General features: G+C 41.5%; 4 protein-coding genes and 2 long non-coding RNA genes across 10 annotated transcripts; 5 read left to right on the top strand and 1 right to left on the bottom strand.

Moving 5' to 3' along the window:
- The first annotated feature begins 44565 nt into the window (after positions 1 to 44565).
- Positions 44566 to 52436, top strand: LOC146763819 (uncharacterized). Its single transcript, XM_085566649.1, has one exon. The coding sequence runs from the start codon at positions 51615 to 51617 to the stop codon at positions 52431 to 52433; it is 819 nt and encodes a 272-aa protein (XP_085422775.1). The 5' UTR covers positions 44566 to 51614; the 3' UTR covers positions 52434 to 52436.
- Positions 52437 to 53480: 1044 nt separating this feature from the next.
- Positions 53481 to 54746, top strand: LOC146763818 (uncharacterized). The gene has a single exon (XM_085566651.1). The coding sequence runs from the start codon at positions 53481 to 53483 to the stop codon at positions 54216 to 54218; it is 738 nt and encodes a 245-aa protein (XP_085422777.1). The 3' UTR covers positions 54219 to 54746.
- A 9511-nt stretch (positions 54747 to 64257) lies between these two features.
- LOC110482678 (uncharacterized) lies at positions 64258 to 67717 on the bottom strand. The gene is made up of 2 exons (XR_013341688.2): positions 66966 to 67717; positions 64258 to 65394 (listed from the first exon to the last, which is right to left on the bottom strand). It is a non-coding gene; the product is annotated as an uncharacterized LOC110482678 (long non-coding RNA).
- Positions 67718 to 68002: 285 nt separating this feature from the next.
- Positions 68003 to 155810, top strand: PLCXD3 (phosphatidylinositol specific phospholipase C X domain containing 3). The gene is made up of 3 exons (XM_021551431.3): positions 68003 to 68225; positions 122888 to 123596; positions 148427 to 155810. The coding sequence occupies exons 1-3, from the start codon at positions 68123 to 68125 to the stop codon at positions 148581 to 148583; spliced, it is 969 nt and encodes a 322-aa protein (XP_021407106.1). The 5' UTR covers positions 68003 to 68122; the 3' UTR covers positions 148584 to 155810.
- On the top strand, positions 68356 to 85963 carry LOC146763817 (uncharacterized). Its single transcript, XR_014951276.1, has 2 exons — positions 68356 to 82993; positions 83583 to 85963. It is a non-coding gene; the product is annotated as an uncharacterized LOC146763817 (long non-coding RNA).
- Positions 155811 to 155955: 145 nt separating the features above from the next.
- On the top strand, positions 155956 to 204081 carry C6 (complement C6). 5 transcript variants are annotated; one of them, XM_085566648.1, is made up of 20 exons: positions 155956 to 161565; positions 180467 to 180612; positions 181602 to 181691; positions 182913 to 183070; positions 183872 to 184028; positions 186266 to 186410; positions 187016 to 187157; positions 187978 to 188116; positions 190061 to 190261; positions 191438 to 191678; positions 192362 to 192484; positions 193475 to 193641; positions 194535 to 194760; positions 195950 to 196121; positions 197081 to 197192; positions 197634 to 197766; positions 198752 to 198943; positions 199472 to 199562; positions 200998 to 201239; positions 203144 to 204081. In XM_085566648.1, exons 4-20 carry the CDS (start codon positions 182913 to 182915, stop codon positions 203323 to 203325), a joined length of 2823 nt encoding a protein of 940 aa, XP_085422774.1. In that variant the 5' UTR covers positions 155956 to 161565; positions 180467 to 180612; positions 181602 to 181691; the 3' UTR covers positions 203326 to 204081. The 5 variants fall into 5 exon arrangements, with proteins under 5 accessions (XP_085422774.1, XP_021407123.2, XP_021407116.2 ...); XM_021551448.3 differs by lacking the exons at positions 155956 to 161565; positions 180467 to 180612 and adding an exon at positions 180637 to 181379 and having other exon boundaries at positions 181639 to 181691; XM_021551441.3 differs by lacking the exons at positions 155956 to 161565; positions 180467 to 180612 and adding an exon at positions 180637 to 181379.
- The last annotated feature ends 4502 nt before the right edge of the window (positions 204082 to 208583 follow it).

Below are 208583 nucleotides of genomic sequence, written 5' to 3'. Positions count from 1 at the left end.
GGGACTTGGTCACCCAAGCCCTGGGCATCTTCCTGACTTCTATGCTCACTGGGGCAAGAAGGAAGACATCAGGCTTGAACATGGCTCTTCTCTGATCATAGATGCTTGTCCTTATACAGTGGTGGGGGACAGGGCTGAGAAAGGCTCAGGATTTCTTTGGAACAGAAGGCAGGAGCTGAAATCTGGGACTGAAATGGCACAAACCCATTTTTCTGCCTGCATGGCAGAACCACTGCTAGAACTCTCAGTTCCACCAGGGGATGCTTCTCATTGTAGAACTAATACTTCAGGATTTCAGGCTGGTATTGCTGATTTTCTGCTGCTGTATTGATTAATACCAACATTTTCAGATTCCTGTCTTCTTCAGGCAACCCTTGGCCTGGAAAAGGAGAAAAATTTCAAAAGCCAACTACATAAATCTGCTAGCTCTAAAACTGAAGGATGGTGAAATTATTCTACAACACTATATCCATATTCTCATTAGAGCAATTCACCATTTTTAGGACATGTTAACTGCTGCAGCAAGAAGAAGAAGAAGAAGCTGAAGATCAATATAAAATAAACCACAGCTTCACAAACGCCAATTTATAATTTCCAAAGTACTTTTCCTCCATTGTGCAGGAAAGTCATCACTGGTACACCAGTGGGACAAAGTTACAGAGAAAGCCTTGGACCACTTTGGGTGTGGAGTTGCAAAACTCATCCAATCTGAAAAAAACATCACCATATTGTAATGACAAAAGCCTGGATATGACCTGTCACAGAGAGACTGAGAAAAGGGCATGATCACTGATAACTTCACTTCAAAAGTAGAGAGGTCACAGCTGTTAATTAATTATCCAAATCACCCCTGAGTATAACTCTTCCAAACAAGCTTTCTGACCTATTGCAAAACAATCCCTCTGAGAAAGCAACAACATGAACCTTTTTTCCATGGGGATTTTAGCTTTACAACAGATTATTTTCACAGTGGAGCTGAAAGGGGTAGAGAGACCAGGGAGCAGCACCATGACATCATGGCACTGCTGATCCTGGGGCAGCAAACCCACCCACCAAGGTCGTGATTCTTGGCTCTTGATTTGGATGGGATCCTCTTTGGGGTGATCTCTACAAGTGCATGTATTGTTTAAACATATCTTCAAATTTAATCAGATTTAAGTGTGCACATGTGGGCCTCCAGGAGCACCTCAAGGAGCATGAGTGTAGAGGTGAAGGTCAGAGGAAGTCAGACAACAGGCATTGTGACCTGAGAGGGCATTTTGGCTCCCGCAGGGCATGGCCAGGCAGGACCCACCACCAGATGGGGAATTGGCAGTGTGTGCAGGACACACTGCTCTCCCGGGAAGGCAGGAGGGGAAAGCTGGAAATGCTGTGCAGTGCAGGTCTCTCCATGCTGCCAGTTCCCATCTCCGAGTGTGGCTGAGGCCATGCTAAGCTGCGTGACGTGGACAGACCCTTCAGCATCCTTTGCAGAGATTTCACGTCTTTTCCCAGAGATGCTGAGTGCTGAGCCCTTGCTGAGATGGACACCTGATGGCTTTCTGTACACTGAATAGTGCTTCTGACATGACAAATTTTGGCAGTACCTGACAATTTTACCCCAAAGGGAGCCCAGTTCTTAGTACAAGACAATATGCACAGGGAGATGCTTTAGCTGTGCATGGGGAAACTGTGGGGAAGTGGAGGTTGCCCAGAGCAATTTTAGCTACTTAAACATTAACTACTAAATGTGTATTAATTTAGTGAGTTTGTGGCCTAAGGATCCCAGGATTACTGATCCACAGTGTGGGCTTTCATCTTTGAGTACACAGTAAATATTTAAAGTACTTGGCTTTCAAGTATTAGGAAGGATTGTACTAAAATCTAGATATAATCTAATAATGATATAATCTGAAATAATATAATAATAACAATATCACATGCAACTAGATTTAATGTAAAAGGTTCTGTAAAAATCTAGTAAATGAAGAGGGTAGGAAGAGAATGGCTTTCGACTTGCCACTCATCACTCTAAATTTTGTATATTCACAGAGTGCTTCATAGTTTAAGGGAATTTTGTCAAAGCAAACCCAGCAGCAGATGTTCATCTTCATAATTACTGGGGCCAGAGAAAAGGAAGCAAGCTCTAATTTTACCACCACTATCCACAGGTGAAGCCTTCAGTAATAAAAATGAATACAGCTGGAGTCCCACTAGTTACAGAATCTTTAAGGTGGGAAATGAAAAAAGATAACTGGGTTTGCTGAATAAATCAGCACTGCCATCCCTGTTGGGAAATGTGGTTATGTGTGTCGCAGCAGGAGGAGGTCAGTGTCCTGTGCTCAGGCTCTGTGCAATTACCCAGGGGAGTGGTGGGGGTGCAGCTGGAAATGGTGCACTCAGCACATCCTCATCCACAGAAGGATAATACCCAAATGCACTGAAATGACAGGAGGAAAGGTCAATTCTTAACTGGTTTCTGGCACTAAACTGCAGAGGACTGCAGAGAAGGAAAGCTATGTTCTCTTAGGTGAGTTAAGCTGGTGCTCTGACGTGAGCATGAATTCCTCCCCAAAGCATGATTTGCTGGGTGGTGTGAGCCCCAGGGTTTGATTGCTGCCTCAGCTGGGAGGCTCTGGGTGGCAGGGTGCCTGCCAGCCCCCACTAGCACCTTCTGCCAGCTTTGTTGCTGTTACTAATTTTTAAGGCATCACAAAACATTAGAGGTCCTTAAACATGACATGGAGCTGTGGCTGAGATATTATTCAAAGAAGTGATATTATTATTCACTTTTATTGCTATTTGAGTGTTCACAGTAAGATTGCAGAGGTATTTGCTAATCCTAGTAAACAAAAAAATCCCTGCAGCTAAGAACCATCTCCAGAAAGCACAGACAGGGTTGTCTCTCCCACGTTGCTCCTCCACTGCTTTTCTTTGCCCCCAGTCACATACAAACACAGTATTTTTTCACCCTTTTCCCTGTGTGTGGGGGAAAAAATTAAATATTTTTTCTTATAACAAGGGTTTTTTAAATACATCTTCTTCCACATGATCCTAACCGTATCCTCGGCATGTGCACATCTGTGTGAGTGTAAGAGAAAGGGGGAGAAGATGGTAGGGAAATATGTTATTGTGATATTAAAATGGCATGGGACTAGAAATACCACAGGATCATTTAAGGATAATTTTAAACCTCTTTGGCCAAGTCACCGTCTTGTTGCCTGTCCTGGAAAAGCCACTATGCATTTTATTAAAAGTTGTAGTGCCTGAAAATCCTATGGCCACTTAAAACGAGGGAAGAGACAGCAAGTAGGTGAAGGTTTAGCTTTCAGAATCTGAGAGCTTTTTAGATCACGGAAGAGCATAAAGTTTACCAATTTGTATTTTGGACAGTGTTAGAACTGACAAAACTCATGAAGTGCTAGCAGGGCAAGATCTGACCTCAGTAGTGGAGATGTGTATTGCTTTCCATGGATTATTCTTGGACAGGTGGAAATAAATATCTCTGATTACTAAATGGGAAATGTGCGTGATGGCAGAGCCAGGGATATGAGCCTGAGGCGGCTGCTGTCCTTGGGGCAGCTGAGCCTCCAGGCAAGGACCTGCTGGGGGGCAGAACCTGGGATAAGGGTGCTCTGTGTGTGCTCAGTTTGGACTCTGGCTTTTAATCAGGCTGTGGAATAGTCCCCAGAGGATCTTGGAAAAACAGAGGAAAATATAAGACTATCTAGAAAAACCAGCTAGTTTTAAAATTAACAAGTTTTGGAGAGGAGCAGTTGCTGTTCTCCCAAGCACAGGAGAAGAATTTTTTCCTTGTCTATACCCATGGCTGAGAAAAGTCTTGTAAAATTTGTTTTAAACAGAAACTTTTGGCCAATAGTAGTAGTTTTCCTCTTACCAGAAAAGTTATTATTTTTCCTGCCATCTTACAGCATCACTGGAAGCTCATCCATTCCCTTAACCTTCACATCAGGTGTTACTGAGTATAAAGCAGGTTTGACCATCTGTACACTCCCCTTATTAAATACACTTTGTATAATTAATTATACAGTAACTCTCCCAGGGTGGAAAGTCTGGTGTATTACAATGCAAACATTATTTTGATGAGGGTGAACCTGCTCCAAGAGAGCAGGCACAAGGAACAGTGCAACCTCCACCCACGCCCCTACAAGAGGGTAATTTCTCTTACAGGGTACTCTTGTTCAAGGCAGTTTCCCAGGTTGTTCACAATGGAAGTCCTCAAATAACCCTAGAAAAAGATGAGGCTATTACATGACTATTTATTGGGATTTATCATGCTGTGTAGAGTATTGTGGGAAGTGCTGCATGGAACATGGGGAGCAGCGCGTGTTCCTGAATTGTCAGCAGGGCAGGTTTCCTGCTCTGCCACAAGATAACATGAGAGGAAAGTGCTTTAGTCTGGCAAATGAGACTGCTCTCAGCAGGAAATGCAAAAAATTCATGATTTTTTCCTTTTATCAAAGCTGAAAGCTTTACTGCTGAAGCTGTGTTGCCTGGTTTTGGGTATCCACCCACCTCAGCATGCCTGGGCTCTCCACTCTGGCATCTCATGCCACTCCAGCCAACACTTCAGCAAAAGAAATATTCCCCCTCAGGGAAACTGCAACACTGGCAAAAGCCTGGGAACAAGAACCAAAGGAAAACAAATAAGATTTCAGACCAGTTTTTTTCCCTTTAAGTAAGGGTCACTGGAGTGGCTGAGCACCCTCCCACCAGCTTTCAGAGCAGCTGGTCCAGGACTCTCCTCCATCACCCTCAGTAGGGCTTCACCCCTGTTCACTTCCACCATCATGCCACAATGGTGGTGGTTTCAATTTTTTCTCCTGGCAGCCTTCCATGGAATTATATTATTTATAGGCCTGTGTCCATTCACATAATCATTACTCTCTAACAATAAACTTAATAATGCCTTTGCAAGCCTTTGTTATTTGCTGAATGCTGTGGGGTGCTGTGTTTCAGAGCTATCATGCACTTTACAGAGCCTATGATTTGTCTCTTGGGTATGTTATCTTGCTATTAGCTGTAAATAGGGATCTAGATAATGTTTTACATCTGTACCATTAAGAAGCAACAAATTAGTCTCTTCCCTAGCCTCTTCTGCTAGCTCACTAATCTTTGTTAACTTCAGGAAAAATGTGGGGAGGGGGAAAAAATCACTGTTTTGTAAAGATACTGAGAAAACTCCACAATATGTATGCTTCAAACCATAACAATTTAGATTTTTTTAACCAGATCTGGTTGAAATTCAATACCCCTTTTCCTGGAAAGTCCAGATTGTTGCTATTTGTTTTCACAGCAAAATGAAAAACAAGTCCAAAGCATGAAATTTCCTTTACAAAATGAGATAAATATTAATTTCAAATCTACTATTTAGAATATTTTGTTCCAATTAAATGCAAAATAAAATAGTTCAGAATAAAAATCCACTTAAAAGAGAAAAATATAAAAATATTCCTTTTTAGTGCAACAGAAGCATTTATTTTCAATGTATTTGCAAAATAAAATAAGCAGCTTCTAGATGTTCTCTGGGAAGTTGTTTTCAGGGCTGAGCAGACAGCAGCTTTCAAGATGTAGATAACTGAGCAAAAAATACTGAGCAAAAAAACACTGTCCATCACCAGTGCTGGTGAGATTTTGAGCAATTCCTGCAAGGCAGGAATTGCTTTTTCAAAGTTTCTTTCCACATTGGCAAAGAACCAGCCTTTTGGGTTTTTGAAAGTAATGATTCTGTAGCTGAGGTTTTGAAGCTTAAAGAGCAGCTTAGTTTTGGACAAAGGAGCTTTCCAGATGGACAGCCTGTGCTGGACAGTGGAGGAGATGGCAGGACAGACAAACAGCTTGGGTCCCTGCTGGCCCCTTGCCCTACTGCCTGCTTTACCTGGACTCTCTTTCAAGGGTTCATCCCACTCAGTACATTTCCAAAAGTGATGTGTTCAGAGGTTTGAGGTCTTGGCTGAACACTCTGAAACAGTTTAAAAACTTTGGAAATTGTTTAGACCCCCAAAGGGGTCAACATCACATCATTGCCTGGACAGCAGGAAACACCCCACTGGCAGGTTTTTGCCTTTTTCTTACATACTCAATATATCAAGTGTGTTTTTTCTTTCTGGGACCACTGTCAGCATTTGACACTAATGGAACAGAGCTAAGGAATTCACTGCCAACCCAAAGGCGTGAGGACATCACTGGAGTGCACAAGTGTTGGTTTCTTAACCAAACTCATGTTTTTCCGCCTCTTAACATATTAACCAGCCTCACGAGCCAGCGTCTCTGCTTACAGAAACAGAGTGATTTGTTTTGTTGAAAACTATAACCAGGATGGAGAGCAGACATGTCCACAGCTGAGCAGACGATGCCTGTGAATACCTCATTTGTGGGTGGTGTTTGGAGTAAAGGGAAACATGTTTATTACAGGATCAATGAAGCAATATGAGCAGGGCCGTGATTGCCTGATGAAGCTTAGTGCACTTTCACAAGACCAAAGTAGCACAGCTAAAGACTTGGGGTTTGGGAGGAATGTAGCTGGTGATGGGCACCATAGGATGTAAAACTCTGCAAAACACTTCTGATTACTCATGTGAAGGTATACGGGGTTTGGCACAGCTTATCAGCACCTCACAGTGGTAGGCGCTGTCCTGCAGTCATGCATGTTTCAGAGAGAGCACAAAAAACATCATATGGTGATGTGTAGGATGGCATCCACTGTAACAATGACTGAAGCAAATGAAAGTTTTATGGAATATTCATGGTTTTCTTAGCTGTTCCCTTTCTACCTTGAAGTGATCTCCTGATGCACAGGGCTAATTTTGCAGTGTTGGTTTCCCTCCCTTCCAGTTCTCACTGCTGAATTTCATCTGCTTTTCTCTCGCTGACTCCACCGCTGGGCAGTGATCCTGGCCCCAGGGTACAGCATCCCAGGCACCTGGTGAAGGTAATTCGTTGCTTCTCTCTGAATACTTGCTAAGGGAGACCCACCCCCTCTTCTTTAAGTTCTCAATCTTTGCTTATCTCTGGGGTGATGGATGATTTTTACTACTTGGTTTTCAATTCATAAAAGCCAGAGGTTGGAAGGGTTGTCTGTGATTTCACTTCCTTCGTGTGCTCAGAAATGTTTCTAAGAGAAGAAAGATAATGTTGTGGTATTACACATATGCAGCAATAAGAAAAAGAATTTTTTCTTATTTTTCTTCACAGAAATATGGGCTTATAAAGATCCACAAGGTGAGTTACTGCACAGTAAAAGACTTGTGGAACCAGATTTGCAAATGTGAAAACCAAAACCATAAAGTTTAGATCCTAGAGAAACTCAAACCCAGCTCTGGATGTCAGCCTACAATTTCTGGATGTGTCAGAGCAGGAGGGACTGGGCAAATACTTCCTTTATTTTAGTATATCCAAATAGCCTTCTTCAAAGGGATGCTGTAGAGCATCCCTGAGGGAAATAGGACAGGTACATTAATAACTTGAGGGTCAGGTACCAGGCATTGTCCTGGTATATTCAGATTAAGAGACATAAATTATTTCTGTCCTTTGTCTCTTTATGTGTCACTTCCTGCCACTCTTACTCTTCATCCCACTTGGTAAGGAATTAAAACATCCCTGGAACATCGGGGAGCAAGTAAAACCACAACAAAGGTTAAGGCATCAGCTGGAGGCTGAACTGGGATCTAACGGAGGTGCTGGGCCCGCCTTAGCTTCAGTGGCCTGTGAAGAGACAGGCAAACTATCCCTGATTTTACTATTCCCAACCAGCCTAGACCCCCCAGACCTGGAAGGGACAGCTTGGCAAACCAAAACAGCAGGAGCTGCCCCAGGGAAACTGATATTGCAGGGGTCCCTTCCAGAAGATGTCTGCTGTCCTCTGTGTCAGGCAGAAAAAGGATCCTTCTTTAAAGTTATCCCTAAACCTCATCAATTTTATTATTCAAATCAGGAGTTGCATAGCCCTGCACATCCAGGAGTGGTGGAACAGCAAGGAGATGGTGCTGTTCCCTGGTGTACTCCTAAAGGGGCTCACAGGTGCACCCAGGCAGTTAGACAGTGTTATTGGTGCAAAAAATGAACCCCAAAGGGGATTTCAAGCAGAGCAGCTGTATAACATGAAGGTAGAGATGACACTGAGTGAGTGCATTAGGGCTGATTTGGAATGGTTCTGGGTGGGGTGAAACATGAAAGGTCAAGCCCTGCTGTACTTCCTGCGAGCATTCCTTCCTCTGCAGGTGAAAAAACTGAGGAAACAGAAGAAAGACTAACCCATACTCATAATCTGAGGGGCTTGCCTTTACTGCACAGCACATATTGCCAGGGCTGTGAGACTGTGCACTGACATCCAGGCTGCAAACTTCCCAGACTGCACCATCCAAGCAGCTGCTCCCAAGGGCTGAGCTGACAGGTAGGAATGAGGCACAATGGCAGGCACCTGCTGGGAACAGTGTTAGATGCCCTTCCCTGGAGAATTTGTTTGTTTGGGACAGTGCTGCTGCAGCAAACTCTGAAATCTCAGCCAATGGTTCCCAGTGGGGCTGCTCTATGTGGCACCAGGGACAGTGGGGTGCTGTGGGGAAGCTCACAGGCTTTGTTCTACTGCTGGCACAGGCTGATTGGGAAGGACAATGAGGCTGCAGCCATCAAGCACACTGCCAGCAATGGCAATGGAATGGAACAGTGGTTCTGTTCCTGCTTGCCCCTGGTGTGGAAAGACACTCAACAGTGAAGGTCAGCTGGCTAGCTGGTTCCTCATGCTTCGTATCATGACAAATGTTTGCTGGTATTGAAATCTCATTGTAAGATAATTCACAGAGGCAGTAGTATTCAGACAGGGCAAGTTTGAGCAAAAGACAAGGTGTTGTGTCTGCTAATAAACCTACTACCAGAATCTCAACTGTTCAGGATGACTTGATCAAGCACTGCAGAGCCTACCAGATAAAAGCTTCCTTCTGTGCTCTGGGGCCCAGCACAGGTGTCAAATGCTGCTGAAAGTACATTCACACCAGAGGAATTGTGGATTGCTCACAGCAATAGGCACTTTCTAGTTCTTCGTAGTCTTTCATCCATGCCTCTTACAGTTGGACTTGATGATCTTAAAGATATTTTCCAAGCTAGAATTTCTCGATTCATTAGTTTAGTGGGAAAAATATTTGACTGGACACATCTGAAGTTTGTGGAAACTGACTCTTATAGTTGTACTAAGCATGAGCTGAGAGAGAGAAACTACTTTCTACATTGCCACGTGTTAGAAAAGCTGAAACTGATATACTTATGATGGTGATATCATGCCTATCAGCTCCTTGCTCGTGCCTTGGGCAGCCCAGAAAGGGCATGCAGTCTCCATGCCTGAGGAGGTTCAAAACTTGAGTGGATACTGCCCTGAGCAACCGGTCCTGGGTGACCTACTTGAGTAAGGGGATGACATCCAAAGATGCCTTTCCAAGTCACATAGCCTGTAATATTACAAATCATGAAATTTTAGAACCCTTTGCATTCTTTCTATTTATTAAGCTAATTCATATTGCCTTTGAATGAAAATGGAATGGTCTATGGATAGATCCCCCTTTCTTTCTGGATGGACCTCTAGCCACTGCCAGCTCTGAGGGCAGCTGCAGCAGCACTCCCTTGCCACAGTTGCCAAGGACACTAAAAGGCTTTGAACCCTAGGGCCTGAGCAGCAAACTGAAAGATTGATGAAAAGTCTCAAAATTAGACAGAATAGAAATGAGGGTTTAAAAGAAAAAACAACCAAACGAAACCTCCAACAAAATCCCTTTAGTCCCTGCTGCACTCTGCAGTCTGGTCCTTCCTTCCAAGGCTCTGCTCACTCTATAGTAGCTTCAGTGGTTTTCCACAACCTCCCGTGCTCCTGAGTGATGGCCACATCCCCAAGATGTGGCCTACCCTCCCCTTCAATGGGATGTGATCAGCTCAACAAGAACTTTTTACTGAGGACAAGACTATCTGCAGATAAACTCAGTTTTTTGGAAGTGGTCAAAACTGGAGCAGTATTCCTGTCTGGGAGGCAGTCTGTCTTCACAGATGGACTACAGAGAAGCTGTTTCCATTAATCACTTTTCTGTCTGTCACCCACAGCTTGCAGGCATGCTCATGGGCAGTTGCTGCAGGAGGGTGCTCATGACAGGAAACCTATAAAAACAGGGGAAAGGGGCAAAGGAGACCTGCCTTCTGAAGAAGAATTAGCTGCAAAAATCAGGCTATCCTATTTAAGGGTTTATCTGATTCAAAAAGAAAACAAAAATCTTAAGAAAATAGATGCATTAAAGACTAAAATATTGACAGTAGGGAAGACTGACCTTCAGTCCTTCAGAGGAAAGAAATATAACAATTTGGCTCTGTCCTGCTTTAATATTTTTTTTAATCACCTACTTGGAAAATAAATTCATGTGTTGCAATTTCCCCACAATGTGGAGCACTGCTGGAAAAATTCATTGCTGAAGGAAAGGATGTCATTAATGTGTAGAGTGAAAACAGTTTGATTGCATTTTTCTAGAGCCTGTTTTAACCTGTCTAAATTACAGTGTTTTCTGGTAATTTCTGTAATTTCTTAGATGATGACCATAAGCTGACTGCTTATGAAAACCCTGCTTTTAACAGGAATTCACTTTGAATAACACGGAGCTTTAGCCTGTTTTGTCTAAATAATATATCAAAATTTTTCTTGTCATCATCACGTGAGGCAATTCCTTTATTGTAGCACCTCTCTTAGATAAATCCCTTTGTGGCTGAATAAAAAAGCAGATAATATTTTTCCTACTCTGGGATATTTCCTCAGGAATTCAGGAGTTGCATAAAATTGCAAGCTCCTCCAACTGCAAGGTCTTGGTTGGTGTTTCCTACTGCTGTTGGGTTCTTTTCCAGCAGGAGTGAAGGGGATGAGAATCATCCTCAGCCACACAGCAAATAGTGCATGTGAAACTCTTGCAGGTGTTCTTGTGCTGTGTCTGGCAGACTTGGGCTGCTCCTGTTGTGATGAGGTGCTGGGAGGTTGCATAGAGCTGTGGTCATGACCTGGGGACCTGGTGGTGTTCATTGGTTGGAGCTACACATGCTGATGAAACCTGGGTTTGCATTTAAAAATCCTGAAATGGAAAATATAATTCAATGCCAACAGTAAAAATGGCATAAAAAGAAGAAAGAGGTTGTTCCCTCTTAGGAAAAAAAATTTTTTTTTAATTTATTAGCTTATTCCTGACTTGCCATTTTAATTTTTAATGCATTAATTCTGCTGTGTATATTGTTGGAGACTTCTGAAAATGTCAGTGAAATTAAATTATGATTCAAACAGAACATAAATGCTAATTTAATTTAAAGGCATGTCATCTTCAAGCTGAAGTCCTGTGTCCAGGTTATATCCTGTTACTATTATTGCTTATCCTCTCAAGGTGCCTTGGTACCCAAGTCCTCACTGTGTGAAGGACTTTGGGAAAAGGGTCCTCTCTGCCTCTCTCTCCCCATCTCTTCCTCAGGGAGCTGTGTTTTCTTTTGCCCATGCATGATTTATGGGCAAGACAGATATCACATCAGATGGAGGCAGCATAAATCCAGAGAGGAAAGAGCTGCAGGCATGTATCCCACAACATATAGGCCAAAGAGGCCGAAAGTGTCAGGGATTTTCAGCCTGGAGAAGAAAAGTCTCTGGGGAGACTGTAGAGCACCTTCCAGTATCTATGGGGGTTGTCTACAAGAAAGCTGGAGAGGGACTTTTTACAAGGGCATGTAGTGACAGGACTCGGGAATGGCTTTAAACTCAAAAGAACTAAATTTAGATTAGATATGAGGAAGAAATCCTTCAGTGTGAGGTTGATAAGTCACTGGAACAGGTTGCCCAGATGAACTATGGGTGCTCCATCCCTCGAAATGTCCAAATCAGACTGGATGGGGCTCTGAGAAACCTGGTCAGGTGGAAGGTTCCCTGCCCATGGCAAGAAGGTTGGAACTAGATAATCTTTAAGGCTCCCTACCAACCAAACTATTCAGTGAGCGTATGAAGAATGACCAAAGACTGCTCCTGGTATGTCCTCCTGGCCAGCTCCAGTACAAATTGCTTGGGTCGTCCCCTTCCCAGGAGCAATGGTGCACATCAGCTTGAGCAGCATGCTACAGTGAGCCACCTCCACTTATCTGCACAGCACCCTTCAGCCTTGTGGTGACATTTGCATCTTCATCTATCACTCAGTAGATGAAAATACTGCATTTGTTTTGCTGCAACAATTCCCTTTCCTGATTGTCTTGACATTTATATACCACCAAGAGACATTACATTATGTCAGGATTTTATTCTTGTGGCATTATCTACACTAATTAAAGCTGTCACCCCATGGCTGAAGCAGGTAGGAAAGAAATGAAATTGCTTGAATTTCCGATTCTATTGTAGTTGCAACGAAGGAAGCAGCTGATGCCGTGGGGTTGGGCACCACATCCCTGCAGCCTGCCTCGAACCCTGCATAATGCCTTGGCATGCAGCAAGGTGCTCCTTCACGTGTTCAGAGCAAACCCATGTCCTTAGCTCTGGCTGGCATCAAGGTTGTGTCCAGAAGCTCCAGCACTGGAAGAGGAACTATTCCTGAGCACATATGCATCTCTTCATAGATCAGCTACTGTAAATCAAAATAATCATGCTTTCTGGAAAGCTAGAGAAGACCAGGCTTAAATCATTTGGAGCAATGAGAGAGGCACTTGCCATACAGATGAATGCAGGCAGTATCCATGAGAACACAAGCCTTTTTTTTTTCCCCTATCTCCCTTTTCTGGTGCGCAGCCTGAGCAGGCAGTGGGGCAGATAATCAATAAGGCAGCTCTGTGGTGATGCCCTAGGCTCTTGTGTGATTCAAGTGGCTCAGCACCTTCTGCAGACAGCCCAGTTGTCCTCTGGAGCCATTTACTCACATTCAGCTTCTGCCAGGAACTTTTAAGCTGTGTTTTCTGTTGTAACCTCTGTGAGATGTACCAGGACTGAACCAAAGGCCCATAAGGCCACATGCAGGATGTAAACTGGTTTGCCATCGAATAGCTGTAGTATTACATTAGCATGTTTTTCTTATGGATAAAAATGTAACAGGTTGGGTAAAACAAATTACAGATGAGGAAGAGAAGTAATCTCCTACAGCTTTTACAAGCTTTATCAGACTGCAGGGCAAAGATATTTTTCTTCCTCTATGCAAATGGAAGTAATTTCTCTAACATTTATAGAAGAAACTTTGTCCTGGCTTTGACTAGGATAATTTTTCTTTATAGTTGGTACAGTGCTGTGTTATAGATTCAGTATGAGAATCATGTTGGAGGCACAGTGGTGTTTTGATTGTTGTTAATTAATGCTTACCCTGTGTCAAGGAGATTTCAGTGTCCTGTGCTCTGCATTGCTCAGGTGCCCCAGGGGTTGGGGGACCATGGCCAGGAGAGCTGACCCGACCTGGCCAAAGGGATGTTCCATACACAGACTGACATGGCCAGGACACAAATACTGGGAATTACCTGAAAAGGGGTCAGTCAGGTACTGGGGACAGGGTTTGGCATTGGTCAGCAGGCCGTGAGCAATTTATTGTGCATCACTTGTTTTCTTCTTGAGTTTTAGCTCATTTTATTGTTATTGTTATATTTTGCTCCTTTTCAGTTATCTCATCTTACAAGTTTTACTTTTGATTTTCCTTCCCATTCCACCAGGGAGGGGCTGGGGTGTGGAGGGTAAGTGAGTGGCTATGTGGTGCTTAGTTGCCAGGTGGGGTTAACCCACTACAGGGTTTCACACAGACTCATATTATTTATCTACATATAATACATTTCTTGGACACATAGAGATGTTCTAAGACTCACCATGATTTAAGCATGGTGAGACAGAGAGGGCAGAGGGTTCAGCAGCAGATTAATTCTTCTTGGTGGAGTAGGTTTGTATTAGTGATGTGCCCATCACCTCTGCAGGACTCTAATTTGAACAAGGAGGCAAATGCCTCCAGTGTGCCCTTCCAGGTTGCCTCCTCCCAGGTGTTGGTGACCAGTGCCATGTCCCAGGCATAGCTTCATGTCCAGTTAGTTCAGCCACTCACTTCTTGGAGGAGATTGTCATTTAAATCAAGAACTTTTTTCTACCATTCTTTCTTGGAAATTGAGTGTTTGGCATATGGGCTGCTTCTGGTTTAATCACTGGCCCTTTCCCCAGGGTGGGGTCAGATTTCCCAGTTAATTTTTAGCTGCCATAAAACTTCTGACATGTCAAAGTAAACCATAAGTATCTTAAAATCACAACTTGGATAAAGAAAAGAAATTAGGGTTTGTTTTTTCTTTTAAAAAGGTCCGAGAAGAGACTTAATTATAAAGCCAAGTGGGTCTAACAGTCTATGTCAGTGGAAAACAAATTCACTAATAACCTGTGGAACAGTGCTCCTTGGCACAGCCAGTATTCTGCCTCGTGCTACAGCTCATGTATGCACTGCCTGTACCATGGCTGGAGGCGCCTCCTGAGATCCACATTGGCAAAGACCAGAAGATATGCAAAGAACTGTTCCAGCTGGAGGCTGGCTGGATGCTGGACACGTTTCATATTGTGGAGTGTGAAGTGAATTATCCTTATCCTTAGCAGAAGACTTGTTCATTTCTATGTCTCATGGGGAAACACGTATTAGGGAAATTAATGATTGTCTCCAGGTAAAACCTCTAAGGCACCTTCCCATTTTAATTGTTACTACTGAAGTCCCCTGACTTTGCAGTCTCTGTATTCTCTCATGTTAGCAGAACTGGTAATTGTGTTTTAAAATAATTACAACATTTCCTCTGATGAGCTTAGCTCCTTTAGCCAGGTCGAACAAAGGTCAGGGAAGATATAATATCTTGTAATAAATATGCTGGATAGTAAATGCTGAGGGAAGGAAAAAAGCTTTTTGTGCTGAAACATTATTAGCCCAGGATCAAATGTGCTGGTTATGGATAAATTTATACTTTCATATGGAAGACAATTTATGGGTATCTCAAGAGGCAAGTTGTGAAGAGCTCATTTGGTCACAGAAATTGAGGGTTTGGGTTTATTTTAAGGTGGAGCATCACGGCCCTGTGTGGGGGGCAGAACAAGTGAAGGCAGGAACTCTCAGAGAAAAGGGATGAGGTTTGTGCCTCTGCTGACACAGTTTTTGTACTGTCATTACTCATGTTTGAGCTCTCTGGGGTTCTGGGAAGGATGTTTCTTTTTGGTTTTACCCGTGACAGTGTCTGGTGAACCAGGGCAGTGGCAACATGCTCTGCTGCTGCTGAGGCATTCGAAGGAGTCTCAATGTATGTTTCCTTGTCTTGCTCTGCTTAAACCTATGTGATGGTTTAGACAAAAGCAGGAAATTGTAACAAATTTGACACTTGCTGCCTGGCACTTGGTCATCATTACATTCCCCCTGGTTTGCCATCCCTGTCTGAACTGTGGACCACTGTCCATTGCCCTGCCAATACCCCCTGAAAAGCAGGAGATGCTTCTTGGTAAGGATTTTATTCCAGGCTGAATCTTCACAAAATTTTCATCACTAAAATTACCCTCTTGTATCCATCTGCTGTGCACTTTTTTTCCAGCCTTCCTTCATGAAACGACAAGTCCTATTTAAGTGAAGTTTTTTTTTGCTTAGAAAAAACTTTCTCTTCAAACATGCTAACTCTTACCAACCGTGCCTGTGATAGCTCAAAATATAACATCCACTAAGTGGGAATTTTTGCAAAAAAGCTTTTTATTTAATTGTCTCTCTGATGTTCAGCAGTGTGTTGTTTTTGCCTGGGACAAAAGTCTGGATTTTAGACTTCTCTGACCAAGAAGTCATGGGTACCATGTGTGTAGCATTAACTGTGGAAGCTCAGTCCTTGGGAGCAGAAAAACTAGTTTTAGCTATCTTCTTCTGTTATATTCTTCAAGGGTAGGCAAACGACACTGAATAAACAATTTTACCAAAACCCAAAAAAATTGGTAATTTTGACAGGATGGTGTACACACTGAAACAATGCTGATTTTTTTTTTGAAAATTAAAGGTTTTTGGGAGGATGTTATGCAGCATTGCCTGAGAGTATGGTCTGTTCTAAACAAGCATGTTCTTTCTGTTTTCTTCTGCTCTAACTGTTTGAATGTCTTCTGACTTCATAAATAACCCACTACAGACTGAGAGTAAAATCTCAACTGGGGTGCAGCACCTACAACTTCTAGGACTATGAAGGAAGCATGTAAATGAGGCAGCATGTCCATTTTCCTACTACTTATGCTGCTGCTGTGTATGCTTTGCTTGCCCTGCATGGAAAGCAGACACAGGAAAGCTGTGAAGCTTCCCATGTGGCATCAGCAGTATGCAACCCTACTTTTTTCCTGTTTTGGTTTGGTTTGGTTTGGTTTGGTTTGGTTTGCTTTGCTTTGCTTTGCTTTGCTTTGCTTTGCTTTGTCCATGGTAGGAGGACAAAAAGAAAAGCTTAACTGTGAGGAAAAATATTGCAAAAGCTTTGATTCAGTATCTGAATCTCAGGTCAGTCAATATGTCTCCAGCTCCTCACTGCCTAGCTATTTCCTCCTCTGTTACAGCAGGGTATTCTAGTGATGAGTTTTGGTTATTAGAAGATGAAAGACCAAACTAGTTCATCTGTCACGGAGATTTCTTTTGGAAATACCAGCAGGGTCAGAGAGAAAGTGAGAGCAATGGCCCAGCAAGGAGACAAGTCTCTGGGCAATTCCAAAGCCTGGAACTGAATAGACATGTCTGTGTATGTGCAGGCAGGTAGATGTGATATGTCAGTGGCAGCAGTTGTCCTTTTTTCAGAACACTACTTCCTACTGACATTTTTATCTTTCAGTAGGGAGTTTTTGCTTTTGTTTTTGTTTGAAAAATACAGTTGGGAAATAAATGTGTTTACATTACATTTTTGTTTTAAGCATTTTAATATGGGTAAGCTAGTAAAATAATCATAGCTAACTTAATAAAGAAATCCAAAAGGTCAATAAATTGTTCATAACCATGGCAAATAATTATCTATTATCATAGATGCCCATAGTACCATCGCTAATGGTAGCCATGGGAGCCTGGCACATTGTTTAGGGATCCTTTAAAAGAGTCTGCATAGAAATTGTGACCACAGATTATTAAAAGCTGCCCATTTCACAGCCTGCCACCTCTCTAAATGAGAAGCATGTGGATCTGTAATGTCAGCATCTTCTGCAGGGGTGCACCACACTTCTGTTTATGCCTAAGATTCTTCTGTCTTGAAACAGCAGGAGTTGCTGTGTTAAATAAGTTTTTCTGGACAGCTTCGTCATCATCCATGAGCAAAAAAAACAAACCAGTCTGAATTGTTAGGAACATTTTTGTCACTCTTTCCAGTTTGCAGAAATCCTGTACATTCACTCCCTGCATGAGGAATAATTGCCTCGTCCTTTGAGGGCAGCCTTTCATTACACAGGACCTAAGGTATGTGTGATAAACACAATGTACTTACCACAAGTATGTGTGCTAGTAACCCCTAAAATGTAATTCCCTCTTTCTACTCAGAATGTGCAGCAGTCATGAGGGTGTGAGGAGTGAAGTGACCAGTGCCATCACTCAAAGTGAAAAACGAAGGCTTCTCTGGACTATCCAGGCAGTGAATGCACCAAATGTTACTTGTTTATTCTTCAAAATCATGCAGTGTTTGTGGATGTTTAGCCCCTCACACACTAGTCATGCATGAATGCATGTACTCTCTGCTGCTGATGCTTTTAAGCCCTAGAGACCATGGCTGAGCAACAGCTTTCTGCCTTGTTATAAAGACCCAGGTTTTTCTGGTCCTGTTGAACACCCCAACTCTTTGTGGGCACCAGTGCAGCAAAATCTACATAATGCACAGTGCTGGGCCAAAACAGGCTGTGGGGACAGTGCTATGAGACACCAGCAGGCTCTTCCAGTGACCTGCCTGCAAGGATTTTGGCCCTTGAGTCTACAGAATTGGACTGCTTTGTTGTACAAAAAACAGCAACCTTGTAAGTCATTATTTTATAATATTAATAACATTAATGACATTAAACAATATTTTCCCATATGATCTGAACAGAGATTGTTTCTTCTTTCACCAAATTTGCACTTACACCAAAGAATAGACTTCAGAAGGCACTACATTAAGCAATTCACAGTGTGCTCCTGCAGAGGCTCTAATGCATAGTATTAACATCTCACTTCTCACTTGTCTATGCATTTATAATCTGGATGGTACAGATTTTATACAGGCTTTTACAGAACCCCCATCAATGTAGTATCTGAAGGGTTTCCATGGTGCTTCAGCCAGGGATGGATCATTCTGCAATATGTCATCAGAGACAAAAATGTAGTTGCAGAAAAGCATTTTACTACATTTAGACTCAAACCATTTTGAGTTTTGAGTTCTATTTTTGACTAGAGTTCTTGTGGCCTTAATAAGAAGCTGTGAAACTGAGGCTGAGTCACATGTGATGATGGGAATGAACCTCTTGCAGAGACAACAAGGATAAAAGTACCATTCTTTCATGCCACCCAGCATCAGCACTATGATAAACAAAGCAAACTGGATGGAACTTTGTCTGCCTGCAGATGCGCAAATAGAAATCAAGCCTTCCTGAGCTATCAAAGACAATCTCCCACTATCCCTGTCTATCGCTTCTTGTTTTCCTATTCACATGTCTACCAAGCCCAGTTCTGCATGTCATCTTGCCTGTTGTCCAGGCTGAGGGACTACTCCAGAAACTCGTGGCTTACCACTGCCCTCCCACTTCCAGCCCGACATGATTATTGGCAGTTTGCACCTTTTGCTGTAGTGCCAAACACATACCTCCTAGCCTTAAAAATTCTTCTTTATGTTGTTTAGTTTATCTATACTCTATTTCAAGAGAAAAATTCCACTGCTTTTGGCTAATAGTTTCCAATGGCTAAATGCTCCAGGATGTTTCATGCTCTCACAGGGAGCAGCCACCCATTTTGATGTGTGCTTACTGTAATCCACATTAATTCCACATTAATTTGTACTGTGGAGAAATTAATTTTATTGTAATAAAACCAAACCAAAACAAAAAAAAACCCCCACAAACAAACAAAAAAAGAAAATATAAAAAGAGAGAAGTTAAATCCAGATTATGCTTTTCTATTTTGTAATAATATTGTTTAATGTTAGCCCCTGGATGAGGTATGACCATAACCCAAAAGATGTGAGTTCTAACCACACTTCTAAGCATGGCTGTGCTCACCTTCTCCCCATCCTCAGGAGTATTTCATTATCCTTTACAAAGTGGTGTTCCAGGGGAGCCCGTAGCTGGTGGCTTGGGCACTCAGGCAGGTGCTGTGTGCTCACACCCTTCTAGGTGACGTTTCCTAGTGCTATGGGCATCTGGGCAGGCCCTTGGGGTCCATGGGGTCTTCACAGCTGACAGCAGGGACACAAAGTGCTGTTGACCAAATGTGGCAGGGGAGGAGGGAATCTGCATCCTGGAGTGGTAACTGGGAAGTTTTAGAGCTCCAGTGATGTGGTGATGCCTTGAGCCATTCCTGGGGCTTGTGGATAAGCAAGCCATAGTGACCTGGGCACCATCACCCATCTCTTCTGCAAAAATGGCAGAGTGTAAGGAGCTCAACCTGTGGCTCCCTGACACGGAATGGACAATCTCCAGTTGAAAGGCATGAATGCTAGGGCAAGGATTTTTGTTGCACCATTGGCATCAGGAGAGGGAATATCACTGAAACAGGATGAGCAAATGGTTTGATGTTACCTGGAATATTTTTGTAGAAACCATGGAAACAGACTTTCTCAAAATTAACAGCAGTTTTGCTGTCTGGGAGCTCATTCTGCACCTGCCTAAGCTGTTACTGGTTGCTAATCCCTTTCCTGTGGTGAGGCTGCTTCAGCAGGTGAAGCCAAGCGTCTGAGTACTTGTCTGAGTTTGGTGATTCCACCACTATGGCTTCTGAGAAACAGCAGCTTTGTCAGTGAAATCACTGTGTATACTATGCATGTGTGTGTAATAATTTTAATTTATTAATGTATAAAAGCTCTCATAGCTTGCTGTTTGTCCTGCATTGTCCTTGTACATGGACAAATCACTCTTCAGTATTGTGTCAGAAGCAATTATTTATGGCCTAGTGAAGGTCTCATTTTTCATTATATTTTATCATTTTGCTTCATACTAATTACAAACTGGAACTGTTTATTTACTCAAACCGCAGGGGCTCGGCAGTATTGCTAGGTACTCTGCATGGCAATGCAGAAGTATGCAAAGAAAAAAGTTGCTCTCTGAGTAGGCTTGTTTTCTCCATGCACAGGCTGCCAGCATTACGGATGCATGGTGGAACCCACACTTCACTTATTCTGCCAACTGGTGTTTATTAGCTATTTAATATTCACTGTGAGGAATGTATTTTGGATTACTTCTAGGGATCAGTTTAGTCTTGGAGCTGTTTTATTTGAGGAGGTCTGGTTTGTTGTGGTTTTTTTGATGGGGCTGGTAAATAGCATCTCTTTCAAGAGCTTCTCTTCTTGTACCCCGGGGCTGTTTTGTACCTTGTGGGCTGTGGTAGAGCATACGCTGCTGCATGGTGCTGCCAGGCAGATGGAAGCTGGGCAGTGCTGTGACAGCTCCTGTTTTGTCACCCAGCTTGCACAGCAGGACCAAGTGCAAGGGGAAGCCACTGGGTAAGAGGCTATGATATTTCCTCCTTACTTTGTTGCAACTTCCCAGGCAGCTGATCTGCTCTGCTAGCCTGAGGGTGAATAACAGCAATTGTCATAATATGACACTTTTTCCAGAGATTTCTGAACTGCACTATCATAATCAAATGGGAGAATAATTAATTTTAAAAAATCCAAGCATTGAAGGCCTATACTTCTTGAGGATTTTTTTTATTAACATGAATCACTGAACACTGTTATTAAAATAAAAACCATTGTCCTAGTTGCTGCAAACAGAGCCAATGTTTTATGGTGGAAGTTCTTTTAGCTGCAGCTGCGTAGAATCTGATGCCTTTTATTGAGTAAGAGAGAGAAAGAATTTGAACAATATATTAGAGCAAAAGGAAAATATAATAATTTTGTGGCTTGATATGGTGATCAATCTATAATTCGATATCAGTCATATATCAGATGGTAATAAAATCACAGTGAGACAAGGTCCAAATCTGATGGTTATTTTTTAATATTGAATGGAGGCTTTTCAGCTTTTTTTACGGGGCTCTCTCTGCTAAGAGTACAGAAATTGCTTTTACTTGATCCAATTTCACATTACTAAAAAAGTAAATTTCATGCTACATTTCATTTTCAAATGTAGGATATAAAACCATGAGCTACAAAAGAAAGTTGCATACTGCTCCTATCCTTTGTCTCATAATAAAACAAATAAACAAACGAAAAGCATGGAGAGAAACAGAGAATTTCCTGAGGAAAAAAGCCTTACCACACAGGGGCTAAATCAGGATTCTGTGTACCTTCCTATACAATATGTTACAGCTTTATTTATTTAAGGGGCAGGGATTTGCACACTAGAAGGTGAGGAGTTCATCCACCCTGCCTGCCTTGATTCCTGCCTCTGGTTCTCACTAAATGCATGATCTGTCATTCACTCCTCTGGTTAGCTGATTAATCAATATAAATTGGAAGACACCTTTAGTTAGTCTGACCCATATGCCAGATGCTGTAAAGCTTCACCCTGACTCATTGATCTATGTATGATTTATCTTCCAGAAAAATACCCAGTCTTGATTTAGAGAGGCCAAGTGATGGTTGAACATCAGTGTCTCTTGGTGTTTTGTTCCAGCTGTCAGCATCCTCACTTGCCAGACTTGGTATCCTCATCTCTCTAAGGTGGAGATGTCTGCCAATTATGTTTGTTTTACTCTTGTCTGTGACAGAGATTGTGGAATGCCCCACTTCCTAAGAGACAGGAATTTGATCTTACACGTCTTGTGTTGCTAATATTTCCTCCCTTAACCCGAACCCTAACTCCACTCCTGCGATACCAAATAAAATTCCAGGAGCCTGCCTTTGCCTGGTCTTTCATCTCCATCCCGTCCCTCCTACCGGTGGTAATAAGTGGATTCTCAAGCTTTCTGAAACAAAGACCTGTCCTGTTTATTCCCATACCCGGCACCAGCAGCTGCACCCTCCCTGAACATGAGCCCAGTTGCAGCACACTGCAATAAGTTGCAATAAGAGATGGCTTGTCTTCACTGATGGTTGTATTTCAGCAGGTGGCAGAGGGAGCCCTTATGCACTTTCAGAGCTCTACAGTTCTATAAAACTCTACATTGTTCAATCTAGCCCAAAAATACGTAGCATTTTTTAAATTATATTATTAATATATTATGCTAAGACAATCTAGCTGTGATCAGAAGTTTGCCCCTTATTTTTGGCTGAAGGTTAAACCTCAGAAGCAGATCTATCACCTAGTAAAGGACAAATCAGTTTGCTGGCCTTTTACTTGAAAGTCTTGAGACAGTACTTTGCAGGAAAAACAAAATCTGAGAATTTTCAAATAACACAGAAGAAAATTCACTATCAGAGATATTAACATGTTGATACACTGAGGAAATACCACAGAACCTGACCATGTCAGATCAAACCCAGCTGCATTTCTTCATATATTGGTTCTGCACAACCTTGTTTTTATGCTGCATGGGGGTGGGGGTTGTGGAGGAAGGGGGAAGCAGAGAGATGCTTTCTGTGAGAAGTTGCCAGAAGCTTCCACCATGTCCAGCAGAGCTAATCCATGATGGGTCCAAAGATGGACATGCCACTGACCAAGGCTGGGCCAATTAGAAATAGTGGTATAGTGATAACACCTCTGTGAGAATGTATTTAAGAAGAAATCAAAACAAAATGTTGCACCATTTTCATTTCAGCAAGAGCAGAGCAGGGTGAGAAGATGTGAGGAGAAAAGCCCCGCAGACACAGGGTCAGTGAAGGAGGAGGGGCAGCAGCTGCTCCAGGAGCCAGAGCAGAGATTCCCCTGCAGCCCCTGGAGGAACCACACCAGAGCAGGTGGGTGTGCCTAAGGGAGCCTGTGAGAAGTGCATGGAGAGAGGGACCCTGCTCCCAGGAGAAGCAACCTGTCCTTGGAGGACTATACCCCATGGAATAGTGACCCACTGCTGCAGCTGTCTGAGGGGTGCTGCTCCTCATGGGATGGACTTATGTTAGAGAATTTCATGGGAGAGACCTTGAAGTGCAGCAGGACAAACAACTCTCCCTCGGCAGCGAGAGAAGCATGGGTGATGAACATACCAGTTTCCTGTCTCCTAGCACTGCTGGGGTAGGAGATAGAGCTGGGAAGGAGGGAGGGGTGGGGGAAGCCATTTTTAAGGGTTTATTTTGCTGATAAGACTGCTGAGGTAGGAGGTAGAGCTGGGAAAAAGGGAATAGGGTGGGGAAGCTGTTTTTAAGGGTTTATTTTACTTCTCATTATTCTGCTCTGATTTTGTTCATAGAAACTTCATATCTCTAAGTTGAGCCTGTTTTGCCTCTGATGGCATTTGGTGAGTGATCTCTGCCAGTTATCTCAACCCATGCACCCTCCATTAAATTTTACCTCCCCTATCCAGCTGCAGAGGGGAGTGAGTGAGCAGCTTTGCTGGGGGCCTGGCATCTGCCCAGGTTAATCCAGTACACTTCAATGACCCCACAATTCTACATTGTTTTGTCATAAGTATATTAAACGTAGGGGGCAAAAAACATCAGAGATCAGCATCCCTGAAGAAAAGTAATTACGACTCAAAATAAGCACAGCTGATAACTCTTTATATCTTTCTGTGTTGCCATTTTAACAGGTATATAAATAATTTCTCAGGCACAACTGTATCAGGCAAATCATAACTACTCTAACAGCTCTGTGTGGGACATACAGAGTGATTAGTCCTGCCTGACAGTTATGCTCTCAGTGTTCTCTTCTTCTTTCTAAGGCAAAATTACTGTGATTTTTGCCTAGACACAGCAAACTCAAGAAATGGCCTTACTGAAGCTTAGATCTGCCCTCTCCCAGCAGAAATGCAGAAGGCTGTTCTTGGTCTGCTGAATCTCTGTCCATAGCATGGGAGATAAAGAGTATCTACACCTCTGTGGAATGCTGTCTTTGACCCACCATCTGCCACCCTGTAATATCAAGGTGTGTCATAGGCTGTAAATGAGGACTTGAAAATCTCCATGGACAGAGAGAAAACTTTCTGGATCCTGGTTAGACAGACACTTTTGCTTATGTAGGTCTGTATATTAGTGAGTCACCCAGGTTCTACTTTCTCCACTTTGTTCCCTCCCTCCCACTGTGCATGCTTCTGTAGAGATGACAAATAGTTTTCCATGCTTTCCTTTTGGCAGAAACCAAAGATCTTGGAAATTCAAAACCTGTGGGCAGAGATAAATTGGTGGTGCTTTTACCTAGTCAAGACTTACATAAGCATTAGTAGTTTTGTACCAGTGTTAGGAAACACTCAGGAATCCAAATTCATCTTTTGGTCTTACCAGTATTTTAAGCAGCTCAAAATGGGCTAGCAAAGTAATTGTAGCATTGTGTTTTTCAGGTAGTCCGGAAACTTTATTTTTATTTTGTTTTTCCAGAAAATAACCATCTCTTTTGATCCTTATTCCTAGTAATGTCTAGTATAGGTCCTCACAACTCCTTTTTCCTCTGTCTTAATATGAGTCCTGTGAGAAGCCTATGATTGCATAGCATGCAGCTGATGTGTCTCAAAAACAATGACATCCAAGGTGAGCAATTCAATTTCATATCAGAATTCAAAAATCCTAGTCTTCATTGACAAAGTCACTGCCAGAGTCATCATGAGCTTTTGGCTTGAGGGACTTCTCTATCATCCAGAAAATTCCATGCTCTAGGCAAGATAATTCTTCTGGGACAGGTTCTTGAGATGAGCAGGGAATCTTCAGCTGAGTATCCCTGTAGAAGAGGGAGGAGAAGGCTGAACATGAGCCTTACTGTGAAATGTAGAGCAAGCACATTCTTCTTTACGATCAGAGATTGGAGTTAAAACCAATATCATGACAAAGGGGTTGAAAATACATCATCTCTAGAGCTGCTTCCAACCCAAACCATTCTGTGGTTATATCACACACAAAAAAAACCCCACCAAAAAAAACAAAAAAACAACAACAAGGAAGCAATTTAAAAACAAACAAAAAACCCAAGAAAAGCACATCAAACCTTCTTTTATGTATGTTCATACCCTGCAGTAGGCAAGGAAACAGGCCAGGCAAGCAGGAAGCAGATATTGCAATCAAGTTGCTGTCCCCAGGCTTTTCTTGTCCATTTTTTAATTATTTCTGGACCTTGCTATCTTATTTGTAAAATTACAGCTTGAAATATTGCTTTTGTCTTTTATTCACAGGAAATTAAATTATGTCAATGAATGATTGTTAGGGACTGGGATAACATAATGACGGGAAAAATACTAGTAGCTTTTGAATCTACAGTTTACTCAGATAAAATCAAACTTAATGTGTGAATATAAAATATTGTTTTCTAAAATTACAAATGTTGGACAAGTAAAAAATTCAAGATCTGTTTAATTAAACCCCTTGGAGCACCTTGGCTGAATGACACCGTAGAATTGTTCATTCTCATATTTCTGTACTAGATTAAGGACCAGCAGCTTTCCAATTTTTCTCATTCAGTCTGTCTTTCTCAAGAAGGTATGTTCAATGTTTTGATGCTGTTTCTTTCATAAATGATAAGACAATTGTTTCTAAAAATGGCACAAGTCCAGAGCATATGTTCCACTTCTGTTTGTCTGAAAGGTTACCACAATGGTGTCCCACTGTGCTGACAAATGTGACCAAGCCATTGCTACCAGTAGCAGTCCATGACTTGTGAAACCTCCAGTAATAACTGCTGCTGAAAAATGCAGAGCTGAAGAAACCACATTCTAAAGCTACTTGTCACAAAACAAGTCATTAGCTTGAGTTTTAGATGTAATAGCACTAGCAACGTATTTCAAGTCTGGGAATATGTTCAGCTCCTTTTGTTTTGTCTTGGAAAACCATGTTGCAAGAAATTACTTAGTCTAGCTGAGATTTCACAAAGCAGTTCTATTATATTTTATGTTGTGGAAAATCATGTTGAAGGAAAAACATATTCATCAGGAAAGATGCTGTGCCCTTTCCTAGTGGTTGTTTCCCTCAGGAAAGAGGCTGTTGACTGAGGACTTGCCATTCCACAGCTCTCCAAGAACTTTGGGATCATGGTTCTAATTGCTGTTAATTAGTGGGAGATGCTCCTCTCTGTGAAAGCAAGTCATGCTGGCAGCAGGAAAAATTCAGCTAATTCCTTTTTTGCTCTTTCCTTCTTCAAGTTTTTGTAATTTTGTGAATGACTGCAATTACTATTTTGAAATCAGTAAGGACCAAAGATTTCAGGTTTCATATAGACCGCTGTTATTAAAAAAAAAAAAAAACAAAACTGTAATAAGTATAGTGGTGTGAAATGAAATCTATTGTGTTACTACTGGAAAATCTGTTATGATTATCAAGCAACTAGAATGTCTGGGGATTATTCTCAATTAATGTGACATACATAACATTTGACATACACAACATTTGACATACATGGCATTCATTCCCTTTGCTGTATACGCAGCTATTTCCAGAGTAGCCAATAAAATTAAGCTGTCCATACACTTGCAGGCTTTGCTCTCATGTGCAGTTTAATTTGCCAATAAGAATAATGCAGTTTCCTGGGGATGAATGACTCAGGGCTTGCTGGGTTAAGGTGTGTAGAGACAAAAAAAATCACACCCTTCTGGTCATTACTTGCTGGGATCAGCATGTTCTGATTATTACTGTGTAATTAGTTAATAAGGCCCCTTTCAAAGTGGAAGAGAACTGCTTTCTCTGAGCACAATGTGCATTGCATCTATCATGGGTTTATTCATTATGGGTGAATCTGATTCCCATTTAAGAAGATGTATTCTGGGAACGTAATATCTCTATTGTAATGTTTCTATTGTTTCCAACACATCAAAAATAAAATATGGTGACAATTATCAATTACTTTAATCTGAAGCAAATTTTTAAGAAGCAAATTACTTTGGGCCCAGTGTTTTGTCTTAAACATAAAAAAGAAGAGGTGAAGGAGGGAATTGATATTTCAGAGTAAGAGATTTGCATGTGGGGCTTGGAGAAGATGACACATATTTGGAACAATGTATTTTCACTTTCTGTTGTCCAGAAATTGAGATCTATTTCATTTAGTGTCTACTATTCATTCCTATTTACTATTAAATGTTTTTTTTAAATAATTGCTTTGATGAGTAGGTAGTCCTGAAAAGCAGTTTTCTTGGGTTGTTTTAATAGAATGCATAGGTTGAATGGCATTTAAGTCTAAGTTGCCAGGCCAAGGGTTTTGCCACTCCAAGCACCTTAACATCAGTGCTTTCCTTGTCAGACCATAGAGAAAATAAATGAATAACAGAGTAAATCAATAGAGTAAATGAACAGAATCCTCACAAATATTATATTTATGAATACAATGAAATCCCATTGTGATCAGATTAAATGATTGTACAATCTTAAATGAATATTCACACATAGGCTGTTGGTGGTGGTTGTTTTTGGTTGTTTGTTTTGTTTTACTGGTGTTTCTTCTCCGCAGTAGTACTTGGCCCAGATTAACTGGTCAACTTCCCAAATTAGAAAATAAATCTTACTCATTACTCTGAAAACATTTGATGAATTTATGTCCTCTATAGCCAAAATTGCCTCTATCCATAACTAGTAGCAGCTCAATCTTTTTCATTATTAAAAGAGTCTTTTACAAGATACTAAGACCAACAATTTTCAGTATGCTGAAATGGAAATTATTACTTCCTTACTAATATTGCCTGACCAATGGAGCTGTTACAGGTTCGTATAAGCAATGAACACAATATTTCTCTCCTATCAGATCAACAGTAGTCTATTTTAAATTATAAAACTCTGAAATTAATGGGAGCACCTTTTTGGCTTTTTTATGGAATAACAAAACCAGAAGAAGAGGGTGAGTAGGTAGAGTGAACCTGGCAAGGAGAGCCTGACAGACAGGGCTGCTTCTTGCTGGAGAAAGGAGGGCACCTGAGACTCCCCTTCTGCCTCTGGGCAGGTCACTGAGAAGAGGAAGCCATGCTTTCTGCAACACTGCAAAGCAGAAGGATGCGAGAGTGTGTGTCTAAGCTGAAACAGGAGGAGTCCACATTATATACAACAGGAAACCTTTTTCCCTATAGGGACAATCCAGTGTAGAGCAGGCTGCTAAGAGAGGCAGTGGGGTCTGTGTTCTTGGAACTTTCAGAATTGGTCTGGAAAAAGCCCCAGGCGACATGATCTGGCCTCCTTGCTGCTGCTGTTTTGAGCAGATGGCTGCACTGAGTACTGTCATCTCTTCCAGGCTGGGTTACAAAAGCCCTTTAGAAAAGAGACCAGGGACACCTCTGTGCCATGACTATTTGCTTAAAACCATGCAGTCTCTTCTAGTCCTATCCATGTAAGGTTCTTTTCTATTTATTCACTCTGTTTTTAAAATCAATTTATAGTTTGAAAAACCTTGCTAGCCCATTTTCCACTCAATGTCTGACTCATGCTGTGACACACTCATGTCATACTTTTCGGTATCTCAAAACTTCCTGAAGAAACAGTTCTCTCTCAAAAGCTAAGAAGCTCAAGATGTTCTGTCACACATGCATATGCATACACCCCTCTGACTAACAACATGTTCTGCTTTCTTTTATCTGATCAGAATGATTGGTCTTCAAAACTCAATTGGACCCCTGGGTGCCTCAGATCTCATACTTTAAGATTGGTGCAGTATGTATTTGAATTTGTAGTTAGGTCAAAGCAGTATTTCTTCTATGATTGAATTTTCACAGTTTGGGGATTACCTCAGTGAGGATTCTGCTGTGCATTTCTGCTTTCTGCTGATTTCTCAAATGCACCGTATCTTGTTAACAGTCTTCTGCTGCTATCATGCAAACGTACTCTGTAATTGAGTCTGTTTCATGTTTTAGCTCTTTGCTTAGGTTACAAGCAAGCTGCTGTGCACTAGAGCTCTAGCAATTGCAGCTGAAGATGATTTTTTAAACTTTGGGCAACATTTTTCCTATTATCTTAGAAGAAATATTCCAACACATAGTCAGCACTTTGAAGACATTTTAGAACACCCATTTTTCAATTGTGACTTTACAAAGAGCCAAGCACAATTTACCACCACCATTCAAGATTTCAGGTAATCTTTACCTTCTGCCACTACTAATTCAATCAAGCAAAACTTGTTTCCCAAGTTCAATGGATAAGCCGTTTCTCCAGCTACAAGTAAAGAGCATTGACTCTGGAAAATGGAAGAAAGGGAGAAAGGAACATGAAGAATAAGAAGGCTGGGGATAATACCACAAAGACCTTAGCTTTTGAGATTAGCTGTATCTCATCTTGTCTGCAAAGCAAAAAACCTTCCCTGAGCATTTGGACAGATTAAAGAACAGCAGTGGCAGATGTGTTGCCATGATAGATGCAAGATGGCTCATTTTCTGTCGGCTGAATCTCCTACAATTGATTATTTGATTTTCCACTATTTTGCCTGAGATTGCTATCAAATGAAGCCACCATCTGTCATTCTGTTTGCTCCGGCTGAAGTGTGGACAATGTTGCAGATCTTCTAGGCATCAGACATTTTCCCCGGGCTCTGCTAGAACTTATTTTCTGTATAAAATCAACTGTCTAGAACATTCCACAGAAAATTCACTTAATGACTTGGGAAAAAGTTACCTGACCCTATTATCTCAAGTGTTTATCTGCTATAAGATTAGTGTGCTTCTTCTTCTGCTAGCCTTTCTATACTCTGAGCCAGACAACATATTAATTGTACCTATTCCTCCTTGTCTCTTTTTTGTACATATAACTTCTATCTGGTCTGTATTTATGTAACACGAGCATTTGACCAAAAAAAATCTCTGCCTTAATTGTAGCTTTTTGACCATCTAAAACTTTTCTCAAAGAATGACAATACCATTCTTGTTCTTTCTCTTTTTTCAGGTCCTTTTTTTCAAATGAAGCTGCCTAAAACCATCCTCATATGCAACAGAACTGTCTCCTTTTAATCAATGTCACTGTCACTAATCCCTGAATCTTGCCTTATATGATTCAGAAAGAGGTAGAATAGTTAAAACTGTTTGACCTTGAAGACTTACAAGTGGGAACATATATAATGAAACTTTAGGGAGAAAAAACCCAACTTTTTCTTAGGTACCTTTTAACACAAAATAAAGTGTGTGAACATTTACAGAAAGCTTAACACTACCACACCCCCACCAAAAAAAACCCAAAAAACAAACCCTAACAAAACCCAAACCAAAACCTAAACAAAACAAACCCAGAGAAAATACCACTTAGCAGTCTGAAGGGATAGGAACAGAGCAGACAGGATCCAGCAGCATCAGGTAGCATTCAAGTTGAAGATGCAAATTTCAGAATAGCAACCTAAAACAATTATTATTGTCTACACAGGTACTCTTCTCACTGGCTTGCAACATTCAATCTTCTTCTATGTGGCTAGCATAGAAAAAACAAGAGCTGAAAAAGGAGAATCAAACCAATTCATAGGTGATTAATAGGTGATGTAGTTAATGTTCAGTCCTGTTGTGTGTGTTGGTGTGTGTATGTGTGTGTGTGTGTGTCTGTGCTCTGGACTGTAGTTTAAATTCTCTAAGGTGAGCAATGATTCCTGTGACACATGCTGTAATTGTTCCACTTGTGTTATACCTGTTTTATTTCTCTTAACCAGGTTAAAAGCAGTGCTTTTAACATTCTAGACATGCAATTCCTCCCACTAATTGTCTGTAATGTCAATTAAGTGTCTCCTCTAAAATTTGCAATTCTTTTTGCTTCTTGCTGCAATTTCTATCACTTGGAAAGCTATTTCTTTTCACTTTTTCTGTCATTGTAAGTCACTTTGTTTGTGATCTGTTGAGTTAATATCTGTGTTATATTTGTCTCATTTACATATTCCTATTTTTAAACCACTGCCTTCCTTAGTGCTCCACTTGCCTCCATTCCCAATAATTACAGCTGCAACACAGGAAATACTGGTTATCCAGTCTTTTAAAAACATCCTTCTATTTAGGACTCTGGGAAAACCTGTTTGACTCTATTACTATGACTAATGGTGTGTCTCCGTTATTTCTATCATGTTAATGTCTCATTCCTGGGGACAGAAAACATGGAGCCAAGTTTTTTCTCCCATCTGTCTAGTTTGGTTTGATATTGTGCTGGTCCCAGAGTGGACCATCACTAATAGTGCTTTTCTGGATGTCTTCATAATACTGTCTAGTTCCTGGAGCTCAAGTAAAAGTCAGCATTTGTGCTTTTATCCTCCAAAGAGACTGCAAACACTATACTATTCTTGAGCCACTGAGAGGAAAGTATGCCCACTAGGAAATGTCCTGAGTTATTATCTGAGTTTTACTTCCTCACAGACAAGCTTCTTGGCAGTACAGCCCAGTAACCATATGATTTCTCCAGCCACATTGAAAACTGTTTCTATTTCTCATCTTTTCTAGGAGTCTCCAGTCTGGACAGTACATGACTACAAGTACTGGGGCATGTCAGAGAATAGTGAAGTTTCCATCCAGTCTTGTGGAATTTTTTTTAATTTCACCAAGAACTTGAAGTGGCTTTATTCTGACATTTAAATCTGTTGGTTTTTGAAAGGGTTATTTGATCTGGATCAACACTGCCATCTGCCTAGCTTTGTAGCGTGAAGGATTCTTTAAGACAAATAAAGGTCTTGGCTACAGCTCCCTTGGTTGTATGGTTGAGGACAAGTAGGTCACAGTTTTTTCCTACAGCTTGAGAAACATAAGGTGTCAGTGGGGTTCCCCACATAAAACTGCAGAGAACATTTTTGTTGTTTATGCATAAGCATACACAGAGATCCTAGCAGAGTTAAAAATCAAATCATAATATGCTATAGTGATATTTTGTTCTCAATATTTTATCCCCCTTAAGAGGGGATAAATCACTGCAATAAAAGGCATGAGAAATGTTGTGAGTTCCTATATTTGGACAATGACTGCTAAATAACCATTAGAGAAATTACTGCCTTCAGATGAAGGGATTCAATAATTGCTCTTAGAATCCATGCATGGAAATTTTGATTTTAGTTCATCTGATGATATCTTCATTGAACTCTGAGCTGCATCTGAGTTTATGAGGAAAGGCTGGAACCATGACTATTTTGTAAGCAAATGGTGATGTTGTAGAACTATTTGTGAGGTGTGGTCTTGAGCAGCAGAGAAGTGAAAGTGACAAAATAGAGCATAAATTAGTATAAAACAGGAAGAGCCCAAAACTACAATGTGAAGTTACATGTCAAATGTGCAAGTCTGTGCCATATATTGTGAATATATATTCCCTGTCCCCTTTCACACAGGATAGGGAGCATGTACACCTGATGCTGTAACTACTCTAAACTTAACTTCATCTTCTTGAGCTATGCTGCTATTCTGCCAGTGTAAAAGTGCACAAAAGTTTCTGGGGAAAGTGGAGGAAAAACGAGAAGAGAGGGACAAGGAGAAGAAAGAGGAAAGGAGGGGGGAAAGGTACAGAAACTCTCTAAGAGGCTGAAGCTTATCCCCAAATGCTGGTGTGAAGATATCCTCAGGTGCTTGCTTAGGAACAGATCACAAAGCAGCCTCTGTCCAGCCTGGGGTCCCTCCTGGACCTCAAAGCTGGAGTGAGTCACATCCCTGTGCCTCAGGGCACTGAGCAGGAGGAGCTTTCCTACCTGGCAAGCCCTCCATACTGGAGCAGAGACAGGCGCCCCAGGAGGACGTGGTGGAGCCATGGCCCAGAGGAGCTCTGACAGCACAGGGACTGTGCAGGGACTGCGCAGGAACCACGCCACCCCCACCCACACAAACACCCCGGGGTGCGGAACAGCGTGGGCTGCCGCGGACAGAGGGTGCACAGGGCACCGGTACTGAGCTCAGATGGTGGTCAAGCACCACCCAAGGAGCTCAGGTTTGGTTTCCACTCATCAAAACTCCACAAGTCCAAATTTGTCCATTTTTCAAAAGTCACATCCCTGCATGCATCAGAAAGGATGCGGCGAACCAGAGCAAACACCTGCGAACATGTGCAGGGCTCCAGGTCTCGGCACAGGGAGTGTCAGAGCCTGACACTGCTCAAAAGAGCAAAAAGTGCTGGAGCCTGCTGGCTGCAGAGACACTAGCTGTGTGAGGTGCAACCAGATGGACAATCTGCTAAGGCTGGTGGCAGAGCTGAGGGGAGACAGAGAAAGGACAAGAAGTTTTAAAAGAGAGTCTTGAGAGGGAGACTGACTGGAAGAGCCATACTGTACCATCCCCTAGACAGGCACATACACCATCCACATCTCAAGAAGCAGTGGATCTCCTACCCTGTCAGCACCAAGCTGAAGGAGTGGAACTCTGAGAAATTTATTGCTTCTAAACTTATGGAAGACACAGTCACCAGGAACAATCTGTTCAGTGCATAGTATTTAATAACAAATCAGCTTCTAATGTGGAATATTATTTGATAAGCTATTTTTTTTTCCTTTGTACCTGTTATGTGTAATATAAATAATTTGCAGCTGTAAAATGATATGCATGTAATGTTTCATATTATTAAGAAAGCATACAAGTCAGTACTAGGGGGTTTGCCTCACATACATTGAAACTGTCTCTGATAAGACCTCTTTTACAAGTTAATACACATAATCTGGAGATGGGTCATTTCTCAAGGTGATCCAGGAACTTTGGAGCAATGATCAACCCAAGATTGGAATCACTGGAACCAGCAAAAGATATATCTCAATACCATGTTCCCATAACTCCATCAAGGATGTACATCACTTCCTGGGCGCCAGATTGTTCAACTCAGTGCAGAGAAAGGAAGCTTTAGGAATACATGGGACTTCTAAGGAAAGAAAAGGCTGATCACTGAAATCATGGCCTCAAGCAAAATAAACCATATAAAAATTGCTCGTGCAGAATGGTTGGTGTGAAATGTAGGGGACCCTTTACTGTAGTGGTCATACCTGTGTCTCACCCAGCACCAATCCCTGGGCTCGGCATTGTCCTTTCTTTTGTGGCTGGCTCAGATAGATTTCAATTGCTAAATAAATTTTTTATTTTTAATTTGGCTGGATTAGTTTTTTATCTATAACAGTACCCAGCAAATTCAAGGTTATTTATCAAATAAAACTAGTAGTAAATTCTTCTACATGTAATTTATCTGATTTCCCATTTCCATTTAAATGCTGCTTTGATGTAAAAAAAAAATGAAGTTTCTTAGAGAAAGGGCACACAGTGTTTATGTTTGTGTAGGTAGCTATTGAACAGGCTTAACATAGTTAAATGGCCTTATTTAATCTTGTGAAGACATTGTATAGATCCTTGTGTAATCAAGAACTATAACATCTACTAAGGGAACTAGAGAAGTGAAAGACCTATAGCAGATGAAAATCCACATCTAATTATAGCTTTACAACACAAGTCAACTTTTCATTAGCAAAACAAAAAAAGAATAAGAATAAAATGCATAACAACATGAAAGAATAGTTCTTTTGTGGTGTTGGTATTTTACCATCATTTTCAATTCATCCTGAACATACCATGTAGATCAGGCTTTTGACTCGGTCTGGTATAATTTGACCATTATAGAATGTTGTACACAATAACACTGGCACGGTGGGGTGTGTCTTTGCCTTTGCTAAGTAGCAGTGAAACGCACTTAACATTCCTAAGCAGCCAGAGCACCGCAGGAGAAAATGGAGCTTGAGTGTATGTCTATATTCCCCAGGATGTCCCACATCAGGGATCTGCTCCTCCCAGCCGTGGCACGGCAAGAGCAGCGCTCGTAGCCATGCAGCAGTGGGACTGTGCACAGCTGCTGAGCAGTTTTGGGTCACTGGCTGTGCTGAAAACCACTGTAGGTCTGTCGCTATAGGACACATGAAAGCACAACGCAAGCCACCTGCTATTTGCAAGGTAAAGAAGAAAGTTTATTTCTCTGATTTCAACTTTTATACTTTCCCAAAGGTGACATTGGACTGGAGAGTGAATGGGCCACCTCTCCAAAGACATTGGACAAACCACTAGTACATCAAGTTTCTCAACCCCATAAAAGAATACAGAACAATACGTTGTTTATAGAAATTGTGTGGGAAAGTTCTCTAACAGAATGTAAACTCAGAAGGCTTTAGAAAATCTTTAGAATCAGGGTGATACAGGTCAGAGCCCACAATGATACCAAATTGCTTGGAACAAGCAGTTATGAAATTGAATAAACGTTAACCTGCACCTGCACCTCTGATTAAGCGGGTTCTGAGAACATATGAATGTAAAAGTAGCTGTAACCCTGAGCGTGGCCAGAGTCCATGCAGCCCCCAGGCAGTGATGCAGGGGATGAGCCAGCAGCGCTCCCCTCGCCTGCCTTTGAGTTTTAACACTGCAGGGCTGACTTGGGCCAGAGAGCAGCACCAGCAATGCTCTAACATATACAGCTTGCAAGTGTTCCTAACAGAGTGTGTACTCTGACTGACCTTGTTCCATCTGGGGAGTTGGATGTATGTGGCTTAACTCTAGGGTCTTTAGCACCAAAGCTGTCTCTAACTCCAGGGAAAACTGCTGCTTCCAGAACAGTGGCTTTCTGGCCTTTTCTAACATTACAGTACTGCTCCCATTGCAAAGGGGTTAGCCTGATTTGGATTAGGTTCCTATAGTAATATCAGCAGTCAAGAAAACAGAACACAATGTAGGGGAGAAAAGGAAAAGAAAGAAAACCTATCAGATGTCCTACTGCTATAATTTTACTATTTTTATCCATATAAAGCACTATAGCTTTCCAGCAAGGTTATTAAGTGAAAGGAAGAGTTTGGCACTCAGTTTTGTTGCTGGCACTGAGGGCTGGGCCATGCCGTAGGGCAGTTCAATGTTGCATCATGACTCTCTTTGTTAGTAACAGGCAGAGAGTTCAAGAAATGAGGGGAATCATGTGCCACATGCTGGGAGGATGGCAAATGCCTTCACTCAGTCTTTTCATGTCCTCAGCTGGAGATAATCACAGTTAGGACGTCTACACCTGAATCTTTTAAATGAAATGTAGCATTAAAGCATGAGAATACTGCACTTCAGACCCAACTTTTCTTTATGACAAAAATCCTCAGTGAATCTGTTCAGACTTAAGTAGAAACATCCAATGAACAGTGTTTTAAAGTGTTACAGAAACCTATGCAAAATATATTTGCATGCATCTTCTGTCTTCCTTTTCATCCACTATCCTTTCCAACAGAGTGAAAACATTTTACCTGTATTGTGAAAGCATAACAGTCCTATGCTGCAAGCCAAAGTGTGCTAGGGCACTGAGGTAATAATTCTGGAGAAGCTCTTTGCTTTTGCTTTTGGGTTGATTGCAGAACAGGTGTTTTAAGGCAGGGATCAATGCTTGCATTTAGGAAGGTGGTAAAGATTGTAGAGAGGGATAAGGCAGAGATGGATGTCTTGAGATAAGCTGTGCAGAGAACAAAGTAGCTCACCCCTTTTTAGTTTCTGTAAAAGAAACACTAGAAGAAATTTCTTAGTTATATGATTAGGGGTATGCATATCCATAAGTAAGTACATAAATAAAAGACTTGAAACATTCTTAAAAGCCTTTGTTAGGGAAGAAAGACTTAATGGGAATTTACTGGAAATTAAGAGGACAGAAAGTTACCCAGGTTGTTTAAAATCCTAAATCTCATTTATAACCCCTTTTAAAGAGGGCTGATTGAATATGTGAGTTTTCCTCATAATAAATAGATGTATTTTGTTGTGCTGTCTGATTATCTCATGGGAAAGATAGCAGAATCTTAAAAGCAATCATAATCTGGTTATCAGTTGCAAACTCTATTGATTTCTTTTCAAAATGAAAATGTAACTGGGAAGGTACAATATTTGCTTTTAAAAGATGACAATTTTACTGTCTTGTGTGGGCTGAGAATAAAAAAGGCAGCTGATGGAAAGTCTGCAGATCTGATTGAAGAATCAAAAAGAAAATTATTCCTACATGAGCTGAAGCACAGACAAACAGCCCAGTTTGCTGTGCTTATGATGGCTGTTAGTTGATCTGGGATGAGAGAAGGAACAGGGATTAATAATGTTTTATTGCTGCTTAGGGAAATTTTAAATGGAGCCATTGTGATCCTTTACTGGTTAAAGCTTCATCAGGGAATGAGAAATTACTCTTTTAGACAGTGAGTAAAGAAGCAAGAGCTTCAAGATGGGTTTTGCGTATCAGCTGGGAATTGGTACCTCTGGGCCTAACGTGTGTTTATGGTGCAGGCACAGAAGACCATTTCATTAGGCACTTTTTCAAGTCACATATAGTGGAGAAAAATGTTCAGGAAAGACTGCGTACGTCATTGAGAGAAATTTGCAAATCTGCAGCACAGTTCAATGGAAATTAAATAAAAGAAAAAACCAAACCAAATCAATCCCAAACCTCCCCTACCCGTCTCCAAACTGCCATATACATATTTAACTGCTGCTATAAGAGCTGGAAGATCATCTCAGAAATGTCAAGCACAGACATTTCACAGATGATTTTTCATGTCTATGACAATGGGAAAAGAAAGAAAAGCAGAAAGTGCAGATTTTGGGACATAAAGAGTCCAATGTTGAGCTGCCTTGAAGGGTTCAGAAGCACAGCCTGTGTACTGTTTCTCTCCTGAGGTGTACTGACTCACTCGGTGAGAGGGGATGCTTGTCTGCCATCACCACATCTGACCTTTCTGGTCTAGCAAAGAGAGGGGTCAAAGAGAGTGCTCTTCTCTTGACCTCTCCCCTCATGACAAACTATAGCTTTGTGGATTTATGGGGAGGGGAGGTGTCTGGTGGACCTTAAGTCTGCTTCAGGAGTTTTAAGGAGAGGAGAGGGATGGATATGGAGAATGTGTTTAGAGTGGGCATCCACTGATCTGGAGTTGCTGGCTGGTGCTTGGGTCCCCTGATGGTGCTGTCCAGACTTGTGGGCCACAATTTCTATACAGACCTCGTGTCTATGTCTGGGTTGCTTTAAACTCATCTTCCTCCCAGGCTTCTCAGACTCAGTCATGACTCTTTTGCACCAACTTGCTCCTAGAACTGAGGTGATATTGCAGCATTCTGATGGAAAAGACTACCTCCAACTCTAAGAGAACTGCAGCATGCAGACTTGCTGACAACCTGCTTAATCTCTAAATTTAATTAGTTCTACAGTGTTGTATTGTGTTGTTGTATTGTGTTAATCTACTTGTATCTGTGTTCTAATGCCTTATTCCTGTACCCCCTAGTTTTCCCAATAGTTCTGCCCTAAAACCACCCCTTTCCTTATATGTCATTCCTCTTTTCCTCCTTCTATGACAATCACCCTCTCCCTGCCTATACACCCCTGGAAAATGCTGAGTGATTCCCTTGTCCCCTCCCTGGTACCTTGTGCATCACTTGACTCCCCATCCTACTCCTCCAGAACCTTCTACCCAGGGTGTCCGAGTGACTGGGCAAGGACCAGGGGTCGCTCCCCTGGTTCCCGCTTTTTGGCCTTTGCATCCATCTGGTCCCCCAACTTCCACTCCCCCAAATCCCCTCATTGGTTGAAGGGTGATCCCTTCCCCTGTTACCACCCACGTTTATAAACTGCTGCACAGCGCCCTTCAGGGCTCTCACCTGTTGGCTCTCCTAAGGGTCAGGACTCTTAGGAGCTCTTAATAAACCCTTGGACTCTGCCCCAGAAGAGAGTCAGCCTTTTCTTCTGCGATCGGCCGCTGTCCCTCCCATTGGAGCCAACCTCATCAGCGCTCGACCCTGGTTGCTCCCCAAACCTCCTGGAGGCACAAGGGAGTGTCCCCTGCCATCAGCCGTGTCATCGCTGGTCGGGCAGACCAAAGTGGACATTGGGTGGACACGGTGACACTACAAGGACTAGTATATAAGGCAGTGTAGAAATCAGTCTTTTAATATCCCGTAGTCAGACTATGCAGCACTAAATATAGACTGAAAAGCCTCACTAGGACACTGAAGAAATTGGTATTTACGAACAAACGAAAAGTTAAAAGATTAAGATAAAAACTTAGCTCTAACAATTGCAGGGTGCTTATTTTAAGTAAAATAATGAACAAATACAAAGATATGCCATTTAAAATGATCTTCCTAGAAGCAAACAAGTGTGCATGAGACATAATACCTAATGAAAAGGATAGCCTGCTGATGAATAACAAAAAAATTGACAGTTCTAAGTCATCCTTTAAATACTCCTGCAGGAGGGATTATCAAAGCAAAAAAAAAAAAAAACCTCCCAGCCATCCAAACCAAAAATCAGGTGTCTGGAAGCACTTTTTTCATTCTTTTAAGTATAAGAAACTGCAATCCAGGGAAAGCATAAAACAGAGTTTTATTTCCATTTTGATACTTTCACACTTCATATTAAAAGTATATAAAATTTTGTAAAACTACTTATACAATTAATAAGCAGATAAGTATTAAAACATTTGAAATGCGTTTGTATTTTCCACAGGTCTGGTTCTCCTTTCAAAGAGGTTTTATACCAAAAAGCTCATTCATATCCATGTATTTATACATTCAAGAGGGACATTCATAATTTTCACTTTTCTTGAAGGACCTAAAGAGACTTCGGGGACAATTTGGGAGACCCAAGTAGGTTTTCCTTGTATTTAAGAGGGAATCAGCTTCTCAATTCTTTCACCTTGTGCCATTTTACAATGGGAAGCAGCCTGCCTCACCACAGAGAGTAGGAGACAGATGCATGCTATCAAATGGAATCGGAATTTCCATCTCAAATGAGAGTAAAAGTTACTGAAAGTTTTTGACAGCACCAGACATGGAGGTAGTCCCACAGATTTGGTGATGCCATTCATATGATTAAAATTTTTTGTAGCTCATAAAAGAAATTAGACTCAGATTTTTTTTTTTTTTTTTAGAGATAGGGCCAGGTAGCATTTTTTTAAGCTCCTAGGGATTGCTTTTTGATGTAAAATCTTGTGTTTGATTGCATTGGGTAAAAAAAAGGGGATGGGAGAACAAGCCTGATTTTGGTAGTGCATAATGTCTCAAATATATAGTATAATTTCTTTTTAAATATTGAAACTTGAAGTGACACCTGATCTACAGAAATAGTGCCAATGGGAGTATGTATGTGTGGACAACTAGCTAATCCTTAAGGTTTTTTTTCATACATATTCAGCATAAATCCAGGCTTATACAATCTATCACTTCAGGTCAAAATGTTATTAAAAAAAAATCAACATTATGCATTACAGCCTTATGCTCTTTTTAAATTAAGGAACAGCTGCCAGATGATGAGAACTTTGGTAGAGTGCCATAAAAATGTTTCAGTGAGAGCTCTTCTAGAGAAGGTTTACAGAAACATGACATTTAAATTCAGGACAAATATATGAAGTAAAAGGGAATGGTCTAAAAAGTATGAAGTAGGAAATGCTCTAAATATTCTGCTGTAAGACTGCTGTTCCTTTTCCTAAAGGATGAGGCACAAAGACAAGGAAAAAAAAAAAAAAAAAAAACACCAAAGAGAGAGAGAGAGATAGAGAGAGAGAGAGAAAGGAAAAAAGGAAACCATTTAGGACAAACATATTAAAAAAACCAAGCAATTTTCACAAATACAAGGATACGAGGTGGCTACTGACCAATGTGCTGAAATTAGGCAGGTTGGCTTCAGAGGACAACTGCTTAGGTAAAAGCCCAGGAATTGGAAACTTGAAAGTTTGAAGCATGATAAATTGATTTCTGCCTGGGAAGGGCAGAAATTGCTGCTAATTGGTTATCTGGCTGGGCTGAATCCTAATGAGCACTGCCAGAACCAATACCAACCTGGCCCCAGCAAACCCAGTTCTTAAGAGATCTTCATGCCATTTTGAATCTGGTCCCAAAAAAGCCTTTCCCTGATGTGGTTCATGTTTATTTTACTAAGTTATATTAGGTAGATTGTTAAAGTGGTATGTTCTGTTATTCCCCATGTTCTTCCTAAGTTGTACCTTCCTATCCAGCTGCCCCTCAAAGAATCTCTTCCATTCCTTCCAGACCCTTTCCTGCTGGTCAAGGCAACCCAGCCCCTTTGACGTGTCTGTCAAACTAAACCCTACCCATTGTTCTAGGAAGTGCCCCATTCCTCACCTCCGGGACCAATCCCAGATCGAACCGTCTTTCCTCCCCTTACCCCGATTTGTGGCATCCCTGAAAACACACCCTAAGAGTTGCTCATTTGTTGTCTCATTGTGTCCACCACCTGCTTTGTGAAGTTTTAAAAAAACCTTGCAAAGTTGTACTCAAGGCTCTGCTAGCATTTGTTCCCTTCGGCTCTCATCTCTTGTGTATGTACCTTTCCCTCACCTCACCCAATAAACCCGCTGAATTTCACAATGCAAGAGAGCCTCTCCTGCCTCCTTTATCTGATTCTTGTCACATCTCCAGGGGTCCCCACTGTTGGGCATTTGGCTCAGAGGTTCTGGTTCAGGGAATGCCCTAACCTAGTTGGTTCCCCACTCTTGCAATTGCCACTGGACTATCTTTGAGCTAGCCTGGGCTCTGGAGGACAGTGACTGTGGGATTAGTACTCTCCTCTGCACGGTGGGGGTGTAGCGAGGCAGAGATCTCTGAAGCTTGCTCTTGGGGGGAGAGGTTTATTGGAGAATTCAGGAATGCCCGAGCTTCGTGCTCTCAGGCGTAGCACGTGGCTGGGCTTAGGAGGACGGGGGAGGGGAGAGAGAAACGAGGGTTTAGGAGAGGGGAAGCTGCAGAGGGGGAGGAAGTCCAAGAGGCCGCATGGCCGCTCGGAGCCCCCTTTTCAGGGGCTCCTAGGTGGGCTGGGACAAGGCATGGGCCAATGGGGTTACAGACATTGATGTTTTAGGGGCAGGTACAGAGGTGCGGGATGAGCCACAATCTTTTGCAGGGTGGGATGGAACAGTCCATTTCACTCCAGGATTCATCCAAGGGTAGAAGTAACATTCGGCTAGCTAAGATAACAATCATATCTATCTATCCTCTGCAACAATTGCCCCTTTTCGTTAAACTTTTTAAAAGGTAAATACAGACTTAATTACTATTTTTGCACAACTTGGGGTACATAACATATTGCTAGTGAAACTACACTTATTATTCTTAAAACAATCAAGCTTACTTTACAGAGTTCCTTCAGCCAAGATGCAGAGCTCAAACCTTCAGATAAACTGTTTAGCTACATTATTAATTGTAATCGAGGTGGTGTTTATTTCTTTACTGATTGAGCATTTTAACCTTTTGACTGTTTTAGTCTAATGGAAGAATTTAACTGAGGTAGTGTTATTAAAACCTTTTGGGGAAGGTTCTATAATTGACTAGGTTGAAAAAGTCTATTAGAGCTTTGTATCAGTTAGAGATATGGTATCAGAGCTTGCAGTCTTGGCCAGAGTAACCCAGGCATTTGTCTTTGGTTAACCTATAGGTGAAACCTCGATACAAAAATTTGAAATAAGAGAACAAATGTAACAACAAGGGTACAAAAGTAACATGCATGTGAAAACAAATGTCCATAGTCTTGAGTTGTTTTTGGCATGTAGTTTTCATCTCGTCTTAGCACAGTTCAAATCTGAGCACTTGCTTCTTGGTTTGCACCTGCAAAGTCACTGCCATTTGTGAGGGCACTGCTAGATTTCGGTGTATGGTAAGGCCTTACATTCTTTGCCAGGATCCATCTGAGTCCTTCGCCTGTAGAGACACAAGCAAACCCTCTCTCCCATGTTACAAGGTTGCATGGGCTTTCTATTTGTCCTGTGACTGAGGTCTTGATTAAGACTTTTATTTTTACTTTTTTGTTGTTCAGAAAGTGTCTGTAAATGGGGATGTCAGGCTGTCCTATACAGCAATTTGAAAAATTGTATGCGTATGGGGCTTTGCTGAACCTATTTTGGGGTGTGGCCTGATACATTTCCCTCTTCTGTTTTAATAAGCTGCATTCTAGGGCTTTAGATGTCTTTTCTATGGTACCCCCCAACAGCTGGTAACCATAGGAGAAAGGGAAGCTACTATCTCCTGCCGCTACTAGGAATTCTCTCTCGTCCAGAGATGGGACAGCTGTCCACTCTCTGGGGCCATGAGGCTTGGATATATGCCTGTCCATCAGTTGGAGGCCATCAATGATCCCCTGAGCATCCTGGGAAACTGAGGCAGCAGGGGTGGTATTGGTAGGGCTAGCACAGTTCTCCGTGGATCCTGTACTCGTCAAAGCAGCTGCCAGGTGCTGTTCCTCTTTCCCTGGCTGCATGCTAAGCTGTGAATTAGATGCAGCAGCTGCCAACAGCTGGGGCAGAGGGGCAGGAGTGGAGACTGTCAGCAAAGGCTCATGGGAGAAACCTGAGGATGCAGAGGGATCTCTCCAAGCTGAGGCTGCAGAATCATCATCTCCTGCTGGCAGACTGGCTGGGGAGTTTGTAGGGTTTGTAGGCTGTGGTTTCAGAGAAGCTGCTGGTGGCCCTAGGGCAGAGGCGTCCAGGGGCGGCGGGGGCGGTGGTGTGAGGGGAACTATTTGTTGCGCGGCTGGAAAGAGTTCCGGGCGGGTATCCGAAGCGGAGGGATTTAGCGGCGAACCCGGAAGTGACTGGGAATTCCCCGGCCGCGGCAGCGGCGGTGGAACTCCTTCTGGCGGCTCCGGGGGTCCTGCCGGTGCCGCCGCTGAGCTCGGGGGTTCTGGTTGATCGCACATCGCGGCACGGGCGGCGTGGGGATCAGCAGGCTCCATCGGCGGCGCGGCAGAGGCGGCAGGAACTGGCCGGACCGGGGGCACCGCGAACCGCGCATGCGCGGGGCGCGTCACGTGGTCCGCCGGCCGAGCCAAGATGGCGGCCGCGTCTGCCGCCCCGCCGGAGCCGTCTGATGTTGGGCCCGCGCCGCGGGGGGGTTGCCGGGAGGCGGGGGGTGGTGGGGTCGCGGCACGGGGCGCGGCGGGAGTGGCAGGCTCTATCGGCGGCGCGGCAGAGGCGACGGGGACCGGCCGGACCGGGGGCACCGCGAACTGCGCATGCGCGGGGCGCACCACGTGGTCCGCCGGCCGAACCAAGATGGCGGCCGCGTCTGCCGCCCCGCCGGAGCATGCTGACGATGGGCACGTTCCGCGGGGGGGTTGCCGGGAGGTGGGGGGTGGCGGGGTCGCGGCGCGGGGACCCGGGGTGTCCCCCCGCGGCCGCGGTTCAGGCTGGGGTGGAGGCGCCGGGCTTCCCGGTGTGTCCTGCCGCGCGTCCGGGATTGTGGGCGTGGCCAAGCGCCCTCCCGGCGCGGGCAGCGGCGGCAAGGCGGTGGCTGCGAGTGCCGGGTCGAGTGTTTGTAGAAACGCGGCGAAGGCGCTTTGTAAGGAGCCAGCGAAAGTAGCAACCGCCGCTGCTAGGGGGGTTTCGGGGGGAGCCGGGGTGGGCACAAGCCCCGCAGCCAGTGGGGGGGGCGGGGCGGCCGCGGGGGCCGGGACAGGAGCGGCGGCCGCGGCGGGTGGGCGGGGCCGGGGCTGATCGCGGCGGTGGCGGGAGGGGCGGGGCAGATGGGGATCGCGGCGGGGCCGTCAGCAGCCGTGCGGGCCGGCCACATGGCCGGGACCGACTTTTGAGGAACGAACAGTTCGGCCACAGCTCTAAAAGCTGGGAGTAGGTCGCAAGCCTTCGGGTCTCTCCTGGAAATCTCAATAAAAAGCTTATCACCTACTGAGTCCCAGAATTCTTTGGTAAAGGCAGCTGATCGATCCGCATGAGGGAAGTGGGGCAGGACCCATTCCGAGAGGGATTTTAACTCTTTCTTAGGCAAAGTACTGTTATAACTACGTAAAAGATGGTTCAATTGTTTGTAGAGATCTCTATCTTGGGTAGAGTGGGATTGTCCCATATTTTAGACCTGTGTAGCTCACCTCGAGTTCGCTAAAGCAGAGATCCTCTCCTCAGGACTCTGCACGGGTCCCCTCAGAGCTCCGGGCGTCTCTCCGGACGGCTTTTCCGTGCTCGGGACCTTCAGACCTCCCCCCTCGGGGCTTCCAGCGCAGGCAGTGCTAGGCAGTGCTCGGTGCGCTCTCTTAACGTGGCCACGTGCCACCAGCTCACAGCTCGGGTTTGCTGCAGCTCCGCAGCGGTTCCTTGCTCGGGCAGTCCCAAGAGCTCCAAAAGCCCGCTATTCACAGGCGATGGTGCTCGAGGGTAAATTGCCTCGGCAAACTTTAAAGAGATAAGGCTTCTACATTGCTTAGCAATGACAGCCTGTGCTCAGAGCGAAGAGGAGGCTATCACAGGTAATTACCGTGCATGGAGGTGTCGAGATTCGTGGATTCCTTTTTCTTTCACGTCGGGCACCAGTTGTGGGAAGATTATGCTCCTCTGCACGGTGGGGGTGTAGCGAGGCAGAGATCTCTGAAGCTTGCTCTTGGGGGGAGAGGTTTATTGGAGAATTCAGGAATGCCTGAGCTTCGTGCTCTCAGGCGTAGCACGTGGTCAGGCTTAGGAGGACAGGGGAGGGGAGAGAGAAACGGAGGGTTTAGGAGAGGGGAAGCTGCAGAGGGGGAGGAAGTCCAAGAGGCCGCATGGCCCCTCTGAGCTCCCTTTTCAGGGGCTCCTAGGTGGGCTGGGACAAGGCATGGGCCAATGGGGTTACAGGCATTGATGTTTTAGGGGCAGGTACAGAGGTGTGGGATGAGCCATACAATCTTTTGGGGGGTGGGATGGAACAGTCCATTTCACTCCAGGATTCATCCAAGGGTAGAAGTAACATTCGACTAGCTAAGATAACAATCATATCTATCTATCCTCTGCAACAAGTGACATTTCCCCTATTCTTGCTGGTATTGCAAGCCATGGATGCCAGTATTGCATCCAACAAGGAGTGGAAGACCCTGGCCTGTGGGTATTTTCCATTTCTCAAAGGCTGAAAGAACACAGCAAGTTCACACTGACATGGCAGGGAAACTCCAGGGCGGGGTGGTGCCCACTCTTCCTCTGCATTCGTGCTGGCATGGACAGAATGTGCTCGGGGGTGTGAAACATGAGTACACTGACTCCAGCACTGGTGAAATTTCAGCATTTCAGAGGTTTTATGGGTTTCCAGTATGAGTAAGATAGCAGCAGGGATGAAATGTTTACACAAGGGAGGGTTGCTTGCTTTCACCCCCAGGTCTTAGACCTGCACCTCACAAGCAGCTAAAAGGTATTGGTTTGTGGAGACTGATGCACAAACTGCAGTTTTGTCTCATGAAACCTCAGATTCCAAAGCAAATTTCACCTTAACGAAAACTGTAATTTTTTTCAAGGAAATAGTGTTATCTGTCATGATTACATTTGGCAAGCCTCACTAGCTTTAAAGTTGCTATTTAGAGACACCGTGTTTGCCAACATTATACATTGTAGATGCAAGCCTCTTGACTTCAAAGAGGAAACAGCTTTGAAATGCCAAATTAAGTTTGGCAAATTTTGGCAACTACTTTAACAACGAATTATTACTGATTTTTTTTCCATGCAATTACTCTGTTTTTCATGAGAGCTCTTGCTGTGCAGAGACTCCAAGAAGGCTCCTCTGAGCTCAGAGACAGCAAACAAGTGGTACCACTTTCATAAGCTAAGGCAAAACCTTGGTAAAGTGTTAAAACACATCTACAGCTGTCTCCTAAACACAGACTGATTTAAAATAGACTACTCTTTGCATGCTGAGCATTTGTCAGACTGAACTGCTATGTTTAAAATATTTGATTTATTTATTTTTCTAGGAAAACTACACGTCTGTTCAGTCTTACCTTCTGTTTGATGCTGGAGATAGGTATTTGGCCTCCAAAGTTTTCCCTCAGCCCCTGCATACATTGTACTTACAAGAGTTGGCGCTGCAGTTTGTTTTGTTGCTTGGAGACAGCTGCAGGAGCACACAGTGGCATAAATCACACCTGACTCTGTTGCTAAGGAAATAAGACCATCTCTTGTTTTTTCTTCAGACCTAGTAGCAAGTGAGGAAAGAGAAATTTATATTCAAGATACTTAAGATATTGCTTTAATTTAACAAAAGGAAAAAAGGAAACTATGTAATGCAATCTGTAACAGCCTTCCTGGAGAAAAAAATATGGAATTTTCATTCTTCTGGAGGTGATCACTGGAAGCATAGATTTTGAACAGGTTGTGTGATAGAGGAAAATAATTAGACACAATCTGGATTTGGGCATAAAAACTCCATAAACTTTTTTGGAAGGCTTTTAAAACTGCAGAGCAGTCCCTGCTGCTCACCCTTATGCTTATGGAGTTTCAAAGGAAGGAAAAAGACAGTTTTTGCTACTAAGACTTGACTTTGGCAAAAATTGAACTTGAAACAGCTGTAATGCATGGGGTTCACTGACTAATCCCTAGATGGCTCTTCATCTACTGTGTCATTTGCCTACCCCTCAAGTTTCAGAGCTTTATACCAATTGGTTTAGGACATCTGGGAAGGTAAGGAAGTCTGGAAGGGATTTCTCTGTCACTCTGTTTCCCCCCAGCACCAGCACAATCCATGAATAAAGTTAATCTCTCTCCTGCTTCAGTGAATGATTTTGTGGTCACCCTTTTGCCTCTGTAGGTAAACAAAGATATATTATGCTTCAGTTTAAAACTGAAGGAAAATTTTGATCAGGTTACCAGATTTAATTTTTTTAAGGCCTTGTTGAATGTGATAGAACATTACTATTGAGGAGATGCATGCAATAGTTCTAGTAGACAAACTCTAATATATATAACAATATTTAACAATAAGGTTAACGTGACAGAAAGCAACAAAATTATTGGTAATGTGCAACATTATATTTAGAATTCCTGCTATTGGTGGTTGTCTTGGTTTGAAAGACAGGTGTCTGTTAAGGAAGGCAGGAGCCTCTCTTGAAATGGAAAATGTAAACCCCCTTTCCCCAGATTATTATAATTTTGAAATTAAGGCCTCTCAGGCAAAGATATGGAAGTAGTAATAACAGTAATTTATTGGGGAAAAAAAAGCAGTAATACAAAACAACACTGACAGAGTCAGAATATGACCTGACACCCTGTGGATCAGGTTGTTGGCAGCAGTCCCATTAAATAGCGGCTGCAGCCCTCCTGCAGTGACAGGTGTGGTTCTGTTGAAGCAGTGAGCCTGTAGAGGGGTGTAGTTTTCCTCTGGAGGTCCAGGGGTGGTGTAGATGGGCCTGGTCTTCCTCTGGAAAGCCAGTGGAAAAAAAAGCTGCTCCTCTGGGAATCCTGTGGGAAAAGGCTGCCTGTGGTGTTTGAAATGTCAGATTATATCAATGTCAGGTAGGAATCCTTGGCTCCTCCCCCTGGACGGAACATCTCACAGTGGGATGATGCAATTTTGTCACTCATGCAGTGACACTCAATGGCCGGTTAACAGAAGATATCTTCCCAGAGGGAGAATGGGTCGTGGAAGAGATAAAGAAAACTGCCCCACCTGGTTTTAACAGGTGTCCCAATTAACATAAGATAACTGCCCCACCTCTAACAGATGGCAATAGAATACACACCCCCGGCCACATCTTGCATTTCTGACCTAAGACAGTGGTGACCAGCTGAACACCACTAGTGATGTTATCCACCTTTCTTCATTCTTTCCAAGGTATAATGTACCTCTTCTAAACAAGAATGAATGATGATTAAGTTCTGTGTCCATTGTCCATTGCTTCAGATGTGTTCCAGCAGCCAACACATGTTATTTTGCTGCAGTAGTTTTTCACCAGTGCAACGTTCATTCCAATATGAGTGTGTAGCAAATCTTGACAGGATGTGTAGCACTTCATGGTTTGTGACACAATCATCTAATTTAGATAAAATTACGAACACAGATGTTTGCTTATTTCTGTCAAGATGTTGTCTCTCAATATGGAATCAGGAATAATTCTAATAAAAACACATCTCTTTCCAATGTTTATAAGCACAGTTCCAAGGGGTTCATCAGGATGGATTTTAAAGTGACAAGCATTTTGTTTAGTGTCAAGATTAATGGTGTTACTGGCACCAATAAGTCCTTGTTGTTCCCTTGCAATGCATGCATCAACATGAATGTCTTGTTATTTGTTCCCATTTTGCTGGACCCATATTCTGTGCTATCAGATAGGGAATAATTCCACAATTATTTAACCCCAGTGCAATGAATGGATATGTGATATATGCTGAAGAATTGTGTATTAGAATAAAATCTTTACTAGCTGGCAGGGTCATAGATTAAATTAACTAGATGCCACTAAAATGGAACATTTCTTTGAAATGTATTTGAATTATCCAGATTACTTTATGAATTTCAGTGGGGAAAGTACATTGCCTTCCCTTGTAATTGCTGCTGTAGGAAGTTGTATACACAATTGAGTTTGGATACAACTAATAGGTATTGGTACAGGCACTACCTAGAATAGTCATTATATAAATTGGCAATCCTTTTCATCAATCCTTTCCCATTGAGGTAATATACCTGATAAGAGCAATTGGTTTCAATTGGTATAAAACACTTGGTACTGAGTTTATTTTGTTTACTAGGACTTCAGCATTTGTGCTCTATAATAGTCCTAATGCTGTCCCCGGGATACCAGTCACATCTCTCCTTCATCATTTTGGAGAGGCCAGTACACAGAACAATGAAAACCATCCTGTGTAAGAAGTGCTCAGGAATGAGGAGTAGGCAGGTTTAATTGCAGATATTAATCTGTGCTGATAATTCCACTTGTTTGAGGGACCATGAAGGCCTAAATAACACCTTTTGTTGGCCTGTATCTTTGATCACACAGGGTTCAGTTTGGAAGTGTGTGGAGATAAGATTTCAACAATCTTACTGGGAATCTGGAAAATTTTTACTTTCCAGTGAGACTGGTATGAAGAAGAGTTTTGTCAAAAGATAGAGGTGATCCAAACTTTGATTGAAAACAATCTGTATTCAATTTTTGTACTGAATTACAGTCATCCTTGACTCTATACTCTCTCTGTGTGTAGAGTCCATGACTAGTACTGTCACAAAACAGAAGGATTAGGATGCTGCCATCAAGTAATTCACATCAGGATCAAGGTGACCACTTTCTTTCACAGCACTGACACACAGCAAGTTGAATTAGTTGTAATGGTGATGTGCAATGCATGCTATGAAAACATACCAATACCTTTAAGGAGATGTTTAACCCTATACTGCCCTCATGCTTTCAATTTGCTTGTTTGCTCTCTGTGCAGTCACTGATCAAGCTCCTGGAGGTAAAAAGTCATGGAATCAACAGATTCATGGATGACTGACTTATAAGGCAAACCTGACTCTTCATGACCATAAAGCAGCATTGAAATCTTCCCACATCAGGCAACCCCAACATGCTTTCTTAGCTTGCACAAGTGTGCTTTAAGTCATAGAATCACCTCAAAATGACTGAGCTGAAAAAAGATTGCCAGATGTCAACTGCTCCAACCTCCTCTGCTTAAGCAGAGCCACTGAAAGATGGTGGCCAGGGACCACAGCCACAGAGCTTCCGAGTTTCTCTAAGGAAGGAGATCCCATGAGCACCCTGGGCTAGATCTGTTGCTGCTCAGTTACTGTGACAGCAAAAACAAAGGTTTTCTGATGTTCGGAGGGAAGGTTTTTGCCTTGCAATGTTTTGCTTTGTGCCCGTTGTCACTGGGCATCCCTTAAAAGACCCTTCTCAGTCTTCTTTGCACTCTCCTATCAGATATGGATACCCCTTGAAAAATTATCCCATTCAGAGTCTTCTTCAGATTGAAAAGTCTGTAGGCAGCACTTTCAGCACTTCCTAACACGGGAGATGCTGCAATTCCTTCATTATCCTTGAGAATTTTCTCTGGTGTTCTCCCGTATGTCCACCCCTCTCTCATGGGGGTTAGTCCTGTAATGGACACAGTACTTCAGGTGTGGCCTCCTCAGTGCTGAGAAAGAGGAGTTGAATCAAACTTGCAAAGCCAACAGAGTAAGAAATGCCTCAATATGGTTTATTTCTAACCAAACATAGTACTGGATATGAATGGTGAAACCTGTGACTTTATATCAAAAATAAAAAAAGGGGATACTCCTTAATAGAAAGGCAGCCTAGTGAATCTGGGAACATTTCATCCCCTGAGGCCAGAGCCTCTGTGTTCTATGTGTAGTTCCTGAAAGCTCTATGGTCACCAGAAAGTCATTGTGACATGTGTGACATAAACCCCTTTTGTAGTGTGCAGCAGCCCTGAAGGGCCAGAATGCCTGCCCTCCTCCACTGGAGAAATCTATATGTGAGTGAGGGTTTGTTATGCAGCTATAGTGGCAGGACCTGGGGAGCTGATCCCAACCTGCCACATTCCCAAGCTTCAGCTGCTGTTGCTGAGAGGCCAGAAACTGCTTTTAGACCTTCACAATTCCTGCGTGCACATGTCAGAGAGGTCAGTCACTGCCCTGCCCTGAGAGCTGTCACATGCAGAGACACCTCTGGTGTCACTTGTCTCCCCTGGTATAGTCCTTATCCCTTGTGGCAGCTCAAGCACAGCCTCGAGGTAGAAGGGGCAGCTCTTCAGTGCTTGATGTAGACAGCTTGGCTGTTTTCTGCAGACTGCATCTCTGGATTGTGTCTCCAGGGTAGGCCAGGAGCCTTGTGTCTCTGGTTTGCATTTCCAGATGGAGTTGCAGGAGGGCTTGGCAGAAGGTGGCACCTGTTCCTCTACTGCCAGCAACAACCAAGTGCCCCTGGCTGAGCCTCTGCAAAACTCAGAGAATCAAATGTGCCCAATCTGCTTGGACATCATCAACAACCAAGTCTCAGTGAGCTGGTGCAGCCATGCTTTCTGCTTTCCTTGCATACTGGAGTGGTCCCGCAATAGACCTGTTTGTCCAATCTGCCGGGAGCCTTTCCGATACCTCCTCCGCAAAGTGGGAGAAAATAACTACGAGGTGTACTCAATAGGGCACTACATCAGCTCCACCAGACGTAATCGAGGAAGGAGAGATCGTCGCCACTCTGCAGACAGGAGGCGGCATCATTCCACAGGCCACAGGCACCACAGATCTTCCAGCAGAGTGCGCAGCAATAGCCGTGCCAGAGGCTGGGAAAGGAACCGAAGCAGATCCCGGAGGCAGAACCGTGATAGCCACAGCAGGGGTCAGCAGGCCCGGAGTTTTGACCCCTCAAGCAGCAGGAGCCGGCAGCATGGCAGGGCTCAGGACTTGGCTTCTGAAACTTCTCGTGGTTGGAACCAAGCTGCAAGGCATGAACGGGATGTCCCAGTCCGCCTGGGGAGGAGTGAGCACCGTCATCAGGCACAAGGGAATCTCTCCAGGGAAACCCGGGCAACAAGCAGACGATCTCAGAGGAGGTCTCACAGAGTTTGGCAACAAACACAGAGAGAAGAGCAAAGGAGGAGGGATCACAATGAGGAACAACCTGCAAGGCCTGAACAGGATGTCCCTGACTCCTCAGGGAGGAGTGAGCAGCATTAGCCAGCACAATTGGTTTCCTCCAGGGAACCCCAGGCAACAAATAGTCAATCCAGTCATTCCTGACGGACATCCCACATCCCCGAGTAGCACAGGGATTGGGAGCACACCCTACCAAGAAGGGTGCTACTGTATGTTCTGTTACTTGTGTCACAGATTGTACTACTTTACACCAAAACTGGTCCTACTAACAATTCCTAAAATAAAGCCAATTCCAACCATCAAGCTTGGAGCATAGAACCTCTTCTCCATCAAAAAACACATCAAAAAATCTAGAGACCTATGTAAGGGTGACCAAGGTTAAGAGGATAACAAGCTAGTAGGTAGAAGCTAGAAAAAACACCTTAATCTGGTTTATTCCTAAACTAGAACGTACTGCTGCTTATGAATGGTAAAACCTGTAACTTTATATCAAAAATAAAGAAAGGGGAAACTCCTTGATAGCTAGGCAGCCTACTGGGAAGCTTTTTTTCCCTGAGGCCAGAGCTTGTGCGTTCTATGTGTAGTTCCTGAATGCCCCGTGGTGTCATCAGAGAGTCATTGTGACATGTGTGACATCAACCCCTTTTGTAGTGTGCAGGAGGCCTGAAGGGCCACAATGCCTGCCCTCCTCCAAAGAGGACAGACACTGGTGGGTGGGGGAAGGATGGACCCCCATCCTGTTGGCTGCCTTCTGAGGGCATAGAGAGGATTTCCTGTGCGGCAGGACCTGGGGAGCTGGTCCCAACCTGCCACATTCCCAAGCTTCAGTTGCTGTTGCTGAGAGGCCAGAAACTGCTTTTAGACCTTCACAATTCCTGCGTGCACATGTCAGAGAGGTCAGTCACTGCCGTGCCCTGAGAGCTGTCACATGCAGAGACACCTCTGGTGTCACTTGTCTCCCCCGGTATAGTCCTTATCCCTTGTGGCAGCTCAAGCACAGCCTCGAGGTAGAAGGGGCAGCTCTTCAGTGCTTGATGTAGACAGCTTGGCTGTTTTCTGCAGACTGCATCTCTGGATTGTGTCTCCAGGGTAGGCCAGGAGCCTTGTGTCTCTGGTTTGCATTTCCAGATGGAGTTGCAGGAGGGCTTGGCAGAAGGTGGCACCTGTTCCTCTACTGCCAGCAACAACCAAGTGCCCCTGGCTGAGCCTCTGCAAAACTCAGAGAATCAAATGTGCCCAATCTGCTTGGACATCATCAACAACCAAGTCTCAGTGAGCTGGTGCAGCCATGCTTTCTGCTTTCCTTGCATACTGGAGTGGTCCCGCAATAGACCTGTTTGTCCAATCTGCCGGGAGCCTTTCCGATACCTCCTCCGCAAAGTGGGAGAAAATAACTACGAGGTGTACTCAATAGGGCACTACATCAGCTCCACCAGACGTAATCGAGGAAGGAGAGATCGTCGCCACTCTGCAGACAGGAGGCGGCATCATTCCACAGGCCACAGGCACCACAGATCTTCCAGAAGAGCGCACGGCAATAGCCGTGCCAGAGGCTGGGAAAGGAACCGAAGCAGATCCCGGAGGCAGAACCGTGATAGCCACAGCAGGGGTCAGCAGGCCCGGAGTTTTGACCCCTCAAGCAGCAGGAGCCGGCAGCATGGCAGGGCTCAGGACTTGGCTTCTGAAACTTCTCGTGGTTGGAACCAAGCTGCAAGGCATGAACGGGATGTCCCAGTCCGCCTGGGGAGGAGTGAGCACCGTCATCAGGCACAAGGGAATCTCTCCAGGGAAACCCGGGCAACAAGCAGACAATCTCATAGGTTCCGGTGGACATCCCACACCTCTGAGCAACACAGGGACTGGTAGCACACCCTACTAAGAGGGTTACTACTGTATGTCCTGCTACTAGCATCACAAATTATACTACTTTATGCCAAAAATGTTCCTACTAACAATTCCAAAAATAAAGTTAGTTCCAACCATCAAATATGGTCTCAGGCATCTAATGTCTGTTATAAAATGCACCGGAAAATCTAAAGAGATCTTTGCAATGGTGCTGAGGGTTATAAGGGTAACAGGCTAGAAGCTTGCCTTCTGCTTTTCTCATCCTTTTCTATGTTACACTTAGCTTATAATGAGTATTTTCTATGGCTGTGCCATTTCTCATTATATTGCGTTTCCATACTATGACCAGCTGAAAATAAAAGGAGAAAAATCCTTTCTGCTTTGGTGCCAATAACACCAATGTCTTACTGGAAAGCATCGTGTCCTTTCACATCACCCATTTTTTACACTTTACCCCAGATATCACCCAGAATATCTTCTCTTCTTGCCAGTTTTCTCACAAGGTGGCAGTGAAAAGTGGCGTTGGTTTACAACTTCTCTGCTGTATCACAGCAGAGTCATGCATGGTATGCCCTGTGTAGAGCCTCACCTTTAATGCTCCTAATGGCAGTACAGGCTATAGACACCAGCTGACATCCAAAGACTGCCAAAATCACTGAAAAACAATGGTGTACCCAGAATACTGTTACTTTCAAGTAAGACAGAGGCGATCCAATAAATTAATTACTGGGCCAAGACAAAGTGTTTTAAATTTTTGTATTGAGCTACAGTTTCCTTCTACTCTGTACACTCCATGATAGGACTGCCACAGTGCAGAAGAGTTAGGAATTCAGACCAGGACAAAACTGCCTACTTGCTCGCTCACAGCACTGTCGTGCATTAAGTTGTACTGCTTGGGAGATGTTGACTCTTGCAATCACTCCATCATAGGTCACCAGAGTGGTCAGGCATGATCTGCCCTTTGTAAGGCCATGCTGTTTTGCCTCAGATCACCTCCTTGATGACCTGTCTTGTACGTGATTTAACAATGCTTCCATGAGGATCTGCAACATTAAATTTCCAGTCAGAGAGGTCAGGCTAAAAGGTTTGTAATTCCCCACACCTTCCATACTTCCCTTCTTAAAAATGAAGCAATGTTTCCCTTTTTCTAGTCACTTAGTACTTGGTCTCACTGCCGTCACTTTTCAAATATGATTGCAAATGTTTGCCAAGAGCAGCAGTCAGTTCCCCTCAGGGATGGGATTTCCCTGGGATGCATGTTGTCAGATTCCATAGACTTGTGGTTGTTTAGCTTCATCAAGTGGTCCAGAACCTGCTCTCTGCTCACAGATTCAGTCCCCCAGGTCCCACCTGAAGTTCAAGAACCTGAGAGATGGGATAAGCTGACTACAAGCCAGTGAAGACTGGGAGGAGGAACTCATTGAGTAATTCAGCTTTCTCTGTATCTGTTCTTACCAGTTCTCCATTCTCACTTATAAGAGACCATTATTTCCTTGGCTTCACTCTTCTTACTTATATCTTTAATAGGAATTCCTTCTTGTTATTCTTCACGTCTTGCAAAGCCCAGTTCCATGTGTGCCTTGGCTTTCTTCATGCTGTCCCTACACATCTGAACCATATCTCAGTACTCCCCCCAAGTCTCCTCTCCCCACTCCACTGGCTGTGCATTTTTTTCTTTCTTCTCAATTTGAGGAGCAGATCTTTGCTCAGCTATGCCATTCTCTTGCCTGCCTGGCAAGATTTTCTACACATTGTGATGGTGAGCTCTTGTGCTCTAAGAAAAGTGGTCAGCCCCCATGTCCTTAAGGACAATTTTCCAAGAGATCTTATTCACCAACCCCTTAAACAGTTCAAAGTTTTCTAACCCTCAGGGTCCTGAACCTTCTCCTTGCCATGCCCACGCTCCACAAGATCACAAATTTCCCCAGGGCATGGTCACTCCAGCCCAGGCTGCATACAGACTTTAACCCTCAAAGGAGCTCATTCACATCAGTGAGCACCAGGCCCAGCCTTGCTTCTCCTTGGTTGGTCTGGCCAATACCTGGACCTGGAAGTTGTCCTCTGCACACTCCAGGAGTGTGCTGGATTGCTTACAGCCGGCTTTACTGCTCTCCCAGCAGTCTGGGTGGTTGGACCTTCTCAGCAGGATGAGAAGTGGTGAGTATGACGTACCCAGCAGCCAAACCAAGAAGGCCTCATCTGTCACTATATGACACGTGAGAGCACGACGTAAGCTGCTGCTATTGTAAAGATGAAAAAGAGGAAGTTTTACTTCTAACTCTAGCATTTATACTTTTCTAAAGGTGACAGTGGATTGGAGGGTGAACGTACCACCTCCAACGGCTTTGGACAAACTACTATTATATTAAATTTCTCTGCCTCTATGAAGGAATGCAAAACGATAGGTTGTTTACAGAAAATTGTGTGAGAAAGTTCTCTACAAGAAAGTAAACTCAGAAGGCTTTAGAAAATCCTAAGAATCAGGGTGACACTCAACAGGTTTCTCTGGATCAGTGGCCTGTATGTGACCTCAACCACCAGGTGTCCTTTCTTGGTCTCCCTGCCCAGCTTCTTCTCCTACTCAGGCCAGTGTTACCCACCACTGTTACTGCTCCCCTCACCAAAGGATGAAATATCTCTGAAATATGCCGTGGTTGCCTGTGGCAACAGTCTTGACACATCATCCTGCTTGAGAGAGTTGCCTCCAGGTCTCTCAGCTCTCCAATGAACCACAGAATCTCCTGAGTTGGAAGGTACTTATCAAGATCTTTGTGTCTATCACACAGTCCCATCCCAATGATTCTGTCTGAGAATCTTGTTCAAATGCTTCTTGAACTCTGTCAGGCTTGGTGCTGTGACTACTTCCCTTGGGAACCTGTTCCAGTGCCCAACCACCCTTCAGTTGAAGAAACATTTCCTGACACCCAGCTTGAACCTTCCCTGACACAGCTTCCTGCTATTCCCTTGGGTTCTGTCACTGAGCAGAGATCAGGGCCTGCCCCTCTGCTTCTCCTCAGGAGAAAGCTAAAGGCAGCTATGAGGTCTCCTCTTTGCCAGGCTGAGCAAGCCGAGTGAACTCAGCAGCTTCTTGTATGGCTTCTTTAGGCCCTTGCTTGGGTGTCTCTGACTCCAGGAATCCCCTGTCCTGCTCATTCTCATGCTCAGCCCCCAGAACTTACTGTAGCTGCCACTGCTGTCCCTGCTGCTGTTTATGCTTCACTGACTGTCCCCAAGCCTTCCTCATAGCTTTTGAGAGATATTTTACACTTCTCAAGCTTTATCAGATGTAACACAAGCACCACTTAGTCCCTCTTATGAATAATTTAAAGACACTAGCTTAAAATGCCCATTGTTCATTCTTCTGAGAAGTTTTTATTTCAAAATTCCAGAATGGAGCTGGACTTCATATGCTTGACCAGAATATCTTCCCTTGGGCAAAACAAAAATGTTAAACAAGACAAATCTTCCTCAGTAATTCCTCCCCTCTGCTTCAGGGCAAGGCCTTGAATGGTCAGTCCTTGTGAGACTGGCAGAAGTTCTGCAGGTTTCCCCATCACAGAGGACTTTGAAACTGTGGGAGCCACCAAGCTGAGCTGCAGAAATTGCAAAGCAAAAGCCCACCAAGGACTTCACATACATGTTTAACCACATGAATAGTAGAATGCTAATAATTCCTTCATGTTAATAATTTCTACTGCATTGATAGTAGAGGTCCCTATTAGCATGTCATTGTGAACAATACCTACGCTGAGGAATTCACTACTTTAGAAAAAAAATTGAATTGCAAGGAAATGGAAAAGTGAGGGAACAGTGAGAGCACTTATTTCTGCCAGAGCATCTGCCCATCATTGCAAGGTGTTTTGCAGGTGCTGTTCTGTAAGTAAATGGATTACAAGAATAATTTAAAAGAAATTACTGTTCTTTCTCCTTCCCCCTGCCCGCTTATCTCTTACAGACACAGACAGTTTTAGCAGAGAGATTCATTGCCTTTTCATATTAATGTTTTCAAACATTTTTTTTGTGTGTAAATGAAATGCCAGAATTTCCTTCTGCGTTTAGCAAGACTTCCTTTTTTTCAAGTATTGGGTGCACAGTAAAAGGGCATTCAGATTATACCAATGTACTTTTGTGAAGATTTTTTTTCCCCACAGGCATTATGCTTCAATCAGCAAACCATTTACCTGCTGCTGGCACACAAACAACTTCTGAAATACTTTGCTCTCATATTTTTCTTAATTATCCTCCTTCTTTGCCCTACAGTTTCTCAGCATGCAGCAGAAAAAAGGTGGCACTTCAAACCAATCTCAACTAAACTTCTCTCATTTACTGCAAGTTGTTCAAACACCTTATTTTCCCTATAAGGAGAATTTATAGAATATCTTATAGAAAGAAGTATTGGAAAAGAGAGTTCTGGTGGTGACTAATAGATGTTATTCTCTCAGAGTGTTGAAACCCCTTTAGTGTGAGAGGTGAACCACATCCAGATGGGCTTCCAACTGCATATAGGTGTGCTTGAGCCATGTTTCTCAAAATGCTCTTCCCGGCTTTGCTCTTCATAGGATCAGCTTGGTTTCAAAGTTTTTCTTTAGTTTCATGTCTTAAGGACATCTGTCTCCCACATGCAAAAAAAATTTTCAACCTGAGATCCAAATTCTGGTTCCAGGGAAGAAAACTGATGCAAATCAGTCAGTATTTCTGACTGTCATTTGCAATAGAAAAAGTAGCTCCTGCTTTTCCTTCTCCTTCCACAACACTTGGTCTGTTTAGCAAACAAAATTATGTACAAAACTTGCAACATTGCAGGGAAAGCCAAAACAGCACTTGTGCAGGCTGGCTGTCTCCCATCAGCTTCAGACGTGGAGGATTTTAACCACTGTGTCTCCTCAGTCTATGTGTGATTCAAGCTATTTATCATCTAGACCATTCACAAAACTCCCACTGCTACTTCCTTTTCAGCAGTAGAAAATTCTTCCAAAAACTGAATTCTAAAAATGAGACAGAGTTTTGGTGTTTCTCTCCCTTCATATGGCTTGTGGAATAGCACATCAATACTCATGTTTCTCAGATGGTATAAACTTAACACAACAGTGAGGAGACTTCGGCATTCTACCTTTACAATTCAGCTGCTGCTGAATAATTTCTACACAGAGATTTCAAACAGAATATTTATACCTCGAATCAATGTATATTTTCTTCTACTCATAAATACATGTTTTCTGATTTTGACATGATTACATACATACACTTGCAGAAATCTGTTGACTTACACAGAACTGCACCACACTCCAATCAAAAAAGAATCCTGTGAAAACAAACGGCTATTTAACAATCTTCAAATTGAACTGAGCACTAATTAAATGCAATAATAAATACTTTGTTATGTTCTGCCACTGTGCTCTGCTCAGAAAGATTTTTTCTTTAGTCTGCAGAGTAATGTAACTAAACATGGCTTTCATCTCCAGCTTCTTCCACTCCTCCAACTCCATCTAAGCCTTCTTTGTTTCACAGTGCCTTTGCAGGCACTGGTGAGTTACAAAGCTATTAATCACCATGAGAAAAATACCTTAGATCTCCCCCAGGTGAATGAAAACAGCATGCTCAATGGTTAAGTTTCTGTTTTCCATAGCAGCAAAAATTGGAAATCTGTTGCTTCACACACACAAGAAAGAATATTTCAGTGAGGTTCGTATGTCTGTACAGATTCATGCAGAATTCTTTTGCTTATCATTGGCCTGTCTGGCTGAGCCCCCACTAATCTCCACAGGGCCTGGAGCCAATGTGAAGAAGAGCAGATGCCGCACATTATAGCACAGTCATGCTCTGACCTGTCCAGCCCTTGCAAAGCACATGTTAAAGCAGCTGGTTTGTGGATAGGACAGGACATTCCTATTTCTATAAAGAATTGCTTTTCTCTATTTGCCTTAAAACTTGTAATCAGCAAACTGAGTATCTGAAAAAAACCCACAACAACTCAGACATATATTAAGGCAAAGTGATTGTCTGCTGAGTTCAGTCTATGTGTCAAGGAAAGGAGCTGCCCAGCACTATTGTGGGAAGCACTGGAGCTTTGTTTGATCATCTGGCTAATGCTCTGGATTTGCAAGTGAGCCTTGGAATTTAAACTCTACTTTTGATGAGTAACCCTCCTCCCTTAAATAAATATATAGTGGATAACCCACAGTGCTTGCAGTGGTTGTTGTTGGGATAAGGCAGAAAGAGCATTCCAGCTCCACGCTAGTCCTCGGCAAGGTTGCAAGCACTGGTGTTTCCTCCAGCTGCTTATCTCAAATGGCCCCGTCCCCACTCTGGTGTGCTGCTGGGATCCATCTTCACTTGGCCCTATTTGACTTAGTCCATGTCCAAAGATTTTTAATTTGACCAATATGTATATTTCAACAGGACTTAGGACATCAAGAAAACACAACCAGACTTCATCTTGAATCTCAAAAAGCAGGTGCTGAAACCCTCTTTGTTAGACTATAACCATAGTAGGTACTTCAGTGGATGAAGGCATTATTCTGATTACTAAATTACTGTATTAAATGAAAAAGAGTAAAAAGGGTTAAAATGGGAGAACACTGCTAAAATATTGTCAGGTTGTCAGAAACAATGTATTAAAGCTGCAACCTTTATGAGCTGCTGGAATCATGCAGCATATGCAGCACATTGGAGGGTGAATTGCAGGCTCTCCTTCCTGCTGATGAGCATATGAAGGAGGCTGGCCAGAGCAAGACTGCATCTTCTGTCCTTTGCATTGGTTTATGGTGCCTGTTGGTTACCTGGGGGAAAGCCTCTGATCCTATTTAATCCCCCAGCCTATGTAATCTCAATTTTTCCCCCTAGAAAATTGGGAAAATACTTTGTGGCCTAGACACTAAAATGTTTGAGTTAATTTTGCAAAGAATAATGGATTTTAGTCTTAAGGGGATTGTGCTCATATTAGAAATTCCCGATAGCTTTTATTCACTCCGTGTCATATGGATCATTGCAAACTTAATTATCTTGATAATCCTGAGCTGCACTGAATTTAATGAAACTGTTTTTAGCAAGTAGCAAGGTGCGATGAACAGCAATTAAAGCCCAGTCCAGAAGGCAGAGAATTCTTTTAGAAACTGATGCCTGATTTCCAATTTCTAGCTAGAAATATTTACAGATTTTTGGAATGGTTCACTAGGTACAGTGCAGTCATGAAATTAAAGTCTTAGGTGTGTAATTTAATTTGCCATGACGTCCAAGGGTGAGGCAACAACTCAAAGCAGTGGGATGTGGAGATGAATCCAGAAAAAACAGGATTTAGATGGCAGTGGAATATACATTCTCCAAAGGAAAAGCAAGACTGGCTCCTCCACTCCGTTGTCCCTGAGAATGAATGTCCAAGGGCAGACATAAATCCCAGAACTTGATTTCTAAGCTCTTAGTGATGCCACCACCTTTGGATATCAACTTTCTCCATGCTTTTGGGGGATTCCTTCCACTCTGCTGTTCTATCTCCTATTCTCTCTCACCCTATTTTCTTGCACTAGAAAAATAAAAATCCCTGGCTTCAGGTGAGAAGTTTTAGGTTGTTGCACCTTGAGTAATAACCATGTAGTTTCCATCACATCACAAAGTGGAGTGGGGAAGAGTAGACCATGCAAAAGCTTTCTTCTTACATGTAATTGTCACCTCTCTTTCTCTAGCATTTTTGCTAACCTGTTTCCCTAGAGACATCTGATGCACCACCTTTTTGTTTGGGGTTGAGACACTGCCCTGCACCCTGTACTACCCAACTTGCAAATGCCAGGCTGAAACAACTGCATCACTCACTGATCATGAGGTGCATTTAATTAGAAAGTAACATGACCCCTCATCCATTCAGCAGGCACCAACTGCAGCTGGTGAAATGTGGTTGGCATGCTGATTAGAGTCATGTGCTAAAAATCTTATCAGTCCTGCTGACTATTTTCAACACCTTTTGGGAGTGCTTCATTACCATGCACACAGCAAGAGCTTGTTTGGAATGCCTCATCTGGGATGCAGACATATGTCTTTCATTAAACATGATTTCAGTTGCCAAGAGTATAAGTGACCACTATTAACACACTGCACCTCCTGTTGAAAAGTCTTCTGTGTCATCCATCATCTCTCCTATTTAAAAAGAGAAAAGACTTTTCATCTCCAGTGGCTTAGGATATAAGTGCAGTAGGCACATCAGCTATTAACCAACTGATACTAGTTTTACATCCAAGAGATCCAAATTCAGTGGAGCATTTTCATCATCTCACTGATTTTGGACTATTCTCCAAAAGGCACAGAAATAAAAATACTTAATTATCGTCTAATACTCATTGCTTAAGCAGTCATTATACATTTATTTGCTTTCATTATTTTCTCATTTAATGAAGTTCCCGTTTCTTTTAGAATGTTTTCAAAAAACACTTACTACAAATCAGTAACTGTTTGACAGATGTTTACTCTTTTAAAAGTAATCATACAGCAAAGAGATGGGAAATATGTAATAGTACATATCTGCTGCTAGTCAAATCCAGGATCCATTACAAAATGCCACTGTAAACATCTTGATGGCAAAGAAACAGTTGTAAAACTAGTGTTCCTTTTTATAGCAATTAATTTCCATACCTTGACAAATTAAAAATAACTTTAATGTCTACTTAGAAATAGTATTATCCTCTTTTCTCTCCTTTCTAAATACCATGCATGGTAGTTCTGAACTACATCCTAAATGGTTTACACAAAAAAGCAGAGTGCATTTTCTGTTTATGGTGGTCCATTGTAAAATCCTGCAAGAATTATCTACTTCTGATTATCTCATCCATTTAATTCCTGCAACTTTCACTGATTTTCCTGTGCATGGACATGTTTTTATTTACCACTATGTGATAACACAATATATAGTCAATGGAAATACATTTTTTATTTCACTTGGTTTGGTCTTGCATTTTTAACAGCATTTACCCTGCCTTGAACATTCTTAATTTGTCTGTGCTAGTTACAATCCCCAGGCAGACCTGACATCATCCAAACAATCTTCTGGAATGTTTTGAATATCATTACTTTTTAGTGAATATTTTAGTTAAACTCTTCAAAATTTTGTATTCATGCAAAGGGCTGTGTTTTCTGACAAAACTATGTAGAGTCATGAAGTATCTGACTGCCTCAAAAAACTTCTCATTCCTTTTTGACATGACTGGGAAACATAGCAGAGGAGAGGCTGGTTTGGGTCTTTCACGCTTTTTTAAGCTAAAGGTGGATATTTTAATGTTGATAAGGTCTTTTGTGACCATGAGAATACTGTTTTGGTAAAATGTTCATTAACTTCTCCAGAAATGTTTTAAACATGGCTGAGTTGGTCTAAAAATAAAAAGCAATCTCTTTCTCACCTTTCCCTGCACCAAATTTGCATACTTTGCTGTGATCTGATAGCACTGGCTCTGAGAAAACCGGGTTTTTCGTGTTCTGCCGCTGCTGTTCTTGATAATGCCATTAGAGTCTTTTCAGTAATGCCAACACAACCAAACCTCTTTGTTTTTAACCAAGTAAAAAAGTAACCACTAGTGTACTTTGATGCTAGGTGAGACTTAGCAGTATTCTGCTTGACAAAGTTAAAAAAGAAAAAGACAAAACAAACCTTCCAGAAGCCTGGAAAACACACTTCAGAAAGAAGTAGCTAAGGTGAAACTGATTTCCACCTGAGGACTGGATATAAATACTCTAATTTGCCTTTTATCCTGTTTATTTCAAACTTCCAGAATTTGGTTAACTAAAACGAACTGTCTTGTTATGCACTTTAATTATTTAGTTTTCTGTATATTTTTGTAATGTCTTTTCTTTGGTTATAAAGTATACAAGTAAAAACATGTGCTGTACCTTTATATTAACCCATCATCTTCTCAGTCAATGTAATTTACCACAAGAGAGTGGGATAATATTAGCATCATCCTGCCATTTGTCAGCTGCTTGGAACAAATATTGTTTCTTCTCAGATTCATTACTGGCACAAGCAAGGATGCTCCGGTTTTCTTAGTAGAAAATAACAAATCAGAGTACAGAATAAACCACATTTTCTTCTGCTTGAAAATCAGAAACAGATTTATTATTTCACATAAAATGAAGAAAGACCTATTTTCCTGTTTCTGCGAGGTTTCTGACTACTGGGGAATTTTTTAATCTGTTTTGACAGGACAAATACTGCTAAACAGAGATTGCTTAATGAATCTAGGATGAGATACTCAAAGTAGCCCCACAAAGTATAAAATGACAACAAAATACCTGTCACAACTTCTATTCACCCATATGGCTATTGAATAAATTATTCAATCAATCTACTTTGACTCTTTGAAATTTTATGTATTTGTCCCACTTGTTAGCCATTGGAAGTTGAGATTTTATGTACTTGTCCCACTTGTTAGTCATGGGAAATAGCAAAACTGAGAATATTGTAGATCCGCTGTCTTCCCAGGTAACAAAAATATAATTAGCAACTCAGCTGCAAACAACTGCAAGGGCTTTACTGCCCAAATGTTACTGATAGAGTCACTGAAAGCCATGACAGATGCAAACATGGGATGGCAATCAGGATTTGTTCTGAAAAACTAATAATAGAAATGAGTAGTAAGAAGGAGGAAGAAAGCAACATCAGAAGCAGAATCCACTCAAGAATTCCAAATATTTAAACAATACTAATTCTTCATTTCCAAGACTTATTTTGAATTCATTAACAATATAGTTAAAATAATTAAATAAATTTTCTCTATAATAGGACAGTCACAGAAATACAATGCCCCATTAAGTAATTTTTTCTTTTACCTTTCATGGTGGAATATACTTTACGTAACTTACAGAAAAAGATCTTGTTAGTCCTTTGTTATTCACATGATTAAAATAGATGCCAAGGACATATGAAAAAGCAAACTATGTGATTGCTGAAATGAAAAAGTGTAACAGTGAATCTATACTGTTAAAATGCCATATTTTAGGAGAATAAAAACAACAGTAATTTCTTTTTAACAGTGTAACAAGTTTTGAATGCTGAAGCAACATTCCTATTGGCTAAATTACTCTATTTTGCCACTCCATGGAAGCAAAGGTGTCTTTTTTCATACACACTGCAGACTGGAGAGAACACAGTACATGATGAACAGCTAGCACAATTTCAAGTTTTCATCTCTTCATGGCATCTTCAGTGAGCTCAGCATAGCTGTTAATAAAAGAGCAAAGATGGTATTTTCTTGTATCTTGTATCTTGCTTTTAATTTTCATTTTACCTGATATTTTTAAGGTTTTAAATTTTTTCATTCCTGGAATCTACTTTCTTTAACAGTTCAGACTTGCTATGTGTAAGGTTTTCAATAATATAGCAAAAAATGTGAATTATTTGTTTCTTACTGTTTTTAAATAGGAATAAAAGCTTGTATGGATATTCTGCCTTTGATTTACAGGCTATCATTTTTTATAAGTCAGTGAAAATTAGTCAAATGACAGTTCAAACTAAGCCACAATAAGCTGCTATTTAATCGAGATAAATGGTTTGCCTTTTTTTTATTAAACACTTCCCAAGCAGATACACAGAAAAATGCTTTTCATATCACTGAAAAGCTAAAAAAAATACCTTTTCATATGAAGTCAAAGCTTCCAAGTCAGTGTTTCTTAGTTTGCTCTGTAAATGTTTCTCACTTTCTGTCCCATAAAAGTCTCCTATCCCACCTCCCTTAAAATTATTTAAGCGTGTGATTCCCAAGTTCCTAGAGACTCAATGACAGAATTTAAGCCTGCTATCTTAGCAGTTACATTGCACTAGAAACAGAGGCAGACCTCTTCAAGTGTGATTTGTGTGAGACACGTTAGAGTGGGCCAGTTTTCATGAAGCAGAGTATCCATGGTTTTAAAATCCTGACTATGAAGAATCTTACTTTGGGCATAAAAAAAAAAAAAATAAGATACAAAAGCCCAAATTACTGGCAGAAGTAAATGTCAACAAGGGATATTTACAGGTCTTCATCAGAGTAGAAAGCACTACTGAAATGTAGTTTTAATTATTATGCATATTAATACATTTTAAAATGGTGAGTTTGCTGGTATTTATTTTATTTTGCTCTGAGTTATCCCCAAAGCTTCAGAGACCATAAGAGATCAACAACAGCACTAGCAACATATTTAATCTTTCATAAAGATGTATACTTCAATTTTCTCTCAGAAAAGGTAGGCAACATAGTGAAATAGATGAAAGTTCATCAGCAATTTTTCAGGTGACTAGTGCAATTAATAAACAACTTTGCTCCTTAAATAAAAAATCTGATTTCATTTAATCATGTTGATAGAAACATTAATTGCGCCTTACTGGAATGCTCTTTAAAAATCTTGACATTTTTACTAAAATTTCTTCTATTCTTTGAAGATGATGTAATGTAGCAACTTCCACCTTTATATGAATAATATCTTCCATGTTTTTAGTGAGGTTTATGTCTTCATATCCAGAATGTGGATTTGTCTTTTTTTTTAATGCTTGCTAATACCACTGATTTTGGAAGGGGCAGATTAGCATCTTCACACACAGGATGCAGGACCGCAAAAACTTAACAGGTCTTGGTGGCTGTTTGTTTTCTCCTCCCTCTTTTTCACATATTGTTCAAATAAGACTCAACATCTCCCCTAAGGTCAACCATATGATCACATTTCCCCAGTCAAATCCCACCTTAAGAGCTATTTCCATTACAAAAAGTGAATCAGCAAAATTTCTTTTATTTAAATACTTCTGAAATAGTCACTCACTTTTCAAGAAATTGTGGCCAAAGGATAAGTTTCTCATCATACTTGCTCTGGAAACTTTAGACAGAAAGAGAAGACAGGGCTGTTATTAGTTGTTCCTTGAAGTTTTTCAAACCCAGCTGTTACAGAAGGGTTTGAGTAAGAACACAAGCTACAGAACCAGAGCTGACCCTCGTAAGACTCCAGGGTGAGCTGATAAAGTGAATCTGCCTCAATCATGGGTGTCTCTAGGCACTGTTTTTGACAGCTCCACCATATGAACTTCTACACATGTATAAACAACTTTCACAAACACTGAAGGTGAAAAGACCACATTTGTTCTAACAGTTCAAAATGGCTCAGAGGGCTTTACAAGGTTCATTCATTCATCCATCCACACAAATGCTTCCTTACTGCCAACGCTAAGATGTTTCTCCAAAGACAGGCTGGAGATGATAATAGAAGATACTACTTTGGATCATCTTCAAAGAAGAATAAAAAATTATTGCCAAGAAATTAGATCTCCAGGGCACGTTCAGCTAAGGTGCACTGATTTTTTTTTTTTTCGTGTGAAAACCCACTGCAAAAAGATTCGTTCGTATCAGGGGCAGATGAAAATGCCCAGGAGCCTGCTGCGAGGGATGTCGGGTTCTGGCGCGGAGCATTCAGCCGAACCATCGTCAAGGTCACGGAGGTTCTGCTGAAGCCCGGGGCCACCGGCCGCCAGCGGGGCCCCGAGCGCCACCTCAGGCACAGCCGCCCGGCCGGCGGCGGCCCCGCGCTCCCGGAGAGGGCTCTGCTGCCGGCCCCGCGGCCCGGCCCGGGGCGCTGCGGCCCGGACCCGCCACGGCCGGGCCGTGACGCCGCTCCGTGCCCACACCCCCGCGGTACCGGGGCGGGATCGCCTACCGAGCGCCCGGGCCGAGCGAGCCGTGCCGTGCCGTGCCGTGCCGTGCCGTGCCGTGCCGCGCCGTCCGGCCGCGCCGCGCTCGGCGCCGGCCCCGAGGGCGCTCACGCCGCGCCGCGGGGAGGCGGCGGGGTCTCGGCGGGGCGGGGGGAGGCGGTGCCAGGCGGGCGGGGCCCGGGCTCGGCGAGGCTGTGGCAGTGGCGGTGGCGGTGGCCGTGGCCGGGACTGGGCGAGTTGGAGCGAGCGGCGGCGCCGGTACGGCTGCGGCGGCAGCATGGCTTCGTCGCAAGGGAAGAACGAGCTGCTCTTCGCCGACTGGATGGCAGCGCTGCCTGGCAGCCTCCACAGCACCCCGCTCACCAACCTGGCCATCCCCGGTGGGTGCTCCCGGCCGCCCGCCCTGCGCCGGGAGGGCGCAGCGCGCCGCGCGGTTCAGCGCTGCGCGCCGCGGGGGAGGCGGCGCGCCCCGGCCGCGCTGCCGCGGGCTGCGCGCCCGTCCCTGACCGCGCTGCCTTGCACTGCCCGTGGCAGTGGGTGGGAGCGAGCGGGCAGGTGCGAGCAGAGGCGGCGGCGGGACGCGTCTCCGGCGTCTCAGCGCTGCGAGCGGCTGTGGGGCGGCGGGCGCGGAGTGCGCGGCTGTACCTGGTGTCGGGGAGGGAAGGGAGCCTGTTCCCGTAACGCCGGACTGGCGTAACAGCCTGAGCAGTAAACCTCGCCTAGCATCTAAATGCCACATACTGCCCCTTTCCCCCTAAACTTGTGCGGCGAGGTCGGTCAGAGCGGGCACGGACGCAGGGTTGCGGCTGCGGGAGGGGTGGCAGGCTGCGGCAGTGTGCGGCTTCATGTCATGTCGCTGTCAGAAAACGCTCGATCTTAACACAGTTTTAAATAAGATGAGGGATGGCAGGTGATGATGTTCAGACTACGAACTCTTTTCTGTCCTGTCTCAGTATTTTCTTTTTTTCTTTTTTTTTTTTTTTTTTTTTTTTTTTTGTAAGATATTAAGTATGGTTGTAGACTTAGGCAAAATACATGTTAGAAGGCAAACCTGTAATTGTTTCAGATCACCTCGGGTTTGAGGGAGCACCTCAAGATTTTGCAAGACCTCTTTACCAGCAGCCTTCCACTCTAAGGTGTCTAACTGGAATGAGATTTCAGAGATGGTGAAGCCCTAATGTCTTTTAAGCTTCTTATGAGAAATGTTCACTTCTTGCAAGTTTCTTGTAGTAGGTGCTTGTGTTACACCAGTTTTTATAATGCTAAAGATACTTTAGAACAATGTAATAGCAGCTGATATTTGCAAGAATGTTTTTTCCATAGTTTCATTTAGACACAGGTGTACTCTTCTAAAATTGTCTCTTAGTTTCTTATAGTTTACACAAGCTATACCTAGCATTTTACTTGCTACACTGTGTGTTGCTGTTGGTTGAATATATCCTGTATAAAACTTGTTTTTTTTTTTTTAAAACCAAGGCATAGGAACCCATCATCTGCAATTGTTCCATCAAATTCTGTTGGAGCTGTAAAAATCTTCCAGTGTAATAACTGTTTATTAATCCACAAACTGTGGAATGTTCTTGTGGAATATTGGCATGATGAGAAATTATTCTCTTTTGGATGTGTGGTGGTTTTCAGGTTAAATATATTGTTTTAGAGCCTTTTTCCTGGTTTGAGGAGATATTATGAAACTTAACTTTCTTCCAGATGCAAGAAATTGCCTTTGTTATGCATCACTATTAAGTGACTTCTTTTACCAAAGGGAGCATCACGAGGCTGTTACTGGTACATCTATCTCACCAAGATCTCGCTGTTACTTTCTTATAGTCTCTTTCTAAAAACTCTCCACAGTTTTTCAAAGTGGACATTTCTTAGAGCTTTGGCAGTAATAATCCAAGCTTTCAGACCTTGTTAACATGTTTAAATTAAAAACAAGCAAACAAACCAATTTACAGTGGGCTGTGCTGGTTAATCCCAATATAGCATTTAGCAGTGGGCAAGTTCTGCAGACTGTAAGTGCAAAGACTGAGCCCTTACATTGGCAGAACTATTTTGTTCATATAACATCAATGCACACAGACTTGCTTTTTGTGAAATTAGCAGAAAAACTTGTATGATCTGAGTGCCACAGTGTTAAGACTTTTGAAATTTGTCCTTCTGTTAGTGTGAATTGACACAGACCTCTTATCTGTCTGTCTTACTTTTAAAATGCCAGGTTTGGCAAATAGAGTCTTATGGGGAGGGTGGCAATATAGTTCATTGAATTTGTCAACTAGGGAGCATGGCACACAGACTATAGGTATCAGTGTGGTTTAAGCATTATCTTTATTATTATATTCGACATGCAATGTGGACATGCACAATATTAAGGAAAAGGGCTAACATGGGATTGGTTTCATCCTTTAAGAACAAATAACCTTTAATAAATATTAATAAAATTTATATGAAAGTTTTCTCCCATATGTCTACAGCTGAGCATTAATAATGTGTGCATGATAGCTGTTAGCATGTAACTAGTATTCAAGTAGAATATGCAAGGAATGTATGTAATCCAAACCTTCAGAGTGTCAACTTGTGAATTTTTCACTGTTTTTGAAGTTAGTGCTTAAGTACTAAAGTATTCATAGCATTTTATTTACATTGTCTTTTCCCTAGCAGGATTTAAATTTCCCTTGCACAAAGTGAATACTGATTTTTACCTTATTTCAGCTGGATGAAGTTCAGTTCTGGAGCCAGAGTCCAACAATACTACTGTTGAAGAAAACAAACTATTAGCTTGAAAATCTTAGAATGAATTTTCCATTACAAAGTGTGTTCTAGTGTATTAGGTGGGAAGTGTTTTAGAAATCATTAGTACATTTCTCATTGTCTAGAAGGAGTGCTTGGAACTGAGGTGATACACTCAGTTGTCTTTGCGCAGACATGCTTGGATCATTTTAGCTGTTGCAAAGAGAAGCACAAGCCCCATAACACTCTGTCATGATTGTATTTAAACTATATTGTTGAAGGAATTATCTGTTCATAATATGTTTAAAAATGTTGCTCACACCCTTTTATTTTTCAGTTGCTAAGCATATGCAGGTACAAATTTACACTATTTACCACGCCTTATACTTTTGTAAATAATAAATTTGTGCTGGATTTTTCTAGTATTTCATTAGGTTCTTCTCTTCATTTAATTCTCCACAGTTCAGGCTGGCTCTTTTTGTTTTCCTAACTGCAGGAACCCTCTAGATGAGACAGAATTCTCTAATATAGCATGTGCCAGCTTTGTCTGTCAGAAACTTTTCTATTTTAATTTCTGCCAAATATGATGATGAAGCATTTTCTATGAGGTTTTCATCTTTCTTTGAGCTGACTATGTCTATGTTCTCTTATGCTGCAAGTGGCAGATTTTCCTCAAGTGATAATGGTAGCAGATAACAGTATGCATGCCTTGGAAATAAAATGATCTGTTAGTTTCCAGAAAATGCCACACAGATTTAATCTTCTATTAGAATAATGAAAGGATATATTCTTAGGACTTTGAGTTAACGGTGTATGTCTTCTAGTGCTTGCAGACTGCCTCTTGTGTTAAAGGATCTGCCTGGCTAAACTCTCAACAGTTTGTCTAAGAAAAAGTTGGATGACTGTGGATTGTAGTCTTTGGGGGAAAGATATCTTTCAGTAGTCGATAAAATGTGGCTTTGTCAGTGCCTTTGCCTCTTTGACCAGGATAAGAAATAGGTTTTTGGAGGCACTGCATGTTTATGGGACTGAAATCTTCATGCTCCCAAGCTGAGGCTGAAAAGTGAGGTATGGAGAGCCTGTGTATTCTGCTGTGTCAATGCACCTTCCTTAATCTGAGTTGATCATATCACTTACATGCAGTGCAGTAAATAGACATCAGTAGGCAGCATTTCCTTATGAATTGTTCCACTTACTGATCAATAAACTTTCTCACTGACAGTGTTTAAATATGTCTAGTTTAATATCAGATTCTTTGTATGAATAATTTGTGCAGTCATTGTTGCCTTTTCACCTGGTGCTAATATTCCATGACTCTGAGAAGTCCATGAGAATAATTTATGATGGAAAAGAGTATTTTCTTCCATAAGTAACTCATCCCTCCACCAAAACTGGTACTAGCCCAAGATCTGCCATATGAGCAGTCTTGATGCATTCTAGGTCTATGTCTGTAAAGTGTGGGTAAAATCTTCTGAATTAATTTAAGACCCAGAATATCTCTTGAGTGCATAACTTTCCAGAGCTGTGACTCTTCAGGCTTTTGTTTCATAGGAGAGTTTCTGATTTCCTTGTGCACATGAAACCTCTGACCTCAGCATGTGGTCTTGTTGCACGAAGATGCAATGTGAACAATAGAATTCTTGTGAAAAGTAGTTTCCCAGGATCTCATTGGCTTCTGTGGTTTTTCAGATGGGATTTTTTTTTTTTTTGACATATACATTTTTTGTCCATCAACTGGAAAGCAATTGCTAGACACAGCAGAGCTAGCTTGGCTCACCTCAAATAAGAAGGAAGTTGTCAGGTGGAATTTTTTAATACTACCCATCTTTAGAAAAAGGCTCTGAGGCTTGAAATTTCTATTTCCCACAATCATAATACTTTGCAAAGAACTCATTGGGAGTTATTTAACAAAGAGGAGGATGTGTGGTAATGTCAAATGTCAGAGATGTATTAGGATATTGAAGATGGTATGGGGAGACTTGGGAGAAGAAAATGCAACTGGAATATTTTAGCCTTTTTTGTGAACGATAGCACTGGTACATTAACATAACAGCTCTGTTTCAAATATTTTAGCTTCCATTGTAACAGCTTGCAAATGTTCAAGTGATATTTTGTTTGTTGGACAGACATTCCCCACTCTCCGCCCTCTGGGGAAATTCTTTAATCTTAAAAAAAGGCTAGAAGTTCCTCCTTTTTGTTATATAGACACATAGCATTTTCAATGTTGAAATGGTATTAGGAAGTTCTTGAATTTTGATCTTGAATAGCCGAAGATTTGGATTTGGCTTAAGAGTGAAGGGTGATTGTCTCTGAGATGCAGGATATGTTTCACCCTTTTCTGTCTGCTCCTTGTCAGCAGAATACCTCTGCTTCACTTGCCTGGGTCCAATTCCGTACAAAATTAGCTTTGCCTAGAACTTTAAACTGGTGATGCAGGTAAACTTATAAATAAAACTGTAATGAAAGTTGCCCATTACCTTTTGACATATATATGTACCTAGAAGAGTTCTTTCTTTTCTGCTGTGCCTTGCACTCAATTTTCAGTGGTTTTCTTCCAGAAGCAAGTACCTTATGCTTTCTTTTTTTCTGATCAGAAAATAAGCAAATGTCCTTTTAACTTTTCTTTATAATAGCTCTTTTTTAATTTGATGACGTTCTTTTTACATCAATCACTTTTATCCACAAAACAGTTTCTCACTGGCCTTACATGTGCTAATGTGTCATTTCCAACCCGTTCAGAAATATTTCTGCGTGATACAATTTCCTGTGGTATTCACCATTAATTTCTCCTGCTGTGACATGTTTCTAGCACACACAAAATAAAGCTGTTTGTTTACTCAAACTGCTGTAAAAATCAAACAGTTCAAACTATTTGGTTACTTGCCCATCTGCTGTCCGAGGTAATTCGAAACTTCCTTTGCTTGGTTTCCCAACAGGGGCTGTTTATTAATCCAGCAATCTCTGTCCACTGTGTCTCCTGCAGCTCAGTTCCAGCAGAACTGCCTTCTCCAACCTGCCTTGCATCCTGCCACCGTGGCAGGTGTGGCAGAGGGAACAGCTTTGTTGCCATCTGGAATTATTTCTGTCTTTCCAACTCAATGAACTGCTGGGATTTTTAATCTCTTGTCTGAAAATTTCTTGACTGTTCTGTGTATCCAGACTGCCCTTACCTTCTGACAGTTTTTAACTTTGTGTTTGGTGTGTGTTTTATGTTTGATAATTTCCTATGGTTCTTACTATATTGCAACTTGAACTTTTATCTTTCATGCAAGATGGATCTTGCTTTGAAGATGCTCAGCTGTGACATGCACTTAACTGTGTAAGTAGTTTAAAATGCAGATCCTAGGTAGAAAAAGTTATGCAGACTGTAACTTTATGCCACCTAAGAGTGCTGTGCAATCTCTTCTACTGTTCTGTAAAGAAATAATAATTAAACTGCTCACAACTTTTAGAAATTAATTGTATATAATTTATAAACAGCATTCAGATTTAGTAGACAGATTTGTTTTTAACCATTCTACTCTTCAAAGAGCAGCCAGTTCCAGGTAGAATAACTTTCATGCCCATTTTATCCTTTCTTCAAAGTACATTCAAATTATAGGTGCTTAATTTGTAAATAGATCTCCTTGTGCAATCCCTACAGTATAGCCCTTGGGACACTGCAAGCAATATAATTGAGAAGAAATGTAGTTCAAAATCTGAAGGTTTGGATTTTAATCCAAATGTTTGCAAAGTTGAATGGTTTTTCATTTGATTTATAGTAGCAAGCCTCGGTTTAATCTTTTCCATTATTTTGAATAGCTATATAGTGTCAGCTAATAACCATACATAAAGGCTGAATTATATAATTTCATTTTAGAAAGTCTAGGTTTCTATTTTTTCTGTCTATTTTAACACCATTTCAGTTTTCATCATAATGTAATTGAAAAAAAATTGCTAAAACACTTTTCAGATGCTTTGCTTTCTTTTAAAATGGTGTCTCTCTTTATATGAAGTAAAGTTAGTCATTGGCTCATCCATCTCTTACCTGGTTAGTTCACATGCATCATGCTTAAATAATTAGTGTTTCAGCTATGAAAATAAAATGTTGCAGAATACTGAAAAAAGATGGAGGATGTAAAGAAGAAATGGATTTCCTTTGTTTTGTTTCCAAGCTTTGCTCCCTTCTGTCTATATCACTTAGGATGTTTCAGATGATTGAAGATACATGACATGTGCTGCTGCCACCAAGGCAAAAACCCATCCATGAAGTCTACTGCATTATGAATTTTGCTTGTAATTAAAAAAAAAAAAAAAGGATAAAGGCCACTGAACTAATCTAGCCTTTAATAAATTCTGTAGCCATTTTTTTTTAACAGAATAAACTCCAGTGAGATGAATAGTATACTTCAACCTTTAGCTTGTTGTCATGCTGTCATCCATAGTAGTTTTGTTGTTTAATAGAATTTTTTAAAATCCTATTAGACGCTTGGCTTTTGTTTATACATTGGCAGCTATGCAGCTTTATTTTATAATTATGAAAGGTTGCTAAACTGGGATTTAAGTGAGAGTAAGAAAAATGTAGAAAAGATGATTTACATGTAGTGCTATGCAATCAAATTAATGCTTTAGAGCCTCAAAGGTTATTAGTTTGTTAGCTTTGCTAAATCTGCTGTTAGATCTTGGACCTTCAAAATACATGTTTCAAAAATACATGCTTCACACTAGTCTGGGTGTTCACACCAAAACCAAATGGCGTGTTTGTACCTCTCCTGAACCAGCACATGACTGCAACTGTCTTCTGGTGTTTTACTTAGATGTCTGCCACTAAAATGTGGAAGAGATATGGAAAAGTTTCACCCATTTTCATTAACTGTGAAGCTGCTTAATGATCTTAAGACAGCTATTAGAAATCTTAAGACACCTGCTAGAAATCTCTGCCATGTTTACTGATTTGTGATCTGGGTCTGGTAATCTGAAGGAGACCAATGATACTGAGGCTGTCTTTGCCCTTAGGAGGAGAGCTGGGTTAGGAAGTCTTCTCAGTGGGTTGTGGAAAATTTCACTGACACCTAGGCTGCACTTTGGAAGAAAAGGTGTTTGTTTTATACTGCAAAGCTCACAAAAAACTTTTGATGGAGTGCTGTTTTCCATCCATTGGGCATGCTACCCAAAAGTGCTTTGTCAATGGGGAAGTTTGAGCAGGTGCTCATTGCTCATTCTAGGTGCTAGTACAGGAATCCCAAGAGATTTGCTATTTTAGGATTAGTCTTCTTTCTTTTTGTTGAAACTCTCAAATTTTGCGTGACTGTTCTTATTGTGTAGATAATGTCCAGGAACACTGTATGAGAAGCCATGCAAGCTGATGTAGTGGTGTTGCTTGTATTTCATGTGTGAGGATGTGTATTCCCATCATGTGATCCAAAAATGGAAGACACTTGGATGGTTTCCCTCAGACTTAAAGTGTCTGCCTCTCCAAAGGGACTCATCTGTGTGTGGTGGGCAGATCAGGAGATTACTTTGAAGCTGTTGCAAGAGGCACCTGCCAGTTGCTTTTTCCATTGCTGGAAATCAATTAAGATTGTGTTGGCATTCTGCATAGCACCATGGTAGGACTAATTCATTCACTGGGATAAACAGGCTGGATGAAGCTGGTTTTGGACAGAAATTCCCTAGTTAACCTAAGCCATGAAAAGGGAGAGGATATTAATTGGAAGAGGCAAAGATCTAGCTTGGACACTTGAGTAGCAGATGCTGTCTTTGTCTGCATTAATCTGATTCCTCATTGCACTTTAAAAAAAATCACTTTTAGGGGGCTGCATCAGCTCTTTTTTTTTTGTGTGTGTTTTTTTTTGTTGTTTTTTTTTGGTTTTTTTTTTTTTTGTGTTTTTTTGTTTTTTTTTTTTTTGTATCGACAACCTATATGTTTAAATTCAGGACACTTAGACCATGTGAATCTAAACCTGGAATTGTCTGATTTGGGCCATGTTTGTGTGTTTGTTTGATTTGTTTTGTTTTTAATCCTTTAACTTTTCCTCCACCTTGTATAGTTATCTCACCATTTCCATGGTTGAAGTGAAACTTTGCCAGTGATATGGAAATACTCAGTTTTGATGAACTGTAATCTGCAAAGCATTGCTCAGTTGGAATTCTGCCTTCCTCTGTTTCTAGTGCAAAATTGACAGCCATTCTTCTTTCAAGTAGGAGATATCACCTCAAACCAGGTGCTGTCCAGGATGGAAATGGGGAACACATGTCTAGACACGCCTCAAGGCTTATCTAGGAGTGCAGGCTCTTACTGTGAGCGGGAGCTGGACTCATGCCGTTAGCCAAGTGTTATTTAGTGCATGTGCTGAGTGAGTGTTTTGAGAAACATTTTATAAGTTGACAATACATAAGGAGAAAACAGGCCAGCTTCAGTAATTTTTGGATGTAGCTGCATAATAGGGGAGAGAAGCCAAGGGACACTGTGAAGGACATGAACAGCACATGTACAAAGGAATGCTGTTGCTTCTGGTGTGCATGAGGCAGGATTTCCTTTAGAAATCACAGTGTGGAATATATGGAATATGGAGAAAACTGGGATTTCTAAGACCAGTTTTAATGAACTGGTTAGCAATGCTTTAGTCTCTCTTTGCTGAAAACAGTGATTGAACCAATAAAATCAATGCTGACTTCTTGGAGAGCTTAGGATGATGTGGTGGTGGTGGTGGTGCTGCAAAGAAATGGTTGGTTTTTGTGCCATTATGTATTTGGCCTTGTCACATCCTCTTGCCCTGCAGGGGTCAGAACAAGTCACTGTAAGGTTGGGTGATCTGGTCCATACTGGGATTTCAGTTCCTAGTTGCTTATTATATGCTTTGTATGCCACAGAATTCTTACTGTTTCCTTTGAGGCTTCATCCTTCATAAAATCAAGAGTAATCTCTGCTATTGAGAAGTGACTTTAGTTTTACAGGAGACCCCTATTTTGTGTCTGGATTGAAACAGGGTTAAACGGGGTGAAGGTGGAGGTCTAGGGCCAGGGAGAAGTGCTGTGCTGAAGGGAGATCAAAGGTACAGTAAGTTCAGTGCCTTGGCTTTGGTATCATCTCTGATCTATGTCATGGAAAAGGCTCAAGGACAAGGTGAGAATAAAGGGATGTTCCCCCCTACACTTTTACTCTTCTGGCCTGTGTACTTTTCAGAACTGTATTTTTACCTTTTTTCAGCATGGCTCTCCCAGATATGCTAAGAGAGATAAGGTTTCTTAATCTTCAAGCCATCTATTTTAGGCTGTGAATTGCCTTGAATTTTCCCATGGAGAAATAAGATGATGGTGTTTGATTGTAATTTTTAGGTTTTATTAATTGGTTTTGTATTTCAAAAAGTATTCAGAAGTGCTGATAAACAAATTAAATTCCTTGAAAGCAGCTTCTCCAAGTCAAGTGTGGGAAAATACCTTTTCATTTTGGAAATGCTATTGTCTACAAGAACATGCTGTTCTTGCAACACAGAAGCCAAGAAGCAAAATGAAATCCCTTTTACATCTCACTTTTCATCAGGTGTTACTTCAGCTTTGTCTTAAGGGTGGGATACAGGCCAGAAACAGAGTATGTGTAAAACCAATAGAGATATGGACAAGTATTCTAATTGGAAATGACACTTCAAAGTAAGTGGGGATAAGATAAACATGCCTGTTTTTCTGCCTTCTAGATTAAAACAGTGCTCACAAGTTATTATGTAAGACAAAATAATGTGTTTTAAAAATTCAGACAAACTTACAGGCAAACCAGGAAGGATCCTGGATGAGAGAAGAGAACTACTGTGTTTAAAGTGAACTTTTCTCATAAGTTCTACTTAGTTCATGGTTCATGTGCTCTTTTTTCCTTCGGATTAATTTCCAGCAGTTTATTGGATAACAGGATTCACTCACTGAGAGGTGAAATTTTAACATTAATCTAACTGACTCTGGTTTTTCACTGCCTTATACCATGTGTAAATGCAGATCTACATAAAATGTGTCTAAATCAGAGCAGTAACTGTATTTTTACTTTGTTCACTATGCAGGGTTGAACTGTGTGTGCCTCAGTTAGCCCTTGATGAATAAATTGCTCTGAACAGCTGAAGAAAGCAATGCTGACTACATGATGAATTTAAATATGGCCCTCTAAAATGCCCATTGTAATGCATTTGTCAGAAAGAAAAGTACCAGCTTGTGTTGCTTATAGTCTTTAAGTGGACCATTATTAAATAGCTAAATTAAAGAAAATATAATCTATCTTCAGAGTAAAAAATCACCATATTTACAGTTAAGCTTTGTCAAAAAATTCCATTGTCTTTGCTTATGATCTAAATATAAATCAGGGAACAACAAGAGAAAAGCACGTTTGGGGATTTTACCTATTCTATTGTAAAGTCAGCTGACACATACACTGTGACAACTAATGGTGCTAGATCAAACCCTTATGTACAGAAGAGGAGGAAATAGCATATAGTCTAATTGATTATTTTGAGACTGAAATACCACTAAGTAATATTTTGGGTTTTATCTGTATTGTAATGGTGTTTGAGGTAGCAGGCCTTTCACAGACTTACTCCTTTTTACTGTAGAAAACATGGTGTATTAACATTTATTTGTAATAATGTGCTTTAATATTTAGACCAAGGTATTTCAAAGACAAACTAGCTTATTTTCAAAGTCTCAACATCTCTTTTAAGATGTTGATGCAAGAGTAAGCAAAGTTTGAAATGTCTTTGTTTTTGCATCTCCCAATGCAGATGTAGTAATTTTTCCCCCTGGAATTACTATGGAATTGAGATTGGCATTGAACAAAAAATACTCTTCAAGAAAGTGCTTTAAAATTTGGGTTATTTGAGGCTGTATACAGTTGTTTCATAACAGCAATATTGCTATGTCTTCTGAAGCCCTGGAACACCAAGATTCATCATGCCTCTTTTGAACAACTTCTTCCAAAAGACCAGTCCTCTTCCTTTCGTCTCTGATCTAGTCTGGATTTTCATACTGCATTGCTGTGTGATGGCTTGAAAACAGATAGTTTAAATTATGCTGAGAAGAACAGAAGATTATCTGTCAAAAACACTGCATGGATTTCTGTATTGAATTGAAGATAAGGATTGATTGAGTTTTTAATACCTGGATAGAGCACTGAGAAAAGTAGTAGAGCTGGAGATCCTTGGGACATCACAGAGCAAGTGATCAGACATGGTGATGGTGACTTTGACATTAGTCCTGCCAAGCAGATAGACCTCTATACCAGCGTGTGAAAATACTGGTGGTGAGGCTAGGACACGGCTTCTCACTTCTGGCTTTTGCTGATGCTTGAGCCAAAGACATAGGCTTAAAGCTTGTCTGAAAGAAATGGTTGGAGTATGGAAAGTGTGTGCATGTTTTAGCCATCTCCACAGCCTCCATATTAAACACAAATTATAAAGGATTATTTTCTCTATTATGACAGGATGTTTTGTTGACAGGAAAACTAAATTACTTGATTAAAATAATGGATGCTGAGGCAGGATTAGAAAATGAACCTGTGTCTTATAGATCTTAATTTAGTGACTTGACCTTCAAGCCATGCATTTTCCCAAGCATAGAGGAGAAAGAGGTATACAAAGCTTCTCATGACAGCAGATGTGTCAGGTTTTTGTGTCTTGTACATGAGATTTGTGTGCTTTGCACTATGTCATACTAGCAAGGAAAGGAAACATTTTTCACAGAAAAGCAACACGTGCATAAAATGTGATGGCATACAGAGCACTGCATTACATCACCCATCTCTGAAGTGGTCTCTGAAAAGAAGGCCCAGTCAGAGGTGAAACCAGGCTGCAAGTTGTTTGGCACATCTTCATGGATTAGAGGGTGAGCTGCCGGAGATAAGGTTTCTGGCCTCACTTGAGAATCAAATAAAGGGTTACAGCAGCTCCAAATAAATGGGAGGTTTGCAAGTTCTGCAGAGCAATGGAGATTAGTTAGCAGCACATTCTGACTCTTACATTAGGGGTTGCATGTGCTGTCTAGGAGCACTGCCTCGACACTGCAGTGGACACTAGCAGCATCTGGCAGCACTTCTTCCCCTTTCAGTCTGGGAACCACAGGCAACTGGTTTTATCTGTGTCCTTTAGTCACCTGTGCAAAGAACCAAAGTGAGGGATTTTTCCTGATGCAAAGGTTGTTAAGCATGTTGCATATTGCTGTAATCTTGAATGTATTCTAGTGGGGAGAGAGGCAAGGTGTGAGCACTTGGAAGCCTCATAAACATTGCCTGAAAACATGAAGGCACCATGCTCCCAAAATGATGCAAGAGAGAGAATAAAGTGAAAAAAAAGAGACATAAATATTCTGAAGGCTGTAAGGATGCAGATGAGCCATTTAGGTTGCTACCCTAAATCTTTGCCTGGAGATTAAGGGGTGCCAGATTTAGCTACATCTCTTTGCAAAACATTGCTTCAGAAAGCATCTAAAGCATAGCCCAGGAGTCTTTTGTTGGCTGATTTTGCTTTGAAGACTTCAGCAAAAGTTAAGGAAAATGTGCGCTCAGAAATAAGGGACACAGGTATTAATTACACAGCTGTTGGGGAAAATAAGTGAACTTTACAGTAACAAGGCCAACATTTTATTGTCAAATAACAGGATATACCCAGGCATTTCACCAGCTGCTAAGTTTTTTGTGGGTTCTGAAAAGACTATTTTACTTCTGCTGTTCTTATGTGTGCTTCAAAAATATGCATTACTGCGATACCCCATCTAGTAAATTTTCGTACTCAGCACCCCTGTTTGGAGAGAACTGTGTATATATATTGCAGCTCAGGCCTTACTTTAAAAAAATGTGAATGTGAGAGAATTTGCTATGAAGTTTGAGTCAAGTGAGTGATAAACCATGCAGGTAAAAGGTTCTGCAAGCTCACAGCAGAAGGGGGCTGTGTTCTGACAATTTGGCGCTGTGATCAAGCAATGTTGCAGTATTGAAATACTTTATGAGTGCCAAGCTAGGATGCTTAAAGTCAAAGCTGTTGACAAAATTTTTTTATAGCTTTAATTTCAATCAGAATATCAAATTACTGAAGCCGTAAAAGGGTACTTGCTGTAGGCCTGTGCCTACTGTTACACACTTCCTGCTGCTTTTCTTGGAAGTGAATTCATGACGACTACAGAAAAATAAGCTTCAAGGCATTTCTTTGGGAATGAAGAGCTAGGCTGATTAATGACTTTGTCAAAGCAACAGGTTAAAACTTCTTTACAGTTGTCCTGTTGTGTGTGATACTGCCTAAAAAATCCAAAATAAATCTTGGTAAGTGTTTGCATCCAGACAATCTGAATGGCTTACTGGTGAAAGCAGCACTGAACTGGTAAAACTGCGTACCAGGGCGCTTCTTCATTGCTGCAATGTTTGGGTCCTGTTTAATTTCAATTTTTTTCACTATCTTGCATTTGCAACTTAAGACAGACACATGCTCAGAACTGTGATGGTTCATGAAGAGGAGGTGGGTCTGGTGTGGCTGCAAATAAGATGCAGTATTCACAGAATAAGCTCAGTTGGGAGGGACTAGCAAGGCCCTGCACAGGACCATCTCTAAGAATTACACGTTATGCATGTGGATAATGTCAGATTGTTCCCAGAAGCACTGGTCATCATCTGTTGCAGCTGATGCACCTGTCTGCTGTAGGCTGGCACCATATTTGTAAAGTTTACTCATGAGAGAACTCTCCACAAAACACTTCCAGAAACTTCTTAAGAGATGAAAAGTGTTCATCCATCCTTGTTAATTTTTCTTGAATTGAGATTACTTTCTGGCAGAAAGCATTTAGAAGAAATAGTTTAGAGAATTGCAATTAAGATGCATTTATATTTCTTCATCAGGGACAAGTTTGAAAGGGTATTGTAAATTTAGAGAGTTAATCCAATTTCTTCATCAGGGACAAGTTTGAAAGGGTATTGTAAATTTAGAGAGTTAATCCAGACTATGGGTGATTTACCACAGCTGTTGCTGTATAAACTTGATGCTGCGAATGCCTTGGTAAATGGTTTTCCCATCCATATGAGAAGCCTGGGCAGGCACTAGAAGACTGAATTTTTTTATGTGACATGATTTGTTCCCTGAGCTCTTCTCTGTAGGGGGCATCTTAAGCTCTGTCAGAATGCAGTACTCTTTTGTAGTGAAGTTTTGTGATGAGTAGCTCTGTCTGGTAAAGAGTCAACATCTGTGGCCTTGGAGCCTGTGTCTAGGTTGTTGTGTGTGTGGCAGAATCTGAACCAATTAAATTACAGCCTAATGATTATGCAGAAGTCACTACTTAACAAACAGAAAATTATGGATTCTTTTTCTCTTACCAGATGAACCAGCCTGCTGATAGAACTCTTTATACTATGAGAAGCCTCTTCTTAACTGGAGGATGACAACCTCCAGTTGGGCCTTTATTAGTCATTGGGGCAACTCAGTGACAAGTAAGTTTATATTTTAGTTATTTGCTGGAGTCAAATCACATTTTATCCTAGAAGAAAATGTAAAGCAGGGAAGACGCAGGGACATATATTAACAATTAAAAGTAATGCTATTTTTCAATATGCAGTGATACTTTGAGGTTAGCTGTCTCTGACCCATAGGACATACCTGACCACATACTGTATCAGGCAGTTCCCTAGTTGTTGTCTGTAGCTCACTTCTCATCAGATTTCAGCTAGGCTGGCTCAACTATTATTTTTGGGTACTGCCTACACTGTTGTTATTCTCTGGCAGCATTTCATCCTTAACCTCTGCAAGATCCAGACAGAAAATTTGATCTCTCCATGAGGTTTTCTGAGGTGCTAGTCATGTCTTGTTTTGTAGAATACTTCCATAAGGTGAAGATAAACAAAAGGTCTGGTGATGTGGAAAAATTACTAGTGTCTCCCTCTCAGAAGCTTTTCTTGTGATATGCACTGAAAAAGAATTCCTGTTACTTCAAATTTGCACAGTTTCTGAATATGTGTGTTAAAATGCTGGGGTACCTATTGGGGAGTCCACTTGATACCAAATTATCATCTTCTTTTTTAGGCAGTGATGCTGACTTTCTGAGCTATCCTTGTATCTGCAAATGAAAGAAAGAACCAAGCCAAAACCCCACAATCACCACAGTATTTGTTACGCTGCTCATTCAGCTTGAACAGCCCTTCCACCCTTAATGCAGTCCTCTTTTTACTCTCATGAAGGCATTATGCCTTTCAAATTGTGTTCTAAGTCCAGGTATGTGACAGTGTCATTCTGTATAAAAGTATATTTTTGCCTATGCTGTGCTCCATAATCACTGTTCTCTGGTTGCCTAGGAAGAGGGTGTTGCTGTTTAGTATGTCAAAGCTGAATTCCAAAGCCTCAAGAAGAGCAAATGATGAGCCTTATCCCAACTAAAGGGAAGAGAAGGAAGCTGGCGATACCAGGAGAAGATGCTGAGATCTTTGCCCTGCCTGTTTATTTCATTCTGTGTGTCCTTGGGTGTCAGTTGAAGATGATGTCCCATAAGTTATTCCATGAGTTGTCATTTTACAGCTTTTAATGACACACTTTATTCTGATACTAGAAATTATGAAATGCTGAAGAGACCATTTGCTACATTAAGACCATGAAGAAAGCTGGCATTAGAGACCCTGTGAGAGTCATATTTTTGATGGAGCTGTCTCTTCCTACAGGGTATGAAAATGTTTCTGAGTCTGGTTAATGAATATGAGCAATGATTTTTCAGAATGGCTTTCTGGTAGGATTATAACTATCACAGCATACTCTGGGGGTAGTCAAGAAGTGAAATATAAATGTCATTTTTCTCCATATATATTCAGCTTGAAATTAAACTGACTGTTTTTACTGATGAGACTGCTAGAATAACTGATAGAGAAGAGAAATCTGTTAAAAGTGAGATCAGAGTTCTTTCCAGAAAAAGCACTCCATCTTAGCATGAGGCTTCAGAGTTGCTGTGGAGTCTTTTGAATTGAATTATTCCATGGCTTGAACTGATTTCTTCCATGCAAGGTAACAGTCCAGCATCAATAACCATTCCTTATTGTGGCCTTAGAGGTAAAGCAACCTTGATCTGAAATACCTTTACTGTTGTTGTCCATTTTCCAGTAAATGTTGTACTGTGAGGAAAAGAACTTGGAAGCTAACAAGTGTTTTTCCTCATCTGCAGTTGATGAAAGAGAGCAAAAAAAAAGGAATACTCCATTTGGGATAGATTGTAGGCATTCTCTCATTCAAAAACTAAAAGTTTTACTTCAGTCATTGAAAATGTATTTTTTTTCAGTAATTGCAAGCTGTATCAAACCCAAAGTATTTATTTCAAACTGAAGTGTTATGCTTAAAGTGACATGTAAATAGCAGTACTGCCATCTCCCCATTGTCCTGCTCTCCAGAAGTGACTGTATGCAGAGTTCCAGGAAAAGGCAGGGACAGATCCGCTAGCTGTTTTGTATACTCTTGCAGTTATGCCAGCTACAAAAACTGACATAAACTTTGCTTTTCTTTTACTGAAACACTTCTAAGTATTTTGGTGCTGCTGAATGGAGGGATGCATTCTTTTTCAGGACCAGGAGAAACTTCCATCTATTCTATTCAGAAAGCCTCTCAGGTCAGCCTCTAAGGATTTTTATTCTGTGAGTTTTTCCATGCCTTGAGTGTTTTCTAACTTATGTCTGGGTCATTTTATGAATATTCTATTTATTGTAAAGGATTCATTTGCGGGGAGATGAATGCCCCTGTACAGAATGCTGTACTTTACTGAAACTACACATATTAAAGTTTCTAGTTGAAAGCTTCCCTTTCTGTGATGTCTGAAATGCAGATTTTATTTCTTTTTTCAGTTTTGTTTTTAACTGCTTATGTTACATTTTTCTGGTTTTTGTGAGTATGGGTTTAGATCAGAAACAGGAGTTGTGTGATGGAAACTCCTGGCAAAGAGCCAAGATGTGCTGGGAACACTCAAGAGTTAAAGTATCCAGCCTGTTTTAAAGCAACTTTTGTGGAGTTAGTTGTTGCAATCTATGTTTGTTGAACAGTCTAGTCTACTAAGATTTTGGTGTGAATCTACAGATATTGTCTGTTAATCCCTTGGGTTTTTCTCTTCTGTAAACCAGCCATGTAAATTTTTTATTTTCCTGTAAAATACTACCTTTAGGGACTCTTGAACAATAGAATGTGTAGGTGCAGATTAATAGTTGAACGCACATAAAAAATTAATGCTATTGCTTAGCAAATTAAATAATATAGGAAATATTTTATGAAAGGCCATGTCTTGTTAATTTAGGTCTAGCAAAAGTAAGCCTTTTTCTGTTACCTACGTGTCCTGGAAAGTATGGTAGTCTCACCACTTTGCAGAGATTTCTATTGGAAACCAAACCATTATCACTATTTTGTATTAAATACATAAAATTAAAAAAAAAAATCTTCAAGAGACAGAGGCTACTTCTAGCAAGGTTATGAAAGGATATTTCACTGCAATGCCAATTTTGCTGTCTGCTTCAGGAAGAGTATCACCTGGATGATTAAATAATTGCTTCACCTGTATATGCCCTGAAGCACTGAATAATTTTTTGGCTTTAAGGAGAAGAAATTGGGTTTTTAGGAGCCAGAAGCAGGCAGTGATATCTGAAAATATTCACTAAGACATTATAGAGGATATGTAGGCTGGGACAATATTGCTCTCCAGACTGAACAAAGAACAGTAGCTGTGGAACAGTTAATCAAGGATATTTAATCATGGCTTCAGCAATTTCTTAGAACTATTTTTTTTATCACTTTATTTCTTCCATTCATAGCTATTAGACTTAATTATTTGCTTTACATAACAGATAGTGTAATCACATTGACTTGTAGAATTTTTGTTTTCCTTACTCTCACTGTCTTTTCACCTTTCTTGTGATATTTTTCCTCTTCAATATTTTAAAAATCAAACTTTTATTTTGTAGCATTGCAATTAGGTACTTCTTCTTCTAATCCTTTTTTGGAAGAAAAAAGTAATGTTTGGTAAGGGTTTTTCTTTGGATTTTTACATTCCCTGAAGCAGAGTAAGATGTCAAATGCGGACTCTTTAGAATGAATTTATAAACATAGACCACAGTGGGGTAGATTGTGTGAGACAGAACAAGTTATGGCAATAAGGAAATACATGGTTTTTAGCAATATTTTGTGTTAAGTTTTTCTATCTAAAGTCTAATACTTTTGTCATCAAAAATTGCTTGGGTAGAGCTTTGTTCTCGAGATGTTTTATAGAAGCTTAAATTCTAAATGCTTATCCATATGCTCAAAGCAGGAAAAGTCAGAATGTGAATAGGGTGCAGTGTGGCTGTGACCCTGGTTCAGCAGCTTACAAACCTTTGGGAGCTAGTAAATTAAAATTACAAAAAGGTCCTTCTTGAATGCACTGACCAAGTGAACTTGCTTGAACCATTGCCTAACATACACAAAGCAATTAAGTGTGGGACAACAGTTAGTGAGATTTTACTCACCACTGCTCATAGGAAAATAAATTGATGAATCTGACTGATGAATAGCCTGCAAAGTTCAGACAGTACTATTAGTCCCAGCTGAATTCACTGTATCAAAGCAAACTGTGGACTAAGATACGTAATACGAGCAGAAAATTCTATGCATGGAGTGTGAATATCTGAGTTTTAAAATAATGAATAAAAACATACAAGCCATATGAAGACAGAGAACCTTTGGTAGATGATCAGCAGAAGAGTAAAATTAATGAAAACATTTTTAATTCCTTGTTTATGACTAGCACTGGTGTCAGAAGAAATAAATATCTGTATAAATTGCAAGCTTACACATGTTTAATATCAAGTGAAGATAAATAAAATGCAAATATTTTTCCATGATACTTGATGTATTTAAAAAGTGCTCATTGAGATTTTGGCTGACTTGCTCAGGTAAAATGGATATATGATTTTACTTTCATGGAACTGGTAAAAGTTCAAATTTGAATTTCTAAATTCATCTGGAATTCATGAAACCATGCTCTCAAGAAGTCAGAGGTAGGTCACTGCTGAGGTCCATGTACATGTTGTCCTAAGCTGACCCATCTGAACAATACATGGGGGCTCCCCTGTGGACAGAATTCTTTATGTTTTCAAGACCTTTTAAAAGTCACCCCATTCTGTGACAATGTTCAGGGTGCCTCCCTCTTCGTAATGCAGGGCAGCTACTGTCTGTCTGAATCTGGATGTCTTGCTGATTTCGACATGTGTTCTTGGAAAGGACAGTGAGTAGGATTAGAATGTAACAAATGATTGCAAGGATCATCCCGGCCTTTTGAAGGTGACTGTACATGTTGCAGGGGTACGCTTTAGGCTGACATTCAAAGGAGTCTTGCAAACTTTTAAATTTATATATACAAATGCATATGTATGTAGAAAGATTTTTTTAAATTGTGTGTGTGTGTTTGTGTATATGTATATATATTTACATATGTGTGTGTGTATATGTAATTTATTCATTTGTGGCTTTTTCCAGATGTTGAGTTACTTTTTCACCTATAGTGATCTGCTCTAATAATTATCCTCTGTGTACAGCTTTTTAGGGTAAAGAGGTTAAAACACAGTATGCCTTTTCTTCTCAGAGTTCATCACTACTTAATTGATATATTGGAGCTGGCAGGATTTGGTGTCCTTACCCCATCAGACACCAGCTGTGCCACTGATTTGAGAAGTGGCTATTAAAAGTACCAGAAAGATTAACCTTCTCTTCCTCAAATATTGTAACCAGCTGAACACAGAGCTTTGTAGATAACTTATCTCCTTGAATCTGAGTGAAAGGACTAGTATCAGTCATGCTTGGGCTTCAAGACAGCTCACTCACTTTTACTGCAAAGAGATGCTTCAGTCACTGGGGTTTCTTAATTATAGAAGTTAGCTCTTTGAAAAACATTATTAAAAAGGGACTCACAGGACCAACCTGCCCCTCTGTCCTTGGTGCAAACCTGAGTTTTCTCACTTGGGTGTTCTACTTGAGGGCTTGAAGATCAAAGATTTGCACTGGACTTGGGCACCGGCCTCGTGTGCTGAAAGGAATAGTTATGTGCTGTTTTAAATTTTGTTAAATTTGTGCAGCTGGTTAGAATTGTAGAATCACAGAATGATTTCATTTGGACGGGACATTGAAAGTTGATCTTGTCCAAACCCCTTGCAATAAGCAGGGGCATCTTCATAAGCAAACACTTGCCAGAGATGAGCATGGTCTTACTTCGAGTCAGATCCTCATTAGACATCCCTCCATGTAGGAGAGCTGAGTTCCTCTTCCTGTGCAGGATACAGGAGGCCAAACCAACATTAACATTAACATTAACAGGGATTTGAAATTTCTCTTCATTTTTGACTGCCACCAGTATTTTTCTTCCTCTGCACCTTTTTTTGTCTGTCCATCTCTTCTCCTTGTAGACTAAAATATCAGGAGCAGACATTGCCTGTGGCTTAGCAAAGTTAAGTTCTACACAGGGGTAATTTTACTAAAATTTTCAATTATTTATAAAAACCCCAACAAACGACAAAACAAATCAAAACCACAAAAACTCCACAACACAAACAAACAAACAGAAAAACCCCACTCCAAAATCAAACAGGATAATGAGCCACACTTGGTGTTGGACTGGCTGCTGGGCTTTTTTGGATTGTGTGAGAGAGAGTAGAGATCTCAGGAACTAAAATACTGTTCCTGGGCCAAATCCTGGTTGTTTCAAAATCTGCATTTTTGAAGACAAGAGAAAACCTTTTTCTCCCCAGCAAAGCAGATTTCCCCATTAACTTATAAAGAGTAAGGTTTCACATGATGTGAAGTAATCACTTGGTTAGTAGGTATAATAATTTGGATATGTCTTAATTATTGCATTGACTCCAATACACATTGGATGTATGGGTGTGTTTGCATATGTGCACATATATTCTTCTGTGTTTTTTTCCTTCAGATGACAACTCCTTGTTGAAAGTTTATAAGGGATGAAATTAAAATCCATTTTGCAAGCTGCACATGGAATATGGGACAAATCAAGTGATAGATGAACAAGTTAGAAAAGAAGGACCTATTTAAAAAAATCTACATCTTTGTAGGAAACCCTGAAAAGCTCAACAGTCCTTTTCCAGAGTGAACATTGCCACCATTTTCTGCAGTTCTCTATTCCTCTGTTTTCTGTGTGTGTGGCAGTGCTTACGCCAGGTAATGCAGAAGCAGTTGAGCAGCAAGAACCCATGTGAAATCTCTCAGAGAACATGTGTAAGTTGTGTCTGCTCAGGTACCTTATTCTTGTACTGTTTGCCACATAAAAACAGCATTTGTTGAGGCAAATTATTTACTATGTGTTTAATATCTTGACCTCTTTATCACTTGTAAATGCCAGAGAAGTTAATTTAAACTGCCAGATCACATGATGTCTGGACAACTCTCATTTAAAAGGTACATTATAGTTGTTTCCTTTCTCTCAGTTTATTTTTTTCCCCCAACACCTGTACATGACCTGTCTGATTTGGCTGGAGAAATCTGGTGGGGGGTAAAAAACTAGATATGGGAATTGTGTTTTGCTGTGGGGGGGCTTTAATTCCCCAGAAGTTCTTTATATGAGAGGTACAACCTACTCTCCTGCTGCAGGTGGGTACCAGGCACTTACAGCATCTGTATGCTTTGAATTTATATTTTTGCAAGATTACACTTCAGCTCAGTAACTCTGTCAGAGACACGTTCCCTGTGAATGACTTGGAGTTGATGCTTTGTCTCTTGTGATCACAAAACTGTAGGATTTCGGGCCACAGATCAAATGCCATTTCTCTGCCTCCAAGCCTCCTTAGTAGCTAAAATGACTCTGGGAAAGCACTGTATGGTCAGCAGAGCAGGGTGAGCTCCTTCAGGACTTCTGACCAACATCAGAGGGAACCTTCTATGAAATGCATAGATTTTATCTGTAGAGTAACTTGTGTATTCTGAAACAACATAACTTTTAGCAATTAAATGGGAGATAATTCTGTGCCCTTCTAATTTCTTCAGTTAAATGCTTGTCATCCTCTCCAGCTCTGCTGTGATTGTTTTGTAAGGACATGTGCTAAGGACATTCTCCACTGAATGGAACCTAATAAGGTATTGAAATATTGATGAGTAGAAGGTTAATTTTTAATTCCCCATCATCTGAACTGCTAGAAATTCAGTGTGGTTCTGTCCAAGAGACTTGCTGACATTATATGGTTTAATACATCTGCAAGGTAAATAAGCATGGAGCTACAGGATTTTATTTTGCCAAAGACCAAGGTGCTTTGTGCATTTGGAGAAAAACATAGAATCGTTTCAGCTGGAAAAGACCTCTATAATTATCAAGTCAACCATTAACCTAAAACTACCAGATTCACCACAAAGCCATATCCCTTAATGCCATGTCTGCCCATCTTTTAAATACCTCCAGTAGTGGTGACTCTGCTGCTTCCCTGGGTAGCCAGTTCCAATGCTTGCAATCTCTTAAGTGAAGGAATTCTTCCCAATACCCAATCTAATCCTGCCGTGACACAATTTAAGGCCATTTCTCCTTTTCATTTAATTTGTTACTTGGAGGAAGAGGTGGACCCCCATGTGGCTACACCCTCCTTTCAGGGAGTTGTAGAGTGCAATGTAGTCCCCCTGAGCCTCCTCTACTCCAAGCTAAACCACTCCACTACCTCAACCACTTCTAACAAGACCTATGCTTCACACCCTTCACTTTGTTGCCCTTCTCTGGACGTTCTCCAGGACATCAACGTCTTTCTTACCATGTACTGCTATTCATAGTCATGCCTATGTCCCAAATTCTGCTCTTGCATACCCTTTGATGGTCATCACGTAATGCTGCATCACGTAATGAGCTAAAGCAGCCATAAGGTCTTCAAAAGCTTATGCCAAAAATCATATGTTAATACATGATTATTGAACACACCTGAAGAATAATATAATGTAGGCACAGACACATCAATGGCTTCCAGTCTTGAATACTTGCATTTTTGGTAGTGTCTTGGAAGACCTGAGGCTGCTAGAGTGATGGTAGTGTCTTGGAAGACCTGAGGCTGCTAGAGTGATGGTTGTCTCACTTCGTCCTCATTTGTGTTTTGGCTGTTTTACGGTTTTGCCTGATTCAAATGCATTAATTTTTATTATGCTTGTATTTTGAAATAAATGAAAATGGTCACAAATCCTGATTTTTATTAGTGAGATATAACTTAAGATCATATAATGGAAAAGAAATGTTAATACCTGCTTTTCATGGTCAAATGTTGTCTCATTGAAATGCATGAAACACAGCTAACATATTGGAGACCCTTCATGCTCCAAGATAAAGTAACAGTACAAGAGAAAAGGACAAAGAATTTCAGAATTTTTCCTACTGCCCCAGGAAAATATATTATTCAGTGACCTCTCCTTTGCCTGACTGAGCCAAAACCCATCAGAGAGTGCTCAGGTTGCATTTCTGTTTGAGAGAGCTTGGATTGCATTTGCATGAACCACGGACTCTCGGTAGATTTGACCACAAGGAGAAGTTGCTCAGGGTAGGTCACCAAAATATCTGCTTCACCGGTGACTGTCTAAAAGATTGGTTCCATTTACACATTTGCCATTAAGACATTTATGTGAGGCCATCTCTGGCATTTTAAATTTAGCTTATAAACCTTCACTGCCAGAGACAGACTTGGACTGTTTTCTCTTGCCTCCTTAATTTTTTTTTTTTTTTTTTTTTTTTTCCCTGCAAACTGGGGAGATGATTCCTGGTATATGCACAGTAATAAAGCTTGTCAGACACAGACAGTCAGAATTCTTCTGAATTCACATTTAATTTATTCATAGCACAGCACGAAGCAGAGCTGATGGCAAGTTAATGTGCTGCACTTTAATGAGATAACTGTTTCCCTCCCAGGTTTTGAGGTTTATACTAGTTCTATTTGTCAACCTGGCCAAAGCCATACAGAATCACAGCTCTATACTAGAATATTTTATTTGCTTAACTGATGCTTTTGCCAGAGGAGAATATGGTGAAGTAATTAAATAGCACTGCTTTTATTTTAGATCAGGAATGGGTTTTCTTTTTTGAGTTTACAATATGTCCTTGTCAGAGTTCTGGCTCACAAATACTACCTAGATTAAAATATTCTGTTCAAAAATTTCCAGTTTTGGTGGAATTAAATTTACATCTATTTTTGAATTGGTGCCCTCTTCTCTTTTCGTTTAGAAGTATACATTTCTGGGGGGGGGAACTGCAGGATGGAAAGTGTATCTGTATTATCAAATGCAAATGCAGAAGCTTCAGTGTGACAGAGAGCTGCAAAGTCTCCCATTAAACAACAGATTATATGGCTCCACCCAGGTTTTGAAATGTAGTTCATGCCAGTTGGGTTCTTGCGTTAGAGCTTAGTCTTTTAGCAATGGCAGATCCTCCTTGTTGACTAATTATTTCATCTGTAATGAAAAGAAGATGAACCCTAGTCAAGAAAAATGAGGTTATGATGTATCATTAATGAAAGCATTTCTGTGGCACGGGGGGAACACGCAGGGGTTGGGAGGCACCTGGGTGCATCCCCTGCAGGTGCCTGTGGGATGCCAGTCCCTGGCAGGGTGGATGGAGGAGAGCACAGCGTGTGAACACAGTGTCCTGCAGCAGTGCCACAGTCTGCGTCCATCAGTGTCAGTGTCCTCTGACACGCTTGCATTAATTTATCTAAAGCCACTTAAAATGTCATTTAAGTATTGCTTGTGCTTGTGCTTCTCTTTGGTGGGCTTGTTGTCTAACAATGTATGTTGTTGGATTCAATGATTTTGAAAGTATTTTCCAACACAAATGATTCTGTGATTCTACATAGAAACATTGTTTCTGTACACAAAATAGTGCTTAGAAAAGGGGCTTTGAGACAGAGCTAGCATCTTCTGGGTGTATTAACCTTAATGTCTAAAACCTGTCAAAGTGAAGGTCAGATTGACCTTTCAATTCACCATTGTACCTTTGCATTATGTTTTCTGCAAAGATAAAGCCACCTTTTGCAGGAGGAAGGCAGTCAGATTAAGAAACTGTATAGTTATTTGTCCATTTTGTGCACCCTTTGTAGTACAAACCATTGTCTATTTGGCTACAGATGCATAAATAAATAATTAATGGGAAATAGATTTATGGAAAAAATGGCATTACAGGCTTCACTTGAAATACACCTGATGTTGGTTATAATTTCCTCTTGTTTCTTTGCTGGGAACAGAAGGGTGAGAGAATTGTGAGGGATAGGGAGGGACTGTATAGGAGGGGATATGCCACTGAGCATAATCAGTTTTGGGAAGAAGAAAAATCAAATTTTGTCCAGCCCTTTGCTGAGACAGTTCAGAAAAATAAATGCAAGGTCTGTATTTGGAAATACCAAACTGTGTTCAGCATTCGAGTCAGGTAATATAATCCATAGAAATCATAAGATGAGCCGACCTTCTGTGTGTTTCTTCAAGCAAATTGAGAAAATGTTAATTTCCACTGCTGTGCAGGTGGGAAAATGCACACAGATGAAATATCAGCACATTTGCCAATGTGTAATGCTTTTTATTTATAGATGCATTTCTTTTCTGCTGGGCTATGAGCTGCCAGTTGGGCTGTGTCTCCTCAGATGTCGATAGCATATCAAAACAAAAAGTCAGGCATCTTAGTAGGGAGGGCTGGTGGAGGTGACAGGGGGAGAAGGGCTCTACCTCCCAAAAAGTGCCATCACTGTACCCTGACAGTTCACACATCTTCTGTTGTTTCTTTCTCATCTGAAAAATGGAACCTTTGATATCAGATCAGTCTTAGTTCAGAGGTTATGCACTTGGCAGAAGGAAAATGTAAACTTCTAGCACAGACTGCTGGGTGTTGTTACCTGTATTGTTAAAATCTGGCAGTTGTGTTTATTGACCAGGCATTAAAGGGATTAGCTTAATGAAGAACTTACAGTTATCAAATTATTAAAGGTTTAAGAGGTTTGGGTTTTTATCAGTCTCCTTCTATTGAATAAATTTTTTAAAGACTGTTCTAGTTTAGGGAAAATTTGGGGAAAACCCTCTGGAAGGAGCCCCCAGAAAACAAACCCCCACAGCCCCTCGCCACCCACCTGGTTCAGGAAAAAATTTTCTCTGAGAGAAGTGGAAAAGAACCTGTTTATTTAACAAACAAAGCACTCCCCAGCACCAAAAAAATTAACAACACCAGATGACAACAAAACTCTTTCACCATGCTGAAGAGATGAACAAATCCAGAAAGTCTTTTCTGGGAGTGGTCTCCAGGATGCTGTGGGTTTCTCTCCTTCACTGGGGATGGCTGCTGCAGATCACAAAATGCAGGCTCTGGGTGTTCCTCGGTGTTTCCCAGATCCCAGTCCAGAGCAGGTTGGATGGTATTCAGGAAGAGGAAAGGAAAAGAAACAGTCCAGGGAAAGAATTGGACTGCTTAGCTAAACTAACTAGGAAGCAAAGGCAAAAGCAGAAGCAAGCCAAGCAAGCAAGCCAGCCAGCATGAGCCTCTTCTAGACAGCAGACCATGGGGGGAGGTGAGCCAGCTGATAACAAGGCAAAACAAACCTTTACTTTCAGAGTCAGTTCTGAAAGCACAGAACATAATATCAAACAAACAGAACACACGATTGGAGATACAGACACCATAACATCACCCTAGGACATTGACTTAAATTTACGTTTGTGTCCAAGGGTGTTGATTATGACATTGTTACTTCTTGATGCATTTGTAAGGCTTCCAGGTTAATTTGTTGCTGGCAGTGGTGGGTTTTCATCATAATGAGACTTTTTTCCCCTTGGTTTTTGTTTGTTTGTTTGTTTGTTTTTCTTGTTTTGTACCAAATTATTTTGGCAGTGTAATAGGCTTTGCTGTGTAGTGCTTGGTTTTGTTGCATGAATGGTTAAGTGTTTGGAGTACTTTTCTTGTTTCTGTTGTTTCCTGAGTTGAGTTTGCTGAGTGAAACCGATAATTTCTCAATGTTTGAAGTTCTCTACTTAGTTCTATATAGCAGTTGAAAATGAGAAATACTTAGATGTTTAGGAGTATAGGTCTTCTGGGTGTGGTGTGCAAATCTGAGAACTAAGTGGGAATGTGCCTTCATTTTTCTTCATTTTGGGCAATCTCCATTCAGATACCAAATTCAGTATCTTCCCATATTGCAGTAGTTTCCTTATGACTGTGATGGTCCCAGGCGTGTAGAAAAGGTTATAAATTTTGATGACCAGCAGCTATAATTGGAAAAAATTGTATAAACTTTTAGATATCAAAAGCTCTCTCAAGGCCTGAAATAGAAGCAGCAGACTTCAAGCTATATACAAATATACAACCTGACACTAATACTAGTGCCATCTAGGAATATACACAGTCTGAATAGCTCTGTCTGTGAAACCTGAAAGTGTTACAGACTGGATATTGAGTGTATTCCAGCCTGGGTTATGCTGACTATGTTCCAAAAAATGCTTTCCCTCAGTACACCAAGGACTGACTCTCTGGGCACTGTTCTTGTGTCATGGTGGGAGAAATACCAAGTTGGCTTGTGTAATTTTAGTTTGTCAAACAGAAAGGGTTATGGGCGTATGCTCTTTCTCTCAATAGGATTTCTATCTCTCCTGTAGCTTACAGAGAACACTTGGGAGTTGTGCTGGATATCTCTGGGCTGTGTGAAGCCATGTACTTTTGTCCCACCACCATTTAAGTACAGCAAACATGCAGAAGAAGGGTGTATTTCCTTACAGGTCTTTCTGTAGCACCTGTAGCAGCAACTCTGGTCTTGTAGGCTCTCCTTCCTTTTGTCCTTGTGCACACCTCCCTGCCCACAACACCAAACACAGGGTAGGGTGCTCACACCTGGTTTCAGAGCCCAGCTTTCCTCTGCCTATCTGGCAAATCCTGGTAGCTGTGGAGAATTGGTTCTTACCTGCATCCCTTTAGTAATGGCCTCTCCTTTTGAACCTGAGTCAGCATTTCCCACAAAACACCATCATCTTTTATGTTTTAGGCTTCAGTGTGTTACTGTGGTGGAGAAACACTGTTTCAGACTGGGAGTCTTACTCGAGTCTGTCAAGGTTTAACCCCAGGCAGCCTGTACCACGCAGCTGCTCACTCATTGCCTCACTATCAGAATCAGGGAGAGAACTGGAAAAGTAAAAGCTGGAAAACTCAGAGATAAGGACAGTTTGTCAGAGAAAGAAAAACCCACATGTACAAACAAAAATTCATCCACCACTTCCCATGGACAGTCAGGTGTCAGCCAACTCCAGGAATGCAGGGCTCTATCACATGGAATGTTTTCTTTGGAAGACAAATGCCATCACTCCAAATATCTTCCCCACTTTCTCCTTCTTTCCCCTTACCTTATATCCTAAGCATGGTGTCATATGGTCTGGAATATCCCTTTGGTCAGCTGGGGTCATCTGTCCTGCCTGTCCCACCTGTCTCCCCCCGGCTCCCATGTTGGGTCCTTGCTAGCATGGCACTACAAAAAACAAAAGCAGAAAAGCCCTTGTCTCTGCATGAGCCCTTTCCAGCAATAACAAAAGCATCCCTGTGTTATGTCTCTGTAGAAGTTTCTCCAGTTCCTTCCTAAAGCAAAGCAGACGTGCTTCTTGTTGAACACTTCTTCAAGCTGCCCTGTACAGGTGTAACTGCTATAATTGGACCTCAGTGAGATAGAAAAGAGGCAAGACTTTCTATTCATTACCTGCCACCGAGGGGTTTTCAGGGTTACAGTTTTAGACTTTAAATGTCCACATTTAGTGCAGATGGACTTTAAATTCTTTGAAAGTACAACTTTAGAGCCTCTCAGGACCTTAATTTTCCCATTAGTAGCAAAGTGATAATATTTCCTTCCCCTTAAAGACTAATTCGTTAGTAGCAGAGATGTGTTTGCTGGGATACATACATCTCACCTAATTTTAGCTGACTGAAGTGTGCTATTTTTTCCTCATTTGAAGAGAGAGAAAAAGAATCACCTTCACTAATGAAATATCCTAACTTACATTAGTCACAGATAGATATGTGAGCAAGGTAAATAGACACCAGAGGTCTTTCTCTTTCACCTCTGAAGGAACTTAGATAACCGTATCAGTTTAGGCAAGAAGCTTCATTTTTAAGTGGTTGCAACTTGATGAAATAGTTGGTGTGATAAGCATGGGCCAGCTAAGTGAATATGCTACTGTGTGATGAAATTAAATACCCAATAAATTGCTGCTTCTGCACACACAACTTCTTCAGCTGAGGGCAGTTTTAGTGCTATAATTTTGTAGTGATTTCTGAATTCCTAATTTTTAATGGTGAGGATTCAAGTCCATCCTAAAAGTCTCTAGATTTAAATGTTACTGTAGAATTCCAGGGGCAAAGTAATAAAAGCATATCTTTCCTTTGGCTTGGTTTCAAACAGGGTGACATAGTTTTTATCAAACTGCCTCTATTAATGCTTTAATTCAGCAGAGATTGCTAAGTAAGGTTCGTTTTCTAGCCAAAATGTCAATCAGAACTGTATGCTCCACAGAGTACTGTACAAATTAACATTTAAACATTGCTAGTGTAGTAATTATTTTGAGCATCTTTTTTTATGACACTCAGAAGAAAAGGGATGACTTTTTGGTGAGTTTCCAGACTCTAATTTTCTCCCTATATAAGTGTGCTCTGCTGATATGTCTTTCTCCTCTGGCTGTGCAGTGTTTCTCTGTTGCTGACACCCAGCTGGGAGCTCCCTGTCTTAGTTATTGAGCTGCCACAATAGAGGCAGGAAGGATCCAAACAGCCTTTGTGTATGTGGTTTGAATGTTCAGGGGATTTGATGAATAGACAAACATATGATCTGAATGCTAGGGAGATGATTTGATGGCAAACAAAAGGTCACATACCAGCAAAACTGTTAAATGGTGCCATGAGGGTGGGAACTGCTGTTCTGCTCACTGTTCCTTTTCCTCCTACACTGAGGGCCAGATTCTGCCTCCATTGCAGCTGCTCTTGCTGCACAGGATGGGGGAGCCTTTTGGGTGATGTGCCTGTCTACAGCCACTAAAAGGAGCATGCAGCAGGGGTGGATTTCAGCACAGATTGCCTCCTATCCCTCCTTATGGGCTGTTGATGTGTGGCATCATACACAAACCCATGTCTAGCACTTACATTCACACTTGGCTTGTCATCCTTGAATATACCATTAGCTGTCCAGAGAGCAATGCCCTTTTGTGCCTCTCTTCTACTTGGCTGGGGAAAATCAGTCAGTGCCATAAAATCTGGCTCTTTGTATGCAAATACTTGAACTATCTTGTTTCTGGAGTTCTTGAAAGGATGCTGACTTGTGAATGAAGGAAACAATTAGTGTTTAATGTAGATTTGTTCTTTGTCCCAGATGGGTATGGAAGATGAAATACAGAAAAAGGTGGAATGTATCTTCTGCTTTTCTGGGTAGTGAAGAGCAAGTTCCTGTGCTTCAAGTGCACTTCGGCAAATATAGAAGGCATTGTGTTGCCAGTCTCTTCTTAGACAATAGAGTTTGCAATTTGAAAGCCTTTCTTCTCAAGATTTTCTGCTGATTATTCCTTTGGCTTGCAATTACCTGCACCATGTTTGTTTTTTGTTATTAGTGCTTCAGGAAGATTATATTTCACCTAGCAGATCCAGCAAATGAATAAAACTCTGCACTTAAGAACTGAGCTCAAACAAAACTGCCTGGAATAATGCTTGGAAATCAACTGTGGATGTTGAAGAACTGTATGACATCTGATCTTCAGTAACACTAACAGCTTTATCACTATTAAAAAGGGTTGAAATCTTTAATTTCAATTTTAAAATTGTGTTTCCTCAGTAGGAATATTACTGCATGTTTAGTTAAACACCACCAGGCTTAAAACCATCTCATTTAGAAGAGCCTAGATGTCACTGACTCACAGCAATAGACAGAATCCCACAAGTCAGGGTCTTAAAGGTTTTTGGGAACAGAAAGATGGAATGATACACCCAAGAGTTTTTTTTTTTTAAAGAAGAGATGATTAGTCTCTATGTCCTCTTGAAATGTATTTGAGAAAAGTACTAGTCCCTGTAGCAAAGGAGTGTTTTTTTTTTCCTTTTTTCTTGATTGTTTCCAATGAACAGAAATTTTAATGCTTTTAGTTAGTATTTCGTACATGATTTTCAGAAAGCTGAAGTACTTAAGTGGAAGACAGGTATGTCATAATTCATGATGGGAAAAGAGATCTTTTTTTGCATTAGTGAATTCTGTAAGAATAAGGTGACTGCATGTTGTTAAAGATGCACAACTGCTTCATAAAAAATGTGTCAGAATTTTTCTAGACAGTGATTATAATTTGTGAATTAGAGCTAATTAAAGTATGGCAGTAACCTAATGTAAAACATGGCTGATTTTGGAGCTTCCTACAAATTTTAACTTTGATGAATATATTTAGATCTAAAAACACGCACTCTGATAAGAGGCATGTATATTTTGTTTATATGTCAGTGATATTGTTAGTAACAGGAGATTTGCAGATAGGTGCTTTCATAGGTGAGAAACAATTTGCCGTGCAATTACTTTTATACTTTCTTTTTAAAACACTAAACGTTTTAACCATACTCAAGGTTTACTAGCATGAGGACAACACAAAACTGAACTTCAGTGGAAAGGCCTTCTCTGTTGTATGTGGGATCTGTCTGATAGCTCATGATGCTTCCAGGTTGGAAGCAGTGGACAACGTCCTTGCAAAACCATCTGGAGCACTGTGTGCCTGTAAGGGCAGAGAACAGCTCTGCTGCTGCTGTGGTGGCTGGTTTTGGCTGGATGCACTGGCGGCAGTGCTGAGAGCTCCTGGCTGCCCGTGGTGTGCAGGTTTGCAGGCTGAAGGGTGGCAGGGCAGCTGCACTGCTGTGGGCATCGCAGATATTCTTATGGTCTGTGATTGGCATTAGTGAGAATGTTGTGAAGACATTGACTGTCTGTTTGCACCAAACACTGCCCCAGCTCAAAATCCAGCAATACCTGATTCTTAGTGGCACTTCTTATTAGGGCATTACTGTAATGGGGGAGAGTGTATTATTACCTCAGATTTGCAGAAATTACTATTGAGTGATTAAGAGATTTCCACAAAAGCTATGTCCTGAATTTGTCTTTCACACTTCCCTCTGGATCACAGCTGTGGGCTGGAGGAATGAAAGGTCCTGGGAACTTTGGCTTTACATGGCTCACATCTTCAGCGATGTCCCAGCAGGAGGGCAGTTCTATATTCAAGAGAGAGTGGAAAAGCTTTTTACAGTTACATGTGAAGGAAGATCTGGGTCTCTTGCCAGTTGTTCCTCTTTAATGTAATTGCAAGTCATTTGCTGTATTATTATTTTAACCCAGTAGAGCTGATCCTAAAATAAATAAACAGAACTTATTTTTCATAATATATCAGTTGCTCATAATTTTTCAAATTGCTGAATTACTGTATATGTCTGGAGGAAAGCATGGAGATAGAACTAGAGGAAAGGTAGAGAGATTTAAAAAAAGCCACTGATCATGGTGCAACTTCAACAGTCTCCTTGAAAAACAGCACTAGCAGCATTGTGGAACAGCTGCCACTGTGTTTGGCTATGAGGTGTAACTGTTGAACAGAGATGCTGTCTGCCAGTGTCACTTTATTGAGGAATTACTTAATGATTTAAGGAAAAGAGTCTCCTTCCATTCATGCCACTCATACTGTCATGCAACAGGATCAGAAATTAGCAAGTCCTTGCACGTACCTTGAAAATATTCAGGATGACATAGAGCTAAAAAGTGGAGAGAAAAAGGATGTTAATGCAGTTTGATCTGTCATATTCCTGAACAGGTAATAAAGGCAATCTCTATCCAGAAGAAAAATTCAAAGAAAGCATAGAAGAATCTGTGCTGGCATCATCACCACACTGCAAATGCCATCTTTACTAATACCCTCAGCTTTACCAGTATCACCAGCTGTGGAATTACTGCAGATAACGATATTTTGACTCCTAAGCTGTGTGTCACACTGAAGTCAAAACACTCTCAGTCTAGGTGGACTGCAGTCATTGCCATTATGTTCAGAGAAGACATAGTTTCTTTTTTGAGCATATGCAAGACTTAAAAAATTCCATTTTCAGTCTTGAAATGTCCTTACAATGCATTTACTAATTTTAAGTTTTACAGAATTAAAGCTAGCTTTTGAACCCTTGAAAACACCTGAAATTAGACAATGGCAATACTATGCAATTACATGTTAGGAAAATACTATGAAATGATGGTATTTTACTTAGTGTTCATATGAAACAGCTAAACTAATAACTGCTTTTGGAGACACAAGAATATCCAGTGCAAATTAGTTGTATCCTGAGTTTGGAAAAAGGACAGACCATCTGTCTATTTTTTCAGTTAATCAATAGTACCACCTGTGCTTTTTCATTGACTTCTTAATGCTAAAGTCTAATACTAACAGCCAAATCTGCAGCAGTCTAAATTGCTCTAATGGGTCATTAGAGCTATACTGATAAATGCCAACTGGGGATCTGGTGTGGACTGTAGGCTAGAAACTTAGTAAACGAAATAACATCAATACTGTTTTATATCTGATTTCGTTAATTTCTTGTAGCCCTCTCTATTGTGTAGTGGCTTATTTGATTGCTATGTTGAATTGAGCAGGGATAATGTTAGCAGCAAATAATGCAAGAAGAACTGATTGAAGTTGGATTGCTAGGCGTTACAAGGTGTTTGACAGGAGTCTGTTGATTGATCATGCAGACCTTTAAATTGCCTCTTTAGAGATGTTAGAAGACATGTAGAAGGAAGGTATTGACAGTTCAAGTTCTCTCTATTCTGTGTGTCTTTACTTGTCTTAATTCTGTTTGCAAAATGAAATTAAAAGGGATTGTATGTTACTGATGGTGAGGATATAGACCAGGTGATGAGGCAGATAGATACATTTTTTAAATTCTAAATAAGACTCTTTCAAGACTGGCATTTGTAATTCTTTCATGTATCACAGTATGGTGGTTTATTTTGATTGTTTTTTATTTCATCTACAGGCTGAAGTATTATGCAGGTGTGTCCCGTTTCCTGTCTGTTGATTGAGATTGATACCTCTGGTGTTTTCCCATGTTTTCTCTTCTTTTTGGTATATTTTCATGGCTAAAAAAACAGCTCACCTTTGCTTATATTTGCATTTAGCAATGATCAAATAAATAGTTTTATTGAAAGGTGTTCTTGGGGTTCTTCTTTTCCAAATGGGTGCATGTCTCTGCTGTTTCCCTTTATAAAGCCTCTTGGCCCATTATCTTCCAGTTTTGGTGCCACCTCACAGCAGGAGGCTGTTCCTCTGGCATTGATCCTGTGTTTTACAGGTGTTGTAGTTGCTTTTTGTCATTCAGTGCCTAACAAGTCACATTTTTATCTTCCGCACATGCATCTAGAAAGGATAGCCTACAGTGACTAAACATGACTGGAGAACTTCTGTGAGAATGTGAGCAGCAAAGCACGGTGCAAGACAGGACTGGAAGGTGTGAGGGCAGCAGTGTCAGAGGAGGACGTGCTCTGACCCCTGCCAAGGGCTCTGGGTGCCAGCGAGCTCAGAATGTGCCATTGCCTGATGGCATGTGAGGCCTTGCAGCTGATGAATTAGGAGAACCACGACTTGAACGCTCAAGTAAAAAAAAAATCTTTGGCTGAGGATGTGTTTCTTGTTATACTGTTAGATGTAACAGACAAATACTGATTATGTGGAGGAGACAGAGGGGCCTCCTAGAAAGGTTTTTTTCTGTGTAGTTCTTTCTGAGGCGGTCATGTTGTAAAGCAGTGGTGTACATAACAAAGCAGAAGCTGTGCTGTTATTTGAAGACCTCTGGGCTTGAGAAGGCCAATGATGCCACGGTGTGGTAACTTGGCAGAGGCGTTATATTTATGGCCAGCTGAATGATCCCATCTGCTTCCTTGTGATGATACTGCTCCACTTGCCCATTTCTTTGCCCAGTCTCTTGAGTTACTGCAAAATAAACTGACTGTGTGGGAACCCCTTGGCTGCAGGGGTGCTCCATTTGAGCATGTGTAGATGGTGAATTCCTAAAGTTTGGGCTTTAATTGCTTAAGGATGTTTTTCTAGAGTTTGGCAGGAAAAAATGCTTTGGCAGAAGGGACATAGTGTTTTTAAATTGTATCTCAGGGTCCTAGAGAAATTGCTTCAGTACTTTCCTCTAGGACACATGAAGTCGAACATTACAATGTCTTTACTTATAGTTGAGGAGACCTTGCATGAGAGACTTCTTGCAGAGCACCTGGCCTCAGAGGATGAGTCTTGCATTCAACAGATTGGCTTAGGGAGTTACTTTGTTTATGATCTGCCAAGCAGTGCACAAAATAGAACAATATCTACTGCGAGCATTTGAGGCAACCAATTATAAGGAAGTGTGCCTAGCAAGAGAAGTGGCCAAAATAGAAAACTCCTGACAAGCTTCCATCTTAGCTCTTCTTCCTTTGCAGTATTTTATATCCTTTTGTTACCTGTCAGACATGGTGTGGTCAGTCAGCTAGGTCTTTATGCACAAGATTTTAACACAATATTTTAAGAGTGTTTTTTTTGTGAAAGCCTTTGCAAAATGACTCAGAAAAGGGTAAAACATTTCTCCTATCCCAGGGTATAATATTTTGCAGCTTTTCCCTCCAAGCATCAGGTGAACTGCTCAGATTTGCCTCAGTTTTTCAAACTCAGTGACTGAGAAAAAGAAAAGAAAGCTAGCCTGGATTTCTTGTGTGGTAATAGAAAACTTCATCCATATTATCTTTAGGCTGTTCCATTCTAGAGTTCTGGAAAACTGACTGCCAGTACACTCATTACTGTGGAGGAAGAGTCCTTTTTTCTCTGCATTGCAGAGGTTCTTGCTGCACAGTTTGATATTTGTAAATTGAAAAATCTTGCTTTTTGAATTTCTTGTGGTGGTCCATCTCAGATGGCAGTGCTTGTCTTGTAGGGATCTTAAAATAAAGAAGAAAGCTGATTTAAGTGATCATTCTTCTCGCTGGCTTTGCAATGCTGTTTCATTTTATCCAGTTGTCCTTTTGTTGTCCTTTTCCTGGCTTTAAATTATGGGTAAAGATGCAAAAACTACATATACTGTGCAAGTAGTTTCTGTCAGCTGCAAGATCACTAGAACTGTTTAGAAGAGATGCTCAGATTTAGTAGAAAATACTGCACCTTTTTCATTTTGTTGGGTTTTTAAAATTTCTGTTACTGATTTTTAAATAGAAAGAAGAGCTTAATGAAATAAGAACTATACTGAGATTAGTAGATGTGTCAATGCAGTCATGAGTTAGGAAAAGTCTGTACTGTGTATGTCAGATAAAAAAAAATCAAAGAGGGCATAGGTAAGAAGTGAGGGAAAGGCAACACCAAGTATCCAAAACCTTCTGCATTGCCAAAAAGATACAATAGGTGGCAAGAGATATATCAGTGTAATCAGAGGCAGTTATTTTAAGAGAAATTTCTCATGTTTCAGATATTAAATAATGTTTTTCATGAAAGTAAATAAAATAAAAGCTCAAGAAGCAGAAGTTGTCTGATCTAATGCTATTTTAGAGTGTGAACATTGAATTACCTTTTTTTGTGCATGGAGAGGAAGAAATATGAACACTCTCTTTTTTAGGAGCCTTCTCAGATGCATGCTGTCCTTCAAGGCTTTTCTGTCAATGTTAGCATTAGGATTATGAACCAGAATTGGGGTTAGAAGGTGCTCACTGTTGGCAGATGCCATTTCGCAGGCTCAGCAAAACTGCCTCGGATCATCACAGCCTCTCACTAGTCCCAAAGCTATTGGCTCACAATTCTAGTGCTTCTGATTGCCCCAGGAGATATGACTAGGATGCTGATGACATACTCAGACAGACTGAGCTGGTGCTGGAACAAAATATGCCCCAAACTATTCCTGGCACATTAATTTTATGCTTAGAATCAGATACAACTTTTACTATTTTTTCCTTCCTTTTTCTTTTCTTCTTTCACATTCTTGTCTTCTAGTCCCTAAATTAAGACGAAATGCTACTATGGTACTTCTGAGACTAGTGTTTAACTAAGATGTGAAATCTGATAGAGATCTCTGGTGCATCTGAACACACAGCAGTGAGCTTGCAGAGTGAAAAGGTGTAATACTAAATTTGTTTGTCCAGTTCACAGAAAAGCAAAGACTCGAAAGAATTTTCATTTGTGGAGTTTCAGTAATAGACAGTAGCTACAGCTCTGCTCCAATCGATTTTATTTCCAAATCATTAGGTAGTTCATTTGTCTTCAAATTATAGTTGGCCATAAAATACAAGGTTATATGAGTTGCTAATTTATGTGATCTAGAATATTCTATACAATCTTCATAAACACATAAACAAGAAGACCATGGCAGTCTGCATGCCAGGGCACTACATGGCACTACTACTATAGCACTTGACCATGCAAACTGTGGTGTGTCCAGTCTGCTGCTGAATTTATAAATTCTGATGATCTTAAACCGCATTTTTAAGGTGCTTAGTCAATACTGGTGTAACTATTATTTTAAAATAACCTGTTAGTTATTTTTTTACTCTTGCTTTATCAAAAATTAACAGCTGATTTATTAATTTTTGTGGGGTTTTGGGATGAAATTTTTCCATGAATTCTGCTGCATTTTAGCCTGATAGGTGAAGGGAGACTTCTATTACAGAATATATGCTATGTGTCTGCTCACAAAACATTGTGAAATCATGTTTACAGTTTCACTTGACTGAACAAATAAAAATATCTTTTCTAGTGGATTGTTATGGGCATTTTTTTTTTAAGTTTTAAGCTTTTTGCACCTTTTTAAATTTTCAGTGGTGTGCCAAAATATTCACCAGGGCTTTTTTTTTTTTTAATATGGCATACACACAAGTAGTATCACTGCCTTCCTCTTTTACCTTTTCTTCTGTGTATAGATGAGAGGTTTAGACCACATTTGGAAAAAAAAAAAAAAACAACAGTGGAGAAGACACACTAGCTGAATCTCTCAGTCCTCAGCATGACCCCTTCCACTTTTTTCCACTTTTACATCTGTCATGCAAAAATGTTCCCACACTTCTGTTTGCGTTTGAGTGCCTGCAGGAGTTCTGGTGGCCTGACTCTGGATGAGCAGTGGGCAAGGGCTCTGGGCATGGAGAGCAGTGCCTGCCCTGCTGCCCCACGCCTGCCCCACTGCTCCATCACCACTGGGCAAGGGCTTTGCTGCGCCGGGCAAACAGGAGAAGGAGCCTGCTCCACCCCATGCTGTGTCCTGGCCTTGCTTCCCTTTGTGTGATTTCCAGCTGTGTTAATCTTACATTTGCCTGTGTAATACCTGCTTTGTTTAGAGCCTGCATTTGATTAACTAGTTATTCACTTAAAGGTGAGCTTTTAGGAAATGTAATCTGGGACACTTTGCACCATGCTGCCTTCTGAGCGCTGGGCTGCATGAAGCCTCAAAGGAAATCTGTCAGAAGTTGGTTTGCCTGGGAAAGTGGGATGCTCTCTGCACTTGGCAGTGTCTCAGAAAAAGTTACTTAATCTCATCCTACACAAACAATTACAGGACAGTAAGTAAGGGGGGAAACTCTGAGGAGGGCAGCATGTGCTAAACTTCTGTTACAGAACAGTTTCTTTAAAAAACTGAACTTGTGATGGCCTTGGTTATAAAGGTGCTCATACTGTTTGGAGAGCTAGAAATATAATTACAGCTTGGGTTTTTTTATTTCCTTACTTTTCAGCACAGTATTGAGGATTTGAAAAGTAGAATTGACTGATACAGTGTTCTAAAAGAAACAGGAGATGGTCTTTGTGTTGGCAGGAGGGACCTTTGAGAAATTGCATGTGGGTACTTTTCTATATACCAAACATATTAGTATGAATTGAATAATGAGTAATCTAATCAGATTTGTAGCCAAGCTTGTCTGTCATACTGTGATAATTATTAGCTACCCAGGGCCTTAATACTAAGCAGATCCCTCCCCACCTCCCAACCTGTTTCATTTTTTAGAAGTGAGTTCTTTATAGGAGAGAAGCAGTGCTTAGGCAAGGCACTGATCTTGGCTCAATTCAGTGACCAGAAACACTTCCCAGTGCAGGCACCACTATATTCCATGAGCAGCTTCTTAACAGCTTCAAATGGTAACATCTTTGGCCTGAGTGAGGAGCAGTTCATCATGGTCATGGAATACTGGGAATATCAACAGCAGCAGCCTCCCCGTGGAAGCAATTATAGCCATGTTCAAGAGTACAAACCAAATTGATTCTCAGGAGTGTTTCACAGGTGATAAGGTCATGTAAGAGGAACAAGAGCAAGTAATTATTTAAAATCCTTTCTTGTTGCACGAATATTTTCTTTTTTTATATGGAGGACAAAACAAAGTCATTCCATGTCTGAAAGTTGGTCATTAGATATGGAATGCCATTTCGAGACTGATGACCTACCAGTTCTGTTTCTTCCTGGCTAAGGAGCTGCTTCAGCAAGGTGGTATTTTGGAGAAGTCTTCAATGATCTCTTGTCAAATTTGCATATTTATTTGATTTCACTTGGGAGAAGGGAGGATTGGACCAGATGATCTCAGAGGTCTCTTCCAAACTCACCTGTTCTGTGAATCCCTGAAAATAAACTCTCTGTTCTGTACTGTACTGAACAAGAAGCGGATGCTTTGTGCTGGGTTCTGCATGTTTTGTATGTGCAGTTCTAGGCTGTGTCCTAGATCAGTCCAGTAGCTGGTGAATCTGTTGAAGTTGTGCTCAGACATTTGATGTGGACTAAGGGGCTCCAGCTGAGATGCTTTGGCTGGGAAATGTTGAGTTCCACTCATGGTGGTGGTAGTACCATTAGAGACCCAGACAGAGGTTGCAAAATATAATAGAAAGTAATTCTGCTCACCCTTGCAAGCCAACCATGTTAAAGTGTTTGCATGGTCGTTAGTGCACTCCTGCCTGTTTTTTAGATTGTCCGTTTTGTCTGCAGGACAGTCTCAATAAAGCAGCACAGTCCAAACTCCCAGTGATGTATGCCCAGGCACAGGACTAGGGTTGAAGTTGCCTTGATATGCAGTTCCAGTGGCTGGTCCAGAACTCACCTGGTGCTGAAGAGAATATGCAGGAAGAGTTGGAGGGAGATTCCTTCTGGGAAGCTATGGGGCAAGAAGGAAGCAAACCTTTCCTTTCCTCGCTGTTTCACACATTGTAACCAACATCTTCAAGGCAGAATGAGGTACAAGTACAAGAAGAGTGCAATTTCTTGGAGTACATGAGCATATATATATATATGTCTATGTAGTATGTACATGTACAGGTATGTCAATTTTTAATGTTTTGCAAGTATTCCCATTCTCAGGATTTATTCAGTATCTGGATTTTTGCTTTATGAGAGGTAGTGTGTACCTATCTTCCCACGCCTTTAGATTGTGGACTCCTTAGTGTCAACATGTGACTAAGCCCTGTGACCTTCAGTTTGGGTTAGGGACACACAGCTGGTGATGAATACTGGAAGAGCAACTAGAAAGTGAGGCAGTTACTTGTGGGGACACTTGGACACTGGACAATCTATAATCCCTCTGTTTCTCCCAGTTTTGATTTTGTTTTCCTGTGTTGTGTTTTTATAAAACAAAGCCGATATCACTCAAGCAGTTTGCATGCTAAAGGGAACTAGACTGTTTAGTCTGAATAACATTGCTCTTGGTAGCACATTTTGACTTCCTGAGGTGTGCTGTGGCTTTGATGAAGAGAGCAGCGCACAGCCATCTGAAAAAGAAGGCAAAACACAATATTGAGTTGCATTAACTCTAGTGCTTATGACTAGGCTTTGCTGTTCCTTGAAGTGGCAGCACAACTAGCTGACAATTCATAGGGCTTCTCCCTTGACTGATTGATTTTTAAGGTCAAAAAGACAAGGAGAACAGACCAAATGAGATTGCAAGAACATTTGCATTGAACTCCTGTGTACCCGAGGTCATGGACTTTGTCCTAGCTGTTCTCTACACCATCCAAGAAACATGTTAGTCGGTCACTGCTGTCAGTCACTATAGAGCCTTCATTGATAAGGTCTTTAAAGAAATTATGAGACGCTGCATGTGACATTTCAGCAGTAGTCACAAATGGATGACATCTCCTAAATACAGAAAGACAACAGGTAAAGCTTTTAATGACACCCAAAGCACTAGTAAATCATTCCACTTCCAAAAGCTATTGGATAACTCCTAGCATAGAGACAAGATATCCATGGAAGAAGAGAAGAGAGCAAAACAAGCTAAAACCTGTGAACTGTTGCTTCGACTTGTTTGTGTTTTTTTTCTCATACTTGTGCATCATCAGTGTATGATTGCTGCTGTTGGAAGCATATTGCTCAGTGCTGTTCAATTCTAGGTGCTATTTATAAGGCTGTATTTACCAAGGGATGGCCAGAGATGACAGGGAAGCAAGGAAAGGCATGGCAAAGTTCAGCTACACTTGTTGGCTTTGTGAATGATATATTTAAGCTTAGCCACCAAAAATAGTAGATTTGCCATGCCTCTGTGTAAATCTCCAAGAGACTGAAGAAACAATTCTGAACTAAAATGTATTCTCCCTTAGGGACTTCTTTCAGTACCAAGCACCAATTACTTTTTAAATGAGGGGATTAGCCTTCCAGGGAAGCCGTAAATATGTCCATATGAGCAGTAGTGGGTTAAATATTCCAAATTGCCCTATTACAGGAATCCAGTAAAAAAAACAGCAGGCTGGTCTCCCTAGTAAAAATACTGGCAGGTATTTTCTAGCAATCTAAGTGATACTGCACAATTTATTCTTTAATATCTAGCTTATGAAAATATAGTATCTCAGTTGTTGAAACTGGCCACTTCTGTTCTTTGAGTCATGGCTGGTGTAGACATTTTAATTGCCTCTTGATAATTTCTTGTAGAATAATGGAATTGTTTGAGTTGGAAATAATTTTAAAGATCATTTATTCTAACCCCTTTGCTGAGGACCAGATTACAAATACTATCCAGCACTTGGCCTTGAACACCTTCAGGAGTGGGGTATCCACAAGTTCCTTGGGCAACCTGATCCGGTGCCTCACTGCCTTCTGAGTAACACTGCCCTCGTCTTGACATCTAATCTAAATTTCTCCTCTTTTAGTTTAAAACTGTTCCTTCTTGTCCTATGTCTTTTCAAGTGAAAACTTGCTCTTCCTCTTCTAAAAAAGACCTCTTTAGGTACTGGAAAGATGCTATTCAGCAGCTTTCTGTTCTCCAAGCTTAACAACTTTCTCAGCCCATCGTCAGAGGAGAAGTGCTTCAGCCCTTTCATCATCTTCATGATCAAAGGTGCTGCTCTGGACTCAACCCAGCAAGTCCCTGTCCTCCCTGTGCTGGGAGCCCAGGGCTGGATACAGTTCTCCAGATGGGTCTCAGCAGAGCAGAGCAGAGGGGCAGAATCCCCTCCCTCCCCTGCTGCCCACGGGGCTCTGGATGCAGCCCAGGACACGTTTGGCTCTCTGGGCTGTGAGTGCCATGGCCGGGCCATGTGCAGCCTCTCACCCACAGCTGCCGCGCTCCCGCCCCAGATCCCTGATCTCAGCCCCGGCTAGCTCTCGTCCTGGGGCGAGGGCGGGCGATTGAGGCACCCTCCGCTGGTCCCAGCTGGGCTTTGGAGAGTGCCTTTGTGGGTTCCGGGTAGCGCTGGCACGCCTCATGGTGGTAAATGAAGAGCGGATCCTGTTGGGGGCTAAGTCCAAGTTTATTATAGCCCAACGGGGCCAAATATTCCAGAACGGTGCCTGCCAACAGGAACAAGCACAAGGTGCTTGCACCGGCTTATAAACTGTAAGGGAGGGGAAGACCGGTAACCAATGGGGATAGGGGTAGGGAGTGGCCCCGGGATGGGGTGATACAACGTGGTCTAATGGGGGAAGGATATGAGAGGGGCCCCAGGCCCTCGCCCAATCACCCGGTGCCCAAGGTGGAAGCTTCTGGATGGATGGGAAGGGACACCGAGTGACAGACAAGGCACCAGGGAGGGGTAAAGGGAAGGACTGTGCCTCTTCCAGGGTGATGGATAGATACTGGAAAGGTGGGAAGGGAGGACAAGGCGGGAAAACTGGGGATAAACCAAGTTGTACATGGGGGTACAAAGGAATAAACCAATACATAATACAGGGATAATAAAACATAGAAATAACGCAACTCCACATCTCCTCCTTTTTTGTTTAAAAAGAAAGAGAGGGGAAGAGGGTAAAATAAGTATTTAAACAGGGGCTTCACAGTCTCTGCGCTCATTTTGAAACCAGATGTTTCCTTCTTCTGGAAATTCTTCTTCTTGGAACCCTTCCTTGTTCAAGGGTTCCAGTTCATCACTACACTAAAGCCTATAATAAACACAATGAGTCCCAGCAGCAGCAAAAGTCCTGTTTTTTTAGAAAACAACTGAAATATAAATTAATATTCGAGGTAGGGGAGGTCCAACTCAAAGGGGAACAGAGAATCCCAGGAGCCAGAGAGGGAAGAGGGGGGATCAGGTGAGGGGGACCTTCTCCGCCGTCTGAGGGCGGCATGCCTAACCTGAGGACTGTCCGGTTCTCTCTTCTTGGTCTTAGGGACGTATGGTCTGACGAATTTGGAAGGGACCCATCTCAGGCCTGAGGGCGTGGATACGCAAGCGTACCCCCGTCCCCAGGTGACCAAGTTATAGGGTCCCTCCTGCCGCCAGGTCTCAGGGTCTTTAATGAGAACCGGCGGCTTCTCCCTGACCTTGCTTGGCTCATATGAATTGAAGTGCCTTGCGATGGGGGGGTTGAGGCACTCAAAGGAACAGTTTAGAAAATTTAGTGTAAAAAGGGCCCGCGCCAACTGAACCTGGGGGGACTCATTTTTTGATGACGATTGTTGTTGTTTAAGCATTCTTTTGATGCTTTGATGAGTCCGTTCCACCACGGCTTGACCTGATGGGGAATAGGCGATGCCAGTTTTATGTTCTATTCCCCATTGCTGTAGGAAGCCTGCGAATTCCTTGGATTTGTACCCGGGGGCATTGTCTGTTTTTATCAATTTTGGGACACCCAGCATGGAGAAGGCTTGTATCAGGTGTTTCTCCACGTCCTTGGCCTTCTCCCCCGTGTGGGCAGAGGCAAAAACTGCTCCAGAGAAGGTGTCCACGGAGACATGGACGTACTTCATCCTCCCGAAGGAGGGGACATGAGTAACGTCCATCTGCCACACCTCACAGGACCTCAGACCCCTGGGATTAGCCCCTGCGCTCACCGATGGTAGGGGGAGCGACTTACAGGACGGGCATGTGGCCACAATGGCCTTGGCCTGGTCCCGGGTTAGATGGAACTGCTGGACCAGACCAGGCGCATTCTGGTGGTAAAGCTGGTGGCTTATTTTGGCTTGCTGGAACTTGTCTGGGAGCGGCGCCAGCTGTGCGGGGGCGGCAGCGAGGGAATCAGCACGCCGATTGCCCTCGGCCAAGAACCCCGGTAGGTCGGTGTGTGACCTGATACGCATCACATAAAATGGTTGCTCTCGGTGGGAGACTAGCCTTATCAGCTTTGAGAGCAACCTGTTGAGGGCATCGTTGGAGACACCTTGCAGGATTGCATCCTGTGCTCTAGACACTACACCCGCTACATAGGCCGAATCGGTGACCAAATTGAAAGGTTCAAAGAACCGCTCAAAAGCTCTAACGACTACGGCCAACTCAGCTACTTGAGGGGATCCTTCCACCTCAACAACATCCGCCTCCCACCGCTGAGTTTGAGGATCTTTCCAAGTCACTACTGACTTGTGGGACCCTCCGGACGCGTCCGTAAAAACTGTTAGAGCCTTTAAGGGTTTTTTGCTCTGAATCTGTTTCGTTGACAAAGTGAATTGTATTTCCGAATTGAAAATTTTGTGGGCCGGTCTCAAAACGGAAATTTTTCCGGTGTAGCTGTCTAGTGCAAACTGCAATGATTCGTTTTCTTGCAGCAGGTGTTCCAACATTGCCTTTGTGAATTGGCCTGATTTCAATTTCAAAGGGATGTGGATGTACTCAAAGTCAGACCCCGCCAGCTCCCGAATCCGCGTTCTCGCTTTGCGGATTAGCTCTGCCACCAGCTCTTGTGGCAGTGTCATTCTTTCGGATCATGAATGACTCAGGAATACCCACTCTATGATGGAGAGTGGGTCCCTTTTGTCCTGATCCTTGCCCTTTCCTAGGGGGTCTGCCTATTGAAAGATGACACCGTGGAGGTGTGGCAGTCTGCCCAATATGATGAATCTGAAGGGCAGGCCCGGATCGTACCTGTGGGCCTGCCTGGCAGACATTGCCTCCTGAACCTTCTGCAAAGCAGCCTTGGCCTCTGGGGTGAGTTCCCTGGGAGAACTAGGCTCTTCCCCCCGCTTCAATAAATTGAAAAGAGGGGCTAGGTCTTCGTTGTTAATACCTAACCAGGGTCTCACCCAGTTTAAAGACCCACACAGCTGCTGCACGTCGGCTAGAGTCCTAATTGAATTTTTTATGGCCAGTTTCTGCGGAACAATGGTCCGCTTGTTTATTTCCAAACCCAGGTACTTCCAAGGTGGCATCCTTTGAATCTTGTCTTCTCGCAACTCAAACCCTACAGCAACCAACGCACTGGTTGTCAGTTCAAGCGCGTGAGTAAGTAAATCGCCGTTGGGGGCACAAATAAGAATATCATCCATATAGTGCTGGATGATCACGCCCTCGGTGGCTGCACGCACAGGGGACAGCAATGAAGAGACGTACCACTGGCAGATAATAGGGCTGTTTTTTATGCTTTGGGGGAGACATTTCCAGTGGTATCTCTCCATTGGGGCTTCTCGATTGATGGAAGGAACCGAGAAGGCGAACCGTGGTGCGTCATCAGGGTGTAGGGGAATTTGAAAGAAACAATTCTTGATGTCAATTACAGCCAATTCCCAATTTTCTGGTAACATCGTGGGGGACGGCATCCCTGGCTGGAGAGGACCCATGTCTTCAATTACACTGTTGATGGCACAGAGGTCGTGGAGGAGGCGCCACTCGTCTTTGCCAGGTTTTTTCAAGACAAAGACGGGGGAATTCCAGGGAGATGTTGTTTCCTGGATATTCCCTTTGGCGAGTTGCTCCTTCACGAGCTTTCGAAGCGCTTTTAATTTTTGTTTATTGAGCGGCCACTGCTCTACCCACACTGGTGTGTCTGTAAGCCAATTAAGTTTTCGGGTAGGACGCTCCTCAGTGATCGCTGCCCAAAAAACCTGAGGGGTCGGGATGTCAATTGTGACCCCCCACTGGGCCATCAGGTCTCTCCCCCACAAGGGTTCCGTGTAATCTAATACGAATGGGTGTAAATAGGCCGATTGCCCATTCGGCCCCTCAAATTTTACGATGTGTTTTGATTGTTTAGCCAATTGAGAACCCCCTACGCCTTGAATTTTTCCCGCCACGTTTTGCAATTCCCAGCGTGCCGGCCAATCCCGTGAAGGAATGACTGTCACGTCTGCCCCTGTATCCAGGAGACCGCTTAGGTGTTTGCACTCCCCATCCTTCTGCATGTAGCAGGACAGTTTTGGCCTTTCCTTCCCTATGACCTGGGCCTGGCACACCTGATAACTCTTCTTTGCTGATTTCTTCCATAGATCCTCAGGGTGTGCCGGAGGCCCAGGTACTGGAATAGCTTGGGCGATGACTTGGCCCTTGGGAAGGAAGACCGGAGGATGGGAGCAGTGCAGCCACACCACTAATTGCTCAGTGTTCTTGGATGTCAGGGATGGTGCAATTGTGACTTCGAGAGGCGTGAACTTTGTGTCCCCAAGAACGATGTACTTACTGTGGAGGTTCCTCCAGGTTCCTGGGTTCTCGGTGTCGACGGCGATGGAATGCCAGTCACTGTCCCTTAGATATAGAGCCTCGGTCAGGGCCAACCTATATGGGGAGAAATCAGATACGATGTTAAGTATTGGCTTGGGCTGGTTCGGGTCTTGACCCAGCCAAGCAGTGGATATGAAATCCACGTCCTCCCTCATATAGGCTGGTTCGTCAGCCATAGTCTGATGTGTCCAGTCTGGTGAAATGTCCTCAGGTGGGCATTGCAGGTGTTTGTCCCTCCCCTCCTCTGGTGTTATATAGCCCACCATATTTATGTCCTCGCGCAGGGAGGGACTGCGCTGATGACTCAGTTTTTTTGTTTTCCCCCAGGGTTGGGGGCACTCCTCCCCTGATGTTGCTGCTTAAACTTAAAAAACTCGTCCCTCAGCGGGCATTGGGAAGCCCAATGTCCCTTCTGCCTACACAAATTGCAAGCCTGATGTTGCGGGTTACTCCTCGGGGGTGCTCCTGTGGGGTGGCGGTCCGGAGAAGGGGTGGTTGGTGGTGTCATGGCTGCAGCAAAAGCCACTCTCCTTGTTGGTGGTTTAGGAGTCCTTGGAATGTCCTTAGCAGGAACCGTCACCTTCCTCGCACAGACTTGCAGCATGCTTTGAAGGGTAGGCTCAGGGTCCACGGGCAGACTGAGGATTGCTTGCCGGCACGCGTCGTTGGCGTTCTGCCTCGCCACCGTGGCAAGCATCCCCTCTCTTAGCCTCTCGTCCGGGACCTGAGCCTCCATCGCGTGGTGCAAGCGATCCACGAACGCGACAAAAGGTTCTAGGGGTTCCTGCTTTAGGGACAAGAAGTTAATAGCCGTACCGCTGGGTCTTAACTTAAAAAACCCCTTCTCTGCCGCCCTGGTGCCGACCTGCAGCGCCTCTCGAGGTATTTTTTCTGCCTGCTTGGTCCCCATTTTCCAATCCCCCTCCCCGCACAAGTGGTCTAACGATATTACAGCCCCATCCTCATCCCTAGAGCTATCTGCATTGGCCCAGAGGTCAGGTAACACCTCCCTGATCTCCCGCTTCCATTCGGACTCCCAGATTAAAAATTCTCCATGGGTGATAAGGCAGGAGAAGAGAGTCTGAATGTCCGCAGGGACATATTCGTTGGAGGAGAGGGTTGCCTTCAATAAGCCTCTAAAATATTCGCTTTCCCTACCGAATTCTTTCTGGGCCTTGCAGAGCTCTTTGATGGTCTGCTGGGGGATGGGGGACCACTGTGCAAGGGGCCCACCCGCCTGCCGCAGGGTACAGGTGACAGGTGCGGCCGAAAAGGCAGGTAGGGACTGGGGTGGATCGGGGTTCCCACACTCCCCCCCTCCGGAACCGAAAGCGTGGGAAGTGGAAGTGGGGTCGTGGGAACCAGGGGACGAGGCGTGGTCTGGAGCAGGGGGAGTGGTATGGTGGGGACTCCCCTCCCCGGGGGTGGAGCTGAGGGGTGGGGTGTTGAATAATTCAAGGCAGGAGGAGTCTGCAGGGGGTGGAGGAGGGAGATGGGCGGAGAAGTCGTGGGACTGGAAAGGGTTGGTCTGCCGGAAGGGGTTTTGGGAGGAGGGAGGATAGGGATCATGGGAAGAAGAAGCACAAGTGGCGGGAAAAGCCATGTGGCGTCCACCATCTTGTGTCCTGGGGAAGGGGGAAGAAGGGAAGCCATTTTGTGGGGTTTGGGGATGGTGGATGGGGGATGAGGGATCTTCGGGGGTCTGGAACAATTTAAAACGAACAGAGTTTCCACGGGACGGGGCTGTACAGCACGGGGAAGAAGGGGAACAGGTAGAAGCAGAGACAGTGCCTGCACCGTCCTGCGGGGAGTCAAGGATATTCTCAGAGGGGCCAGAATCTGCCTGCGGGCAACGCCGGGATGCCTGTCTGATAATACCCGACTTCGGGAGAGAGGGAGAGGGAAGCGGAGTAGGGTTATTCGAACTAACAGCCGAACTGGGGATCGGTTTGTTTGCGGCTGGCTGTGGCAGACTTTCGTAATGATTTTTAATAATATCCTGAATTTGGAGAGCCAAATGGGTGAATTTGGAGAGAGAGAGATCCGACTGCTGCAGGATCTCTCTCCCTACCTGGTCCCAAAAGGGCACTTGGTATAATTTAGCTGCCGAAATGTCCGGGAAGGTTTGCGACAGCCACCGGACAAACTGTTTAACTTGTGATTTTTTAACCTTTATACCCCCTGCTAAAAGGATGCCCACAACCTGGGAATAGACGCTCTTCTGCGGCACTGACAGCCTTGCACCCATGCTGTCTGATGTTAAAAGGTGCCGCAAAGTTTACAATTGGGGAAACGAAAACGAAAAACAGAAGACCGCCCCACCTGCTCTTTCCCAAGTCCTTATAGCTTCCCGCCCGGGAAGGGAAGCACCAGAAGCTCGCGAGGGAGCACCGAAAACAGGGATCTTTTCCCCGAATCCCAGGGAGAAAGAAACCCACCAAAAAGGGACAAACCCCCAACCAAAAAGGACAGGGAAAGTGCCAGGGACCCCTATACCAACCGGGGGGTCCGGGAGGGTAGGGAAGAAATGAAAAGCCCAATCATAAAACCTCACCACGAGAGGACCGATTCCGGCGGTGCGTTCTGGAGCTGCCGGTCCTGTCCCCGGGAGCCCCACCCACTAAAACGTGGGTCTGCTCCTGCCGGGGTAGCTGACGGCCAGGAGGACGAGTCTTCGGGTCTGCGCGACCCTAAAAATCCTCAGACGAGGGGTCCAACGCCACGGAAAGGGCCTCTCGTTGGGCGCCAGCTGCCGCGCTCCCACCCCAGATCCCTGATCTCAGCCCTGGCTAGCTCTCGTCCTGGGGCGAGGGCGGGCGATTGAGGCACCCTCCGCTGGTCCCAGCTGGGCTTTGGAGAGTGCCTTTGTGGGTTCCGGGTAGCGCTGGCACGCCTCGTGGTGGTAAATGAAGAGCGGATCCTGTTGGGGGCTAAGTCCAAGTTTATTGTAGCCCAACGGGGCCAAATATTCCAGAACGGTGCCAGCCAACAGGAACGAGCACAAGGTGCTTGCACCGGCTTATAAACTGTAAGGGAGGGGAAGACCGGTAACCAATGGGGATAGGGGTAGGGAGTGGCTCCGGGATGGGGTGATACAAAGTGGTCTAATGGGGGAAGGATATGAGAGGGGCCCCAGGCCCTCGCCCAATCACCCGGTGCCCTGAGTAGAAGCTTCTGGATGGATGGGAAGGGACACCGAGTGACAGACAAGGCACCAGGGAGGGGTAAAGGGAAGGACTGTGCCTCTTCCAGGGTGATGGATAGATACTGGAAAGGCGGGAAGGGAGGACAAGGCGGGAAAACTAGGGATAAACCAAGTTGTACATGGGGGTACAAAGGAATAAACCAATACATAATACAGGGATAATAAAACATACAAATAACACAACTCCACACACAGCACCCCCAAGCCCTTCTGGGCAGGGCTGCTCTGGGTCTGCTCATGCCCAGCCTGGGCTGGTGCCAGGGGTTATTCCTACCTGGGTGCAGCACCAGCACCTGGCCTTGTTAAACCTCTTCAGATTCTCATAGGTTGCTTCACAGACTTGTCCAGGTCTCTCTGAATGGCACCCCATCTTTCAGGTCTCCTGCCCTGTTCTGTAGTGAATCAGCTTTCTCTGTGTTTTCCTTTGTTATTGATATATCAGCAGAAGCTGTCTGTTGCCTTTCTCATCCCTTGCAGATTTCCCTTCCCAGCTGTGCCCTTCCTAACTCCCTCTGTGCATTTGTCGTCTGTACCTCCCTGGCAACCTGTCCTTGCTAAAACCTTCTGTAAAGGCTTTTTAAGTTAGATGCCACTCAGAAGTTACTCCTTCAGCCAAACTTGCCTCATGCCTTACCTCCTTGTTTCTTCACACTCTGTTCATATGCTTCAGAGAAGTTGCTTTCAAAGCTCAGCCCTTTCTGCTGAGTCTCTTGGCATTTAAGGTAATTGAGTTCTTCCAGGCTACCACTTGCCAATTTCCTGGACAAGCCGAGACCATTGCTCTGAAATCCAGGATCTTTATTCTGCTTTTTGGCTTCATTGCTTTCCTGAGTATTTCATATTCTTATTTCTCCTCGTAGTCACTCAGTCTAGGGCTGTCGTCAGCCTTTATGTCCATATCCATTTCTTCCTTAATTCATACAACATCCAGCAGAGCAGCTTCACTACTTAAAGGGCTACCTGCAGAAAAAATAAGTCTCTGATGCTCTCTGAATTTCCTGCACTCTGCTGTTTTTCTCTGCAAATGTCTCAAAATTCCCCCATGAAAACATGTAATTATGAAGTTTCTTCTAGTTGTTTAAAGGCTTCCTCTTCTTGACTGGGCAGTCTATAGTGTGTGCACACCATGTTAACCCCTTGTTTGCTACCCCCATCATGCTGATCCATGAGCCTTCATTCTTGACTTCTTGGATATGGTGGGTTGTTGAAATAGTGGGAAAACAGAGTGCCATATTTTAAGAAAATTTTAGACACAAAGTACTGGTGAGATAATATGTTTGCACACAAGAGGAATATAATTTGTTCCCTGAATGACTTGGGACGAGTAATTTCCTCTCTTTGGTTCTCCAGGTCTCAGACTGTGAAGTCTCTGTGGTACAGACCTATCATAACAGAGACAGATGATGTGCAAGAATTGCCACCTTCCAAAGATTGCAGGCATCATTGCATTTGTTTTCCTAAATGTAACTTGCATCCTCTCTTCATGGAGACTGAAGTTTGGTGATACAGAGAACCTGCAAGAATATTTTCCAGTGAAAATATAGGAGGGGAATGTCCCTATGCACAAAACAAATATTTGGAAGGAAATGTGGTTGCCAAAAGAATATTTGTACAGAATTCCCTCATTACCAGGAATATGGTAATTTTGGGCATGACAGTGGAAAAGGTCATACCCTAAGTTTCTCTGCTAAGTGTAAGGATTTTGAATTTCTGTGAGTTACACAAGTAAGCTGTCTGAGACAACAGGACAGGATTAAGGCAAAAGGAAATGTAGCTAAGTGCATCATGGAAATTAATATTTAATTGACCTGTTCAAAGTATTTATAATATGGAAAGACAAAATATTTGCTGTATTTTTTGTTCAGAAAGAATCTTTACATACGTTTGAACAGCTGACCTCTGCTTTATTTCATGTCAACCAAGTTAAGCCTTATTTTCTTTTTGTATTATGCTATGGGTCTTCCTTCTTTGGGTTACAAAACATGATAATTCTCCGAGCACTGTGCAGTTTTCTTATTATCATCCACATAGGAATACCTATATTTAGGCTCAAATATGTGCACAAAGACTTTGATGAGGAAAAAAATATTTCTCTGACCTCTCTACTTGCAGTGTTAAGGTGTTTCTAACTGTGGTGTTGATACACACACACACACACACACACACACACACACACACACACACTTCTCTGTGTTTTTCATTACCAGTAGTTAAAAACTACCTGTTGACAGGTTGCTCACGTTAGTTTTCTGCTGTGAGAATTGTGCTGCCTTGCTTGACTAAAATAGTTTTAAGAAGTATTTTAAACCAATATGTGCCTACTGGCACTGCTGTAGTCATGTTTAGCTACTACCTTTTCTGCAACTTCAGGTTGCCTGTGTCTGCATATCAGAAGATAAAAGACAAATTATTTTCTTAGTCTTAATACCATTTTAAGCCTACTGCTCTAATCAGTTGACCAGGTAGCTAACCTGGCATAAAACCCTACCAAAATAAAATGGGCTTCAATGGACAAAGCAGGGGTTTGCAAAATCCATCCCTTCCTAATATCAGTAGCTGTGCCTTGTTTTAAACAAGACAAGATTTACTTTGATTTCTAGATTAGTGCAGGTTACACTGAGCAGAACATTTAATGCATCTCATTGATTTTCCCTGTAATACTGTTGATACACAGGTCACTGCTCTAATAATTTGTTTTACCATTAGAATTCTGTATGCAGATCTAGTCCCCAAGGATATCAGTGTGTAACCAGATACTGTGTGATCTAATCAGGTACTGCAAGAAATATATTATTACTTCAGCATCTAGCAGTAGAAAGCTTCATCAAAATGGAAAAGTTGTCTAATATTTACAGCAAAATGAAGTTCAAAGAGATAACCATGAGAAGCAGGTGTGTACAAAATTTAAAGACATTTCTCAGATTAAACAAAGCCAAATCCAATCCAGATTCTAGGATGATTTGTCGTGACTCTATTTGTTATTAAAGAAGAAAATGTTATAGCTGCTGCTTCAGTTTATAGGGTTTATTCCAGTTCAGGTAAAGTAGCATCACTCTCTGATGACTGACTAGCAGAATTTCATTAATGTGATACTTACTTGCTACAGCATGTGTGCTTTGGAAAGAAATCTTGAAAAGCACCTGCAAAAGCATTGGTGACAGACAAGACCAGTGCTCTGAACTCATTTTGATGTAGGATTTGGATCTCTGAGCACCTAATACTGCAGTCCATTTCCAGAATACAAGTCCTGCTTACCTTGAAGGAATTTTGCAAGCATTGTGTCACAGACTGAGCATCAGACTTGTTTGCCACTGCGAGTCTGACTAGAAGCATCTACGGCTGGAATAGCAGAAGTGTGGCTCTGCCAGCAGCTGGACAGTGTTTCTGTGTAAACTGCCAGGTGCAAACACGAGGTGTTCAGCAGGGTAGTGGTTGAGAAGGTGAAAAGCATCTCTTAGAGTCAGCTCATCTCTCCATAAAACTGCTTTCATGTCAATGTCTGAATGCTGAGCATTGTTAATTGTGGCTTTTGTTTTGAGATTGAGGGGTTTCACAAATGGACATACCTTGAGACACAGAATTCTGTATAGCAAAGTGTGTGGAATATGTACATATAGAGTAGAATATGTATTCAAATTTATATTGTAGAAAATGGTAATTCCTATACATAGGCTTGTTAAGTTTTACATCCCATTCCTCTGAAGAGCAGGCAGCAGTTTCTGAATTTTATCAGTGGCTCTATCTCTTGTACTTATTTAGCAAAGGATAGTAAAGAATTTTCAAAGTAAATTTAAGAAGGAAAAAAGCATTCAATAACCTTGTGGATGGCCAGATGAAACTTGAAATTAAGATAGAAAGGTTATGTTCCTTGTCATTTTTCCAACTCTTATTTTATCGGGATATAAAGGTGTGTGTGAAAGGATGTTGGTTTGTTTTGGCTTTTTCCTTCGGTTCTACAAACTAGACATTACATGATTCAGTCTGCAGGGCCAAACTCTCCTTGGATCAAGGGACTTATTATGTGTGACTAGCTTTGCTACCAGAATTGCTTTGATGTTTAGAGACCACTGGGTACATTGAGTCTAATGGCATAAGTAAGAGCTGGAAAAGAGTAACTGAGCATCCAGACAAGCAGTGAAACAGACTTTCTTTCAAGTTCCTACAATGTGTTGTTGGGGCAAATGCTCCAGACAAATGTACTGTTGTTGAGGGAAAGGGTGAGGGAGGTGGTTGGTGGGTGTTGGTACAGGTCAGAAAATTATTTTAATTGAGAAAAACTGACTAAAGGCTTTTAATATATTTTTATAATTTTTCTCTCTTGTGTTTTTAGGGTCTCATGACTCTTTTAGCTTCTACATTGATGAAGCCTCTCCAGTTGGGCCTGAGCAGCCGGAGACGGTCCAGAATTTTGTGTCAGTTTTTGGGACTGTGGCAAAAAAGCTGATGAGGAAGTGGTTGGCTACACAGACCATGAACTTCACCAGCCAGCTGGGGGCAGGTATACGGTATTTTGATCTCAGAATTTCCACCAAGCCCAGAGACCCAGATAATGAACTCTACTTCGCTCATGGTTTATTTAGTGCCAAAGTCAAGGAAGGTCTGGAGGAGATCAATGCATTTCTCATTGAGCATCCAAAAGAAGTGGTCTTCTTGGACTTCAATCATTTCTATGGGATGCAGAAATGCCATCATGAAAAACTTGTCCAGATGCTCAAAGACACATACGGAAACAAAATGTGTCCTGCTATATTTGCCCATGAAGTCAGCCTCCAGTACCTGTGGGAGAAGGAGCACCAAGTGCTAGTGTTCTACCACAGTCCAGTGGCTGTCGAGGTAGCCTTTCTGTGGCCAGGCCAGATGATGCCAGCTCCCTGGGCAAACACAACGGATACGGAAAAGTTGATTCAGTTCCTGCAGGCATCGATCACTGAACGAAGAAAGAAAGGCTCCTTTTTCATATCTCAAGTAGTGCTGACACCAAAGGCTAGTACAGTGGTGAAAGGGGTTGCAAGTGGTCTCAGAGAAACCATCACAGAAAGGTGAGTTTGTTACTTGGTAAGGTGTGCTGACTGTGCTGAATGTGTGTTGGTAGTACTGTTTTTCCAATTCCTTCTAAAGGCATTCTAGCAGATGCATTTCTTCCATGCTACTGTGGGCTAGTCAGAACTTGGCATAATCCTAAAATGTTTAAAGAGTAACACATTGAAGGACAAGCTTTTGCATCTTGAAAGAAAATCTGCCACTGAAGCATAATGAGATATTAGGAGACTGGCTTAACCTTCTTTTTTTTCTGAATGCAGGTTTTGCTAATTTGCTTTGTTTTCCAAATGTTGTTTCTTACCATAAGCATTGAATAGCATGTCTAGGATTTCCTTACTGAAAAATCTTATCTGTATGATCTAGACAAATTTACCTGTATGATCTAGATAATTTAAGTTTTTATTTGTGCATCAGGCTTCAGATATGGGATAAAAAAATTTGTTCTGGCTCATCAGCAAAGCCTGATGCTGCAGGATTTGCCGTTACACAGCTCAAAGATGCATGGTTTCTCTGTCTCTATACCATCACACATGGTATCAAAGACAGCAGGACACATTAGAGAGAATTTGACTCCCTAAAGTCTTTCTTCATTTATCATACAGGAAAGAGATGGCAGACCATCGTATAGCTTCTGTACATGGAATAGCTTGTTGACAGGCCATTAGTTGTTATGTTACAAAAAAAGACACCTATGCAAGACATGCATTATTTATACCATTCTGACTTTGATAAATCACAGCCAGTTTTGAGCTTAAAGGCATATATGTTCTTGACAACTTGGTAGGAAAACTGAAATTTAATGCCTAGACACAAGAGCTATTTTCTTTTTCTCCTTAAAAATAAAGAAGAGTTGCAGAGTGTAAAAAAAATTTACAATGGGGACCAGTGGCCTGCTAATGTTTTGCTCTCTGCATGGATGTGCATGTTACAGGAAGGTCTTTGTCTGCGTAGCTCCCTCTGTGAAATGAAAGATAGAGTGTCTGCAAAGAAAACATGCCTAATATTTGAGAAAGGTTGAGCTGTTTTTACAGCAGCTTTCCAAAGCAGCTCTTAACTTGAAAAATAGGTAAAAATTTTACCTGGCATTGCAAAACACTGACATGGAAGGTTTTATGAGCTGTGGAATATGGTCTAGAAATGCTTGTGCGACTGCACTTGCAGCTATTGGTATAGTCTTCATCTGTGTTTTAGGGTCTCCATTGGTCTGGGGAGTCTCCCTCACTCCTGAGTCTGAAGAGCACTTCTCTATACAGAAACACTCCTTTGTTGGTGGATTTTACTGATAAACATCTTGTTGTTATGGAACTTTTTCCTCTGGCAAACATCTTCCTGAGTGCTCTTTAGAACATGAAGTAGCACAGTAAGGAAACTAACAGGTTGTTCTTAAAGTTTGTTGTAACAATAAAATAGCCATCAAAACCCATTTTATTAATCTTTGGCTTGTAATGTGCTTTTTAGAAGCTATTTGTAAAGCAAAAACTTGAAATAGACGCTGAATATGTTTGAGCTTTAAACTGAACTCTTTGTATGCCTTTCCCAACAGCAAATCTTGAAATTGTAACTTCCTTCAAAAGTCAATAGATCATTGGGCTAAAAAACCTGGAAATGTTGTTTTGCCAGATTTCAAGTGAGATTTTTCACATTATCCCCAAGTGTGTAGTCACGTTTCTACATGAAAAGTTGTTTCCTTTTTTGCATAATTCTTTCAGCCATTATGAGAGAAATAGACCTTCAAAATAATCTCCATGGCCAATATTGAGTCTTCCAAGTATGGCATCTCATTTGAATTTTTATTTTTAATACAAAAATGGACCCTAGGAAGAAACAGGCTTGGAATTGATGAAATGTTGATAGGAACTGAGCCTGTATTTTGAGTTAACTACTCTAAAAGTAAATATCTAATATATTCAGAACTGCTCCTCATTTTATGATTATTCTGTTAAAAATAAATAGGCAAGCAATTAAAAGATATGTACAATTTACACAGTAGATTTTGCACAATTACCTTCAATTCACTGTGTTAATGTTTCAGTAGCATAAAAATATATAATCCATGCAAAAGGTAAAAATATGTACATTCCAGCTGTGCTGTGCTTGCCACTATGAACCATCACTCAGTAAAAATATTATTTTGTCCTTTTCAAAATAAATACCCAGATCAAATCCCATCTTTGTGTCGTAGATAGATTACATGTGCTTTTGTTGCCAGTTACTGCACAGACTTATAAATTATACCATTTTGTCCTTATTAAGAAATGTTGGCAAAAAGCCTTACATTAAGAATCCAGTTATCTTGATTTTGGAAGCAGTTTTGTAACCATACTTGGATGGGGTTCTTCCCTATCATTGAAATTTAAAAGTTCTGAAAGCAAATGAATAAGGTTGAGTTTTTCAAATCATTTTGGTGTGGGGGTTTGTTGTTTGGGTCATGTTGGGTTGGGTTGGGGTTTTTTTCCTAAATTAGGTACTACATTAAATAAATGTTCCTTTTGCATTTTGAATAAAACATAAAGTATTTTCTTTTGTTTTGTTTCTCCACCTCCCTTTTACATATTGGCTTAGTTTTGAAAACAGGGAAAAGTTTAGATCCTCTCAGATGCAATGAAACGTGCCAGGCTTTCATCTCTGAAGTTGTTTTTTTAATAATGAAATTTTTTATTGTTTGAAGAGCAGTGACTGCCTTTGAGGGAGAGAATGGTTTCCCTCAGTCACAGCATTTGATGGACTAGGAAATCTGTGAGCAATCTCCATATAGCAATACCATCCAGACTCCATTCTACTGTTCTGCAGATTTCTTTGGGAAAGAGCACAGTGAAATATTCCCCTGTAGCCAAGATGGTTGGTTTAATGGCTTTTTGTCATGATTACCTGTGGTGGTGGAGGTCCACATGTACACTGCAGTAGAGCAGCCTTCCAAGGCAATATATTTCAGAAGGAGAAGGGCTGTTATTCCTTAATCTGTTCCCTAGAGCACAGATATGCAAGCTGTGAGGCCCAAAATAACCTCAATTTAAAAAATCCCAAAAAACAACAAAACATTTTCTCCTAAGACTCAATCCAGTGAAGATATACCAGGAATTTTCTACTGATAATGTTTGCTCACAGGCTTTGCTGTCATAACAGGTACTGTTCTGTGGTATGGCAATTAGAAAGAAGGAGAAATTAAAAGTTATGAATCTCTCTGTCCTGCACAAATACATAAGGCAAAGCTATTTCTTGTAAGGTCTTCCTAGGACCACAGTTCAGTGTAACAAAACTTTCTGTAACACTTGAATGAGGAGAATCGCTTGCATGTGCGCACATTATCTTGGATTTGATGAAAAACTTTGAGGACTATCAGTGTGTTTCCAGGCTTAACATTCTGTCACACATGCAGTTTAGATGCCAAGAAATGCTCTTTGATTAGCAAACAATATAAGCCAAATACATTACATTTTCTGTGCTCATTGAGTTAACTTCACAGTGAGACAGCTGCCTTTAGTATATCTGAAAGTTGGTTGTGAGACACCCTTTTGATAAGTGTAGAGCTGCTCCTAATAATCTAGTTTGCTTTCTGATTTGCAGTGAAATTACTAATTTTATCTATGACACTTGAGACAAGCGTGATACTCTCTTTGTTGTCTCTGTCATTTATTAATGTTGCAGAAGAATAGATCTCCTTCAGAGGATGCAGAAATCCTGTGGTACTTGTAAAGCTTTCAAAAACTAGAAAGTAAACACACACCCTGCCAATTGTCACTTGATTTCTAAATTAATCTCTAAGGATAATGTTCCCTGTGGCTCACATATGACTAAATCCCTGCCTACCATGCTAAAGCTTCCTCCTTAGCAACCAAACCGAATTTAAAAAAAAATATTCTGCACATGAGAATGAACCTTTTGAAGTGGAGGCAAAGCATCCAATTCAAACTATTAACAAGAAGGAATGGTAAGTAAGCCACAGAAACTGTCAGGAGAAAATCCATCTCTGGGTACAGTCATGAACTAAGTAGAGCCAGATTTAGCTAGAGTATGGATATTGTATGATTAGGTGGATATTGTATGGAACATTATTCCTGAAGTTGCAAGAAGGAGGATTTTTTTGAGTCAGTTACTGATGGTGCCATACCTCTGTCAGCTGAATTTTTGAGTTTCTGTGTCACAGGAAGTGTGGAAATTGATCATATTTTAATCTGCACTCCATATTGACTGATGTAATTCTTAAACTATTTTATATGAAAAAGAAGAACAACAAAAATGGCAACTGTGTTTTCCAAATTTTCTGCATCTTTTCTGATTGTAAACTTGATGTCTGTCTCTATTATAGGCTGCAGGAGAGCAGCAGGCTCCAGTGAGCTGGTTCCAATTTTAGGACTCGAGAAGCTGAAGTGTCAGCTCTTTAGCTGCTGAGAGGTGAGGGGAGACTCAGTCCCTCACTAATGTGTGTTGTACAAGCATGCCTTACCACATATGTTTGCCTTGGGACACAGCTATCTTTTCCTTTATTTTCTTTACTGTTTTTTTTTGGTTATTATTTCCTGACCACAGAAGGAACAAAATGGAATTCTGGTATATTAGTAAATTATTCAAAAGAACTCTAGGCAATCCAGACAAATCCTTAGTATTTATGTTGTTCCTCAAACTATTCTTAATTACTTTTCCAGTCTTTCTCACAACAGGCAATCTCTGTGTTTGCACACAGAACAGCACAGAGAGATTTCATTGGAAGAATCTGTCTACCACATCAACAGGCCTGCACAATGAAACCCCCAATAGGCTGTGTATGTGTAGTGGCATTTCATCACTGGACCATCTGTCTGCATGAGAATTTTAGTATAGCATTCCCACAGGAAGGGCCATGTGGTTGTGTCTGATGGCTCTGGTTGTGAACTTGGAACAGTATTAAATTGTCACAAAATACAGAAGCACAGATTCTTAATAACTTTGCTAAAGTATTTATCTACGTACTCAGCAGTAGCCTGTGGGATTTGGTGGAGGAAAAGGATTGGCGTGGTGATCACCACTGTGGCCTCTCTGATCAATGGCTTGGTTTTTGGGTGTTTGTTTGGGGTAGTTATCCTGATGTTTACTTGTGGCAGGTATGGATGTCTCACAGTTTTTCCCTCTGCTTGGTGTGCTTGCGAATTTTATTATGTTGGGCATCAAAACACCTTCTTACAGTTACTGTGTGTGCTGTGTGACTACTTGTAAATATACTTTATGTTTTCCTGTTGTTGCACCCTGGGCACAGTGTGACCCTGCACATACAGACAGCAGCAAGTGCTTTTCATAACAAAAAAGGTAATGTTCATTCTCTCTGCTCCACTCCTGTAAGCTGTCTCTTACATCTACTTGTCTCAAAGATTTCACACTTCAATCTTTACGGCTGCTGTAGTGAAATTGCAAATGTCTCATTAAGTCGCTTGGGTTTTCTTTGATTTTTCTGCATTACTCAGATCACTAAGGAAACTCAAAAGCTAATAGATGCTAACAAGTGCTGACCCCAGGGAAAATGCATTTGCTAATGTTGGGCCTGGGTCTGTGTAGCTGCTTCTACCTCATTGTGAAGGAAATGACTTGATGGGTTGATCCTTCTGCTCTTTATTTATAATGTACAAAATGAGCTCAGAGTTTTACACAAACAAGCTTTTCCAGATGTATTCACAAGGTGATGTTCAAATTGGTAATAATTTTCTGTAAAGCAAACATGTTTCACATAAACACAAGCAAATACAAACTCAGTAGATATGGCAATGTCCATGTTTCTGTGTTGTATTAGCTCTTGCCTTCTGCAAACCACTGCTGCAAACCATGCTAGTCTACTTATAGGATTATATAAGTAGATATATATGCACATAAGGATGTGCATATAAAATTTAAAGTTTAAAGTTTAATTTCAAAGTTTAAGCAGAGAACTGGACAGTACTGCATGAACTAACATGCTCATTATATATTTGGAAGTTTGAATTTTTAACCTGGGTAGGTCCTAGAGGGGTAGGATGTGAATAGAAATGTCAAAACAAAATCCTGTCAGCTTGTAAAGCCATGTTGAATATGCTGTATAATTTTTGATGGGTTTGAGCAATTCTCAGCTGCCTCTAAAACCTTAGAAGGCTTTCAAATGCTATCTGGAGAGAATGCATCCACACGGTCCCTGGAGAAGTCACCTGCACATCCCCAGCTTTTGCAGTGGGTATCTCCACTTGGCTAGTAGGAAAGATTTAAGACAGGAAGGGGTGTCAAAGTAGCCTTAGTGACAGAAACCCCTTAAATCAAGTTTCAGGAGATACACCAAGCCTGCAATTAATTTAGTTAAATGCTTCCCTGTGCTTACAAACAAGTAGACTTTGTGGGCTGAATGAGCCATTGGCCATGCAAGCTACAGCCAGAGATGCATTGGATAAAGCATGCAGAGGAAGCAGTAGGGATTCTGGCACACCGCTGCCACAACTGTACAAAGAGATCACTGCAACAGGGGGCTGGAGATTGTGAAAGCAGGCAGGCCAAATGCCTTGTTGATTTACCACCTTCTGTATGATACAGAAGTTGCATAACCTGTAAAAATGCCCATGCTTTCCTTCTGTTAAAGCAGAGGTGATACGGTTTTTTCCCTAGGAATTTCATAATGTCTGTGGGTTGCAATGCAATTTTTTCTTAAGGAGTCAGTGTGAAAGATACTGGTTTCATGAATACAAATCCCTCAAATATATAGCCTTCTTTTATTGATCTTTCCTTTACAACTTTACTTTTAGGCAAATTTTTAATAATAATATTTTTCTCCAGGAATGTTTTTTGGTTTTTTTGGAGGGGGAGGAGAGGGCTAGGTCTTATACACAAACTTGATGTAGTCAAAAATTATAATAAGAATTTGACTGTAATTTTATTGATATAATTGTGTGTATTGTCCTGAGTTTTACAGTTGCCCTAGAGAGCACAGTCTATTATATTAAATGTCTTTCAGTATTTATTTCAGACACTAAGAAAAATAATAAAAGACATATCTATAAGATGCTGAATGATCATACAGTGGGATTTGACCTTTGGCGGCAGTAATATTTTAACACTGTAGCTGTTGATCTGAGGGTTTTTGTAGCTAAGCAACTGTCATCCTGAATGTATTATATCATAAAAGAGTATTAAGATATGAAGGAGACTAAGTAGTTAGAGTGAAATAAGAGCCATGGTGAGATGCAGGCACTTTCCTATTGAACAGTCTTGTTTGCAAAGCTATAGCACAAAGGATGAACCTTACCATGATTTGTTACATGGTGGGGTATTGAAACCTGCACCCTGCACACAGTTCTGTGAGCAGACTGTTGTGTAGTAAATCAAGTATGAAATTAGATCTTGGGTAAAGGACACATTAATTTTGCTGCTGGACAGCAAAGAGGGACTACCATGTATTGTTATTCTCTTCTTACTTGGATTTAGAATCAAAGACTCAATAAGCTTGGAAGCGATCTCCAAGATCATTAGTCCAATCGAATACCATCATGCCAAGTAAACTGTACCACAAAGCTCCATGTCCAGTAGTTTCCTGGACACTTCCAGGGATGGTTATTCCAGTACCTTTTTGGGCAGCCAGTTCCAATCCCTAAACACCTTTTCAGAGAAGATGTTCTTCCTGATGTCCAACCTGAACCTCCTCTGGTGCACCTTAGGGCCATTTTCTCATGTCCTGCTGCTGGTTGCCTGGTAGGGCAGGTCAAACCCACCATGCTGCAACCTGCACAGCTTTGTAGAGAGCAAAAATTGACTACTGAGCCTCTTCTTCTGCAGGCAAAACAACCCCACTCATTCAGCCACTCCTCATTTGACTTACTCTCTAGACCCTTTCTCAACTCTGATGCCCTTCTCTGGACTCGCTCCAGCACCTCCATGACTTTTTTGGAATGAGGGGCTCAAAGGTGGGTACAGAATTTGAGGTGTGGCCTCACCAGTGCCCAGCACAGGGGGACAATCCCTGCCTGGTCCTGCTGCCACACCATTGCTGATCCAGGCCAGGATGCCCTTGGCCTTCTTGGCCACCTGGGCACACCCTGGCTCATGTCCAGCTGATGTCACCAGCACCCCCAGGTCCTTTCCAGCCACTCTGCCCCAGCCTGTGGCACTGCCTGGGGCTGTTGTGACCCAAGGGCTGGACCTGGCACTTGGCCTTATTGAACCTCACAGCACTGGCCTCAGCCCATCGATGCAGCCTGTCCAGATCCTCTGCAGAGCCTTCCTGCCCTCCAGCAGATCAACACTCCAGCCCAACTTATTTACGTACTCTGATGTCTGAAACTGGCTTCTTTGCTTTTCCAGTGAGACCTGTTCAAATTACAGCTCTGACGCAAGGCTGTAATCCCAAATGATTCCTGTAGGTATTGTAGTGCACTTCCTGCAGGTATTGTAGTGCAACTTGTGTTGCTTGAGTAATGGGAAAGTGATCATTTTGTCCAGAGTGTTCACTACTGTTTCTCAAGATTTGAGTGGATATTGAAAAGAAACTTGAGCAGGCTTTTTTCTCAGAGGTAAATTAATTATGATTTATCTTTGATTTGAATGTCTTTCTAGAGAAAAGCAACTTCAGGGCCCCCTCTCTGTTCCCTGCTTTTGGCTGAATAAAACACTGAAACAGTGAGGACTTGGCTCCTCACAACTTTTCACACTCTCTCAGCTGACCTCCAGCTGTGTGGGTCTTGTGCCAACCACCTCAGGCACAAGGTGTCAGGAGGAGGATCTGTGTCTGCTAAAGGAGCACTGTTGTCACATCCTTTCCTTAGCCCCTTTATTCACCTCTCTCCTACTACATGCTCTTTTTACTTAGACATGCTTTTTTCCTCTAAGCTATTGCAAGTAGTCATCCCAGCAGTCTTCATTTCTACTTCAGCTGCATGTGAGGTGCTGGTTAGGGTTTGGGTAATTAGGGTGAAAATATAAACCTGAAGCCAGAATGTTACCAGCCATTAAAGATAGTAAAGATTTAGGAAAGGATGTTTCATACCCAGGAATGCTGTTTCAGGCTGCTTTCAAGTGCCAGGCAGGTGGTCCTGAAACTCATTGATGGAATGTCATCAAGCTACTTGTGGGTTGTGCAAGACTGGTGCTGTTTCCGTGAAGAGTAGGAGCATGTTGCATGGGGAGTGTCTGTGGCCAGTTTGTTAAGCGTCTTTCTGCTAAAGGTAAAGGATAGGACTCAGCTGAGAGAGGTGAGCAAGGTCACTGCAGTGGCACTGCAAGCAAGAGCAGTGCCTTGCCTCTTGCCCTGTTTTCACACCATCAACAAGTTCTTCTGAGCCTGTTGCTAATTGCAGCTCAGAACATTTGGCTGATAATGATCTGTCTTGCCAAGTATCATTTGCTCCTGCTTCCTCTCTCCATCAGAAAGTGTTTCACTGCTGTTAGTGTCTGGCTGTGCTGGAACAGGAGACACATAAATCCAGATGAATGGTTTTTCTTGGGGGAAAGCACCCTCATTTGAGCTCTGCAGTCTGAGGAACAACACTTCTGTGGAAGTATTAATCCATATGATGAACACCTTCGTTTGTTTTATTTTTTTCTTCTAAGCTATTTCTCATAAGAAATACAGGTGGGCTGTTTGAAAAATACTTTTCAGCTCTGGAAGGACATTGCTTTATCCTTTAGTAATTGGAAGTATAAGTATCCAGAAGAGAGCTACAGAAATGCTGAAGAGTCTAGAGTAGATACTGTATGAAGGGTGGCTGAGTTCACTTGGCTTGTTCAGCCTGGAGGAATCTCTGAGGAGACCTCATAGCAGACTGGAGCTTCGTCATAAGGGGAAATGGAGACAGGCACTGATCTCTCTGTTCACCAGTGACAGGACTATGGGAATGGCATGAAGCTGTGTCAGGGAGGTTTATGTTAGGTATCAGGACAAGGTTTTTCACCTGGAGGGTGGTCAGGCACTGGAACAGCTCCCCAGGGCAGTAGTCACAGCACCAAATGTGATAGAGTCCAAGAAGAGTTTGGACAATGCTCTCAGGCACATGGTGTGACTCTTGGGATTGTCTTGTGCAGGCTAGGTGTTGGATTTCAATGATCCTTGTAGGTTTCTTCCGAGTCAGGATATTCTATGATTCTATGAAACAATGCATTGGATGGACTGACATTCCTTCTCAGTAACTTTCTGGATTCCTATCCTGCTAACAGCCAGCAGTAACTGTACCAGCTGCTGCCCAGCTCTTCTGAGAAGAGTGTGTATCTCTGGAGACACAGACTCACATCTTGCTGAAGTGGTGTGTGTTTTTTTCCACGAGGGCACGCTTTGTGAACTCATGTTGTCTCTTAAATAACGTCTCTGTGATGCACATTATGCCAGTGCACTGGGTCACACTGACAGAAGTGGTGCTGCCCAGCAGATCTACCCCAGTCTGTGCTGAGGCAGAGGTGTGCTAGGTCTGTCTGCCTGGTCTTTGATGCAAGACAGGTGCTTAGCCAAGACTGACCACCATCAGCCTCTGGTATGAGAGGTTTATTGGAGGAAGAGGACTGCAGCATCTCTGTGATGAATGTGCAGTTTGGGCTGTATTCCACAAGATGAATGTGAGCCACTGCAGGGACTCTCAGGCACCATGTATTCAGCTGAGGTGGCAGGTCTGCTTTTCCTTGTGCTGATGAAGCAGATGACTCAATGCTATGATGATGGAGAAGGGAATGACTTCTCTTGGCAGCCTTTCTTCCCAGGTATCTCGAGTGAATTGGCATTAAAGCAGGGAGGAGAACCTCTAAAAGAGGGAGATCAGATCGTGTCCTTTTCAGGAACTTGGTTGTATGTAAATATATGGGACCTGATGAGACATATCCTAAGGTCCTGAGGGAATTGGCTACTGGAGCTGCCAATCTGCTGTCCATGGTGTTTGAAAATTCATGGCTGTCAGGTTAAGTCCCAGGTAACTGGAAAAAGGGAAATGTTGTATCAATTTTTAAGAAGGGTAGAAGGGAGGACGCTGGGAACTCTGACTCTTGACACCCTTCTGTCTGTGCCGGGGAAGATGATGAAAGAGTTCCTTGTGGAAGTTACACTAAGTCACAGGGAGGACAGGGAGGTTATTCAAGACAGCCATCACAGCTTCACTGAGGGCAAGTATTGCCTGGCTAACCTACCAAGCTTCTGTGATGGAGTGGCCACAACTGTGGGCAGGGGATGTCATCTGTGTGGGCTTGTGTAAAACCTTTGACATGGTCCCCTGCAACATCTTTCTCTTTAAATCAGAGATGGATTTGATGAATAGACTTTGGTGGATGAGGAATGACTTGGATAGATATCCAGAGTGTAGTGGTTAACAGCTCAGAGTCCTCCTGATGGACACCAGTGACAAGTTGTGTCCGTCAGATGACTTTTAAAGATCCATTTCAACCCAAACAGTTCAGTTATTCCATGACCTCTTTGCTAAAATATTTCTCAGCCAAGTACCTCTCTTTTTTTCTCTCCATGGGGATTTTACTTTATTGCTGATGCATCCTCTGTAGTCCCCTGATAAATTTTTACAATATATATAATGTATTTTTTAGTCTACCTTTTCCCTGTGGTTAGTAACCATGGTTCATTGCTGTGGAGTTCTTGTTAAATAAAATATGAGATCAATTCAAAAGTTATCAGTATTACTGGAAACATGAGACTTCTCACAATGTCTGCCTATTTTTAGTGCTGATCAGAACCAGTAGGAGTGCTCCAAGTCATCAAATGACTTTTTGTTTTTGAAGATAATTTGAGATCACGTCAGTGGTATATTGTTTCATATTTTATTTCCTTTGTTAAGATTTTGGTCTACAGTTGTTAGTTTTTTAGATGTGACATCATGTGCATGTTTCTGTGATTTTCTTCAACCCAGAGATTACAAAGCCATTTGTTTTTTTCCCATCAATGTTACTTTTTATTGACAATTACAGGTATTTTAAATTCTATTCTTTTGGGGTTTTTTTTTCCCTCCAGGAATGTTCCTTTCAGTGTTTTCCCCCAGGGAAAAGTCTATTTTAGCAAAATACCGTATGTCAAAACATTTTGATTTTCATTCCTATTAATTCTGTCTTGTCTTTAGATTTATGTTACACTCTTAATTGCAATATTTCATGCTGTTTCTATATTCATAGCTTTTCATTTTTTTATTCAGCAGTAGATCTTGGACTTTATTTTGTGAAAAGGCCAAAATTTATGTTTTGTTTTCTAATATGAAACAAAATCACATTTTGAAATGCTGGAATTTCATGGAACAGCAGTTCTCAGTTTCAGAATCTTGGTTTCACATCTGTTTAGTACTGCAGTGGATGTCTAGCACTGAAGCCTGACCCTTGGTATGACAGTTGATCAAGTGACAGTCTTTATGTCCCATTCTCAATATCTATTTTAACTTTTTTCGTGACTATTAGAACCTACAGTTTTATCTGCTACCTATAAGGTGAATACCACCAGCCAGGAAAGCAGCATTATTGTTATAGTATGCACAATCATAAACACTGTAGAAAGATGGAGTTCTTCATGGACACTCTGTTGTTTAAGTAATACTGTAGCACATTTCAGGATCCTTTACTTTTTGCAAGTGAAATAAATCAGAATCTGTCCTTAATTTTTCCTCTGAGAAAATTCAACTGCTTTATTTTGGATAGAAGTTAAATGACCCAACTACCTTCTCTAAAATCTAAATTTATTAGAACTCAAGGCAGACAGCATATTGGCAGGTGTAGTCTAGAGGTAGTTATTCAGGACTATGCAATGTGGAAGAGTCTGGCTTATGACTGCTCTGAATTTTGCAGTCTGTCATGTTATGATGCCATTGATGGTAGCATCTTGACTTTTGAAAACTGTTGGCTATAAGGCTGAGTTAAAAGAAAAGATGAGTATTATTGTTTGATTTCAAAATATGCCAGTAATGAATGTTACAAAGGGTTTCTCAGAGGTCAGCAGAATTATCTAACAATAAAAAAAGCAGATATTTTCCTCCAGTGTCTCCCCAAAGCCTTCTCTTCTCTAAGCAGAATAGCCCCACCTCTCTCATACTGTATTCATCGAGGTGCTTTAGTTCTGTGATCATCTTTGTGGCCTCCTCTGGATCCACTCTGACAGGTACAAGTCTTTTCTGTGCTGAGGACCTGAGAGCTAGACACAGTGCTCCAGATGAGGTCTCATGAGGGCAGAGGGGCTTAATTACTTCCCTTGACCTGTTTGTCACACCTGGGATGGCCCAGTGTAGCTGGTAAATAATGCATAATGCGGTTGGTAAAGTGTTAAGTAGTGTATTACCGACTGAAATGGAGTTTGGAAATCAGAAATTAAGTTGGACTTGTTAGAAGTATCAGACTGTAGAAATGGTAGCTTTCCTCAAATTCTGCCAGTAAGGACCCTGATTTCTGCTGTAAAGAATAAGAGAGTTTGCTGCTAACACAAAGTAGGAGTCTGCCATTGTAACTGAGGAAAGCTGAGGGGTAACATATAGCAAGTCCTGGATGCCTGCAGAAGAAGTGAGATGAAATTCAGTGGTATAAAATGTAGGGTCATGATGATGGGTGTATGCTCTCATAAGAGCAGGATCTCATCAGCTGGGATTGCCAGGCAAGGTAGCTGCTGTAGTGTCACCCATGGTTGGCTAAATTTTAGCCCTTGGTGGAAACCATATCGAAGAAAGGGTGGTATCCTCATGTTATGCACCTAGACATTTACAGCAGGCACAGAAAGATGCTGATACTACCATCTGAGGTATGATAGGATATCTTTTTGAATGTTAAATGCAATTTTGGTCATCCATGTTCTGAGTAGATAATACTGACACAGCTGCAGAGAGGGATTACTAACTAGGATAATCAGGGAATGAATTGCTGAAGACATCGAGAAAGTTTGTCTTGTTTATCCTGGCACAGTGAATCCTGAGAGGTTCTGTGATTACCTATTCATTGTAAATATCACAGGAATAAATACCAGGGAGAGAAAACAGTTTAGGCTAAGGGCCAGTATTCTTACAAGAGCAACAGGTATACACTGACTAAATAAATTTAAGATGGAAGTGAGAGCAGAGCTCCCTACAGTGAAGTTTTCAAGCTGGAAAAGTGGGAGTGAGAAAACAGACTGCTTCTAAGATGAGCTTCATCAACTTTTGAAAGAGGAACAGAGATCACTAGTTAGCAAGTTCCTCCCAGACACCATTCTACAAGAGAATGTCGTGGCTGCTCATTTGCCTTACCAAAGTGCCTTACCATGGCAATAGCTTTGTCACTGGGGACAGGAAGACAGGATGTCACTGTGTTCTGCTCCCTGCTGGTCTGCTTGTGGGAACCCTGGGAGAACTCTGGTCTTGAGACGTGGGATGGGAGCTCCCATGTGGGGGTGGGGAAACAGGTGCAGTATTTATTCATGTCCCCACTGATTATTTAGAAGTCAGAGAAGTCTGTGTTAGGAGCACAGTTCTCACCTTGGCAGAAAGATAACCTGGTGAGCTTGTCTCCACCAGCTGTATCCAGGACAAACATTTTCTCATTGTAAAAGAGCAGTGACTATTTTATAATATCTCCTGGGTACTGCATTTTGGATAATTATAATTGACATAGTAAAGGGTTTATCATATGAGTGCTTTGGGCTTGTTAATTCTAGGTTGTGAGGAAACTTAAGTAGGAATGAATGAGGAATAGCTCTGGGAAGGCTGCTCCTAGTAAATGATTTGCAGCAATGCCCAGGATGCTATTTAAGAGGATAGTGCCTCTGGGATCCAGCTGATTAACAAAGATGGTTTAGCTGTGGGAGTCCAGAGCTAGAAGCCAGAAGATGTATAAATTATAATAAGTAGTTTGAGCCTTCTCTGTGGTGAGGTGAAGCAGTTTTTGTGGAGGAGTTAATAGGTGTGTGCCTGTGGTCCAGGCACCAGGCTGGGGTTTGGGGGCACCGCAGCACTAGAGGTGGCCATGACTGCAGTGAAATAAGTATCCTTATTATATATGCTGTGAGTCCATTTGGTATGTGCCTTGCAATGGAAATGATAAAGCCAGCCTTGCAGATGAAGGCTTGGTGAAGAAAAAAAAACAGAAACAAGAAAGCAGAAGAAGTAATGCCTCAGGTGTAGAGAGGTACAGCAGAGAGGAGTTTGTGGGCTAAATGAAATATGCTGGGAAAACAGAATTGTGAATGTTGTTGATTCTAGTTGTGAAATGGGGACAAACTTGAAAACCAGTTGTATATGAGAAAAAATATGTAAGAAAACATTTACATGTGATATTTTCAACCTTAGTGTTTTAGAAATATTGAAGTGTTTTGACAGTTTTAAGAGACCAAAGAGTGAGAAAAGAATGTTTAATTGGCTATGCTGAACATGAGCTACACTTTTAATATATTTTTAATTAACTGAAAAACTGTGTGTTCCTATGTCATTTTGTTTCCACCATCTAATTTTCTGACTTGTTCTAATCACAACATCATTCAAATCAGAGCTGTAATTATGCCCAATTTCTGTTACTTGGATGTGCTGCCTGAAACCCTTACTATATTCTTGGCCTCTTGCTGTCCAAATAGCAGTAGGGATGAAAAACTACTATTTCCCTTCTTTGGAGGTAATTATTTCTCTTATAATTTTCCCTTTCAACTTTATTAGGTGGATTACTTCATCATAATCTGTTTGCTGAATGTTTCATGAACAAACTACATTTGCACCTTTATTCTAAACTGTAAGAAATTATTAAACTCCTGGAAACACCATAAGATGCAGCTCTTTACTGTGACTTTCTCTTATTTGAATATGGTTGTTTTCCTTGCATTTTTGAACTTTGCCTTCCATATTAATTATTCTGCGTATGTTTTTATGAATAACATATTGTGGAATATACTGAACAAGTTATCTACAGATTTTTACTTTTTTGTAGTCTCTGTATTCAATAGCAAAGAATTAAAATATTGTTGTGATTCACTTTCATTTAAGGTATCTGCAGGAAGAAGCAGTTTTTCAGGCTACACTATTAGTCTGAAAAAAATTTCACATTTTATCTATTTACTTAAGTAATTTAGATTTGTTTTAGCAATGATGTCAGTGGAACTGCAGTGATGTGCGAAACTGTAACAAGCTGTACAGCAGAGAAAGAGTGCTGGCAGTCAGAAGTTTCTTAAGTAAACCTTGCCCTTCAGCTACCTGCTCTGCTTTCTCTGGTAATGTTACATCCTTTTTACTGACTTCCTGTTACTCAAAAGTGGGATTTGCATGATCACTCTGATAATTAATCTGTGTTTCAAGGTTCTGGGCAGGGCTAACTGCTTGTAAAAATCACCTCTTCTTTGATGTGGGAGATTCTCTTTCATTGTTCCCCACATTAAATTTCAGAGTATTTTCTCCATGCACTACCTTATATTTTTTTTCCCCCTCTAAATCTCTGTCTTTCTTGAATCATTCAAATTTTACATTTTCAAGAATGTGAGTTTTGTAACAAGGAGACGAGGCAGCAGCAGCCAATGAAACTCCAAAATGAGTGGTAGCTGAACAGTTCTACACCTCGAGTACCCAAATAAGTTCCTTAGCAAGAGAGCTCTTTGAAAGAGCCCAGATAACACATGGTGGCAGCTCCTGGAGAAAAGAGCCCTTGGCTGAATCTGGTGGAAGAAAAGCCCTTGGCTATGAATGGTCTGGTACTGGCTACAACATACATCTGTGTCAAAGGAGTTCTAGCTCTGCTGTCAGACTCTAACACCTGATTTGGATACTTTAATACAGGGATTCAAGTGTAATGGTTGTATGAATAAATCATAATTCATTTTTTAAAGAACTAGAAGATAAGGGATGAAAAAAACCCCAAACCTGTAGCTGTTCCATTGACTGGTGACAGACATTTTCTTCTATAAAGCAGAGGTGTTCTGTTTCACAGACAGTGGAATAAGTTCCAGTTCCAGTTTCCATATTCCAGGCATATTGTCATTTATGTGTATTTTTTAGTATTTCTTAAACACTCAGATTTCCATGTGGAGCTGGGAGCAGGACCAGCTGTTTCATGCAGATAAAATATGCCTCATCCAGGTACCTGTGTTAATGAGTGTTCAAGCTTTTTGTTTGTACTACAAGAGGTTGAAAGGGATGAACACCACTCTGACCTCCCTGATCACCACTCTGTGATATCCAAGGGATAACTGATTAACATAAAATCTTAGAATGGTTTGTGTTGTAAGAGGCCTTTTACAGGTCATCCTGTGCCAGCCCTTGCCATGGGCAGGGACACTTTCCACTAGATTTGTTTGCTCAAAGCCCTGTCCAAGCTGGACTTGAATACTTCCAGGTATGGGGCACCTGTGACTTCTCTGTTTCAGTGCTTCACCACCCTCATGGTAAAAAATTACTTCCTAACATCTATTCTAAATCTGCTCTTTTTCCCTTGTGAAGAATCCCTCTTCAGCTTTCCTGTAAGCCTCATTTAGGTACTGGAACATGCTCTCTAGTCTCCCTAAAGCTTTCTCTTCATGCTGAACAATCCCAATTTTTTCAGATTGTGCTCACTGGAGAGGTACTCCAGCCTTCTTCTTCAGGCCATCATCTTCATGGCCTCCTCTGGACTTAGTCCAGCCCAGGTGCAGTTTCACCCCAGTGGAGCTGAGGGGCAGAATCCCCTCTTCCCATCTCCTAGCCACACTGCTCTGAATGCAGCCCAGGTTGTCTTTCTGGGCTGCAAGACAACTTGCAAGACATTGCTGGGTCATGTGGAGTTTCTCATCCACCAACACCCCCAAGTATATCCCTGTTGGATTGCTCTCAACCCCATCAGCCCCCAGCCTGTGCAAAACCTGACCCATGTGCAAAACCTTGCCTTTGACCTTGAACTTTATGAGGTTTGCACAGACCTGCCTCTCAAGTCTGTCAAGGTCCCTCTGGATGCTATCCCTTAGTTGAAAGTAGTACTTTTCCTTTAAATCCTTTGGCTCTTGTGGTAACTACATGTTTTACAAGCCTTTTTCAGTCATAACGTAAAAGCTGAACACCATGGTTTGTATGGCAGCAGCTCAGACGTTTAGCTCAGTCTTTGCCACTTCAGTTTCCTACTGCATTTTCCAAGAAAGTAGCCAAGATACCAGAGTTGTCTCTGTAAAGAGATCTTTTATACTACAGTGTCCACTGGGTCCTTTTCCTCCTTCCTGCATTCCTAACGCTATTAGTTAATGCTCTAGATGCAATGGCTAAAAGCAAGGAATAAAGGAAAAATGGGATGTTGAACATTAATTATCTTCAGATATTAAATATCCCATTGGATTTTTTTACAAGGTGTAGGTTTAACAAATTCAGCTGACATAATACTTTTTGAAGGAAGAGCAGGAATATTCCTTTTGAGCTCATTTCCGTCTCCCTTTATAAATGAAACCCAGAAAGCCAATTTCAGTTCAATCTGAGAAGGAAGACATCTAGGCCTTGGTGTCTCTGCAGAGTATGCTGCTAAAATAATTACACTGATGCATCTGACCCCAACATGCTTGTCTGTGTCATTTGAATAGATGAATTTCCAAATTGTATAAAATAAGTGAGGATGACTAAATTACAGACAAGTTTTTCAGAAGAATAAATTCAAGGTTATTAGATACTAATGTAGGTAGTTATTGCAACATAGCAGCTCACATGCAGTAATGTCCACTCAAGATCCAGGGAAAGAAATTCCCACTCAATGTTGCTCAAATTTTCTGGCTTGAGTCAATCTGACCTTGGTAATACCAATTTTATGACAATGCTACTGCTACCTAAAGAGGATCCAAGAGGTGTGGAAGTACATCTGAGGAGTTCCTTTCCAGCCTTTTGTGCTGAGTTCATGTAAATCTCTGTGCTTCAGTTCATTTGTTCCTTGCTTGTCACATTTCAACAATTAGCAAGGACCTGTTACAAACCAAAACTTGTCAATGAATCAGTGACAGAGGGAGAGCAAAACCACTTGTTCTATTTCTGTTAATTCAGACCATTTCTACATGCTGTGTTAATTTTGCCTCTACAGGTTATTAGCACAACTGAGAGAATTGTAAATTTTGATCAGGGAGTGGAAACAAATGACTAGCTTATAGAAGAGGAGGAACTTTTAAAGTAGTTTTGCTACAGAGAAAATTATGGTAGAATGATGTAGTGTGGAATGATGCTTAAGGCTCATCCTTTCCAGGGAAACTTATTTACAGATGCAGAGTAAATCTGCAGCAAGAGCAGAATGAGAGCATGGTGAACACTCTTGAGCAGCGTGCCACAATGCCGTTATTTCTGGGTACTCCAGGTGAAGCAAATGAGGATGTATAAGGATATATGTATAGGGTTGCTCTAAATACACAGAAAGGCTGTAACATCTCCCTCACTGGGGGCTTGTAAATAGATTAAACCAAACCAGAAGTGGTTTTTATCATTGATCTTTGTGCAGTTGATCCTGCTCAAGGTGAGCTGGATGAACTTGGATGACTTTGCAAAGTTCTTTCCAGTCGTGATTTTCATGCTTCAGTGACAGACAGGAAATCCACTGCTCCCACTGGAGCGATGATTTCTCAGCATCCTTGAAAAGCCCAGGTGAGCATATGCTGAATTACTGCTATGAATTCAGTGTTGTTGCAGACAGTGGTAAAATTGAATGGAGAGCAAGGAAATTAGGGAATTCAGGGACTCTGAATCAGGCTTGTGTAAGCACAGTCTCATGCAAATGGGTGCTGGTTTTGTTCAGTCATAACACCTCTTTGCAAAAGGCTGCAGGGAGCAGGGTGTGTGCTTCACTGGGGAGGGAAGAAATGCTACATGTCACTTTGCCCTGAACTTGGAGACCTGCTGCAGTTCTCACTGGTGTTACTGGGAGCAGGCACTTAGTGCTCGGCAGCATCACACCTTGTGAATGGGACCAATTTCTCACTGTGGATTAGGTTGTACTGACTCCCTGCACTCCAGAAGAAAACATGTTCTCTGCCTTTAGTGATCAAACTCTCATTAAACAGTGAATAGCCATTCTGTTTTGTGTTTGTGAAGTTGGTTTTCCTTCTCCTCTCCTGTGAAAGCTCTGCAGAGAGGAACGGCTGTTCCGCCACGGGAGGTCCTGTCTTACACCACTGCTGTCATTAGTCTTCTGTCACACTGTCAGGCTTTCATGACTCAGGCATTAAAAAAAACAAATAACCAAGCTTCTTTCTGAACAAAAATAGCCTAAGAACAGTTTTTTAAAAGCAAATACAAATAATTAGGTCATATTTTCTTTCTGAAAGATTTTAATGGAACTCATGATTTTACTGCTTGAACTGAAGCAACTTGAATGCTTAATTATTATTTTTGAGCAAAATTCAATGCCATTGAAGTCACTTGAGAGCTTTGATAGATTAAATAAAAAAGGAGAAAGAGGTATTGAATATTCAGTAACTTTAAAAAGGGCTATGCCTGTTTTGTAGTTGAGGACAGTATTTCTCAGCAGATCTCTAATTTATCAGAAAATGGTTCCCGAAAGAGGAGAAAAACTTAAAAATAAATATGTGCACTTTTCTGCTTATATAAGCAAGCAAATATAATAAAATAAGTGTAAAAGCTGAGCCTAGATTTTATTGTGTTGTAAGTGAAAATTGCTGTAGCAATGCCATATTAGAAACTACATGGCTCCTCTATTAAAAAAAAAAAAAAAAAAAAAAGGCTGAGATTGGTGATGTTGGGGCATGGGGCATGCTTGCATGCTTGCAGTCATGGTGTAAACCATACTTGTACACAGGTCATATCCAAGTTATGATTACCTCTGACTAACCTAGTGAGGTGCCACCCGAGATAAAAATGTAGATCTCAGAAGAGAATCAGCCACATCAAGTATCTCTGTGTGACTGAATTATCCAGCAGAGATAGATCCTTACCACCCAGATTTCCTCTACTATCCCCGTTCTCATGAAGTCTTTGGCAGGTGGAAATGCTGTTCTAGTAGGCTGCTGAGCTTCACAGGTGGTGCATCTGTCTGGTTCTGTGGAGGTGCAGTGGTGGTGGCTCCCATGAGGTCCTTTCACATCAGCCAGTCCACATGGCTTTGCTCCCACCATCCTGGCAGTGAGGGGCAGCTGTCTGGCACCTCCTCACTTCCAGCTCATGAAAAGAAATTAAATACTTTACACAGACCTTCAGGCCAGAAAATTTATCACCAAGATTGCTGATCTCAATCCAAATCGAGGTAATATGCTGCTCACCTCCTTCCCTGCCAGTACTCAAGCCCCCCAGCCTTGTGTCTTTGCTCTCCCTAGATGACTGGTTCCATTAACCCTTCTGTTTCCACCAGGGATGTGGAAAAACTAATTGACTTCAGATGCTGGTTTGTGGGGCAGGGCTGCAGTGGCCTGTCAGCATCAGATCTGGCCAACTCCAACCCAGGTCAGAGGGACTGCAGCAGAATGAAAGCAGTGCCCCAGGAAGCGAGGTAAGAGGAGAGGACTCCTCTCTTTTTCCTGGCGCAGGTCTTGTGGAGGATCACACCTACTCTCCTCCCTGGCTCTGTGCAGACAAGCAGCACATGTGTGCAGGTGGCTCTGGGTAACATGCTGGCTTTGGAACCTGTAGGGGTTAGAAATGATTCCTTGTGAGATCAGGGATTGTGGCCATAAGAGCTGGACTGTACCAGCTATGGGAGGCATCCCAAAGATATCCTCCATTGGTGAGCCATGACCTGCCTAACACAGAAGCAGTGATGCCCCTTTGCAGGCTGAGAGGCTTCTGTCTATATGCTCGTGCATAAAATCATTTCTTACCAAACCAGCAAGAGGAATTGGGTTTGCATAATATGGTCTTGGTAGAGGGGGGTGCTACAGGGGTGGCTTCTATGAGAAGCTTCTAGAAGGTTCCCCTATGTCTGACAGAGAACCACGTAAGAATATCTATGAAGACTATGGTATGTAGTGGGCTTTTGTGAGCTCAGTCACAGGTGGTTTGTTCGCCTGAGTAAAACCCTTGGTGACAACAATCACTAGTTTGAGGCACAATTTGGAAATTACAAGGCAGGGTGAACAAGGTTTGTACTGCTACCACAAAGGCACCCCAAGGAATATTAAAGCAGGCTTATTCTAATAATTATTGTGAGCATTTGAGATAAACACTGAAACTGAGCAACATGTGGTTTTTAAGAGTCGTTGGTGTAATCCACTCTCAAGATGGCACACGGGAAAGAGATAATCTGTATGGTTTTTGTATTAAACAAAATAAACAGAGCTACAGAGCCTACATCAAATCTTTAAGGTCAGTGGAATCTTTTCTTCAGCTTCTTTTTTTAAAATAGGATTGTGTTATTTAGCTTTGATATGCAAATAAGCTTTTATTTGATAATGTGATTCATTCCTGACTTATCTTTAAATGCTTTTTAGTCTCATGAACAAAAGATTTCTGTGACTTTATCTAGCAATTTATGTATGAGCAGAGGGTCATGTCTTGTGGATGAAATATCAGTAAAACAAAAATAAACCCTTCAACTAACCAAGCCAACTGTGGATGAAATGGCAAGGCATGCTGACTTTAGGATAAAGCCCTAAATCAAAAGGAAGCATGACTGTTTGGTGGAGTCTGACTTACTAAGAACACATCAAGAAAAGGAAAATAGTATTTTAGTCAATGTGGGTGAGTGTATGGACAGCAAACACTATGATGGGAAGAATGGTATCAGAACCAGCTTCAGAACAAGTGAAAGATGGCAAAAGAAGTTAATTGTGCTTCAAGGGGGAGGAAAAGATCAAAGTTGTCAGGGAGGGAGGGAGAAAGGAAAGGGAGGGGAGGCGGAGGCGGAGGGAGAGGAAGGAAGGAAGGAAGGAAGGAAGGAAGGAAGGAAGGAAGGAAGGAAGGAAGGAGGGAAGGGAAGGGAAGGGAAGGGAAGGGAAGGGAAGGGAAGGGAAGGGAAGGGAAGGGAAGGGAAGGGAAGGGAAGGGAAGGGAAGGGAAGGGAAGGGAAGGGAAGGGAAGGGAAGGGAAGGGAAGGGAAGGGAAGGGAAGGGAAGGGAAGGGAAGGGAAGGGAAGGGAAGGGAAGGGAAGGGAAGGGAGGAAAGGCGGAAGGAAGGATTTTTGCCTGCCTACAATGAATCAGTTGACCTTTAAACCTCTAACTCTTTGGTCTTAAATAGGATGGTATTAAATACAAAAGCAACATACTGCCATCTCATATGTTCAACCTTGTATCTTTGTGCAGAGCTTAGCAGTACCTTTTAGATGTGAAGATGCAGTGGAAGTTACAGGTGCTCTGAGCTGCCTTTTGTCACCTTGGTGGTCTATGCTGTTCTGCTGAGATCTGCCCTGGTTCTGATTGCTTGCAGATCTTTTCAAGCAGTCCAGGCATTGCCAGGTATTTAACACCTGACCTTTGCCCTGTTACAGTTCTACAGCTTTCCAGTATTACATAAACTTACATCTAAAAATGCTGGGGGTTCATAAACAGCAGAATGCTTGAGTTTGGTTTTATGAGCTGATGGGCATACGAGTGCTTCAGTCATACTAAATCAATGACTGAAATAAAATGTATTGCTGATATGTGGATCTTGCAGCAGATTCAAGTACATTTTGGTGAAATAAAACCTTGGTATTGTTCTGTGAAATCATAGAGAGGAATAATTTTAGCTGCTTGGGTTTTATTCTGTATTAAATTATTTTTAAAACTGTCTGATTGTAGTATCCACTGACAAGTACAATCTCTGTCTGCTAATAGTTCTCTTTTTTTTAGATCTGTTTTCTTAAAGCTATTGAGAGAATATATTGGTTCAACATGTTCACCTTCATTACTTTCAGATGAAAATTTTCCATGTACCTTGTGTCTGTGAAAAAGGCTGCACAACATGCTGGTTTAGAAGAAATCACAGATTTATAGATCTTAGAGCAAAGTGAGAACACAATGTTCATCTAAACCAACTGCAGCCTTGCCCAGACTTCAGGTTCTTTTATTTAACTCATCAGCTTGAGGTTGACCAAAAGTATAATTCTGGAACTATACCCAGGCTTGATTTAAAGACTGCTGCAGAGTTTGTCACAGTCATTTGGATTTTGTACCAATGGTCAATTACCCTTTCTTTGAAAAATGCCCTTTCTCTGAAAAATACCCTTTCTCTGAAAAATATATACCTTATTTTTTTTGAACTCTGTTAACTTCTTTCTTCTAAAAACTGGATTTTGCTGCTTGGCAGTCTCAGCAGGGCTAAGGAGCCTTTTTTTTTTTCTCACAGATATTTCTTGTGATTATTAGTTTGTATTTGCACAGAAAAATGTCAGAAAAATTTCTTTATACTCAGAAGCAAAGTTAGACAGATATCCTTTAGACCCCAGAATTCCTGTGCTAAGGATCTGACATAATTAAAATCTGCCATCTTAGAAAAGAGTTGATAGGGTGCTTTCTGTTTCAGTTACTAACCACTAGTTCATTATTAAGTCTAATTAATTGATGGCTTGGGTATCAGTACTGGTGAAGAAAGAAGTGCAGGTATATGCTGTACTTATATTGTAGGAATCATGGTTATTTCTGTGTTCCTCAAAATGCTATTTTCAGCAGTTCCTTGAGTGCATCAAAATTTCTTTGCAAATGGCTTGAGTTCTCTGTTACTGGCTTTTCCATAAGCAATTCCCTTGCAGTCATATGGCCAGATGATATCAAAAAGTATCTGGCCCATGGTCCAATTTTGCCTTGTGCCTAGGCAAAATTAATAATTACTCTAAGCCTTCTAAGGAAGGATCTTCCTGCCATTCTTTTTCACTGGAGAAGCTGAAGTGCAATCAACATATTATTTTCTCAGAGAATGAAAATTAAAATGAGTTTTTAAAAAGCTTGAGCAGTGACCTGTGTCCTGTTTCACTGGTTTCTTTCCCTTAGGAACCAAGTAAGATCAATGGGAGACACTGTCAGTAAATACTTCCTTGGTGCATTTGTCTCACTGATTTATGAGTAATTATTGTTCCTCTTTTCTCCTTAGGGCTCTTCCTGCAATGATGGAGTGGGTCCGAACTCAGAAAGCAGGAGAAAGTGGTGTGAATATTATCACTGCAGATTTTGTAGAACTTGGTGACTTTATCAGCACAGTCATAAAACTCAACTATTCTCTGGATGAAGGTGAAGATGACACTACTTGATAGTACTGTGATATGTGTGTTGTTGCATTATTCAGAATTTGAAAAAAAAGGAAGATTGTATTCTAAAAGGATTATATTGTAAAACACTCATCTTCTTGTAACACACTGAGGTGTTTAGGGCTTTAGTGGGTGGGTATAAGGGAAATGTTTTCATCATTTATGATCATTTTTCATATTTGTGTTTAGTGTGAAGAGCAAAACTAAACATGTTTACAGTGTTTGATAAAAGAAGGCCATTTACAGGTTCTCCATGAGGTACCAAATGTGGTTCATGTGTCTTCTGTGGTTATGAACAGTGCCAAGAAATTTGTTGTTTTCAGAGCAAGGGGATGTATATATTGTCCTCTTCCTGCTCACAGCAGAATTCCCAACAGTGTGAGCATTGCACCAGGAGACTGAGGACAGTATATCTGGCACAAAATTTTAAGCTGCTACATTTCATCTGTTAGGTGGTTTAACTGATCATATTTACCAATGAGCTGCAGGTTTAAATGCCTTTGTGACATAAATCCAAAGTTTTGCTTCTAACACATGCATAATCAGTGGACAGTAAACATGACGTGTTATGTACCATAATCAGTGGACAGTAAACATCATGTACCGTGTAGCTTGCACAAAGCACAGATGAAATCCTGCTTACTTTTCATTCTCAAAATGGGGTTTTCCAATGTCTCTGCCTCAGGTCAAGCCAGCAGGTATGTGATACTGGTCTAACTCAGTAATCACAGAATGGCCTGGGTTGGAACCTTAATGATCATCTAGTTCCAACACCCTGGCCATTGGCAGGACACTTTTCACTAGACCAGGTTTCTCTGAGCTCCATCCAGCCTGACTTACACACTTTCAGGCATGGGGCATCCACTGCTTCTCTTGGCAACATGTTGTAGTGCCTCAGCAAAGAATTTTTTCCTAAAATCTAATCTAAACCTACTCTCAGTAGCCATTCCCCCTTGTCTGTCACTACATGCCCTTGTAAAAACTCTCTCTCCACTTTTCTTGTAGACTCCCATTGGGTACTGGACGCCAAAATTAGGTCACCCCAAAGTCATCTCTTCTCCAGATGGAACAATCCCAATTCTCTCAGCCATTCCTCATAGGAGAGGTGCTCAATCCCTCCAGTCAATTTCATGGCCTCTTCTGGACTTGCTCCAACAGGTCTTTGTCCTTTTTATGCTGAGAGCCCAGGGCTGGATGCAGGGCTCCAGGTGGGTCTCAGCAGAGCAGAGCAGAGGGGCAGAATCCCCTCCCTCCCCTGCTGCCCACGGGGCTCTGGATGCAGCCCAGGACACGTTTGGCTCTCTGGGCTGTGAGTGCCATGGCCGGGCCATGTGCAGCCTCTCACCCACAGCACCCCCAAGCCCTTCTGGGCAGGGCTGCTCTGGGTCTGCTCATGCCCAGCCTGCACTGGTACCAGGGGCTACCTGTGCACTTAGTTTTGTTAAATCATATGAATTCTCATGGACACACTTCTCAAGCTTGTCCAGGTTCATCTGGATGGCATCCCGTCCTTCAGGTGTGTTAATAGCACCATTCAGCTTTGTGTTTCCTGAAAATTTGCTGAGGGTGCATTTGATTCCTTCATCTACATCATTAGTGAAGATATTAAATAACACTGGTCACAATATGAACCTCTAAGGGACAGCTGCTGGTCCATATTTTCCCTGTTTCTGTCAGGAATACAGGCCAGCTTTGAGCACCACTTCTTCCAAGGATTAATCTTATAAGGCAGGTAAGAGCCTGATCCCATAACTTGAATATGAAAACGACTGTGTTTAGCATAGATTGAGCATAAGGTGTGTTGTGCATACTGTAACATGTGCAATATTTTGTCCTGTGGTAGAAACCTGATTTCTGCAAGACTGAAACTGCACTTAAAAGTAGGTGCAGTCTAAGCTGTCTTTAAGGCAGCTATGAGCAGAACACTTTTCCATTGATTACAAAAAATCAGTGCCAGTTTCATCAGTGAAAAGTTCCTGTACTAAAGAGTGTAGTAGTTCAATTTTAGCTAATAGCAGTAATCTATAGTCCTTAAATTGTCTGTGGCATATAATACTGCATAACACAAGATTGCAAATCTACTGAATGGCACTGTTCCAGCAACAAAATCAGTGATCATTCTGGCTTTAACGAAACATATATAAAAAATAGAAAAAGGAAAACTTAGTAATTTGAAATGGGAGCATTGCAACTGTATGACACCTCGCTGGATAAAATACAGGCTGTCCTATTTCCTGGATACATTCAATACATGTGTACATAACTTTGGAAATAAAACATCTCATCTGTACAAAACAATAGATGCTATAACATCTTACAAAGAAATGTTCTTTGAAATATTATGAGGATTTATGTGATAGAATTAAGGTCAAATTTCTGTTGATAGTTACTAGAACTTTTGGTTGAGTGAGAAGAGAGAATTGCATGATACAGTCCATTGCTATTTTCTGTCAGATGACAATGACTACTATCTCCCATCAGAGTTTAGAAATTCAGAAATGGCCATATTGAACAGATGGGTAACAAGCATTATGGGGGGTTTGTTTGCTTTAGTTGAGGGAGTGGAATAAGAAGAACACTTCCAGTTGTTTTGTACTGAGAGGGTGCCTTGGGAAAAGTGTATGCACATGTGAGTGTAGAATAAAGAGTAATTTAAGTGTATGTGTAATATAATGACACATATATATGTATGTGTATAACACACACATCCTTTTACACTTGCTTAATGATCTTTGGAGTTCTGGGCAGGACTACTATAAATTTGTTTGAAAAAAACCCATGCAGCTGTTATGAAGTTATGATGGCTCTTTCAGTAGCATTCTCTTCTGTATAGGTTAGGACTGTACAAGTCATTCTCAATGAAATCTGTGATCTAAGCTAGTTAGGTTTTTTATGGCATTTAAACTTCATCCAGACTGCATCAAAAATTTACCTAGAGTCACAAATCATGGTTTTGTTGAACAAGAGGTATGACTTTAATGCTTTCTCCCACAACTAAACAAGATATAGAATGGCTTTATAGACTTTCTTTCTGGTTTCCACAGGCTTTCCAAGTAAAATTTATGTAACAGACATATAAAATGAAACATGAAAATAAATTTTGAACCCACACCTATGTAGGTGTCATACATTAAAAAAAAGAAAAAAAAAGTGAAAATGTTTGCTTATTTATTGGCAGTGTAGTGTAAAGTGCTCTTTTTTCCATTTAGCTGGAGTTAGTTTTTTCCAAACTCCTCCTGTGATTCTTCAGCTGCTCAAATATAGCCAAAAGAGTTAATCTATCATTCTAATAGGGTAAAATGGTCCGAATCCTTTGGTGGAGTAAAAATTAGGGTTTTTTTTGGATTCTGGCTGAAATTCTGTTGGATCTGAGAGCAGCAACACCAGGTTTCTGCTGGTACCCCTGCTCAAACACACCAGACACACCAGGCTTTTCGCTTGCTCAGAGGTGTACTCAAGGCAAATGCTTTGCTATATTTTAAAAAATCTATGTGTGTGTGCCTGCATATGTATTAATAAGTATAGAGCTATCTAGAGTTTGTTAATATTGTTATGAAATGTTTGCTTAGTGTCAGTTTTATTCTAATTCTCATTTGGAAATAAATAGAAAGTAAAAGCAAAGCAAAAAAAATCCTCTGACAAGAAACAATAATAGACAAATTGTATCATTTTTCAATTAATGGGGAAGAATACTAGCAAAATCTTAAATTCTGGTCAGAAAAAAATGAGTTTTCATTTAGCTGTTGATCTTTCTATTGGAGAAGCACAGCACTTTATGTTAGGAACAGGTAAACAAACTTGCCTTAATTACTAAAAGAAACAAGTGCATGTGGGGATATACTATCCATGCTCTTCTGAAGATTTCGTCTGTGAGGGCCTAAAGCTGTACATTTTAGTTTTAAAACTAAGTCTTGATAGAGATGCACTCCCTGTTGACATTGTTTGGGGATCTTGCCAAAAAAGAACAAGCCAGAAAGTACTATGCAGCACAACTGGACCATTCCAGAGCCCAGTTTTGCCACCCATATGCAGCTAAAATTGTCTTTGATTTCAACCAGAAATGTGCTTGCTGGGTTGGGTCAGATGTGTTATTCTGATCCCATGAACTTGGAAGGTTTCTTCATATGTATGAGGAATCTTGCATGGGAAATTAGTTGACTGTATTCAGCCCGTCAAGGAAAAATACCTGTCTACACTATTGATCTGTATAAGCATCTACTTATTCAAACTGTCATGCCATTCACTGCCAAAACATTTTTTTTGCTTCTTCTGATTATTTTTCCCCTCACTATGTTCATCATGTATGCACCAAATGCTTTTATTTTCTGGCAGTTTCATGTGATTACTTGATCCTTTCTTTTCACCCATACTTGAAAAATGGCAACTGTGCTGCACACACTGAATGTCTCAGCTGTGTAAACCCACCTGGCTCCATTTTTCAGATTACACATGCTAAGACATATTTGTTCCATACTGATCTAACCTGCAGAAATCCACTTCAAACAGGAGGTGGTTCCTGGAGTGCAGTTCCTGCCTTTTATGGTGAGGGGTGAATCAGAATCAGACCACAGGAGTGTAGTTTTAGAATTAGTGGATTATTTGCATTCTTTTGCTGTTGGATACTGGTTGCTGTTGATTTCTGATTTTGTAGGTCCTGCTATTTCAAAAAATTCTTTTAAATGTAAGCATGTATGTGTATATATAAATATATATGCATGCATGGCTGAGAGGGAATGAACACTGGGCTCAATCTTTCTGTCATACTGATACAAATCTAGACAGTTTCTACTAACTTCAAAGTAGTTACTAAGCCTTTACCCTGAGGTAAGAGTGAGCAGAAAGTCACTGTGTAGTAATTATAGGCTATGTTGCAAATGAAATTTAAAGTTGTGGAGCTTAATTCCACAAAATAAAATAAAAAAAAAAAAAAAAAAGAAAGCAGAATGCCCTGAAAACACAGTTCCAGTGCTGTTTATCCTCAATTTAGTATATGAAGCACTACTTATTAGCAACTGATTAGGCCATTTGGTGATTTCAAGAGTTCAGGTAACGCCATTTCAAAGTTCTAAATTCCTTTTCAGTGAAGTAAAAACTAATAGTGTATGATGTATTTGCCATATCTCAGTGGTAGCTTCTGTGTTACATACAGTCAATGTTGTTCTGAAATGTATATGTTTACCCAATGATGAGGTTAAAATATGCTGTATAGTATGTGTAATGTATTGATTAAAGTATTTGGAGTTCAGTGGTCTATTTAGTTTTTACTGTGCTGCTGTTTCGTAGATATGTGTGTAAATGGGATTATGGATTGTCTACAGTGTACAAGGAAATAATAATTAATCCTAAAGGAAAAGGGCAGTTATGTGACCTGCCTTAATGCATTAGGATAATATTGTTAAATCTCGTAATTATCAGTTCTGTTTCAGATGTTACTAAGGGTTGTTGTCCATAGAGCTGACTCACTCACTTTCTGGCACGAAGGAGTAAATCTTGGAGCTCACTTACAGATTTGTAAATACAGAACAGGATGTTTGCCTGATCAACTACCTTGACTGTACAAGGTGGCAAAGACATGGTTTCCAGTGTGTTATAGATCAAATCACTTCTGCACACACACAACTCCTGCTGATGTCAGCAGGAACTGTGATCATGTAATTGAGTGGCCTCAAATTCATCTTCTGGAATATAGTCATGATAGGAGGATGGGGATATCCTGGCTTTAGGGAAGTGCCTGGATGCTATGCAATACTGCTCATGTCCTGTGTTGGAACATAGCTTTAAATTTGCAGGAAGAGCTTTGAACTTTGCTCCAGTGTAGGTTGGACCTATCAAAAAAAAAAAAAAAATCCTTAGTAAAAATTGTGAATGCCATAGGCTGATCAGTATGGCCTGGCTTGCCCATGTACAGCATTCTGCTTTCAGGAATTGTGGCAGTTTTAAATTAAAAAAAAAAAACAAACTATAATAATTCCCTGTCCCTGCAGGACTTACTTAGGAATCTCAACATTGCCTACAGGTATGACTCGTGTACTATTCCCACAGCCAAGTCTAGCTCTCCCTTCATGGTTTATATTTAAGATGCCTGATGCCAAGAATAATTAGGATGGAGGTGCTAACTAAACACAAGGAGTGTCAACCTTGTGCCTGGCTGGTTGGAGTAGGGTGCCTGCCCTCCAGCAGCACATTTGCTATGAGGTCAGCTTCAGTCAGATCCACCTGAACAGTGACTGAGGGAAGGCACAAGTCTGATTTCAAAGCCTCTTCAGTTGTCCAGTTAAAATGCAGCATCTTCCCACTTCTCTCCTTTGCCTCTGCTCAGTGCTGCTTATCTGGACTTGTGCGTACACATCCCTTTACCTGCCAGGTGAATATTAGATATTTGTCAGCCTCAGCACATCATAGCAGTCCACATGGTTGTATAAGATGTTAAGTGTGTAGGGCTAAAAGCTGGAAGTGGGCCTCATCTAATGTCCCAGGATGGTTTATGAACACACTCCAAGTTATGCACATGCATCCTCTTGAAGAGGCGTCACCTTGGCCAATGAGTATCTCCTCAGAGGGAGGTGCACTTAGGGTTTTTTTGTTTCTGAAGTAAGATTGCATGTACTAATATCTTCCTTCAGCCTTTGATCCTACAAAGGTCAGTTTGGAAGAAATTTCTCAAGTAGCTGCAATTAGTTTTGCTGTGAAGCAGGGATCCTTAAAGCAGAACCCTGGAGTTATGTGTAATTACTATTACTGAAAATAAAAATACATGGTAAAAACCACAATTTTAAAAAGAAAAATTGTATGGGCTTGCCAGGACAGTTAAGTTTTTGACTGCCTCAGTCATCAGTAGTTTAGTATCATCTAGGTGATGATTATTAGCATGTTATTGCCACACTGCCTCCTGACACTGTTCAGGGTCTCTGTACAGAAGCCTTATTATTCCCAGTGAGCATTAATGCATTTGAATGACTTGTCTCAGTTTTGATGGGAAGGAGGATTGTGTAACACTGAGAACATGAAGCTCCCTGTGTGTTGTGCCCGCAAAGGTTCACAGAGCTGCACCTTCTCGTTTTAGGATCTGTTTAATGGTACTTTAATAAATGTTGTGTAAAAAATGCCTACAGTTCTGTATAGCAAATGTGAATTTTTATGACAAGAATGTGTATTTAGAGTAAAAAAAGGAATATAAAATCCAGTTTCTTTGTATCCAGTGAAACATCTAATAAAGCTCTGGTACCTGTATTCTTGTTTCATGGCTTCACTGCCTCATTTAAAGCTTTTCATGTGGGAGGCTTTTTAAGCATAATTTGGGGTTATGGGGTGGAGCCATATATTAGACACAGGCTGTGCTGTTAAGTAAGACGTGTACATGGACTGTCCCATGAGGGCATTGCACTGGGATTGTCCTTTTTACTTGGTTACTATAGGGACCCTTCAATAACATGGGATGCTGTGAGTGTCCATGCTGCCCATGGCATGTCCATGCTGAGTGTCCATGCTGCCAGGGACATGATGGGCTCTTGGCTACCTCTTCTCCCCAGTGGGGCTCTCCAGCCCCAGCCTGCCTCAGGCAGCACAGGAGCAGCCTGCTGGCTCACGCCACTGGTGTCTGGAACGCAGGGGACCACCCTTGTGAAGTGCCAGATTGTCTCATTGTCCCCCGGGCCGTCCCACATCGCTGCCCGCACTCAGCGCGCCCCACCATCGAGGCAAGCCAAGCCCTGCTTGCCTGCAGGTGCACCAGAGCAGACTGACTGCTGCCCCAAGTCTGGCTCTAGGACATGCCAGTGAGGAGGTGAGTCCTGGTGTCTCCTGTGGAGTGCGGGGACTCCGTTCAGAACCGGGCACAGGCAACTTCCCAGCAAGAGTGCTCTGTATGCAGCAGCAGGGCCAGCTTCCAGCCAAAGCTGGGTGTGGTATGTTAGAAGGTTAAAGCCTTTCTGCATGGCAGAAGCTTGAAGTTTAAGGTTTGTGTTACTGTATTTTCCTAACAAGGCCAGAAATTTTGTTTTTCAGGACAGACTTCTGTTGCTCACTTCTCCTACTGTGTCACGGGCAGACCCAGCCCAAATGCAGTGCCCTCCTACTCATTGTGACCCCTCGCTTGGCCCAGGTGAAGGCTGCAGGCTGCAGGGCTGCAGTAGAAGAGGCCATGAAAGATGAACAAGTCTCTCAGTGACTCCCCGCAGAAACCCATGAATTAAATTTGCCTGCTACTAAAAATATCTCCCTACTTCTTCCCAACCCACAGGTATTGCCTTACCAACAGAGCATATTATTGGCCAGTACACAGAATAAATTTTCACCATTGCTAGAGTGGTTTCTAAACACTAAATGTAGTCTTTACTTTAGATCATGATCAATCAACAAAGCTCCTATCTCTTCTTTAAAATGTTGGAAGTGATACCAAATTTTCATATGGTTATTAAAAGCTAACCAGCATGCACACAGAGGAGTAAAAATTGCATCTCTTGGCAGTGCTACTGGACTAGAGCATGTGGGGTTGGCACAAATTGCAGATGGAGCTGGTCAGCTGGAAGGGACATCAAACATGGGGTTGAGTTTAGCATGATGGCTCTTAGTAGTTTTACTCACACATCCAATAGCAAGTGTTCAGTCTGGACAAACTCTACAGGCATCCATGCTGGCAAGGGGCAGGGGGATGTGGGGGTGAGGTTGGCAGAGGAATATGCCCAAAGAAGCTGCCTGCAATCTTGGAAGACCCAGTTGTTCCAGTCTCCAGCAGTATTTCATACCCTTGATGCCCTAAAAGCTGGAAATAAACCCCCATAGACTGATATCTATAGAGCAGGTATTTGTTTATTGCAGCGCTGGTGGTGAGGGGGATTTCTCTTCCTAACTCACCCACCTCTGCAAAGTGCTGTGGTACAGTATTGCTCAGTGTTGCTGTGTCACTACAATATCATCACATACACCCCAGAACTAGTTTATATAGTATGATCTCATGGTTATTAGTCCTTTTGCACTGCACTTGTGCCTCCCCAATCTGGGTGTCATTAGGGGTCTTTGATGAAGACTTCCAAGGTCTTCTTCACATCTGAACTTTTCAACTTTGCCATCAGAACACGTGCAGTTACGCTGATTCTTGGTCTGTCCGGTCTTAACCGGCCTGAATTCTTTGTTTTGTGGCTAATTAGCTTTGCACTTGCCATTTTCTCATTAGTACTATACTTACCTATCTCTAAAGCTATCCACCTAGCGAGTTTTTTTCTTCTTTTCTTTATCTATTCAGCATTAAGAAACTAGTTATCCTTATACTAGCCATTACATTGTATAAAAAAAAATATTTATATCAGGTTAGAGAGGTATAAAAGTTATGGTTCAGGTTATATAGGTATAAAAAGCTATTATTCAGGTTATATTGGTATCAGGTTATATAGAGGTATTAGGTTGTACTGGTATCTTAAAACTCAAGCTATATAAGCACCTTGTAACTTTGATCTAAGTTATATAGGCATCAGTCTTTAGCAGGCCAATGTGCACCAAAGTCATCTCAGCTCCCCCATCTCTGGAATATATTGCTTGTGCAGTCACACAGATAATTCCTCCAGCAATACCCACCCTGATGTTCCCACCTTAGACAAACTACACTGGACATCAGAGACCTTGGAAAGGGAGAGGAGGTTTATTGGAGAGAGGGAGGATGCACTTGAAGACCTGACCCTCTTTTGTTTCTATCACAATCACACAGATTCAGCCTAGCCTGAAAGTATGGCCTGAAAGACCTACCTGAACACCATCATATTTGAGCCAGATGAAGACAAGGAAATAAAGACTTAAACTTAAAGACTGAACAATAATCTGCAGGCAGGTAGGAGTTTGCAGTGCTTCTTGCTAGCCATTTCTCCCTCACAGCATTCTGATTAAAAGGGAAGAAAGATAAAAAAAAACTCCTGCCTGATTTACAGGATACACATGCTCCTTTCTCATTAATGTCACACCATCTATGCAGATACATTTTGTTTCCTTGTTCCTGTACAGTTTCTGGGGTTGCAAACATTCCTCATTGGCCAAACTGTGTTCTGGACAAACCACTTCTTTCCCTGAGCAGCCATCACATTTCTGAAGCTTGTAAAGTTTTTGAGGAAGAATTTGAGGGCATGAGCTGGGGTGTGTTTTGGATATGTCAGGTACCACACTGGTGAAACAGCCAGGATAGATCCTACCTAGGAGTAAAAAAAAAACCAAAACAAAATAAAACACAAACAAACAAACAACAACAACAACCCTGCAGTCTAAATCCTCTGTCTTTGCTTTTCTAGAAAATCAGAAACATTGAACCTGTCTCTCAGTTTGCATTCAAATCCAGGAGGAAGGGGAGTCATATTATTAGGTGGTACCTGAATGAATTCCTTGTTCCCAAATTTCCAAACCCTGCCTGCTCCAGTGCAGATGTGACCTGCTGTGGCCAAGAACACTGACAGCAGTCAGGGTTTGCCACTTTCACCTTTCTCTAGTGCTGTACTCATCAACCTGGCAGTCATCTGACACAAGTCAACAGAGATCTTGTAAAAGGTTTTAGAGTGTTGGTTTCTTAATAAAAAATCACCACATTATTTTCCTGCAATAATGGGAAGATTTGCCCATGTTCATTAAACACTTGACCTAAAATCTGAACAAACTTCTTTTCCATTGTATCACATATCTGCAACTGTATAAATACATATCTGCTTTTCCTCCAATTACAGCACTGAGAAATAGAAAGCATGAAAGCTGTTGGAAAGAAAACATTCTAGGTGTACTTTTACCTTCTTTAGACCTTCTTGCTCATATAGAATTGCTGCATGCTCCCAAAGTGCCCAATACATTTTAATATTTCCATTGGGATTGCTTCAAAAATAAGTGTCTGTTTTTTATATTTTAACTTCAATGAAATATGCAATTAACAGTGAATACAAACAGCAAATGCTGTATTGTATTTTCCAGGCTATTGAGAAATGTGGATTTGTCATCTCTCTGTCTACCTTTCAATCCTCTATTGACCATTAGCATCAGCACTGAAACAAAATGAAGCAATAAATTTCATTTGCTTTGACTTTCAAGAAAGCAAATCACAGTAGGGAACATGGGGAAAGATACAGGAACAAAGTAGAGCACATCATTATGTGTTCATCCAGGCACCATCAATACTAGTGCAGTTTGGTTAGCCAGTATTAAGGAGCATGTGGCAGGCCTAAGAAGGCTCAGTCAGGGCAACAAAGATGAGCAAAGTTACAACAAATTTCCAGCTCATGAAAGATGGAGTCAGGACTCCTTGGACTGGAGATTAGGCTGGTAGGAGGAGGTATCATAGCTGGCTATCAAACCACGAGTGTCATGGCTGCAAGTGGTGTCCCACAAGCAATAGGATGAGACATCACCTGAACCTTTCCAGAGGCATGTCCAGAGCAGACATAAGGGGGGAATTTCAGCTGCTGGGTAGTTGCACCACAACACTTCTTACCATGGGATGCTGGGATGGGTGTTGAATGTTTCATCAGTCTGAAAGAAGATTAGGCAGATTCATGAACAATAAATTTGTTGCAGGTTGCTAATACAGACAGTGGATTTGTCTCACAAAATTCCTATGCTGTGAATAGTTTGGTGGTGGGGAAGTGCTCAGAAGCAGTTTTTTCTAACAGAAAGAAACAAATACAAATTGTGCTAAATAAGGTAATCTTTCACACAAATCAAAATCTGATAGCACTTGTCTAGTGATAAATAGAATAAAAGTTAATTCATAGTTACATGTGAAGATAAACTCTGTTTGGATAGCGCCCCCTTGAGCACCCTTCTGATTTGTTATCATAGGGTCACAGAATACTTCAGCTTCATTTATTTGCATATTTAATCCTTCCTAATACCCTTGGCTAGACAGGATTATCAAATGCTGAAAACACTTCCTGGGAGGAAAAAATTTTGTTGTGTCTTCGTTCATCTATTTGATGTACTGATTTTCATTAGACTGTCTGGATATTTACCCAGTCCACATTTGGGTGACAGTAGTTTTGTGGGCTAAATGTTTGTGCATATAATGTAGACCAGAGTGGAGAGCCAGGAGTACTTCATTAGCTGGAGTCACAGCTTGTCAAACGGCCTGGTATCAAGCACATCCACATGCCTTGTCCCACAGTCCAATCTGACAAGCTATTGTGTCTTTCTGCTCCATGTTCAAGGAAACAAGGACTACGATAGCCTTTTCCAGATCAAAAGCAAGCTACCACACAAAATGCTTCAGGGTAATTGACTCCATAGTTACACAAACTGCTAATCATTTCCACAATTCATGGACTTGCACAAAATAGCAGCACTGCAATTAATCAAACATTTTGCAGATGAGTTTGTTGCCTACTTGAATTACTGCATCACTAAAGCTCTAATATGGTCGGATCAAGTGCTTTTTTTGTAATATGTGGATTATTACTCTGTACATCTGTTTGTGCAGACAACACAGTCTGCAAGAAAATAATGTAATCTATATTCTCCTTACTACAACAGTTAAATGAGCAAGCTAAACCTGGCTGAAACTTTGTACATCTGCATAATTGGCCTGTGTATAGTGGGGAAGGCAGGATGAAGCTTTTTCAAAAATCTTCCTGCAAAATCTGACACTACCACTGGAAGAACTGACCACATAGTCTGAACATTGTCATTTTGAGCCTGCAAGCTCAAAGCAGAGTGGGAGGTACAGGGCAGGGCCATTAGCTGCTCCCTCTTTGGCAAGCAGCAGGGCCAAGCTTGTGTATGTCAAGGCTGCTGAAAGCTAATGGGGGCTGTTACACCACATGTTGCTAGCAAGTGCTGAAGTACACTTGATGTTTCAGCAACGACTATGGCTGGTTACATCCACTGCAGAAGAGGAGCATGAAAAACCCAGCCGGCCATTACAGAGTACTTAAGAAACAAGAAATTTAGGCTTTTGGCTTTTATTGGCAATAAATAAAAGGGCTAGTGCCCTGGGCTACCCATCCACTCTGGACAGAGGAACACAGATCAGGTAGGATCTCAAGTTTCTAAGGATTCAGCTAAATGGTTCTGATTTTTTAAAATTTCGCTGCAGTTTAGCCTGATTAGGAAGAATTGGTGATTTTAAACCAGAAATAGGAGCAGATAAAAGAAAATGCAAATGCATCCTTCCTGGGCTGTTTGCTGGTTGGGGGGCAAACATGGCTGCTGCTGCTCTCAAGTATCTGTCATTTTCTTTCTGCTTTATTTTTAATTAAACCTTGAGTCCTCAATTAGGGCTAAAAGGACTTGACAAAAAGAAATGTAAATCAACAATTTGTGATGAAGCTGCTTTTCAGCTTTCAGTGCTGTTCTTTCTGTATGTTGAAAGCATCAGTTGTGCAAAGGCTGCAGTTAACAAATATGCATGTGTAAAGTGCCTTAATTTGCCAGTAATCATAATGTTTATCAAAGGAGAGCTCTGAGGAGGTTTTCCTCTGATATTCTCTTCTAGCAATGAAGATAAGATTTTGGATTGAATAAATACAACTCTTAAAATAAAAAATAAGCTTAATTTGCAGAGGTTTTTGGGTAAGAAACCAAGTTACTGATACTGAGAACTTGCATACACTTTACTAATTATTCAGTGAACCCCCTGCTCCCCCGCTACTTTTTTTTTAATTGGTCCTTTTCACAGACATTCAAGAGAAATCTCTTGACCTTCAAAAATAAAATAAATAGCTTGGAGCATTATGCTCACAATTTTTGTAATAACTTTTAATTCCATAGCACTGAGTAGAATAATAGAGAATTGGACTGGAATGTCTCACTTTTCATATCAAAGAAAATGCATAGAACTGTTACTGCTGCAAGGCACTGTTTTCTTCTCTTTCTTGGGCCTGATGGACAAAAACTGGACAAAAACCTTATGCTGTTAACCAGTGGTGTGTCATGGCAGTGTTTGGCAGCTCCTATTATGGCATTTTAGCATTGCTTAGATCAGGTGAGTGGAAGAAATTTTTTCAGTGGAATTCCATGGGTGCAAAATATCAGCATTAACTTTTGCTCTGTTTTGTCTGATGGGACCCAGTGCATATTCAGAAATAGTTTATTAATAAATATATAGTATAATAGTATATTAATAAATACAAATGGGATTTATTCACGTTTGTAGAAGTTCTCTCTTACATAAAGGAAAGTGGTAAATACTGTAGCATTAATTATCTGAGTGCCATTTTGATACTTTTGGAATTTATCCAACTGAGTTGCAAGAATTTTGTCCATTTTTTTCTAAAGCCATGTACAAAATGGCTTTGTTGAACCATACTACATTTAGAAAGATTTGTCATTAAGTCCATGTGGTTTTATTTTTTATATATTTTACTGTCTCAGAATAAAAGAAACAGTGATTCTGCCCCATAAGCATCATGCATGCATAAGTGTGAGCACTTTCATACACTTAAAGGAAAGACTGGACCTTCTTCAAAGTGGAATTGTCCTGTGTTTTTGTAATTTACAAGATTATGTATTAATTTGGTGTTGTTTTTTTTTTCCATTTCGAAACTTGTTTCCAGAAACACATGCTTTTTCAGCACAAAGTTGCTAACGTCTTATGTTAGAGAAATACTTTTGTGATGCAAGATCACTGGGCTTTAGCCCCAGGCAGCTCCCCACAAACAGATCTATGTGCCAACTGGTCTGAAGCTCTTCCATTCTCTCCTCCTGGGACTCTTTTATGTTGTGTGGAATACTCAAATACTGATAGACGGGGAAAATAGAATATCTTGATTCTAATCCATACTGTCCTAAAAATTGGACAAGTTGGAAAGGAACAAAATGGTTTGGGGATCTTTGTGTTGTTATTTTGTGATTAAAAAGGGGATGGGTAGCTTCTGAAGAGCAAAAGAGAAGAGAGGACAAAACATATTGGTCTATGATTTTTTCTCATACATCTTTCCTTGAATTGCTGTACAAAACCTCTGAGGCAGATGGTTTAGAGCACACTGACCTTCCAAACAGACGCAGATGCTGATTCTGATATGTATTTGCATACCCTGTTTGAGGGTTATGTGCAATCTTTTAACAGGTAATTGTCTTGTTCTTGCCTCTTACAGCATTTCTGGTGTAGGGTTGTGCCCTGGTTATGCCCTTTTGCCTTGGGTCTTGCCTTATAGGCATTTACACCTCTGCAAAGTGCATAGATAATATTCGTGCTTTAATTTGCAAACACTTTGTATTCACTTGGAAAAAGCATAAAGCCTTGGGAGCTCCCCTGTGGATTTTTCAAACAGCTGGGGACAGCGGTGGTAAAGGCTTGTGGTCCCACACATGCCCAGTTGCCCAAGGGTGAAAAGAAGAAGTCTCCCCATCTGCTGGAGGAGGCTTTGCATCATTTTGGAAAGGTTATTATGTTTTAAAAGTACAATATGACTGTCAGTTTCTACACCTTTGAGCTGTTTTTAAAAGTAGCATTTTCCTTGACTCACTGTTGTATCTAAGCTGTGTTATTTGAGATCCTGTTAATTGCTTATATTTGCTGAAAATGGCTCTTCTATTTCTTCACTGTACCTCAAAGTTTGTCTTCAAAGGGGCAGCTGGCTCTCCTGTCTGGGTAACACCTTTGTGATAGTTCCCAGTCATGTCAGGATATCAGCATGGCTCCACAGCGAGTCCAGGTGCCCCTGTGTTGCTCCTGTGTGTTCAGATGGCAGAAAGCATATTTCCTTTGAAACACTGTCTCCATGCTACACTGATCTTGTTGCTTTGAAGATGATGAAGTGTGCAACTCTGAGCATATTTGTGTGTCACTGAAAGAATTTTCAGTAAATTCAGGAGAAATGTCTGACTCTGTAATCAGCTCGTTCTTCAGACTAAACTGAGGCTTGTGCAAATTTCATCCTTTAAGGACCCACTTTCTAGTAACTATAAAATCCATGAGGTCCTGTTACTATTACTGAAACAGTACATGTATTAGCTTATTGTCTGGGTCTCATCTGTGTTTATGTCTCACGTATGTTTAATCAAACTGAATTCATCCCCTTGGGAACCATCAGTGGTTCAAAATACTCCATGTCAGACTGACCTGCAATTCCCATGAAAAGACTGTTTCACTGGTATTGATAGTTCAGAAATTTTGCAGTGGCTAATTGTGAACTGAGCCATCCTCAGACATCTCTACTGGTTCTTTTATTTTCTGTTTTCTTCTATTTTGCTAAAGTCTAGCATGGACTTTTTTCTTCATGGGAAGGGACAAGAAAACATCTACTTTCAGGACAGTATCCCCTCCTTCTCTGTCCTCTCCCTACCAAAATTCTGCTAGTGAAACCAAAATGCACTGAATTGTGATAGCATTTAGAGGTCTTGGTTGCATCAGTCTATGATAATTCCTTTCTTAGGGTTGCTCAAGGATCAAATAATGTGAAAAAGGGCTTTTGAAAAACAAAGTATGTGTGATGTGAGCATCTGTGAGGCTGTGGGCACAATTTATCTTAGTGCCACCAGCCAGACATTGAAACCTGTTTGTGTGGTACTTTGAACAAACCAAGACTTAAATCAAGATGAGTTTCTGCTTTACAGCAGTCAGCAGCCCTCAAAATCTGACATTAAGAAGCCAAATACAAGACATACTTGTCCTGTCTGAAGTCCATAACTTGCTCTGCAAGTGCTCAATGTATTATTTCCAGTGCCACCCACTGTTAAGGGTGGCATGACTTGTTTTTTATGTTGCTGCTTGATTCAGCAATGTTGTGACCTAAAAATGATATTGCCATGTCCTACAAAGCACAATAATTCTTACACTGATCTGTACAGTCTGACCATATGGTAGCCTTGGGCTTAGCACCAGATACTAAGGCACTAAATAATAGTGTTTGCTTCCCCTTAGGGAATCAGGGAATGCAACTCACACTCCTGAGTGCATATAACAAGGTTCTGCTGTGATTTCTTACAGATCTGTCTTTCATGGTTATCCCCAACAACTTGAAAAAGATTGGTAATTGCTCATATTTGTAAATTCTTAAGTGAATAGTGCAGTGAGACTTCAAGTGACATTTAAGAAACTAAATCAATATTATAGTAACACATCTTCAGCATTCTTGCCTTGTGTTAGGAAGAAAACAGTGAGCCCGGCTATAATAAACCTGCATGCATGCTCAAGGCTGTATTTTTATCAAGTAAGTTGTGATTCCTCTTGGGAGAATATTCAGCACTGTGCTGAATGTGTCTTACAAATGCACCATATATAGTTTTGGTGATATCTTGCTTTATTTAATCTAGTAGTCCTAAAACTCCTTCTGTATTACATCATCTTTCATTTTAGTCAGATTGTGAGGGTTCTAGAAAGGGCAATCTATACACACAGCTACTATGAGGCACCAACTAGTTAATGTTTAAATATATAGCTCATATTTTGGGTAATTTTTCTTTTTGGTAGGCCACAGATTCTTCCTTTTCTCAACTGTTCTAATTCTCCCACCAGGATTTTATGGTCATCAGAACAGTAAAACCAAATTCCTGTCAGTAAAGCTGCATTTCAGCTAGTTCGTTCATAAGGAAAAATGAAGCTGAGTTAATGTGGTGATACAAAACCTTTTAATTTATGCATCTTGTTCAAAAAGAAATAAAATTCCTTCATGAGCTTGGTCACACAGAATGTACTTCTCTTTGGTGTCATAAGCTTCTCTAAACTTACAGCTCCTACTTGCTCTACTAATCCCTCCTCTTCATAGTTGTGGTTTTTTACACTCATTGAGTCTGTCTGACAGAACTAGAGAAGCTTCTCATTTGATTTGCTCTTATTTTCTCAATTAAAAAAAAAAAAAATCCAGCCAGCATTATCACAAAATTCCAAAATAATTTTAAAATGAAGAATCCTTTACTGTTCTTCCCAATGTCTGTTTAGGACCCTTTTGTAAACATGTACAGCAGGTTGACCCTGGATGGGTGCCAGGTGCCCACTCAGTTGCTCTATCGCTCCCTTTCCCCCTGGGACAGGGGACAGATTAAGATGGTGTAAAACCAGCAGTTTTATTACAGCAAAAAGAAAGAAACAAGTGGAGATCTGTGTGTGCAGGAGCTAAAGAGGAAAAAGATCAGTCTCTACTTCCCATCAGCAGCAATGTTTGGACATTTCCTAGGAAGCAGGACTTCAGCATGTATAACAGTATCTCCAGAAAGCAAACACTGAAAACTCACTAATGCCCCTCCCACTTCCTCCTCTCTCCCTTAGTTCAAATATCTATCTGACATCATATGATATGGACTATCCTTTCAGCTAGTTTGGGGCCTGGTTGTGTGCCCTCCCAGGATCTTGCCCACTCCCATCCCCTTTGGTGGGAAAGGGATGTCAGAGGGACAGCAATACTTGGCAGTAGCCAAAACGCTGATCTGTTATCAACACCCATTCAGCTACAATGCAAAGCACAGCACTGTGAGGGCTGTGAACTTTACTTCAGTCAGACCCAATACAGCATGACCTTTCTAATCCTTGTCTGAAGGAACAGCCTGTTTATACCCAGAGATGGAACTGACCTTGGCTGCAGCATTGCAATTTCACTCTGCCTGTGGAAAATTCAGGTCACTAGCCATTTTCTTACCATTGCAGAACAGAATTAACACTACAGTGTCAGCTTGATGTTAATGACTCAAATTGTCTGTAATGAAATGAAAGATATTTTGCATGACCTTGTTGGCTAGGGTGAATAGCAGAAAAAAAGAAGGCAGATCTGTGATATATGTTGCCTCATTTGTTTCTACAGGTTCCCTTGGGCTAAATTACTGCAGTGACACAGTCAGATTTCTTCACCATCATTAGCATTGCTGAAAACCCTCTCATTATGACTATCTTTAAGGGGCAAAAGTGGTGTTGAGCAAGTGTTCATGTAATATACTGTATGGCTGGTAATTGCAATATGCTGATGCTGCAGTAAGTGTTAAGCTTGTTTCAGGTTTTTCATCAAGACTGACTTCAAAAGTTGAAATGGGAGCCTCTATAGCCAAACCCATCAATGCCCTTTCATAGTTAGCATTGATGCCTTAACTTTAGCTTTTATATTTTTCAGATCCTACACTGCATACTCTGAAACTTCATATATAGTGTTAGTAAGATCTCTTCACAGTTTAGTTAGACAAAACAATTCTTTCTCAGATGGGAACCAAGGTCATCATCTCAGCCTCAGGCCCAAAAAAACATAAACAAAAGTGAATTGGGGGAGCAAACTGGGGGAATATGACTTAATTACCTGAAGCTGTAATTGGACAATTAATCCCTGATATACAAATAGACTAAACTTATATTTTTCTAAGAAAACTGATGACTGTTGTCCATCTTGAGTGTAGCCTCTCCAAGGCATCACCATGAGTCCTTTGTGCAGCACGTGGTGCCATGATGGCAGTGTGGAGCAGCCTGTGAAGGAGAAACTATGGCCAGGGCAGCCCAGAGTGGTGCCCAGCCTCTGTGCAGATAGGATTGAGTGACTGCATGGAGGGCTGGCTGGCTGGAGAGAAAGGCACCCATGGAGGACAGTGGCAGCAGGTTATTGCTATGTTACCATCTGGGCAAGGAAAGATGAGTGTTACAGCTGTGCTGGTCACATACTGTGAATGTATAAAGAATCTGAGAGCAGGGCTGTCCATGCCCAAACACTGGGAATAGGTGGATTTAGTGGAGGAGGTGTGGGTGGGAAAGCCAGCTTCAAAATGCCTGCAGTTAGCAATGATGATGCACCAGGGGCCTGAGTGTGCTGTGTTAGTCATGAGACCTCCTTCCTGTGGAGTTAAATCACTAAGGACACTGTATGCTTGAATCTTCACCAGCTTCCTCCATCAGCAGATTTCTTGCATCCTATATCCCTGCGGTTCACAAGCACAGAACAGAAGCCTTCCTGGTATATTCCCCTTTCCTGCAGAGCACTGTCTTCTTTTGTCTCTTTTGTGAGTTCATACAGTTGCAGGCAGTGAAATGGAAAGTCCAGGCTGTTCCTAAATATGTGATGAAAGATAGACCTGGCTGTCAGTGATGTCTTTATCCAAGAAAATTAATAACTTGAAAATCATGTAGGGGACATAGAGATGAACAGACCTTTTTCTAAGTAGGTGAATAAACCCCTGAGTCTAAAAATAGATAAAGAAAAGGGCAAGAAAAGTGAGTGACTTGGCATAATACATAGAAAAGGAGGTATGAGAGTGGCTTTTGTAATTTCTACTTCCTAACCTGGTGTTTGGTTTTCTGGACTACTCTTTCCTCCTCTACCCTATCTTGAATTTCATTAATTTCATTATTTCAATGACAATAGGAGCAAGGCCTTAGATTAGGGTTTTCAGGGACAGTTGAGGGAATCAGAGACTCACTGCTGGCTTCTGGAATTATTTTGCTGGTTTTGAAACCAATTAGAAAAGTCAAGATTTAGTTACTTGTAAATGGTGGTTTTGGAGATTTGAAGTTCCTTTATTTGCCTCTTGCTTCCAAAGTAGGAGGTAAGAAGAATTATATGGACCGTGGTCAAACTGTCAGTTGATTGTTATGTTTTTTGGCACTTGCATATAACCACTGAATGCCTTTATAAATATATACATATGCCACCTGCAATACATTTTTAAGGCAACTAAAAATAAATATAAAACTACAGATCATGTGATGGGTAGACTTAAACAAAATCACAGTGTGACCTACTGGATCCATGTCTTGAACTCCTCAAAATTGGTCAGTACAGGTAAGGCTGAATATCAGAAACTCAAAAAGGACTCACTGAGGATCTACTGACACCTTGGGCAGGGGAAAGGACAGTCTATGACTGCATGAATGTTCACAATGAAGGCCAAAGCAGAAGTTGGTTTTTCCTTTTCATCAGTCTAACTGTATGGGTTTCCACTTATGTCTGCTACAGAGGAAACAGCAGCAGGAGTAGGCATAATATAGATCTGTGGTAAGCACATTTCTCTCCTTCTTAGGATTTTTTATAGAGGTGTACAGAGAGAAATGATAGAGAAAACAATTTCTATTTCTACTCATTGTTTTTCTTATGTGGAATGTGTTTAGAGAATTGTTTACCTGGAGTGAGTACTTGATTAGATTCTGGTGAGGATTGTTTGAGCCTGATGGCCAATCCAATCCACCTGTGTCTGGACTCTCAGGAGAGGGTCATGAGTTGTGTTAGAGGAAGTAGTATGTAGTTTTAGTATCTTTTTATATAGTATATTAATGTATTTTAGCATAGTTATAATAAAGAAATAATTCAGACTTCTGAATTGAGTCAGATATCGTAATTTCTTCCCATTGGGTTCACCTACATTTACAATATAGATCCCCCTCTATTTTCCCGGGTATGAATGCTTTACAGTGCAGTTCAGAGGTGGCCAAGCTGCGGGTCAGTCTGGGGGTCTCACCACTCTGAAGGAACTTGACGGGAAGAGTGAGAAGGTGACTGCCTGAACCATAAAACAGTGTATCACTTTTCCCTCCATCTTCATACAGATGTTCAAGCAGTCAAACATGCAGTTATCTTTGCATACAGAGGCATACACACCAAATTTAAACTGACAACTGCACTCTGCATGCAGGTTGCATGGAGATAAAGGTACATGCAGCAGGTTCTGAATGCAACTCTCCTTCAAACATGCAATGTCAGTGTAAAGCATGAGAATTAGGGACTCACAGCTGAAATCCTTGCCATCAGCATGCAAAGGAGTTCCAGTATCATCAGAGTTCCCTGTGCTTTGTCTTACCATAAATGGATCATGAATAAAACATTCTGAGTCATGGAGAAGAGTGCAGCTACCATAATTGCAGGTGAGTGATGTAAAGGTGGCATGGCAACACCAGCAGCTCCATCCTGCTGTAGAACACTAGAGCAACAGAGAAACAGTAATGCTGGCTCCACAGCAGACCACTTCAAAAGCCCGTCCGCCTGCGCTGAGGCACGTGTGTACCAGCAAACATCCTAGCTCTGCTGGGGCGTCAGACTGGGAATTTAGGTCCATCCCAAGATTTGGCTGAAGAGCTTAGGGAATGCCTTTCTAATGCAATTCCTCCACTGACATTTGTATTTCATTAGGAAGTTCTGTCCAGCATGGAACAGGTTTGCCTCAATGCATTTATTCATCTTTGCAGAACTGCAACTAAAAAGGAGACAAGCTGACTCTGAGAAAAAGAATCCTTTCAGGATTTGTGGAAAGCTGTAGTCATTTACCACTTGCATTGTGCCCATGGCAAAGATGTTACTATCCAGCAGAAACTGTGGTAGTGCTGCTGGGCTGGCCAAATGTGCCAATCCTAGGATTGGCATCAGCTCTAAAGATTTTCTGTAGGAATAGGGACACTAATGGCAGGAGAAAGAGGTCACATTTATGAAAAGGAAAGCAAAGCATCATTTCCGATTTGCCCTTTGCATAGGTTTCACTCTATGAAGAAAAGTCTTCTGCTTCGTCCTCTACTTCTGTTATGGGTGATCTGTAAAACAGGCACACAAATACAGCATGCCTGTCGCTTCAGCTGTAGCTTTCATTACAAAGATCTAACCACATACTTATTCCAGCTACTTTCTAAACCCATCGTGATTAGTATTGTGTCATGTTTCTTGGAAGCAGCTCACTTCAGGTCACAGAGTGTAATTAAAGGCAATTAATGCAATTACTCACAACTGTGCTACTGATAATGCTCCAGATGCCATTATAGCACTGTGTCTCCTGCTACTGGTCCTCACAGGCTCTGCCTTTATGTTCTCCTAGTGTTGTCATTGTGGTTAAACCAGGGGGCTGAAAATGGGAGTACAATTTATTGCTTTTAACTCCCTTCTCTCTGAAAATTTTAACTGTGCTAGGCAGAGCCTGAACTCATTCATTTATTCGCTGACTGATGAAGAGTAAGAAAGAGAGAAAAGGGAAGATTGCCATGGAAAATTACAATAATTGAAAGGTTATAAAGAAAATATATGAAAAAGTATGTTTTACAGTTGTCTGTTCTACAACTAGACATATACTAAATGTGCTGATTTCTTCTAATGAGCTTTATAACTATGGAGTAAATTTTCAATGGAACTATAACTTTAGGCAGTAAAATCTGAAAGACTTTAATTAGCTGTGAGCTTCAAACTTTTCCTTTGCAATCCAGCCCTGCCTTTCCCTTTGTCTCAGACACTGCCAAGTAATTTACAGTTCAAGAAAGGCTAATGGAGCTATAAACACAGCACAGATGCCTCTCACATTTCCTTTATTGGGCTGAGGTATGAAAATAGCCACTGCTTCAAGAGAAGGGCACACATGTAATTATAGAATTATCTCAAGTCTTCTGCTTAGCTGCAGAACAGGTACACCAAAAACCATCTTTCATCTTCAGTGGAGCTTGCTTAGGGGACTAAAACCTACCTGAATTCACTCCCTGCCCCCTGGGTTTATTTTTGTAAATTGAGTGTTGGTTTACTGGGAGGATTGTTAAACTCATTAAATCTCTGAAGAAGGATTGACTACTGTAAGCTCGATTTTAAAAGCTGTCTCAGACAGATAGTGAGATATCTTTGGATCCCCTTGTGAGCCTGTCAATCACTGCAAGCACATTAGAGTTCAACATTTCCCACTTGCACCAGCATGAAACAAAAATATCTCATCTGAGCTGAATGGTGTTGAAACACTTTTATAGCGATGCAGTTGTGACTGAGTTCATTAGCACCAGGTCAGGGCTGCCTCCTGTTCACCTAGGCCTTTCTCAAAATGCAGGCTGAGCAGTGCTGGAGCCTGGGCAAACAGCACTGTCCTGCATCAGCTGTTGTCTAGAAACACAGGCTGTCTCCAGGACCAGATCCTACTGCTGCTGCTACTGGGGGAGGGGCTTGGGGTTGTCCAGGAAAGCCAAATGCTTTGGCAGACAGCTTATCCATTTCCCTTCTTCTGGTGGGGGTGGTTGCAGCAAAGGGGAGCCCTTGGAAAAATGCAGTGGGATCTGCATAATGCTTTGTTTGAAGAAGGCTAACTGTGAACAGATGCTGTAGCTGATGGTCACAATCGCTGCAAACAGGGTGTGTTGGTGTATTGCAGGGGTATTTCAGGACGTGAGTGCAAATGAGCAGAGGTCAGCAGTCTCCATGTGCACCTGGCAGTTCACCCCGCATTTGCTGAAGTGTTTGCTGGCTCTGGGAGTTTGCAGGGCAGGCAGTCCTGTCAGACACAGGCTCTGTGCAAAGCTGAGGCTGATCTTCAGTAGCTAGCAATGCACTACAATGTATAGGCTGGGTCACATATGTACCAGCCAGAGGAATATCTTCCCAGAACAACAGTGTTCATGAGCCCTGATTAGCATTTACACCTCAGCTGACAAGAGCCATGGTTTGATTTTTAGGTCTGCTCAGACCTATCACTGGTCAAATCACAGCAGAGTTGCAAGAGAGACCTTGTGACCCCTCAAAGCTCAGGACTCCTTTCATGCACTCCTGCCTGACACAAAACTTTGTCTGTTTGTTCCACTGAGAGTGTGGCTCAGAAACACTTTGGAGACCAGACCTTTATACAGATGCCATGGCTATAAAGGCAGGTCAGAAATCAGGATTCTAAAACAGGAATTAGTAGTTCTTGTATTGAAAGGGAAACATTGTCTACCAACACAGGGCTTGGTTTAATTTCTGCTTTCTGTAGTCCATACAATGCCCAGAAACCCTCAAGACTTTCACCCTCTGTATGGTTTCTCCTATCCAGCTTTGGAGAGTGTATCAAACATAAATAAGGTATGCAACTACTGTTTTCAGTTTAATTTCCCCTTAGCTGCCCCACTTCTTCCAGTCCCATTTGCCTCAAACCCACAGTGCTTGGGTAGACTAAAGCATCCTCAGAGATGTGCCATCCTGGAATTGGCACATCTGGCCAGCCCAGCAGCACCACAGCACAGAAGCTGTCCCTCAGTACATGATCATGAATGTCACCTTAAGTGTTATTGCAATATACAAGTGAGCAGGAGCTTTTCTACTGAATTCAATTACACCTTCTCGTGATATTTAGAGCACATTCACTACACTGATGTGACTATTGGGAAGGACAAGGTAAGACATAACATGCCACTGATGAAGATGAACCTTAATCCAACTGAAAATGGGCTATCCTGGCAGGTTTGATGAATGAAGGTTAGTTTCCATGAAATAACCACAACAGCTTTCACAGGAGTGGTCAGAGTGCCATCTCCAGTGCATCAGGTTTGTAAAGCTTTGCATCACCCATCTTTTGACAGCTATGGCACAAGAATGTTTGTTTGGAAAACATCCTTCCTGCCATGCCTCAAAACACAAAGGAGATCCTCGCTGAGCAGTGGCTATAAAACAGCCTCCATTTGAATCTCCTCTGTTTTGTGGGAATTGGTCTGAGGTATGGCAGGGCTGTGTTTCAACATCCTGGTTGTTGGGGAAAATGAAGACTAGGAAAACTGGCAACTTGAGTGGTTCCTGAGTCCCTGAATTATCAAGTCTAATCCCATCTTCTAGTGTCAGAAACAGAAGATAAGATTTGAAATATTACCTTAACAATCACTTTGTTTTATGCTTTGACCTCTGTCCACAAAGCCATTTAGTGCCAAAGTTGTGTTGACTTGAGCCTTTGTCTTCATTTCATTGTTGAGAGGCCCCTGAATTCTCTGGTGCAACCTGGCTGATGGAGCACACAGATAAGGCCAGAACAGCCAGAGCACAGCTTGACAGGTCCTTAATGTCACCTCACTCTGCAGAGGTGTTTAGCAATGCTTATATTTTGTGTTCAACTCAGAGAGAAAGAGAGGATAAGGAGAGTTTGTGGTTCCAGCAAGTGGAAGAGGAACTGAAGGTGTACAGGGTGAGCTGTTAGTAAACACCTCTGGTCAGGCAGTTCTGCTGTGTGACCTGGGATTTGAGCTATAGCTCTGAATTTTCTTTATCTACCTCTGAGTCACTGCTAAACACACACAGGCACCTCTGATCTTGATTTGCTACAGAAAAAACAAGCTGTTTGTTTTCTTGGCTCTGTAATGTACTCTGGATTTGACCTAGAAAGTTCATCTCTGGTAGAGAAAGATTCCTTCATTGCCTGGTATTTGTGGGTTTTTTATGATGATAAAGTTACCAATCATACTGAAACTTCAAAAAATATTATCCACGAATTGCAGAGATGAATCAGCAGAGCTCTTAGTAGGTGTCCATTTACAGGACTTGCCTTGTGATCAAATAAACTAAAATCTCTTGCCCCATTAATTCTGATTCATCTAGTTTCTCAGTGGGTAGTTATAAAAAATTGCAATTTAAAATATTTATTGTAGCATTGTTAAATGTATTTTGTAGTTTATAGTCGTAGTTTGATTTCAATACAGAAAAGCTCTAAAAAACTTTGTCTAGTGGTGCTCCCTAGTGGTGAAGTTTGCCTTCAGTAGAGCTGGAGGAATTTCGCTAGTTATTGTGCAATTCCATTAATTGATTCAAGTCACCCAAAAAGCCTCTTTGGAGATGTAAGGTCATTCACACATTACATATTTGCAGGATTGAGCTTTCATGTGGCACAGGGCCTCTATGATGTGAAAAATGTACATTGCAGCAAAGAAAATCCTATTTCCTTCCTAGGCTTTCCTCATTCCTGTCCTTAGTGTTAATGTTCTACTGTCCCAAGTAAGACGAGACACACCATTCTTATTCGGTTTCTCTCTCTGTGTCTGACAGAAATCAGGCACCAATGCAGTATGCTTGGCTGCCCTCCCTTAAGTGTACCAGGCTGGGGACACAGCACTTGTGGAAAGGACTTTGACAAATGCCAAAGTGGCCATGGGCTGAACTTCATAAATCTGAGAAATATCTAGGAGAAGAGGAAACCCCGCAGCATATGTCAACTCTTGCCTGCAAAACAACTGTACAGAGCCATGAACCACAGCTCTGTGCCTCGTGGAAACTGCTGGTAATCCTGGGCAAGGCTGGCTGGTTCAGATTCTGCAGAGAAAAGAAGTTTGTCCCAGAATAGTCCCTGGAGAAAACAGCAGAGTCAGAGAGTCACAACTTCTGCACAGAGTCTGAGCTAGGAATGGGTGCACTGGGATAGGAGCCCAGGTTAGGGGTGCACCCAGTTCCCTTCACCTTTTCCTAATGAGGTGGCTTTCAGATCCTATTTTAATCCAACAATGTGACTTACTTTAATTGATAATTATCAGACTTGTTTGGTAGTAGTTATCATTGTTTATCAAGGATCCTTATTGCTTTGTACTGTTCTTTTTGAAGTTTTTCTGTCCCTTAATTTTTCTGTCAGGCAGGATCGTATATTCCTCATTTTTAGTAACATTACCTCTTTCAGGAAGCTGAGATCTACCAGCAAATGGTCTGAAAGTAAATAGAAATAAGTCTATGGAACCTGTAAAGGAAAATTTCAGTTTCTAGTAGTTGCCTTATATATACACACACATTACTAGACCTTCTGTCCCCATGCAAGAAAGGCCAGCACAGCAGATGGCCCCTGCAGTTGCAAGGTGTATTTCCAGTGGCCTGGAACAGAGCCTTTTCCCCATGCACTTTCCATGACTTGGGTCAGCTTCTGAGAGGTGGTTCCCAGGGAGCATCCAAAGCCTGTAGGTAGGCAGTATGCAGCTTCCTTACTTCTGACAAATGTTGCAGATAATGTTGGGGAAATCAGATGTGGCACAACCTGCTGCCTCCTGCACTCTAGGTATGCTTGCAGGTGCTCATGATACCACCATCTGAATTGAACTCAGTTTGCTGTGTGAAATGGTAGGTGTTTTATCCTGTGTTTTAAATAGAATATCTGTTAAGCTATTGGATACAAGTGCCTCACAGGTCTGTTGTCCCTCCTGTTTGATAGCATTCCAGAAGTGCCATTTCTCACAGAAGAACTAAGCACAGATGGAGTATCCAGCATATCTTGAGGGTGATGCTTCAGGGAATCCAAATATGGTCTTGTTCACTGCCTCAGACCTCATCATCCCTCTCTCACTCCAGTGCTCCAATGCCTATGGGTACCTAGAGAGAGTTAATTTGCTGGGTGGCTTCAACAGTGACAGAAGTAATTTAGGCAGCAACTGCAAATGGGAGACTGTGGTCTTACATTGCCATGTGACAGACACTTTAGGATAGGTTGGTGGTGCCAGCTCATGTGCCATGATACTCATGGTCCAGCCATGAACTGTGGGCCAGGTTGATGAGGCAGAACAAGAGCATGTGGCCAAAATGCTGCCATCCCTCCCCTGCATTCATCCATCTGTGGCCTGTCAGTGGTGGCTGCTGCATGTTCCTTGCTATGGTGGAGGAGGTGCTCTACCGCCGGTATTATGGAGGATGAGTGACTCTCTCCTGGGACAGACCTGCTCAGACTCTTACTCAGATGGTGCTTCCTTCTCCCTTGGAGGCTGGTCTGGAAAGCAGGGTACTGTGGAAAGGGTGGCTGCAAAGGGAGGTGAGGTGTCTGCGTACTGAGTGAGGGATGCCTGTCTGCAGCATTTCTGGTGGGTTTCAGTCCCTTCTGCTGCTAAGGTGCCTTACAAGATGGAACCTGGGATTTAGTTTCTCCAAGATTTTGGTCCTTCACTGTGTGATAGATGAAACCCACTTTCTAAGCATTTCAGGCCCTGGAAGAAGGGGTTTTTTTTTGTTCAGGGGAATGTGTTTATGCTGTAATTGTGTTGGGATAGGCCTGTGGTCATGCATCTGTCTGCCGAAGCCATTGCTGGGCGCTCAATGGGGATAAAATCCAGTATGGCTTCTAAAAGGGAGAAGCTTTAAGTTAATTTCCAGGTATCCTCTGGGCTAAAGAAGTGATGAGACTGTTTTCTGAAACAAAGGAAGGTACTGAGCTGGGTTTCCATCCTTAGCTCCAGGCCAACCATTACCATGGGGTACCAGCAAGAGGGCAGAAACTCAGCAAAATATGTTTGTGCTTGCATCACCTCCTGGTGGTGCAAGCAGTGAATGTGCTTTTCAGACCTGAATACCCTGAACTGGGCCTAATCCAGAGCAAAACATCCTGAACATATTTTCAGAAGTGGTAGCTAGTTCTGCTTCCTGTTGTCCTGAAATTACCTTGATCAGACTCACACCCACACCCACACCCATATCCACACCCATAATCCCCAATATAATGAAGCCCTTAGTCCTACTGCTGATGCTACAAAGACTTCCAGATTATTAATTAAACTCAAGGAAGCAGAAAATTCTGCATAACAGAAAGAATGCCTGACTTTGTTAATTCAACAAAGCAGCTGAAGAGGGAAGCTAATTCTAAACTCTGCCTCATAAAACCTGAATCTCCTTGTCCAATATTTGTACATAAATAGTTTTTCTTCACAGGTGCTACTGTTCCACAGAATCCTCCACACTGATTCAATCCCTCTTCTCTAAGCTTTGACTCTGCTCTTCAATCCTACACCTCCTTCAGCCCTGCAGTGGCAGCCAGGGAGGCAGAGCCATGGGATCCCTGACCCCATGAAGCAGAGCACAAGTGACAGATGCCTGGCTGCATGCAGGGCTGCCTGACACTGCTGTGCCATGCCAGTGGCACTGCCACCCCTGTCCTCAGACAGCCCAGTGAGGAACAGAGTGTTTGGGATGTTCTATGGTTCACTTTTCTTATTGCCACAGGATGTATCAGAACAGCTCAGTATTGAAGTCATTCAAATAGCCTTTGCGCTTAAAGATGTCTCTTTTTTTTTTTTTTTTTTTTTGGGGGGGGGGGTGTTTGTTTTTGTTATTTGTTTCAATATCTCTTCTTATGGGGGGCATATATGGAGGAAAAACAACTCTCTGAATTATTAAATTAAGTGAAAGGTGTATTTTCCTCCCACTCCATCCTGATAAATTTTCATCTGCTTTGTAGGGGTGAAAAATTTCTCTTGTGTTTTGTTTTCAGGAAGATTTTGAGAGGAAAAAATGTCTAGTGAATAGTATCACTTTATGCTCTTAAAACTCCAGATTTTGTCAGAACACAGAGAGCTGAAGCTATGTCTGTAAGATCAGTATGAGATGAGGGATGTAGTGCACTAAACTCTTTCTATTCATTATCTGAAGAACTGAAGGTTGGTAATAACAGTCCACAGATACAATTTTTATGGGATGGGATGAGCAGCTTTTCCCATCTCTGTACCTAGAGAATATGGAAACCATCAGGGGATGCCATTGAAGTTGAAGACCTGCTTGATTTGTTTTGCTTACCTCTCAGAAAATGTTGTGGTGTTTGCCCCCTTCCTTTCTTTTCCCTTCTGTTCTTTCCCTTTTACAGCTCTAGACTTTCCCCCTTCAGCAGAGGTTTGCAGTGAGAGCATTGGCTTCTCTAAGAGGGTAGTTAGATGTTGCTTTTGGAGAATAACAGTTTTTCTAGATATGAGGAATTAGATATAGGATTAAATAGATGAGACATGACCTTGTGAAGCCCAGCTAGAAATGCTACAGTGTCAGGCAGAATACTCATTGAATTTCTTTGAGGTAATATTTTCACATTCTTTGAAAAATGATCTTTTATACAGACATTGCAGAAGAGATTAAGAGATGTGTTTGTTTTCCTGGATAAATAGTTATTGTAGAAATAATGAAACTGAGGTCATGAATATGTACATAGATATTTCCAAAGTCTGGGGGCAATAAAATGGCACCTCCACCCTGACCTCTTTGGGTTGCTCTCAGTTTCATTCCAGTGTTAGTGCTTTGTTCTTTAGGGAATACTGCACCAGAACTTGAGACCAGAGACTCAGTAAGATGCAGCAGACATGGGAGTATCTTTCAATGTTGATGCTTTTCTGTGTGAAACTCACTTCTAGAAGTTAACCTGATTTTATGAGCCTTCATTTCCCATATTGCTGACTGAATTTCTAAGTGCTTCTATCTCTAGGTGTCAGGACAGAAGGTGAACAAAAACACTGTTTAAGGTGCCCTTGAACATCCAAAGATGTACTTATGCAAGTGCTAGCCTCCATCCAGGACAGAAGAGCGAGATTGTTTTGAGGATACCCTGTAGACAAAACCTTTGAGAAACAGGTACAAAATGGAGAGCAGTCCTTCAGTGACAGGCAGTGAGCTCCCACACTTGTGAAAAACTCCTTTCTTTAGTCACCTTGGTGACAACATGAGTGCCTACTTTATTGTTCTGGTCCAGACCCTTCAGTGTTCTCATCACCTTGCCTGCTTGCAGATGAGCTGACAGCCTGCTGGGCACCTCAGCAGCTGTATGCAGCTTTGCTAAGATGTGAGTTATCCCAAGCAGCGCTCTTTGCTGTCATGTCCCCTAAGTTTCAGGCAACTGATTTACATGACCTCGCATCTAACATTCAAAATAGATGCAGTTGTGCTGTTCTCAAGCCTTGGCTTTGGTGTGAGGTCTACCAGTGCCCACCTGCACCTAACATTTCTGTTAATGCTAAGCGTGGTGCTTGTCTGTGAGCTTCTTCTCTAATTGCAAATGGCTTTTTTTATAAGACTGCTTTTGTAAAAGGCTGCTTTTACACTATGTGAAGTGTCTTTCCTTTGTAATATTTTAAAATTTAATAACTCTTTAGTAAGTCCTTTTTATTCTGATACAAAGAAATGAAAAAATAGTTTCTCAACTAGAAGGTTTTAGCCATCTGCTTTATGTATTGTGAGCACTGACTTGCAGCTCACAGCTGTGGCTTGTTTCTGCAAGGCTGGGAGAAACCAGGCATCTCCTGGGGTCCCACTGGGGCTGGAGGGGCTGCCCTCAGTGAGCTGTGGGTGCTGAGGTTTAGAAGATGCTCTCTGGAGGGTAGAACATGATATTTTTCACATAACTTTGAAAATCCCACCCAGCAGCAATGATAGAGATAGTGATGACTATTTTGATTTCCTATGACAAGTTTACACAATGTAATAAGGATCTGGCAGAACATCACTTGGCTAATTTTGTGCTCAAGTTTTGTAACAACAATTCTTGGCAAGCTCAGAGTTTTAAAAAAAAATCTGCAAAGGCAACTGGAAAATGAAGATATGCAAGAAACTCTGAGGTTTTTTTTTTTCAAGGATATGGATGACCTTGGATCCCAGCAAATTGGGAAATATGTTTTGAGGACTCTGACATCTTGGCAAATATCTGCAAGTCCAATGGAGTCAAGGGGATCCAGTGCAGGATTGCTCTCTCCATGGAATCCTTGCTGGGTATTTGGGAGGTGAGGGATTCTATTTAATATTGTGATTATTTTTTTAGGGCAAACTACTTCCTTCTTTTGTCCTTGCCATTGCTGGTTTTGTTCTGCATGTGTGTATTCTCTTATTTACCATTTCAATCCCTACCTTGGCACCTCAGTCATGAGGTGGTGCCCATGCTGCAAGACAGAGGCTCACAGTCCTTGTCTGCTGGCAGTACTCCCCCAGGGTCAGAGAACTGATCTCACCATCGAGGGCAAAAGGGAAACAGCTGTAAATAAGCTCAAAAGTATTTGACTATTGCTTTCTCTGGGAGCCCTCCTTTTGTGGAGATGGTGCAGCAGCAGACAGGTATTTTGCCTGAGCCTGGACTCTGTCTCCTGTTTCCTCGTGAAAGCAGTAATGAGTTACAAGCATGAGCCTTCTTGCCAAATTCTCACCCTCTTGCAGTCAGACTGAAAGCAGAGAAGTTGTGCAGCTCTCCGGGGCAGCACAAGGAGATCTGCAGAGTGTTGAGCCACTGTGGCCCCCTGCAAATGTACTTTGATTCCTCTTGGCTCATTCTGGGCAGCTGCATTGGTACAAAGAGGTGGTTCTCCACACTTCTGTAAAACACATATCCCTGGGGGTGCAGGTGCAGAGGCCATTTCATTCTGAGCACTCCTGCCACCAGATCAATTTGCCTTCATTAAAACATAACCAAATCAAACAAAGCCTCTGGCCTTTCATTTGAAAGACTGCAGCAAACCACATCAGGGTGGCATGAGTCTGCAACATACACTGACTTCAGGTAACAATCTTACAGTAAGTTAGAAAGGAGGATTTTTTTTTTTTGTTGGCTTCAACGCACATGGGTTACAAGACCTGTGGAAAAGTGTTCTGTGGGGTTTGTTCAATTTCTTTAAAATGTTGAATTACCCTCTCATAGCCTAATATTTATATGGCTTCTGATGCACTGATGGGTTGGTGCTTTGCTCACTGATGAGAATAAAGAGCATTTCTTTGTGTACAGCACACTGACAGAAAAAAGCAAGTAATTGTTGTGTCAGGCTTCATCTCTTTTTGAAGACGGCATTGTTGGTGCAAGAAGCCAGGAAGTCAGGTAAGGAAAAAGAATATGTCTGCTCTCATCTCACTGGCAAGATTGCTATATCCTCTGTCTTATCATATTTTTTATTTTATTGTACTTAAATCTCTCTGAAAGGCTTGTTCGTTCATGAGCTTTCCATGTAAAAAGTGCTGCAAGTTCTCACTGCACAACAGTGTGAAGACCTACTGCCTTCCTTTGCTAAGGGAGGAAGCAATGGTTGGATAGATGCAATTTCATTTACTTTAAAAAATAAAAAATCATAAATTTAAAAAATAAAAATCATAATAGCATATGTGTCTAAAAACCTTAAAGAAAAAAAAACAATTGCACAATTAATTTCAAAGTTTTTGAAACTAACTATTTTGGAGTATTGTTTTGAAAAAAATACTTTGGTTTTTAAATGTGCTACTGAATTTGAGGGGGATTTTTGAGGTAAACCAAATTTATAATGCTCCACTGCAACAGCCTATCAGATTTAGTGTTGATTGAACCTTATGATGAGGTTTGCAGTTTTTAATTACTACATCTTTTTTCTGGATTTTTTTTTACCAAGTATTATTACTTCCTAAACCTTGCCTATAACCTTCTGTCTCAGCAAATAAAGTCCTGTTGACCACTGGAGTGAGAAACAGGCTTGATGTACTCTTTCTATTGCTGGTGGAAAATTCAGATGAGCTTTAAATAGTGATGGTTTGCAGTTTCAACCAGCTAGTCAAAACTTTAGGATGGGAGAATTCACTGCAACAAAATGCTTATGCAAAGAGTGTTTATAGGCATGTAAAAATTAATTGTTAACAGACTAATAGATCAGGCTGCCTAATCTTAAGCTCTTGTTTCTTGTTTTACATACTGTATAGGAAGAACTCTCATATTTTTATTATTATTTCTAGAAAATATCTTCTAAGCAATGAAGAACAGTAATAGATCTTTATTTGTTACATCCAAAATAATTTATAACCAACTTCTGAAACAGAAATAGCCCACCATTGTGTTAGTACTCCTGATAAATTAGTGGCCAAAAATCCCATTGTGACTTCTGGTCCTTGAAGTACTGACTGAATTACTGCTATGTCTATCATGCATTATTCTTCCTTTCTAGGTGCCCTGCTTAGCACCTTTGTATTTTGAAGCAGATTTATAGATTCTGCATTTTAGAAGAGACATCTCTGTAAGAACTGTGGCATAACTAAGTGATAGTTTCTTGAGCTTTTGTTGCTTGTCTCTGTGATGTAGATGGACACCTTTGCCATGCCCATGACTGTGCCAATGCACTTGGTCCTGCTGAGCCTGGTTATTGGGAGCAGCCAGGGGTGCTACTGTGAACATTACCCATGGGGGTCGTGGTCTGCCTGTTCACAGAGCTGCAATTTCGGGACACAGACCAGGCACAGGTAGGACCAAGCCATCTCACTACTTCTATGTTTATTTTCTGTGAAAAATAACACTTCTGGAGAGGGGCACCCATGTCTGAAGCTCCACCTTCCACAATATTGAGAAAAATTGTCATGCTCAGGTGTTTATCAGATAGATAATCTTTTAATTGCAATGCTTTAAAGTGACAAAATTTTAAACATTACTGCCTGTGAGTCAGAGAGGGAAGGGGAGGACTGGAATTAAATTATCCTTGAGATCCCTTCCAACTCAGACCATTCTAATCCTATGAGCCAGTGACTCCAATCAAACCAATATCTGCCAATAGATGCAATGAGGGGAGGACAGCCAGGGCCTGCAGTGGCCTTGCAGGCAGTGTGCTTTGGGTGTTCAGCCCCTGGGGATACATGAGGCTCTGGGGCCCCTGCACTGGCACAATGCCACTGGAGGGCGGAGATCCAAATTTCCTCCCTGCACCATTAGTTTTATGACAACAGATCATGTAAAATAAAGATTCAGTAGCATCAAATTTGATGCAGCACTGTGGTATAATCTAAACTTGTGAGAAATCCCCTCTTTTCCTCCTGGCTCTGTCTGTAGCTATCCTCTGGGACATCTGAGATTATATGAATCAAAAATAATTGCTCTTTAAATTTAAGGCATATTTGGATTTTTCTTGTATTCAACGTTCTGCAAATGCATATTATCTCTCAGGGTTTCTTAGTTGGGTTCAAATAATTTTGTCAGCCTTTACCTACAAGTAGAGAACACCTACAGTCTATCTACTCTTTCCTAGCATATTTTTTAAACTTTTTTTTTAGGCAAATAAGAATGGATGAATATTATAGCCAAAACTTCTGTGATCAGCTGTGCACAAAGCAAGAATCTCGTACATGTAACCAGCAAACATGTCCTATCAACTGTCAGCTTGGAGACTTTGGCCCTTGGTCAGAATGTGACCCATGTGTTAAAAAACAAGTAGGTAGAAAATGTGGGCTAAATGCAAGAAATTATGCTAAGGAGATCTCCTTGTTTCAACTTTATTGAAATTGATCTGGAAATTGCGAGTTTAAGTTAACAAGGGAAATTGATTATGAATTATACAGCAGGAGCTGGAGAGAACAAGTTAAAATAAGATCAAACCAGAAAGGGGTTTAGTAGAGTAAATCTATTTATGAGACTGCTTGTGATGCTTACCATAAACTTGCTTCAAAGTTTCTACTGCCATAGTTAAAGGTGAATTTTTCACATGAAGAATCAACTAAACTGAAGTGTTCATGTCTGCTTAAGCAGGAGAGAGACACAGAATCTTATCTTATCTTATCCATAACATTCTGTATGTTCTAAAGACAAGAAAAATAGAATCAAATAATCTCTTGAAAAGAGTCAACAAATCCTAAGTGCTGTTGGCTAGAAATTCTCAGCCTGTATCTTATGCTGATAGTCACAATCAGTTTGAGATTGCTGAGAGCACACAGCATGCACAAACCCTCCCACTTCCACAAGTAGATGTGGGACAATCTGTGGGACAAACACCCAGGATGGTGTTTTTTACTCTTGGGCTTTTCTCTGTTAACAATGCTAGGCTTAGATGTGAGACAGTAGAGAGGGAAGAAATGAAAAATCAGGTAAAAGTGAATTGGACCTAAACAAACGAAGCCCTGTCAAATGTAAGGTTCTAGAGGATAGAGGGAAGTGACAGCAGATTGTGTGGGGTAGTTGTATGGCTGGTGGGTATGACCTTTGAAGCTGACTGTGAGAGCAGGTCTGAGGTTCTGCATAAACACAGCCTATGTCTCTCTGCATGTACCCCTTGGTTTCAGAAAATCATGCCTGAAAAGCAACACTGAAAAACTTGTCAGACATCATAAGTATATCTTTACATATATATCTAACTTTTTGATGCTCAAATAGGGTGAGAAAGACACACAAAAGCTGTTCTACATGTGAGAGATGAACCAGTCTGTGGGGGTGCAACTAGGATGGGCAGTATGAGAGCAGAAAAAGAAGAATCAGTGAGAGACTGGGAGACAGAAAGCTTCAAGAGGTGAAAGGGAGTGTTCCTCTCAACTGGACTGATTTCAATACCCTCTTATAAACCCAAGTTTCTTACCTTATATCACTATATAAATGTATTATTCTTTATTAGTTTTAAATATTGATGCAACATATATGCTTCTTAAAACAAAAAGGTGCTTTTGTGGACTGTGGTCCATTTTCCCCTACAAACTATAAAGATCACTGCTTGTGACATTTATAAATAGGAATAACCAACAGAATGGAGGACCTGGCTTACTGTTTAAGAGTGAAGACTAGTGTAAGCAAGTTCCCATTGGTGGGGAGGGATAAAGAAATGGAAGTTCTGACAAATAATATAGTGAGTGTTATGGAACTGATATGGAGCGTAAGAAGTGGTTCTCATGAGCTTGAAAACTTTCTGGTGTTGCTCTTTGCACTCTTCCTTCAGAGTCACTTGGTTACTGATTTTCACTAGAATCATCCTGCCCTGCCCTAGGGTCTGTCTACAGGGAGGGAAATCTTCAAGGAACCCAACTTTGCCAGTGGGAAAATTCTTACAGGAGAAACCATTCAGGCACACACAGACAGGTCTCACCAGAAGTCCTGTGAATTGGAGTGGAAAATATATCTGAAGTGGTTTATCTATCACCTTTCAACTTTACTGTTCTGTGTGGAGGGTGTTATCTCAGGGAAAGAAAACTCAATGAGCTCCCAGAAAGTTTCAGGAAAAGCTTTTTTGTCTTCTCAAGTCATCCAGTTCTCCTCAGACAAGTGGTCCCACATGTAGGAGTCAAGCCAGCTGGGTTGTCAATGTCAGGGTATTTCTAATTCCACAAAGACGGTAAAGAGCAGGAAAAATCTCTGTAAGCCTCTTCTCACATAATTTCCTACTGTATATACTGAAGATACAGGGATGGAATTTCTGATTCCTTTGGTTATGTAGACCAGTTAGTCTGCAGTTTAATAAATTATGCTTCATCAGGACTAATGAAGCTCTTGGATATCAGTTCCCTGGCTGCCTCACCTGGGATGATGGCATGGTAGAATGGAAGGACAAGAAGGACTGATTATTTCCTTCAGGTCTGTGGTTCTGATAAAGCTTCAGCAGCACTGAGATGTGTGGCTCTGCCTGGGGTGGGACTTAGCTACAAACAGCTCACAAAAACAACCCTAGGTTTGTTTGTTCTGCCTTTCAGTTCCGTTCCCGGCAACTCCTGCGACCATCCCAGTTTGGGGGCCAGGCCTGTACTGAGCCACTGGTGGATTCCCGCCCATGTTTCCCAGCTAAGCTCTGCAATATAGTGGAAGTTGACTGCAAGAATAAATTTCGGTGTGAGAGTGGTAATGATAAACCCCATTGTGTAACTGCAATATTACCATTTAGTCCAATTTTAGTACTGAGACAAAAGACATCCATACTTTCCATGTATGAATTCCAGGGAAAATGGACCAGGGAGAAAAGTCTACATGAGGATTTTATATGTATTAGTGACAAATTCTTCTATAAGTAATTAAAATGCAGACTCTAGCCAGGGGTGTCACTAGGATCCTGATAGCTAGACAGTACCACTTCTCCAATTATTAATTTCTTCGCCCAAATTTTTAATATAGAAATATAACTTTAGAGTTTGTCTGAACATAAATTCTCACCATTTTTATTAGGTTTGTGGCTATTTCTTGTTTGCTTCAATTTAAATATACCTCATTAAACAAAATAATTTTACATACATATCCTTTTGCTAAACTTAAAATTAAGCCTTTGCAGTTTTGAAACACGACAAAACTCACAGAATTGAAAGAATAATTTCTTAATTGGGATAATCCTGGCTTTATACTAATTCAGTGCTAATATCTATGGCAAGCTCACACCTTTGCAAGGGAAAAAGACAAGACTGCCCTTTTCTTCATTTAGACATGATGAACCTTTGCTCCTTTCTGTGGTGCAGGTCGCTGTATTTCAAAAACACTGGAATGTAATGGAGAAAATGACTGTGGAGACAACTCTGATGAAAGAAACTGTGGAAGGAAAAAGACTGTGTGTAACCGCAAGTATGAGAGCATCCCCGGCGTGCAATTAATAGGCAGTGGGTAAGCCAATTCTGCTAATCTTTTTGTAAGCTTTAGTCGTTACCTCACTAATTTACATGAACAAAATAATTCCCAGTAAGCATGTGAGAGCATTCATCAAAGCATATAATGTCTCAAATTAAAACTGGCAAGAAATTATAAAAATAAAAAAAAAAATTAGACTAGGACTGCCCTGCTGCATCTTCCAGTCCTGCTCTGCACTGCTGGTAGACCAGATAACGAGGTGTCAAGGAACACTCTCCCTGAGTGACTTGTTCCCTCTCACAGCAATCAGAGCATGTAGGGGCAGTTTCCAGCTCATGGAATTACTTACCTGTACATCATGCCAAGTTTTTCAGAGATTTTGAGGATGTTTGTCTACAGATGTTTGTCTATGTGATGTTTCAGGATACCAACTACTTCCACACTATTAATTAAAGCAATATAAAGCTTAAACATGGGATGTCTGTCCCTAGCAGACTTGCATTTTTTAATTGAATTTTGAACTCAGTGTGGTCCAATAACATCACTTATGGTAGAAATAGAGAACCAGTAGTTCATTTTCCTAGAACCATTTTTAGGTTCTCCACTTAAGACTGACTGCCTAACTTTGGGGTTATCAGTAAGGTTAGGCACTGCTGGAAAGTAGGCAACTGGATTGATGCCACTGCATTTTTCAGGTGAATTCAGAGTGAATGAGAAGTTGTTGCAATTCCTTTAAAAGATGCTCATGCTCTCAATTGACTCTAGAACACCTCAGTGCAGCTTGTATACCATGAAATGTTTCAAGTCCATACATCTTCCTGGAGTTGTTTAATCTCTGGAAATAAATTTTTGTTAGATTTCACATTCTCACGGGAGAGAGCCGAGGGGAAGTTCTTGGCAACTCATTCAATGGAGGACAATGCACAACAGTGAAGCGCAACGAGACAAGGAAATTGTATCGTGTCCCTGCGAATCTGGAGGCTGTCAGCTTTCAGGTACTCTCAAGCAGCAGCTCCTAGCCATAAAGCCCTTGCAGTAATCACAATCCAAAATAAGTGTTCAAGTGTTAGGTAGTACTGCATGTTTTAGAACAAAATTTCTCAACCTGGTGAGGCTTGAACTTGCTTCAATTGATGTGTGGAAAGGGGGTATTCATGTTCCACTCACGCTTTTCAGATATGTGTTAACTCAATGCACCTTATATCAGAGTCAATATGATTGATTTGAGCTTCTCCTGCTTCCAGTGGCTGCAGCCTTATTTTGTTCTGACCTGGTACCAAGGGCCTTCTCCTAGCTACACATCATCTAGGCAGAGGTTTATTCAACTCCAAAGCTTATTCCAGCATCACTTTTGTGTACTTGAAAAACAAATGGCTGCTGCTACTGACTCCAGCTTCCTTCCTGTCACCTGCAGCCTTGGGCTCCAGTTCCTCCCTGAGCCATTTCAACCCCTCAGTCCTACCTGTTCCCTGCCCAGCCCCCCACAGAGAAGCAAGGAATGAAGGCAGGCACTGAGCCTGGAAAGCAGGAGGACAAAATACACACATTTGGAGAGGAGGCTTACAGGACAGGTATGGGGAATGAACAAAATGAACTTGGAGTGTATCTTGCAAAAAATCTAGGAAGCACTAATACCCCTTTTATGGACACTGGCATGCAGAAAACGCCTTCAATACTGTGGCACAACATCTGGCTGTGTACATATGAGCAGGCCCTCTTTGAAGATAGTAGATGCTGCACTGGAAAAAAAAGAATGCAGGATGTGAAAAAGGCTCAACTAATGGATGAAAACTGATGACTTTTGCCACAGGTGTTGTGAGATTTTAGGATTACTTTAACAGAGGCAACTGAAAAAATAACACCCTGCTGCATTCCACAGAAGTTGTAATTCAATTGGCCATGACATGGAGGATATGTCAACAATGGTGAAAAATTACTGTTTGCAAAAATATTCAGAGGGGAAAACCAACCTTTGGTTTTCCCAGGTCTCTTTATAGCTAGTAAAATTCACTAAGTTACTGATGTCCATTTGCAGACTGTTAAGGGTTTGTGAAACTCACTTTTAGGAGTGTAGTCTTTATCTTTTAACATTTAGAGCAGCTTCTCATATAGAAAGGTCACTGGACTGGGCCTTCCTGGAACTCCAGTCTATTTTCCTGCAAAAGCATATGACTTCTTGAAAAATGGATGGGGGTAGGGAGAAAGGGCCACCTAATTTCCCAAAACCCTTAGCAGCCATATTAAGCAAACCAGGTCTAGAGGAGGGGAAAAAAAATCTCATTTTTCAAAAGCACAGAGGGATTTTGCCAAATTTTGGGAAATAAGTAATTTCTGATCTGATGCTGAGGTTCTTGGTGTTTTGCTCAACACCACCACTGGAGGTTAACAACTTGATCAGCAGGTTTACTCTCAATTCCTCTTTATCTGCCTTTAATCCATCATGCAGTGTAGGTGCTAGCAGTCCAACCATGCTCTAAGACTCTCCCGTGGAATCCTGTTCATTCTTCTAGCTGGAAATTGAGAAGAAAAGTCAGGAAGCACCAGACTCTGTCTTGTAAAATATAGAAGCCATATGGTTGGGAAGCAGTCATGATGTCGTCACAACATGTATGTCTGGAATTCCTTTAAAAGTATGTTAGAATGTGTTGAAAAATATTCCTATGATTTAGGGCCCAGCAGTGAGAATTTTCAGAAGAAAGTGCTACATTTTTTTTTTGTTGTTGTATAAACAGCTATTAGTAAGTCTGGTTCTTAGCTTGTATTAATTTTGCCTCTTAGCCTTTCTTAGTCTCATCTTTTTGTAGCTTACTTTCACATCTCAAAAAACCAGGCATATTTTTTCCATTAAAAACATCAAAAAATCAAGTATTCATCGCTTAATAGTTTTCTGTTTCATATTATCATTTATGCAAATGCATTGTGCTTTACTGAATCTCCAGGTAACAGATGAAGAGGATGATGTAACATCAGATTTCTACAAAGATTTAATTTCCCTGAGTGATAGTGCTTATGACAGTAGTTCATCCACTCGTAGTGGTAAACATTCTTCTGGAATCCCATTTTTATTCTCAAGAAAGAGACGGATCAAGGTTACATCATCTTCCTCCTTCAAGAAAGCTATTGAAGCCTCATATGAAAAGGTAATTTAATGTTGCCTTCAGTTTCCTTCTTTCAGTTGATTTGTGTCTGCTCATTTCAGAACTGAGCTGCCAAAGGCTACTCTCCCTACCAAGACATTGGCCCACTAGAATTAGATATTAAAAAATCCTCTTGTGATACTACAAAATGTTCATGGTTGCAACATACCTTTTGTAATGCATCATGGGGTTTTTTTTGGGTTTAGTACAGAAAACATAGGCTTATTCCACTTTTAAAAACACAGATTTGACATTATCATATTGGGTGACTCCTTCCCCTATCCTAATTATAGATTAAGAGGGCACAATACCTAACACAGTAGCAGATAACTCAAAAGATAAAGGAAGTGCAGTCAAGAATGTTATACTTATGCATGTACTGGGTATTAATCTACATTATTTTTTTATTTGCTAAGTTTATTTTGGTAAGTTTATTTTGGGGGAACAGTAGCTTCTTATTGGCTTAAGCTCAGACCAGAGCTAATTATGAAAATGTTAATTTAGCTTAAATTTTCAACAGAAAATTATTTTGTGTATCAATTGATTCTCAGCATTGTTGTTGTGGAAGGTGGTGAGGTACAGGAACAGGTTGCCCATACAAGCTGAGGATACCCTATACCTGGGAGTGTTCAGGGCCGGATTTGATGGGGCTTTAGTCCAGTGGAAATTGTTTCTGCCCACAGCAGTGTTGTTGAACCTAGATGGTCTTTAAGGTCTCTTCCAACCTAAACCATTCCATGATTCTGTGAAATCACAGAAACACACCAATAATTTACTCTGGTGTTGGCAAAAGATGACACAGTTTAAAATCCTTTCTTAATGATCCACAGCAGGACTATTACCTTGAGTCTTCCTTGTATTATCCACTGTATCAGTCAGGAAGCCTCTATTTTTATCTCTGTCTCTATAAATTGTATTAGTGAGTGTTTGTAGGTAGATGTGTACTTGTGTATGTTTGACAGGCCTACAAGTCAATTTGCAACACTTCCTTATATAGTGAAAAAATAAGACTATATTGATCACTTAAAAGAAGGGAGGAATTTTCCTGTGCTTTGGGACATCTCATTCAGATCTATATGTTAAAATATGTATAAATAAGATATTAATACTCTTGGCTCCTTTAGTTTCTGCATTTACCTCCCTCTGAAGGTGCTAAGATTCCCCTTTTCTTATTTCTAGAATTCCAACTTTATAAGAGTCCATAAACTAATTTCTGTTGCAAACTTCACAATGAAACAGTCAGATCTGCAGCTATCAGACATCTTTCTAAAAGCACTTAACCACCTGCCCCTGGAGTACAACTATGCTTTGTACAGCAGAATATTTGATGACTTTGGCACTCATTACTACACCTCTGGGAAGATGGGTGGTTCCTATGATATTCTTTACCAGTACAGCTCTGAGGAACTGCGGAACTCAGGTATGTAATCTTTAACAAGCAAATATCATTATTTGTTTAACAGCTTTTCTTATCCCTGGTTTTAGGACTTACACCACAAAGTTCTCCAACAGCAAAAAGTTCTTTAGACTTTCCCAGACTCATTAATTACTCACATTGCTTACATATAGAGCAAGAAGAAATTTTTGCTCTACACTGTATTTGAAAAGTTCAGAAGTTCCCTTATTTGGTAAATGTCTCTGTGTTCAGGGAAACCACTTAAGACCTTCAGACCCAGACCAAGTGCCACGAGGAAATGTGTTCTAGCATCCTATATCATGGGACTGAAGTCTGAGAGGTATAAGGGGTACTTTTGGGATTGCAGTCGATAAAGTTGATGGTTTGGATTAGAAATTACTTTAAAATTTTCCCATGACTGCTAGACTATCAAAATTAAGACAACACCACAAAAAAGGAAATCTAAAATTAAAAGCTGTGATCTTTAATGCCACTGCTGTCACTTGCACAGGCATGGGAGGGCAGATGAAGCATGCCTCTGTCCAACACTGTATGTAGGGCAGCATGTGCCTGCTGTAGTGAACTCTCCAGTGGCAAGTGAGGAGCACGGAAAGCTGCTGGCTCATCTCAGTGTGGGAGCCTGGGGCATGATGCTTGCCATGTATCATGGTTATGCTGATAAAGATGCTGCTCTGTGGTATTTCTAGGCCTGTCAATTGAGGAATCAACAGAATGTGTCCGAACAGAAACAACCAGGCGTGTGTTATTCTGGAAGAAAAAGGAAGTCAGTACCAGATGCACCACAAACAGGATGACTGTGACACATGAAGGTGACCATGAGGAGAATAGGGCCATGTCCTGTTACTTACCCTGAGAGATACCATTTCCCTCAGCTGCCCCAGGTGACCTCTCAGCTTTGTTGAACTACAGATGTTCTTCTACCACTGTCAGAGCAGCCAGTGTCTCTTTGTCTGCCTCTGATACAAGCACTGAAAGCATATTGTCATTTGCAAAAGAAATTATGATGTAGGTGTGCTATTTCTCTGCTCTGGAGTGCCATCCCTGGGGGTCTGGTGTCACTGGCTGTCCAGTTGGTCACAGATCTGCCAAACATTACCCCTCACTCTGGGTCCAGGGCCAGGAATGCTGATCTGTAAAATGAACAAAGGCTAGAAATTTGTGTCTATGACTCAGTTCCTGATCTTTTTTAAGTGTTGTGCAGAGGTCGTTGGGAGAGTTGGGCTGCAATAAAAAAACTCCCTGACTTTCCTTTCCCACCTTCCTCATGCCAAGCAGATATTTAGGTACCGGGGGGACACAGAAATGTGTCTCAGAAACTGCAGAAAGCTGGTGCTTTTTCCATGAGAATGGCAGGAGTCATACTCTGCATCACTAAGGATAGGAATTTCATCACTTCCACCATGTTTTTGTCCTCAGTAGTTGATTAGTTTAACTTAAATGTTTACAGCCAGGACTAAACCTGCCATGCTGTGTTTTCTAGAAGTATCCTCCTGCCATGCTGTGTGCTCTAGAAGAGACTACTGCATTCTCTGCATTTTTCACTACTGTCTTACACTCTGAATATCCCCATGGCTCAGGTCTGAAACACTTTCCTTTGAAATATTATCACAGGTTTCTGTCATAGTAGGCAGGGATTGTTCTTCTGAGCTTTGACTTCTTTTTTCCAATGATAGTTTCAAAAAATTATTCTTAATATATTCTTTAATATCCTCTTATACTTTTTCTTATAGTTAGTGTTGTCAGGTATGATGTCTTTGGAAGCCTTTGTCTGAAAATACTGTGATGAAATTGTCTTTCAGGTTCCATTTTGGAGTCAGCCGAACGATCAGTTTCCCTGGTAAAAGGTGGTAGGTCAGAGTATGCAGCAGCTCTGGCCTGGGAGAAAAAGGGGGCTTTTCCAGGACACAGAGTCTTCACAGACTGGCTGGAATCAACAAAGGACAATCCTGTGGTAATTGACTTTGAGGTAAGAGAAGAACAAGAAAAACACTCAGATAGCAAAGACTAACTGCTCTTCATAGAGCTGTGCAGATATTTTTTCCTGTAAACAGGGATGATGCTGTGTGCGATATGAATGTACATAAATATGGGCAGAACATAAACATACAGAACTTTTATTAGGACTACTTCTTATGCATGTTGGTTTATAAGGCACACTGGTTTTGCATTGTCCATGGACAATGGGATTAAGAATGACGAGTGTGAATTACTTGCTCCAGCACCAGCAGGAGCTCAGGCATAGGCAGAGGTTAGTTATCGTGCAGGAAAAAAGCGCATGGTATTATTCCCTTGTCAGGCCTACGTCACAAAGTGTGTGACATAGCTAAACTGAATAAAACAGCAATGCCCTCTATCTCTGTCCTGTTCGTTGATGCAGCATGCCAGTGCTGCTGTGAGTGCACCGAGCTGTCTCCCTCCCCAGCTGCCACAGCAGCTGCTCAGCAGCACTATGAGCAAACATCAAAACCTGCCTGAATGCAGCATCCACTGAGGTTTCTCTTGCTGCAGCTGCTGAACTCCTGAAGCAGCACAGGAATGTCTGACATGACAGGGACTGGGATGTAAAGCAAACCTTACATCACATAGTGATGCAATGTGTGGTAGAGAGCATCCTGAAATTTAGGACATAGTATCCCACTTGGTTGATTCTTCCTTGGCTCATAGAGTCCTAAATTGAGGAGATGAAAGCATTATGAACAGGATAACATATATGTATAACACTGTTGTGCTCCTTTAAAACATCCATAATTCCTGTGTGACACAGCTTTGTATGCAAGCACTATCTCCTTTAAAATGCTCTGGCTACCAGTGAGGGCCCTGCTGTGTTTCGGCTCCTGCTGATGAACAGCTCTCTGCCAGGTGTCCCCCATCGTGGAGCTGGTGAGGAACGTGCCGTGCGCGGTGACCAAGCGCCGCCACCTGCGGCGGGCCCTGAGGGAGCACGCGGGGATGTTCGACCCGTGCCGCTGCGCCCCGTGCCCCAACAACGGCCGGCCCGTGCTCTCGGGGACCGCCTGCCTCTGCCTGTGCCCGGCTGGCACCTACGGCGCCAACTGCGAGACGCGGGCTCCGGGCTACACCTCAGGTACCTGGGCTGATGGCAGCAGCGCAAATCTGGGCCTTCTGCTATCTCTTTGTCAGACACTAATCTGCCATAACGTGCCCTTGCTAGATCCACAGCACTTCTTGACACATGGTAATGTCCAAAAAGCATAAGGATAAATGTAGGGATGACAAATTAAAAAATCAAACTGAATAGCCATGACTCGAAGAACAGTGTAAGACATGGTACAATATTCCTTAGCTACATAATTAAGCTAATGTGAAATGACCTATTCAGCAATAGGGGGAAGTTGAGATCAAAAGTAATTGATGCAAAAAATTAAGAAACCCATTGCTTAGTTTTCCCTACAGCCTGATATGCTTAAGACTAAAAGGCTAATGAACATAAAAATTGTTGATTACACTTTAGAAGGAAAACTCAGTTGTCATAAGGAGAGAGAAAATCATCACTATTCTGGAGAATTTTAAGTGCAATTTAATGTAAAAACATTTTTTAATTAAATTGGCATTTGTTCCATAACTAAGAGAAACAAAGGAGATGTTATATATGTTTATATTCCTGAACCAAAAGGGAACATAAGGAAAAGTCACTTAGATAGGTACTGTCCTCATTATCTGACCTTGATAGAATAATATTTTGAAAGAAATAAACAACTGAAGACAGAGATGGATACAGAAAGTCTATTGCATGCAGAAAAGAAAGTGTGTGTAAGGAAAAGAAGTTATGCCTGCTTCATGGCGGTACAGGTAATAGATGCCAGGGGTTATGAAAAAACAGTAATAGTAATGTTTTAATTTAACTGACATAAGATGCAGATTTGGGATTTAGACATGATGTTAGAACTCAGACTTATTTGAAAACTCATTAAATAATGACCTATTTAAGAAACTTGTCAGTACCATGAAAACACACACATCTGTGAGTGCAGTAAGAGTATAAAATATGCCACTTCAGAGTTTTAATGTTATTTGCAATCAAAACTAAAGACATAAATGTACTTCAGGGTTTTATGAAGCAGCTGGAATTTGGCTGGACACCTTTTGGAAAACTTTATGCTCTAGATGCAACCTACTGCCTTAACCTTAACAATTTTAAATTTTCTGAAAATGGCTAATATGAATTTACCATCATCCCTCTCACATGTGGCCTTAAAAGAAATATTCTGTATGGTACTGGTCTGCCAAGATGGTGTCTCTTTAATTCCTTGCAGTTGCTGTTGATGGGCGATGGAGCTGCTGGTCTGAATGGAGTCCATGTGATGCTTCCTTCAAAAAAAGAAGGACCCGGGAATGCAATAACCCCTCCCCAATGAATGGTGGGAAGCTATGTGAAGGGCAGCAGGAAGAAGAGGAGGACTGTTATGTTTCTGTGTTCACAGACAGGTAAGAAGATCAAAAGATCTCCTTAGTCATGGATAACTAACTGGGATAGTTAAGGAGCACTCTAGAGTGGCTCTGTGACTACCAGGGAGAAACAGCAGACAACCTTCCCCTCTGAATTTCTTTGGGGGAGTATAGAAAAGGCAAACTTTGAAAACCCCTGCAATTTGCTTCACATTTGGATTTATTAATTTTTTATTCCTAGAAAACAGCTGATAAATTGCATACTAAAGTATGCCTATAGATTTTGTATGCTGCTTTGTGTGGCTTTGTTTCTAAAGCCAAGGAGAAATCTTTTCCTTCTCTTCACTGGAGTTCACAGGTTTTTTTTTTTTCCCTATCCCCTCTTTTCTTAGAGGTTTAGATCTGAACTCAGTCACAGAGAGAGTTTGGATGAAGCTATGAAGTTACAAAGGTTTCCACTTCAAGTATTCTAGATGTACTTTTTAGCGTGATTTCAACTTCAAATTTTAACCTCAAACTGGGCAGTTTTTTTCATCTTCAAGCCCAAGGCTTCAGTTTTTCACCTCTCCAGAGTGATTAGGAGAGGATAAAAAGCAGTGGGCTCCACAGTTCTGATTACTCAGACACCACGGGCTGTACAGCTCCATGATCACAGAGACCAGCCACCTTTAATTATTGCCTGGGGGCAACAAGAATTACATGGATTATTTAGTGACTTCCTGTTTTGTTGTTCTTTGCTGCCTCTTTTTCTTGCTGTAATAAAATATTTAATTAATTATGTTGATAAATGCATTTAGCACTTTTTTACTGCTCTCATGCTCTTGCCCCTATCAACCTGCAGTTTTGTCCACCATCTTTTGTTTAACAGAATAAAGTATAGGGGGAGGAACTTGCAACTCTTCTGAGTTGCAATTCCGGCAATTCTGGCAATTCTGCCATTGTTACTTGGTGACAGGAATGCTTAAGATACAGTCTTACAGCAGATTTTCACTTTTCAGAGGTGCTCCTTGTATAAATGATGATGAAGCCAAGAGAGAAGAGAATATCTTGATTGGTAAACCTGAGTCTGGATGTTCTAGGCCAGACCCACCAGAATACGGCTTTATCAGGGTAAGCATGAAAAATTATACAGAAGCAAAGTGTAGTAGTTGCAGAGATTGGACATTTTATAGTTTCTCTGCTGCATGTCCCTGATATCCAATCTTGATACTGTGCTAGTGAAAGTGCTATGTTCAAGGAATGCTGCAGGACTCTAGCCCACCACACTACATCAGCAACTGGAGAAAAGTCAAGGTAAAATTAATTTCAAGTTGTCCTTGAATCCTTGTTTGGTAACCATGACATCAGTTACTACAACTAGAAAAAGTTATCATTATATTGGTGAGTGGATGACTCATATTTCAGAGTAGGAAATGCATGCATTCATTACATCTTATCAGGATTTTGCTATTGTTTCCTTTGACAATGCCCAGTCTCATTACCATAGATCCTTGCAGAGCTTTGTGGTGTGGGTTTCTTAAATTTTTTTAATTGTTTTTTTTTTTTTTAAAGAATGAAAAGAACCAGTATGCTGTTGGGGAGGAAGTTGAAATTGCTTGTGTGAGTGGGCATAGCCTCACTGGCTATCAATACCTTCGGTGTCTGCCAGATCAAACCTGGACACAACAGCATGTTGAGTGCCAACGTAAGAAAGAGAAAATTAACAAAATGCACAGCAACAAAATAGAAGGGGAAGAAAGCATACAAAAAAGATTCTTATAAAGGTCTTTTAAAAACAAATCTCTAACATTTTTGAAAATATAGCATTTTAAGAAGGTATTTTATGTAGACGTGGCAAAAACATCATGAATCACTACATCACTCCCCTTTCAATTCAGAAGTGTTACTATTATGTGCTTTGTAAGGAGATAGTAATATGCAGTGCATTAGAAAATCCTCAGATGGATGCTGCGAGGTTCTTCTCTTTTCTAGTTTTAAATAGCTTTAAGAAAAGAACTTACCTTATGTTTTCAGACTTACATAGACATGTTTAGGTTGATACAGTTATGAAGAAGAAATTATTCCTCCAGAAATTTTTCTACTATCTTTTATATTAAATGGATTATGTGTTTCTAACCATGACCTCCCAGATTGCATTGAAAATCACTACTATAAATCAAGGCCTTTAAGGGTTTATAGGTCAGTTAAGAATTAAAGATCAGAATTGGTTTGTGTTAGCTAACAAGATTTCAATAGTTTTCTAAAACTTGGTATAATTTCATTGACTTAGTCTTCATTTTAACAAAAAAAAGTACCTGAATATACTTATGAGTTTTCTATTGCCATTGACTTTCTTCTATTAACAAAAGAGAAATTAAAACATGATGTTATATGCCATTCTATTTTTAAACAGAAAAATTAAATTACTTATATTGGCATACATTATAAATATTTTGTTGTTATTTAGTTATTACTTGAAAAATATTTTAAAGACTATGACAATGCACTAAAAATTTCTAGACTTAATTATGTTAAATTTTTTTTAGTTTTGAATGTCAGACAAATGTTCAGTATTACTAAGTGTCTTTATATATGGTTCTTCAGATGAAGCATTATGACTTTCTGTAAATATCCACACAGCATTAAGCCAACAAAAATTATGTTTTTTTTTTTTTTATTGTTTGTTACAGCCTCAGTATGCCTCAGGCCACCAATATCTGACAGTGTCACAATTTCCCCATTCAAGCAACAGTACAACATTGGTGAAACAATGAAGCTGAGCTGCCAGGCTGGGTTTATAGTCACTGGTCACACAAAATATACCTGTGGGAAAGACCTGTCCTGGATACCTCCTATTCTGAGGTCTATTACATGTGAAAAAGGTTAGTATGCCTGCAGATACTTACTGTTTCCATTGCTGGTATTAACAGTACTGTTTATTTCAGCTAGCTAGAACTAGAAGGCTGATGACTGGGTTTAAGACCTATAGCAGCTGTTCATTAATTTTAATTTTACTTTATGTTTCCCATGATGACAGAAATTCAGCTCTAAGCTTCTGCATTAAGTTCATAATTTTTGGATGCTGTGTACTGTAGATGTTAATAATGAAATTGAGACACTGCAACTGCTTAAAATCAAAACCAAATCAAACTGAACCCCAACTGCATTAACAAAGCTTTATGAAAGTAAAGTAGGAAAATGCATTCTATTGGAACTTCAGCTGCTCTTGTTATTTTCCAGTGATTTTTACAAAGACAGATGAAAATACTTCTAGCGTGCCAATCAGGGAGCTTTTGAAAAGAGAAACTTAGGACAAATAGAAATAAATCCATTATAGCTTTTATGGTAGGAGTGTAAAATATTTCCGTTCACTCCTTACTAGTTACAGTAATTCTCACTTGTTGTTTCAGATATGCTAACCAAAATTAGAGGTATTTGCAGTCTAGGACAAAAGCAGGTTGGATCTCAGTGTGTTTGTATGTCTCCAGAAGAAGATTGTGGGTAAGTACTGTAACTAGAAATCAAAGTTTCTCTAATGATAGACCAAGAGGCCATTGTGATGCTGAAGAGGAAGAGCAGGAAAAGACAACTGCAAATCAAGATATTAGCTAGCTGTTCCTCTATATTCAAATTACAGTCCTGTTTGTAGCCTGTGAAATAAGTAACAATCACAGAATCACAGAATGGATCAGGAGACCCCAGTGGTCTCCTGGCCCCACTTCCCTGCTCAAGCAGTGCCATCTCAGACCACATGGCACAGAATTGTGTCAAGATGGTGCGTGGGTGTGTCCAGTGAGGGAGACTCCACAACTTCTCTGTGCAAACTGTTCAATCCACAGTAATCCACTTCCTCATATTCAGGTGGAATGTCTTTTGCATCAGTTCCTGTCCATTGCCTCTTGTCCTATTGCTCGGCACCACCGAGCAGAGCCCAGTCCCTGCTCTGACCCCTCCCTGCAGGTACTGACAGGGATGAGGTCCCCTCTCAGTCATCACTTCTCAAGGCTGGACTGGCCAGCTTCTGCAGCTTTTTCTCATAATAGAGATACTCTAGCCCTTTGATCATTTTTGTAACCCTCCACTGGACCCGCTCCAGGAGTTCCATGCCTGTGTTGTGCTGAGGAGCCCAGAACTGGGCACAGCACTCCACATATGCCTCACCACAGCTGAGTTGATATGCAGGGTCACCTCCCATAATCTGCTGGCAATGCTCCCTCTAATGAACCCAATTACATTACTGTAATGAGACACCACAGCGCATCCTTTTAATCTACACCGCTCTCTGCTCCTGGAAACTCTGGAAACAGAGACTCCTGGAAACTCTTCTCTTTATTTCTCCAATGTCATCACTATGTACAAGGAGCATGTGAGAACTATGATCTCTAAGATTCTTTCCAATCCAAACCATTCTATGATTTTATGATACTCTTTTTGGAAAATGACTAAGCTCCACAAAATGATGCTGCTTGGAATTGCATGCACCTTCTAGGAATGAATTCACTCAATAGCCAAAAGCAATACAGAAAAAAGAAAACTACAAGCCACATGACTGCTTTTACCTGCCCTTGGTCCCAAGACACCTGTGCTTCAGAGATAGAGTTGCACACACAGCTGCAGGGATGCATTGACACAGAAAAGGCACCCAGGCCCAGTGGAGGTAATAATTTCTCCTTTTTCTTGTACAGACACGTATCCTTCACCTCCCAATGGCTGGACAGGACCAAAGCTTCCCCTTTCCACAGCACTTGTTTTATCAGGTCCAGGTTCTGCAGTAGCTAGGGCAGCCTTAGGTCTTTAGGTGAATCTCCAGCCTGGCCATGGCTTTGTTGTGTTTTGTCCGATGCTGATGTACTGTTTAAAAGTATGTGTACTGTTTAAAAGTATGGACTTGTTCTATAGCCTGCTAAAATAATTTTTGTTTTCTTCCATTGGGCAGCCACTACTCAGAAGACATCTGTGTGTTACATGCTGTTACAGAACAGAATGTAACTAAGGCCAGCTGTCAGTACTCGGCTGAAAAGTGCCTTGGAGTGCAGTCATTTAATTTCTTGCATGCTGGCCCTTGCCATGGTAATTCCAACCTAGACTGGGCTATTGAGAGGGCAAAGCTCTCTACAAATAGCTTGAAGAAAGTGCCCTGTGGCTATGACACCTGCTATGACTGGGAGGATTGTCAAGGTATGACTTCTGAATGGTGAGATTCAGCCATCCCTTTGGATCTAAAAGTAAATGTGCTGACTTTCACTGCTCCAAGAACATGATTTACAGATATTGTGGTCTCTCTGGGCACACAGAGTGTGAAATGGTCAGTCCTATGTCCCTGCTACCTAGGATTACACTTAGATATGTGACTTTTCCCTTTACTCACATCTAGTGTAGTGTTGTTACCACTAGAAAGGCACAAAAGGAACTTGAAAATTAAGAGAACTTTTCCAGGAGAATTAACATTTGAATTTTTAATTGGTAATATTTTCACCCATTCCTTGTGAGGCTACTGGTTCCTAGTTTGTACTTCAGGAATTAATTTGGGCCACACCCTCTATAATATGTAATTAAATTGTGAAATTAAATAATTATACTACTTCAAAAGCAATACTGGGGCCATTAGTCTTAATGGGATTTTAATGGTAAAATTTGCAAATACCCATATGTGAAAATTGTATTTATCAAGTGTTTTAAGGAACGAGCTAAGCTGGTAAAAAACCTAAGAGGATTATTTTCTAAACAATATTGTGCAGCTCGGCTATTTACTGTGTAACCAGGTGATAAGAGCAGTAGGTATTTCTGTAAATGTCTGAGGTGCTGACTGGCTCTGTGCATATCAAGTGTTTGCCAGGTAAATGCTGAGTGACAGACACTCTCACTCCATCCCTTGCTGCCAGACACAAATCTGATTCTTATCGCACCTGCTCTACTTAATGATAAATAAAGCAACAGCAGTGTGCAGCAATCCTAAGCCTCTGTTCTGAAGATGTAAGATTTCTACAGCAGAGAATTTGAAGTCAATATGGCTGTAAAATTACTGCATGACCTGTTGTCCCTTGTGCGCTCAAGCAGAGGGTATGACCAGGTGTGTCCATCTGGTGGAACCACTAGGTACCATGTGCTTCTGGGAAAAAGGTGGTAATTTTTAAAAAAATAACTTATTCCAAAGCCTCTAAGAAGCCTAGTTCTGCTTCCACTGTGCAAGTGTCTTCAAGCTTGATCTTGTGCCAGCACTTCAGTGTTTTTCTCTGAAAAGCATACGGAGGAGCCCTATTCAGAAAAATAAGAGAAAGGGGAGAAAAATATATTAAATAAGGTTAGTTGTCAGTGTGGTGCTCAAGAGATTAGAACTGGACTCTTTACTGTCTCCGCAGAAGTCCACTTTTCATGAGTGTGCACAAACATTTAGGAAATGGATGTTTTGTTTTTTCTGAAAGTGAGTAGCTGGTATCAACACAGGAACAGAACATACTGCAGAGAAGGTACTGCAGTACCATGAAAGAAACTAAATGGAGGAAAGCACACATTTTTCATGTTTTAAAAACTGAAGGCAGAAACTCTGCCTAGGGAATTTCTGGGAAAGAATATAAAGAGTGATTAGATCAGATCAGATCAGAAACTATCAGATTAGATCAGAAATAGGTAATGAAATAACCCAGCTGGACTGAGCTTTACCACAGGCCAGCAGTAGGTAGCTTAGTATTCATAAAGAGAGCTTTAATGAAATCGGAGCTGACACAATATGGACCTTAAGACTCCATTTCATGGCAAGATTGTGTTCAAAGATAATTGGAAAAAGAAAGTCAACTTAATATATCTTTGTTTAGAAGAAAAGTCAGGGAAAGACAGTGGATAAAAATAGTTAAATCAATTCTGCTTTTGTATGGGCCATTGCTGAAAAAACTGTTATTTAAAGCTGATTATGCCTCTATTCCTAATAGCCAACCATCTAGTGAATGCTCTACAGGCTTTTTGTAACTAATATATCACAAACATCCACTAGTGTTTTTCCCTGTTGGACTTTGAAATGTCATCAAAGTATAAAATCTGGTTTTAGTCATCACATTTACAGCTATATTTCCACACATTCATTCCAGAGACGCAGACCCAGTGCTTCTGCCTGATGCCTTACCAGTGCCCCAAAGGAGAGATCCGCCCTCACTGCATCCAAATGGAGACGACAGGGAGGAGGAGGACAGTCAGTCATTGCATGCTGGCAGCCATGAAGTGTGCTGGCATCAAACTGCAGGTGCTGGAGCAGGGGAGCTGCCTACCATAACCCATTTGCTCTCTGCAGATACCATAATCATTGCATCAAATGCAAACTGAGCCACCCAGGAAAAGCTTGGTTGGTTAAGAAAGGATAAGTAAATCAAAACAAAATGATGAGAAAAAAAATTCCAGCTTGCTTAACGGGTTTTTGGGAGAAGGGTGGCAGTGATTTTTTTCTGTCTGAAAATTACCTGGGCTTGGGGATATAAGGGACAACTTGTCATTGCTGGCACCTCTGGGGATGTGCAGAAGAAGGGAGGGAAACAAATGGAAAGGGAGAAAAAGAAATATTGCCTTTGGTCTCCCCTCCCCTAGAGCTGGATGAGACTTTTCCTTTCTTCAGCCATTTGTTGCTTTGTCCTTGTGACAGTTTGTGACTACTGTTCACTCTTGTCTCACTGGCTGAGTACCTGCTATATCACACAGGCAGACAGAGCAAGCACTTCAGCACCACTTCTCACATCAGAGATGGGGAAGGGGTAGCAAGAGGTTACATGCAGACACAGTACAAATGGAAGGAGCAATACCAAACACCGAAAATCACAATTTTGCAATGACTGAGTGAAGTCATCAAAGTGATGTGATTTTTAATTGGATTAGCTGAAGGGAGGATGTATTTGCTTCCTGTGTTTGTTCACTGGGTTTCAGCTTTAGGTAGAAAGCCTGAAGCCTAAAGCTTGGTGAATTTCTGTGGTACCCCTCAATGTGAATTAAGAATGTTTGTACTTTAAATATAAAATAAACATTTAATGCACTGGGCAGAGTCCTGCTGCAATATGTGGTTCTACTTGGAGTTGTGCTTTGAGCCTACAGAAATACATCACAATCAGATTCCTTGCATACACCTGCATCAGCACCCAACCTGAGAGCAATTGCATGGGGCACCTCAGCCCATCCCATGGGGCACCTCAGCCCATCCCATGCCCCCAGCATTGCTTGGGCACAAATCATTACTTCTGAGCAGTTGCAACTAGAATGTTCTCTTCAGAACTCAGAATTTCACAAATCTGAGTATAAATCTGCCTTTTAAGAAGGGGAAAACTGAACTCCACTTCTTTCTTTACCAACAGACATCAGAACAATGACAATTAGGAAAATAGCCCCACAGAATCATAGAAAAGAATAATAGAATTTGCTGAGCTGGAAAGGACCCATATGGATCATCAAAGTCCAGCTGGCCCTGCACAGGACACCCCAAGAATCACACAATATGCCTGAGAGCATTGTCAAAATGCTTCTTGGATACAGACAGCTTGATGCTGTGACCACTGCCCTGAGGACCTGTGCCCAACCAGCCTCTGGGTGAAAAGCCTTCTTCTAATGGCCAACCTAAACCTCCCCTGACACAACTCCAGGCCATTTCCTCTGGTCCTGTCACTGTCACCACACAGCAGAGGTCCATGCCTGCTCCTCTTCCCCTCACAAGGAAGTTGTAACTGCAGTGAGGTCTCCCCTCAGCCTCCTCCAGGCTGAACAGACCAAGTGCCCTCAGCTACTCCTTGTATAGCCTCCCCTCCAGACCCTTCACCATCCTCATGGCCCTCCTTCAGACACTCTCTAATAGTTTAGTATCTTTTTTACGTTGTAGCACCCAAACCTGCCCCCAGCACTCGAGGTGAGGCTGCCCCAGTGCAGAGCAGAGCAGGACAATCCCCTCCCTTGCCCAGCTGCTGATGCTGTGCCTGATGCCCCCAGAGCAGGGTTGTCTCTCCTGGCTGCCAGGGCACTGCTGGCTCGTGTTCAACTCACCACTGACCAGGAGCCCCAGGTCCCTTTTAATGTCAGCGCTTTCCAGCATCACATTTCCCAGTCTGTCCATACATCCAGCATTGACCTATCTCAGGGGAAGAATCCAATATTGTTTAACTTCATAATGTTGGTGATTGACCAGCCCTTTCATCGAGGGTTTCTCTAAAGGTTCTCTCTGCCTTGGAAGGAATCAACACCTCTCAAATTAGTATCATCTGCAGATGTGTTATCCCTTCCAGTTCTGCATCCAAAGTCATTTTTGAAGATTTACAGGGCCCATGATGGAGCCCTGAAGAGCTCTATATGTGACCAGTTGCCAGTCTCATGTGACTCCATTCACTGCAATCTTTTATATCTGACACATCAACCAGTTGCTGACCCTGAGCATTTCTCAGGGTGATATTCACCCTGAAATCTCACCCTGTTATTTCTCCTGATGCCTGAGAAACATCCATTACTGAACAACCTGCCCTATGTGTAAATGTCACACCTTGCCAGAGGCTGGGCAAAGTCACCTGGGAGCTGTGAGTGGGCTGGATGTGAAGTGATTATCTTTTCCTACAAAGAAACATATTTGGGATGTTGTCGAGCTCCCTAAAGCAGCAGCTGGTCTCTACTTGATGGAGCTCAAGATGAAGAAATTAATCCTGCTGCTAAATACAATAAATGTATGCTTTCTTGCTTAATATGTATAGTAAGAATTACTGCTTAATATGTATAGTAAGAATTATTATAAAAGGCAGAGATAGGCTTTCCTTTGTAGTTCTATAGCTCTTTCCTCCAGCTGAAAATCTATAGTAATACACTAGGTGACTAGGAGTGAGATGCAAATACAATTATGTTTAGATTGGTTTTTAGTGCCCTTGTTTTTTCCTGCTGGTTGCATTCTGTGGGGGAAGAATCACTCAGAATGGTTGTGTATGCTCTCTTCACCACCAACAAACAATGAAGATTTCTTGCTCCTGATCTTCTAACCTAAATACTATCTTTTCATTACAGGCCTCTGATTCTAGTTTGACTGTCTAGCAAAGTTTCTGATAAAAGGAATTTTTTATCCCTGATACTTTTCATCATGATAAATTGTCAGATCAAGTTATTTCCTAGTGAACAGAAGGCAGCCACTCACCTGCCACTCACTAATAATGGAATGATTTTGCCATACACTGAATCCAGAGGATTCAGCATGCTGAATCAGAGGATTTCCTGTATGCTGAATTAAGTGGGATTTTTACTGTTGGCTTCAGCAGGGTCTGGATTGCACTTTGCAAGGAGTTTGAGTTTCTCCTGTGCTCTGTCACAGGGGTCCCCAACCCTTAGATCAGGGACTGAAGTTCTTTAATATTTTCTGCAACGTCTGTCTTTCTCTTAGATATGACTTATATGAGGTAATGATAGTTTTCTTGTTCACTCTGGGCAGGAAATGCCATCCCTCCTTTGCCATTGTAAGCTCCAAGTAACCTATCTGGCTAGATGGATCATTGCCTTGGCTTGTAACTTATAACTGGAGAAGATACAGCAAACCTGAAGTAAATCTGTGTGGGTATCCTAGGTCACAGAGACCTTACCAATTCTCAAAGGACATCTTTCTTGGTAATGCAGCTTCTTTACTACACAGAAAAAAACCCTATTTACTTGGTCGTAACAGTAGAGAGGAAGCATCATCCAAAATAAATATAATGAGACTTTCCACACAAATTTCCATACAAATTCCAACATGTCTAATTTTTCACTAGCCCAAGAGTGTGTGCAATGTATATAGCATACACTTACCAGGGACTGAGGCAGCTGAGACATGATTCAATGTCTGGACAATTAGCACTGCTGTTTGTCTCACCATGGCTTCTGTATAAATACTTATTGTGATGTAGAATGCAAAATTTGAGAAAATATGGAAGAGAACTGACTAGTGTCTGTTATAATGTCTATCTTTATGCAACCTCAGAAAGGGGTAATCCAGGGTTTTCTTTTCATGAAGGTAAATTAAATATATAGGTTTAGATATCAACTGCCAAATTTTTGCTGCTGAGCCACATCTTAGTTATAGCAATTATTGTTCCTTGTTGCAAATACGAAAACATCTGGTAATAAATGTTTGAATCCTGGTGTCCTTATATTTCACATGCTGTGAGAGTGATAATTGTCTCTTGATTTAAGATTTTGGTGCAAAATAAGACCATTAAATGCAAAATTGCTATATATTGTAAAGACAATAGAAAATAGGCACAAGTTTTGCTAGTAACACTTTCCTAGTGAATGATAAATCAGAGACTGGCTCCTGCAAGAGTGCTGAGCACCAAACAAGGTGCCTGGGCATCCTTGCCATTTCATGTTCTGTCAACCAGAAACCAGCCAGAGTTATTGACACATGGGTAGAAGAGATGGAGGTGTCTGTATGAGACAGCCAGCCATGAGCAGAACAGGGATGGGGGATATGTGGCTGTTGTGCATCCTTCCCAACTCATTACCCAGAGAACCCAATTGCTCCTGGACCTGCAATAACCAAACCCAGAGCAGACAGAACTTGGTATTAACTCAACCGTGGTTCATTTTTTAATTAAGCCTTGTTGCTAAAATTCCCATTCTATCTTTGGAAGATGATATTTTAATAACTTGTGGGATAGCAGAACCTTTCACCCAGCATCATCCTTATCTGGGGTAATAATTTACCCAGAGCACATATAATATCTCAAGTATTAGGGCATGAGGGGTGCAGGGACTCTTATGGCCCAGACCAGCTTCTCATGGGAATTCCCCATCTATCCATGGCCCAGAAAACTGTTTCAGCCTCTCAAGGCTATCAAGCCCTGCTCCTCCTGATCAATGACCTTGCTGGTTGGGATCCCTGCCCATGGACCAATAAACCAGGCTGGCCTTGGCTTGTCCCCATCCCCAGGAAGGTGCCCAGAGCTGAGGGCAGCCAGGGTCTCCAGGTATGGGGTGGGGAGTGGACCTGCCCTGAGGAAGCCACAAAGATGATTGGGTCCTGGAACATCTCTCCTGTGAGGAAAGACTGACAGAGTTGGGGCTGTTCAGCCTGGAGAAGGCTACTGAAAGATGTTATAGCATCTTCCACAGTATCTAAATGGGGCCCACAGGAGAGCTGAAGAGGGACTTTTTACAAGGGCATGTAGTGATAGGACAATGGGAAATGACTTCAAGGTGAAAGACGGCAGATTTAGAGTAGATGTTAGGAAGACATTTTTTAGTGTGAATATGCTGGGGCACTGGAACAGCCCCAGAGAAATTGTGGATACCTCAGGCTAAATAGCACTTTGAACAACTTGGTCTAGTGAAAGATATCCTTGCCCATGGAATGGGGATTGGATTAGAAGATCTTTAAAGGGCCTTCCAACCACAAGCATTTTATGATTTCATGATTGGTTTGAGCTACCAGATATTGCTTGCTGCCCTGGAGGTCCCTAGGGAGACATGGTCCCTATGGCATGCAGGAAGATGAAGAAATGCACATTTATCAGTAAATCAAAAACATGTCAGCAAGTACAAACTTACAATGAT

Source organism: Lonchura striata, chromosome Z (assembly GCF_050655825.1).
Source record: "Lonchura striata isolate lonStrDom1 chromosome Z, ASM5065582v1, whole genome shotgun sequence".
NCBI lineage: Eukaryota > Metazoa > Chordata > Aves > Passeriformes > Estrildidae > Lonchura > Lonchura striata.
This window is presented reverse-complemented; position numbering and strand designations above follow the sequence as displayed.

Excerpts from the sequence above, each read along its gene's own strand:
- LOC146763819 (XM_085566649.1), top strand. The coding sequence starts at position 51,615 with ATGGAGTTGCAGGAGGGCTTGGCAGAAGGTGGCACCTGTTCCTCTACT.
- LOC146763818 (XM_085566651.1), top strand. The coding sequence starts at position 53,481 with ATGGAGTTGCAGGAGGGCTTGGCAGAAGGTGGCACCTGTTCCTCTACT.
- PLCXD3 (XM_021551431.3), top strand. The coding sequence starts at position 68,123 with ATGGCTTCGTCGCAAGGGAAGAACGAGCTGCTCTTCGCCGACTGGATG. Across the intron at positions 68,226-122,887 it reads CACCAACCTGGCCATCCCCG|GGTCTCATGACTCTTTTAGC; the intron begins GTGGGTGCTCCC and ends TTGTGTTTTTAG. Across the intron at positions 123,597-148,426 it reads AGAGAAACCATCACAGAAAG|GGCTCTTCCTGCAATGATGG; the intron begins GTGAGTTTGTTA and ends TTTTCTCCTTAG.
- C6 (XM_085566648.1), top strand. The coding sequence starts at position 182,913 with ATGGACACCTTTGCCATGCCCATGACTGTGCCAATGCACTTGGTCCTG. Across the intron at positions 193,642-194,534 it reads CTGTGGTAATTGACTTTGAG|GTGTCCCCCATCGTGGAGCT; the intron begins GTAAGAGAAGAA and ends GCTCTCTGCCAG. Across the intron at positions 194,761-195,949 it reads GGCTCCGGGCTACACCTCAG|TTGCTGTTGATGGGCGATGG; the intron begins GTACCTGGGCTG and ends AATTCCTTGCAG.